Raw genomic sequence first — 255,512 nt, 5'->3', positions numbered from 1 at the left:
TGCGCGCGCGTGTGTGTGTATGATATAGAATACATATATACAGAATATCTGTTTGCTTCCCCAATGTATATTGGTTGGTTGAACATATGCCATGCCAACATTCTTCATAACCTATAAGGCTTCAGCTGTACATATTTTTGTATCTCCCAATTTACACTTTTTAGGGTTACTGAAACTAATTAAAATCAGGAAGATAATAGTTTCATTAATTTTAAAGAAAAATCTTTCTTAGAGAATTCCCCCCCCCGAAAAAAACCTCTACAGAACTAAACATTGATTCTCTTCTTTGATATATAAGATATATTGTTTTAAATTTCTATTAATTTAAATTTAACTGAAATGAATAATTCAAAATTACCAGCTTCTCATTCATTTTTAATAGCTTGTCCTCCCTTCAAAAATACCAGAGGTAAAATCAGCATTCTTTTACTACCTACCCAACATAATTGCTATTCTTCCTGACTTACTAAGGTTGATAGATATTTTTACTGGTTGCTTTTTTCTAAATCCTTGTTTTCTCTATCATGCAAAAATGAGTACTCTTTGAAAGTACACACAAGAATTAGTTCTTGAACCAAGATTGTACTAAATCACTCTATATACCTTCTGTGGGACCAAAATGTTTACATTATAGGCAAAAAAAGTGGCCCAAGGGCATCTGAATTAATTTAGAAGAAAAAAACAAAAAACAAAACAAAAACACCACAAAGTAAATCTAAACTCTAAAAATCTACAAAATAATTTGTTATCTGACCTTCAAATTTTTCATTGGGAAGGCTTTCTATAGAGCCATTCTCCTTATTGTTAGAAGTTAAAGAATGGAGACCCTAGAGAATCATCTGAGGTGCTAAAGATTAAGATTGAGAATCTGGGTTGCTACCTTAAAGTGAAAAGGAACCAGTCCTTACATTATACAAAATGTAATCTTCCCATATAATAAGGAGCAATAAAGTATATAAGTAATACTACATCCATTCACTTATTTAGTAACTTTTCAATACCAAATATATAAATAGCCCTATGACAGGCATTTGGGGATACACATTTATACATTTAATTCATATTCAACACATTTATTCACCATCTACTGTGGCTAAAGCAGTGAACAAAACAGAGAAGATCCTCCCCTTTTACAACTTACATTCCAGTGGGGACACAGAAAATAAGCAAATAACAATAAGTGAGCAAAGAGGAAAAAGGAAGCAGGTTAAGGGGGGAAAGGAAGGAATAGAGGGTGCTATTTTAGAACAAAAGGTCAAGGCCTCTTTGAGGTGATAATTTTGAAGGAGAAACTAAGGAAATTAGGGAGTAGATATCTGGGGGGAAAGCAAACTAGGCAAAGGGAACCCCAAGTGGAGAGGCTTGAGACAAAGTAGCATAATCATTGTGTTGGAGGTTCAGCAAGAAGGCCAGTACAGCTGAAGTGGAATGAGTGAGGGAGAAAATGATACAAAATGAAGCTGGAGAGGTAGCCAAGAGCCAGACCATATAGAAACTTTTCCAACACTGTAAGAATTTGGATATTATTCTAAGAATGAAAAGAAGCCTCCAGAGTAGGCATGATCAAAGTTATATTTTTAAAGAACCTTTTTTTTCTTTTTCTTTTTTAAGCCTTCAAGAATAGAAACATGGAGAGCAGTAAGTAGACTATTTTTGTGTCTGGGAGATGACAGACAATTCAGGATATATTCTACAGGCAGAGCTAATAGGATTTGCTGATGCATTAGATGATAAATATTTTAAAAAGAGAGGAGTCAAGGGTAACTCAGAGGTTTTTGGCCAGAGCAACTGGGTGAACAGAGGTCACATTTAGTGGGATACAGAACACTAGAAAAGGAAAGGAGCGGGTTGTGCGCATGTGAGTGTGGGGAGGCAATGGAATTTTGTTTGGGACATGATAAATGTTGAGTAGGCAGCTAGATGTGTGCTTCAGGGAATAGAGGAAAGGTCTGAGTGGGAGACATAAATTTGGTAGTCACCAGTATATAGATAATACATATTTAAAGCCATGAGACTATACGTCTTATACTATGTGACCATTTCTCTAGATCAGTGATACTCATATTTTTGTTTGTGTACCACCTTAAAATTCTTTTGGAAATGATATACTTCTTCAGACATTTTTAAGTTGATATCTAAAATTTTTGAAGTTAAGTTTAAATGATTAAAAAGAATGTAATTTTAAACATATTGTAAAATTTGACATTTTAAAGTAAAATATTATTCTGTTATACCTAATGGACCCTCAAAACACAGTACTTTGTTTTAACCTGTCATCATCTATTTTTAAAAGATAAGAGAAAGTTGGGTTTCCAGTAATATGGTAGGGTAGAAATTTTTATGTGCCTTCCAGTACAAAGTAAAAATGGGGCTAAAATGATAAAACCATTTTCTTAAAAACATCAAAAAGCTGATAAGATAGTAAAGAATCTTTAAGCCAGAGGGAAGTGGAACACTGATGCCATTTTCTTTACAGCCTTAAGGAAAATAATAAAGTGCTGGTATTGAATGTAAAGCCCAAGGTCCACCCAAAGTGAAAAGTACATAGAAGCACTCACTCAAAAAGCTGGCACTCCAAATGGCTAAACCTTCAGTGTAAGGGTGAGCCAGAAGTAAATCTACCACAACCCCTCTTCCAGGGAATTACAATAAAAATTGCCTTGGTATGAGCAAGGAAAGGGGGAAATAAAAACAAACAAACAAGAATACCTGAGAAATGTCTAAAACAATCTGCTCTTGCATGAATTTTCAACTCTAATTCACACTACCTGGGTGTTCCAAAAGGCCTAAAGCCATAACACTTACAGTCATCCTAGACTGGAAGGGCCCCTGTGCATCTGGCAGAAGAAAAAGCAAATCCTTATTTTAGGATTAGAAACCACGCCCTCCCCAACAAAAAAATCTAATTTCCCAAAGAAAATGAGCTTTCAAAGTTAAAAAAAAAAAAGAAGACGAAGAAGAAAAAGTTGTTACGCAACATAAGGAAATAAAGCATCAACCAGTATTAACTACACAGAACAGAAACAGGTCAGCAAAGGCTTTAGATATTGGATTAGGGGATTCAAATTATAAAATAACTCTGTATACTATATTTCAAAACAGAAAAGACAGCTTGAATATATTTGTAAGAATTAGGAAACAATAAAAGATGACCAAACAGATTAGAAAAAAGAATAAAATAGAAATTATAGAGGTAAAGAATTTAAATGATTGGATTAGTTTCCTCGAGCTGCCATAACAAATTACCACAAACATACCTCGATAACAAGCATACAAAAAACAGGAAACATATAAAACATTTGAATATCCTGGTGAACAAATTCAACCTAATGGATATATAGAGACCATTGTACTCAACAATTGCAGAATATAGTTTTCTTTTTCGCACAAGCACACAAGGAATTATAGCCTTAAATGCATATATCAGAAAAGAACAAAAGCTGAAAAATAAAGAATTAAGTACTTTTAACCTAAAAATAAAAAGCCAAAGTGAGAAGCAACAAGCGTTTATCTGAGATAACAGAATTGCAATTTGAGGGCACAGATTCAGGCAGAAACCCAAATTGTGTCCCATTATAGAGTGAAGGCAAGAGGTTTTTATTAGAAAAGGAAGGGAAATAATTACATGAATAGAAAAAAGGAATTTCTATTGGTGTTAACAAACTGAGTTACTCTTTAGTTTATACATACATGGCTGGTTACAGATTCTATTTTCAGAAAGGGAGTCTATAATCAACAGTCCTTGTGGTCAGGATGTCTGCTTTCCTGTTAGTTTTACAAACAATTGGTTGTAAGACAATGCTGGTGTGGCCCAGTCCAAAGGTTATTTCGCTCAGTTGAAACCCTCCAAAGGTTCAAGGAGCAAGACATACAAGCAGTTCCTCTGGAATGGCTGCTCTGGCTCTATTTTAAAATAGCTTCACTTATGTCACTTATGTCAACAGTACTCAACTTAAAACACTAGAAAAAAGAACGACAAAAGAAAATTTTAAATTAGAAGAAAATAATCAGGATAAGAGCTAAATTTATAAGATAGAAAATAAACCTACATAGAATATCAATAAAGCCAAAAGTTGGTCCCTTGAAAATAATAATTGATAACCTCTGATAAAACTGGTTAAGAAAAAAGTTAGTACAAATAACCAATATCAAAAATGAAAAAGGAGCCGTCACCACAAATGTCATATGCATTAAAAAGATAAACTAGAATATTATGGAGAATTGAATTCTAATAGATTTGTAAAGATGAACTGAGAAAAAAACTCCAAGAAGAAACAAAAGAAGCATTTGAAATCTTGCTTCACAGAAACTGTCATCAGTTTTGGCTCAAATAAACTCTTCTAAAAATTAAAAAAGAAGAAGAAATAAAAAATGTGACTATGCATATAGCCCATAAAGAAATTGATCGGAAGTAGAAAAAAAAACAAAACTTCCCATAACACCACCACCACCACCATCCAGGTTCAGATTGCTCTACGAGCAAATTCCACCAAATTTCAAGGAAAAAATAATTCCAGTACTATACCAACTCTTCCAGAGAATAGAAAAAATGGTACATTCCTTTATGAATCAACCAAACTCTTAAACAAAAATTTGAGACCAAAAAAAGTTCAAGAAAGCAAAAGATCAATTTCATACATAACCATTGATGTAAATATCCATGAAAATATTAGCAAACTGAATCTAATAATAGATTCCAAAATATGAATCACTGAGATCTAGTTTGATTTATCATAGCAATGAAGGTTATTTTAATTTTACGAAACAAATCAGTATAACTTGCCACATTAGCAGAGTAAATGAAAAAAAAAATCATGATAAAACTTTTCTCAAACTAAGGAAAACTTCTTAATCTGATGAACGATATCTATAAGAAAACCTAAAGCAAACACACTTAAAGTTGACACAATGAAACCATTCCCTTTGAGCAGGAACAAGGGAAGGACGCTCATTATTACCACCTCTTTCATCACTCTAACGACGGTCACAGCCAGTAAATCAAGAAAAGCAAATAAAAGAAATAAGGAATGCAAATAATAAATGTAAATGCAAATTATAGGGTTGTGGTATAACAAAAATAAATATTTGGTCTTTGTCTCCTAGTTCCTGGCACAGAGCTCACAAAATCTTTGAGTACCCTGAGTAGGAACAGTGTCTTTGGTACGCCAATGAGATTATTAAGGTGGGCGGGGCAGATAGCTTCAGGATGGGGGCTGGTCCACTGAAAGATCAAGCAGTGATTAAAGGGTTGGAACTTTCAGCCCCACCCCACACCCCACCTTCAGGGAGACTGGAGACTGAGTTCAATAACCAATGAACAACGATTTAATCAATCATGTCTATGTAATAAAATCTCCATAAAAATTAAATGAAAGGGTTTGGAGAGCTTCTGGATTCGTGAACACATCAAAGTGTTGGACTGGTAAACACATCAGTATGGCTACATCAGAAGAGGGTATGGCAGTGCCATGCCTCCACCCATAACTTACCCTATGCATCTCTTCCATCCGGCTGTTCTTGAGTTGTACCTTTTATAACAAACTGGCAAATGTAAGTAATCTGTTTTCCTGAGTTCCATGAGTCCTTCTAACCAATTACTGAACCTGAGAGAGAGGGGCACGGGAACCTTTGAATTTAGCGCAGGTGGGTCAGAAGTACAGGTGGCAAACTGGGACTTGTGATTGGCACCTGAAGTGGTGCACCCTTAACCAGTGGGGTCCACACTAACTCCACAGTTAGTGTCAGAATTGAACTGAATGTTGAACACCAAGTTAGTGTAAGAGAATTAGTGAAGAACACTATGTATATGGGGTCAAACAAAAACCTTACAGAATGATTATGTATGCAAAATCCCCCCCCCAAATTTACATATAAACCTATTAGAATTTAAGAGTCTATCTAGCAAGACTATTGCTAGCTACAAAATCAATGTATAAAAATCAACTGTATTGCTATACACTCACAAGAAACAGAAAATGAAAAATTTTCAGATACCATTTATAATAACATCAAAAAATATTACGCACCTATGATTAAATCTAACCAAAAAAAAAAATGAACAAGGCATCTAAAGGAAAAATTCTGAAATTTTGTTGAGAGATATTATAAAGCTATGATGATTAATATACTCAGAAATATATCACATTCATGATTTGGAAGTATCAGGTTACAAAGATGTAAATTCTACCTGAATTTGATTTATAAATGCAATACAATGCAAAAGTAGAATAGATGTATTTCCCTAAGTTCTCCCACTGAGTACAACTGAAAACTTTGGACATTACGTATAAAACAAACATAAGACCCTGAAAGATGGAGAGAAAGCAGACTGCCTACGGATTTTGGGTCCAAGGGATAACATGGTGGTGAATTCCCTGGGTTCTTTTTCTGCTCGGATTTTCTTAGAGCTGAAGAAGCTCTAAGCCAAAGGGTGCAGACAAAACAATAATAACAACAGCCTGCTCTCCCTAGCCAAACGACCAAGAAAGGGACAATCTAGCGAAACAGAAAACTTTTAGACAGTAACTGCTCTTCTCCATCCAAACACCACAGAAAAATCTATGGCCCCACCGCTACCCATGCCAGCAAGGCTGAGTGGAAAGCCTAGATTTGCCAACTGTAACAAGGTTCCCCAAAGAATATGCTTTTCTGAAAATTGTGCTGGAACCTTATTTGGAGATGCAATTAGTTAAAATGATACATACTGGATTAGACTGGGTCATAAATCCAATGACTGGTATTCTTATAAGAAAGCCATGTAAAGACACAGACACATGTGGTCCCAAAGGCAGAAATTGTAGTGATGCATCTATAAGGCAAGGAATGTCAAGGACTGTTAGCAACCACCCATAGCCAGGAGAGAAGCATAGGACAGATTCTCCTTCAAAACTTCCAGAAGGAACCAACCTGGCCAAAACCTTGATTTCAGACTTCTAGCCTACAGAACCAAGAGAGAATAAATTTCTGTCATGTTAACCCAGTTTGTGGTACTTTGTTATGGCAGGCCTAGGAAACTAACACACACCCCTACTTCAGACCATACACAAAAATTACCTCAAAATGGATCAACTTATACTAGACAAAATAGATTTTAAAACAAAAGGTTATAACAAGAGACAAAGAAGAATCCAGTAATCCCACTTCTGGGTATTTATCAGAAGAAACCCAAACACTACTTTCAAGGGACATGTTCATTCTTATGTTCACTGCAGCATTATTTACAATAGCCAAAATACGGAGGCAACCTGGGCATCCATCAATGGATGAATGAATAAAGAAGAGGTGGTACATACATACAAGGGAATATTACTCAGCCATAAAAGAGAATGAAATCTTGCCGTAAGCAACAACATGGATGGACCTACAGAGTGCTGTGCTGAGTGGAGAACGCCAGACAAAGACAAATGCCATATGATTTCACTTATATGTGGAATCTAAAAAGCAAAATAAACAAACAAAACAGAAATAAACTCATAGATACAGAGAACATTTTGATGGCTGCCAGATGGGAGGGGGATTGGAAGTATGGGTGAAAAAGGGGAAGGGATTAAGAAGTACAAATAGGTAATTACAAAATAGTCATGGGGATGTAAAGTATAACAAAAGGAATATAGTCAATAATATTGTAATAACAGTGTATATTGTCAGATGGGTACTAGATTTATTGAGGTGGTCACTTCATAAGTTGTACTGTCTAATCACTATGCTGTATATCTGAAACTAATATAATATTGTATATCAACTGTAATTGAAAAATTAAAAAAATTATTTTAAGAAATGGATTAAAGTGGGTGGCCGGTTGGGTCAGTGGTTAGAACTCAGTGCTCATAACATCAAGGTCGCCGGTTCGATTCCCACATGGGCCAGTGAGCTGTGCCCTCCACATCTAGATTGAAAACAGCGACTTGGCCTGGAGCTGAGCTGCACCCCCCACAAATAGATTGAAAACGACATGACGTGGGGCTGACGGGTCCTGGAAAGACACACTGTTCCCCAATATTCCCCAATTTAAAAAGAAAGAAAGAAATGGATTAAAGATCTAAATGTAAGAGCTAAAACTATAAACTTCTTAGAAGAAAACACAGGAGTAAATATAATCTTGGATTAGGTAACAGTTTCTTAGATATGATACCAAAAGCACAAGCAATGAAAGAAAAAAATAGGTAAGTTGAACTTCATTAAACTTAAAACCTTCTGTGCTTCAAAAGACACCATCAAAAAAATGAAGAGAAAACTCACAGAATGGGAGTATTGACAAATCATATATCAGAGAAAAGACATGTATCCAGAATATATAAAGAAATATTACATTCAACAATAAAAATAAAAATTCAAAAATGGGTAAGAGATTTAAATAAACATTTCTACAAACAAGATATACAAATGGCAAATAAGCACATGAAAAGGTGCTTACCACTATTAGCCATCAGGGAAATGCAAATCAAAATACAAGGAGATACCACTTCACAGCCAGTAGAATGTCCATAATCAAAAAGAAAATAACAAGTATAAACGAGGATATGGAAAAATTGGAATCCTCATACATTGTTGGTGGGATTGTAAAATGGTGCACACACTTTGGAAAACAGTGTAACAGCTCCTGGAAATGTTAAACATAGAGTTACCATATGACCCAGAAATTCCACTCTTAGATATATAGCCAATAAAAATAAAAACATATGGCCACATAAAAACTTGTACATAAATGTCCAGATCTTAGTAGTATTTTCAAAAGCAGTATTATCAAAAGTATTTTATCTCTCCTGATATCGTTACTCTTTATTATAATAGTAGTTGCCCCTTATCTGTGGGGAATACATTCCAAGACCCCTAGTGGATACCCGAAATCGCAGACAATACCAAACTCTATATATACTATATTTTTGTTTATACATACATACAAATCTATGATTTATAAATTAGGCATTAAGAGATCAACAGCAATAGTTAATGATAAAGTAGAACAATTATAACAATATACTACTGTAATAAAAGTTATGTGAAAGTGGTCTCTCTCAAAATATCTTATTGTGCTGTACTCACTCTTCTTCGGTGATGTGTTGACAGTGGATAACTGAATCTGCAGAAAGCGAAACCGCAGATAAGGAAGACTGCTGTATTAATTTTAAATATTTATCAAAGAATACATGTTCTACTTAAATGTCTAACACACCGCATCTCAAACTTAACATGTCCAAAATTGAACTTTTGATTTCTTCCATTTCCATAGACCTGTTCTTCCTTCAGTATTCCCGTGTTGCTCAGGCCAAAAACCTTGGGGTCATGATTGACTCCTGTCTTTCTCACCTTACATCCAATGAATTAATAAACCCTGTCACCACTACCTTCAAAATATATCCAGAAACCCACCACTTTTTACCACCTCCACCACTGGTCCACCCTGGTCCAAGCAACTATTACCTCTTATCTACATTACTGCAATTCTCTTCCAACTCATATCCAACTCAGTAGTCTTATCTATTACCATTGTTTAATTATCATTAAATCTCAAAGAATCTGAAATCTGTATCTCTTCTCCTCTCTCCACATCTGCATATATAACTGACTAATGGACATCTCTGGATATACCAGGGGTGCCAAAAAAATGTATACACATGACTTGTATTCATTTTATTATCAGTACCGTGTTTCCCAAAAAATATGACCTAGCCAGACAATCAGCTCTAATGTGTCTTTTTTTTTTTTTTTTTTTTTTTTAAAGATTTTATTGGGGAAGGGAAACAGGACTTTATTGGGGAACAGTGTGTGCTTCCAGGACTTTTTTCCAAGTCAAGTTGTCCTTTCAGTCTTAGCTGTGGAGGGCACAGCTCAGCTCCAGGTCCAGATGCTGTTGCTAGTTACAGGGGGCGCAGCCCACCATCCCTTGCCAGAGTCAAACCAGCAACCTTGTGGTTGAGAACCCACTGGCCCATGTGGGAATCGAATAGGCAGCCTTCGGAGTTAGGAGCACGGAGCTCCAACTGCCTGAGCCACTGGGCTGGCCCCTCTACTGCGTCTTTTGGAGCAAAAATTAATATAAGATCCAGTCTTATATTAATTGTTATATTAATTTTTGCTCCAAAAGACGCATTAGAGCTGATTGTTCGGCTAGGTCTTATTTTTAGAGAAACACGGTATATATTGAATATTACAATTTTAATACAGTTTTTTCCTTTCTTAAAATGTGTACATTTTTTTGGTACCCTCTGTATGTACCACAGACACTTAAACTCAAAGTGTGTCAAAAGCTGAACTATTAGCTTCTCCCGTTTCCTTTCTTCAGTTCCCATCCATTTCTTCCTTCAGTATTCTGATCTCAGTAAAAAACACCACCATTTGATCAGTTATTTAAACCAAAAACCTGAAAATTAACCCCCATTCTTCAGTTTCCCTCACACCCCATGTCCAATCAATCACCAAGTTCAACATTCGACAACAAATTACATATTAAGCACCTACTATGTAATAATAAATCTGGAGATAGGTGGTTTTAAGATTCGCTCAGCAGTTTCACAGTGTCATAGCACTAAGTTGGCATTTCTTTTATTCTCTTTACACTAAGACCCTCAAGGTCTTAAGTTGGTTCCAGGCGTCATATCTTCACAGAACATTTCCAAAAGCAAGGAAGAGGAGTGAAATAAAAGGACTTTATACAAGGGTTCACTCTTTTGATCAGGGAGGAAAACCATCCCCAGAAACACCCTAGCAGACTTCCCTTTATGTGACACTGGCCACAAGTGGGTCCAATGATGAAGGAGAATGAGAAAGCAAGTACCTGGCAAAGGGAAACAGGGTTTCCTGGATTTGTCCCCTGAGATTGAGCACATGACTACCCCTTTAAAAAAAAAAAAAAGGCTCTCTTGGCAAAGAAGAATGTAAGAAGGTGGTTTTGGAGGGGCAATTAAGACTGACTTCCACAAAAACAGAATGGAGCTTCATTCTAATTAGGAGAGAATATTAAATAAGTAAATAAATACACAAACAAGGTAATTTCAGATTCTATAAACGCTATGAAATAAGGTGATGTGATAAAAAAAAGTGATGGGCATAGTTTAAAGATAAAACTGATAGAATTTACTAATGGGATTGAATGTGACAGTATGAGAAAAAGATGATTCCAAGCTAATATTGATTCCCATTCATAAAGGAAGCTCAAAAAAGATAATTAGGAGCCTAAAATCATACTGACAAATCATTAACTGACATATCATTAACTGACACAGCTAGAACTGAATCTAGTACTGTCTCAAATCAAAGCCCATTTTCTTTCCCCTATACCATCTATCTGTGGAATAACAGAACACAAAATAGCATATATAAATTTATGATACTGTGATAAAAATAAAAGGCTAAATGTTTGAAAATAGTTGATGCTTGGTAAGTTGTTGCTAATTGTTATTTGTGTCTTTCCTTGTAGAATTGGCTAAATGAACAAAATATTTTGTAAACTTTTGTGTCTAAACCACAATATGGACTGATCAAAAATGTTACTGACTGCTTAGAACAGTAGCAAATGGCCAGATATTAAGTAGCAAAGATGGGAGGGGCTCAAATGGCCACACAGGGTCTCCCAATACATCAAAAGACTCAAAGCAAATAGTTACAGGCCCTGAAACAGTCCAGCAAAAGAAAGACCTATATAATCAGTTAAAATGTTAAGACGTTGTGTAATACTGCATTTATATTCTAGCAATAGATAACTAATATTTAATATAGACAAATATAGACAAAGTGATATATCCGTATGTAACATAAACAAATAGACCCATGAAAGTTTAGTACGGGTAAAAAGGAAAAAAATGTCAGCCTTTTCTCTCCAGTACTAAAAAGGTAGTAAAATTAGTTAACTTACCTAGCATTATTCAACATTTTTCTGGCATAAAGATACCAGACTATATTTAAAGGTCCCTTTGGCTCTGTTACTCTCTGAAATCTGAAGTAACATCAGGGACCTACCAAAAAAAAAAAAAAAAACCCTCACTTGCTTCCGCATTCACAACAGAGGAATTCACAGATAACAAGGCTAGCAAAAGCTAATGGTTTTAGGAGGGTATCTGGGGAGACATATAGGCCCTCAGGAGCAAATCTCTGCAGTGAAAGCGCTAAGGTCCTGCAGAGGGCTAGGAGGAGGGAGGTGCCTGCTTCCAAATGGCTTTCATCCAGAGCAGTCAGCAAAATGGAGTTCAACTGGGTGGTTCCCTAACATTCATTCTTCCCGTTAAGGCAAGCTAATGACAAGCATTCCTTAGAGATACTGCAGTATCTCTTCTTGCCAGTGAAGAGTACTGCCTTTAATTTGTTAAAAAAATGCAGTATCTGTAAAGCACAATAAAGCAAAGCACAATAAAATGTATGCTTGTATTTCCATCTCCTTTTAAGAATGAGAGAAATAATTTTTAAAAACTAATACGTGAGACAACCTGAAACTAATAGGATATTGTATGTCAAGAATAAGTGAGACATTATTCAAATATATTGCTGTCCCCTATAACCCAGTTTGGGAAATGTGTGCAAATTTGGGTTCTGAGTCAAAAACCTTTTAACAGGACTACAAAAAAAAAATATTTATTAGAAATAAATAAGACCCTCCTTGTTTGCATTCAAGGTTCATATGAATCTGAGTGGAGAAAAAAAATTTATACACACACACACATTCTTACAAACCACACACACATATTAACAGTGTAAATTTATTTCTCTGATATGAAGAATGAAGACTTTACCAAATCTGAATATGAAGTATGAAATTTTATTCTTATGTTTACCTTTTTTGTTACTAACACACTATCACGGGGGGGGGGGGCATTTTGAATAGTTAAAAACAGTAATAAGTTTCTGTTAGAGCCACACTTTAACCTTAAACTAACCTCCTTATGTATTTCCAAGGGTTAGAAATGTAGTTTATGGTCTTGGAATAAATTTTCCTGAAAGGGGAGGGAAAAAAGTCTCTTCACTATAATCTGGGCCTCCTAGCAATAAGTTATAACCAACTGATCTATTTTAACATAACAGAAAGTAATTATTAAATAAAGTTTTACAAAACCCAAGGAACCCCTACTTCCTAATATCTTTCTGTGTCAATTTCATTATTAGCCAAGTTTCTGTCTTCACTTCTACAATTCTGCTACCAAATTTGAAATGTGTCTTTAAATCTCCTTTTTAAAAGCCCCCTAGGGTTGTACCATAAAGGCGGTGGTTGAGGTCTAAAAATGGGGCTCCTTTAACAGTTTGGATGTTCAGTGCTTAGTTAATACTCTTTTTATGACTGTTTTTTGCTTCCAACGTTTGGTAACTTTAATTCAAAGAACAAGTCATTACAGTAAACCAAATAAAACTATCCTGTTTTCTAAACCCCGCATCCTCCGCATTATCATGGAAGAACAGAACGCACTGCCTTTAAAGGAGCTGAGAAAAGGAAAAGGCAAAACTCACTGACAAATTGTGCCAGCATGAAAATAATCAGCTGAGCTATCCGGACCACACGTTTCTGCATTTCATCGTGCTTCCTATTTAAAATTGTATAGACTCCTTAAGTCATAGGTTTCGTCCAAACTAAGCCTCCTCTCCCATTCCCAGGATGGTTTGTTTCCGAACGCGCCCCCATCCCACCCCACCCCACCCCACCCCACCCCTCCCCTCCGAGGCCCCAGCAGCCATGCGCCGCAGACTGCAGCACCAGAGCTCGCGGCCCGCAGGCGCGGAGGCCCCCGCCCCTCAGGGCCGGCACGGGGAGGGGACCCCCGCTTTGGAGCCCGCCTCTGCGGCGGCGGAGCCCGGCACCGAATGGGCGCGCTGGGCCGGGGGTGGGGCCAGTGGCCTTGGCACCGCCTGTGCCTGTCCGCCCCACCCCGGACCGCTACTTAAGTAGCTCGGGCACCTCCCCCGCCTCAGTGCGTTACTTACCTCGACTCTTAGCTTGTCGGGGACAGTAACCGGTATCCGGTGTCTACTCCTGTTACCTGCGCCTGCTAACCCGTAGACATGGTGAGTGGGCCGCGCGCGGCGTCGCCGTCGCTCGGGAAGTCGGGGAAAAGCAAGCCAAGGGATCTCGGAGGTCCTTTAACTATAGAGAACTGGGACCAGCGCTGTCCATTTGGAAGGCAAAAAGCAAGGGGAGAGGCGAGGGTGGGAGTAGATCGAGCCCGTTTTGTGGAGAACGGCGGAAGGAGGTGGATCGCCACCTTTTCTTGGACTCTGGGAGGGGATTGCGGGGCGCTGGCTCCCTCCACCGTGGTTAGGGCTCTTATTTAGCCCTTAACTCGAGGGCGCAGCGACCCAACCCTGCAGTCTTCCCGCGCGTTCTCATCCCCTTTTTCTTACCCCCCCCACCCCCGCCTTAGGCGGTCGCGCGCGCGGGCTCTCCCCGCCCTCACTTCCTCCTGGGCGCGAAAAGCGGAGGCGGGAAGGAGCCTGACACAAAAGCGCACGCGCAACAGTTACCGTCCCGCCGGGGAGTGGCGGGAGGCCGCCACTGCAATCTGCGCGTGCGCGCTGCGGCGCTGCGGGTCTATAGCTGGAGGGCGTGTCTCCTCTTACCCTGAGTTTTCGTTTTTTAAAATGAAAGCAATAAGATAAATGTAGAGAAAGGCTCTTTCTCTGTGTGCTGCACTATGCCAGTATATTGGGACAGTTAGCTCCCAACAGCCCGTAGAGGCCATCTGCCTGCCCCTCGATGGCCTCTTTGCTGCGTTAGGAATGTGTGTGTGGGAACAGGTGGTGGCGATGAGGGATTTTTGAGAGAATGTAAATCCGATCATGGTCCACATCTGGACCGAAGATAATCCCTTGCTGTGTGTCTTGACAGATGTGGAGGTGCTGGGCTGAGCCCAACGCCTGGGGGAAGCTGAGGATGGTTGGCCTTCGCTGGCTGACGTGGCTGTTTCGTGCCTCTTCAACTGCGCGGCTCCGCTGGCCTGCTGGCCTCAGGGTTGGAGCGCGCACCCTGAATTGCTCATTCATCCTGTGCCGCAGAGCCCCTCCCCTCGTCACTGGGGCCAGACATTTCCTCTGCACTGCTCTGGCCACGTGCTTCCTGTGCTGGAACCTGCCCGGAAATCTGGCCACCTAGTCCAAAATGGGATTTTGCGGCCTAAGCGCGAGATGGATGGCCTCTCTATCTTGGTCCTTCAAAGAAAGAAGCTGTGACTAAGGTCTCTTCTTGGTTTCGGAAGAGGCCTTCCCAATTTAGATGAGGAAAAGAAATTCATTAAAAGCAAAGTACAGTGGTTCTCCTTTAGGAAAAAAGTTACATTTTAATTCATTTTAAAAAAGAACATTTGTAAGGTTAAGATTCCATGAGTATTTTGTTCTGCTTTATAGTCACTGCTAGATTTGTTTAATCCTGATTTTTTTTCTCTTTTTTCCACAGCGTGAGTGCATCTCCATCCACGTTGGCCAGGCTGGTGTCCAGATCGGCAATGCCTGCTGGGAGCTCTACTGCCTGGAACATGGCATCCAGCCCGATGGCCAGATGCCAAGTGACAAGACCATTGGAGGAGGAGATGACTCCTTCAACACCTTCTTCAGTGAGACAGGCGCTGGCAAGCACGTGCCCAGGGCAGTGTTTGTAGACCTGGAACCCACGGTCATTGGTGAGTTGACCTCCGTAACCCAAGTGAGATCCCAGGGGTCTGGGACAGGATGTGTGTCCTGGGGGCTCTGTGGATGCCCTGGGGTTGGGCAGCTTGTGCGGGTTGTTAGTGATGGGTGGCCGCTTTGTTTCCCTTTCCCAGATGAAGTTCGCACTGGCACCTACCGCCAGCTCTTCCACCCCGAGCAGCTCATCACAGGCAAGGAAGATGCTGCCAATAACTACGCGCGGGGGCACTACACCATTGGCAAGGAGATCATTGACCTCGTCTTGGACCGGATTCGGAAGCTGGTGAGTACCAGTTTGAAATATACTTCAAATGGGGTGAGGTGATTCATTGCAAGTTTAGTGAAGAGACCAAACTATAGCATTCCTTCTTTGGTGCATGCCCAAATGTGAGATACACTGCTCACTGTATTAATTGAAAAGTATCCGATGTTGAAGAATTACGTTTTCTTTTTACTTCCTTCACAGGCCGACCAGTGCACAGGTCTTCAGGGCTTCCTGGTTTTCCACAGCTTTGGTGGGGGAACTGGTTCTGGGTTCACCTCCCTGCTGATGGAACGTCTCTCTGTCGATTATGGCAAGAAATCCAAGCTGGAGTTCTCCATTTACCCAGCCCCCCAGGTTTCCACAGCCGTAGTTGAGCCCTACAACTCCATCCTCACCACCCACACCACCCTGGAGCACTCTGATTGTGCCTTCATGGTTGACAATGAGGCCATCTATGACATCTGTCGTAGAAACCTCGATATTGAGCGCCCAACCTACACTAACCTTAACCGCCTTATTAGCCAGATTGTGTCCTCCATCACTGCTTCCCTCAGATTTGATGGAGCCCTGAATGTTGACCTGACTGAATTCCAGACCAACCTGGTGCCCTATCCCCGCATCCACTTCCCTCTGGCCACATATGCCCCTGTCATCTCTGCTGAGAAAGCCTACCACGAGCAACTTTCTGTAGCAGAGATCACCAATGCGTGCTTTGAGCCAGCCAACCAGATGGTGAAATGTGACCCTCGCCACGGTAAATACATGGCTTGCTGCCTGTTGTACCGTGGTGACGTGGTTCCCAAAGATGTCAATGCCGCCATTGCCACCATCAAGACCAAGCGCAGCATCCAGTTTGTGGACTGGTGTCCCACTGGCTTCAAAGTTGGCATTAATTACCAGCCTCCCACTGTGGTACCTGGTGGAGACCTGGCCAAAGTACAGCGAGCTGTGTGCATGCTGAGCAACACCACAGCTATCGCTGAGGCCTGGGCCCGCCTGGACCACAAGTTTGACCTGATGTATGCCAAGCGTGCCTTTGTTCACTGGTATGTGGGTGAGGGTATGGAGGAAGGAGAGTTTTCTGAGGCCCGTGAGGACATGGCTGCCCTTGAGAAGGATTATGAGGAGGTTGGTGTGGATTCTGTTGAAGGAGAGGGTGAGGAAGAAGGAGAGGAATACTAGTTACCATTCCTTGCATCCCTGCAACATGTCATACTCGGAACTTTAGCTTCAAACTGACAGGCGTTAAAGCTTTCTCAATAGATTGTCTGCTTTTACCTGTGATCATGTGTGTCTTTTTAATGTGTATCTACAAGATTTTTTCCCTCATGTCTCGAAGTAAAGGCATTGAGAAAAAAAGTGACTTTGTACTTTTTCTAAATTGACTTCTCTACACTTGGAGGATAAGAGACTATAACAGGGTGTTCAGCAAGGATCCCACTTCTGTTCAGCTACTTCTGGAGAACAAGGGAGCACACACTCATCTCTAAAAGCAGGAGAGCTGGATTCTGACACATCTGTTAATGTCGACTCTGTCAGTGTTAGAATCCAGGTCATAGGGGACTTGGGAAAATGATGTACTGAAAGTGGTTCTGCTAATCTAGGTCTTTAGGTTATTGGGTAGTTAATTAGGAATAAGGACAGGCATAGCTTGTTTTATTGCACTTCACAGATGTGTTTTTTACATATTGAAAGCAAGACTCCACTACCAAAAGATTACAACTTTATTGGAATACTCTATTGTATTCTAGAACCAGATGCCCAGTATCTCCACGGTACGCCTGTAAGTCGATTTGACTCTCTTGCAAACATGACTGTCAAAAAGCCATGTGCATTTGTGGAAGAATACTGCTTTTACAAGGGGATAAAGTGAACATTGTAAAGGTTAAGATGAAAGTATATAGCACTTGGCATAGCTTACCTTCTTTCAAGTATGTAGTTTGGCTATATCTAAAAGAATGTAGAGAGAGACAAATGGGTTTAACTTATGGGAAAATACATTTCCAATTCAGAAAGCATTAAGGATAGTTAAGGTTTGTTGAACATATTGATGTCTTGTGGTTTAAAAGTAGGGAAGAGCAAAATTTTCCCAGGTTTTCTCCTAGCCCATAAATACTATACACAGAGGGTGCCAAAAAAATTATATACACATTTTTAAGAAAGGAAAGAATTATACTGATAAAAGATGAATGCAAGTCCATGTTTGACTTATGTAATTACAAGAGGTGCTCAAAGTGGTCACCATCAGCGTCCAGACACTTCTGATTACAGCAAACTGCTTGAGCAATGTTGACCAAAGTGTCCACTTGTGTACATTTGTTTGGCACTCCTGGTATTTACAAAACAGTTCTTGGCTCCTGAAAGGAAATCGCATTTGGCAAGACATTTGGGAAAAAGCTCTGTTGTGTGGCACCATAGGCCTAGCATAGCAACACAAATGTAGCCAACATACTTGTAGCCCCAGAGGAAAGCCAATGCCAGGGCTTTAAAACAATTAGTAACCAAATAGGAATTCGACTTTTGAGTTAGTGTCCAACTCAGGGAAGACGAGTGAGGCCTGAAGACCCTCTAAAATATCCCTGTGTTCTTTCCACAAAACAAGGGAAGGGTAAGTAGGCCAGAGCCTGGGAAGCAGCAAACCAATGCAGAGAAGAGCTTGCTTTTTAGGCAAGCAATATTCTGTGGAGGGTGTCATGATGCTTTTTTAAAGTTCTGAGGCACAAGGCAGGAACAGGATTAAGAAGCCAGGGTTTCAACTGTAGCTAATGTTTTATTTTTGTGGTAGTGGCCGTTGGGGGGGGATATCGTTTAGTTTTGTTTTTAAGAAAAGATCTGTAGTAAGGCAAATGTTAAGATAACAAGCAAACTTGGGTAACAGGTACATCAGGTGTTTGCAATTTTATTATGTTGCTACACAACAAATTGCCCAAAAACTTCGTGGCTTAAAACGTATATTACCTCATGCAGTTTCTGAGGGTCAGGAATTCAGGAATAGCTTGGCTGATAGTTCTGTCTTGAGGTTTCTCATTAGGTTGTAGTCATCTGATGCTTGACTGGGGCTGGAGGATTCACTTACAAGGTGTTTCACATGCCTGGCAAGTTAGTGCTGGTTGTTGACTGGTGACCTTAGTTCTTCAATTTACATTTACCTCTCCATAGGGTTGTTTGTCCTTATGACATGGTAGTGGTCTTACCCCAGAGTGAGTGATCCAAGAGAGGGCAAGTTGGAAACTGCAGTGTCTTAATGACATAACCTCAGAAGTCACATTGTCATTTTAACAATATCCTATGTGTTACATGCCAGTCCTATTCATTGTGGGAGGAACTATAATAACAGGAAGCGAGAATCAGTGGGAGCTCCATCCAAAACCCTATGGTTTAATTTTTATATTGAGTAGAACAACACCATGGTTAGAACCTTCTGTATTCTTTCTGTATGTTTGAAATATTTTTTTAAAGGGGGAAACCTAGAGTTTAGAGAGAAAAGTTTTCCCATTTTTTTACAGTTCAAACTCGAATTTCAGTATTTTTTGTTGCCTTTTAAGCTATCTTACAACAGATACCTACAAACTCCTGAACTATCCTATCCCCTTTATGCCCTAATTTGGTTATTGATCCAACTTGCTGCTGATAATTTAGTATTTCCCTCTGTTCCCCCTAGTCCCAATCATCTTATACGTCAAGACAACGACTAGTAGTTAACTAGTAGTCAAAGCCTTTGGTGACATGAGATACCAAATGTGAGACATGACAAGGATGTAGTTTGTAAGCTACATGGTAAGGCACCCAGGAAATGTCCCCAAGCATTCCTTTAGGGCGGCACGGGTCTTATTATCTATTAACATATCTCTGCCCCAGCAGCAAGCCCAGTGCCTGGTAATGCTTTTGACCTACAGAATGTTCCAACGGATGTAAACATAAATAATGATTATTTCCCTCTCCAACCAGATTCTTTATTAAATATAAACATTTAACCCTAGGGTTTTGTAAAACATTTACCCTCTTTCCAGACCCAGGTCTCTTGAAGCACATCCTAAGAAGTTGAGTCTAAGGAAGAGACCTAAGGAACAGTGAGACACTTGACCTCTTGTTCTGTCACTAGTCAGACTCAATCTGGGCCTATTTTCCCTTTTGCACTATGGATTTCCATCCTGCCTTTCTCAGAGCAGGGTGGTAAATAGAGCAATCAAATCTGGAAGGACTTGTAAGCTTAGAGATGTGTGTCCAAGCTTGGGAGATGAGGGGCAGGGCACCCCGGGATGGACAGCTCTGCTCAGTGGGACCCCAGAGCCACTGCCAAGGAAGAATGAGCCATTTACTGAGAAAAGAAATAGAAGTAAGTAAAAGCCCAAGGGGGGGTTATTTAGACATTAGGATGATAATGATAATCAACTTTAACTACATCAACACCTTCAATTTACTACCCACCCACTTTATTTTAACACCAGAATGCTTAAATGTCTTCACAGCCCAGCATTCTTGATCTCCATTAGGTGACCTTAAAATGGGAGAAGTCCAGTGCCTCATTTTTTACAGATGATAGATTTAATTGGCAGGAAAGAAGGGAAGTGATACCACAGCCCAGCGTTGGGCCTTGTAGGACCAGGTGCCTTAAATATCGCCTACCTCGAGATCAGAGTCAATAGGGATCTTTCAGCCCTGTGAGGGACCAGGGCTGTGATTTAGGGGTGTGCTCAGTTTAAGAGGCTAGAGGGAGAGAGGAGAGAGGTGCCATTTTTCCCTCCCAATCCCATCAAATTCCTGGCAAATTCCTTAATGCCCTGCAGATGGCACCACTGACAAGGAGTTCTCTGCCCAGAAGTGCTGAGCTCAGATTTGTGAACTCTGCCCTGCCTGTCACCTTGGAACTGAGCCTAAGATACACAACAGGAAGTGACTGACCTGGCATCCCTGGCATTCACATGCTTGTCACTTTTTGTTCTGTCCATTCCTGGAGGCAGCGGGGCCTCGTGCTAGGCTCCCGTGAATCAGGCAGCCACAGGAAACCCCACACCCAAGGAGCTCTTGATCTCAGCTGCTGCCTCTATGGTGCTTCCCAGGGTGGGAAGGATATACTGGGGGTGCCAAATAAATGTATACACATGACTTGTATTCATCTTTTGTTATATATAACACTCAGTATATATTGAGTGTTATAATTTTAATATAGTTTTATTCCTTTCTTAAAATGTGTATATATTTTTTTGCACCCTCTATATAAACAGCCTTGGGGTCAACATGCAATAATGGAGGATCATGTTGTTAGATTAATCTGAACTACATATTGATACAAAGTCAATAACCATCTGACGATGTGGACATAATCATGCAGATGTCATTGCGATTCAAGGACCAGCTTCTTCCTCTCTGTAACCTGGCCCATACACTGAAATCAACGCCCTACCCTACCCATCCCTCAATTGACCAACTCACCTCCCACCTGACAGCCTGCTGTATGTTATTAGGTCCAACTGTAATGGAATCAAGCTCATCACCTCAGTTCTGTCTGGGGCTTTTAAGCACTATTCTCTTTCCCTATATGCCTTAACTTTTCCAACCATAACTGATTCCAACCATAACTGATCCCACCCCCTTTGCCCAGTTAGCTCATACTCTTCCCTCATTGATGAAAACCCAAGTGTCAACTCTTCAAGGACTTGAAGACTAGGTCAAACTAGATCAGATTATCTATTATATATTTTTATAGAACCTTCTACTTTTCTCTCAAGGCATTTATCACATTTTGGAATTATTTATTTATTTGATTATTTAATTCATATATTTCCTCCCCCCACCAGATTTTATAAGCTTCATGTCTATTATACTTACCACATACTATCTTGGTGCTGACTACATGACTAACACTTAATATTTCAAGAATTAATTTTGGGGAAGAGCAGAGATTCAAACTTTTCATTCTGAAAGCTAGCAAAGACTGCCCCTCCGCTGCCTTTTCCTTCCTCCTCTCCCAAAGACCTAAGATGTGTCAGGAAGACACTACAGGGTGAACAATGACATCACATGGAGGTGTAAGGTAAAGTTGCCTCTCTGTTCTAAAGATTCTTCATAAATAAGAAGAAATCTCTCAGCCTCTCTCTGTCTCAACTCTAGCATCTCATGACACTAACATGTAGGAACTTCTGCTGGCTCACACTGACCAAATGAATGTGTGCCATGGGATAGGTGTGACCCAGCTGCCAGAATAGACTGATGTCACCTTAGACATTCCTTTTATACAACAGTGTGCAAAGTTAGGTATATAAGTGTTCCCACCATCCTCTTCACTGATTACCCTACTATGCAAACTATTATCCAGTTCTGTGTACCTCAAGAATGATATGGACATGCAAGAGAATTTCCTCCGAAGGGTGAGTGGAGTAGCTAAGTAAGTGGTCCTGGATAGAGCAACTCAGAGAACTGAGGTTGTTCAGATTAGAAGAGAGAAACCCAATGAAGAGCTCCTGTCCATAAATGGCAACAGAATCATTCCTCAAATGGAAGACTCATTTCCCCAGAGGGCACAGCAAAGGATGGGGAAGAACATTGCAGCTCACTTTCTAATAATTAGCTAGGACCCACAATGGACCACTATGGCATCCATGTGGTGAAGGGCAACTACATAGAACTGAAGACTTCTAAGATACCGCTCCATTCCCAGCATCTAGGAGTTCATAAATATTCCTGCCGTCTCAAGCCAATCTTTCATTATGAACATCCTCTCAAATATTTTTGGAGAGGTCAGAGATAGGTAGGGACAAAGGAACAGAATCCCTCAAAAAACGTTTCTTAAACCCTTCCCCCACCCCTGCCAACAACAACGATAATAACACGAAGTTCTCAGATCCAGGGAGACCTGGCCTGAGGGGAACCTCTGGTTTCCTAGACAAGAGGGCAATTCCAAAATTGCTGCTCCATTTCTAGGAATTAGTCCAATTTTCATCAGAGAAAAAGGTTTACAGCCTATCTTAGTTTGGGCTGCTATAACAAAATGCCATAGACTAGATGGCCTAAACAACAAACATTTATTTCTCATAGTTCTGGAGGCTGGGAAAATCCAAGATCAAGGGGCTGGCAGATTCAGTGACTGGTGAGAGCCCTCTTCTTGGCTTGCAGATGGCCCATCACCTTGTTGTATCCTCATGTGGCTGAGAGAAAGAAAGCTCTAGTCTCTTTCTCTTCTAAGAACATTAATATACCTTATGACCTCATCTAAACCTAATTACTTCTCAAAGGCCCGACCTGCTGACATCATCACATATAAATTTTGGGGATACACAAACATTCAGTCTATATATAGTACAGCCTGTAGTATATTCACCCTAGAGTTGCATGGGTTCTTCCTGAAGACCTAGAAAGTCTTGAGAATAAAACTGCCCTGAAGCTACTAGTCTTAGAGTGAGCAGGAATTTTTCCATACTTAGGTTTTCCATGGGAAAACTAGGATATGTAGGTAAGCAAAGAGAAAATGAAAATAACCCATAACCTGAATGGAAAGTTTCTGAAGTCTTTAAGAAAAGGGCAACTTTTCCACCCCTCTCCCGTCCCAGTCACCTCCGGGAGTGGGTGCCCTGGGTCTTCTGTCTGCTCCTCTGAAAGTGCTATTCAGCAGTAAGTCTTCATCACTTGAAAGCTCAAAGGTGGCCTCACAGGAAGAAGCTGAACAATGAACCCTTTAGATACAGATGGAGGGTGCTGGGGCTCTTGAGGATATTGAAATTTAAGTGTTAGCTTTCTATTACACTGAGTATCTAAGCAGTTTAGTAATGAGAAGAATATAGAAGTGGGGTGATATGTCCACTAAGAGGCAGAATATTGAGTAAAAGGGAAGCTTCTGAGTCTGAAAGGCCAAGTTTAAATCCCAGCTCCACCACTTACTATTGTAGACCCTTGCACAACATTACTTAATCTCTTTGAACTGATTCCTCATCTATCAAAAAAAAAACAAACACCTGGGCCTGGTGGCTCAGGCAGTTAGAGCTCCGTGCTCCTAACTCCGAAGGCTGCCAGTTCGATTCCCACATGGGCCAGTGGGCTCTCAACCACAAGGTTGCCAGTTCGATTCCTTGAGTCCCGCAAGGGATGGTGGGCTCCGCCCCCTGCAACTAAAATTGAACAAGGCTGAGCTGAGCTGCCGCTGAGCTCCCGGATGGCTCAGTTGGTTGGAGTGCGTCCTCTCAACCACAAGGTTGCCGGTTCAACTCCCACAAGGGATAGTGGGCTGTACCCCCTGCAACTAGCAAGGGCAACTGGACCTGGAGCTGAGCTGCGCCCTCCACAACTAAGATTGAAAGGACAACAACTTGACTTGGAAAAAAAAAAATCTACTTTGTGGAGTCCTTGTGACATTGAATGAACTAATCTATGTAAAGTGCCTGTTAATATTTAGCACTTAGTGTTGCTCAATCTGGATCATTCCCTCCTCGGTGTTGCTTGAAGATGTTGAAATTTACTCCACAGTCAAGGTGGCCCCTTCCCTACCAAGAATGGGTAACTAATCTCCTGGACAGATCAAATCCATGCACATGAGTGTTTACTGTGAGACCGGCACTGGGTTAAGTATTGGGGTTGAAAGGAAATAAGTTAATTAGAAGCCAAATACAGGTTTCTAGCTCTCTAAGAGGAGGGGAAAGGAAAAAAAGACATAAATGGAGGTTAAGTTAAATAATACAAAAGATTTAAATAACAGCTCAAGATAATGTTATGAGACAGTGCATATATACCTAATTGTTCATTGCTCACTGAACTATACAGCTGGATGTTGCTTTGAAAATTTAGAAGAGGTGGAAATACTTTCAGGAAAGGATGGAAGAAAAGACATTTGGGTTGAGACTTGGAAGTAGGTAGGATTTGGATAAAAGGAGATTTGTTAAGTTTTTTTTAAGATTCTTTTTTTTAAAAAAAATTTTTATATTGGGGAACAGTGTATTTCTCCAGGGCCCATCAGCTCCAAGTTGTTGTCCTTCAATCCAGTTGTGGAGGGCACAGCTCACTGGCCCATGTGGGAATCGAACTGACAACCCTGTTGTTCAGAGCTCACACTCTAACCAACTGAGCCATCCCGCCACCCTGATTTGGTAAGTTTTAACAAAGGTTGTGTTGTGTCTTTTTGCATAGTGTTCTGAGTGGTAATTGAGTAAACACAAACTTTCACCAATTCTAAACACAGACATTGGAAAGAAAGCTACCAGCTTTCAATTAATTTGTAAACAAGGGCACAAGGACTTGTGAGAAAATAAATCAGATTGCTGCCGAGCTCAAAACTCCTTTCCCTAGGAAGTCTTCTAGATGCTTTCTTTCCGTTCTGAGCTTGAACTTGTCTTACACTATTACGCAGTTCCTAGTTTATTTGTTTATAGATATTTTGCCTTTTAAAGTTCACTTCATTTGTACTCATTGGTACATTCTGGATGATGCTAAGTCTCTAAGCAGAATCTATGTTAAGCAGTTGTTGTAAGAACCAGATGTAAGAGTCTGTGACTCGAATAATGTCACAGTGTTTTGTGAACTGCAAAGGACCATGAACATTAGATTCATAGATTTGGAAGCAATATGAAGGGTCTTCTAGTTTTGCAAATGAGATCAAGTGTAGCCCAGGATGATAATTCTAGAACCAGAACCCAGCTCTCCTGATTATTAATAAGGCCTGTCATCTTTTCTCACTACATTTGTAAATATTTGAGTACCTACATGTATTAGGCACCAGGTTAAAGACTAAGGAAATAACTATGTTCAAGATGTGGATGAAAATGGAGTTCTACAGAAAGTATCCTCACAGGGTGATCTGATAAGTTCCTAAATGTGCAGGTCATAGTGGGTAGTCCTGCCCCAGGCATATACTTCTTTAGTGAAAGGTTTATCTTAGCCTTAAGCAAGCCCTGCCCATTGTTTCCATGCATCCAGGTTAATACACCTTTGAAATAAATTTAACCAAAGCACATAATCTTATTAACCATCTATAATCTGTTTTCCTGCCTTGCTTTCTCCCATCCTCACGTGATCTTCCTTACATTCCTTCCTTAATTCCAAATGCATAAAAGGAACTGTGAAACTGTCATCAGTTTTGGTTCAAATAAACTCATAAAAATTCTCTACAGGTTTGGATGTTCTTACATGCCACAGACAAATATGATTCTTTTCCTTTAGGAGACAAATAAATGCAAACAAATTAAGGCAAGTTGTACCAAATAATATGACAAAAATAAGTTGCTTTAGATAAGGTAGTTGGGGGAAGATTTGCTCTAAGCAGATTACATTTAAGCTCACCTCTGAAGGAAACAGGAGCTAGCCGAAAGTGAGTTGGGAAGGAGGAAGGGAAGGGGAGAGCTCTTCCAGGCAGAGGAAACAGCAAATGCAGAGTTCTAAGAAAGAAAAGAGCTTGGCAGGGTCCATCAGGGACTGACCAAAGGCCAGGGTGAGGGTGAAGCAGGTCCCTGGCTGAAGCAGTAGAGAGGCGAAAGCTCACAGGTCACAAACTCGAATGCACAGCTGGGCTGGCAATATAGAAGGAAAAACTGGTGAGACGTACGTGCTTACCCGAATGATGAGGGCTGTGGAAGAGTGTAGCACATCCTGCTTCATCTACAGAGCCATAGGTCCTTTTTGCCCAGCTCAGCTAGATCTTCTATTTAAGAGACAGAAATCTGAATTTTTCAGGTGTCATCTCCTGATTTTTAAATGTTTGTTCAAATTTGTTAAAAACACTGTGAGCCAAACAAAACATAGCATGCCTAATGTAGCCCAAAGTCCACCATTTTGCAACCTCTGAAAGCCTTGTAGGCTTACTTTAAGGCAGGTGAATTTTTAAGTGCATATGGATCGCTTTTGAAGGGTGTTGAGCAGGGATAAGATCTGATTTGTGTTCTAGTAAGATTAAAGCACAGGGGCTTGAAATTAAGATCTGAGAAGTGTTAAGCACTAAGGCCACCTCTCCCTGACAATCTGTAAGTTCTTCCAGGGCAGGGCCTTGATCCATTCCTGTTTATTCTTACAACACATTCAATAGACCCAAGCCACCTCTCCGTCCTCTCCTTTCCTTGTAGCACAGCCAAGACCACAGCAAGCTGTCATCTCTTTGTAACTGTGTCTACCCACTGCCCCGGTTGGAGTTGTTTACTTCAAGCTTGGTTGCTAAGTGGGAAATCAGCTTTTTAGGTTATCTCATTATCTTATTATCACCAAAGGCAGGTATGTATATATGTATTTATACAAATACACCCTTTTTATTTCCCAAGGTTCTATTGCAAACCACTGGGGAAACATAAAGAGATACAAATAACTTGCCCCAAGGAGTTACAAGAGTACAGAATTCAGTTGTTAATTCTGCCCTCTGACTCTTGCTCAGATAGTAACTGGATGCAGTCTAAGGCCTTTAGAAATGGTCTCTTATTCTTCAGTGGGGGCTTTTGCAAAACTCAGACCTTTCTTTGAGTTTCTCTGCACTGCTCCTTTCAATTTAGAGGAAGGATTCAACTCCACGAAGGTGTGACTTTTCAAACAGTACTTCTTACCAAGGTCACAGGAAGGTAACTTGCATTCCTTGATTTTGTGACCTTGGCCACATGACAACCTCTCACCTTTTTTTTAATCTCTAAAATGCTAGTCACAACACGTTCCTCTTAACGTTTTCATGATATTAAAATGAGATAAAGTCTATAAAATGAGTGGCACATAGGTCAGCTAATGTTTGATTCAGCCCACTCAGCAATGATGCCCTGTGGACATTTCCTCACAAAGTTTCAGAATTTCTATTTCTGTAGTTCTCTATTCAGTTTTCTTTAGTATTTGCTCTAGCATACATTTGGCCATCCACAAAAGTGACTGAGTGAAAACCACTCGCGGTGAAGGAGCCCTCACTCAAACATAAACACACTTGCAGAAAATGCTGCTACCGACCTCGGGTTCCTGGGCAGCGGTACCTTTCAGAACCCCATGGAGCTCTCACATCCTGACATGCTCCAAACAGTTCATCTAAACACGACCAAACTAAAATTTCGGTCGCTATTAAAATGCAAGAATCCTCACTTATCAGTGGGAGGCGAGAGAGACAGTTGGTTAGTTTTAGAACGAGCATCGATAGGTCTCAAAAGTCCCGCCTCCTTCCACAGGGCAAGCCTATCAGCGTCCCTCTAGCGATGAGCGGCAGCTCTCTAGGAGCCAATGAGTTCCGCTCTCTGCATGGAACCCGCCCATCCCTTGTGTCGTCACTCGGTCTCCTGTAAAATAGAACCAGGATCTACGCTTCCTCTTAGCGAGCCGGGTGGCGGGTGTTTGCGTTGAAACGTGACCGTGGACCGACCTTAAAGGGGAGGGAGCAGAGCAGGGCAGGGACCCTTTAAAGCGAGGCGCACTGGTGCCTGCCCCTTTAAGGGCGGGGCGACCGCACAACTGAATCTGAACCTCGGATTACCAGGAGTTTCCGTCGCAGGCTGCGAAGAAAGGCTGGCTCCTCGGCTGGGTCCGGGTGCTTGGCGGCGGCGGCTTCATCCCCGCTTGTCCTCCCCGGGCCCGGAGACACCCCCGCCCCAGTCATGCTGAGCAGAGTATGGAAGCAGCTGACTACGAAGTGCTATCCGTGCGAGAGCAGCTATTCCACGAGAGGGTCCGCGAGTGCATTGTGAGTGCGGGACCGGGCTGGAAGGGTAGGACCAAAGGGGGTTGAAGCACAGGTGTCGCGGGAGAGGGAGAAGTGCGGGTCGGAGTACGACCATCTGGGCTTAGAGCGCCGTTATACCCTGTCTGGACCAGGGGTGAGCGACCAGGGGCCCTGGCCCGAACGAAGGACCAGTGCGTCAGCTGGCTAACTGCGGGATAAACAAAGCCGGTTGGTTTCCGTTCCTCCCTTCTACACGTCCCTCCACCCCCACCGGTGTTCTGGGCGTGAGTCCTGTGTGTCAGACTCTGGTGAGTCTGCCCATGTTAGTCGGATAGTCCGAGGAGGATGGGTTTGATTTGAATTTACTTCCCAAACCCAACTGATGTTTATTAAAGGGGAGTCGAACAGGGGACTTTGGTGGGTCTCCCACTTTGGAAGATCGGACTCTTGCTGGGGTGGAGTCTACTATGTAGAGATGAACAACTAAGGTTTCCCCTTTTCTCCCTCCCCCCCGCCCCATTGTTGTTTGTTACTAGAAACCCTGCATGCCGAAGTTCCTGTTCAGGGATGTCCCCTGTGAGTGGTTCCCCCAAGTGACGCCGCCTAGGGCACCTGGCTGCCTTCCTTACCCCCTCACTGCCCCCTAGAACAGCTGAACCTGCCACAGCAATAGACTTCACTTCTGGGCTGGGGGCTCCCAGTGGCGCTTAGGAAGTTGGATCTTCTTCAGGCCTGCTTTGAACTCTAATCTCTCTCCTTTCTCTTCTGTCTTCCTTGGAGCTCCTCAGGGTAGCTCTCAACCCCATATACTAAATGGAAAGGAAAAGAGGTTTGGAAGAATAAAAGTGTTAATGAATAGGGTCATCCTTCAGTTTTCTCAGGCTGGACTCGACTCTAGTCTGCCCTGGGCAGCCTCAGATTGGAGAAGGGGTAAAGTAAGCCATGATTTAACTAGGTCTGCCCTTATGTGTGAGGACTGAAAAGTAGGGAGTGTATCAGTCCACGTGTGGAATGCCATCTCTGCTTTCAGGAAGCCTTCCTTGTGTGTCCCTTAATGGATAGTCCCACATGGCGGAGTTGGGTGTATAGTAGAGGCTCACCCAGGCCTTGAGACAGTGTAGGGCCAGAGGCCCACATTCCTAGAGAACAGGGAGGGGTGTGACCTTGGACAAAGAAGCAGTCTCCTGGGTATCTCCCCCTTCCTTTAGTTCCATTAGCTCGGGACATCAGTGCTGGCCAAGGGCAGCCTGAAGGCTGCTGGTACCTCCTCCACCTGGCTCCCATCCCTTGCTTTAGAGAATGACCCAGCTTCTGCTGGAACTGCGTGGAACTCCAGCCTGACCTTTTGAGCCCTCCCACCTTCCTGGCTATTACGCAAGCACAGGGCACAGCAGTAGGCTGTAAAAATCTTGCAGTTACAATCTGAGTGGCTCATTCTACTCCACTTCTCTAATGTCAAAAAGTACCACTTTGTCCTAGACCTATGGCTCTCTTAGGGTCTCTATAACTTCTTCCCTCTTTGTACAGATAGTTGTACGCAGATTTCCTGTAGTGTTAGCTCTTCTTGGGGATTGGAGGACCCACGAGACTGATCCTGCCTTCTTGGCTTACTTCAAATGCAATAATGTCTCTTCTCAAGACTCCCTGATTGTGGAACCAAGTTGAGCAGTGTCTCCTCCCCTGAGCAATAGCAGCTTACTTGGGGTAAGGTAGGGATGCCTGCATGTTCAGAGTAACCTGGCCAAGTCTTGCTTTAACTGTCAATTGGAGGTCTAGTCACCCAGGGGCATGGGACAGGCCCTGAGAGGCCTGGTCCTGGAGTTAGAAGTTACCCAAAGTAGGGACCAGGGATTGATAGGTTTCAAAGGGGCTGATGCTGTCTGTAGAAACTTTGTAGATGTTGGGCCCCAGCTTAAGCCTACTCTTAGGGACAGAGGATGAAATGAGGCCCAGGGCAGACCTGATCTTTCAGGGCCTCTGAATAAACACAGAGTAGAAGTTCAAACTTGATCTAGAAACATGATTCCTACTTATTATCTCCTGGAGCTTGGGTCAAGGTGGCAATGGGGGTGGAGGGAGAGGGAGTAGAATGCCAGGACAATGCAGAATCTTCTTCCTCCCCTCAAACTTGCTTCCCTTCCCAATGATGTACTAGGAGTAAATTCTGTCGGGTTCTATGGCCCGTTTCAGGTGTGTGTACACGTGGCATCTCTAGTTTTCTCTGCCCATTTACCAACCAGGGTATGGTTGAAGCCATTTTCTTCTAGGAAATCCCTCGTAGGGCTGGACCTGGTGCCATTTCCCTGGTACATGGAACAGCCCCTGTCTGGTGCTTCTTAGAGGCCCCCGAGGTCCTGACTAGAAGGAAGTAGAGAGAAAGCTGGAACCCCTAGAAGTATGGAGTCTTGTTTCGGGGAAGTGACCCGATGAAATTAACAGAGGCCACTTGAAACCTATGTGATTTTGCTAACCATTGTCACGCCAATAAATTTAGTTAAAACACACACACACACACACACACACAAAACAAGCAGAGAGGCCATTGGGGCTGTGGAATGTGCTGGGGATTAGAGCTTCTCATCCCATCTCATGCTTTGCCACAGATCTCAACACTTCTGTTTGCGACACTCTACATCCTCTGCCATATCGCCCTGACCCACTTCAAGAAGCCTGCTGAGTTCACCACAGGTACCTGCGACTTTCCTTCCTTCTGCCTACCCTCTGCCAGTGTTCCCGTTGCCATGGGGTCAGCCTCAGGAGAATTGGGCGTATGGTGTCTGCTGGGAAAGGAGAGGTGGTTGTTCTGGAGCCTTTACTTCTCCTGCCTCTTCTGCCTCCTGATCCGCACAGACTGGGACAGAGTGGTTTAGTGGAAAGTCTAGATAGATGTGTCTACAACCAGTAATGCTGGTAGGCAAGTCCTGTAACTTTTCTTACCCTCAGTTTCATCCTCTGCAAAATGGGCCTAACAACACTCTCTACCCAGTCCATTGTTATTGTGTGGACCAAATAAGATGGTTAATGTGAAAGCCCTCTGTGAACCTAAAGTGGGCAACTACAGGGCAAATGTAATCATGGGCACAAACTCTGTCATCTCTCCTAGTGCTTCCACACCCAGGACCAGAGACCTCCCTGACCGCTGGGGCCCCAGAACCTGGTGATGGTAGCATTAATCTTTATTGAGAGCCTAAATGTGCTCAGATTGGAGCTTTCCTTCCTGAAGGCATTGTGTAACTGGCAGGGGGTGGGGGGCCACACTTGCCCCAGTTCCTATCCCCAGCCTGTCCAGATCATCCTGTTCTGGCCCTAGCCTTTCCTCCCGTCTAGATGGCTTCATAACCCCCCACCCAAGAAGACTACTCCTCAGTGTAATTCTCCTGTAGACTTTCTCTGTGAATCTCCCCTCCCCCCACACCCCACATTTCCCTTTCATTGTACCCAGCCACTGATGTAACCAACCTCACAGAGCTTACAAAGAGGAACCTGTGATAGGAGAGACGGTGGGAAGGGAGGGAAGTGAGGGAGGTTCTGGCCCGTGCTTTCTTCTCCTGGGCCCACTAATCTTCAAGCTGCCACCTTGACCAGAGAATATGAGTGTGTTGTGCAGCTCATAGCATGAGCTCTTCCAGAGCCTCCTGTCCAGCTCTGCCTCTGTGGGTACAGGCCCTTCTTTCAGGAGCAGGGAGGAGGCAGGAGGGCACATTGCAACACACATGTTCCCAGAGCTGCCCACTGATGTCCTGTCTTTTCCCCGTGCCTCTGTCTCTTGTAGTGGATGATGAAGATGCCACAGTCAACAAGATTGCGTAAGTGTCGCCTGAGCACCAGGCACCAGTAGCCTTTAGAAGCTGAGATCTAGTGAGGCCCTGGAGCTGGGAAGGGCAGGAAGTGGGGTGTCCCAAAGTAAAGAGAAAGTGTCTGCTTCCACCCAATTTCTGGCTTCTTCCAGCTTTACCCCACCCTGGGGACGCTTGGAAAAGCTGTTCTTCCTGTCTCTCTGGTTAGGCCAGGAGTTTCTGGGATCCTCATGGCCAGGAACTGTCAGCTGGGGCCTGAGTCACCGGAAAAAGCTCCAGCGTGGCTTCACCTCCCAGTAGTCATTGGGAAGGGATTAGGGTGGGATGCAGGCTGATGGAAACAGCAGGGGATAGGGAAGATGGGATTCCTGAAGGAGGGGTATGCTTGATTTCAAGAGGATGGCCCTTACTCCAGGTTGCTATTATTCACTAACAAGTATAGAGAAAAATACAGAGATGACCCTTCTGGGTCAACAGATTACAAGAAAGCAACCCTCTCCTCTTGATGGACCAAGTATATAGAAATGTCCCTTCTTTTCAGCCATTGCAGCCCAGGACATAGGCCGTCTCTATAAAGCCGTGTTTCTGTCCCATTTCCCCCCTTTGCTGTAGTGCTTTCGTGCAGGGCATAGCCATCTGGGGTGACTCTGCTCTTATTTGGGCTGAAGAAGGCAAGCTCAGAAATCCACATCTCTAAGCAGAGAAAAAGCCAGGCCCCTTAGCTTGGCATCATGCCTGATGCACCCTACAGGCATGTGTGGGAGGATCACATTCCTGGGGACAGTCTGGGCAAGTGACATGGCAGGTGACCAGATTCCCATGAATGCCTGAGTTGTGCCTATCCCATGTGCCAAGGCTTCCCTGGAGGTAAGGGCTAGGGTGGGAGGGGTGGGGGACGGAGGGGCAGTGGACGGCTCCTTACCTAGGTCTGTCACCGCTGCAGCTGTTCCAGGGGAAACCACAGGTGCGAATGGGGCTTCTTGGGCCCAGGGAAGTGAGTGTCTGAGCTAAGCAAGGGCACTACCCCTTCTCTGCCCAGGCTCGAGCTCTGCACCTTTACCCTGGCGGTTGCCCTGGGTGCTGTCCTGCTCCTGCCCTTCTCCATCATCAGCAATGAGGTGCTACTCTCACTGCCTCGGAACTACTACATCCAGTGGCTCAACGGCTCCCTCATCCATGGTGCGTGGCTCCCGCGTGCAGCTTGGGTGATGACAGGGAACAGATGGGGTCAGGCAGACACACACAGCCTGGGGCTCGTCAGTCATAATCACCCTATCCCCAGCTCCCCGAGTGGGTTGGACTCTCCCTTTCCTGACCACCTCTACCTTTCCTTTTTTTGCTCTAGGCCTCTGGAACCTCGTTTTTCTCTTCTCCAACCTGTCCCTTATCTTCCTCATGCCCTTTGCATACTTCTTCACTGAGTCTGAGGGCTTTGCTGGCTCCAGAAAGGTGAGTGGGGGATACATCAATCAATCTAGATGGGAAATAGAATTCCACTCAGATGATTCCAGTGAAGAGATTTCAGTGAAGAGACTATTTGCAGAGGTTTAGTCAGAGTTGAGGGGACCAACAAAAAGTTTGAGGTGCTAGTGACAGCAGGAAGTCATTACCACCCTTAGACCTGTGGAAGCAGAGGGAAGAAACAGCTTCTGGAACATACTGATAGTTGAAGCTGGGGAGGTGGGGCCGCCCATCAGGGGAGCTGCTGGTCCTTCCCATTGGGCAAACTGAACAGGAAACCAGAGGGCAAAGAGCTTGTGTGATGCAGACCAGATCTGGGGGTTGGGGGTGATACAAATCACAAATATCTAGGAGAGGGAAGGGCCCCAGATTGGGGGGTAGGAGGACAGAGTGGTTTAACAGAATAAGAGGTAAGCACCCTCCCCTGGCTCCCAAATCCAGTCCCCACTGGTCGCCTCGGCCAGGCTGCCATCTCCCGTGTTTCCTTCCTTCCCCACACGGGCCTGCTGTTGACCACCCCCTCACGCATTGCCTTCTCCCGCAGGGTGTCCTGGGCCGGGTCTACGAGACGGTGGTAATGTTGATGCTCCTCACTCTGCTGGTGCTGGGGATGGTGTGGGTGGCGTCAGCCATTGTGGACAACAACAAGGCCAGCAGGGAGTCACTCTATGGTGAGCGAGCCAGCTTCCTTCCCACTCTCCATGCTGAGGGGCTCTCTGGTTGGCTGATGGTCCCTTGCTGGGAACAACTGTATTCCTCTGAGGTTGGGATCACCTCCATTAGACTGACGTTGCCAAGTGATGGACTTCAGCCCAAATCCAACCTGTACAAATGTTCCGCAGGGCCCATGCAATGATTTCAAAAAATATATGAGTCAGTTGTTGACATGTGAACGTTGGGAGGTTTCACATTAATATCCAGATCTCGGGCTTTGCTTGACAAGGTTGAGGATCTGGCTACACTAGTTCCTGGTGACTAGAGCCGAATGGCAGTTGTGCCCTTTAGGTAAGGCTTAGGATCCCCAGTGTGGTGCTGCCACTCCCTCTTCTGCTGGCATGGCCCAGCGTTCCTGAATTGCATTATTTGCCTGACCCCTGTAGGCTTTTATGTTGTATCCTTGCCTAGTTTCTGAGGCCTGCCAGCTCCAGTAAGCGGGAAAGTGACGGGCCCCCTTTACCTTTTTTTACCCTTAGACTTCTGGGAGTACTACCTTCCCTACCTCTACTCGTGCATCTCCTTCCTTGGGGTCCTGCTGCTCCTGGGTGAGTGGTCAGGGTCTGGAAGGGTAAGGTCCTTGGGCCAGAGCCACCAGGGTGGAAGGAGAAGGAATGGAGGGAGTGAGTAGGGGAAGTGGTGGAGAGAAAAGAGAAGGGCCTGACAGGTGACTGGATTCTGTCCCCACAGTGTGTACCCCACTGGGTCTCGCCCGCATGTTCTCGGTCACTGGGAAGCTGCTGGTCAAGCCCCGGGTATGTAGTGCTCCTTCTCCTTTGATGCTGTGGGGTGAGCTTCCTGCAAAGCTGGAGCTAAACGACGAAGCAACCCTCCCTACGGTTGTGTAGGGCACACCACACAGAGGGCCACAGCCTTTGTTGGTTCCTGTATCTATCCTTCATCCCATCATCTGGACCTTGTTACCAGACATACAGAACACAAGGCAGCTGGGAGGGATGGATAAAGTTGCTGGCCACAGGGGTAGGGGAAGGAATGGGACCCTGAAGCCCTGGGATGAATGAGGTGTTCTTGGGGCCCTTGGGATCTGGGAGCCTGTAAATGTAAGTCTCTCCCTTTCCCCTGCCCCTAGCTGCTGGAAGACCTGGAGGAGCAGCTGTACTGCTCAGCCTTTGAGGAAGCAGCTTTGACCCGCAGGATTTGTAGTGAGTTGAAATTCTTCCCAGCCGGGATGGTGGGCGGGACTTGGGCAGAGGCAGCACCATCCTCTCTGCCCTCAGATCCCACCTCTTGCTGGCTGCCTTTGGACATGGAGCTGCTGCACAGACAGGTCCTGACTCTGCAGACACAGAGGGTGCTGCTGGGTATGTGGGTTGACAGGGATTGGGATACCTGGGTTTCCCCAAAGAGGAAAGAGCCCCTCATTCCAGACTCTTGCTAACAGCTTCCCATTCCTCCACAGAGAAGCGGCGGAAGGCTTCAGCCTGGCAGCGGAACCTGGGCTACCCCCTGGCCATGCTGTGCTTGCTGGTACTGACGGTGGGTATACCAGCCTTGGTGGGGGTGGGGAGTAGTAGGCCCTGAGTACTTTAGGCCTTCTCAGGGAAGGCGGAGGGGATGAGGGGACCTGGTTATCCTCAATAATAGTTGCCTCGCATTGAGTGCCTCCTCTGTGTCCTACCCTGTGCTGAGCACATCAATCCCCACTTTGTAGATGAAGAAACAGAGAAGTTAAGGAGTTTGCCCAAGGCCACTGAGTAGTTAACGAAGGTTTGCTTTGGGGTGAAAATAAGGGTTGAAATACAGTCTTTCTCTCCACTTGCCAAAACCTGGACTTGAGAATAAGTCTTATCATTCTGGAGGAAGAGATCCATTTTTCTTTCTTTTTTTTTTTTAAATTTTTTTATTGGGGAACAGTGTGTTTCTCCAGGACCCATCAGTTCCAAGTCGTTGTCCTTCAATCTAGTTGTGGAGGGTGCAGCTCAGCTCCAAGTCCAGTTGACGTTTTCAATCTTAGTTGCAGCCCACCAGCCCATGCGGGTATTGAACCGGCAACCTTGTTGTTGAGAGCTTGTGCTCTAACCAACTGAGCCATCTGGCCACCCCAAGATCCATTTTTCTATTTGGGCTTTTTGCAATCCTTCCACCTGGAGAGGGTGTATCTTATAATACCATTGAAGTTGTTCTGTTGCTAGCACCAACCTTGAGGAGGTCCCACACAACTAATTGGAAACGGAAAATGTTGGACCAGCATATCTGCTCTTTTTTTTTTTTTTTTTAATTTTTATAAGAGTTTGTTTGAGCCCAGAGTGTCTGCTCTTAACATTCAACTCTGGATACAGCTGTGGGCCGGGGCCAGGATGGAATCTGTGACCTTGCCTCCCACAGGGCCTAGCTGTGCTCATTGTGGCCATCCACATCCTAGAGCTGCTCATCGATGAGGCTGCCATGCCCCGGGGCATGCAGGTACGGGGCTGCCCTCCCACCATATCTTTCAGGGAGGGCCTAGGAACTGCTGGGGTCAGGGGACAGAAGCTGAGGCCGAGGGAAGTCTGGGTGCTGGGTGGTACTGATGGTGAGGAGTGCTCTGCAGTGACACTGCTCCCTCTCTCAGGGTGCCTCCCTGGGCCAGGTCTCCTTCTCCAAGCTGGGCTCCTTTGGTGCCGTCATTCAAGTTGTACTCATCTTGTATCCTTCTGGAAACCCACCAATACCCCTGTCCACTGATTCTATCTCCCCTGGGACTCTGGGCAGAGCGGTGGTGGGAGTGATGGGAAGGGGGCAAGTCTTTACCAACCTGGTATTGGTGGGTCCATTCCACTGGGGGAGAGGGGTCCGTTCCCTTTGAGATGAGGCATTAATCCTCGGGAGCCCGCCAGTTCTTCCCTAACCTCAGTGGCAGTTACCTGATGGTGTCCTCAGTCGTGGGATTCTACAGCTCTCCACTCTTCCGGGGCCTGCGGCCCAGATGGCATGACACAGCCATGACGCAGGTAGCTGGGCAGGAATAGAGGAAGCCTCCCGGGGGCATGCATGGGGACTAGGTGCGGGCAGCTCTGCTACCTTACCTCCCCTTTCTTTATTCCCACCCAGATCATCGGGAACTGTGTCTGTCTCCTAGTCCTAAGCTCAGCACTTCCTGTCTTCTCTCGAACTCTGGGTAAGTAGCAAAAAGAGGTAAAGGAACTGAGTATGCACTGATGCTAAGCAGCACTTTGCAAACAGGCTTTCCCTAGTTTCCGCGACAAACCTATGAGGAGGTATTATCCCTCCTCAGTTTCTCTGTAAAATGCCTATGCTGAGCTCAGCGTCGTATTGCTTCAAAGTTCATACTTTCTGCATTTGCTACATCCCACAGCCTCCCCCATTTACTTCCATTTGGTGGACAGGCACCAGTTTCCCCCAAATCTTCCTTTGGACTGGATTATCTAATAAACGTTCTCATTTTTAAAATGAGAAACAGAAGCTAATTGATTCACCCAGTTATACAGCTAGTTTGAGGCTGTCTCCTAAACGTCTAAACCTCAGCTGAGTACTTTTTCCACACACTGAGGCTTCTCCTGTCTTTAGAGCTGTGATCTAGAATTACCTGGTAAAAATGTTCAAAAGTAACAAGTTCACCCCAAGGTAGTGTGGGAATTGCATGTGGAATCCCCCCTCTACCACGTCATCACCCATATATCATAAATGATTTAGTATTTAAATCAGTTCTATTTGGTCCTTAAGTTAATACTCTCTCCCCTATACCATTTGTACTTATACCATGAGGATTTCAAAGGAAACTAGGCTTGCAGGTCCACCAGTTAGTCCCTTTAGGTTGTATGCTGGTAGGAATATGTTTCCAAGTGGGAGAGGGCCCCCAATTTTTTATTTGTGATGATATTATTAAGGGCTGAGTGTGTGTTAGAAGAGTTCCTGGCACATATAGTGCTTTATGTGTGCTGCCTCATTTAATTCTCACAGTCCCATTATTTTCTCTATAGTTGAAGAAGCTGAGGCATAGATGTGTAAGGAATTTGCCCCAGATTACAGTTCGTTAGGGTGGAGTTTGGATGTGAACCAAAGCAGCCTGATCAGAATCAGAGCTCTTAGCCTCCATAAGGCTCCATCTACTAAAATAATGCTTGGTGACCAGCTTGTAGGTTCCTGACCCAGCGACAAGTGGCAGGCCCAGAGAGCTCCCCTGGAGGAGAAGATGCCAAACTCTGGAAGGGAAGTTGGATCAAACCTAGCTGCTGAAACTCTTGAACAGCCCTGACTGCCCCTGAGTTTGGGAGGTGGGAATAATTGAAGCATACCGTGTTTCCCCGAAAATAAGACCGGGTCTTATGTTAATTTTTGCTCCAAAAGACGCATTAGGATTTATGTTCAGGGGATGTCATCCTGAAAAATCATGCTAGGGCTTATTTTCCGGGGAAACAGGGTAGGAGAGGCCAACCTATCAATTGCAGTGTTGAGATATGGCCACCAGGAGGCAGCAGAAAGCTGGGTGCTGAGCTAGGGATGGGCTGGGGAACCCACCTCACCTCCTGGCTTTTGTACTTCAGGGCTCACTCGCTTTGACCTGCTGGGTGATTTTGGACGCTTCAACTGGCTGGGCAATTTCTACATAGTGTTCCTCTACAATGCAGCCTTCACGGGCCTCACCACTCTCTGTCTGGTGAAGACCTTCACTGCAGCTGTGCGGGCAGAGCTGATCCGGGCCTTTGGTGAGAGGGAGTGGGGGGGTTGCAGGCTGGTGGGGTGATTGTGAGGTGGAGCCCTCTGGAGCAGTGGTCATCCCAGCAGGGGAGATGGCATGCTCTCTGCTTTGTTTGTAACCTCCCTCATCCTCCCATTCTGTGGCCTTGTCTTATCCCAGAGGGCTGGACCTCTGTCCTACTTTTGACTGTTCACCTCCCTTCTTCTCCAGGGCTAGACAGACTGCCATTGCCTGTCTCCGGTTTCCCCCGGGCATCTAGGAAGACCCAGCACCAGTGACTTCCAGTTGGGGGTGGAAGGGAGAAAACTGGACACGGCTATCTGCTGCCCAGACCTGCAGGAACACCTGGACAGGGTGATGGACCTTCGGACCTGAGTGGGTCGGTGGCAGAGGGGAGCTGAGCCATCTGCACTGTTGCATAATCTGAGCCAGAGTTTGGGACCAGGCCCCCTTGCTTTTCCAGATTTAACTCTGGGACTCAGCATGGAGTGGGACTGGGTGACTGGGTTTGCTTCCTGGTCCCAAATCCGTTTACACATCAATCTGCCTCACTGCTGTTCTGGGCCATGCCCATAGCCATGTTTACATGATTTGATGTGCAATAGGGTGGGGTGGGGGCAGGGGAGGGACTGAAAAGGGGCAGACTTGGGGGGCAGATTGTCTCTGCCTCTGGCCCAGAAGAACCTAAGCACTGTGCTATCCTGAACAAGGGCGTGGGGAGGAAAAGGCCACAACCATCAGCAATAAAGTTGATCCCAAGGTTTGCTTTGGTTTTTTAAAGGGCCTGTCTCTATGTCTATTTGAACAGCTTTGCTCCCACCAGTTTTGAGTCTACCAACTGAGAGAAACAAAGTGGTCCTGCCCACCATCCTTTTCCTTCCCCTCCATTCTCCTTGTTAGTGACCTTTGGGGGCTTGGGTCTGGTGTTAAGCCATACAGTTAGGCAGTGGGAAGCTCCTCTCCCTGAGCCTTGCCTAAAGCTGGCTGGTTCCCCGACTCTTCCTTATACCTATTGCCTCATTTTGGTGCCTTGGTTACTGGGGGTAGGTGGGCATGGGTGTAGGAGTAGGATAATCTCCCCCTGTACACACATCCTCAGCCCTGTCCTCCCTGACTTGACTGTTGGATGTGGAATAAAAGAAGTAGCTGACTGACAAGGGTTTGTGATCTACCTCAGAGAAGAAGCTAACTCCACCTTTCCAGAGGCTATCAGTGCCTTCAATACTATGTAAGCCCCTTGCTATGTTGGGGTTAGGGGCAAAGTTTCTGCTCAGGGTTATGCAGCTTGTGCATTACACAACTTCTAGGACCACCATTCATTTCATAGTCTTATCTATAGTGACTATTTTCTTGTAAATGGCAGTCAAGATCTTGAAGAAGGAGTTTTTGGGGTTTTTTTTCCTTCTACTGTACACAAAGGAGCTGTGCATGCTAGCCGTGGAGCTGAAAGGTGAATATGGAATACAAAAAAAAAGTGTGGGTGCCATGAATACTTGCTGAGCACCCTACTACAGGCCAAGCCACGGGGATGCGATAAACAAGTTTGTGCTTAAGAATTGCTTTGTCTAGTAAGGGTGACAGGAATTCTAATACTGTACCACAATGGATGGCAGTTAGTTACTGGTTCTCAAGGAAATAGAGGTGGGCAGTGTCAGGACATTAGAGAAGGCTTCTTAGAGAAAGCGATTTCTAAACAGTCATAGATTGGTGGCTAAAGTGTTCCAGGCTCAAAGCCTCTGAGATGAGATCTGAGTGGCTGGAAGCAGAGCTCCAGGGGGTCCAGAGAGGGTGAAGGTTAGAGAGGTGAAAGGAAACTATCATTAGCTTGTTAGAGACTTAAGCACCCACTGCCCTCCAGCAACTTCCAATTGACAAGTTACTCTTTTGAAACAGCCATTGGGTGTCTAGCAAGGACAAAAGAGGGGTCAAATTTTGAAGTCCTAAACTAGATAAACTACAAAGCTCAGTTCCTGATTCTGGGGGAAGCTCCCAGTAGAAGGCTGCAAAGCTACTAGGGAAAATGGTCCCTGGTATCCACCCTTTCCAGCCCTGGTTACTGCTGATGAGATGGAAATGGTGGAGGTTTGGGGAGGGCCACAGAGAAGGGAGGCTCTGGTTATATGCACGAAGAGCTTGGCTGGCCTTGGGCAGAAGCTGGAACCCATACTTCCTGGATGGTAGCAGAGGACATGGCCTGCCAGGGTAGGCTTTGAGAGAGCAAAGGTCCAATTCAAGTGTCGGAGGAGGGTGGTTTGGTGCCAACCTTAGACTTTGAGGTAGAAGGATGCTTCTTCAGGCAACTGACAACTGTAAAGCTACTAGATTTTCCTAGGCAGGTGACTGCCAGTTTTCCAGGATGGGACACACTTCAGTCACGAACTGGACCGGCGGTGACCGGCTAGAGCCCCCGCCCTGGTGGGAGGGGGCGGGCCGGTCCTGGGTGAAGGGCGGGGGGGCGGGGCCAGGGGCCACTTAAGGCGGAGCCCCAGCGTAGTGGCAGCGCCGGAGCCTGGCGGCAGAGCCAGGCTGGGCTGGCACTCACCCACGACCCCCCTTCCCTGCTATGATGGCCCGTCAGTAGCAGGTTCCAGACCCCCCGAGGGCATGTAGGCAGAGCTAGCGATAACCAGGTGCGCAGAGCCACAAGAGCTCTAGGGCACTCTGGGGCAGCTCTAGCTCTGCCTGCTGCGCTCTCTGGTGAAATGCCCAACTGACGGGTGAGCTGGTGAGGACAAGAACGTTCCCTTTTGGCCCGAGTCCGCTGCATCCATGGCGCTGCCGGCCAGTCTGGTGCCCCTGTGCTGCTTGGTACTTCTGGCGTTGCCTGCCCAGAGCTGCGGCCCGGGCCGGGGGCCGGTTGGCCGGCGCCGCTACGTGCGCAAGCAGCTTGTGCCGCTGCTCTACAAGCAATTTGTGCCCAGCGTGCCGGAACGTACTCTGGGCGCCAGTGGGCCGGCGGAAGGGAGGGTGGCAAGGGGCTCAGAGCGTTTCAGGGACCTGGTGCCCAACTACAACCCCGACATCATCTTCAAGGACGAGGAAAACAGTGGCGCAGACCGCCTGATGACTGAGGTAAGAAGGGCCTCTACCCACCTGCGCCAGGGCACTGCCAACTTCTCTGCTTTCCTCGGGCAGCCCCAGAGGGTGAGCTGGGCTTCATCTATAGAGACCTTGATCTCAAAGACCTTACCCTGTCCTCCAAACACACACACACACTTCTGCTGACTGAACTGAGTGATCAGGAGGGATCCGAACAGGGAGAGGCTGGGATGCGGAGGGGGAGGAGGGACTAGTGAGAGTGAAGCTGGGAGAGACAGCGAGGGCGGGGAAAGGGGGATGGCGGCAGGCGAGACGGGAAATGGCTGAGGCGTGGACCGGGGGTCAGCTACCGAGCCAGGCAGGAAGGGCTGGGGTGAGCTGGGGGCCAGGAGCTGGCTAAGCAGCAGACAGAAAGCTCTGCCCTTAGCCTGGCTCCTGACCTGATTGTGGAAAAGCTCGGTGAGCCAGAAACTGAAGGGGGCTGGGAAAGGGTGGCCAAGGGTCAGGTCATCAGGCCATCTACCTGAGGAGGGGCTGGACAAGAATTGTCTCTGGCATGGAGGAGGCATCCTAGAGCCAGAGCAAGGCTACTCTAGAGTCTAAATGACTATCTTGGGGAGTGAAAAAGCAGTCCTCACTGAGAAGAGACAGACCCACCTGAGAACCAAAAGGTTACTGCATCCATCAAGCTCAGTTTAGCTCAGGGGCTTTCCTTGGAATTAAAGAATGAAAATAAATTCAACTGCCATGTATTGAGCATCTGCTGCAGACCAAAACCTAACCAAGCTAGGGTGAGATGAGTAATGCCGTGATGAGAAGGACCACCTCTGGTCAGTGATCTCAAATGTGAGAACTGAAAGGAAACGGAGGCCACATTCTTCAACCCCACCCCACCCCCCATTTTACAGTGAGAACTGGGCCCCAGGAGGAAAAGTGATTTAATCAAAGTCTTAAAACTAATTAGCGGCATGGCTGGGACTAGAATTCAGAACTCCTGATTCTAAGTCCTATACACTTTCCATTACACCACCTAATTGTGTATAGAGTGGGGTGGTGGAGGGAGAGGGAGGGGTACGGATTTCCTCTGATTAATTGCCATAGTTTTCCAGGTTACTTTGTTAGGAAAACCTGTCCAGTGGAGAAAGCCTTCTTGTTCCTTGCCTGAAGCCTTCCTCCTATCCAGGGATTGGGAAGGGCACACTCCTTCCCCCATTGGTCATAGGCTATTCTGGTCCTTTCCCTGGGCTGCCTCCTAGAGCAGAGGGGGCAGAACAAGGGACAGGCCCAGGAGGGTCTCTGACAGGCCTGGGGACCTCCTCGGTCCTGCTTATCTCCCACACCCTGGCTGCAAAAGGCCTCCATTGAATTGGCTCTGTACTGGGCTGCTGCCCCCGCAGGTCAAGGCCTCAAGGCCTCCTATGGGGACACAACGACAAAAAGTTGGAAGGAGTTTCCACCCTTCCCTTCTCTCTAACCCTGCGGAGATGTAGAAGACTCGGGAAGAAGGGCAGGGGGAAAGTGTCTCTCTGGCAGTTAGGAGAAAACCAAATCCGAGGTGAGAGGTCGGAGAAGGGGAAGAAAAGGAAACTGTCCTCTCTGCGCCTCCTCCCGATTTGCCCGTGCTGTGGTGCGCGCCAAGGTCTCCGGCTCCCAGACTGGAGCGGCAGAGATAACCGTGGTCTCACTCCCCCGGGTGCAGGCTTCCAGCCGCTGCTGCTTTTCCTCCTCTCCACTCCCACCCTGCAGGGGGCCCCCCAGATCCGCGCAAGGGCAGCTCCCGTTATTCTCAGGTGTTACTCCCACGCCTTTCTGGGCTGCATCTGGACCAGAGATGGAGAGATGGGGGCTCTCGGGGCTGGCAGAGCCTGAGCTGGAACTGGGAGGGATGGCCGAGCTGGGGGAGGGGACCGGCAGGCCAGAGCAGGGATGGGGGGCGCGGCTTTCTGCCCTTTCCTCTCCCAGCGCCCGGGTGGCTGAAAAGCGCCTTTGTGGATGGAGCTGCTGAGTCCGCTTCTCCCGGCGCGTCCCCGGCCTCGGCCCGGGATTCTCGCTCGGTTAAGTCATCCCGGAGAATGGCCATTGTACTTCGCGCAGCCCCCGCCACCCCAACCCTTTTTCCAGCAGCCTTGATCCCGCAGGCCTCCTCTTGGTCACCTCTGTGGGGGGCACTCGCACCATGAAGGGGTTAATGCTAGGGGCTGAAAGGAGGAGGAGGAGGAGGAGGAAGGAAAGAAGGAAGGAAGGAAGGAAGGAAGCAGTGCCCGGTGCCAGGGAAGGCAACGAAACAAAAGATGAATCAGGCGGAGGGAGGGCAGCCGGGGCTTGGGGCGGGGGCCAGGCTCAAATAGGGGCTCCTCTCGGGGAGCCAGGCTGCTCCACCCCTCCCTGACCAAGCTTCCACCAGCCATCTCAACGCTTGCCCTCTTCCAGGTTGAGCTGAGGTCCCAGAACGAGTAGGGGTGAGGGACGGGCATGAAAAATGGGGAAAGAGCTAGGTATAGGCGCCCCCTCTCAACCTCAGAGGTACACCCACAGTTCTCCAACGACGCTCTGGAAAAGGAATGCAGATTGGCGACTACACCTATGCCGATTCTCACTTCCCCAGGACACTCAAAAAGCCAGGAGCCAGGGGAATGGGGACGGGAAAACAGAAAAATCGACCCTCCGGTCCAAGTCCCTTTTTGCCCCCATGCTGGTGGTAGTGGTAGTGAAGAGACTGACTTCTTTATTCCTCGCCAGCGTTGTAAGGAGCGGGTGAACGCGCTGGCCATTGCTGTGATGAACATGTGGCCTGGAGTGCGCCTACGGGTCACCGAGGGCTGGGACGAGGACGGCCACCATGCTCAGGACTCACTCCACTACGAAGGCCGTGCCTTGGACATCACGACGTCCGACCGCGACCGCAATAAGTATGGGTTGCTGGCACGCCTGGCAGTGGAAGCCGGCTTCGACTGGGTCTACTACGAGTCCCGCAACCACGTCCACGTGTCGGTCAAAGCCGGTACAGTAGGGGGTGGGTGGTGAGGTCTGCCCAAAGGGGCTCTCTCGGGGAAACTGAGGCTGCACAGCCCTGTTGCGACTCTAGGGGAGACCAAGGTGGGCATTGGTGTTGTAAACAACCCTTCAATTTCGGCCCAGGTTGGGGCCAGATCTGTGGGAAATTACAGTTGTCCCGGGACTGGTGAGGTCTGCGCTGGGCTTGAGCCACATCTTTAAGAATCTGTTCTAATATTCTGGAACCGCGGGTCTTCATCCAATCCTCTCTATGCTTGTTCCCTGCAGATAACTCACTGGCGGTCAGGGCAGGCGGCTGCTTTCCGGGAAATGCCACTGTGCGCCTACGGAGCGGCGAGCGGAAAGGGCTGCGGGAACTGCATGGCGGGGACTGGGTGCTGGCGGCAGACGCTACAGGCCGAGTGGTGCCCACGCCCGTGCTGCTCTTCCTGGACCGGGACTTGCAGCGCCGAGCTTCCTTCGTGGCTGTGGAGACCGAGCGGCCCCCGCGCAAGCTGTTGCTCACGCCCTGGCACCTAGTGTTCGCTGCTCGAGGGCCAGCGCCGGCGCCAGGAGACTTTGCACCGGTGTTCGCGCGCCGGCTGCGCGCGGGGGACTCGGTGCTGGCGCCCGGCGGGGACGCGCTGAGGCCGGCGCGCGTGGCCCGCGTGGCGCGGGAGGAAGCCGTGGGCGTGTTCGCGCCGCTCACGGCGCACGGGACCCTGCTGGTCAACGACGTCCTGGCCTCGTGCTACGCGGTTTTGGAGAGTCACCAGTGGGCGCACCGCGCCTTTGCTCCTTTGCGCCTGCTGCACGCGCTGGGGGCGCTGCTGCCGGGCGGGGCCGTCCAACCGACCGGCATGCATTGGTACTCCCGGTTCCTCTATCGCTTGGCAGAGGAGCTGCTGGGCTGAGCGCTCTAGGCATAGAAACCTCCAGGCGCCCGCCGAAACGGCGGTGTGGGGGCCGAGATCTGGGGATGTGGGCAGCAGACCATGCTGATTGGGAGGGAGGGAGGGACCGGGAGAAAAATGAAGGCGGGACTGCCAGGTTTAGGGGCAACCTCCAACTTCGAGGAGGTGGTCCCGGGTCCTGGGTAGGTGGGGTTGATATTGGGTACTCCTTGAGGAGGACTGTTTCACCTCTTCTTCCCCAGTGCCTCAGCCCCACCCGATTATTTTATTTTATTTTCTATTTATAAATCGTAATATAATGATCTGCTTGCCCAGCTTGGCAAGATGAAGGGCTGGGGCACGGTGGTAACACTGTCTGGCACAGCCAGCCCATTTGACGCCTGACATTTTCCTACAGGTGGGTTAATAAAGGGAAGGCTTTTGGGAGCTTACTGGAAAATATTTCTATTTTGAGGGTGATTCACCTCCAGAGTGGAGAGAAAGGGGCACAGTCTGAGTGAATCCCTTACACCCCACTCCTCCCTCCGTCCCCAGCAGATCTCCTCCCCGCCCCCCCTTGCTTTCTCCCCTCAGAGGAGGCGTCCCAATCGATCAGCAAGACTCCACAAAAGTCGTGCCCTTTTCTAGGCTGCTGGTCCCTTTTCCCACCCAGAGAGGACAGCATTCTGCCCCTACGGTTGCTTGCATACCGGTTGTTGCGGGCGCTGGGGTTGTCCAAGGAGCGAGAGGGCACAAGCTCGTCCTTTCCCAGGCTCAGGCCATTGTGGGTACTAAAAGATTGCTGGCCCTCGATTGTTAGCCTGCAGTCCTGGTCTCACCCCCAAGTCAATCAATCAGCCTAGTCCCCATCCTACACTGATGTCAGGATCTGGATGGGGCCGATGTCGGTTTTGGTTTTTTTTCTGGGATGTCACTGGACCAATTGTGACCCGTGGCAAACCACAGTTAAGTCATAACTGATAGTCCCCATACATTCTTGGTCAAGAGAAAGAACCTGGACAGAAGGTTGGAACCTATTCCTCCTGAAGGGCTGCTCCTGGAGAACAAATTCAGCCCTGGTGTATGGGGGAAATAGGCTCTCCGAGCAAGGGCTTATGGGTATTAAACCCGAACGCCCTTCCTGATTGATTGCCTGTCTTGGTTGTTGTTTCTACCGGTTTCCTCCACCGTCTCCCTCTTCCCTCTCCCATTATTGCCGGTTCTGCTTCCCTGGCCTGGGTGTTTCTGGAATCTTTGGCTTCCAACACAGCAGACACCTGGAATCCAGGCGGGCAGGTGCCCCTGAGTTAGGAATGGAAGCCGTAAGGAAGTTGGCCTGCACTGAAAGGGGAGTGTCTAGGGCCTGAGGGTAGGTCGGTCAGATGTTGGTGGTACCACCTGGACTCTGCCCTTCCCAGTCGGCGCAGTTTTCCCAGCAGCTGGTTCCTGCTATACACCGCCCTCTGGTGGTCTTTAGGATCAGTTCCCTTCTAGACCAGAGGATAGAGAGCTACCGATATGTACAGTTGGCCTTTGAACGACGACGTGGGCGCGTTAGGAGAGCCTACCTCTCCCAAAGACGGAAACCTGCGTATAACTACCGCTGAACTACTGGAATGGGTGGACTGGACCTGCGCAAAGGAGCCTTCTTGAAGGAGGCGAGAGGTGGTGCTTGGGGTTTGTTAAGTTGAAGGGCTGAGCCACAGGTGTCAGGGCCTGGTGAGGAGCCCACCTTTGGGAAAGCCCTTCCAAACTGGCATTTATGCATGTCTAGTGCCTGATTTAGCTCTGTAGCTCCTGGAAGCCACTATAGGCTGCAACTACTATAGCTGTAGCCTGTAGAAGTCCAGAATTCCAGGCACATCCAAGTTGCCCCTTCACCTCCTTCACCTTTGTGACCCTTGAGTTCAGTGTCTCAAGGTGAAAGCACACGTAGGGTTCCAGGTAGTACTTGATAAAGACAACATTGGGAAGCGGGCTAAGTTTACCTATCATGTCCTTCCACCCACCGTGCCCCTCAGTCTACATCAGGTGTCTCTTGTCATCCCAGAAATGCACTTCAAGCTGTGGATCTTTCCTACTTTGTTTCTAAACCTGCCCTTATCACCCTCTATCAGATGCTGATGTCCTCCAGTCACGTCACTGCAAGTGATGACTAATCTGATAAACTAATTAGTCTTCCTATGTTAATGGGGTCCTTGTGTTTCCTACTCTGCCCGGGGGTTGGTATATCTTCCTTAATGGGCTTCTGAGAACAAGTTCTTGCACCATAAAACCATAGTGGTGCTATGGATTCCTATCACCTTCATCACTTGGGGGGGGAGCTAATTGATTTTCCTTAAATTATATCCTGTCAGCCCTGGCCTGAGGCTCACCTCTCACCCACATTCCCCTGCTTCTATCCTTCAATGTCTTTGTCCTATGGAGGTCCTCCCCGCTGCCTAAAAAAGTCCATCACCTGCCTGCAAGTAGTGAAGAGCACCACCTCCATGAAGCTGACCAGGAGGGCATATTCACTTGGCCACACGACAACTCTAATTGCAGCACCTCTTCTGTCAACAAAATGGGCAATGAAGACTGGGAAAAGGGCATAGCTTGGAAGTCCGGTGGACCTGTAGATAATGATACTTCCTGACAGGCGGTATCGCATGCGCCCAGGGTGGAGCACTCAGTAAATGTGTTGTGTGCTCTGCATCCATCTTTCACTACCTTTGCCGCTTTCTGCTGCCTGTCTGCCTCTCTCCTGACCACTCCTTTAGGAGCACAAGTAATGATTCCCGATCTTTTTGAAGGGGTTATGTTGCCGCAATTGTTTAATTTCATAACACTCCTTTCCTCGAAGTTGCTGTGTGACACATTGGGTTTGTTTGAGAACTAATGTATAGTTTCGAGTACTCTTGTTTTGAGAATTTGCAGAGCATTTTGTGATAATCCTGGCAAGAGCGCTGCATACTAGGAAACCAGAGTTGAAACCACTGCTTCAAGGTCCAGGAGACCTTTCCATTGCCCAGAATTCAGAACTCCACCCCTTCCTTTAGGCAGGATTTACTGAATGTCTACAGTGTGGCACTGTGTGGGGCACTGAAAAACACACAAAAGGCTAGGAAACAGCTTCTTGCCCTGGCGAAGCAGACATAAAGGTATAAAAGATGATTAAGTACCATAGCAACATCGTACTAAATCAGGGTGAGTCGAATAGGCAGGAAATGTCATAGTAGTACAGAGAAGACCTTGTGGAGAAAGTAGGGCCTGAATAGGATGTTGAAGCATGTGTAGGTTAGAGGAGACCAGAAAGGGCATTCCAGGCAGAAGTGACAACATCGTCAAGGACTTGGAATCTGGGATGAAGATGTGCAAGCCGGTTAGAGTGGGAGATGGGGAAGTATAACTATATGTAGTTGATGCTTCCTGAGAGTTATGACATGCCAGGCCCTCTTCTAGCACTTTACACACATTCTCATTTAATCCTCATAATAACGCTGTGAGATTGTATTACAGATGAGGAAACTGAGTCAGAGGGGTTTAAATCACTTGCCCAAATTATCATAGCCAGTAAGTGATGGAACTGGAGTAGGAATAACAAGAAATACGACCGCCGTGATGTATGCGACTACATCCTATGTGTCTTAAGCTGTTTGGGACTCTTCCTCATTTCCTTTCTCAAGCCACTAATAAGTCCTAGAATTCTGACAGTTACTTCTCTCTCCTTTTCATTGGCTCTTCTTCCTCCTGCTTGGATGGCTAGCTTCCCTAACCAAAGCTACCCAGTCCTCAATTAAGGAAATAGCTACACAGGTACAGGTTTCTGGTGGGAACACATGCAGACGGGTACACCCACACAGAAAGCTCTTTTTGGATTAAAGGAGAAGGGAGTTGAGCTTTGTTACAGACGGAATGTATGTGCCCTCTCAAAATTCATATGTTGAAGCTCTTAATGCCTATGTGGCTGATGGGGCCCCTAAGGAAGTAATTAAGTTATAAAATGAAGTTATAAAAGTGGGGCCCTGATCTGATCACGTTAGTTTTCTTATAAGAAGAGCTTGCTTTCTCACTCTTCACATGCACCAAGGAAAGGACATCTGAGGACAATAGAGAGAAGGCAGCTGTCTGCAGTCCAGGAAGAGAGTTCTCACCAGAAACCAAATTGCCCAGAACCTTGATCCTGGATTTTCCTAGCCCTCAAAACTGTGAAACAATAAATGTTTGATGTCTAAGCCACCTAGTCTATGGTATTTTTTTATGACAGCCCTAGCAGACGAACACAAGCTTCCAGAACTGTTTGAAGTAAGGAGAGGCTAGTGCTAAGACAGGGTCTTAGTGAAAACAATCAACTCTGCTTGAGTAATGAGCATTTCTGACCTAGAACCTTGACATGCTTATTCCGGACTGCTTTTGTGGTCCCAGCTATATTGAAGGAAGCCTTCTTCTCTGGCTGGGAGGCTGAAGAAGCTGTTTACAGAAAGAAGGTTATGGCTGGTCAGGGTATTTCCCTGTGGGGGATTTTGTAGCCAATTAGCACCTTCAAACCTTCCCTCTCTTCTAGTGTCTCTATATGTGACTTGGTTGATGTATACAAATGAACCTCTCCCATGAGAGGAGGGTATCTCCAATAAAGTTTTACCGGGTGCCTATACTCTACCAAATATTGTGCTGTGCCATGGGATAGGACAGTCAAGTTGAGCATGGCTCTTACAGTTCATCTGGTAAGACAGGCAAAAGCGGTTGGAAGGTTGTTGAGTGTGCTGAAAGAGATGAGAAGGGACATTTAAGCTGAGACCTGAAAGATGTGTAAGAGTTGTTCAAGCAGAAGGAACAGCATGTGCAAAGGCTTGGGGTTGAGCAAGAGTAAGATGAATCTGAGGAGCATCCACACGTTCAGTATAATGAGAGGGAGGTATGATCCGCTTTAAGGATTTTCAATTTTGTCCTAAAGAAGAAAAGCAATTGTGGAATTGGAAGCAGGTGAGGAGGAAAAAAAAAATCATGCATTTTAAAAAGGAAGTTGGCAATTGGGTGGGCTTTTTGGGTCGTCTGTATCCCTAGGTTAGTTGGTCCTCATCTGAGCACGAGTTTCTCTAGTTCTGATCACAAGTAGTAAATGCCCCGATCTCCACACACAGTATCATGGGAGCAGATGGTGGGGAGCAGTGTAGGGAAATTGGAGCAGGACGGGAGAGGATAGGAATAGAATTGAAGATTGTTGGCATAAGAAATGTCAAAACCTGTAGAGAATTGTTATGAGTTTATTTCAGCCAAACTGATGACATATGCTGGGGAGCAAGATCTCAAATGCTCAGGAGAATAACAGTTTTGCAGTTTTCTTTTATGCATTTGAAATTAAGGAGGGAACATAAGGAAAATTGTATGATGGTGGGAGGAAGCAAGGTGGGATTGATTACAGGATAATTAAGTTTATCTGCTCTCTTAAGATTGGTGATGCTTTCCAAGGGCTATTACTTCTGGCATCTCAAAGGTGTGTTAACCTAGATGCACAAGAACAATGGACAAAGCTTGCTTAAATACTGTTCACTAAAGAAGTTATAGGCCTGGGACATGACTACCAACCCTGACCTACCCAGTTAGGAATTTATGATCAGATCACCCCGTGAGGTTACTTTTCATAGAACCCCCTTTTTCATCCACAAGGTGATACCTCCGGTCTTGGCTTTGCTGTTCTCTCAAACCTACACCCAAACCATCTCTCAACTTCTCTCTTTGGGTGCACATAACCTAAGAACACAGTTGTCTGATTTCAAACCACATGATGTCCAAACAGAAGTCCTTGGAACTGGGGACTCTTTTTCTGCTCTTCTCTTTTGCTTTCCAGAGATTCTTTCAGCAGAGCCTGGGCTTAGCTTGGAGCTGCTAGCCCTATGCTGAGACAGAGCTGCCACCCTGAGAGCCAGGTCTGGGCTGAACATTGCAGCTGCCCAGGGAACAGCTGGTTAAGCCCTCAGCAGCTGCAGCAGCTGGGATTCCACCCAACATTTGAGCTGGGATTAATCCCATTTCCTCCACACACATCCCTCCCTTGTTCTAGTCCCTGGCTAGTCTATAGTATCTCGTGGAATCTAGTAGACTAGATATTATGAGTCTCTCCATGAATTAAGCTGAAGCCAGTCACCCACCTTCCTCTTCTCTTGGAGGAAGCTGGCCCAAGACACTTCAGGACCATCACAAGAAAGAGAGCGTGGATGTCTCACACACACAACCTCCTTCTCCTCATTCTCTATCCTTTGATGAACTGGCTAGAATGGATTATTTTTTGAAATGTCTGATTTTCAAAAACTGTTAGAATTGTCTAAAGATGAAAGGACTTCTTTGGTGGGGTGAGGAGGTGGATTTCCTTTATCTCTCAAAGACTCTATACGAAGGCCTGGAAACGTGGTGGGAGGGTTGCAGGAGGATCAAGCATCATACTAGTGGTTGTCACTTTTAAACTGTGACTGCTTGTCACTTAACTGTGATTCTACAGTTAAGAACAATAGGGCTGTATATTCTATTTGGTGCTATCAAGGTCAGCTGTGTAACCTTGAGGAAATCACTTCATAAGAGATGCCAGAGGTTACAATGAGGTGCTTCTAAGAGGTTGGAAATAAGGAGGTGCTCTGAAATTTACACAAGGCAAATTAATACACAAATGGACAAGGCAGTTCCCCCCAGGTCCAGAGACTTGACTCCCTCTCTTCAATAAATATTTATTAAGCACCTGCAAGTACTAATAGGCATTGTTCTATGCTAGGGGTTTTTGATGTTTTTCTGGAGAAACACCTCAGTAATTTAAATGGATTAAATTAATTAAGTTTTAGTTTGGAGGAGTGGCCTGATCAAATTTGGGTTGTCAAAGGGTCACTCTAGCTGCTGAGTGGATAGTGGATTAGAAGGAGTTACTGGGTCCAGAGAGAACAGGAAAACAGGATAATGCAGGAGTACAGATGAGAGATGATGTTGGCAGAGATAAAGAGATGGCAGTGGAGATGGAAAGAAAGGACAATTTCAGGAAATATTTATATTGGGATTGATAGGATTTGGTGGTTGGTTGAATAAAGGCGGAAGTAAAGAGTAAGTGGAAGGAGAAAGATTTCTCTCAGTGTTATCTACTTGTTACTGATACTTATAATATCAATCCGAAGTGGATGTGGCAAATGGGCAACTCAGTCAATCAGAATTGTTTACCGTGTACCCAGAATTTTCTTGGGGAGGGAGATGCCCAGGGTGGTCACCGGTGGGGCAGGGATGGTTCTTCAGGCTTCCTTATGACCTGGTGGAAATAGCACAGAGTCTTCTCCTTTTATCCTAAGTTTCTGCTCATTAGGCAACAACCTGGTTCCTCACTGGAAAGAAGAATGCCCTGGATAGAGGATGCAGGCATCCTGAGTAATGGAAAGGAAAGCAGTGGACGCACTGGTGTGATGGGACCCAGACCAGGAGCGCGTGCATTGTGGTGTGGATTCCCTAGCACATGAGTATTTGGAGGCGTTCTGAACAAGTCCAGTTCCCAAGCTGGCTACACTGAGCGCTCTTCTCAGGATTACCTTTCTCAGTTGGTGTCCAGAGTCGGGGCCAGACCATCTGCCTTCCTCTGGACATATACCTCTCCAGCTACACTGTGAATTCACTTCTAAACTAATAATGAGAATATTATGATGGCTTCACTTTAATGAGGACCAACTCTTTCATAATAGAGTGATAAGGATATCACATACATGATCTCATTTCCTTTTCACAAAAGTTGTGCAAAATAAGTACTTGATTCCAAGGATTTAAGTGGGTCACAAGGAGGGGTAGGGGTCTGGGTTCCGAGACTATGCAGTCAGAAACGATAGCTCAAATCACAGAACCACGACAGTCAGAGCACTATGGCAATTGCCAGTAAGCACTAGACACTGCAATTTGCAGACCGATGCCCGATACTGGATGCTGGAAGGCGCTGCTGGTACCACTGGCACTGTCCACCTTGGAACTCCATCTTTCTGCCGGCAACCAGAATGACAAACATCTACCTGTTGTCCTAACCGTTTCATAGAAGAAAGACTAAGGCTCAGAGTAGTTAAGTAACCTGCCTGAGATCACATAGTGAATAAGCCAGGATTTGAAACCTGATCTGGTTAACTACAAAGTCCGTGCTCTTTCCGCTGGTATGTTTTGCTGCTGGGATGCACTTCACTGCTCCAGGCTGCCGTTCCCCAGCTGTGGTCTGGAGAAGTGGTGCTACATCAGTGGTTCTCCAAGTGTGGTCCTAGATCAGCAACCTCAGTATCACCTGGAAAACTGCACAAAGTGCACAGTCTTGGGTCCTACCCAGACTTACTGAATCAAAAACTCTGGTGGAGGGCACAGCAATCTTTGCATTAATAAACCGTCCAGGTGACTCTGTTGTGTCCTCAAGTTTGAGAATAACTATACCAGATGATCACCAAGGTCCTCCAGCTGTAATAGGTTATAACTCAATTATTTTATAAATTGCTGGTTGTGGTCCCTGGATTGAGCAAGGTCCCTGAGAGGAGCTAAGTCTTTCCTATTTACCTAAAATAGACTTTTATCATATTATATGCTAGCAGAAGTCAAGAGTAGTTGTAAGACTAAGGGGAGAAGCAGACTTATGGAACATGCAAGGAAGATGCCTGCATATGTATCCTGGTTATTTTTCTGTGCCGTGCCTAGAAACATGCACCTTAATTGGCCTATTGGCATGTGAACAACTGAGAGGAGCCCCAAATTCTGCATGTCAAAAATAAATGCATTAATTCAATATTCTCCCCATGCCCCCACTAAAAAATTCTTGTTCCTCTTCCCTCTAATTCTATAATTCTATGTCCTCTAATTCTATAAATGGAGTTGCCATCTTCCTTCACTTTGTCCCCTTTAATCAAGTCATCAACATCATAACTTCTCTCTGGAATACGCTTTGTATGAGTTCTCACCATCTTCTCTGTTGCTGCCCTGGTCCAGGCCCTCATGTTTCCCCTCATGGGTACTAGCTTCCTAATAGGGCTCCTTGACTCCAGCCCCAATCTCTCTCCATATGTCCTCCTTCACAAAGTCACCAGTGTGATCCTTACAAAGCACAGCTCTCCTCATAGTACTTCCCTCCCCCCGAATACCCCCACCAAGGAAACAGCAAAGGTTCCATTGCTTATTGCAGTGCTTTTCAAACCTTGTATTTCCATGATAGGTCCATGGTCCCTTTCCACCCATATAATTATTTAATATTTTTCTCTAATTCAGTTGATTTTTCTTACTACCAACTTTAGCCTCTTCCAAGCAAAAATATTTATGAACTCATAGTTTTGGCATTGTAGCTATGGTTTTTCCTCCCATACATTAAAATTGCACAACAACAAAAAATTTTTTAAGTTTGTGTATTACTTAAGTTGTCTTTATCTATCACTGGTGGTATATTTTGAGAACCCTGGGGTGCCAAATAAAGGTTAAATTCTTAAAGCTGGCACTCAAAGCTATCCCTGATCTGATCTCAGTCTAATTTCCAGCCTTAATTTCCACACAGCCCACACACATAGAGTGCTCCAGGTACAGGGGCCGCTCTGTATTTCCAGACACTATGTTTTCACTCTGCCTTAGCATTTTGCTTTTCCCCCTAGGATCTTTTCAAGCTTTAAGACCAAGTTCAGTTGTCAATTACCATGTGAAATTCTGATCCTTTCAGACAGAATCAATAAAATTTCTTTCCTTTTCTTTCTTTCCTTCCTTCCTTCTTTCCTTCCTTCCTTCCTTCCTTCCTTCCTTCCTTCCTTCCTTCCTTTCTTCTTTCTTTCCTTTTCTTTTTTGAAGAATGTTTTCTTCCTCTAGGTTTCTAGTTACTTATACTGTAACATGAGACTTAATATAATTTTGTCTTCTAATCTTTTATTTGATCATTTTCCCTACTATAGCATGCAAAGGTGTATCATTCAGTCCTTGGAGGAAACAGATTGCACACTCACATGGGAAACTGAGGAGAATATAATGAAAGATGTGGACAGGATGAAGGAGAATCTATAAGAGTAGTGAAGTATTCTGAGTCTGGCATCACTGGGGAGCCACTAGAGGTGGTAACCCCTAGAACTGAAGGGGCAAGGAAAGGAAGGGTTATAAGACCCCAGAGAGTGCTGTACCTGTAGCTACAGTTGAAGGAGAGGGCTACCCAACAGGTAGACACATGAGTAAGTCCAGGAAAGACAACAGAAGAATTGCCAATTCAACCCATAGAATCCCGAGAAGTAATACATTGTTGTTGTTTTAAACCACCAAGTTTTTATATATTTTGTTATACAACAATAGAGAACTGATACATCAACAGGGATGTGAATCCAACACTGTTTCTCCACCAAAGCTGTGGAAAACCAAAAAGACCTGAAGATCTGTGCAATGGACCCCATAGTTTTGATGTAAAAATAGTAAAAATGTTTTCACTTTTCATAGAGATACTTAAAACAGTTTTCTGGGAGCACTTCATCTTTATATTGTCTCAGATATTTGAGACATAGCAATATGTGATGTTGTCATTAGGAATTTTATTCCAAGCCCATTTACCTAGTATTGGGATAGTTTACTTCCTTTATTTGATCTTATAGTGGTGATCTTTGTATATCTGTGATCTTTAAAACGCAACCATTTAGGCATCACTTTTTCAGGTGATTGATATTTAATTAACAAATATCTTGGTCCTGAGATTGTAGATTGGTTCACTAAACATTTATTCCTAATTTCCTCTTTTTTTCCCCTTCCTTTACTATAGAGGGTAGATAATAAAATACTAAAATTTCCAGGCTCCCTTGCAACTCGAGATGCCCACATGATATAGTTTTGTCCAAGGAGATGTAGCTGAAAATATCCTGTGAGATCTTCTCTTCCTGTATATATATTTTAAAAGCCACAAGAAGAGAAAGCCCTGTGTCTTAGCCCTTTTGCTTCCTCCCAGATTGAAAACAAGAGAATTTGAGGATGATTTAATGGAGACTATTTACAAATAGGGGGCAGGGTGTAGGGAAAACCACAAGGGAGGGAGTTATGGAAACAGAACCAGAGAGCTGTGTGTGCATGTGGGGGGAGTGCCCTGAGAGGTGCTGTGACCTTCGGTGGGGGACACAGACATTGTCTTCCCTCCATCTGATCTTCTGTGTGTGCTCCCCTTTGGCTGAACCCCACTGGGATTCAGGAGGCAAGGTCTGCCTCTTGGACACAAATCTGGGTAGAACAGAGTAGAAAGACAAACAGTATAAAAAGCATCTCTTATTTGTCGTTATATCCCTAGTGTGCATAAAACACATAATAAGAGCGCCTGGCACAAAGTAAATGAATACATTTTTATTGAATCCAGTTTTTGGTTTTATCCTACTGTGCTTAAGACCCAGTCTGGAATCACTACCAGCCTCGCTCAGGCCCATTTATCCAACATAAAATTGCTGATCTGCAAGGAACTTCTTTTACCCAGAAGAAAACGTATTTGTGTTCCTGAGGCCAGATTTAGAAATGGCTCTTTGAAACAATTTTCGTAGATCTAGACTTTTAAAAGCATTAGATGGTTCTATAGTTTTACAAAGTCTGTTCTCTAGTATAATTTAACTCCTAAATACCCACCTCATCAGGGCCTTCCATAAGAAATAACTTCTGTGTGCTACCTGTATGACTAAGTCTCAGTTTCCACATCTGTAAGATAAGGGTGATAACTCAAATCTCACCTTGTCAGGCTTTCTAGAACACCACATTAAAAAGGAAAAAAAAGGAGTATCACGTATCACACACCAAATTACTCTCTAGCCCATTAATATCTTGTTTTTCCCCCCATTGCTAATTTTTTATTGTAACGTATTTATTGTTTACTTGTAGATTGTTGGTCTTCTCCCAAAAGACTAGCTCCTTGTGAGCAACGACTTTGTGTTGTTTGCTGCTCTTTTCCCAGCACCTAGAAGGGTACCTGGGACATATGGTTTTTTGATAAATATTTGTTGATGGGTGAATGAATAATACTACTCCTCAACCTTGGGGCTGTTGTGAATATTAAATGAAGTAACTATGAAATGCACCTGGCATGGTGTTTTTTATTCTCTTTTTCCTTTCCTCACCTCCTGTATCCAATCCTGCAGAAAGTCAGCTTGACTTCACCCTCAAATCATCCCAAATTCTCTACTTCCTTCATCTCTATCACTCTAATCAAGCCACCCTCATCTCTGACCTGGACTATACAAAGAACAGTCTTCCAGCTGATCTCCCTGCTTCCCCTCTTACTCCTGTCCCCCTCAAACCCCAATCCATTCTCCACAGCTAGGGAGGTCTTTTAGAAACACAGTTCAGTTCATGTCTTGCCCCAACTTAAACATCAACAGCTTTCTAGATATTAGAATTAGCCCAAACTCCTTTACGTGATCCCTGCCTGCTACCTGGCCTCTCTTTCTCTTTCTCATTCTCTCTCTCTTTCCTGCAATTTAACAAATTTATTTCCATTTTAGCGCCATAGCACTGATGGATTCTTTATTGGAATCTTTTGCTAGCCTGGCTCCTTATTGTCATTCAGACCTGAGTTTAAAATTTAAACTTTAAATGGTGCTTGAGAGGAAGTATCACTAATTTATAAATGGTCATTTCTTATCACACCACCTTTTATAGCACTTAATACTATCTAATATTTCTTTGTCTTTATGTTTGTTTCTTCCCAACTAGGTTTTCAGCTTCGTGAGCGCAGAGACTTTGTCATGTTCATCACTCTATCTCCAAAGTTAGAGCAGTGCCTGGAACGTATAGTATATGCTTAATAACAATTTGTTGAATAAATATATGCATTGATTACGATGATGATGACAACGAAACCTCAGACTGACCTAGCCACAAATTGTAATAATTTTTCCAAGAATAAGAATTGCAGTTCCGAAGTTAGATCTGGGGCTGAAGGCTGGGGGAAGCGGAGGGAATAATTTAGAACTTTGGCCTTTTTTTCCCTATCCAAGGACCCCAGAGACTTTGCAAGAAGGAGGCCCAGAATGTTTTGACCAGAAATTCCAGCCCAGCCACAACGGGTATTTTCCATCCAGGATTCTTCTCAGCCACTTCTACTAGACTGCAAATGCGCAAACACCTTTAGGACCCCGGGTTTCTTTCTGTTTCTTTATGAATGAACCGGCTCTAGTCTGCGCGTGCGCAGCTCCTAGTTCTCCCTCTCCACGTGAGGCCCACCCATCCCTCCTGCTGGTGGCCCCGCCCTAATCCTTTCTAATAGACCATTGGCGAGCGGCCTGGGGGCGGAGCCCGGAGCCCCGAGCCGCGCGGCTCTGTAGTTCCCCCGCGCGCCACTCCCTCGCTTTAGTCTTGCTGTGTTGTGATCACGTGGCCAGCTCCGGGCGCGGCGCTTGTTTTGGTTTCTCTCTAGCTTGCCCCTGGCAGCTTCGCGTAAGTGACTTTTCTGTACCGGTCGCGGAGCCTGTCTACGCTCTGACCACTTCTTCTTAGGGCTCTCTCAGCCCGCGGTTCTGCAAGCCCTTTCGGGGCCTGCTCCTGCCATGCCGCTAGTCCTCTTTAGGAAGGTGGTTATCCTCGGATACCGCTCTGTAGGTGAGTCTCGGTCTAGGGGAAAGCACCGCCGCACCGCCGCTTTGTGGCCAGAGGAGGCGCGCTGCCGCGGGAACGCGACCCAGGGAGGATGATGGCATCGTTAGATTGGGAATATAGAGCGAGGGTTGAAAGGATGGAGGAGGAAAGACGGGTGGTGGTAGTGTGTGGAGGACTGCAGGAAGTGGGAGCACGTAAGGGTTAACGTGGGCTTGGCTGCAGGAAAACCAGAGTAGTCTCCAGCGTTAGTCTGGGGTGTAGGCGTGGGGTCAGCGTTTGATGACAGGGCGCGGTTTGTGTGGGACAAGTCGCAGGTGTTTAGGTGCGGAGCAGACTTGATCCTAGGGAACCTCGGATTTTCCCAGTGGTGGGGTGGGGAAAGGCTTCCTGCGGTGCTACAGAATGCATCTGGTGGCCAAGGTGCGAAGACCCATGGCCACCACTAGACTAAGGGAAAGCATTGCCTGGGGCACTCACAGGCTAGGTTGCTAATTTGGGGCCCCCTTTAGTCCTGGGCCACAGCCCAAAAAGACAGAGATATGAATGTGCATAGCTGATTTGGACACAACTATCACTGCCTCCCTCAAGGAAGGCATCTTTGGCACATCCGTTTACCGAGGGCAAGTTCTTGGAAGGCTATGGTCCTAGTACAGTGGAGAAGAGTGAGTGGACTTCTCCCTAGGGATGGGGCAGGGAGGGCTTGGTTCCCCACCTGACCCCATGATGGGATTGTCCTGGTGCCAACGGGATGATTTAATTAGACAATTTTATTAGACATTAAATCTAATCTCTTCTCTAGCAGTCCTGTGCTATGAGTGGAGCTAGTGTGGATTTTGTAAGATACTGAGTCCAGAATGGTGTAGAGCTAGACAATAAGAACCTTAACATTGTCTCTCCACTTTCCTAGAGAGTTCCCTGGACCTGGTCCATCTTTGTCACCCCCAGGGTTAAGAATGTGTGGGGGCACACATCGCTAGCCCTACAAGGCACATCACAGTCAAGTTTTCTTTTCAGCTTACAGCAAGATAGTGACTCTCGGCAAAGATGAGTTTCACCTACAACTGGTGGATGCAGCAGGGCAGCAGGGTGGTTTGGAGTAGGGTATCTATTAATAAACGTGGCAGTTCAGTTCTGGGAGATGCAGTCCAGTAGCCTCTGTGGCTCAGCTGTAAAGCAGAATTAACAGAAAAGCATTTTAGCATCCAGTAGTGTGCAGCACTCATTGGAGCTACTCTATAAATACTTGTTGAATAGAAGTAACTGGAGTAGGGAGTGCCCCAGGGAGGGTCCCCAAAATGCAGCCCACCATCCTTTGCTGTCTGTGTATCTAGGTATTGGTGTTTCTGTTTCTTGTCAGGATGAGTACAGCATTCTGCCCTATTCGCTCACCATTGGGGTCCGTGGTTATGTTCTTGTATATTCTGGCACCTCTCTGCATAGGTAAGTGGCCAAGGTTGTGAGTGCAGGACGTGTGAGGACCTAAGAGTTTCCCAGAATAAGATGATAGCTCTATTTCTTGTGTTTCTAGCTCCCAAGTCATTGAGAGTCTGTACCAAAAGCTACATGGAGGCCATGGGGAAACCCGATAAGTGGGCCTGGGGGATAAAGACATAGTGGGGACACGAGACGCAGGAGAGAGCAGAGGGGAATATTGATCTAAGTTAGGGAGGAGGCCAGCACACAGATTCCCTGTGGTCTGATGGGGAGTTGCCCAGCCCCAAGGTGGAGGTTGGGGTCCATGGGCAATTGGAGAGGATCCTGTAGTACCTGCTATTGCCTCCCAGGCTGCTGATGGTGCTAGTGGGGAACAAGGCAGATCTGTCTCTAAACAGGTATGGAAATCTCTGCAGCTCAAGGCGAAAGAAAGTGAGCTGAGTTAGGAAGGAGTCAGGCTCTGGTTCTGGCTCTGCCACTGACTTGAACAAGTCACTTCATCTCTTTCCATGTCTAACTTGAAGGTTAAGACAAAATAACCCTTCTATTGCAAAAGCTATAATTTTATATTTCAAGCCTCAGTCCTAGGCTTATTTTAATATATTTTCTCCTTCCCCAACCCTCCTTCCAAACCTTGAAGTGGGATGCATTAGAAGTCTAGACTCTATAAAGACTTTGCAGAGAACATGGGGACAGTTCATGTCTCGAGTTTGTTTCTAGGGAGGTCCAGGCAGTTGAAGGGAAGAAGCTGGCAGAGTCCTGGGGTGCGACATTTATGCTCAAGGAATCATTATGCTCAAGGAGTCATGGGCTGGAAGATTAGGAAGATGGTGGGGGTGGCAGTGTGTTTTCTTGTGGCACTGCTTGGGGGTGGGATGGTGGGGGAGTGGAATATTCACCTCGGAGCTGGATGGTATTATTGGCAGTAAACTGACTGACTTTTTTGCCCTGAATCTCTGTCCTTTGCAGCTAACTCAAGGCATCACCACCAAAATTATGCAGGAGATTGCCCATGTGGAGAACTCCTCCTATGAGCAAGAACGCCGCTGCCATCTCCTGGGAGCCCTCAGGCATGGGGTAGCTGCCTTGATTCTGCCTCTGGCACTGGCCAGGCTCCAGTGGGGGCAGGTCCTCAGGACTTCACAGGTATGGTTGCCAGCTGTGTTCCTGGCCCTCTTGGCACACAATATGGTACCCTCATGTTTACACACTTTCCCCACACTCCAGTGGCCTGGTTGTCAATGTTTACAAAGGGGCAAGAATGTCTCATGGGCTCTGGCCTCAGCTCTTTGTTTTTGCTAAATGAATTCTTATAACCCGCAGGGTTGCAATATGAATTCTGCGCATTGTTTATTCCGGACTAAGTCTCCTATGTAGATTTTGGGTTTTGGCTGGGTGAAGGGAGCTGGGGACTATAGAAGTGGAGCTGACTCCCTGGGGTGACAACGTGTGTGTGTGTGTGTGTGTGTGTGTGTGTGTATATATGCAAATAAACTGAGAAATCTTTTTATCGTTGACTTCTCTGTATATGGGGAGAGTTCAGGGCCAATATTTCCTTTTCTTTCCTCTTACCTCATTCCTATTCCTTACTCCTCACTCATTCAGGACCTTTACCCTAAGACTTAGTACTTGCTTTTCTCAGCTCTTTTCTGCTGGGCCCTCCCTGTACAGGTACCAGTTGGCGGCCACTCCCATCCAAGTTTGTAGCTCTCAAGAGCCCCTTAACTACAGAAACACCACCCTCTAGCGGCCAGCTGCCACTTGCTGACCTAGCTTGTCTCCTGGGCCTTGGCATTTGCTGGAACTCAGAGAGTGGGTAGGATTTGGGGAAGAGGAAGGAAGCCCCTTACTCCTAATGATGTAAGAGTTGAGGAGTGAAGAGGCAGGGACTAAACTGTTGTGAAAGTTGTCTTTCTAAGATAGTTGTGAGTAAAGTAAGAAATAATGCCTGTGGTGTATACCAATCCCCCCATACACCCATGTCCCCTGTGCCTTTCATTAAAATGGATTTCCTTTGCTCTTTTCATACTTCTGGTGACCTTTTCATACTTTTCACACCTTTGGAGATGTGCTCCCTTTTTTAGGTGTCAAGGCTATTGCTTCCTATTACCTACCACCTCGGTAGGAGGATGGATATCTCAGCTAGGAAGGCTTGAGACTAGAGCCTTATATACCTCTAGTTTCTGTGTCTTCTCTCCCCACCCGCCAGCAGCCCTAATTGGTCAAATACCTCCTCCAAGGACTTTACTGAATGGTATCCTTCACAGTCAGGGCATAGACTTCTCCTGCCAACTGGGGGAAACTGAGTTATTCTGTCAATGCACTTAGTTGGGGAGGCTAGACAAAATCTAGGTATGATTTTTAGCTGTTACCTTATTAGTTCCTGGCTCCAGGCTAGTTGAGCTTACAATTGGGAATGACTGTTTGTCATGCTGGTTTTTAAAAGTCCTGCCAACTACTTTTACATCTCTGATCCAGAATCTAAAGACAAATAAGGGATACTGGAAGAAGCATATCAAAAGAGCAATCTCAGTGGTTTAGGAGTCTCTTTAGGGTTGTCACCGCCGTATCTCCTTACATTAAAATTAAATCCTTTTGTACATCTGACCTGGAATACTCATACAGGTACCTACCTCCTGCTGCCATTTCCATGAGGTCTGGGATAGATTTACAAATGTCTGAGGCTTTCTAGAAGCGTATCAAGCAATCTCAAGGCCTGATAGCAGTAAACAATAGTGGTGAACGGCTGAGTTGGAATACTTTTTCACTTGGCTGTGTAACCTTGTATAGTTACTTAACCTCTCTGAGCCTCAGATTCTCATTTATGAATTATAATTAAACTTTCATAGGGGTGCAGTGAGAATTAAACTGAGGTGATATATGAAACGCTTAGCAGTTCCTCACACATAACAAACCCTTAAGAAATGGTGGCTATTGTGTTATTGGAGGTCTTTCTGGTGAGAGTCTGCCTGTCTGTCTTTAGGTGCAGAATAGGGAGGAGCCCTCCATTTTCCAACTTCTGTCTCTTGGTTTATGTATTCCACTATAGCCGGGACAGGTCTGGGGTTGCTGCTTGAACTTTTTGCTGAAATAGACCTGAATAATCAGTTCAAGGCACGTGATGTCAGTGTGTGGTTAGCACAGGACTTGCCTAGTCCTGATCCCTCATATTGATTCTGGCCAGTACGGATTTAGGTCTCCTGCACTGTCCAATGTGGAAGCCACAAGTCACATATGGCTGTTTAATTTAGTATTAAAATGAAAAAGTTTCTCAGTTGCACCACCTATATTTCAAAGTGCTCAATAGCTACATGTAGCTAAGTCACATTAGATAGTGTAGCTATAGTGCATATTAGTGTAGCTATAGTGCATTTTCATTATTGCAGAAAGTTCTATTGGACAGCACTGTAAACCTACCCAACAAAAATGGCCCTGCACCTTAGTTGCCTGCCTTTCTCCCCATCTTCCTTAAAAAATCATCATCATCATCCAAGGAAAAACAGCCATGGTTGATTCGTGGCTCTACTTCTCACTAGAGGTGGTTCATTGGGCAATTTTTCTTATTTTAGCCTCAATCTCGTCATCTGTAATATGGACATAATTCCTTGTTTTTCATAACGAAGGTGAGGAATAACTAAGAATATATAAAGTATCTAACACAGTTAATTTGTCTCCTCCTGTCCATCCCTTGGGTACAGCTAAGGCAGAAAAGGCATTCCACTCCTCATCCAGACTTAAGGGCGGGGGCGGGGGGAAGTGGGGGGGGGCTACCTGCAGGCAGAGTGTTTGGGATCTTGTCTAGATTAACAGTACTCCGGCCAGGTAGCAGCAAGGCTCCAAGGTACAGCTCCTTTGTTTACTAAAAGGGGACACAGGTCCTGAAGATCCGGAAAGACTGGGGGTGGGGGCACCCAGGAAAGGAAGGCAAACTCTACATTTGTTTTGATGGGGATGTGTGTGTGGTCAATGTGGGGGGGAGGGGGGAAAGAGGTCACTGACAGTCCTTTTTCCTCACGAGGGGTTTTGAGAATCAGAAGGAACGACTCGTTCCGCTTTTCTTCGGGCCCCCGAACGTGGCAAGAACCCACCCTTTGCAGCGCCAGGCGCCTTGCCTCACTTTCTCCATTTGCGGACTCCAGTTCCCAGGATGCAGAGCAGCGACCAATCTCCTGGCTCTTCTTCCATCTCCCTCCCGGGAAAGACTGCCCCTGGCCAAGGAAAGGGAGCAGCTGGAGTTTCAGGAGCCGATAACTCCAAGGGAACGGAATTAGAAAGTGGTCGGAGTCCTAATTTCTCTAGCCGGGCGGCGAAGAAGGCAGTTCCAGCGCCGGGGCGAAGAGGAGGGGGGTTTCATTCCCACGTGTCTGCCCAGCGGCCGGCCCGGCGCCGTCGGGGTTAACGCGTGGCGGAGGGATCCCGGAGCGTGTGCGTAGAACTGCAGAGTCACAGCCTTTCCTCCGAGAGGGCCGTATCACTCCGCCGCTCCGCTCCAACACAAAATAGGGCCGCGTCTTCTTCTTTCTCCCCTTCTCGAGTGGGGTTCCCCAGGCAAAAGCCCCCCCCCCGGACCTCGCACCGGAGGCTTCCTGAATCTCCACGACCGCTGCCGAGATCTCGGGCCAGGAAATAGCCCCTTCGCAGGAACCACCCTACCGGCCGAACAGGAGGCGGAGGGGGGGAGGCGGAGCGGCGCCGCGCTGCACTACTTTCCTCTCCGGTTGCAAATGGCTGCCTCGTTCCCCACTTTCCGCTCAGTTTCCTGACCCCCCGGCGCCGGGAGCCGGGGTTGGGCCATGCACCTCTAGGCCCCCCGCGATCACAGCCAGCCGGGGGTCGAGGGGGTGCCTCCGATCAGAGCCGGCCAGGCCGGGGGCGGGGCAGCTCCCGAGGCCAGAGGGGAAGGGAGGCGAGCGCAGGGCCTGGAGCGGCCGGAGGGGAGCGGGCAGAGGGCTCGCACCGCCCGCCCCTTCCTCTTCCTCGCCCACCTACCCTCCTCCCTTCCCCGGGGGGAGCAGAGGGTGGGGGGCTCGAAGCCGCCGAGGGCGAACGCTCGGGGTCGAGGAGCCCGGCGCTGGGTGTGTGTCAGGTTCAGCCCCGCGGCCCCGCCGGCTCCGTGTCGCCGTAGCTCGCGCGGCCCCGGGGCGCCGGCCCGGGCGGGGAGAGGGGCTCGGCGCTCCTGCGAGGGTCTCACGTTCCATCCGGGCCCGGCGCGGGGCGGCGCGGCATTCCTTCCGGGCTGCTGGGGAGGCGCCTCGACGTTCCATCTGGAGAGCCTCGACGTTCCACCCGAGCCCGGCGCGGGCGGCCGGGGCGCTGGCCCGGCCCTAGGACTGAGAGGCCGCCCGACGACGCGGATGCGGAGCCTGCTCACCCAAGATCAAAGCCACCGGTGCTCTCTTTGTGTCCGCTCGGGATTCGCGGCCCTCGGGCTGTCCATGGAAACCTAAACTGCTGGAACCCGAAGCAGAGAACCCCTCTTTGGCTTCTTGCTGTTTTTTTTGGAGAGGAGGGTGGCCACTCCGACCTGGATTTACCGTTCTTGGTCCCCCTAAGCCCCCCCGTGCGGGGGGCGGCTGTGATCGCTCTGGCGGTTGGAGGTCGGGGAGCGGCCCGGGCTCTGGCCATGTTCTCGGATGAGGATTTTTGGATCGCCTTGTGAAGAGGTGAGTGAAGTGCGCCCGGCCAAGGCCCAGAAAGGGTTGGACTGGGGGCATAGCCAGATGGACTATCTTGGCCAGAGCTGGCCTTTAGGTTGGAGAACGGGGTGCCAGGGCTGAGAAGGGTTCCTTTGGCAGGGTCTGTCAAGGGAACCTGAGCCAGTGGCGGGCATAGAACTGAGGCCTGATGTCTTGGGGTGTGCCTCTTTAAAGACTGGGGGTTCAGGGAACCACAGGAGTTTGGGAACCTGGCCAGATCGCCTGTCTGCCTGTTTATTTTTGTGTTTGGGGGAGCTCTACTAAACAAGGACCCGGGCCCTGATGCCAGCACCAATCCCAGTCGGCTGCTTCTCCCTCAGGGTTCCCTGTGGGCCTTGGGAACAGAACAACTTGGGGACGGTGTGTGTGGGGGGTGCAGTAGGGTGCCACAGACTTACTGCCAGGTTGCACTTTAAGGTTGTTCTTGCCCATCCAGGCACCCAGAGCAGTCTCTGGGAGAATCAAGCAACCCTAGGTTCTCATCAGGCCTTGCTTCACTGTGGAAAGGAGAAAGTGTGTGGAAACTGACTAGTGTAAGGAAGGGGGTGGCTGGGGCAAGAAGGAGGCGGGGCTGGGGGCAGCTCTGGCCTTACTGTTCAACTTTAAACTACCCCTGCCTGGCAAAGTGACCCCAGCGAGGCCTAGTGCTGTCTTAGCCTGCTTTACTTCCACTTCTCTCGGGATGGACATAATCTCTAGGGGATTATAGAGGAGGCCGTTGAGATTTGCTCCCTGCGAATGTGGGCTGCAAAAAATGGCTTTTGTCTCCTGTTTTCTCTGAGCCTGTTGCGGAGACCTGGTTGCCCATAAGTCCTTAGCCAATCCTGCAGGCCCCTCCTCGACCTCTCCAACCCTTTTTGATCAGAGAATGTTAACTGGCCCTCTGATTCTGTCCCATCCTTGCAGAATAGGGTAGCCTGTACCTCTTTGAAGGAGAATGACCTGATCAGAGCTGCTTCTGCAGAAGCCAGTGTTTCCAGCCCTGGCAGGTGTTGGGGAAAATGGGTGTGCAAGTGAGTGCACGAAGAGTGAAGCATGAGCCTCACACCTCTGGGCTCTGGGCTGGGACAGCCCCTCTCACAGCTGTCATGCTGCCCAGCAGGGTTTGGCTGGTGTGTTTTGCCCCCTCACTCCATCCCTGCAACATACCCATAGGCTGGATCTCTGAGCCTGGTCTTGGAAAGGAGAAGATAGGGGTTTTGCCCTGAAAGATTTCTGGGTGGTAACCCTGAGGTGAGAGGTAGCACAGGGGTCGTGGAGTGAGGCTAGCTGTCACCCAGGCTTTCTGCACCTGCCTCCTTTGGAGGGCCCCTCCTGTCATCTGTCCTCAAAGAACTTCTTAGGAGAGGCCTCTCCTTGTTAGCTGTGGCTGACCCCAGGATGACCCAGGGACAGTGCAGGAGGGTCTACAGGCCAGTGTTGCCATTTGGATTCTTCCTGGAGGGCTGACCCAAAATGGGGGTGGGGAGAGGTGTGGTTTGAGTCTCAGGCTGGGAACCAGGAAGTCTTGAGTCCTACAGAAGAGCTGTTCACTCAAGGGCCTGCTTCGGCTTTTCACCTCTCCAAGCCTCCATTTCCCCTTTGGCTGGGAAAATGGAGTTAAGGCTATTGGTCTGGGATAGAGGCAGGGAGGAGAGTGAGTTGAGATGACTCCCTGCTTTCTTCCTTGCTGTTTTGAGCCTCTTAGACCTAGGACTAAGGGGAGCCAGCACAGTTTTACTCCCTAGAACTATACTTCTCTGGGATCTCTAGTTCCCCAGAGGAATCCTGGCCAGGTATTATCATAGTTAGAACTAGGGAAAAAAGCCCTTGGGGGGGGGGTGTGTGTGTGTGTGTGTGTGTGTGTGTGTTTTGGCTGTGAATGATGGGACAGGGTAATGTATGGTCTTTATTTGTTTGGATCTATTCAGGGGCCTGACAGCTGGGACTCAGCATTGGGGTGCAGGTAGTAGACTGCAGGGGCAGAGAATTGGGGCTCAGGCTTCTTGGAGGTGTCCCTAGATTTTTTTGGGTACAGCTTGGAAGTCAGTCTGCTCTTCACTTCTTGATCTCTCATATTCCATGGCTCCATGACTGAGGCTTCAACTTTGAAGGATATTGGTACTGTCTCCCAAGGCTGGACGAAGGTGGTTTCTGTACCTCCCTAAGCAGTGCCAGCCTTACCAGCTTGAGAGGGCTGCGCTCGGGGGAGGGCAGAGGAATGTGTCCCTCTGGCCTTGTGTGAGGCAGTCCTCCCACCTACTGCATTATCACTGTTGCTTTTTATTTCTTGCTGTTTGTGACTCCTTTGGCCTCAACTTTGAGAGCAGAGCGGGCAGAGGATCTTTGGGGGCATATAGTAAGATTCACATATTTAGGAAACTTTGAAGCCTTCTGTGTGTGGTCAGACCTTGAATGACTAAATAGGAAGAGGGGCCTGGCTGGTGCTCAGACCTCCAGCCCCTGTTTCCCATAGGTGGCTTCTAAGGGCCCCTGGAAGTTCCAGAGCAGCTTTTCTGTGGGCCGGCCAGGTGACCACCTTGCTTTCCTTTCAGGTGTGGTTGTGTGGTAGGTTTTGGAAAGAGATGATCTGGGAATGGAGGTAACAGGTATCATGTGATACTTTGTTTTCCCAATCTAGTAGATTCTGCTAGTGTGAGGTGGGGGGAAAGTAAAATAAAATTTCCTTTCCTGTGACATGTCACAAGAGGCTCATTACCAATCTCTGGAAATGAAGTGAGCTCAGGGAAGGAGGACTAATACTGTGGTTCTTAGGTAATTGATTTATTGATCCTGGGCACCTCTGAGGGTTCCCTCTGTCCCAGTTACTCAACCCCAAGTGGCTGACAAAGTTATTTAGTAGTTGGTTTGGGAAGAGGGGCTTGTCCTTACTGAGGTTGGTGCGGTCCCTCTGGTTAAAGAAAAGGAGTAGAAAAGGTGAGCGAGAAACTTTTCAAACTTTTGCTTAGAGTTCTGTTTTAGGGATTTCCCCCCAGCGCCTTCTCAGGAACACTATACTTTCTCTGCTTAAGCCTCTACCCCTTTCATTAAGAGCTGTTGGCACCTATCCTTTTCCCCCTTTTGTAGGATCCTTTTTCTCTTCCTCACCTCTGTAATTCTTATTCTTTACTTCTCTCTTTTTTGGACTATGCTTAGTTACCTCTGAGGTTTAGAAAAATATGCCCAAAGGTGTGGGTCTCAACCTTCTTAGGTATAACTTTAGTGTGTTTCATTTGGCTCTGGTATTGGCAGGCATATTTTAGAAAAGGGGACCATTACCCCCACCCCCATAGTGCGTGTGGAAACCCTGCTTGACGGAAGAGGAAGGAAGTTACTCTGCGCTGCTGTGTCCTGCCCAGTTTAGAACTCCTCCAGTGGCAGTGTGCTTCCTGAGACTACAACTCCCAGCATGCCTAGCCTCAGGCCTGGCTACACATGCTCAGTAACTCTTAAGGCCCACTTCTGTTAACTTCTAAGGATATCTGAGGAGGAAGGGCAGTTGGCGTTGCTAAGGGCAACGACCTGAGGACTTCAGTCTGGGTGAGATCCTGAGATCAGTCACTGCAGGGTCCAGGGGGTGGGCCAGAGCTGGATTTGGATGAGCAGTGGGTGGAAGTTGGGGAGTTTTCTCTGTTGTGTTTGGGATGTCCTGGTTGGAACCAATGAAGGTTGGGGAGATCCATTCATAGCTGGACTTTAGTTCCAGTAATGTGTTCTACATCCTGCAAGACCCCAGACTCTGGTCTCTGAGAGAGGGATTTTGGCTGCACGCAGACTTCTTGGGTTATGATTACCCATGGGTTGACACTGACAGACCTCTTGATAGCTGCCTTGAGACCTGAGGAAACAGGCCAGGGGTGGGACCCATCAGAAGCCCAAAACTCAGGCATGAGGCAAAAGGCAATATTAGATATCAACTGGATTTGCTTCTAATTGGATGCTATTGCACTGGGAACTCTTAGGCAGGAGGTGAGAAGTGAGAAAGGGGAGTGGATCCTCTGAGAATCCAGAGTGGGAGAAGAGGGTGTTTGTCTGGGGAAGAAGTAGGCAGTGGGATAAGAGTTAGGGAGAAGGATTTTCCTTGTCATTAGTATAGGAGTTTGTAGGTAAGGCTTTGCTCTGATTTCTGTAGGATCATTAACTGTCTTCTTGCTAGGATTCTGGGAAAACTATTTAGCGGAGAGACTTACTAGACACATAGATATCTCTTTTAACTTTGACAGGTCTCCCCGAGAGGGCCCTGCCCAGTCGGAGAGAGGGATGGACAGCCAGAAGCCGTCTGGTGAGGATAAAGATTCAGAACCAGCAGGTGAGTGGAACAAATTCTGGGTTTACTGGCAGCTTTCTGCTCTTCCCAGACAATCTTATATTTCTGGCCCTGGCACAAGGACAAGAGTTAAGTCTGTCTAATAGACAGGTAATTAATTGAAGGACTTTGTTCTTTGGGACAAAAGTCAAAATGCCATCACTGTGATCCACCAAGGGTTTTGGGTAATCTCATAGGTCCAATGAGTGGACTAGTATTAAATAATGGGTGATGGCTGATGCATGCTTCTCTGTTTGTTCATTCAGCTGATGGACCTGCAGCCTCTGAGGAGTCAGGCGCCACTGAGCCAGACCTTCCCAACCCACATGTGGCGGAGGTCTCTGTGCCCAGTTCTGGGGGTCCCAGGCTTCAGGAGCCTCCCCAGGACTGCAGGTAACTAGTTGGAGAAACTGAGAGTATAAGGGCACATGAGGATTTGATTTGAGAATCTTGGGCTTAAAGGAGGAATATTTAGGAAAATGAGTGTTTGGGAAGCATAGGCATAGTAAATCATGGGGTAATCAGGGGTGCCTGTGGGCAGGGTCCCGGCGTGGTGCTGATGCTTGTGTATGTCCACAGTGGGGGTCCAGCACGGCGTTGTGCTCTCTGTAACTGCGGGGAGCCTAGTCTGCATGGGCAGCGGGAGCTACGGCGCTTTGAGTTGCCATTTGACTGGCCCCGGTGTCCAGTGGTGTCCCCTGGGGGAAATCCAGGGCCCAATGAGGCAGCGCTCTCCAGTGAGGACCTGTCACAGATTGGTTTCCCTGAGGGCCTGACACCTGCCCAGCTAGGAGAACCTGGAGGTAAGTATTGGGGAGGTGGCTAACTGACCTGGGCAGGAAAGGAGGTAGGGGCTGGGTGGTCCTGAGCCAGTTATCACCTTTTTGTTAATTCCCTTCTGTTTACCTCTTTCCTCCTACACAGGGTCCTGCTGGGCTCACCATTGGTGTGCTGCATGGTCGGCCGGCGTATGGGGGCAGGAGGGCCCAGAGCTATGTGGTGTGGACAAGGCCATCTTCTCAGGGATCTCACAGGTGGAGCTGGGGCTAGGGGATTGCATAGGCAAAGGGCTGGGGGCCTTCTTAGAGTCAGGGTAGAATGAGGAGGGCAGTGGGCCTACTGGGGTAGAGCTGGTACCTGACCTGTTGCTCTAGAGTGAGCCCACTGGCACTGAGCCTTTGTCTCTACCCTGGCAGCGCTGCTCCCACTGCTCCAGGCTCGGTGCCTCCATTCCTTGCCGCTCGCCCGGATGTCCACGGCTTTACCACTTCCCCTGTGCGACTGCCAGCGGTTCCTTCTTATCCATGAAAACACTGCAGCTGCTATGCCCGGAGCATAGTGAGGGTGCCGCACATCTGGGTGAGAAGTCCTGCACTTTGGACATAGGGCCATGAGGGGCAAAGTGTGCCTAGGGTTTTTATACTCTGCAGAGCACTCATCAAAGTCTAATTTTATACTGCCAGTCTGCTCCACTAAAATAGGTGTGAACTTTGAGAGGGCAGGGGGTTTGCCTGTCTTGTTTACCATAGTGTCTGCAATGTCTAGAACAATGCCTGGCCTATATTAGGCAGACACTCAGTAACTATTTGTTATTTGTTCATTCTGGTCCATGGACTGCTTGTTATGTAGACAGCTCTATGCAAACTCCTGCAACGAATCCATAGCTGACCTGTATTCTTTGTCCCTTCCTACTGCAGAGGAGGCTCGTTGTGCAGTATGTGAGGGGCCGGGGGAATTGTGTGACCTGTTCTTCTGTACCAGCTGTGGGCATCACTATCATGGGGCCTGCCTGGACACTGCTCTGACTGCCCGAAAGCGTGCTGGCTGGCAGTGCCCTGAATGCAAAGTGTGCCAAGCCTGCAGGTAAGAATGGGAGGGCAGGAGTGAAGCCTTAGGCAAAGTACAGGTTAGGGTTGAAAATGAGGGCAGGGAGGACCCTGTTATGTGCCCTGTGCCCCTGCAGGAAACCTGGGAATGACTCTAAGATGTTGGTCTGTGAGACGTGTGACAAAGGATACCATACCTTCTGCCTAAAACCACCAATGGAGGAACTGCCTGCTCACTCTTGGAAATGCAAGGTGAGTGTCCTTGATCCTGCCTAACTCTCCCTAACTCTGACTCCTACAACATCCAGAGTTTCTCTCCTGTGACAAATCCCTTGCTCCCCTCCAATCTCTGCTGTCTGACCAATGTCTGTTTTGCCTTCTCCCTTCCCCTAGGCATGCCGGGTATGCCGGGCCTGTGGGGCAGGCTCAGCAGAGCTGAATCCCAACTCTGAGTGGTTTGAGAACTACTCGCTCTGTTATCGTTGTCACAAAGCCCAGGGAGAACAGCCTATCAGTTCTGTTGCTGAGCAGCATCCTGCTGTCTGTATCAGGTACGTGGTGTGGACCGGAAGAGATTGGGCTGTGGGATCGGAACTGTTGAGATTGGCAGGGGCCATGTTAAAGTAAGCTGACTTTGAGAGGAGAGACTTAAGGTGGGCTGTAGGATCCATAGCATTTATGCCTTGCCCCAGTGCGCTTTCTTGGAGTTGATAGCTAATGAGTGCCTGCTCCCTTGTACCCTCTGCAGATTCTCACCCCCAGAGCCTGGCGATCCCCCCACTGATGAGCCCGATGCTCTGTACGTTGCATGCCAAAGGCAGCCAAAGGGTGGGCACGCAACCTCTATGCAACCCAAGGAACCGGGGCCCCTGCAATGTGAAGCCAAACCACTAGGTGAGTAGGGTTTGAGGGTCCCTGAAAGTAAACCCCTTCTATTCTGCGGCAAGGGACAGCTTCTGCTTTGCCCCAGACCCTGCACTTCCTGTGGAGTGGAGTTGAGCTAGGTCGGAGCATAGTGTGTTATGTCTGCAGGGAGAGCAGGGGCCCAACTTGAGCCCCAGTTGGAGGCCCCCCTAAATGAGGAGATGCCACTGCTGCCCCCACCTGAGGAGTCGCCCCTGTCCCCACCACCTGAGGAATCACCCACATCCCCACCGCCTGAGGCATCGCGTCTGTCCCCACCGCCTGAGGAATCACCTCTCTCTCCACCGCCTGAGGAGTCGCCTCTGTCTCCCCCACCTGAGTCATCACCTTTTTCTCCACTGGAGTCACCCTTCTCTCCACCGGAGGAGTCACCCCCATCTCCCCCACTTGAGACACCCCTTTCCCCACCACCTGAAGCATCACCCCTGTCCCCACCATTTGAGGAGTCTCCCCTGTCCCCCCCACCTGAGGAGTTGCCCACTTCCCCACCACCTGAAGCATCTCGCCTGTCTCCACCACCTGAGGAGTCACCCATGTCCCCTCCACCTGAGGAGTCACCCATGTCTCCACCACCTGAGGCATCTCGTCTGTTCCCACCATTTGAAGAATCACCCCTGTCTCCTCCCCCAGAGGAGTCTCCCCTGTCCCCACCACCTGAGGCATCACGCCTTTCCCCACCACCTGAGGATTCACCCATGTCCCCACCACCTGAAGACTCACCTATGTCTCCCCCGCCTGAGGTATCACGCCTATCCCCCCTGCCTGAGGTGTCACGCCTGGCCCCACCATCTGAGGAATCTCCCCTGTCCCCACCACCTGAGGAATCTCCCACGTCCCCTCCACCTGAGGCTTCACGCCTTTCCCCACCACCTGAGGACTCACCCACATCCCCACCACCTGAAGACTCACCTACTTCCCCGCCACCGGAGAATTTGCTCATGTCCCTACCCCTGGAGGAATCACCCCTGTCGCCACTGCCTGAGGAGCCGAGACTCTGCCCCCAGCCTGAGGAACCGCGCCTGTCCCCTATGCCTGAGGAGCCACACCTGTCCCCTCGGCCTGAGGAGCCACGCCTGTCCCCTGCACCTGAGGAGCTGCTTCTGTCCCCCCGGCCTGAGGAGCCATGCCTATCCCCCGCACCTGAGGAGCTGCGCCTGCCCCCCGTGTCTGAGGAACCACGCCTGTCCCCCATGCCTGAGGAGCCGCAGCCTTCTCCCGTGCCTGAGAAGCTGCCCCTGTCCCCCCGGCCTGAGGAGCTGCGTCTGTCCCCCCGGCCTGAGGAGCTGCGTCTGTCCCCCCGGCCTGAGGAGTTGCGTCTGTCCCCCCGGCCTGAGGAGTTGCACCTGTCCCCTCGGCCTGAGGAACCGCACCTGTCCCCCCAGCCTGAGGAATCGCACCTGTCTTCCCAGCCTGAGGAGTCGTGCCTGTCCCCTCAACCTAAAGAGCCCTCTGAGGAGCCAGGCCTATGCCCTGCACCCAAGGAATTGCCCTTGTTCCTCCCCCCTGGGAAGCCACCCTTATCCCCCTTGCTTGGAGAACCGGCCCTGTCTGAGCCTGGGGAACCACCTCTGTCCCCTCTGCCTGAGGAGCTGCCGTTGTCTCCATCTGGGGAGCCATCCTTATCACCTCAGCTGATGCCACCAGGTAAGGGGATGTTAGTACCCCCTTACTCTGGGACAGTCTTAATTCTTTATGGCACATCTAATCTAAGCCTCCCGTTTTCTCTTTCTCTCCAGATCCTCTTCCTCCTCCGCTCTCACCCATTATCACAGCTGTGGCCCCACCAGCCCTGTCTCCTTTGGGGGAGTTAGAGTACCCCTTTGGTGCCAAAGGGGACAGTGACCCTGAGTCGCCATTGGCTGCGCCCATCCTAGAGACACCCATCAGCCCTCCACCGGAAGCTAACTGCACTGACCCTGAGCCTGTACCCCCTATGATCCTTCCCCCATCTCCAGGCTCCCCAATGGGGCCTGCCTCTCCTATCCTGATGGAGCCCCTTCCCCCTCGGTGTTCCCCACTCCTCCCGGATTCCCTGCCTCCCCAGAACTCCCCTCCTTCCCAGTGCTCTCCTCCTACTCTGCCACTGTCCGTTCCTTCTCCACTGAGTCCCATGGAGAAGGCAGTGGAAGTCTCGGATGAGGCTGAACCACCTGAGATGGAGACTGAGAAAGTCCCTGAACCTGAGTGCCCAGCCTTAGAGCCCAGCCCTACCAGTCCTCTCCCCTCCCCCATGGGGAACCTTTCTTGCCCTGCACCCAGCCCTGCCCCAGCCCTGGATGACTTCTCTGGCATAGGGGAAGACACAGCTCCTCTGGATGGGACTGACACTCCTGGTTCCCAGCCAGAGGCTGGACAGACACCTGGCAGTTTGGCCAGTGAACTTAAGGGTTCCCCTGTGCTCCTGGACCCCGAGGAGCTGGCCCCTGTGACCCCTATGGAGGTCTATGTCCCCGAATGCAAGCAGGCAGGGCAGGGCTCACCCTGTGAAGAGCAAGAGGATCCATGTGCACCAGTGGCCCCTACCCCACCCACTCTCATCAAATCTGACATCGTTAATGAGATCTCCAATCTGAGCCAGGGCGATGCCAGTGCCAGTTTTCCTGGCTCAGAGCCCCTGCTGGATTCTCCTGACCCCGAGGGGGGCGGCTCCTTGTCTATGGAGTTGGGGGTATCTACAGATGTTAGTCCAGCCCGAGATGAAGGCTCCCTGCGGCTCTGTACTGACTCTCTGCCAGAGACTGATGACTCGCTGTTGTGTGACGCTGGGACAGCTGTCAGTGGAGGCAAAGCCGAGGGGGACAAGGGGAGGCGGCGCAGCTCCCCTGCTCGTTCCCGCATCAAACAGGTGAGGGGCTATCTGCCACTAGATGTAGTCAGTGTCATGTCAACTGTCAGACGTGTAGTCCTGTGTCACTGACACCTTCCCACTTGGCTTGTTGAACCCCAGATGCTCAGAGATACTTTAATCCATTCTCTTATTTTATTAAGGAGAATGTTGATACGTAGAGGGAGAAGTGACTTGCCTAGTTTCATGGTTACCCAGTAATACAATAGAATCGGGACTAGAAACGCAGGTCTTTCAAGGTCGTATTTTTTGTCATTGTATCATGTTGGCCTCTCTTCTTGGGAAAAGAGCCACCTACCTGTTGCTATCTGAGCTTCAGGCTTTCCCTCTGCCCTGCCTGGGACTCGTTAACTGTCGTGCTCTGTCCATTTGTCTCTTCTCTCCAAGCCTGTAGACCCAACATACTAGCCCTCGACTTGCCCCCATAATCATCCCCTTCTGTCACTCAGGGTCGCAGCAGTAGTTTCCCAGGAAGACGCCGGCCACGTGGAGGAGCACATGGAGGACGTGGGAGAGGACGGGCCCGGCTAAAATCAACCACTTCTTCCATTGAGACTCTGGTAGTAAGGAGAGGCCTCCCATCCCCCAAACACGCTTCAGCTGGCCCTTTCAATCCTGGCAGTCCCCTGCACGCTCACCTGCCTGCCTGCCTGCCTGCTAGCCTAGGGCCTGTCCGGCTGTCCGTGCTCCTTCTGCCCACTTGGCCCCCAGGCTTCTCTGAAATCTCTGCTGTGGGGCTGAGGCCCAGTTTGGGAGCTGGGGTGTTCTTTCTGCTTCTTAGTCCTGGCCTTCATCTTAGCCAGGGGTTCACACCTCCTTCCCCCAACACCAAAGGGGAAAGCAGCTTAGTTGGGGCAGATTTAGCTGCCTCACTTCCCACAACTCTCTGCCTATAAGGTTGCTGATATCGATAGCTCTCCCAGCAAGGAGGAAGAAGACGATGATGACGACACCATGCAAAATACTGTGGTTCTCTTCTCCAACACAGACAAGTTTGTCCTAATGCAGGTACCATACTTGACTGGTGTAGTCCTACCCATAGTAGTAAGATCTGGCAGACTGATGATGGGTGCATGTGTTTTGGTGTGAGGGTAGATGTAGGAAACCACGGACCTAACTTCTGGGGACCCTAGCTAATTAGGAAACTGAATCAGAATCACATTAATTTTTCCATCCCTCAAATTTCTCTTGAGTGTTTCCTCTGAGCTTGGCACTGAGCTAGGAGCTAGGGATAGAGGAGTGAAAAAAGACAGAAATGCTTTCTCTCTTGAAGCCTATAGTCTAGGAAGCTTATGTACGTTCTCACTTGAACAATCTCAAAGCTGACAGAATACTGTCAGATGCTTTACTCTCTCAGCCTGACCAGTATTCATCCCTCTTGTCTTCCTTTCACTTCTCCTTACCTTTACCCATGTCAGGCTATTTCAATTCCAATTACCTGGTCAGATAAACAAGCCTAGGAAGGAACAGGGTCCCATGATGGCTCACAGTGTTCTCATGGGTTTTTGTGATAGGTTTTTGGTTCCCTGACTCCCTCCCTCAGATTAGAGTTGTAGTCATTTGCCAGCACCGAGTGGGATGAACAGACCTAGTTGGACATTGGGGTTTCTGTGTGTTTCCCCAGGACATGTGTGTGGTATGTGGCAGCTTTGGCCGGGGGGCAGAGGGCCACCTCCTTGCCTGCTCCCAGTGTTCACAGTGCTATCACCCTTACTGTGTCAACAGCAAGGTGAGTTGGGCCCCAGAGGCCAGGGCTGGGGCATGGGCTCACTTATTTCTTATCCTAGGCCCCTGTCTTGGCCACACGGCTTAAAGTGGCCACTGGTCATGGAAGTCATGTATCAGTCACCAGGGGTTATCAAACTCATCTTGGGGAAAAGTACTTTGGAAATGGTGGCAATCCTTCTAGTTTCTTGGTGGTAGACCATGATTTGCTGATGTAATTCAATCTATCATAGAAACTGTGAGAACTTTACTAGTAGAAAACATGATGTAACCTGGGGATGACATGTAAAATCAAAATGGTAAGCAATTGTCTGCAAAGAGAAAGCAGTGATTTTGACCCAAGCACGAACAGTCATTGTGGGGTTTTCGTTAATGTTCCTTTAGAACTTGGCCACTGCTGACATTCACTAACTTGCAGCATGCTGTAGCCGGTTTTAAATGTTCAAGGAAAATTGGGAGAAATACAGTCTAATTCTATCCACAGTCTGTTCAGGGACTTGGCTAGTGAAAGATTGCCATTGCACCCGTGTAATGAGGCAGTGGCCGGGTGGGACTGTTCTCTGCCCGGCAGAGATCCCTGGGAACCTAAGTTTAGAGGCTCGTTTTGGGGTGAGGGTGCTCTACATAGCCTCCCTGTGCTCAAATGGAGGTCTGGCCTGAGCATGGGAGTCTTCCAGCCCCACCCATAGAAGTCTCACCCTCCCCTAAGAAGTCTGCCCTCCCCTCTGCATCCTGCCCTGAGGAGTTGCCATGTTTCGCCCCAGATCACCAAGGTGATGCTGCTAAAGGGATGGCGTTGTGTGGAGTGCATCGTGTGTGAGGTGTGCGGCCAGGCCTCGGACCCTTCACGCCTGCTGCTCTGTGATGATTGTGACATTAGCTACCACACATACTGCCTGGATCCTCCACTGCTCACAGTGCCCAAGGGCGGCTGGAAGTGCAAGTGGTAAGGAACCCAGGGTCTTCAGAGGGGCCTGGGCCTGAGACGTCAGAGTGGATGTGATGTTGAACGTATGACCCAGGCTGTGTTCAGAAAGCCAGGCTGGCCGCTCGGTTCTCAGTGAGGACACCTCTGGGTGCCTTGGGTAGGTTAGGTGCTGAGGGTCTGTCTTTCTTCCCCCATCAGGTGTGTGTCTTGTATGCAGTGTGGGGCCGCATCCCCTGGCTTCCACTGTGAATGGCAGAATAGTTACACACACTGTGGGCCCTGCGCCAGCCTGGTGACCTGCCCTATCTGTCATGCCCCATACGTGGAAGAGGACCTACTAATCCAGTGCCGCCACTGTGAACGGTGAGGGTGCCCCTTTCTCCTTGTATTGGCTCCCTCTTCTCTGTTCTCAGCTTTGCATTGTCTGGATTTATCTCTTCCTGTCTCCCTTTTCCCAGGTGGATGCATGCCGGCTGCGAGAGCCTCTTCACAGAGGATGATGTAGAGCAGGCAGCTGATGAAGGCTTTGACTGTATCTCCTGCCAGCCTTACGTGGTAAAGCCTGCTGGTGAGTACCAGGTGCTGAGGAGGAGTCAGGACTGGGGTGCCTTGCTTTGGGACAGGGCTTCAAGCTGCCTTGGTTTGTCCTTCTCTCCACAGCGCCTATTGCGCCTCCAGAGTTGGTGCCTATGAAGGTGAAAGAGCCAGGTGAGTCACAGAAATGTGGAATGCCAAAGCCAGAGGAGAACTTAGACACTGTCTAGTTCAGCTCCAACCTTCTAACTTTATCTCCTCATGTGCAGAGGAGGATACTAAGACCCAGGGAGATTGAGTAGCCTGCCTAAGATCACTCAGTAGGTTAGTGAGAAAGTTGTCACTACAACGAAGGCCTCTAGTTTCCCAGGCAGAGTTCCTTCTATCAGGCAACGTGGCCTGTGTACTGCCATCATCTCCTCCAGACAGCACAGGACACCACTGTGTTTCCTCAGTGAAGGGCTGGGTTCATCTCCTCCTCCACGATGGGGGGGGGGGGGGGGCAGTGCTCCTGGAACCTGAGGCACTGTGGGCTGACATTCAGCAAGTAGTAGCCCTCCTTGCCCCAGACTGCTAGAGAACATATTTGGTGAACATAGGGTTAATCATGCACAGTCAGGCTTCTGCAGTAACAGTCTCTGAATCCCCTTGGATCACTGATGGAGAGCTCGGGCCTCAGCTAGTGCCCGGTAGTGGCCTGTTCTCTACCCCTCAGACCTCAGGCTGGGCTTTTTCTGGTCTGTCTTTCTCACTGCTTTTGTTCCAGCTGGGGACTTAGGCTGAAACTTGTGGCATTCTGGTTTCCATGGGATCTCCATCCAGGGGTCACATGTTCTTCACCTTTGTGCAGAGCCCCAGTACTTTCGCTTCGAGGGTGTGTGGCTGACAGAAACTGGCATGGCCGTGCTGCGTAACCTGACCATGTCACCCCTGCACAAGCGGCGCCAGCGGCGAGGACGGCTTGGCCTCCCAGGCGAGGCTGGGCTGGAGGGTTCTGAGCCCTCAGATACCCTTGGCCCTGATGACAAGAAGGATGGGGACCTGGACACCGATGAGCTGCTCAAGGGTGAAGGTCAGGCTGGGGAATCTCAGGGATTCCCCAAAGTACTGGGAGTGCACCTGTGAGAGTTGGAAGTTGGGTGAGAGCAGGGTTGCCATCCTCAAGCCGCTGTTGGTCTTGTCCAAATGGCTCTGGCCAGGCATTCGGATCTCTGTTCTTGAGTGGCAGGATGACAAGGTTAAAAGGGCCCATGCTTCTGCTCTGCCTCCATCTTCTCTGTCCCCATATGCAGGTGGTGTGGAACACATGGAGTGCGAAATTAAACTGGAGGGCCCTGTCAGCCCTGATGTGGAGCCTGGCAAGGAGGAGACCGAGGAGAGCAAAAAACGCAAACGCAAACCCTATCGGCCTGGTGAGGCCCTGGGATGGGCAGTTGGGGGGGGGAGGGGCGGCTCACCAGGTTCCCAGCAGCTTCTCAGCCTCAGCTCTGCCTCTTCATAGGCATTGGTGGTTTCATGGTGCGACAGCGGAAATCCCACACACGTGTGAAAAGGGGGCCTGCTGCACAGGCGGAGGTGTTGAGTGGGGATGGGCAGCCCGACGAGGGTGAGACGGGTGAGGGCTCCATTGGGGCCTGGGAGAAGGTGGGGATCACAGGGCTTAAAGGGCACTGCCAGGGAGGTCCGGCGGGAAGGTTCACTCAAAGGGCTGAGAGGGTGGTGGGCCCAGTTGGTGTTGGGGGAGGGAGTTGGCAGAAAGTGTCCCCAGGCCAAGTTAGGCGCAGCGTGCTCAGTGTCCGCAGAGAAGATAACACCTCCCATTCTGTCCCCAGTCATGCCTGCTGACCTGCCTGCAGAGGGCCCTGTGGACCAGAGCTTAGCTGATGGGGATGAGAAGAAGAAGCAGCAGCAGCAGCGGCGAGGGCGCAAGAAGAGCAAACTGGAGGACATGTTCCCTGCTTACCTGCAGGTGGGCCTTAGGTTCCAAAGGGTGAAGGGGGTGTCTGCCCTGCGGGCCATGAAGAAGCCTGTTTCTCCCTGTCTCCTCCCACAGGAAGCCTTCTTTGGGAAGGAGCTACTGGACCTGAGCCGGAAGGCCCTTTTTGCAGTTGGGGTGGGCCGCCCAAGCCTTGCACTAGGAACCCCAAAAGCCAAGGGGGATGGAGGCTCAGATAGGAAGGAGCTCCCCACCTCACAGAAAGGTTAGTCATGGCGGGGTGAGGTGGTCTGAAGGGACCCAGCTTTCCTCTGAGTGTAGGAGCTGGTAAGCGAATTTGGTGGGGAGTGGGCTAGTCTCCAGGAGTTGAAGGTGGGCCGAGGGCCCTGGCCTGTCGAGCTGGGGACTCATTCTGGGCATCAGATGTAGGGCGTCTCTGATTGACGTGGTGACTGTTGCTCGTAGGAGATGATGGTCCAGATGTTGCAGATGAAGAGTCCCATGGCCCTGAGGGCAAGGCTGATACACCAGGTGAGGGCTGCTGGGAGGATTGCATCCTACCTTGGTTTTGCCTCTTGTCAATTTATTCTGCCCCTGGCACAGTCAGTGTTGGGGGCTGGAAACTGTTCCATGCCTTCTGTGGTTCGGGGTGGCCAATGTATTTCTTCCATCCTGGCCCTGGCTGATGGGTTTCTCCTGGCCATTGCAGGACCTGAGGATGGGGGCGTAAAGGCATCCCCAGTGCCCAGTGACCCCGAGAAGCCAGGCACCCCGGGAGAAGGGATGCTTAGCTCTGACTTAGACAGGATTCCCACAGAAGGTGAGGCTGTGACCCACACTCTTCATGTATAAGGATCCTCTGTGGGAGAAGGCGAATGTCCTGCCTGTGGGACTCTCATCTGTACAGTTTCTCTGGTGGGGAGTCCTGGGCACCTTCCCCACCTATGACTGTTGGTAGACCTGTGGTGTCCCCTCAACTCCCCAGTGTGCCTCAGCACCATCCTCCATCACTCCCCCACAGAATTGCCCAAGATGGAATCCAAGGACCTGCAGCAGCTCTTCAAGGATGTTCTGGGTTCTGAACGAGAACAGCATCTGGGTTGTGGAACCCCTGGCTTAGACGGCAGCCGTACACCCCTGCAGAGGCCCTTTCTTCAAGGTGATATGGGTGGGAGTGGTTGGAAGACTGGGTGGGCAAGTATGGCCAAGCTGGTCCCCGGGATGGGCCACTCGCTCCCTTTTCCTGATCCTGTGCCTCTTGTAGGTGGACTCCCTTTGGGCAATCTCCCTTCCAGCAGCCCTTTGGACTCGTACCCGGGCCTCTGCCAGTCCCCATTCCTGGATTCTAGGTTAGTATTTATGCTTAAACTTCGCGGGCTGTCCCCATTGTCCCTTCTCTCTAACTGGGTCCATGTTGAGGGAGGGAACTCCTGGGTGCTGCTGTAGCAAAACTTCCCTGCTCCTCTCCAACCCCTTGTTAATGGACCTCCTCTGGCCTGGGGCCACTGGGCAGTTTGTCTGTGGTGGGGTGTGGTATCCCTGCCCCCTGTGACTCTCTGCCCCTGCGCCCCAGGGAGCGCGGGGGCTTCTTTAGCCCGGAACCCGGTGAGCCAGACAGTCCCTGGACAGGCTCGGGGGGCACCACGCCCTCCACCCCTACCACTCCCACCACGGAGGGTGAGGGCGATGGGCTCTCCTATAACCAACGGAGTCTTCAGCGCTGGGAGAAGGACGAGGAGTTGGGCCAGCTCTCCACCATCTCACCTGTGCTCTATGCCAACATGAACTTTCCCAATCTCAAGCAAGATTACCCAGGTACCTATGGGAGGACAGCAAGGGAGACGACAGCCTGGTAATATGGCAGGTGCAGGGGTTACCTGCCACGTCTCCTAACACAATCCCTCTGCTCTCCAGACTGGTCTAGCCGTTGCAAACAAATCATGAAGCTCTGGAGAAAAGTTCCAGCCGCTGACAAAGCTCCCTACCTGGTGAGACAGAAGGAAGCCTGGGTCAGCATGGGAACTGAGAGCGGGGCAGTGTTTTGGGGAAATTCACCTTAGTTCTCTCCCTTCCACTCCTAAAGCAAATGGGCCGGAAGGGATCAGCTTTTGGGTAGGGAGTGTGAGTGATGTGAGAGATGGGGGCTGGGCAGGAGACTGAGCCCTAGACTTAAGACTGTGTGTCCTCTGTTCCTCAGCAAAAGGCCAAAGATAACCGGGCGGCTCACCGCATCAACAAGGTGCAAAAGGTGAGTGGGGGCCAAGCTGGGCTGCATCGCTCAGGTCTGTAGTGGGTGGACTCTCTGAGGGTAGGGGGATATAGGGCCTGCCCACAGCAGCCTGATTGCTGTGTGCCTGGTCTCCTCCCGTAGCAGGCTGAGAGCCAGATCAACAAGCAGACCAAGGTGGGCGACATGGCCCGTAAGACTGACCGACCGGCCCTACATCTCCGCATTCCCCCCCAGCCAGGGGCAATGGGCAGTCCGCCCCCTGCTGCCGCCCCCACCATTTTCATTGGCAGCCCCACTACCCCCGCCGGCTTGTCTACCTCTGCGGATGGGTTCCTGAAGCCGCCGGCGGGCACAGTGCCCGGCCCCGACTCACCCGGTGAGCTCTTCCTCAAGCTCCCACCCCAGGTGCCCGCCCAAGTGCCTTCGCAGGACCCCTTTGGACTGGCCCCCGCCTACGCTCTGGAGCCCCGCTTCCCCACGGCACCACCAACCTATCCTCCCTATCCTAGTCCGACTGGGGCCCCCGCGCAGCCCCCGACGCTGGGTGCCTCGTCTCGACCTGGGACTAGCCAGCCAGGGGAATTCCACACTACTACCCCACCTGGCACCCCTAGACACCAGCCCTCCACACCTGACCCTTTCGTCAAACCCCGCTGCCCCTCATTGGACAACCTGGCTGTGCCTGAGAGCCCAGGGGTAGGGAATGGCAAGGCTTCTGAGCCCCTGCTGTCACCCCCGCCTTTTGGGGAGTCTCGGAAGGCCCTGGAGGTGAAGAAGGAAGAGCTTGGGGCATCCTCTCCTAGCTATGGGCCCCCAAACCTGGGCTTTGTTGACTCACCCTCCTCAGGCCCCCACCTGGGCAGCTTGGAGTTAAAGGCACCTGATGTCTTCAAAGCCCCCTTGACCCCTCGGGCATCTCAGGTAGAGCCCCAGAGCCCGGGCTTGGGCCTAAGGCCCCAGGAGCCACCCCCTGCCCAGGCTTTGGCCGCTTCTCCCCCTAGTCACTCAGATATCTTTCGTCCTGGGCCCTACCCTGACCCCTATGCCCAGCCCCCATTGACCCCGCGGCCCCAGCCCCCACCTCCTGAGAGCTGCTGTGCCCTGCCCCCTCGCTCACTGCCCTCCGACTCTTTCTCCCGAGTGCCTGCCAGTCCCCAGTCCCAGTCCAGCTCCCAGTCCCCATTGACACCCCGTCCTCTGTCTGCTGAGGCTTTCTGCCCATCTCCTGTTACTCCTCGCTTCCAGTCCCCTGACCCTTACTCCCGCCCACCGTCTCGTCCTCAGTCCCGTGACCCATTTGCCCCATTGCATAAGCCTCCCCGACCCCAGCCCACTGAAGTTGCCTTCAAGGCTGGGCCTCTAGCCCACACTCCACTGGGGGCTGGAGGCTTCCCAGCAGCCCTGCCCTCAGGGCCAGCAGGTGAGCTCCATGCCAAGGTCCCAAGTGGGCAGCCCCCCAATTTCGCCCGGTCCCCTGGGACAGGTGCATTTGTGGGCGCCCCCTCTCCCATGCGTTTCACTTTCCCTCAGGCGGTAGGGGAACCTTCTTCCCTAAAGCCTCCTGTCCCTCAGCCTGGTCTCCCTCCACCCCATGGGATCAACAGCCATTTTGGGCCCAGCCCTACTTTGGGCAAGCCTCAAAGCACAAACTACGCAGTGTCCACAGGGAACTTCCACCCATCGGGCAGCCCCCTGGGACCCAGCAGCGGGTCCACAGGAGAGGGCTATGGGCTGTCCCCGCTACGCCCCCCGTCAGTCCTCCCACCACCTGCACCCGATGGATCCCTCCCCTACCCGCCCCATGGAGCCTCACAGCGGGCTGGCATCACCTCTCCAGTCGATAAGCGAGAAGACCCAGGGGCTGGAATGGCCAGCTCTTTGGCGGCACCTGAACTTCCAGGTACCCAGGACCCAGGCATCTCCAACCTTAGCCAGACAGAGCTGGAGAAACAACGACAGGTGAGTCGACATCATGTAGCTGAGCCCCCCATATCTCCACTGTCCCTGTGCCAGCCCTGTGATTGGAGTGGGATGGACTTACCCCTCTGTTCTCTGCACAGCGCCAACGACTGCGGGAGCTGCTGATTCGGCAGCAGATCCAGCGCAACACTCTGCGGCAAGAGAAGGAAACAGCTGCGGCAGCTGCAGGAGCAGTGGGGCCCCCGGGCAGCTGGGGTGCTGAGCCCAGCAGCCCTGCTTTTGAGCAGCTGAGTCGAGGCCAGACCCCCTTCTCTGGGACCCAGGTAAATAGAGTGGCAAAGGGTGGTGGGCCCAGGACACCAAAGGTGGCTCCATATTCATCCCTCTCTCTCTTACTCTCTCTCTCAGGACAAGAACAGCCTTGTGGGGCTGCCCCCAAACAAGCTCAGTGGCCCCATCTTGGGGCCAGGAGCTTTCCCCAGTGATGACCGACTCTCCCGGCCACCTCCACCAGCCACCCCTTCCTCTATGGACGTGAATAGCCGGTGAGGCTCCAGGGGGTTCCCTGGGGGTTCACTGTTGTGTGCTGCCTCTAATTTACCTGTCTCTCTGATCCTTCTTCAGGATCACTTACTCTTCTCCCCCATTCCTTCCCCCTTGCTGATTTAATTCCACCCTTCCCCACTACCCTACGTCCGTGTTCTAGTTCTTCTTCATCCTGAAGTCATCTTACTAACTACTGCATATTCTTCCAGGCAACTGGTGGGAGGCTCCCAAGCCTTCTATCAGCGAGCACCCTATCCTGGGTCCCTGCCCTTACAGCAGCAGCAGCAGCAGCAGCAACAACAACACCTGTGGCAGCAGCAGCAGCAGCAACAGCAGCAGCAGCAGCAGCAGCAGGCAACATCAGCAGCCTCCATGAGACTTGCCATGTCTACTCGCTTTCCGTCAACTCCTGGGCCTGAACTTGGCCGCCAAGCTCTAGGTTCCCCCTTGGCAGGACTTCCTACTCGCCTGCCTGGCCCTGGGGAGCCAGTGCCTAGTCCAGCTGGTCCTGCCCAGTTCATTGAGTTGCGACACAATATACAGAAAGGACTAGGACCTGGAGGGGTTCCATTTCCTGGTCAAGGCCCCCCTCAGAGACCCCGTTTTTACCCTGTAAGTGAGGATTCCCACCGACTGGCTCCTGAAGGGCTTCGTGGCCTACCAGTATCAGGCCTTCCCCCTCAGAAACCCTCAGCCCTGCCTGCACCTGAACTGAACAACAGCCTCCATCCAGCACCCCATACCAAGGGTCCCACCCTGCCCACTGGCTTGGAGCTGGTCAGCCGACCCCCCTCAAGCACTGAGCTTGGCCGCCCCCCGCCCCTGGCCCTCGAAGCTGGGAAGTTACCCTGTGAGGACCCTGAGCTGGACGATGACTTTGATGCCCACAAGGCCCTGGAAGATGACGAGGAACTTGCCCACTTGGGCCTGGGTGTGGATGTGGCCAAAGGAGACGATGAGCTGGGCACCCTGGAGAACCTGGAGACCAATGACCCCCACCTGGATGACCTGCTCAACGGGGATGAGTTTGACCTGCTAGCCTATACTGACCCTGAGCTGGACACTGGGGACAAGAAGGACATCTTCAATGAGCACCTGAGGCTGGTGGAGTCAGCCAATGAAAAGGCTGAGCGGGAGGCTCTGCTGCGGGGGGTGGAGCCAGGAGCCCTGGGCCCTGAGGAGCGCCCTCCCCCTGCTGCTGATGCCTCTGAGCCCCGACTGGCCCCGGTGCTCCCTGAGGTGAAGCCCAAGATGGAGGAGGGTGGACGCCACCCTTCTCCTTGCCAGTTCACTATCACCACCCCCAAGGTAGAGCCAGCACCTGCCGCCACTTCCATAGGCCTGGGGCTAAAGCCGGGACAGAGTGTGATGGGCAGCCGGGACACCCGGATCGGCACAGGAGCCTTTTCTGGCAGTGGGCACACAGCTGAGAAGGGCCCCTTTGGGGCCACAGGAGGACCACCTGCTCACCTGCTGACTCCCAGCCCACTGAGTGGCCCGGGAGGGTCCTCGCTGCTGGAAAAGTTTGAGCTAGAGAGTGGGGCCCTGACCTTGCCCGGTGGACATGCAGCACCTGGGGATGAGCTGGACAAGATGGAGAGCTCACTGGTAGCCAGTGAGTTACCCCTGCTCATCGAGGACCTGTTGGAACATGAGAAAAAGGAGCTACAGAAGAAGCAGCAGCTTTCAGCACAGCTGCAGCCTGCACAGCAACAGCAGCAGCAGCAACAGCACTCTCTACTGTCCACATCAGGCCCTGCCCAAGCCATGTCTTTGCCACATGAGGGTTCTTCTCCCAGTTTGGCTGGGCCCCAGCAACAGCTTGCCCTGGGACTTGGAGGTTCCCGACAGCCAGGCTTGGCCCAGCCACTGATTCCCACCCAGCCACCAGCACATGCCCTCCAGCAGCGCCTGGCCCCATCCATGGCCATGCCGTCCAACCAAGGGCATATGCTAAGTGGTCAGCATGGGGGGCAGGCAAGTTTGGTGCCCCAGCAGAGCCCACAACCAGTGCTGGCACAGAAGCCCATGGGTACTATGCCACCATCCATGTGCATGAAACCCCAGCAGCTGGCAATGCAGCAGCAGCTGGCTAACAGCTTCTTCCCTGATACAGGTAACAACAGCTGGAGGCACTGGCTTAGTTACTCAGGGGTGATCACTGTCTCTACCAAGTGGGCACTGAGGCTGCAGACTTAAGATAATCCACAGATAAGGAAGACAGGACACAAAGCTTTGACTAAATACCAGACTAGTGATGTAGACAGAAGCGTTGTAGCTTTTAAGAAGGGAGGAACAGTGCCTGGCATATAGCAGGCATTCACATGTTTGAGTGAATGAGTGGGGTACATGCGTGAAGCCTGATTAGCAAAGGCTTTGGAGCCATGTTGAGACTGAAAGATAAGGATTTGGAGAAAAGGGGTGCAAGAGAAAGCACTCCAGGTAGGTGAAAAGACTGGTGGCAGGAAAGCCAGTGAGGCGATATTTGGAGACGGTGAGTGAAGTGGTTATGCCGGAGTAGAATTTGTGTAGAGGGAATTGAGCGGGCATAACCATAATTTTGGAACAGTAAGAAGGGCGGGGGGGGGGGGGCAAAAAAAAGGACCTCAAATTATAATAGTATTTATTAATTACTATTTGCCACGCAGTGTGCTGAATACACAAGGAATACACACATTCCTTGTGTATTCATCACAACAAAAAATTAAACAGGTACTATTACCTTCAACTGCAGAAAAGGAAACTGAGGCATAGAGTTTAAGTAACTTGCCCACGGTCACACAACTAACAGAGCTAGAGTTTGAACCTTGGCCCTCTGATCCTCTTAACTGTGTTAGTGCCTCAAAATACCAGGAGGGGGAGTTTGGTTAGTCCTTTAGAAAGTGGGGAGTTAAGTTTTCTGAACAGTGGAGAAATACACAATGCAGGAGTTTAGGAAGATGGAAGTTTTTGGTGGTTGCGTATTTCTCCTTTCTATTTAGCACTCTGGGCAGGCAGGAGAGTGGGCTGTGGGTGATGTATGTCAGGCCCAAAACAGCTTTGGCACAGGGCCCACATCTTGTTTTCTTGGGCTGCACGATTTGCTCTAAGAACACTATTTTTGAAGAATGCTTTCTAGGTCATAATGTATATAGTTAACCCTTAACCAACGTAGGGTTAGGGGTGCTGACACCCCACAGTCAAAAATCTGCATAGAACTTTTGATTCCTCAAAAAACTTAATCACTAATAGCCTATTGTTGACTGGAAACCTTACTGATAACATAAACAGTTGATTAACATATTTTTTGTTTTATATACTGTATTCTTACAATAAAGGAAGCTAGAGAAAAAATTATTAAAGTCATCAGGAAGAGAAAATACATTTAGAGTATTTATTGGGAAAAAATTGCGTATAAGTAGACCCAAGCAATTCAAACCGTGTTGTTCAAGGGTCAACTGTACTTTTGTCATGTGTGATCCTCTCAGTAGCTCCATGAGGTAGGTAGAGTAGGGAGTCATGATCTCTATCAAAAAGAGGAGTAAACTGAGGCTCAGAGAGGTGAAATAACATTGATATATTGGCTCCACAGATATTTACTGAGTACCTTTTCCTAGCACTGTACAAGTAAAAATAGGGCTACATGTCCTGTGAATAATAGAGCGGAGTCACCCAGGCTACCTGGCTCCCAGTCCACTGGTCTTTACATCATGCCATGCCATTGTTTTGGTTGGCTTGGTAGAGGTCAAGGTGTTGGAAGGAACAGCAGACAGAGAATGGAGCATTAATCCAAATACCCAGCTAACTTGGCTCTTCCCTCTCCAGACCTGGACAAATTTGCTGCAGAAGATATAATCGATCCCATTGCAAAGGCCAAGATGGTGGCTTTGAAAGGCATCAAGAAAGTGATGGCTCAGGGCAGCATTGGAGTGGCACCTGGTATGAACAGGTAAGACTTGTGGGATGGGGTATTGGTTGGTCCTTTCCTTTCTCAGTCCTCTCCCCTCCCTGATCCCCCTTCTTGTTTCACCTCTTTGCTTTTCAACTTTCCCATCACCAACACATCCTCTTTGCTTTGGCGGACTCTAGGCAGCAAGTGTCCTTGCTAGCCCAGAGGCTCTCAGGGGGGCCCGGCAGTGATCTGCAGAACCATGTGGCAGCTGGGAGTGGCCAGGTAAGCGGTGAGGTGTTGCATGCCATGGGGCCACCCTCAGGGCCTAGTATGGAACAATGACCTTTTATCAGTCTCTCTCCTCACAGGAGCGGAGTGCTGGTGACCCCTCCCAGCCTCGTCCCAATCCACCCACTTTTGCCCAGGGAGTAATCAGTGAGTATGGAGATGGGAAGGAGTGTACAAGAAAGTGACTTGGGGCATGTGGAGGTAGAGGGATTGGGATCACCATTTTGCAGGTCCTGACACCCAGCTTCCTTTCCCAGATGAGGCTGACCAGCGGCAGTATGAGGAATGGCTGTTTCATACCCAGCAGCTCCTGCAGATGCAGCTGAAGGTGCTAGAAGAGCAGATTGGTGTGCACCGAAAGTCCCGGAAGGCTCTGTGCGCCAAGCAGCGTACTGCCAAAAAGGCTGGCCGGGAGTTCCCAGAGGCTGATGCTGAGAAGCTCAAGCTGGTTACAGAGCAGCAGAGCAAGATCCAGAAACAGCTGGATCAGGTGGGAAAAGCAGGCTTCAGCCTAGCAAACAGGAGCCCGGGAAGAGGGATGGCATGGGTGGGCTAGCTTGAGGCTGAGGTCCCTGACTTTGCCCTGTTAGGTCCGGAAGCAACAGAAGGAACACACGAATCTCATGGCAGAATATCGGAATAAGCAGCAGCAGCAGCAACAACAACAACAGCAGCAGCAGCAGCAGCAGCACCACTCAGCCGTGCTGGCCCTTAGCCCTTCCCAGAGTCCCCGACTACTCACCAAGCTCCCTGGTCAGTTGCTCCCTGGCCATGGGCTGCAGCCACCACAGGGGCCTCCTGGTGGGCAAGCTGCAGGTCTTCGCCTGCCTCCGGGAGGCATGGCACTACCTGGACAGCCTGGTGGCCCCTTCCTCAACACGACTTTGGCCCAACAGCAACAACCACAACATTCTGGTGGGGGTGGGGCCCTGGCTGGCCCCTCAGGAGGCTTTTTCCCTGGCAATCTTGCTCTTCGAGGCCTGGGACCTGATTCGAGGCTTTTACAGGAAAGGCAGCTGCAGCTACAGCAGCAACGCATGCAACTTGCCCAGAAACTGCAACAGCAGCAGCAGCAGCACCTCCTAGGACAGGTGGCAATCCAGCAGCAGCAGCAGCCGGGCCCGGGGGTACAGGCCAGCCAGGCTCTGGGTCCCAAGCCCCAGGGACTTCTGCCTCCCAGCAGCCATCAGGGCCTCTTGGTCCAACAGCTATCCCCACAACCACCCCAAGGACCCCAGGGCATGCTGGGCCCTGCCCAGGTGGCAGTGTTGCAGCAGCAGCAACAGCACCCTGGAGCTTTGGGTCCCCAGGGCCCTCACAGACAGGTGCTTCTGACCCAGTCCCGGGTACCAAGTTCACCTCAGCTGGCACAGCAGAGTCAGGGCCTTATGGGACACCGGCTGGTCACAGCCCAGCAGCAGCAGCAGCAGGGATCCATGGCAGGGCTTTCTCACCTTCAGCAGGGTATGATGCCACATAGTGGGCAGCCCAAACTGAGCGCTCAGCCAATGGCCTCCTTACAGCAACAGCAGCTACAACAGCAGCAGCAGCAGCAGCAGCAACAGCAGCTACAACAGCAGCAGCAGCAGCAGCTACAACAGCAGCAGCAGCAGCTACAACAGCAGCAGCAGCAACTGCAACAGCAGCAGCAGCTGCAACAGCAGCAACAGCAGTTACAACAGCAGCAACAGCTTCAGCAACAGCAGCAGCTACAACAGCAACAACAGCTACAGCAGCAGCAGCAGCAGCAACAGCAACAACAGCAGCTTCAGCAACAGCAACAACAGCTTCAGCAACAACAGCAGCAGCTTCAGCAACAGCAACAACAGCAGCTTCAGCAACAGCAACAACAGCAGCAGCAGCAACAACCATTTCAACAGCAGCAGCAGATGGGCCTCTTAAACCAGAATCGAACTTTACTGTCTCCTCAGCAACAGCAGCAGCAGGTGACACTTGGTCCTGGCATGCCAGCCAAGCCTTTGCAACACTTTTCTAGCCCTGGAACTCTGGGCCCAACCCTCCTCCTAACGGGCAAGGAACAAAGCATTGTAGAGACGACGGCTCTTCCTCCAGAGTCCACCGAGGGGTCTTCCACGCATCAGGGGGGGCCAGTAGCAATAGGGACTGGACCTGAGGCAGTGGCCACTGAACCAGGGGAGGTAAAGCCCTCTCTCTCCGGGGACTCGCAACTCCTGCTTGTCCAACCCCAGGCCCAGCCTCAGCCCAACTCTGTGCCGCTGCAGCCACCGCTGAGGCTCCCAGGACAACAGCAGCAGCAAGTTAACTTGCTGCACACGGCAGGTGTGGGAGGTCATGGGCCACCGGGCAGTGGGTCATCTGAGGCCTCTTCTGTGCCCCACCTGCTGGCCCAATCCTCTATTTCCTTAGGGGAGCAGCCTGGACCTATAACTCAGAACCTTCTGGGCTCCCAACAGCCCCTTGGACTAGAACGGCCCATGCAAAATAACGCAGGGCCACAGCCTGCCAAACCGGGGTCTGTCCCCCAATCTGGACAGGGCCTGCCCGGGGCTGGAGTCATGCCTACTGTGGGTCAGCTTCGAGCACAGCTCCAGGGAGTCCTGGCCAAAAACCCTCAGCTGCGGCACTTGAGCCCTCAGCAGCAGCAGCAGCTCCAGGCCCTTCTCATGCAGCGGCAGCTCCAGCAGAGTCAGGCAGTACGCCAGACTCCACCCTACCAGGAGTCTGGGAGCCAGCCCTCTCCCCTCCAAGGCCTCCTAGGCCGCCAGCCCCAACTGGGGAGCTTCCCTGGATCCCAGACAGGCCCCCTCCAGGAGCTAGGGGTAGGGCTTCGACCTCAGGGCCCACCCCGGCTCCCTGTACCCCAAGGAGCCTTACCCCCAGGACCAGTCCTTGGCCCTGTGCATCCCACACCGCCACCATCCAGCCCCCAAGAGCCAAAGAAACCTTCCTCACAATTACCTTCCCCCAGCTCCCAGCTCCCCTCTGAGGCCCAGCTCACCCCCACCCAGCAAGGGACCCCAAAACCCCAAGGGCCACCCTTGGATCTGCCTTCTGGGAGGCTCTCACCTGCTGCTGCCCAGCTTGCGGATTCCTTCTTTAGCAAGGGGCTGGGAACTTGGGAACCCCCACACAATCTAGTGGAAGCCCAGAAGCCAGAGCAGAGCAGCCTGGTACCTGGGCATCTGGAGCAGGTGAATGGGCAGGTGGTGCCCGAGCCACCCCATCTCAGCATCAAGCAAGAGCCTCGGGAAGAGCCATGTGCCCTGGGAGCCCAGGTGGTGAAGAGGGAGGCCAACGGGGAGCCAATAGGGGCACCAGGTACCAGCAACCACCTCCTGCAGGCAGGCCCCCGCTCAGAAGCCGGGCATCTGCTCTTACAGAAGCTTCTACGGGCAAAGAATGTGCAACTCAGCACTGGGCGGGGGCCTGAGGGGCTGCGAGCGGAGATCAACGGGCACATTGACAGCAAGTTGGCTGGGTTGGAGCAGAAACTACAGGGTACCCCCAGCAACAAGGAGGTGAGTACTCCAGCTAGAGGAGGGCCTCGAGCCCTGGGCAGGCTGAGCAGGTGTGGGTCAAACATAAGAGGTGAGGGCTCTGAGGAGAACAGCAGCCTTCACTGTGGGTTTATTCGGCTTAGGATACAGCAGCCAGGAAGGCTTTGACGCCGAAGCCCAAGCGGGTACAGAAGGCATGCGACAGGTTGGTGAGCTCCCGAAAGAAGCCGCGGAAGGAGGACGGGGTCAGGGCCAGCGAGGCCTTGCTGAAACAGCTAAAACAGGTGACCCCCGGGAGCCACTCCCCTGGTCCCATCCCAGGATAGGGGTACCCTGGCCCCAGCTGTGCAGCGGCAGACATAGGAGCTGCAGTTGTCCAACCTTGTCATCTTGCCCCTCTTAGGAGCTGTCCCTGCTGCCCTTAACGGAACCTACCATCACCGCCAATTTTAGCCTCTTCGCTCCCTTTGGCAGTGGCTGCCCAATCAATGGGCAGTGCCAACTGAGGGGGGCCTTTGGAAGTGGGGCGCTGGCCACTGGCCCTGACTACTATTCCCAGCTGCTTACCAAGGTCAGAAAAATGGCAATACCTTTTGGGGATGATGAGGTTCTTCGGGAGGTAGAGGTGGTAGTGGGAGACATGAGGAAGTTGCGGATGTAGTGTGGGGCCAGGGGATTGTCAGTCTCCCTATGCCATCTTGCATACGACACCCCGCCCCACCCCCAGAATAACCCGAGTAACCCGCCGACACCACCCTCGTCGCTGCCCCCCACCCCACCCCCATCGGTGCAGCAGAAGATGGTGAATGGCGTCACTCCATCTGAGGAGCTGGGGGATCACCCCAAGGATGGCACTTCTGCCCGAGATACCGAGGGGACGCTGAGGGGTAAGTCGAGCAGAGTGGGCCTCTCCTTCCCTAGTAGGATTTGGTGGCTGGGTTCCATGCCAGTCAGTGTGCCCTGTAATACAGTTTGAGATAGGAGTGGTTGCAGATTGCCCCGTGTGCATACACAGCTGGTACCTGAGATAGGAAGGCTGCTTCAGGACTGATTTATTGGAGGCAAGAGCAAAGGCAACAGGGGAGGTGGATGACAGGGAGTATGTTAATGAAACTTGTTCATAAAGAACAGCCAGCCTTAGCGGGTACGAAACCACGGTCAGATCTGGATTTGAATCCTGCTCCTGTGTTCATTTAACTGTGTCGTACTTTAGCCCAGTAACTTGATTGACTTGTGTGAGCCTGAGTTTTTTTCACTGTAAAATAGGTATTATAACACTTGCTTAGTGCAGTTGTTAAAAGATGATAAACAAAGAATGTACATAAAGCCCAGGGCCTGGCACATCGGAAAGATGCAAATACAGTGCGTCTGCCCGAAACTGATAGGTGGGTGGGTGGGTAGACAGTGATCATGAAGGCTAAGCTAGATCTTGTACTAGTCAGGCCTAAAGTGTGGGGGAGAAGGCACCGTCAGGTCTGGCCACCCTCGGCCTGACTTTTCTTCTCCCAACCGACCCCTCAGATGCTTCAGAGGTGAAGAGTCTAGACCTGCTGGCCGCCTTGCCTACACCCCCTCACAATCAGACTGAGGATGTCAGGTAGGAGTGGGGCCGGAAATTGGGATGAGGAATGGGGATGGGGGACAGGTCGCCTCCTTTTCCTTTTGGCAAATGGCAGATTTCAAGCAAGGCTGTGATACCTACTAATCTATAGATTTGGGAGTGGGTGTCTGCAGGGCTATAGCAACAAATGTCTACTTTTGGCCCACAGGATGGAGAGTGATGAGGACAGCGATTCTCCTGACAGCATTGTGCCGGCGTCATCCCCTGAGAGCATCCTGGGGGAGGAGGCCCCTCGTTTCCCTCAGCTGGGCTCAGGCCAGTGGGAGCAGGAAGACCGGGCTCTCTCCCCTGTCATCCCTATCATTCCTCGGGCCAGCATCCCAGGTAGGTAGGGGCTGCTCTGGCCATGGGCCACGCCAGGCTGAGCTGGGTCGTCAGAGCTGGGGTTTACACAGCTCCCTCTTTCTCATTCAGTCTTCCCAGATACCAAACCTTATGGGGCCCTGGACCTGGAGGCCCCTGGAAAGCTGCCTGCCACAACTTGGGAAAAGGGTAAAGGAAGTGAGGTGTCAGTCATGCTGACAGTCTCTGCTGCTGCAGCCAAGGTGTGTCCTGGGGGTGCCTCAGAGGCCTAGGCGATGCTGGTCAGAGGGCAGTCCCTAGAGCTTGTCTGGATAAATTCAGTTGTTCAAAACTATGTACTGAGGACCTACTATGTGTGAAAGCTAGAGGCTAGAGGCTGTGGGGTTAGGGTAAATGAATCATGAATGGTCCCTGCTTCGGGGGTTCATAGTCCTGTGGTAAAGACACAACTCAACAAATAAGTGTGTATAATGCAACATAAGCTATAAGACAGCATGTCCCCGTCATATTTGGTAGAACTGTTATTTTGAAATTGTTAGCAGGATTTTTTGGTCAAAGAAAATGGGAAATCCCAGTTAAAACAACAAAACAGGGTTCTTCACTACAAGACTCCTGAGACCCTTTAATTTGCTAATGTATATCATGGATCTCTCCCAAGTTGTGGATGTAATTCGTATTATTTCCTAAACTTAGTTGACACAGGCCCCTTTTTGTGACGCTCCTGTTAATGCCCACAGCCGTTTGGGAAAGGGCATTTTAAACAGGTGTCTGAGAACAGCTGGATGGCACAGGCGCAGGACCGACTGGCCTCTCGGGGAGTTGTGTTCTAGGTGTCCATGTTCCCACCAAGCCAAGTGGTAGTGCTCACTGTACACTGCTGACATGGCTCTCTCCTCCCCTTCCCTGCCCTGGCAGAACCTAAATGGTGTGATGGTAGCAGTGGCAGAGCTGCTAAGCATGAAGATCCCCAACTCCTACGAGGTGCTGTTCTCAGAGAGCCCTGCCCATGCAGGCATTGAGCCTAAGAAAGGGGAAACTGAGGGTCCTGGTGAGTGTGGCAGGAAAGCTCCTTGGGACCTGAGGGAAATGATTCTGGTGAGAGGCTCTGACCCCCTCCTTCCTGCAGGCGGGAAAGAAAAGGGTTTGGGAGGCAAAAGCCCAGAAGGTGGCCCTGACTGGCTGAAGCAATTTGATGCCGTGCTGCCTGGCTATACCCTCAAGAGCCAGCTAGACATCCTAAGCCTCCTGAAACAGGTGGGTCTCGGGGAGAAAAAGAGATGGGTATCTGGCTAGGGCAGAGAAGGCAGAGACGGCTTTTGGGGGAGTGGAATCTGGGTGGGAGGAGGGAAGAGGTTAGGGCTAGGGCTAGTTAAGTGAGGAGCTGGCACTAACCAACCGTACAAGGCTCATGCCCCTCTTCCCTTCCCCCGTCCCCCCTCCCCGGCCCATAGGAGAGCCCTGCCCCAGAGCTACCCACCCAACACAGCTACACCTACAACGTCTCCAATCTGGACGTGCGACAGCTCTCGGCCCCACCTCCTGAAGAACCTTCCCCACCTCCATCCCCCTTGGCGCCCTCTCCTGCCAGCCCCCCTGCTGAACCCCTGGTTGAACTCCCAGCTGAACCCTCAGCTGAGCCACCAGTCCCGTCGCCTCTGCCCCTGGCCTCATCCCCTGAATCTGCCCGGCCCAAGCCCCGAGCCCGGCCACCTGAAGAAGGTGAAGATTCCCGGCCCCCTCGGCTCAAGAAGTGGAAGGGGGTACGCTGGAAGCGGCTGCGGCTGCTGCTCACCATCCAGAAGGGCAGTGGCCAGCAGGAGGATGAGCGGGAAGTGGCAGAGTTTATGGAACAGCTTGGCACAGCCCTGCGACCTGACAAGGTGCCTCGAGACCTGCGGCGCTGCTGCTTCTGTCACGAAGAGGGCGATGGGGCCACTGACGGGCCCGCCCGTTTGCTGAACCTGGACCTGGACCTGTGGGTGCACCTCAACTGTGCCCTGTGGTCTACGGAGGTCTATGAGACCCAGGGCGGGGCACTGATGAATGTGGAGGTGGCCCTGCACCGAGGACTGCTAACCAAGTGCTCCCTGTGCCAGCGCACTGGTGCCACCAGCAGCTGCAATCGCATGCGTTGTCCCAACGTCTACCATTTTGCCTGCGCCATCCGCGCCAAGTGCATGTTCTTCAAGGACAAGACCATGCTGTGTCCAATGCATAAGATCAAGGGGCCCTGTGAGCAGGAGCTGAGCTCCTTCGCTGTCTTCCGGCGGGTCTACATTGAACGGGATGAGGTGAAGCAAATCGCCAGCATCATCCAGCGGGGAGAGAGGCTGCACATGTTCCGGGTGGGGGGCCTTGTGTTCCACGCCATCGGACAGCTGCTGCCTCACCAGATGGCCGACTTCCACAGTGCCACTGCGCTGTATCCCGTGGGCTACGAGGCCACACGCATCTACTGGAGCCTCCGCACCAACAACCGCCGCTGCTGCTACCGCTGCTCCATCGCCGAGAACAACGGGCGGCCGGAATTTGTCATCAAAGTCATGGAGCAGGGCCTGGAGGACCTGGTCTTCACCGACGCCTCTCCCCAGGGTGAGCACTGGGCCCTGGAAGTGGTCATGTGGGGTTGGGCAAGTTTCTCCTGGAATCACCTTTATGGTGTTGAGAAGGGATCTGCAGGATCCTTGCTAGTGATCTTCCTCCACCTCGGAGAGGCGGAGGTCTCTTGAAGATCCCCAGAGAAAGTATTTTAGCCTCTCTTACCGTAAATTCCCTTGTAATTGAAGATACGTTGCTTGTCTAACTTCATTCTGGCTCTATTTCCTATCCTCCGTGGAACAAAGGAATGCAGTTCTGAGACCCTGTTATCTGGCTCACCCAACCTGATCCTAACCACAAGTTCCTTTGGTTGCTTTTCCCTGGACAAAATTCTTTTGATCTTAGTTTTAGTGTTAATGGTGAAAATAACAGTAATAACAGTTACCTTTTAGTGAGCATGTACTATATGCCACAAAATAAGCTAAGTGATTTATATAGGTTATTTTGTTCACCCAATCCTCCGAGGTAAGTACTATTATTATGCCCAGTTTATATATAAAGAAACTGAGTCTGAGAGAGATTTAACTTTTTGGGTTAAGGTCCCATGGCCAGTACTAGAACCTGAACCCAAGTCTTCCCAACACCAAAATGTGCCTGTTGCTCTGGCTCTCAGCAAGACCTGTGGCCTCTGCTCAGTCTCCTGGGCCTTGGCTTCATATTTCCGTGTCACAAGGCACTCTGATATCCCTCCGGGGTGGGAAGGCTCCTGGCGTATTGAGGGAAGTGGAACTGCAAGGCCAGAAAGGGGTCCTGAATTGTCACATACCCTCGTGACAGGGAGGTATGCAGCCTACAGGAAACAACCAATAGTTCCAGATTCAGGTTAGGGCTGCAGTCTGAGCAGAAGTTGCCTCTAAGGGTTGCTCTCTTTCCTTGCCTCTTAGCTGTGTGGAATCGCATCATTGAGCCAGTGGCTGCCATGAGAAAAGAGGCTGACATGCTACGGCTCTTCCCTGAGTACCTGAAAGGCGAGGAGCTTTTTGGGCTGACGGTGCATGCCGTGCTGCGCATAGCTGAATCAGTAAGGAGGGGCCGGGGGCTGGGGGCTGGGGGCCAGGTGGGCCCTGAGAACTTGGGTCCTGCCCCCAAAAGCACTCAGTCTAAGGTGAGCACGGCCTGTGCCCACAGCTGCCTGGAGTGGAGAGCTGTCAAAACTATTTATTCCGCTATGGACGCCACCCCCTAATGGAACTACCACTTATGATCAACCCCACTGGTTGTGCCCGATCGGAGCCTAAAATCCTCACACACTACAAACGGTGAGCTTGTGGGGCTGGGACCAAGGCCTGTGGGTGTGGAGGTTGGTAGGGACCCTCTGTCCAATTCTGAGGGTTCGGGGTTATAGATGAGATTTTTCTTGGAGAGACTGGGGGTTCACTCTAGGCCTACTGATTAGAGGGTGCACAGGTATCACTAGGGTATCCCTTCTCCCCTCAACCTGCTCAGGTATCCTGGGTTTACCTGGGGTCTAAAACAGACTTATCTTGGGCATCCTGGGAATGGCTGCTTGGGAGGTGATGGGTAGACACAGTGGTGAAATTTTGTGAACTATGTAAGGGACTCAGTCAACCTCCTTCTTCTCCTGTTTTGCTTCCAGAGGGCTTGTGATTCTCCTAAACCTCAGATGCCCTGTGAGTGCTAGGGTCACCGTCCCTTCCCTAGGCTGAGTTGGTTTCAAAAGGAAATAATTAGAAATATAATAGAAAAATAATAAAACCTTAAATTTGTATAGCACTTTATACTTTTTTTTTCAAAGCGTTTTCACATCCATTATCTCATTTGATCCTCACAACAACCTTATGAGGTAGGTAGGGCAGGTGGTATGACCCCAATTTTACAGCTGAGAAAGCTGAGACCCAAAAAGGTTAAGTGACTAGGTAAAGGTCACATAGCTGGGACCAGAACCTTACTTGTTGACTTGTGGTTCACTGTTCCTTCTGTGTACCATTGTAGCCTGATCCTGGTCCCTGGGTAGAGGGAGGCAGAACTCATGGTAGCAGGGCTTTTGTGAAGGCCTTCAGTTGTTCCACGGGCTTTTGGAGAGCGTCACACTCTACCCCAGTCAGCCCTAGTCCTCAATGCTCTATAACAGTGGTTTTCAAACTGTGTGTGTTCCAAAAAGCCCTGGAACACACAAACCAAGCGGGCAGAACTTGGCCCTCCCTGTGTGTAACTTCCCTTCCCCCAAATTGGATTCAACCAGAAGAGTTCCGTTTCCATCTAGTTTATGTATTGGAGTTCCAATAACATTTTGTTAAAGCAAAAAAAAGAGAGAAAAAAAGATTTCTGCTAAATAAAAGACTCAAAAAGTTTGAAAACCACTGCTCTGGGATGGGCAAGAATTTGTCTGGTGCCCTAGGGTGGTGAAAAGGCATCCTGCCAGGCAGCAGTCATTCCCCTGCACTGAGCCATCTGCACAGAGCCCAGTATTACTTCAGGGAAGGGGACAGTGTGGAGAAAGGAAAGGATACCACCTTTCGGCTGTGAATTCAGAGCCAGTTTTCATTTAAATCCAGCCCAATGTGGTAGACACGGCCCCCATTTTCAGGGCTTCTGGTTATGTTCAGGAGGTAGGACTCAGACGTTTGAGCAAACCGTGAGCTTAAAGTCCAGGCCTGGGCTGCTTGGGGAATCCCTCCCGGAGGAGCCTGGCCTGTACGGTTTGGCAGGAGGGTGGTAGAAGGCAGGGAGAGGGGAGAGCAGGCTCAGTGTAGGGGAATTGGTGCCTCCCCTCCCTCCACGCCCCGCCCCCCATCCTGGGCTGTGTGCCACCCAGGCTGTCAGAAGGGTCCCTGTAGCTAGTTGTTGCCTCACCAAAGCCAAGACCCAGATGCCTCCACTCCACTCCCGAGGTAGCACATGCCCCTAACTGGCATGCTGCACATCCCAGGGAGGAGGCGGATGGTGTGCTTGGTGGGAGGGAGAGCTCCTTGTCATGGACTGTGTCACCTCCCAGGCCCCACACCCTGAACAGCACCAGCATGTCCAAGGCATATCAGAGCACCTTCACAGGCGAGACTAACACCCCGTACAGCAAGCAATTTGTGCACTCCAAGTCATCTCAGTACCGGCGGCTGCGCACTGAGTGGAAGAACAACGTGTATCTGGCTCGCTCCCGCATCCAGGGCCTGGGGCTCTATGCAGCCAAGGACCTAGAAAAGCACACAATGGTCATCGAGTACATTGGCACCATCATTCGCAACGAGGTGGCCAACCGGCGAGAGAAAATATATGAGGAGCAGGTACGGGCTGACAGAGGGGTCATCCTGGGGCATGGTCCACACTCAGCCAAGGAGCCGGGACAGGATGGGGGCCAGGGGAGCAAGTGGAAAGCTTGTGGGAGGAGGAGGTGAGAGGTGGGAGAAAGGAAAACGATGTGAAGCCACTGCCTGAGTCTGCTCCCGGATCCCACCACCACACCAGGGCCGTTCTGATATTCTTGCCCTTTCTGCAACTTCTGCCTTTCTAGAATCGAGGCATCTACATGTTCCGGATAAACAATGAACATGTGATTGATGCTACATTGACTGGAGGCCCTGCCAGGTGAGAGGAATGAGGAAGGAGGGATTTAGGGGTTCCTGAGGGTGATACGCTGGGGGTGGGCCAACAGGGAACCAAAATCATCCCAACTCAATCACCTGGCATCCCTGACTATCCCACTGCCTAGGTACATTAACCATTCCTGTGCCCCTAACTGTGTGGCGGAAGTTGTGACATTTGACAAGGAGGATAAAATCATCATCATCTCCAGCCGGCGAATTCCCAAAGGAGAGGAGGTGAGAGGAAGCACGCTGACTGAGGGACAAAGCAGCTCTCTTCTCTGCCGTTCCCCAGAGCCGAGCTCCAAGGCACTGCCCTCAGATCAGCTCTCCTCTGCCCTCCCCACTGCCTCTGCGGTGCTGGCACTGATTCTGCCCTCTTCTCTTAACAGCTGACCTATGACTATCAGTTTGACTTTGAGGACGATCAGCACAAGATCCCCTGCCACTGTGGAGCCTGGAATTGTCGGAAATGGATGAACTAAAAAGCTTTGAGGCTACCAGGCAGGGGAGTCCCCCCACCCCCAACCTCTTCCCTGAAAGGGATGAGGGGGAAGAGAGGTAGCGGCCAGAGCCAGGACCCAGGGCTGGGGCTGCCGGCTGACCGGAGCCCCTGGAGTAGGAGGCTGGGGCAGAGGGCCCTAGGCCAAGCCCACCCTGGGCACCAGGGACAACCCTCTTCCCCGCCACCGGCCCCCAGGCTGGCATCTCTGCCCCCAGCTCCAGGAGGGGCCAGACAGAAGCAGCCATTGGGCATCTCAGGTTTGAGGGGGATATGGGCCGGGAACTACCCAGAAGCATCTGGGAGGCAGCAGGGAGGGGGGAGGAGGATATGTGGCCGGGCCTCACAGCCCTGCTGCTCCCACCGACCTCTCCGGCCCAACTCAAGGCTGCAAAGAGACTTGACTAAGCTTGACAATCCCAAAGGCCGGGTCCCACACCTGGCCCTGCCTGCCAGGTCCTGCCCCCACCCTCACCCCATCCCCTTCCCTCTCAATCTGTCTCTGTCTCCCTCTTCTCCTCTGTGTTTGTCTCTCTATGGGTTGTGTTTCCTTGTTTTCCACTCTGACAAATGCAACATGAATGGGAAAGAGGCGCCCAGCTGCCCAGGAGGGCAAGCCAGGCAAGCCGGGCAAGGAGACCCCGCACCCACACCTACCTCATTTAAGTGTTGGATTTTTTGCTGTTTTGAAATGTGAGACCCTCTCCAAGCCCCCCTACTGCCCCAACTCTCTCCCCCACCTCACTGCCCTCTTCTGAGTGGGTGGAAGGGGGGTAGGAGGAGGAAGAAAACAACAACAAAAAATCCATCTTTGTTTTTAATTCTGGGCATGGGATGGCGGTTGAGGCTAATGATGATGAAGGTTGGGGATGACTGGCCCCTAGTTGCTCTAGGACTTCCTTCTCCATCTGGACATGGGGGCAGGAGGGGTGTGCTAAACCTAGGACCAGGCTATCTCCTTCCTGTTTTCCAAACCCCATCATGAGCCCATTTGCCCTCCAGCCCCTGGATGGGGTGGGTGGGTGGTAGGGTTTGGGCTATCCCTGAGTGGCATGCCCATACCCAATGAGGCAGGGTGTGGCCCGGAGCTCCCACTTTCCCTCAGTCACCAAACTGCTGCTGGTCTGGTGGGAAGGGGTGGTGATGTGGGGGTGGGGAGCTTAGTGTCAGCGAGGGGAGGGTGGGGGGTATTTATCTATTTATACATGGGATTGTACATAGTCTTGTGGGGCATGGGGGAGCCGGCTGGAGGTGAGAACCCTCCCCTCTCCCCCACCCCCGGGGAGAGCAAATGTAAAACTACTAATTTTTGTGCTTTATATATTCTATATAAATATATCTATTTTCTTTTTACAAAACCAGTTTATAAATGGTAGGGGGGCGTGGGGCAGACACACGGAGCTCCCCTTGTGGGGGGGCCCCCTCCATTACCCAACCTACCGCCCTTCTCCTCACCCCCTCCTCACCACCCCCTGGCTGTGACTGCTGTAAGGTGGGGGTATAGAGGCTGGGCGATTCCCACCCCTGTTGTAAAGTTGGACTATGTTATAACGCACAAAAGTGAGCTGGCCCCAGGGGGAGCCAGAGGGTGATGGGTTCCCTGCCTCCCTTTCCTTCCCCTTTCTGCCCAAGCTTGTGCTGCAGTTGAACCTCTTCCTGGGGGTAGGGGTAGATCTGGGTGGGTGAGGCCCCAGACCCCTCTCTGGTAGGGAGCCGTGGGGATGAAGATGAAGCTTATATGCAGTTCTCTCCTAGGGGCTGTGGGCAAAGGGCATTTTGTAATTAATATTTTCAAGAATCAAATGTCTGGAGTGTAGGATGGGCTTGGTGGCGGTGGATGGGCAGGCCTGCTGGAGGGGGAGCAAGGTCGCTGTTGTGATTTTAGGTTTGTTTTTGTTTTGTTTTTGAATTTGGGGGGTTGCGGATTGATGGGGGTAGGGAGATTTTTTGTTTTGTTTTAAGCTGCTTCCTCAACTGTTTCAAGCTGCAAACGTTTAAGAGAATAACACACCCCCCCCACCCTCACAGAAACCACTGTAATTAAATCAGACAGTGGGGAGACTGGGCTGCTGCCCCCAAAGCCATTGGATGTTCCTTTTCCAAGAGCAAAAGGTCTAGGCTACAGGGAGGGGGAGATTGGCTCCTGTGAGTCAGGCTCTCGTTGGAGCTCGGGCCCTGGGACTGGGAAAAGGGGAGGGGGCAGACTCTGTAAGCATATGCTAGGTATCCGATAGTCCTGTAGAATTTAGTGAAGAAACCTTATACAGTTTTTAATTTTTATATAAACTAACTCAGACCCAAGCTACAAGGTTGGAATTTTGGTTGTTGGTTTTTTTAAGTACCCCGCCTGTATAATTGCATCAGAATTCCCTCCTCCCTCCTCCCCACCCCCCGTGTTTGTATTTTGGGTTGGTTTACACTTGCACATATTCAATTTTCAGTTTTTCCCCTTTACAGTCTTCTCCCCTCACCTCCAGGACCCTCCCCCTTTTTAAAAAATAAATCGCTGACAAGTGTGAATCCCGTGAAGACTTTATTTTGTGTTGTGTGTATCCTGTACAGCAAGGTTGGTCCTTCGTAACAGCGGATGAAATGATTCCCCTTTTTTAAAGCGCCCTCTCCCTCCACCCCCCAGCGCTCCTGTCCTTGGCATGTTTTGTATCAGCGATCATTCTGAACTGTACATAATTTATGTTGCAAGAGGCAAAGGGCAAGTTTTGGATTTTGCTTCTTCCAAGTTTGTTTTTAAACGACAAATAAAAAAAAAGAACATTTTAAATACAAGCGACTCCGTCCCGTCACGCTCGCCGTCGGCCGGACCTGTGAGGTCGGAGAGGCCCCGGGGAGGGCGGTTACCGGCAGGCCGCGCCGGAAGGGTGAGCTCCCCGCCTTCCGCCCTCGCCTGGCGTCTCCTTACGTAAGCGGAAGTGGCTCGCGGCACCGGACGTGGGGCGGGGCCTCCCCCCATAGCCAGCGAGCTTCCTAAAGTGAACGAAGCCAGCGGGCGCCGCTTGCGATGGAGACGGTGAGGAGCGCGGGAGGGCGGCGGGGGGCGCTGTGGAGCCTGAGGCCCCGCTGGGGGACAGGGAGGCCCGGGCAGGGGCCGACGCGGGGGCCCAGGAAACGAAAAGCTGGGTGTCTGTCCTCTCCGTGACCCTGCCAGTCCGTTCCTTCGCCGGGTTCATCCCCCAGCCCTGGGCCGCGCCGTTGCCTGCCTTCTGTCCGCGGTACTCGCAGTCGGGGTTGGCAGTGACACCTAGTTCCCTCCTTGGATCCCGCGCGCACCCGCGCGATCTCGGGACTGCTTTCTTCTTAGCACCTCAGGCCCCTCAGGTTTGCCTGAGACCATAGGGTTGTGACTCGGCTTCCCTGGGAGAGGCAGGGGGGGTTCCGAGGGACCCCCGCTTGCAAGCAACACTAGGCCCTGGTTGTCTGAGTGTGATCCCTGCAATCCCTGGCAGGATCTGAAAGACTTCTGCTGCTTCGAGGTGTCCAGCGAGGTCACAGTCCCTCAATAAGACTGAAAAGGAGGGTTTCCCGGAAGGAGGGTATCAGTGGTAGAGGCCGCTGTGTCCCTGGATAAGTTTTAGGTCATGCCCTGCGCTGAGATTCTAAGCAGGCATGTTGGCATAACCATCACCCATTCTTGGCGAGCTGGCATTGACCAATTGTGGCAGGTCCCTTCATTCTCCTCAAGGTGCTGCAGACTGCATGCTACGTGGAGTCTTTTCCAGTACTTTGGAAGCCTTCCCATTCACTTCCCTCTCCAAGAGTTTATAACCATATACTCTTTCTATCTTTATCATCTGATGCTGCAGTTGTGTACCTTTGTAGTTGTGTGCTACAGGTTCACCTGTCTTTGGGTCAGTTACCTGCCCAGTAATGATTTTACCGCACCCTTTCTCTTCCTGCAGAGAGATCATGTCCCTCAGGTTATAAAGAAGAAAACAAACCAAAGTGGTAAAGTGATTTGCAACTGACTCCAGGCCAGGGAGTCAGCTCTTACAGATTAAGAGAATTTTGAGCAAAAATAAACGGTCTGATTCCAAAAATTCAAAATAATACACTTTACAAGAAAGTTTTTACTTGTAAATGTTTACAAAGTGTTTTGATATAGATTTTCTAATTTAAGCCTTACATTTTATATACTGGATCAGGTTCTTGGGATAGAAATTGTTTTAAAAAGAAGCAGAAAAGAAAACCCCTGTTTTGAAAATGCTCAGCATAACTGGAGTGGGGGGTGAGGGCAAGCCAGTGACAGCTGTTATTTAAGGTAAACTATAATAAATGCTATCATCAAGATGCAAAAAAAAAAGGGGCGGCCGGATGGCTCAGTTGGTTAGAGCGCAAGCTCTGAACAACGGAATAGCAGGTTCGATTCCCACATGGGCCAGTGAGCTGCACCCTCCACAACTAGATTGAAGGACAACGATTTGGAGCTGATGGGCCCTGGAGAAACACATTGTTCCCCCAATAAAATAAGATAAATTGAAACATGTAAAAAAAAGGGCTGTGGAAGCATAGTGGAGAAAGAAATTACTATCAACCTGAGAGAGGGCATTGCAGGCTGAGAGAACAGTGTGAGCAAGGCCATAGAAATTGGGGCATATAGATTAATTGGGGATGAGCTAGTCACTTAATGTTGCTGGAGTTTTGGATTTTGGTCACAGTGGGGGAAAAAAGACTGGAAAAGTAGGCTGAGGTCAGGTTGAAGGTACTGCATACCTCATTAAGTTTGATCTTTGTTTTGTAATAAGATAACCCATGGAAGATTTATGAGCAAGGCAGTGAGTGTGCCTTAAGAATGTTCTTAACAGCTTTCTGTAACTGGATGGATCTACTTCAGGAGGTAGTGAGGTTGCTAGAGATGAAAGTCCTTTCCAAACCTGGGAAGCTTGGTGAGAGAATTTGGTGACAGCATGAAAGCCAAATTAAAGAAGAAATAGATTTAGGTCCAGGAGACCAGTTTAGAGAATGTTGAAGTAAGAGGTAAAAGCCTAAATTAAATCTGTGAGAGTGGAAAGGAGAGAGATGGACTTGAGGCATTTTTAACATACCAGCTTAGCTGATAGATGTTAAGAACAAGTTTAAGTAATGCCCCGGTCTGCAATTCTAAGCAGACATGTTATGTTGGCATAGCTCATTCTTGAAGGAATCAAGACTACAGTTCTAGGCACCTGGGAGAGAGTAGTACAAAAAACAAAGATGGGAACCACAGTAAGAATAATAGGATTGGAGGGACGAATGCGGTTTTGTTCCATAGTGAAGCATTTGAGGAGTCTCTGTGACATCTGTGGTTATCCAACAAACAATTAGAAATGTGGATCAGGAGTTTGGGAGAAATTGTGAGTCTTTGTGTCAGATCTAGTCTGTGTCTCTACTAGTATTTTGTGGTACCTTATGTTATTAAAAGTAGAGGGGAGTGGACATAATTACCCCACTTCTGAGTAGAGAAACAGGCAGAAAGATAAAGTAATATTCAGTTGTGTCTGACTCACTTCTGTAGGTATCTGTCTCTGTTTAGCTGGATGTCTCTTTTCTCTTTATAACGTAGTCTTAGGTCTCTGTTCATATCAGTTGACAGAATTATCATCAATTTGAGAGTTATAAAACAAAACAATATGCAAAATCCCACGCTGGATGGTATGGGGGATACAAAGAAATTAGTTCCAGGCTTCCAGGAATTTGTAGTCTGTTTGGATAGATAATGAACAAAATAACTGTAGCACAGTACAGTATGTCAGTATTATATGATGGATACAATAATTGCTACAAGTAGCTGTTTCTGCGTCTTTGTATATAATCTTTGCAAGACTGTTACATACCATGTATCTTTAGCCCTGAACAGCCCTCTGTCCCACTTACAATTGATGAGGTTGTTGTTCCAATAGCCTTGCCAAAATTTCAGGCCACGTTGGTAGTCTTATGCAGCCGAGAGAGGAGAGAGGGAGATTATCCCTGTCCCCCCATGGCCCATTAGGGGAGGGAAGTTTAGGGCTGTCTTGTCAACTTGACCCTGCCTACCAGCCAACTTCCCAGGTTCAGGCCAAGCCCTTTAACTTCATACTACTGCAGCAGCTATGGAGGTGAAGTACGACTTTAGAGCTAGTTTGAGAATATTACCCAAATTAAATGGAGCCAAACTGTTGATTCCAGTGGATGAATCAACAGAACCCATGACACCTCCTGGGTTCCTAGATAGCAATGAAATTTCCAAATGTTCCCACTTGAGGGAGCATAGCGATAGTTCTGAAGGTTTCTGTGTATTCATAGCACTCTCTAAGCTCAGACTGTCATGAGCAAGGAAACTTAGAAAACCAGCATCCTCTGGGCGGTGGCAGCCTTCGACTCACAAGGGTGCCGAGAGGACTCATCTCCCCAGTTTTAGAACGTTTGTGCTGCTCCTCCACCCCTCAGTCGTTCAAGCTTTGACTGCCTGTCTCAGACAGTCAGCTGCTGGGATCCTCCCCAGATGTGGTCCTCTCCCCGGTAAGGGGTATGCCCGTGATGCCGGTGCTCACAGCTATGCTCAGTGTTGGGGGGAAAGCCGTGTTGTCTCTGGCTTCTGGGTTTTTTTAAAGTAGATCTGTGAGAATCTCGTGGGGCCAGCCATAAACTCAGATTTTCTAGTCTCAGCTTTTAGGACCTAATGTTTCATTAGGCAGTGTAGTATATAAGGACTTGAGTTTGGAGACACACAGATCTGTATTCAAATACCAATTCCATCCCTTACCAGCCATGTGACTTTGGGCAGGTTGCTTAATATTTCTTGAACCTCAGTTTCCTGATCTGTGAAAATAAGGCTAATAATATTGTTTACCTCAGGGTTGTTAGAAGGTTAAGTGAGATAATACTTCAAAAGGGTATTATAGTGCTTTAAAGGAAGTCATTAGTTCACCAGCCCTTCTCCTAATGCTAGGCTAAAGTGGATGGAGCCTAGAATAGACTCAATCTCTGTTTCTCGTATCTCTCCAGGTCACTTCTTCAGAGAGCTTCCTAGCTGTGGAAAACGAGCATCTCCAAGGTAAGTTTACTGAAAAGGGAAATTGGGTATGAAAGCAGTAGCCTGATCCTGTCGTCTTCAGCAGTGCGTTTGTACCTCCCTCAGGGTCTCCCATGGGAAAATCAAAGCTGCGCCAGATAATGTGCCAAACCATACACATCAGGCACGATAATTTGACAAGATCACCCAGGAATAAATCTTGGGCAGGATGGAGATGATCAATATCTTCAATATTCAAAGTACTTGAGAGAAACTTTTGAGATATAGGGAACACTTCCATAGGCAACTTGCGCTGGCTAAACCAGGTTTTAGAAGTCCCTGGTGTTTTATGAGTAGCCCAGAAATAATGCCACTAGGATTTTATCATCCGGCAGGCTCATTGAAGCCACTAAGTGTATACAAGAAATTATAGAAAAGCTTTGAAAGCTCTTAGAACTCATCTAGAAGTAGAGGTACTAACCCCTAAAATCCAACCAATCCCAGCGCCTGCCCAAATACCTGGTTAGGATGGAACGGTCCAATTCAAGGTCATCTAGAAAAGAGGCAGAACTTACAGGTATCTCTGGTAAAGGATTTTGCCCAGGATCACTCTGAAGTTTTCTAAGGACGCATTTATGGCATTAGGAGTACACACTTTCTCAGAGGCTTGAAATACGGGCTGAGATCCTAGGACATACCAAGGTTCTATGAGTTCTCCGTAAGAATTTTTTAATGTTCTGTTTTCATTTTGTTGGTATCCAAAAAAAAGTTAACATACTCATATTTTGAATGATCTGGATGGCTCTTCATAATTGAGTACTGCCGCATGGTATCAGTGTCTGGGTTAGGTTTCTGAGGACATTTGCATTAACACCAGGGCAGGGGTCAAAAGCTCACATTGTCTACATGGACCAAGCCATGATGTGGGCTGCATACAACTATGATAACCTATAGATCTCATGGCATCTAAAACGAGGCAGCAACAATCCAGGTCTGGTCATTTGATACTGTTCTAGAATTCAAGACCCAGTTTTGTCAGATCTTCTGATTTTGAAAAGAAACTAAGAATTTGGATTTGTATGTAAATCTCCAGATCTTTAAAAATTTGGCATCTTGATTTATTTTTAAAACCCTGGGAAAGCCAAATCAAATATGTTTGTAGGCCTGTAGCCTAAAATGGTAGTATTTTACTGTCAATGTAGTGTCTTAAACTGATGTCAAAAGACATGTTCTTGGGAGTCTGTGGGTTTTCAAATTTGAAAAACAATGGTGAGCTTCCAGTTAAAGATGGTGGTTTAAATAGATGCATCTACTTTTGTTCCTTCACCAAAAGCCACTAAAACAACCATAAAGGAATCTTTTTTTAAAAGGTTCAAACCCATCAGAATAAGAAGAACAAGAGAGGAGGCAATAGCAATGAATTTTTGGAAACTGGAAAGCAGGTGGAAGAGTGGTAAATGACTTAGCAGACCTGAGAAAAATGAATTATAAACTAGGGGAAAGCCTAGAAGGATTGAAGGTCTGAGAAGCAGTCAGATCCCAAGACTCCCTCCTCCGTTGAGTGCAGCTGGGTAACTCCCCTTTCCAACTTTGGCAAAGACTGGCTGTCCGAAGAGGGGCTCAGGCCCAGTTGACTGAGGGCTAAGGTACTAGACTAAACACAGGAGCATGAACTGAACTAGACTAAATGCTGAGACCCCAGTCCTCGTCCCCCATCCAACTTCCAGAATGTTGACAGAAAAGACTTCACCCTCCAAGCACAACATTGAATGAATAATCCTTCTCTCCAGAATCCCCTTGAGGAAAAAGCCCCCCCAAAAAATAAGTATTGAGTGTTGGCATCCAAACAGCTCACAGTCAACAAGGCTCACTTCCACACTCAGAGCTTCCAATCAGCTTTAAAGACTCCACTCTTTTTTTTTTTTTTTTTAACAGGACTTTATTGGGGAACAGTGTGTACTTCCAGGACTTTTTTCCAAGTCAAGTTGTTGTCCTTTCAATCTTAGTTGTGGAGGGTGCCGTTCAGCTTCAAGGTGTTGTCCTTTCAGTCTTAGTTGTGGAGGGCGCAGCTCACCTCCAGGTCCAGTTGCCGTTGCTAGTTGCAGGGGGTACAGCCCACCATCCCTTGCAGGACTCAAGGAATTGAACTGGCAACCTTGTGGTTGAGAGCCCACTGGCCCATGTGGGAATCGAACCGGCAGCCTTCAGAGTTAGGAGCAAGGAGCTCTAACCGCCTGAGCCACCGGGCCAGCCCCTAAAGACTCCACTCTTAACATATGGTTTGAATCCTCCTTTAAACCAAGGATTACCAAACATCTAAAGAAAGTGTCTAACATTAAAAAAAAAAAAAAAAGAAAAATGATCCAGACTGCCCCCACCATGAAAAGAAACAAAGAAAAAGCAACAGAGGGGAAAAGTCAATGCATAGAGGAGAAAACCTTTTAAGTTAACATTAATGTGTACTCAGATGAAGAATATATTAACACCATGAAACAAGTACAGGATACAATATTTTAAAAAAGTTTCAGGGGTGGCCGGTTAGCTCAGTTGGTTAGATTGTGGTGCTAATAACACCAAGGTTGCCCGTTTGATTCCTGCATGGGCCCTGTGAGCTGCACCCTCCTTAAAAAAAAAATAAATAAAATAAAAATAAAAAAAGTTTCAGAAAACAAAAAGATCTTGGACATTTAAAATATAGTGGTTGGGACAACCGGTTGGCTCTGTTGGAGCGCAGTACTCATAACACCAACATTGCAGGTTCGATTCCCACATGGGCCAGTGAGCTGCGCCCTCCACAACTAGATTGAAAACAACGACTTGACTTGGAGCTTATGGGTCCTGGAAAACCACACTGTTCCCCAATTAAAAAAAAGAAAAAAATTAAAAACTATATATAGTAGCAAAAATTTTAAAATGGGAGGTTTGGAAATCAAGTTGAGGAAATCTCCCAGAAGTAGAATTAAAAATCAAAGAAGTGAAAAAAAAAAATCAAAGAAGTAGAAAATAAGAGAGAAAAGATACTTTAAAAACAACTCACCAAAGCAACAACAAAAAAATCCTTAAAGGGTCAGTCCAAAAATCCTTAAAGGGTCAATCCTTAAAGGGAAGTCCAATATCTAAATAATAGGAGTTACATACAGAAAAAGAAAAATGACAACACAGAGCAAAGAAAATGATCAAGGAAATAATTCAAGAACATTTCCTAGAACTGGAGGACAGTTTTCATATTGAAAGGACTCATTGAATATTCAGCACAATGGATGGAATTGACCCACCCAAAGCACAACCATCATGAGATTTCAAAACACTGGAAACAAAAAAAAATCCTGATTTTCTAGAGAGAATAAAAACAAGTCACATACCAAGAATCAGAATTGCTTTACACTCTCAACAGAAGCTAGAAGACAATGAAGCAACATCTTGCAGAAAAATAAATTCTAACGTAGAATTCTGTATCCAGCCAAATTCTAAATCAAAGATGAGGGTAAAATAAAGATATCTCTAGAGTGCAAGGTCTCAAAAAATGTACCTCCCATGCAACCTTTCTCAGGAAGCTACTGGAAGATATGCTCCACCAAAACAAGGGAGTATTCAAAAAGATGAAAACATGGGACCGAGGGCACAGGAGAGCCAATACAGGGGAGCTGTGCAAGGGGTCCTCTGCATGGTGATGAAGGAAGGCCTCAGGATACAGCTGTGCACACCAGGCCGACCAGTGCAGCTTTGAGCAAGTCAGAAGGCTGCAGAGAGACTGCTTTGGGTAGTTTAAATTGATAGACTATCTAATGCTTCTGAACTTCTTGAGAAGAGATTTAAACAACTGGTGAAGAGTTAGGGGGTTGAATTAGTTATAAATACCATACATAGAAAATTAAGCAAATGAAAAGACAATTATTGACTCCAGGGAAAACAAAATTGACAAAGAAAGGAAAGAAAGGAAGAAAGAAAGAGAGAAAAGAGTTTACTATTTGGCTTGGTTCTGAATAATGAATATTTGGTCAAAATTATTTAAATATTGATGTAACTAACATATTTTAACTTCTGGAAGGATGGGGGCATGGGTGGTACATGTTTTGTAATGGGATTCTGGTGGAAAAGAGAACTAAAAATTCTCATCTTCCTTGGATGATAATAGATAATGCCCCAAAGTGAAACAAAGGAACAAATCAAAAAGGAACAATCTGAATCTGTTATGTATGGATCTTGAACTAAGTACCAAAAAACCCAGCTGAAATAGTTCTCTTCTCTGGTACAGGGAAGGGGGTGCCAGGCACTGCAAGTTTTTCTTGACAAAATTTGTAGAATTATTTGACTCTTTAAATTGTGTACCTGTGCAACTTTGGTATAAAAAATAAAGACAAACAACTGGGTAGTATTTAAGCGCATGAGCTTTGGAATCAGGTAGATCTGTGTTTGAGTCTTTCTTGTCACTTACTAATGGTGTGAACTTGAGCAGTTGATTTAACTGCTTTCTACCTGTTTTCTCATCTGAAAAATGAGGACACAATTTGCCTTACAGATTTGTTGTAAGGATTAAATGATATAATGTTTTTAAGTACACATAGCATAGTAGGTAGCACGTTTAAACTATTATTTTGGGGGTTGCTTCTCCCATTTAGAGCAAGCAATTAAAATCAGAAGACTGGAAAGGTAAACACAGCCAGGGTCTCCCTTTTGTCTACAATAGGTGGGCTGATTTCTTATTCACAGGGTCTTTCATCACAAGATGGACTCTCAGGGTGTTTGGGGCCAGATTGATTGCACACTGGGCTCCAAGTTCAGGTTGATCGGAAGTGGCCCAGCTTGGACCATAACTTTCTCATATGCAGGTCTTACAATTTTAAGAGGTTTATTTGAATTTCAAATAATTACATCTTAATTGAAAAAGAGTACAAGTGAAAATGTGCTAAATATATGAAAGGGAAAATTTGAGTTAAAGATGCGAAAAAACTTTCAGACTTAAAACAAGTTAATGAAAGATACAAACTTTCTGTTTTAGTCAGCCATCTTTTGCCTAAGAAGCCATTTGATAGAGTCCTACCTGGAGATGGGGGTTGGATGGAATGCTTTCTAAGGGGTTTGTTTCTAATGGAACAGTAGAGACAAAACAGATAAAATAGGGGGCCTTATAAAAAATTATGCTCTAAATATTTGAGCATCTACCACACTGTTTTATTTTCTGCCTCTTTTGATTGTGAATTGTTGTATGGAAGGAAGCTACTAACTATCCCACCCTATGCAGACACCCCAGAATCCAACAATAGTGTGTATACTTCCTTCATGAAGTCTCATCGCTGCTATGACCTGATTCCCACAAGCTCCAAATTGGTTGTATTTGATACTTCCCTGCAGGTGGGTGAAATCCTCTTTTTCCTTCCCTCTTGGAGCCTCTAGTTCAATACCTCTCGTCCTAACTCATCCCAAGGATAATATCCTTGTCGTTCTCTGGGGTTAATCTCATGTTTTCCCCAATATACCCAACCCCTTTTCTGTTAAAGCCTGTGAATTTCCCTTTGTGAATATAATTCTTTCGGCTATAGGTGAAGAAAGCTTTCTTTGCCTTGGTGACTAATGGTGTACGAGCTGCCCCTTTGTGGGATAGTAAGAAGCAAAGTTTTGTGGGTAAGCAAATGTGTCTGGAACACAGTATTATTGGTGTGTTGTGCTGGGCACCGGGACACATTTTGCGCAGTGCTGACCGCTCTTGTGTTGGCCTCTAGGTATGCTGACCATCACTGATTTCATCAATATCCTGCACCGCTACTATAAATCAGCCTTGGTAAGGAACCTTCGTCCAATGACCAAAGCCACTTCCCCTCCCAAAGCCCCTCCTTCTCGTTTCCTGTCTTCCAAGCAAAACACAAGGGGTTTAGGAGGCAGGGACATCAAGTCTCAAGTTCTGTTGCTCCTGCTTCCAGGTACAGATCTATGAGCTGGAAGAACACAAGATAGAAACTTGGAGAGGTATGTAGAGAATTGAGGGTTGTGAGAGGATAAAGGGATGGCGTTTCCTGAGAAATGGTGTTATTCTGTGTTATTTTCTGACCCTTCTTTTTGCCTTCAGAGGTGTACCTACAGGATTCCTTTAAACCACTTGTCTGCATTTCTCCTAATGCCAGGTGAGTTCCAGCTACCCATTTGTCTAGAAAGGGAAGAGCCTTGCCAGTGGCATAGCTGGACACACACACACACACACACACACACACACACACACACACACACACAACTTCCCTCCCCCAACCATCACTTTTCCCTGTTTATAAACACACTCTACGGAGCTATTTAACTACCCTCAGGCCCAGTATGTGGAACTTACCGTTATTCCCCACCTTTCCATAGCTTGTTTGATGCTGTCTCTTCATTAATTCGGAACAAGATCCACAGGCTGCCAGTTATTGACCCAGAATCAGGCAACACCTTGTATATCCTCACCCATAAGCGCATCCTCAAGTTCCTCAAATTGTTTGTAAGTGCTCCTCGGCCCAGTTTTTACTTCTTATATACTGGGTTGGAAGGATATCCACGGGTGGTGTAGGGGGCCTTGAAAATCAAGCTGATGTTTCCTTCCTCAGATCACTGAGTTCCCCAAGCCAGAGTTCATGTCTAAGTCTCTGGAAGAGCTACAGATTGGCACCTATGCCAACATTGCTATGGTCCGCACAACCACCCCAGTCTACGTGGCTCTGGGCATCTTTGTACAGCACCGAGTCTCAGCCCTGCCTGTGGTGGATGAGAAAGGTGAGAGATTTGGTAGAAGGCGAGGGAGGGCTCCAGGGAATCCAGGGTGGCTCTGGGAAAATCTGTCCCCTCAGCTCAGCCTGGAGGGTGATTCTGTGGGCAGGGGAGCCTTGGATGCCAGATCCTCCTTGCTGAGCTGCCTCTGTCCCCCTAGGGCGTGTGGTGGACATCTACTCCAAGTTTGATGTTATCGTGAGTGATTGTGGAGGGCTTGGGAGGTAGGGGAAGGGGTGGTGTGTTGAATGTGGAGAGGGAGAAGAAGAGAGCCTCTTCTGGGACCTAAGAGTTTTAAGAAACTTCCAAGCTTTCAAATCCTATTTGAAAAGGAATTGAATGAGCTGGGTGAGGCTTGTGGGCATGGCTAATAACTGCTCTAAATCCCTCTGGCGGGGTTGGGTGGGCTCAGCGTTTGGGGGCTGGCTCCCTCACTTCCCTGCAAGCACCTTCTCCTCTCTCCCCAGAATCTGGCAGCGGAAAAGACCTACAACAACCTAGATGTGTCTGTGACCAAAGCGTTACAACATCGATCACATTACTTTGAGGGTGTCCTCAAGTGCTATCTGCATGAGACCCTGGAGACCATCATCAACAGGCTGGTGGAAGCAGAGGTAGGGGGCCAGCCATGAGAGTGGGGTTCGGCAAGGCGGGCATGAAGGACTCCCCTAACCAAGGCTGGCACTAAACATGTCTTTCTCCCTTGTTGCTTTCTGCAGGTTCACCGACTTGTAGTGGTGGATGAGAATGACGTCGTCAAGGGAATCGTGTCGCTGTCAGACATCCTGCAGGCCCTGGTGCTCACAGGCGGACAGAAGCCCTGAGCTGGGGGTGGGGGAGGCGGCACTGGGCAGAATGCCCACTCACTGCCTGCCCAGAGCTCTGCGAACCACAGACGGAACCTTCAGAGACTTGGGACTCTGTTCCCTGCTCAAGAGCCCCCTGCCCTTCTACCTGGGAGCTGGGAAGGAAGTAGGGGAGGAAGGAGAATGGATTTTTAGCTGTTCTAGCCTCACACATACACGTGAGGAAAACTTTTCAGCCCAGCCCGTCCTAGCCCGTCCTCTTAGGCGTAGCCCATCTTCTGGGTGAGCTATGGACTCTGTGCCCCTCGGGCAATTCTGATCTCTAAGAGATCCCAGACCTCAGCCAGCCTTTGCCTCTATCTCCATCCCTGACTCCACCCTAAGATAATAGCACAACAAAACTCTTCATAAAAATATTTTTATTCATTTGTTTCATGCTATGTGGAGGAGGCTGAGTCCATTTAGTGACATTTCTTCCCATAAGGGGCGAGGGGAGGATAGTGGGGAGGACGGCCTTTGGGTTCCTGTGCTGTATATGAAGGGAGGTGACTTAGGTGGAGGAGTAGGGCAGAGTGCTTAGCTGAGGTTATTGCTTTTCATGGCAAACTTAATTAAAATGACAGGAACCTCTTCACGGTATTGCAGTGTTTGCTTTTTGTAGTTGATACTACGGCTCCAACCTTCTGACTTCATATGGCTTCTTCAACTCAAAAACAATAATAATAGCATACACGCTCATATAAAACTGTGTAAGACACCATTCTCAGTGCTTGACATAATATTTATGTAATCCTCAACAATAGTGGATATTATTCCAGTTTTATAAATTTAAAAGAAACAGCACAGAGAGGCTTTGTAACTAGCCCAGGGCCACACAGCTAGTAAAAAGTAGAGCTAGGATTTGAACTCAAACAGTCTGGCCCCAGAGGTCATGCTCTTTACCACTACACTAGACTTACTACTACCTTTCTAGATCTCTGTTCATAACTGTTCCCCACCCTATTCCCTGCAGTCGTCCTTAATTACCCCACTTTCACCTCTGCCTGGACCATAGCTGGGACCCCAGGAAAATTTCATAATAGTGTTAGGTCTCCAGAGTAGACAGAATACCTGTATCCTTTAGGCGGAGAGACATGCCACCATCATTAGACTTTCTTAGGGAAGGTTGGATTCTGGATTTTGCTGAACTGTCTTTGAACGTACAAATCCCTTGTGATTCTTCCAAAAAGGAAATGAGCTGGAGATAGGGGGTGGGGAAGCAGCAGGACTGTGGTCTCCCCCTCAGACCCTTTTCCTGTGCTGAAACCATGTGAGCCAAAACAGTCGTACCAAACAACATAAGGATACCTAGATTGTTGGGTATGAGCCAAATTCTGGGTACCATCTCACCACTGCCTTGTAGTTACGCTACCATTTGTTTTGGATATCAAGACCAAAAGCAATTTCAGAGCAACTCCTTTCCCCTACCTACAATGTGCCTGTGAACACAGGCATAGCATACGGGTCCCTCCAAACCAGGCTTCTGACAAAACACGGGGAAAGAAAGCATCAAGACAGCTTTCAGTGCTACATCGTGGCCTCAAAGAAGCCATGCTTGTGCACTTACCTCTTCACAGCTCTCGCAGCACATTCCCAGACTTGAGGGAGGGAAGCATTCCAAGTTATTAGAGTTAGGGTGTTTATGTGTGTGGGGGTGGGTGCATGGAGGAAAGGACAAATGTCTTCTAGTGTCACATTCCATCATGAAATAGGGTTTGTCTAGGGAGGAGGCAAGGGTTTTAAAAAGCCTAGGACTCTGGGGGAACCTAGGTGGAAGGAGGCACCTTCAAGCAAAGAGCCCGCAGTGCAGCTGGTAGGTGTAAAGGGGGGTGGTCAACGGATGGGATAGGGAATGTGTGGGGTTTCTCTAAAGGTCCACCTAAGGGAGCAGGAGGCCTGGGTTTTGTTGCTCTGGTTCTCAGTAAGTCAGTCTCTGCCCAGCAACAACCCTCCTGGCCCTATCCCCTTAACAGAATAGGTCTGTACCCAAAGGGCTGCAGGTACTTTAACGGAAAACCAGTTGGGATCTCCTGCCTCTCCCATTGCCCTCTAAAACCCAATCAGTCTCAGAGTCTGAGGATGGAGCGGAAGGAAAGACAAGTAACAAAATTTGGGAGCCGTGTAGCCTTCTCTTCTTACCTATTCCTTTCAGGAGAGGCAAATTATCCCTTCTATCTCAGGAACCATTGCCACACACACTCTTCCCCCACTTCCCCAAACCCCTCCCCTCCACTGGAGCTGCTGCCATGGTTGCCAGGCATGGTTGCTAAGTCTCTGCATGGAAGGGTTGGCGTGGGCTGTGCTGCCACTAACATTACCATGGTGAATCAGGGGACACCTGGTATAAGCTTGGGGGGGAGGGATCATATGGATATAAGCAACAGTCCCCCAGGACAGAATGAGGCTAAAAGGTGAACATCTTGAGCACCACTTCAGGTGAGGGCTGAGTGAGCTAGGCATTGTGATGGTGGTGACAGGGAGCTCTACACTGAAAAACGGGGGCCACTTTTATCATCAGGGTTGCTAGGGGATTTGGTTTTGGCCAAGGGAGCACACCGTTCCTCCTCCAGCCCCTCTGAAAGGGTGCAAATGCATAAGCACCCTAGTCCTCCATAAGGCTGGCAGAGCTGTGTGGGCACAGAACAGTATGACCCAAAAATTCTGGCTTGTGGTTTGGGGGAGAGAGCATGCTACAGGGAGAGGGCTGCATGGATGCCCAAGGACAAACATCTACAATGGAAGTGTAGGGCAGCTTCCATGGCCAAGACACACTTCTGTGTCCTGCTGTACCAGCAGCCCTGGGCTACAGTTAAGGGTATGGGGGTCATCCTTTTTGAGCTTGGAGAAGTCCCCCACCCCAGACTTGCACAAAAGCTGCATGAAAGCCACTACCTCCTCCCTCCACCACATGGAAGCTGGTTACTCATCTTCTCTCTGCACCCGAACTGCCACTGCTGCTAAAAATAGCCCCCCAGCCGTGGGCCAGCTCCTCCTGCACCCCAACCCCATGGAAACCAGCAAGAGTGGCAGGCAGAGACCTTGAGTTCCATTTCCATCACCTGCCTGTCAGAGAAACTGAAGTCCGAGGCAGGAAGTCAAGGGTAGAACCCTGGTGGTCAGGCACCCTGACAAGCAGGGAAGTGAAGGGTTAAAACGGCAGGAAGGTTGAAGAAACGGGGGCGGGGCAGGTGGCACTGTCAGCTGGCATGAAGAAGTCCCCTGCCCACTTATGCAGGTCCCATCAGGCACGGGGGACAAGAGCAGTGGGAAGGGGCGCCCAATCCCGGGCCCCAGGGGGCGGCCGTGCACATGGGGGAGGTAGCAGTGCGGAGCCGTCCGCGCTGTGTCACATGCGCGCGCGCGCGCGCGCGCACACATACACACACACACACACACACACACACACACACACACACACAGGCATACACGTGTGCCTGGGTATATATAGTCCCCAGTCGCTGGGCCCGCAGCTCTGCAGTGGGCGCCGGCTTCCTGGGCTGGGAGGGGGCTCTCGGGGCGGGTGGGAGGGTGGGGGGCCAGGGTGGGGTGGGGCAGGATGCTGGATGGCCAGCTATTCTCCGAGGGGCCCAACAGCCCCCGGGAGTACCAAGATGAGGAGTCTGGCAGCTGCCTCTGGGTGCAAAAATCCAAGCTGCTGGTGATCCAAGTGAAGACTATTTCCTGTCATTATAGCCGCCGTGCCCCTCCTCGACAGCCCATGGACTTCCAGGCCAGCCACTGGGCCCAGGGGCCGCAGAGCCGCACGTGAGTGAAGGAGGGGTGAGGGGAAGAGAGTGGTGGGGGGTGGAATGGGGTCCGGACCTCCCCTCAGGCACCAGCCAGCGCTGTTGGTCCCCCTTCTCTGTCCCACGCCCTACTCCCCATTCCAAGGGCTGGGACCTTGACCTATTCCAGCGCTGTTTTGGGGGGACAGGAGTGGGTGTGAGAAAGGGCAGGAGGTGAGATGGGGCAGGCGCTATTAAAGTGTGCATGGAGAAATGGTGAGGAGTCCCGCTTCGACTTCAGCCCTCACATATATGCACGTGCACACACACTCACACACATACCTTCACACGGCTGCCCCAAGGGGTCGGCAGCGCTCCCAGCTCCCCGGACCTCGGCTCCCTTCCCCCACAAACTGCTCACCTGGGTTCCTGCTCATTGTCCCAGGTGTGGGCCGCGCCCGGGATCCCCTGAGCCACCGCCCCGCCGGCCCTGGGCCTCCAGGGTGCTGCAGGAGGCGACCAACTGGCGGGCTGGGCCCCCGGCCGAGGCCAGGGCCCGGGAGCAAGAGAAAAGGAAAGCGGCATCGCAGGAGCGGGAAGCCAAGGAGACCGAGCGAAAAAGGCGCAAGGCAGGTGGGGCCCGAAAGAGCCCCCTGGGTCGGCCCCGCCCGGAGCCTCGGAATGCCCCTCGGGTGGCCCAGCCTGCAGGGCTCCCAGCTCTGTCAAGGCCAGAGCGCCTGGGGCAGGTGGGGAGACCACCCGGTCCACTCGCTCAACCGCGGAGCAACGCAGGGGCGGCGTGGGCGGGGCCCTGGGGAGGTCGCAGGCCAGGGCCCCCCAGCTACGAGGCTCACCTGCTGCTGAGAGGCGCTGCCGGGACGGCCCCGCGACGCCGCTGGGACCGGCCGCCACCCTATGTGGCTCCACCTTCTTACGAAGGCCCACACAGGACCTTGGGGACTAGTAGAGGCCCCGAGCCCTCCCAGGCTCCGGTCTCATCCGCCCCAGCTCTGAGTCCGGCCAGGACAGACGGTGGGTGCACAAAGAAGAGGCTGGATCCTCGAATCTACCGGGACGTCCTCGGGGCTTGGGGTCTCCGACAGGGGAGGGGTCTCTTGGGGGGATCCCCAGGATGTGGAACAGCCAGGCCAAGGCCGGAGCCCCGCAAGGGGGCCGCGGAGAAAAACTTGGGTCTGGCTGCTGCTGGCCTGAACAGTGGTAGCGACGGCCACCCCCAAGCCAAAGCTGCTGGGAGCCCAGGGACAGCGACAGCTCCTCCCCGGGCTACAATTGCGACTCCCAGGCCCCCGCGCCCCGCTCCCAGATCCAGGCCCCATCTCAAGGCCCCTGGGGAAGGGAAAGAAGGTAGAGAACAGAACTGGCTCCCCAAATGCTGGATTCCCTCCCTTAAAAAGCAGCCACCCCGACATAGCCAGACCCTCCCCAGACCCTGGGCTCCAGGAGGCACAGGATGGAGAGAGTCCCTGGGTCACAGAGAGGGGGCCGGCCCCGAGACTTTGGAGGGTTGGAAGGCAACCCGCCGCGCCCACACCCTTCCCCGCAGTTCTCGAGGCCCCTCTCGTGGAGAAGGCATCTTTGTCATTGACGCCACGTGCGTGGTGATAAAGTCCCAGTATGTTCCAACCCCTCGAACCCAGCATGTGCAGCTTTTGCCCGCTGGGGTGCCACGCGTTGTTGGGGATGCCCCCAGCCAACCGAAGCCCAACAAGGAGTGCGAGAGGGCCGCGGTCTTTCCTTCCCCTTGCCAAAAGCTGCTGTTGAGCAATCGCCTTTCACACCAGCCAGGTGGGGGGCACGGGTTCGAGGCTGAGGGCGGGAAGCCAGCGGACTCCTCATTGGAGGAGCGCGCCTCCCGCATCTTGGGGCTCCCGGTGGGCGAAGTAAACCTGCGGGATGCTCCCACGCAGCCAGGTAGCCCAGAGCACTCAGCCTTAGGCCCAGCGGCTTTGGAAGGCGCGGGCAGTGCCGAGGGCTCGGGGGAACTGGTGGCAGTCCCGCGGCGGCCCGCAAACCAGTGCTGGGCGCGGAACCCCGGGCCCTACGCCGGGGCCTTGCGGGAAGCCGTGTCCCGCATCCGCCGCCACACTGCCCCGGACTCGGACTCGGACGAAGCTGCGGAGCTCAGTGTCCATAGCGGTTCTTCTGACGGAAGCGACACAGAAGCCTCGGGTGCCTCCTGGCGGAGTGAGCGGACCCGGACCCGGGAAGGCGGGAAGACAGCCGAGCTGAGCGACAGTGTCCGAGACATTCTAGGTGTCATCGGCCGAACCGAGGAGGTCCTCTTCGGGGCGAGGGACACTAAGGGGGACCCCACAGGGAAGTAGGGAGAGGCAGTAAGATGCCCTTTCTTGTATTTGTGTCCCCCAGCGCATCCATCCTTGGGCCCACTGGTCCCCTTTCTTCCTCACAGACTTCTTTGTAACCCTACCTATCCCGGTTCCCATACTCGAAATAGAAGCCGCCCAAGTGGAAAGAAAGGGAATATCTGCGATGTATGATTTTTTTTTTCCGGTGAGGTGAGGGTGAGCAGTAGACTTTAATGCCTGCTCCATTCAGGGCACTGGGGTAAGGTGTTCAGCAAGGGTGGCTGCACTGGGTGTGGAGCTGAGCAGAGAGGCCTGGCCAGGAGCAGGCAGGACGGCAGGGATGGTATAGACATGGGAAGGCAACTTCAGGGCAGAGCCTTCCCACGAAGAGGGAGAAAGTGATGCAGAGGCTTCAGACTGAGGCGACCACGTGACAGAGAGGCCCTTGGCAGAAAAGGAAGGGGTCCAGAAGTAACCATCAAAGTTCACTTCGGTGTCACAAGTCTAGGTTTCCAATCTCAACTCTGACACTGACTTGCTGGGTGACCTTAGGGAAGTCGCTTCTCCTCTCCAGGCCTCCTAGTGTGTAAAATAAGGGGATTCTAGAGTCCATCCCCGACGTTTTGGAGTCTTTGAGGAAGCTTTTATCTCATCCTCCCTTCAAAAGCCAAGAAAGAGTTAGGAATAAGTGAACAGAGTCTGAAGGTCCCTGGATGGCTTTATTGTCACCTGCACTCACTCTCAATTCAAGAGACTTTCCAGGGTTTGCAGAAGAACTGAGTAAACGGGCAAGGGCTCCCATCCCAGTCTCTCGGGATTACGTGAGGGCTCTCCAAGGCGAGGCAGGACAGTGGCCTTGTCACTGTCCCTGGCCCGTGGTGGTCCCAGCAGGGGAGGGAAGGAAGCTAATGAATCAGCTTGGAACCTCTTTAGAACTTCCTCTTTTCCTCCTCCCCCCCAATGTTAATTAGTGATGTTCTGAGTCGTTAACACAATTTATCACCCCGGTGGTATCACCCATCTGAAAGAACCGAGAATTTCGTACATCTCTGCCTCTTCCAGAAACCGGCCAGGGAAAAAAGAAGAGGAAGGCTAGTCCCAAAAAGCCTGTAGGTGTGGGGTGTGATACTGGCTGTAGCCACTGCGCGGCGCGTGCAGGTCGCGGATTTCTCGGGGAGCCAGTCCTCGAGTCCCTCCTACCCCGGTACCGCGAGTTAATCGATTGATCCCTAGTTACCGCTCGGGGGTCCCCCGCCTTGCGGCCTCCAGGCGTGCAAGGTCCGGAGCAGGCCTCTGGCCTTTCAGACCGCTGGAACGCGCGGAGCCTCTTTGTACTCATCCATGCCAGGCGGCTTGGGACCTAGACACTGAAGTCTTTTTTTCTCTCTGATCTTGGACACTTCCTCTCTCTATTTACTAGCCATGTGAACTTGGCCAAATCACTTCACCTCCCTGAGCCTCAGTTTCCTCATCTGTCAAATGGGGGTATATAAACACCTACCTCGCAGGGTTGTTGTGAGGATGTAATGCGGTAACGTATGTAAAGCGCCTTGCACTGTGCCTGGCACACAGTAGGCGGTCAATAAATCTAAGCTTCCCTTTATCCAACCTTGGCATCTTCTTCCTTTCACTGACCCTTTCCCCACAGTGTCCGTCCTCCAGGGCTCCACAGCTCCTTCCCGCTTGGTGGGCGGCGGAGGGGGGGGTGACTCCTTTATTTGATGGAAACTCCCGGCCCACTCCTGTCTCCCCCAGTCCGGACTCTCCCTTCCTTGCCCCCCACCTCACCCCCGCTGGCTCTTCCCACTGCCCCGGTGCACTCCCCCCACCCCCACCCCCCCATTCCGGGCAAGGGCTGAGTCAGCCTAGGTAAATTTAGCCAGCGACTCGGCCCGCGCGGGGGCTTCGCCCAGACTCAGTCGCGGAGCCCTGGCCCTTGGCCCCGCCTCTGCCCCCCACCCCCAGCGAGTCCCGCCAACTCCAACTCAGGCTCAGCGTTCAGATCCCCAGTCCCGCTCTCAAACCACTTCTGGTTTTGGTCTCCAATTATCTCGACGTCACTCTCCACCCGCACCCGCACCCGGAGAGGAGAGACCGGGCAGGACTGGAAGGGGGCTGGGCGGTCTGAGGGCCATGGGACCGGACCCTAAGCCAGGCCACCGGATCTTGGTTCACTGGAGGGAAAAACGGGTCCATTTTGGGCTTCTGAACCTGAGGGGAAAACATTGGCCAGTCACCCAGGAAGGTCCATCCTGGAACCCTCACTGCCAGGTTTCAAGTTAGCTCCTGTCTGACAGATCAAAGGTTCCTGAGTTCTGTCTCCCTTCCACCTACAGTTCTATCTACTACGGGTTCTAACTACTGAGCATGTACTGAGCACCTGAGAGGAACCAGGCCCTGGGCTGGGCTCCAGGAAAGAGATCGGTAAGACCTGCCTGACAATGGGGCGAAGGTGAAAACACATAAAGAATGATACTATTGACCAGTAAATGCAAAGTACTTTAAGGAGTCTAACAAGGGAGAATTTGGGGAAAGGAGTTCCAAGTAGAGGAAGCAGCAAAAATAAGAGGTGTAGATAGGGGGGAAATGGTCTGGTTTGACTAGAGTTGAAGGTACATTCAGGGCAGTTATAGAAGATAAAGGCAGGAGTGAAAACCAAAGCCAGGCTGGGGTGAGCCTGACCAGCTGAGGAGTGTGTGCCTTGGACTTCTGGGCTCAAGAAGAGGATGGAGTCAGGCTAGGAGGACGATAGAGGAAGGTCAGGGCAGCCATAAGAGCATCTGCCTGGATTTTGCTTTAGCTCAGGGACTCCACGGCTCTGGAGCTGGTCGAAGAGGTGAGCTGCATGGGCTAGTGGAGGGCTGGCCCTGAGCAGGTGGGCTCCACCATGCTGCCTGAGCCTCTTTAAGGCTGAACACCCAGGAGGTCAGCTGCTAAGAGCTCACCCACGCTGCTATCATTGTGAGAGAACTAGGGTGGTGTTGTGTTTAGAACATAGACGCTGGGGCCTGGCAGCCTGGGTTTAAATCTTGCCTCGACCTCATACAGCTGTGTGACCTTGGGCAAGTTACTCAATCTCTCTGCCTTGGTGTCCTCAGTTATAAAACAGGGTTATTAATAGTGCTCCTTTCATAGGCTTGTTGGGCAGATTAAATGATTCAATATGTAAAGCACTTAGAACAATGACTGGTACCTAATAAGTGATGTATAAATATTAAGCTCTGATTATTATTTCTCTCTAGGGCTATTTCATCAGTGTTGGGTGTATAGGAACAGGAGGATGGGGAAGAGAGAAGTAGAGATAGAGAAGAGGAGGAAGAGGCAGCAGAGAGAAGAGGGGATCCCTGGGGTGGAGATACACCCCTTGAATGGGTTAATGGTATAGGGGGAGTACTTGGTGGTTAGGGTGTCATTGTAACATGTCCCCCTCCCCCAGAACTTCCTCCATCTTTGCCTAAGGGTGGAATCAGCACCATCTGCTAACATCTGGGGAGGAAGGGAGAAGAGAAGAATGGAAGGAGTGACTGCTGGTCCGGGGGCCAGCACTTGGTGAGCCATATCTCAGACTGGCCCTGCTGGGCCCTGTGGGTGGGAGGCTGGAGGCTCCCTGCTGCGAAAATGACTTCTAAATCTGGCTGTGTCTGCCAGCCAGCCAGCCTCACGGCCACACCCACCCCCACCTCACCCCCCCCACCTTGGGACAGCATCACAGGTCAGGAGTAGGGACAGCAGATGCAGGAGGGCATGGTCAGGATGGAGCAGCAGCCCTCAGGTTAGCACAGGATCCTACTACTCTCCCCACAGTCGGGTTCTTCCCAGGGAAGCCCTTTTCTGTCCCAAATGGGGCCCAGTTAATATGGCTTTCAAGGAGCTGAGAGCCTCCTCTCCTTTCAGACTCTTAGGAGAGCCCTGGGACTTCCCTAGATTAGCCACAAATTAGTAAAGGAAACAAAGAACCAGGTCATAACTCTGGGACTTTAGGAGATGCAGGGTCAGGAGTGTGTGTGTGTGTGTGTGTGTGTGGGAGTAGGAGAGGACCAGGAGAGATGTCTGAACGTGAGCATATGAGAAGTGTGAAAAGTGTGACTGGAGTAAAAGAGTCAGCATTCATTCAGTTATTCATTTGTTCATCCACATGTTCATTAGACATGTATACCAGGCTGTAGGGATACACAAGAGACTCAGACATGGTTCCTATCTTCAGGGAGCTCACAATCTAGGGGAAGGGATATGGAAGAGGAAACCCACAGAGTCATTACAGTGCAGGCAGAACAAAAGAATATATGTTAATGACAGCATTTTAGAGGGTCCAGAGGAGTAGGAAGGAAGGGGCAGCTCACAGACTGTGACTTCTGGGGAGTGGGAATATACCCAGGCCTCTGGGAGACAAATCAGTGAGGGTGCATATGTTAGTGAATGAAGGTTCAGCTTGGATACTGTCCGCTCCTCTGCATGGGGCAGGCTCCCTCCCTGTAAGCCCCTGGTACTACATAGCCTTTTGTAAGTCCTTTTAGAGAACAGTTGCTCCATCCATCCATCCTTTTGTTTGTCCATCTATACATCCCACTCATCCATTTATCCATCCAACCATCCATCCACCAACCTATCTCTCATCCATCCATTGGTTTATCCATCTATCCTTTCATCCATTCATCCATCAGTCCACCCATTTATTCAGTTAACAAGGGCATACGATGTGCCTAGCTCAGTTCTGCAAGGGATGCTAAGATGAACAAAACACAGAGCCCATTTCCTCAGAAAGCTGGAAGCCCAGTAGGAGGATGGGATAACCAACCATTCGTGGGACAGCCAGTATATGCCGTTAATGAAAGCCCTGCCAAGAAGGTGCTTCAGGAGGCAAGGCTATTTTGCCAAGGGAAATTAGAAGAGCTCCAGGGAGGAAGGGACATTCGAGGTGGGTTTCAACAAAAGGAGATGGGGAAAAGGTGCATTCCAGGGTGTGGGCAAGGGAGAGAGGTAGGAAAGCACACAGCTTTCACAGGGAACAGAGGCACTGAGGAATGCAGAGGTGCAGAGCGATGGGCCCCCTGGAATGATGTGTGGGAGCCAAATCATGAAGTGTCTCTAGAAAGCAAGGATAAAATGTTTGAACTTTAGTGAGAGGAGCTGAGGGAGAAGTGAGGGCGCAGAGAGCGTTTGAGCTGTGACTGTCCCAGATGCTTCCTCAATGCCTTTTGCATTGTTTTCTCTGCTGCTTGATTATGACTTTTCTTGGTCTTGCTACTTTGTGGAATTCCCCACTGGACCATGAGCTACTTAAGGGTAGTACTTTTAATTTAGCTCTGCATCCCCTACAAGCTTGGCCTGGAGAAGATGCTGGCAGAGGAAGGAACAAATGATAAAACTGTGCCACAGGAACACTGGCATGGCAATTCAGCATCAGATATATAGTAGGAAGGGTGGCTGCTGCCTGGTGTGACCTCACCCTCCCAACCCCTCAGAACCCTGCTTTCTTTGCTGGGGTCCCTACAGGAGCGCTCCCAAGAGGCACCACAAGGTGGCGCTGTTCCAACTGTAGCTCTGAGTTCTGCCAAAGTCCTTAACGTTTGCAGCTGGTGAAGTGCCCCTCCAAGAACTGTCCCTGGATGGACTAGATATTCCTTCCAGCAAGTCCTGAGACTGAATGAAGAGCCTGAGTGCATCTATGGAAGATAAGAGCCAACAGACCCCCAATCCCAAAGCAAGTACGACAGGCCTCATCTGTCCACCCATTCATTTGACAGTATCTAATATGTGCCAGGTACAATGTTAGGCTCTTGGAAAAACAACAGTGACCAAGACACAGACCTTTCCCTCAAGGAGCTCACCATCTAGTCCTGTCCAAATCTTCCTTTACTATCTTTCTCTCTCTCTTTTTCACACACACACACACACACACACACACACACCTGTTCTATACAGGGCCATTTCCCTTGATCCCGGAAGCCATCTCCATGTGAAATTTACTCTTTGGCACTATTTGTCCCTCCAAATCCAAGTTTCTCCCTAAGGTTCCTTCATGGCCACATTAGTGTGACCCCTGGATGCTCTTTCCTTCAATTGCTCTTCTTGCCCTTCCCCTGAGCTCCCTGACAAACCCTTTTCTATTCTCTCCCCAACCTCCCCCATCATACTCATAGCGACTCTGCTAGCACTGGTAGCTTTAGGGACCTCCCCAGAGTATGCCTCGTCTGGGTCGGGGCCTCCCAACACCCTAGAACTCTGGAGGCTAGAGGGACATAAGGGCAGATCCACAGAAGGGCCTTGTGAGACCCTTGCACCACCAGCCCAGAGATGAGGAGTTAGAAAGTCCAGAAAAACCAAAGACCTCAGACACATGCACCTTTGGGGCCTGAGGGCTCTGCCAGCCAAACCTGTCCCCAGGCAGGCTGCCTTCTTTTCTCATGTATTTTGAGGGGACCCGGCCTCTCCTTAGCTGCAGCTCCACAGTGGTGGCTGTGGGAGACACTAGTTGGGAGGTGAAGCATTGTGGGACATTGTCCACTTTCCCGACATGCTCCAGGGCCCATCTCAGCCCTTGGTGCATTTGGGAGAGGAGGGAGGGTTGGTGCTGAGAGTGGGAGCCAGGCACATCGAGGTCCCAGGAGTGAATGCCGCATTGTTGGCCAGGCCAGAGTCACAGATAATTACCTCAATTAGTGACAATGGGAGAGTAATAAATACAGGCTTAGTGTCTCCTACCCCACCAGGGCTCCAAAGATTAATCCAGGCTGACGGGCGGGCCCTGAAAGACGTGATGGACAATTCATTAAACTCCCCAAATGCCGCACAACCTGGGCGTGAAGGCTGAGTTAGCCCCCTGGGGGCTGTGCCTTTGTCCCAATTGTGTGTCTCCGCCACAGCAGAGCCGGGCAGCCCCCAGAGATCGGGGAGGTGAGTGGGGCTCCCTCAGCCGGGCCAGGCGGCAGGGGGATTAGGCCTCAGTCCGGCCCTGGTTGCCCTGGCACAGCAGCCCAGCCGGGCTGGAATGTCCGTGGGGGGGAGCAGGCCGAGCGGAGGGGCGGGGCCGACAAGGTGGGGTAAGGGGGGCACACAAAACCGGGGGCAGGAGGAGTTAATTAGACGCCAGGCCAGGAGGGTGAGGGGCCACAATAGGGGCCTCACTTCCGAGGATTAGTAAGGAGGAGGGAGAAAGGAGGGGTTCAATCCTGGGGGAGGAGAGCTGGAAGCTTCCCAGGGTGGCACTGCCCCCTCTTGCCCAGCTTGGCACCTACTTGGCAAGTGGCTGGGAGGCAGGAGGCTCTGGCAGCCTGGGCAGGTGCCCCTCAACATCCCACAGAGTGAGTGGCTCTTTTTTCCTCGCACGGCACCTACGTTGGGAAGATGATTGGGCAGGGAGGAGAGAAAGGACTCTCATTTATTAGTAGTGGAAGCAGGAATGTTTAAGGACCCTGTTCTCAACCTCCTACCCTAACCCTTACTCTGAGGCAGGACCAGGAGCCCGACGCTTTACCCTTCCTGATGAAGCTGCCAGGTTAAAGCCAACAAGTCCCTAGCAAGGGCTGGAGCTGGTATAAACACATGGCAGTGGGGGCCACTGTGTGTGCGTGAACATACATGTGTGCACAATTGCACATGCAGGTATGCTTAAGCACAGGGCCTGGCTTTCAGCAGGCCGTCGGTAAATGCCGGTCGAATGAACGGATAAGCTTGGGTTTTGCGAGAGTAGAGGGGCCTGGCCTGCACCATGACACAAAGTGGCCTTGGGCCCTTTCATTCTGAGCTCCCAGCCGTGGCCCAGGAAGGACTGGGACCCTACCTCTGAGCAGATGAGCAAATGTCCAGGAAAAATGAAGTGGCAGTGTTTCCTTCCCTTTGAAAAGGGCAAAAAAATGCAGTAGCCTCTTGGAAGCCCCACTTCCTCCTGTGCCCCAGGGAGCAGGGCAGCCCTGGCTCCTCCCTAGAAGCCACCCCACCCTATCCCCTCCCAGGGGATGACAAGGGAGCGAGTTGGCGGCAGTTCCCTGGGCATATTTATAACCTGCTGCTCGCTCACCAGCGTCTGCTTTTAGCCCAGACGGGGGAGGGGGCAGAGGGGTGGTCTGTCTCATGCTGGGCGCCCCGGCTGGGTGTGGAAAGAGTGAGTAAGGGTGAGTGGTGGGCAGCTCTGCATGGATATTCCTGCTCACACCACAGCCAAACAGCTTATTTTCTCCTCATTTTGTTATTTTTCTCCCTCTGGCCTGGAGAGGAGGACTGAACCAGCCTGAGGTGTGTGTGTGGGGGGTGCTGGACCCTGGGGTATTTGCAGCCCCACTGACAGGGTTTTTCCAGGGTGCATGTGGCAGGGTGTGTGTGGTGCCGGCTTGCTGACCCCCCAGGGACAGTGCAGTCCTGCCATCTCTGTCCTCTCAGGTTTTCCGCTCCCCCCCCCAGGATATTTCAGGACCAGCACCTCCCTCATTTGCTGAGGCCAACCATGTGTCGGGGTCCCTGGCAGCCTCAGATTCCCCATGGGTGTGTGGCAACTGGCACCTGAAGATCAGAGGTGGGTGGGTGGATCGCCTGGGTGGAGAGGGCAGGGCTTAGGCATCAGGCCCATTCCTGATACCCTGTCCTATGGAGACCCTCCTGAGCTGCTCTGGGCCCTGAGACCTTAGTGAGGCCTCGCTCCAGGCACAGCTGCCTTTCTTCCCAGGATTTACCTGTTCTCACTCTGCGTGAGGATGGCATAGATGATCATAAAAAACAATTAGCTCCTACGTAGTGCTTTGTGGCACCTACAGCCCCTTCGCATGCTTTGTTCCTTTTATTAGTGCATGTCCCGTTGAGGGTCAGTGCTCATTCTGCACTTCCCTACTGCCCCTCAAAGTCCCGCCCCTGGAAGTAAGGGGCCTAAATGCTGAGGACTTGACTCTGGGAGTCCGTCCTTAAACCTCATGTATGTGCAGAGGGCGTTACACTTCCCTGAGCCTCCATTGGACTCCCCCCATCATACTGACAATATCTGTTGATGTGCTTGACTCCCTGGCCAGATGGCAAACTCCTCCAAGCAGGCACTACAGTGGGACAACACTGTATCCCCAGCATTTGGCATAGGCCTGGCACAGAAGAGGTGTCAGCAAGTGTTCGAATGACCCCAGCTTTCACGTATGTGATTGCCTCTGAACGTCATCACCTCCCTGAAGAAGACTAAGTACCCATGACTGTCCCTGTTTAATAGACAAGACAACTGTTGCTGAGAAAGCAAGAGATTTGTTGAAAATCTAGTTTGGGTCAGAATAGGATCCACTGCTTCCTCTTGCTCTTCTTTCAGCTCCTACAGCTCCTACGTGTCAGCTCATCCCAGGGCCAGTTAGGAGTTAGGGAGAGTGGTTGAAGCCAGCTGCCAACACTTTGACTCCCTACCCTGCTCAATCCCCAACTCTGGGCATTGTTCAGCAGGTGTCCAAGCCTTGTCTCCTGCCTCTGGCAGCCCATTAACTTCTTGCTTTAGGAGCTGGGGGATCTAATAGTTCATTAGATTACAGATTGGGCGTTCTCTGGAGGGAGTTCTTTACTGGAAACCCAAGGCCTGTCAGGTGCCTCCTACCCTGATCAATAAGGTTTCTATTCTCCTCCTGACTGCCCATCAGAGTTGAGCTGGTGCTAGCTTGGTGGATGGAGAGAAAGGGAAAGGGATGGCGTTGCAGGGTTTAGCAGCTCCTGGCTCCACTCCCCTACCCCCACACTTATCCAAAAGGCCAGCTGGGGTCAGAGTTCACACATCCAGGGAAAGGTGGAAGGCAGCAACAACAGCAAAAGAGTCCTGGGGAGAGAGGGATATTCTCCAGTCGGCTAGGATCAGTTGCTGCCCTTGGGGGTGGAGTGCTTCATAGTTCACCCTGCCCTTCCTTCAGGTCTTCCCCTAGGGGGAAGTGTTGGGATTAGGGCCAGGCATTAGAGTTGAGGAAGGGGTTAGTGTTCGTCAGAAGTTAGGGTTAAGGTTAAGGTCACACCTAGAAGGGGCGGGGAGGAGGATTTAGAGTTAGAGGTTAGAGAATGGTATAGGGCTGTGGGCAGGGTTAGTACTCCACCGACTGGTGAAAGCACACACGGAGATGTCAGTGTTTATTAGTAACAGAATCAATGGGGGGTCAGCAATGGGCTCTTTATGGGAATGGCTGGCTTCCTGGTTTGGTTATGGGCCACACTTGGGTGTCTTTTCGGTTATGTTGGTTTAAGTCTAGGTTGTATTTGGATTCTAGCCCTCCTGCATCGTTCTTCTTCCCCACCATCATCTCTGAGCTTCTGGGTCGGGGACTACTGGGGTCCTAAGAAGGTGTCTCCTTATTTTTTTGGAGGGTGCCTACCCCATTGCGCACTGCGCTGACCACAGCTGACCGTAGGCTTCAGGGACCAATAGCTCCACACTGGGGGGAGTAACATCCTTTATGCTTGGGTTCCTCTTTCTTTGGTTTCTTTTCAGAACGCAGTCATGGCTATCGTTCAATTGTAGCTATTTTCACACCGACTCTTCCAGATAGGAAAGGCAGGCTCAGAGTTTGTTTCATCCCCATTCAGCAAGGGAAGAAAGTGACGCGGCCATTCACTTGCCCAATATGACATAACCAGTTAGTGTTCAAATAGCAAAAAGAACCCTGCAGCGTCTTTGGGCTACTGACGAGGTTCTTCTAGGGACCTGGATCCCCAGTGGTCTTATTAAGGTCATCCCAGGGTTAGAATCTTAGGATTCTCTTGCAAAGCCAGGAAATCAGCCCCCCAACAATGTATCCTATTTGTTTAAGAGAGGTCAGCAATGATGTGTTCTGGATTCAAGGAAAAGGCATCAAATCATTGATAAAAATAGAGATTTTATTCTGGAGAGGAAGGTGCTACATCGGTGGGGGCGAGCAGCCACTAATAGCTACAGTGGAAGGAAATACTGATTCCGGGAGGCAAAGGCATCTTTGAAGAATTGAGGAGGGGGGAAGAGGGAGCAGAAATGGCTAGAGGGCAAAAGGAGAGAAGAATGGAAAGGGATTGGGTGGGGTGGAAGTGGTCTCTGCAAACCAGGCTGGAACCCAGCACAATAAATAGTTTTATTTACAACAACCAAACTCGTGGCTTTGTATCCACGTTTCAGTGCAAATTATTTACACACTGATGAGGAGGCAGGACAGGAAAGGGTAGGAGGTGGCCGAGGGAGGCATGGCTCACAGCTGTTCAATGGCTCCACGACAGAGGCTGGGAGAATGGGGATATTTCTGCGGGGTCCCCCAACCTCATTTTCCACATCACCACAGCTGCAGCTGCCCTTTCACCCTGGAATCTCCCGCTTCAGCTGTAGGCGGGGAGGAGAAAGACCCTGACGCCCAGGTGTGTGTTCAGGGTCTGCACTCTTGCAGGAGAATGGGAAAGGGCATGTGGGGACCTGGAGAAAACAGAGGAAAAGGGGGAGGGAGGGAGAGAGGCAGAAAGGTCGCTGGCCCGGTGGCAGAGGTTGAGCAACACCATCTGGAGCTGACCCCTCAGGAGAGAGGGGACGAATCCATTTCTCACCTCCTGGCCAAGCAGGGGGCAGTGCAACGGGGTCTCCCGCGGAGAGGAAGGGAGGTAGGTCGGGGCAGGTCCATCAGGATGGCAAGAGGGTTCGTGCTGCCCCAGGCAAGTGGTTGCAGGAGTCCCCAGGTAGGAGAAGGTGGGAGAAATGATCGGATACGTATGAATCGCGGGGAGTGTGGCTGAACGGACTGGGTGTGCGCATATCAGGGTCTTAGGTACCAGCGAATCTGCCGGGGGGGGGGGGGGGAGGAGGGGCTTGAGGAGAACGCTCCTGAGGGCGAGTCCGCATAGCGCCTCACAGACACTCGTGCAGTACGCGCGTGTGCGTGCAATTACGGCAGCTGACGTGACAGCACCAGTGGAAGGTGCAGTTGCAGCGCTCGGTGACGCGTTGCGTGCGCGTGCGGTGGCCGCGGCCACAGCAGAGCAGCTCGCAGCCGTCCAGCGCGGGCGACGAGCTGTTGCAGGCGCGCCCTGCCGTGCCCGCTGTACCCAGGCGTCCACTGTATGTGCAGAAGTTGGGCGATTTCTCGAAGTAGACAAGATCTTGGGGAGAGGGCGGCTTGTGCGCAGGGTCTTCCGGCTCCAGGCGGAGCAGTTCGGCTCGCGAGGCGCGGTTGCTGCCGCGGTTGCCGTAGAGGACACGCGAGGCGCCGTCGAAGCGGTCACGCAGCACGTCTCCCACGGCGCGCAGCGTGGGCAGCCGCATCCAGCACGTGCGCACAGTGCACGAGCCGGACATCCCGTGGCACTTGCACTCCTGGCGCATCTCGGAGAACACGGTCTGGGGGGAAGGGAAAAGAAAGGCTATCCCACCGCACTGCCAAAGCCAGAGCCACCATCCCGGATACCGCCCCCTCCCGGACGTCGCCGGGACCTCAGCAAAAGTCCAGGCCTAGCTGAGCACGGGATGAGAGGCAGGAATACCTCGCAGAGATTTAGACACCAGGACCGACTCTGCTCCGCACCGGAGAATCTGTCATGGGCTCTCAGCCTCTTTTATTTATTTATTTTTGCCTTATTCTTTGAATCTGTACAATGGAGGGGCTGTTGGCAATATGTTCTATGGGTTGCATGACTTATAACCTCTTCGGTTCTACCTGCCCTCAGTGCAGGAATCCCTTGCCCCAGCCACTATGTCTTACATTCTCTGGCTTCCTTCCAAGCTTCCCGGTCCTTCAGGACGCCCTCTCCTGGTTCCCTACCCTAACCCCTGGCCTTATCACGGACCGTTACTTCCCAAGTCCGAGGTTAGCCCGTGCGCAGATCCCTGCCACTCCGCTTCGGGTGCGGAGCCCCTCAAGCCCGCTCACCGTGCGGCCCGCCTCGTTGTTGTGAAGGTTCATGAGGAAGCGCAGGTCCCGCCCCTTCTCCCCGGAATCCACAAACTCCCGGCCGAAGAGGCGGCCGAAATCGATGTTATCGCTGCAGCCTCCCCAGTGCCAATCGGGGCCCCCAGGGCCGCGCCGACGGTAATCGCACGTGCAGGACTCGATGGAGCCCTCGGAGCAGGAGCGCGCCACCGAATGGGTAACACCGGCGGAGGTGATGGCGAAGATAAATGCTGTTTCCCGACAGCCTGTGGGGGAAGGGACCGGGGATCAGCGAGGGGACACGCGGGGTGCGGCCAGCACCCTCAGTGGAGGGCTTGGGACCCTTGAGTCCCACGCCCCGCCTCCGCCCTTGGAGTCCTGTGAGCCAGGCGGCGGGCTGTGTTGGGAAGCTGGTCTCACAGGGAAAGCACGTGCGTGGGCATGCAACCACGTCCACGCTTTAATCACGCGTTACTGAGACTGAGGGCGCTTCAATAGAAGTAGGACAGCTCCAGAGAGAGAAACTGAAAAGAGGGGAGCTGAAGAACTCTGCAACGCTAAGACCTCTCCGCAGCTCAAACACTGCCCAAGTCAGCGATGCAAGCCTTCCTGGGCGCGAGGCAAGACGCACGCCTGCAGAGTGCAGCTTCCCAGGCACCTTTGAGGAGGTTAGGGGGAAGAGGTCGCCGGCCAGCGTCCACGACTCAGAGCTCCCTTTCTATGAGGCAGTGGCTCAGAAAAATTAAGCTTCGTGCCTAGGGTGCCCGGCTTGAAAGCATCTGGTAGACCGAGCCTGGTTCAGAGCTGGCGCTGAGCATAAAGTTCCTGGCCGGTTGATCGCGTGACCCTGCAGGAGCCTGGGATATCTTCCCTGCATTCGCCCACCCATGCCCTGGGGGTGACCCCGCGTTCCCCTGGTCCCGGAAGCGTCGCCTTCCAGGGTACCCACCTCGGTTGACGATCTTGCCGAAGAGGTGGGGCCCCGAAGCGGTGGGGCAGTTCCAGCGGCGGTTCCGGAACTGCCACTTGCACTCTCGAACAGCGCTCTGCAGACCCCCGCTCACACTGTGCAGGATCCCCGGGTTCTGGCGGATCAGCCGCCGCTGTTTGCGGCTCAGCAGCTGCAGACTGGGTTCCAGCACCAGTTGCAGACTCTTGGAGTCGGTCAGTAGGTTCGTGGAGGAGGCTACGTTCACGATGCCCCTGGTGAGACCCATGATAACTCAGGCTCTGGAAGGGGACTTGCACCCTAACCAAAAAGGTCGTGCCCACCCTGCTCTCTCCCTGGGGCTATTGGTCCCGAAAGAGTGGTAAGTCATAAGGTAATGACTTCGAGCTCCCGGGCTCACTACATTGAAAGGACTGGTCGTCCAGACTTTTGTGTGCCCAGGAGTCCTAGGGCTGGTCGGGGCCTTGGGTCCGGGGACTGGACAGGGGAGACATGAGGGCTCCGGAGATTAGATGTCCACTTTGGCTCTCAGAGCCTGCTTCCCAGCAGCCTAGGGAAGAAATCCTGGCCCGCAGTTCATGCCCACCCAAGAAGTGAGATGCTTAGGAGTCCCACCCTCTTCTTGCCTTCTAAGCGCACGCCTGACCCTTCGCTTCCCGAAGCAGGGGCACCTGTGATGTGGCTACCGCTGTGAGGCGGGGTTTGGGGCTCAAGGAAGAAGGGCGGTGGGAGTGGGCTCCCTGCCTGGAGTACAGTGGACTGCCGCGGCCGGACCATTCACCCCATTTCAGCAGAGCTGGATTCTCTGGAGCAACTCCGCTCCAGAGCGCCCCTTGGTGTCTCGGAAGGAAGGCCGAGCGCTGGAGGGAGCCTGCCTGTAGACGGATCCCAGAGCGTGGGAGCTGGATAGGGCTGGCCCCTGGCTCTGCGCCCCGGGACAAGTGGCGACCCCGCACCAGCTCACTTACCACCATCGGCCACTGCTGTTAGCGGCCAGGGCTGCAGGCAGAGCGGCCAGCGCCAGCAACAGTGTAGCAGAAACCCAGCCAGGCAGCAGCGCCCAGTGCCCCATGGCCTGCCCGGCCTTGCCTGCTCTGTGCTGCAGTTGGGGCGGCTTTGGCTGCTGCCCGCGACGGTGGGACGGGACGCGGCGGTGGCGGCAGTGGCGAGAGTTCGCAGTCTGGCTCTAACAGCCCTGGGGGCGGGCGGCGGGCTGCATGGCTCGCGGTCCCAGCTGGTGGGCTGAGGCAGCCACTGCGGGCGGCACCGCCTCTTATAGTTGCGGCGCTGGCTGAAGTGACGATGGGAGGCTGCCCCGCCGGGCCTCACTGTGGCACCAGGGCGCACCGGTCAGGGGCGCAGACAATGGGCAGCGAGCCGGCCGTGGCTCCCGCCCGTCTGAGCCGAGAGCTGACGGGCTGGCCGTCGGGGCTCACCCCCGCCCCCTGCACGGTGGCTCCCGCCTCCGGGCCTGCACTGGCCGCCGACCCCTCCCCTTAGGACGCCCTCCCACGCGCGGCCGCCTCACTCCTCTTCGCGTCCGGAGCCCGTCGGGGACTAGCGTCCGCCAGGGGGCGCGGCGACAATGTGCTCTGGTTTTTCTTGAGAATCCGTGGGAGCCCAACTGCTTTGCCTCCCTCCTTGGGGCTGTCCCCTCGACGTCACCCCTGGCCCCGCCGGCGTCCCCTCTCTCCCCCATCCTAAGTGGAGGAAGGAAAGCTGTGGTTCTGGGCAGCGACTCCGGGAGACGCCTCCCCTCCCAGGAACCCCCATGGCTGCATAGAGAAGGAAAAGGGGGAGACAGGGGGTGGAGGTGGGGCTGTGGTCAGGGAAATCCCGGGGGTGGGTTGGGGGGTGAGCTGACCAAACAGAGCCTGGCCATGAAGAGAAACCTGAGGAAACAGCAGTTTGTGCTTATGGGCCAGAAGGCGCACACTAGTGGCTGTGTCTGTGTGGTGTGTATGTAAGTGGGACAGTGCAAATGTGAGTGCATGCGGGGAATGTGTGTGAATGCGTGGTGAGTGTACACACTCATGTGTGTCCTCATGTGCAGAAACTCCATGTTTTGAGGAGGGATGTTAGAAACCATTTTAAAGAATCTTGGAATTTGGCTCAGGTCAGAAGGGATCATCAAGTCATCTTGTCGCAGCCACCACCCGGGGCAGTGCATCATCTATGTGTGGGAAGGAGGTGGCAGCTACTGTCAGGAGAGACCCAGTTGACTGAGGCATAGAGAATGTCTGGGACTGCGAGTGGAGGTGGGTGGATGGGTAGATGAGTATGTGTGTGGGGAGATTAAATATGCATATGTGTGTCACTCTTGTCCTGTGTACCTTACATCATTCTATGGTGTGTCACCCTGTAGCATGTGTCAACCTGTGCATGTCACTGGGAAAGGAGGCTGAGCCAGCAGCCAAGGTGGTATCAAGATGGAGAAGACCCCGAATGGTTGAATCTCTGAGGAATAGGCTCAGAAAGAAAGGGCAGTGGAGTAGATGTCAGTTGTGTGTAGGGTGCGAGAGGACTGAGAAGAGAAGGGCTGCTGGCTACACTGAACCCATAATAGGGAACTTGTGCCTCCATGTGTTTGATTCTTTTGGGATTTTTCTGCCAAGTTTCTATCTTCCCCCAAAAATCCGGCTCTCTCCACTCTCACTATGCTGGGATACCCAGAGCACCTGCAACCATCCCCTCTGTTGTATGCTTTTCTCTTCCCTCCCAGGGATTCCAGCTCAGCTTTGAGGCCAGCTGGGCCTCCTATTGAAGAAGTGGCTGCTGTTGCCTTTTCAGGGTATAGCACTGTCAGCCTGGTTATTATGCCCCACTAGCACACACAAATGGCCCCTGAAGGAGGGAGGATCTCCTCCTTTACATTTCTTCCCCCATTTTACAGAGGAAAAACTAGATTAGATAGTTATCCAAGGTCCACAGAGCTGATAAATGAATTAATGGCAGAGCCAGGCTAAAACCCAGACCATTTGGACTGAAAACCCATGCCCTTCCTTTCCACCTGACCAGCTACATGTGAGTGTGCAGCAATAGCAGTCGGGGGCTTCTCAAAATTGACAGAAAAATAAAAATGATCCCCAGGATCATCGGGCCTCCCTTTTAGGTCCTCTCTTTTACATGTTCCTTGCCTTTAGGATTCTTTCTAACTGAGTAATGTACCCAGGCCTGATCCTAAAGAGTTCCAAGTCCCATAAATGACCTCCCTTCCAAGAAATAGGTGCCTGATAAATTTAATTAATCTTCCTGGGGCACTTGCATTTTAAATGAGATACATATTAACCCAAATGGATCCTGATGGAGGTTATTTTGGAAGGGAATGTCCTTCCCAGGCCTTTTGCCCAGTCCATTGTACCTTGCTTTTCTAAGAATTCAACCCAGAGAGACAATGTGTACTGGCCCAGCATCCTTCACAGGTCCAAAAACCAGTAGTCTCTGCAGAGGGCACCCAGAACAGATGGCTCAAGTAAATAGACAATGAATGGACCACAGGCAGCTGTCCTTTATCCTTAGATGTTTCTTCTCACTGGGGCTAGGTGAAGAAGTCTTTTGGCCTAGTGGATAGATAAAACCCCAGGGAGGTGGGAGATGGGCCAAAAGACAGAGAAGACTTGTTTGTGACCACTGGTGACAAGCAGAGGTGGGATGAGAAAAGAAGGAGCCAGTATCCTTTGTTCCATCATTCCACCCACCAACAGTAGTGGGGAAGAGCGGAAGGGCTGTAAGTCTGGGTCACACTATGTATGACCTGGCCCAGATTTCTATTCAGGGCAAATCATCACTCTAATAATTGTCCTCTGTTTCTTTCCTGCATCATCAACTTACCTCTTTACTGGATCACACCATCAGCATATAAATAGGCTGTAATATCTTCTGTCTAAAAAAATCCAAAAACTTGGTTTGATTCCACACTACTACCCAAGATTGCCCCATTTGTCTGTTCTCTTTCACTGCAAAACTTTAATCACTAGCGCCAATTTCTTTTCTTTATTCTCTCTTTCCACCCTAATCACACCTTTGAACCCACTACACCTCCTTAGCAAAATCATCCATGACCTCTGTGTTGCTCTACTGTTGCATCTCTGTGCTCATCCTAAATAGCAGACAGAATTGAACACTCCCTCCTTCTTGAAATATTCTCACTTGTTTTCTGGAGCATCATTCCTACCTCCCGGGCTGCTCACCTTCCCAGTCTCCTTAATCTGGTTCCACCTTGTATACTCGATGTACCCTCTAAACTAAATTGGGATTGTACCCCTAATTCAATCTGGAGCTTCTTCTTAGTCTACACTCACTCCTTTGGTGAACTAGCCAGTCTCATGCTCCCTAATTTATATCTCTAGCCCCGAACTCTGTACTTGCACATCTTACACTGGAATAAGCATCTCAAAAGGCACATGTCCAAAACTGAACTCCTGATCGTTCCTTCAGCCTAACCTGCTCTGTGATCAGTCATCCCCATCTCAGTAAATGGCAACTCCATCCTTTAGTTGCTCAGGAAAAGAATTTTAGAGTCATTTTTGACTCATCTGTTTTCTTATACTGCACCATCAAATCATTCAACAAATCCTGTCCTTCTGTCTTCAAGATATATGCAGAATCTGATCCATTCTTACCACCCTACTGCTACAACACTGGTCAGAGCCACCATTACCTCTCTCCTGTATTATGGCAATAGGCTCCCAACAACTCTCCCTGCTTCCAGCCTTACTCCCCCCAGTCTATTCTCCACAGAATAGCCAGATCCATTCTTTCTAAAGTGAAAGTCAGATTATTTCATTCCCCTGCTCAGAATTTCCCAGTGATTCCTCATCTTACTCAAAGGAAAATGCAAAATCCTGACAGCGGCCTACAGAACCTGATATGATCTCACCCTTCTCCTTCCTGTCCCCTAACCTCATTGCCTGCTGCTCTCTCCCTGGTGGATTCCTCCCTCCAGCTACACTGTCCTCCTTGCTAATCCCTTGAATATACTAAGCAAGCTCCTGTCTCAGGATCTTTGCACTGCTTTCCTGTCTTCTGGAATGCCCTTCCACAGATATCTCCATGGGTGTCTTCCCTCACTTCCTCTTCCCTCCCGTATATAAAATGAAATCCCACTACCTATCTTTTTTACTCTGCTGTATTTTTCTCTGTATCGCTTTTGACCACGGATAACCTTAAAAGCTTGAAGTAGAAAATCAGTAGCAAACCACCAGCTCCCTCGGATGGGAACAGAGGAGAGTGATGTCAGAGGGGAAAAGGGTTTTACCTTGATCTTGGGGTCTGGGGAGAAAGCAGGAAACTAAAGCTGAGTTTGCCGGCAGAGGAGCCTACTTTCCTTTGAAGCACCAGCAGGCGGCACTGCCTCCTTGGACTGGGAAGGCATCTGCCTCTGGTAGAGAAGGGGGCAAAGTTCTGTCTAGAGTAATCCCACAGACTTTTTAGGGCCATCTGCTGAATGACGGGGTGCTTTCTGAGAATCCAGCGCCGTCAGGCTGCGGACGCTTTGGTGCCTCCAGGTGGTGGCCTCTGGTGCTGCAGCAGAAGGAGTGAGAAGCGGAGGGTGGGCAGCGCAGCTGAGCTCACCGCTGCGGGCGCATCCATCCCTCCCGGGCCTATAATTTGGGTTCCCCGGGCCTGGCCGCCCCTATCAGCGGCTCAGCAATAGATGACTCACCCGGGACCCTGGGCCAAGGCAAACACAGCGGGAGGAGGAGAAGGAGGTTCCCAAGGCTGCTCTCGCCTTTAGCCACCGCCTCAGTTGCTCGATCCCCCAATCTCCAGGGGCCCCCACGATTTTCTTTGACCCCCGCCCTCCAGGGCCTCAGTGTTCTTCCCAGATTTCTCCCACTACACCCTCCATCCCTATAATAGGAAAGCAGCCCTCCACTCTTCTCATCAAGGGGAAGGGGGACCAGCTTGTTCCCACTTGCTCCCTGAAGTAATGACAACCCCTCACTTTCCCAAGTCATGGCCCCAACCCTTGTCAAGGTCTCTCTGGTTCCCGCCCCTCCCCTTTCCTGGAGCTGGCCGCGTGCTTGGGGTATTAGGCAATGGGTGTGTACCCACAGCCCTCTCCAGGCCCCGCCTGCCCCACCACTCTCCAGTCGCCTGCCTGCGGGTCAGTGCTCAGGCCAGCCGGTCGGGCTGAGGGCACTGAGGGCCAGCTCAGGCCACCCAGTCTGCCTGCCTGTGGCCTCCTGTCCCAGAGCTAGGCTTCTACAGGGTGCGGGAGCAAGAGTGAGGGTCTTTGGATGTGGGACAGGCCAGGTTGGGGAGCCCTGGGGTCACTGAGAAGTTAGAATCCATAGTTCTGACCCTAGCTCTTCCTTGGCACCTGACTATGCTGCAGCCCAACAAAGGTAGGATCAGAAGAAACAATCCCAAACCTGAGGGAGACCCAGAGACACATAAATGTCCAAGCAGTCCCCATGGGAGAAGAGGGGCATAGGAAACCTCGCCCCCCTCTCTAAGTGTAGACCTGGGTGTAGTTCCAGGCTGACATGCAGGAAGAAGAGAAGGACACTGGCAAGGATCCACTTCCACCAAATCCAGGTGGAAGGACGAACGCTACTGACATAGGGCTTTGTGGATTATGGTGGCCTCAAAATCCACACATACTTTTGTTCTTGGCTCCTAAACAGGAAGGATGAGGCAAAGACTCTAGGGTTCCTTCCCTCCCTCTCCTGCCCCGTCCCCACTCAGGTGGGAAAGCGAAGAAAAGCAACCCTCTGTGGTCACAGCTGTCCAGTGTCATGAGCCATGCCACATTCACCTCCCCAGCCGGCTCAAGGTCTGGAATATAAATATGGTCAATAAATATCCCAGTAGATGAAAATCACTGATCTCTCTCAGAGGGCTCTGCCCCCTAGACAACAGTGCCCCCTACAGCCCGGGGCAGGACTAGCAGCAGCACAGGCTGGAAGCTGGCTGCCCAGGGAGCTGCATGGTCACCACCAAGGAAGAGATGACTGTGGCTGTGGGTTTCAGCCCCGTGGCTCTGCTTCCCTGGGGGGCCTGTCTCTGAGTCAACGTGCCAGCCTTGGGCTTGCAGGGCCAGCCGTGCCTTGGGCTGCGGTCTGGCAGGGGTGGGAGGGGGGGCGGCTGGGAAGCCTGGGGCCCCTCTCTGGCAAAAATAGCCCGAAGTGGTTAGAGCTGGGAGGGTGAGTCAGGCAAAAGTGCAGTGGTGCCTAACCCCTTCGCTGCCACCGGAGCTCCCTAAGGTGGTTTGGCTCCGTCTTGCTCCCCAAGATCAGGCTCTTTCCCTGCTCTCCTAGGGCTGGACTCAGTTTGGGATCCTGAGGCCCTCCTCTTTCCATGTGAAACAAGTCTGCGAGCCTGGAGCAGGAATATGGGCCACCCAAAGTGCAGATCCTGGATCCCAGGAAGGGCAGGAGACCTCTGCCAGCAAGGATGCCTGCAAGCCAAAGGAAGGATAGGAGCAGGCTGAAGATCTTTGGGGCTACCCCAGCCTCTGCTAGGGCCAAACTCTGAGGCCAAAAGCTGACCCCTCCCAAGGGGCAGGCACAGGGCTCAGAGGTGGGTGGAAGCCAAGCCACCCAGAAGGGAACTTCTCCCACTGGCTCCCAGTGCCCTGCGGTGCGCTATTGCTGAGGGCTCAACACACAACTGTCCAAGGAGGAAGTCAGTTAGCTGCGTCTTCATCCTGTCAAAGGCACCCTCCAGCCATTCAGCGCTCTGTGGAGGAAACTAAGGCAAAGAGAAATGACCACTTGGGACCAGGGTCCTGGCTGCCTACTCTGGGTCACTACACCCTCCTTGCAGCCTTGGCGACTCCAGAGCAGGTGAGAGGAAGTCTGGTCACCTCCTCCTTCAGTGGTGCCAAGCCTGAACCCGGGCGTCGGGGGAGAGGGTGTGTGTGTACGCTGGGAGGAGGGGGAGCGACTGCGCTCTCGGGGTCAAGGCGGGGGGTGCAGAGGAGCCGGGTGGGGATGCCCCGGGCTCGGGGAGGGGCCGCAGCTCTGTCAGCCACAGCAGAGCCGTCCGTGAGCTCCGCGCGATTAGAGCCAGAGCCCCCTGTTCTTTGCTCGCCCGCTCGCTAGCTTTCTCGATCACTCCCTCCCTTCCTCCCTCCCTTCCTCCCGGCGGCCGCGGCGGCGCTGGGAAAGCGGCGAAGAGGAGTGGCCCTGCCCTGGAAGAATGCGGCTCTGCCGAGGGGGCAGAACCCGACGCAGTCTCCCCACAGTTTGAGCAGCCCGAGCCCAGGCGACCCGATCCCGCCGGTCGCGGACCCTGCACCAGAGCAGCTGGAGGTAATCGGAACTGGGAAAGCAGGGAGGGCAGGGACACGCACACGGGGACGAGACAGGCACTCGGATAGTCAGACAGACAGACATGCATCCGCCCACAGGGGCACAGAGATGCAGAGAGAGCCAGAGATATTGCCAGAGATAAAGACCCAGCAAATAAAGGAGTGCCCCCGGATTTGGAGGGCAATGAACGCGAAAGCAAAGGGGTGGGGACTCAGGCTGAGACCTGTGAGGACCAGATGGGCGACGCGGAGGCGGAGAACATGTAGTTGGGAAAGGTGACAGACGAGGAAGAGGACTGAACCTGCGCCACGGTCCCTTTCAGGAGGGAACCAGGTCCCCTCCCTGTCTTGGCCGCACCTGGAGTCTTCCCTCTCTCCCTACTGCGGAGGACTAGATAGAGCCGGTGGGGAGCCCATTCCTCCACGCTTCTCACGGAGGCTGCCTACCCTCGACGGCACCTGGCGGCGACACTTCCCCCACCCCCACCCGGCTGGCTGTAGGTGGTGGGGAACCCCCTCCCAATCCCGCCCTCTAGCCCTGTGAGGGCGTGAAGCTGTGTAGGGTGGGGGAAGCGAGTCGTGAGGCCCTCGAAGAGGGAGCAGTGGGCGAGGTGGTGGAGTGGCGTTTGTGAGTCTGTATGTCTGAGTTTGAACGTGAGTGTGTGCCTGTGTGCCTGGCGTCGTGTCTGGCTGGGTTGGCTCCAGGGGAGCTCGAATAAGTCCCAGTTGCGGGGCGAGGATTCTTCCTCCAGGGCCCAGGAACTCTGGAAACCAAGGGGGTGATTCTTACTGTATTGTTTGGGGAGGGAAGAGAAGGATTAGCAGGGTGACATTGGTGAGTTAGGAGCTCGAAGTTGGGCATCCTTCGGTTGGCCGGGCGAGCCACCCTATTCCGGAGCCGTCCTTAAGTCTCCCTGTCCCGCAGGCCCTGATCAATTTGCCCACCGGCGCCTTCGGGCCCGGGCTTCGACATGCCGGAGGAGCCCCGGCCGCGGCCTCCGCCCTGGGGCTTCGTGGGTCTCCTGTTCCTGGCCTTGTGCAGTCGGTGAGCAGTTTTCCCTCTCACCCAGCCCTGGAGAGAAAGCCTGGGCCAGAAGCACGCCCCGGGGCGGGAGGAGTCGGAGGGGACGCGAGGCCTGGACCACAGACCCTTAAACGCCTTCTCCGTTCCCAGGGCTCTAAGCAATGAGATTCTGGGCCTGAAGTTGCCCGGCGAGCCGCCGCTGACCGCCAACACCGTGTGCTTGACGCTGTCGGGCCTGAGCAAGCGGCAGCTAGGCCTGTGCCTGCGCAGCCCCGACGTGACAGCGTCCGCGCTTCAGGGCCTGCACATCGCTGTCCACGAGTGTCAGCACCAGCTGCGCGACCAGCGCTGGAACTGCTCGGCGCTCGAGGGCGGCGGCCGCCTGCCGCACCACAGCGCCATCCTCAAGCGCGGTAAGCCTGGCGGGGCGAGTTTGTGCCGCCGCAGGGGCTGAGGGTCGGGGCAGGCCGAGGCGAGAGGAGGAGGGAAGGGATGGGTTCACGACTCGGAGAGGGGCCTCTCTGGGAATTCCCCCCGGGAGCCTCGCAGAGCTGGGTCTGGCCACCCGTCCGGGCCCCTGGGCTTCTGACTTCCACCTGCTCGCTGCGGGCAAGGCAGCTGGGTCCCTGCTCCCCTACCCTAAGGCCCCCTTTCCTGCCTCCACCCAGCTCGATCTGGATTGCACCTGTGAGCAAGAGATGCCCCCAGCCCTGAAAGCTTCAAACGCCCCCCTCATTTCCTCCCCCAATTTTCACCCCCTCCCTCTCCGAGGGACAAGCCCAGGCTGGTGTCCCCAGAGCTTCAGCGGAGGTGGGGTGCCGCCCCCAACTGTTTAAGGGTTAACCTACTCCCCTAATTGCTGGGGTTCCCAGGAGCTGAGGCTGGGAACAAAGACCCTGATGGCTTTGAAGCAGGGGCGCAGCCCCCTCCTCTGTGTGTGGGGGCCCCAGGTGGCTCAACTGAGCAGGTGAGGAAGGCTGGAGAGGTGGAGAACAGGTCACTGCTGGCCTGGTCTGGGAGGCATTGCTGCCTCTTTCCAGGCCATGCTGGAGTTTACTCCATGGAGGAGTAAAGATCCATCCTGGGCTGAGCCCAAGGGTGGGGGCAGTACTTCGGGGACTACAGGGTTAATAGGCAGCTGCCATCTGCGGGGGAATTCCCAAGACGTGTGCAAACAGCTTCACCCCTGGAGGGTTGGGGTTGGGGGGAATCGGGAGGCTGAGCTAGGAGCCCTGCATCCTGGGGTGGGAAAAGCCTGGCCCTTAAGGAGGTGCTGTTTCTCATCCTCTCTGTGTTCCAGAGAGCCCCTGCCTAAAAGGAAGTGAGCGACCCCCTCTTTCTCCACAGGACGTGGTATAGGGGAAGGCTTTGATTGCCCAAATGAGAAGCATATATACCTAAGCCTGGGAAAGGCTTGTCATCCTGAGCCTCTGTGACCCCCTAAAACAAAACAAAGGAGCCAATATTTTAAGAGGGCCTTAGGGAAAATCACCGCCACCTCTCTCCCCTTCCCAGCGTTTTATAGAGTAATAGCAGGTTAGGATAAACATAAAGGGCAGTTTTAAGGACAAATATAAAACTAGAAACTGGAAAAGGGAAAGACAGCTCCACAGCTCCAGTGCTTTGGGGGGTTTTGGGGTGGTGTAGGGTAGGTTGGTTAACAGACTGATTAAAATAACCCTGAAAAAGAAAGAGGAAGAGGAGGAGAAGGAGGAGGAGAAGGAGAAAGAGAGAAGGAAGAAGAAAAGAACCCCAAGGGCTCTGCTTCCACCCCACCCGAGCTCCCTGCAGGGCTGGGGAATTTCTAAAGCTTTCAGATGTAGAACTCAGTGAACACATCTTCAAAGACCACAGGGACTCCCTCTTAGTCATCTCCCACCCCCCCAGGGATCTTTCCCTCTAGGCTAGCTCTCTCATCCACACCTGAACATCCCATATTCTGGAGCCAAAATAGGCCTCGGAGATCAATCTTCTCAACTCATCCCCTCACTTTATAGATGAGGAAACTGAGGCCCTGCACTTTCTGTTCCTTCCTTCTCCTGTGACTTTCTCCCAAATTACTCAGCTAGTAATGGCAGGGTCAGGATTCAGTCAGGAATTTCTGGAATCGGAGGGTGGCTGTTTGTTTATTTCTTTCTGCCTTCCTACTCTCAGCTGCCTGTCAGCCTTACCCCCACCATCACACCCTTTTCATCCCCAGGTTTCCGTGAGAGTGCTTTTTCCTTCTCCATGCTGGCTGCTGGGGTCATGCACGCGGTAGCCACGGCCTGCAGCCTGGGCAAGCTGGTGAGCTGCGGCTGCGGCTGGAAGGGCAGTGGTGAGCAGGATCGGCTGAGAGCCAAACTGCTGCAGCTGCAGGCGTTGTCCCGGGGCAAGAGTTTTCCCCACTCCTTGCCCAGCCCAGGCCCTGGCTCAGGCTCCAGCCCTAGCCCCCAGGACACATGGGAATGGGGTGGCTGTAACCATGACATGGACTTTGGAGAGAAGTTCTCTCGGGATTTCTTGGATTCCAGGGAAGCTCCCCGGGACATCCAGGCACGAATGCGAATCCACAACAACAGGGTGGGGCGCCAGGTACGTGTGTGCAACTTGTCCTGGGTCTTCCAAGCTTTCCAGGCCTGGTTAGAGTTTGAGAGACACGGCAGACTAAAAGGATGAGGTGTGGTGGGTGATTGTCACCATTTGGGTGGTCTCTAGCAAGTCATTTAACCTCAGTTTTGCATCTGTAAAGTGAGTCTGAGGATACCTACCTTACAATGTCATTAAAACTGGGCTAGCAAATAGAGGCCCTAGCAGAGTGCCTCCATCTTTGGCAGGTGTTCATGACGCGGTAGCTATGATTACAGCTGCCTTCCCTACAGAATTTAGGGGTGCTCTGAGCCAGACTCCCCATTTTAGCCGTGCTTATTCTGGAAAGAGCACTGGATTGGGAGTCAGGATGACTGGAGTTGAGTTCAGGTACCAGCTAATTACCAGCTGAGTCTCTGTTACCAGCTAGTGATTAAACATGGGCAAATCCCTCTGCTTGGCTTCAGTCCTCCAACCATAAAATGAGGGAGTTAGGCTATCAGCCAGCCTCACAGTGCCCTTTCTCTTCTGATATTCCACAGTCCTTGGTTATTCTTACCTCCTTGTGCTCTCTGTTCCCTCCCCTCTCCTGTGCCTCTGTGCTCTATCCATTTGCCGCTCTTTCCTTTACCTCTTCCCCCTCTGATGCTCTAGGTGGTGAATGAAAATCTGAAGCGGAAATGCAAATGCCATGGCACGTCAGGCAGCTGCCAGTTCAAGACCTGCTGGAGGGCCGCCCCGGAGTTCCGGGCAGTGGGAGCAGCATTGAGGGAGCGTCTGGGCCGGGCCATCTTCATTGATACGCACAACCGCAACTCTGGAGCCTTCCAGCCTCGCCTGCGTCCCCGTCGCCTCTCAGGAGAGCTGGTTTACTTTGAGAAGTCTCCTGACTTCTGTGAGCGAGACCCCACCGTGGGCTCCCCAGGCACGCGGGGCCGGGCCTGCAACAAGACCAGCCGCCTGCTGGATGGCTGTGGCAGCCTGTGTTGTGGCCGTGGGCACAACGTACTCCGGCAGACACGAGTTGAGCGCTGTCATTGCCGCTTCCACTGGTGCTGCTATGTGCTGTGTGATGAATGCAAGGTCACAGAGTGGGTCAACGTGTGTAAGTGAGGGGCCTCTCACCGCAGGCTGGGGGAAGGGAGGGGCATTGTTCAGCCTTTTGCTCTGATTTCTGTCCAAGGTCAATCTTGTCCCCCGGAAGTTCAAAGTGTCTACCTAGAAACAGCTTTGGGGGTGGCAGGGGTCAGATGGAGTCTGTGACGTGTGGCCGTCTTCCCCACAGTCGGAGGTCCGTGAGAGGAAGATGTCACCCCTCTTCTCCTTAAACACCTGAATGGACTAAGATGAAATGCACTGTATTGCCCCCCTCTTCCCAACTCGGGGCTCCCTTTAACTCTGACTCATACTCCTTCTGGGAGTCCCTGTAGTTCGACCACGCTTCTCCTTTGAGGGCTAGCCCCAGGCATTGTGTGGAGCCATGAGACCTGTATCCAGACAGACCACTCACTCCATTTGCTGTTCCCAAACTCCTCTATTGCAGCCTGAGCCCCCTCTTGTGGGGTAATGGGAGACAGAGAGGTTTTTCTTAGGGAAGGAACAGAGTGCTGGAGTACTCTCCCTTGAGTCCTCCGAGTCCTCTGTTCAGGCCTTTAGAGAAGCTGTCTTCCCTCATTCAGATGGTAAAGGGGACCCTTCAAAGGAAGAGTTTTACCTACAACTCTCTGAGCCTCTTTTTCTTTCTTCAGCAGGAGAGGTGGGAATAGATAATTTATTGTACTGAGACTTGTTCTTGGTTCCTGTTTGTAACTAAAATAAATTAAGTTTCTGGAACGGTGGACGCAGATGGTGATATTTCTGCCCACACGTGGGATCCCAGTCCATGCTTATTATCCAGGTGAATTCTCCTACTCTCTTACACTCAATGACTTTATTTACATATAGAGGCCTGTTTCCACAAAGGATTTGAAATGGTCCTCAGTGACTTAGTTAGCAACTTGGAGTGTGAAAAACCAGGGGAGGCTTCTAGGTGTGAGGGGCTAGCGATCCAAACATAGGCTGTATTTACTCTGTGTGCCTCAACTCCAGATTTTGCGTTGGTCACTGCCCTAGAACAAGGACCGGCTTTTTTTTTCCTTGTAAAGGTCTTGATAGTAAACATACTAGGCTTGTGGGCTTTGTCTCAACTACTCAACTCTGCAGTAATTACTCAACTTTGCTGTTGTAGATCAAATGCAGCCATAGACCAGACATAACCTGATGGATGTCCAATAAAATTTAATTCACAAAAACGGACTGTAGGACCAGATTTGGTCCTCTGGCTGTAGTTTGTTGACCCCGCCCTACACCATGAGGTCACCTCTGTTCTGGGGTTTTCAAGTCCTAAAGGTATTCCAACTTTGAACCTGGACCCAAAAGAGCAGGTGCTTTTCTCTCTGGCTCCAAATCAGAGAACTTGCAAAGTAGATACAAGACTAATGGGAAACATATAAAAGGGATTCCTATGCTCCAAAAGGGAGTTTTTTTTTCCTCCCCTCTGGAAACCTGCAAAACCAGCATGTTCTCCCACTGAATTATCTGCATATATATTTTGTCCTTCCTTATTCAGAGCTCTTCTGCATTTAATCTTAGTGAAATAATTCCTTCGTCTTTTAGGAGATAACCATAACTAAAGAAAACAATTTCTTTCATTCCAATCTTTCTATTCCTAGCCCAATATCTTTGAAACCAAACCATTATCTTTCAATTAGAAAAGGGACATGCACCACACATTTAGAACTTGACAAGTGACTGTTTATGGTTTTGTAAGATGCTGACTCTTAACAGGTCATCTCCTTGGGCAGGGAATGGAGAACTATGTAGTTCTCTCTATGCCTTTAGGCAATAGATATATCTGCTCCCCAAATTACTCTCAAAATCAGGTGAAATGATGGTAGCACCAGGGTAGAGAGGACATTTCAATGAGTGTTGTGTCAGGGCAGTACTTTGTGGCAAAATTTTATGTCCCAAATATCCACTTGAACATTGAGAATTCTGGGTTTCAAAATTTGATAGAGGCAGGAAGGTATCTCATCCTTATTTCAGGTACTGACTGAGTCTAGTGTGGGAGAGAGGGAAGCAGCTAGAATGGACATAGGATATGAGAGAGAATAATGCTAAGGAATATCCAGAAATTTCACACACTTAGGAAGAGCAAGGAGAATCTCCAATGGAGACTATTTCAGCTTTTTCCTGTTTCCTTCCTCTGTACTCCCTTTGGCTCCTTCTCTCTTTCTAGCTCTCATCTTTCGTCAGACACACTCTGTGGCAAACTTAAGCCCCAAACCACAACCTTGAGAAATTCCAAATGGATTTTGTCAGCAAGGCCAACACCCCACCCCCCCCACCCCTGCTCCAGGCACAAGAGCTGGGCTCAGGCCCAGGCCCAGGCCTGGGGTCAGTGGCGGGAGTGGGAGTGTGCAACCCACAGAGCAGGGTGGCTACAATTTCAGCTTTTACTTAGCTCCACTGGAAGCCAGAGGGAGGGAGAAAGACAGATGAATTGTAAGTCAGGCCTCTTTGCCTCCTTCAGCTCCAGATGAGCGCTTCTCCCTTAGCCTTTCAAGTGGTTGGGAAGCTGGGGAGCGGCAGTGGCTGGCTAATTTCCAGTTGGGCAGCACTCCTCCTGTCTTTGCTCCTGGTTGTCCCATGGGAAACACTCAGTGATGCTACAACAGATACTTTCCTCTCAAGACTCTACAGTGGTGAAGGACAGAAGGGCTGGGAGAGTCTCCAGTTCCATTCATCAGTTCTGACTCAAATACTATGGTACTTGCCGCTAACCGCTAACCGTATTAGGCTGACGACATTTCCCTCCTTCTGTCACACCTGGAACCCAACCACTAGAGGACCTGAAGTCTTGAGCTGGAACACTGACGGAGTCCCTCAAGGCATGTTGGTATGGCTGGGGACTTAGGAAGGGGGCTTGTAAATGTTCATGATCAGTGTGGGGGCATCACCTGGTGGTGTAGTCCTAGAAACTTCTAGGAAAAGAAATGGAAAGAGTCAAGTAATCATGTGGTGGTATCACAGGGCCCAGTCTAGGAGTCTGGAATAACACTGGAGGCATCTTCTGCCATTTAAAACATAGAGCTTAGCAGGGCAAAAACCCTTCATGGCAACAGCCTAGGACAGATCCCACTGTTATAAACATGCTTCTTGTCATCCATCTCATTCCTCCCCATCTGAAGTTAGGGTCCTCCACATCCTTGGGCCATGTTATTTTCCTGGTTAAAATATGAGAAAACAGAATGGGATAAGAGGAAGAGACTGGTGAATGCATACACCAGGGATTGAAGGGGTAGACATAGTGTGGATATCTACCAGTCTAGTTCTTCTTGGAAGGAGACAAGAAACAAGGCAAAAAAAAAATCCAGAAAAGCAACAATTTTGGTTGAGGCCTTAGGGAAGAGTCATGTGTTCCCTTATACTGCTGTAAATGTAGAAAGAGGGCACTTAAAGAATCTTCTTCTGTTCTCAGCATTACTAGTGCCTTCTTCTATCACAGCCATACTATTCTAAGGCAGCTTTGCATGTCTAGACCAGGTGCAGAAATGAGTGTGAGGGAAGTGGGGGTGGGCAGGAATAGAGAAACATGGGGGCAAAGTCTTTCATTTTCCTTGGGATACTAAAATTCATAACTATCTAAGTACACTTCCTCAAACCACACCTCTGAATATTAGGCTTCCACCATTTGTCTTTCACGTTCCAACCTCTTAATTGGCCCAGAGTTCAGTCTCCTTCAGTCTCTTCAATTCGGCACTCTCCCTTCTCTTCCCTACAGTAAAGGATCTCTTGACTCAGACCCTTGAGTAACCTAGTCTTAGATTAGGAGTGGTAAGCAGCGACACTGGTGTAGGAGGACTCTCGGGGATGCTGCTAGCTTTGGTTAAGAAATAAAGATGAGGTCTGGAGGACCTAGATTTGCCCAAGGAGCCCCCAGGCCTCTCAGCCCAACCCCATTCTCCAGTGTGGTTAGCACGTGGCCCCAGTCCTTAAATTCTAGGTATGGCCCTGGAGCTTGGTATTGTCACCTCAGTCCCCACTGATTCACCCCATTCCCTGGCTCCCGCCTCCGCCACCCGCTGTCTCCAACCCCCACATCGGACCCCGCCCGGGGTTCAGCTCTAGCACCCGGCTGCCTCTGCTGCAGCCGCTGCCATGGTGATAGATCTCGCGAGAACTGCCGCTCGCTGCTGCGCAGCTCTCGCGTGATTGGGGAGGTGGGAAGTATCTCAGTCTGGGGGTGGGGGTGCGCGGCACAGCTCCTGTCGCCGTCGCGGCTTCCGGTGCTAGGTAGAGGGAAGGAAGGAGGGAGTCAGGGAGCGGGGCCAGGGCAGCAGCCGCGCTGAAATCGGCTGGGGGAGCCGGAGGGAACAGAGCAAGAGCCAAGCGGAACCTGCGGGGGCGGAGGCGGCGGCCGCAGCGGCGAAGCTTGAGAACAGGAACAGGTGAGGGGTTGGGGAGGGAAGGCGGATCCCGGTAGAGGAGAGGCTCGGGGTGGGGGCTGAGGAGATAGAGCCCCCCTGTCCGGCAGTGCCAGGCCTGGGGCGGTGTGGTCCTTCCCACCCGGGAGCTTGGAGAGGGGCGCCGGGCCAGCCTCACTCCTGCCCCCGCATTTGAAGGACGCGAAACTGGGGTGGGGGTGGGGGGCGCACACAGATTTGTCCTCCGCCTCTCACAAGGGGGCGACCTGGGCTGCAGTTAGGTTCCCTTCGCCTGCAGAAGGTGGGCTTTCGAGGGGTCAGGGTTAAGGGGGAGGAAAGCAGTCCAGGCAGAGGTGATGCGGGGGCGGTGATGGCTGTTTGTATCCTTTTCCTGTTAAAGCGCTAGAGAATGCTGCTTTTTCCTTACCCCATCTTCCTCTCCACCTTAGTAATAGGAGGCCAGAGAGAAGCCTTGCTGTGGTGACACCTCCTCGCCCTATCACGGGGCAGGGATGTGTAGGGGGTTTAGGGAGTAACCGGTAGGGCAGGCTAGTGGGGCACCCCAGGGGCGCTATTCTGGTGGAGGTTGCGCGTTCGGGTCTTGGGAACCGCACGTGGGGAAGAGGGCAGCAGGTGGGGAGCGGGGGGGGGGGGATAGGAGACAAAAAGGGGAGGGGGATTTGATTTTGCCTGGAGAATAGAGGTGGTGCCATTCTCCCCCAGGCGAAGCGGGGGCGGTTTCACAGGAGGAGGGAGCATCTTGTCGCTGGCTCTGAGTTTTGTGTCTTCCAATCCGCTTTCTTTCTTTAGGAAGTACCAGGATTCCCGGAACAGAAAATGGAACCATTGCTTACACCAGTGTTTGCGGAAAGGAGGGGGAGGTGGAGTTCCCTGTTAAAACGGGCCGCTTGATTAACAAAGTGGTAGCTCCTCTTTTGGGGGAGTTCCCTTCTTTCTGGGTTGTATTACTGCCAGTCTCCCTCTGGCCTGGCCAGGAGGAGTGTGGTATGTGGTCAGGAGTGAGAAGAAATAGTGAGGTCATCTGGGTGAGGGAGAAGTGTAACTTAAAACCTGTCTGTGCCGCTGTTGGATTGGGTCACCGCTGGTATATGGCATGAAAGTTTTATTGGTAGGAGATCTGCTGCAGGAGTCTGAATGCTTGGGTCAGTGCAACAGGACAGAATCTAGTCTCTGCATACTTCCTTACCTGTTTCTAATTTGCTGCCATTTTGTCTTGAGCTTGTTGTTGGGGTGTCTCCACTTGCTATGACTGGAGTGGGGTAGTGAATTGGTCATTGCACATTAGACCTGAGTTTGAATAACAAGTCTGTAAAAGCTCATTCTAAGAAAGAAACTGATCCATTGAGCTCACCTTTTCACAGAATGAATCATTGACCTTGGATGCAGCTGGGAAGGGGCCCCATGTGTTACAGGTTCACATGCCTCTTGCCTCCTAGCTTAGAATGATTACTTCGCATAGTCAGAATTTTTGTGCACATGTCTTGCTTTTCTACAGAGACTAAGCTTTTGGAACTCATTGCCTGTCTCCCACAATGCCTGTGCACACAGTAGGCGCTCATGATGAATACAGGATGTGACTGGATAGGTTTTTTGACTGCGGTTTAAGGAGGGAGAAAGAGATGGCTTGACTGTCAGGGAGAGTGCTTGGAGATAACTGAGCGAGAGTACAGAGGCCCTTGGCCTTTGTATTAAGTCGGTGCAAAAGTAACTGTGGTTTTTGCCTTTATTTTTAACCTTTTAAACTGCAATTACTTTTGCACCAACCTAATAATTAAGAAGTCTTGGTCTCTCCACCATCCTAAAAGGCACAAAACACACATGGATAATGGAAACTAAGATCCAAAAATAAAACTGTTACTAGAACACAGTCATTATTTATCTAAAATCCCAGTTCTTCTGCTTCCCCTTTGTGGGCAAAGGAGTCCGTCCATTAGCTCTAAGTCCTTCAGAGTGCTGTCTGCAAGTGGGGATCCTGGAGATGATGGAGGAGAGAGCCAATATATGTATGCGGTGCCTGGTACAGAATGGGTGCCAGTGAATGGTAGCTGCTATTATTAAACTGAATGCAAGTATAAAGGAAGGCAGACAGCAGGCTGGGAAGAATGTAAGTGAAGTCTTAAGTGCACAAAGAATCATACTGTGTGTGTTCATCTCTGCTGCTCTCTTCCACTGGAGTCATAATAAGGGGAAATGGATTCAGAGGACAGTGGGTGGGATTTGTTGGTTAGAAGAAGGAACTTCTTTAAAATCAGCTTTGTTAAAGCCGAGTAAATAACTGAGGGAAATTGTGGAATCTGCTTCCCTATATACTTTTAGAAATGGATGCCGAGAGACCTGAGACGCAAAGCACGTTACTGTGTTTGGCTCTCCTCATTTTTGTTGCAGGTGCATTTAGAGGCAAAGTGGTATAGTAATTAAGAGTGTGGACCTTGGAATCAGATAAAATTGGGTTCAAATCCTGTCTCTGCTATTACTAGTTGTGTGATTTTGGTGAAATAACTTGTTCTCTTTTCACTTCATTTTCCTCATCTATAAAGAGTATGATAACGATCGTACCTATTTCATAGTACGGGCATGAGAATCAAATGAGATAATACACATAAAGCACTAGTATTGTACAAAGCACATACCGTGTTTCCCCCAAAATACGACCTAGCCGGACAGTCAGCTCTAATACGTCTTTTGGAGCAAAAATTAATATAAGACCCGGTCTTAGTTTACTATAATGTAAGACCGGGTCTTATATAAGACCGGGTCTTGTATTAATTTTTGCTCCAAAAGGCGCATTAGAGCTGATGGTCTGGCGAGGTCTTATTTTCGGGGAAACACGGTAGCGAGCCCCAAGTAAATGTCAGCTGCTATTGATTGTCATCATTGCAATAGTAATAATAATATGAGCACTCAGGCCTACGTCAAAGGTTTACAAAAGAAGAACTTGCAGCCTGAGGCGCCTATGTGAAGGGATGCTTGTTACCATGACTTTCTGTGCTGGTTGTAGGCTTATGAGCAGTGAAATCTTTTTTCAGCATCAGCCGCACAGAGGCAGCTCCTGCTGCCTGAGTGGGAGGTGAAGCTGGAGCAAGGCAGGGGCCCTGAACCATCAGCTTGGATGTCGGGTGAGAATGTGGGGGCTCAAGAATAGTGTTCATGTTTAAAACAGTCAGCGTGACTCGGAGATAATGGTCGACTCTTCCATGAAGGTGCACCCTGATTGACCTAGGTCCGGATTTAGATTCCTGGGCCCCATTATTTTACGTCTCAATGAGCATTTCAGCATCTTCCATTTCCTGGGCGACTCTTCATTTAGTCACATCTCCTTTAAATGTCTGCCTCTGAGTATGTTTCAAAATGTACTATATTAAGGTCCAGAGTAATTCTGTCTACCTTTTCTAACATCTGTCACAAATAGAGATAGTGAGCTTTTTGATAATGAAGAGACCTGGGAAGCATTTGGAAAGAGTTCCACAGATGTTTGAATGTTTTGTATTGTAGTCTGGGAAAGAGCTGGGGTAGGGATTGCATGAATGTGTTAGAGCTTTGTCATGGACTTCTGCAAAGGATCTGCTGTGTACCTTATGGACCAGAAATAAGGAAATGGCTGAGATGTCAGGTATCCACCATTATCACCGTATTCCTGAAGAAAGGTGAGATGACTAGGTGTGGCAGATTTCATGGTACCTTTTAGCTCTCCCATTACTGGTGAGAGCCTGGCATAACCCTTCCTTTATGTGGTTATACACAAGAATTCCAGCATGAATGTTTAAACTTCAGCATGATTTAGCATGCAGTAGAACATTTGTCCTTTGTTGCAGTGGTTTTTGCCCTCTCCCCCTTTTAAAGCAATCGAACCTTACCTTATTAAAATCTTATTTGAAGTCTAATACATAAAATGGATGAAAGTGGAACTGCTCTGTAAAGAGTGGTGGGGGAGAGTTGGTGAGCATAACTGGAGCCTCTCATGGTTTCTCCTTTCCCCCAGGCAGCCTCTGAATCCCATCCAAGGAACCCTTGAGCTCTGAGAACATAGAAACCACTTCTCCAGTTTGTCAGATGCAAGAAAAGGATTGGGGATTACCCAAAGAATAATGTCTTAACCTCACAAATGTTTTGCTACTATCAGTAATACTGTGCTTCTCAACAACAAGTACGTGACATCTAGCTACAGATTGTACTGCTGGAAGCGGGGGACATGAAACATGAATAAGGCATGGTCCCTGCTGGCAAGGGGCTCATAGTCTGGGGAAGTACTTCCCCAACTTTTCCCCATCAGGGCATACACAGAAAATAGTGTTAGTGAGACAGAGCTGCTTGCAACCCAAGATGTCGAGCCCAAGGGCTCTAGCCACTTTAAGTACGGATGGGATCTGTATTTCCAGCTGCCCTGTAATGCATTAAAGGCAGATTATTTGGGAAGTTCCAGCTCTAGAAACTGAAACAGACAAACGTGAATAAAACATACTGTGGTAATTCCTAGAGTAGAAGAGTGTTTGAGATGATAAGGGATCCCAAACAGCTCTTATTCCCGAAGGTAGGCAATTCCCTGTCTTCCGTATCCTTAGGGTGCTCTGTACTGGTTGACCTTGTCCAAATCCTGGCTTATTTCATCTGTTCGCTGGCAGCTCCATCTTGACCTGCGCAGTGGGACCAGATTGGGGGGCAAAGGTTTATTAGGGCTTTAGGCTGACTAATGGAATTTCAGTGATTTTGTAATTAGGAACGTATAGTGTTCTCAGTATTCAAGGCTACAGATAGGAGCAATGGAGCAGCCGTCGAATATCAGGAGATGGAGCAGTTTAAACTGGTCAGATTCTAAGAAGAGGGCAAACTGAAAGCTTTGGTTAGAGAGCAGTGCCACAGAATGTTCCAAAGAAACAAATTCATCTAGTTTTTATCTGGTCACTGTCTTATATGGCTAGGCCATGTGTTCTGAAACAGACCTGTTGCTGTGTTCTGACTCACTTGCTGAGGGTTGTCCATGGAAAAAGCCAGACCCTTCCCTGGTGTTTGGGTCTCTATCGGACGTGGTGATTTAAGATCCTTCTTTGCTTGTAGTGGGGCCTTCTTCAGGTTATCTTGTACTGGAGTCATCTTGGACTAGAAGGAAAACGGGCATAATGTTTCTGACCTGAGCCTAAACACTGCTAGTTAAGTGGAGCCTAATTTTAGCTAGATATGTTTTCATTTATAACAACGTCATCCTTGATTGCCTAGTAGCTAAATTCAACAGGTATCTTTCAGGCCTTATTTATTTATTTATTTATTTATTTATGCCTAACTTAGTGTGGACACCCAATCAGCATAGGGCATTACAGACCAGAACTCCTGGGCTTAAGCGATCCGCCTGCCTCAGCCTCCTGAGTAGCTAGGACTACAGGTATGCGCCACCTCACCCAGCAGGCCTTATCTTGAATTGATCTTTCTGCAGCCTTTGACCTTCCTTTTTTAAATGTTTTTTTTCCCCCCTCTCATTGGTGTCTATGATGTCTTACTTTCTAGGTTTCCTCTCTACCCCGCAAATTGCTTCTTACTCTCTTTCCTGGCCTCCTTTTCTGCCCACTGCTTTAAATATTGATGTGCCCCAGGTTTCTGCCTTTGGCCTTTTCTCCTGTCCCACTGTATGTACTCTCCCTAGATATATCAGTTAGGATGTATCAGTTGGCAAAAGACAGAAAACACACCTGTGACTCAAACAATAAGAGGATTTATTACAGCATATAACAAAAAGTCTAGGTGAAATAAGCCAGACATAAAAGGACACATATTATGTGGTTCCACTTACGTGAGGTACCTAGAATAGTTAAATTATAGAGACAGAAAGTAGAATGGTGGTTGCCAGGGGCTGGGAGGAGGGGGGAATAAGAGTTATTGTTCAATAGGTAAAAAGTTTCCGTTTGAAAAGATGAAAAAGTTCTGGAGATGGATGATGGTGATAGTTGCACAACAAGTGAATATTTATGCCGCTGAATTGTACATTTAAAAATGGTTGAAATGGTAAATTTTGTGTTATTTATTTATTTTTTTACCCCACACTCATACAAAGTTGTTTAGGGATAGAGGACTTTCTTGTTGTTTGTTTGTTTGTTTTTAATCCACCAGGTTGCCAGTGGTAATAAGGACCCACATTTTCTCAGTTTTTCTGCTCTGATATTGTAGAGTTCTTAGGTCCGTGCCTTCATGGTCTCAAGATTACTCCAGCATCTCATGTTTCTACGTCAACATCCAAAGACTGAACAAGAGAACGTTGCCACATGTCCTTTTTTACGGTTGAGGAAAACTTTCCCAGATGCTCCCAGAAGACTTCCCTCACATTTTTTTTGGCTCGAATTAGGATACGGTCATTCGTAACTCATTCACTGGCAAGGAAAATGAAATGCCCACACCCTTCAGGCTGATAAGTTTTTATACCCTAGGGCTAGGGAAGGGTATCTCATACCTTGCTGCCCCAACATCTGAACAGATTCGAGTTTCTGTTAGAAGAAGGAAGGGAAAGAATGACTGTTGGGTAGGCAGCCAGGAACTACTGCCGTCCTGGGTCATCTTGGTTCCTCCATGGCTTCATTTACCATCTGTGCGGATGATTACCAAATATCCAGTCCAGATTTCTCTGCTGCACTTCATACCCTACCACCTCAAAATCAACATTTAATCTAAAATCAAACATCTTTAGTCTCAGATCTGTTTTTCTTCGTATTTTCCGTCTAAAGAAATGCCATTGAATCACCCAGGCCAGAAACCTGAGACTCATCTTTGAGCCTTCTACTCTTCCTTCCTACATTTAATCAGTCATTAAATCCTGTGGATTCTACAATTTGATGTTTCCAATCTGCCCTGTCCTCTATTGCCACCTCTAGTTCAGAGCTTCTGATTTCTTATCTGCATTACTGTACCTCCCCAGTTTTCTCTCTGCTTCCAGTCTTTCCCCTTTTAATTTATTCCCTAAACTGCTGCCAGAATGGTGTTTCTAAAGCACATATCTGATCATATGTCTTTGAGGCCCTTCATGATCTAATCCTTGCTTCTCTCTCCAGCCTCATCACTTCTTTGGATTCACCGTGCTGCATCTAAATAAACTACCTCCCAGTTGCACATGGCTTTGGCTAATGGAAAGTGCTCTCTCTAACGCAAGTTTTAATGCCTTTGCAAACACTGTTCCTTCTGCCCCATTCCCTTTCCTTTATTGTCTGGTTACTTCCTACTTTTCCTTCAGGAGTCAGTTCAGGTGTGACGTGAGAATCCTGTCTGGGAATCGTCCTGTACTGTTTAGTCTTGATTAACTGTCTGGCATCCTCTCCCCATAATACTATGTGCTTACCCCACTCTTATCCTCACAGCTTTGTAATCCTCTGTGTATCAGTCTTTGTCTCCCATTGACTTGAGTTTCATGAAGGCAGAAACTGTCTTCCTTTCTGTATCCCTAGTTCAGTATACTCAATAAATGTTTAATGACTGGATGGAAGCTGACATCAGAAGCTGTTTCTTGGCGGTGGGAAATCTTTGAGTCCAGCAGAAGTTGTTGAGGTACTAACCTAATAGTTCTTACGTGCTGATGATTCCAGTGCTCTTGAGACAAAAGCTTAGAAAGTTTACAGAAGTCATAAGCCAGCTGCACTAAGCAAACTAAATACAGGCATACCCTGCTTTTGTTTACTTAAATTTTATTGGTCTGCTCCATTGACTGTGCTAAAAATAGCATCTCTGTTAGTGATATCTTAGCTTGAAAATTATCTGGAAACAAAGCTGCTTTTTCGTGCACCCTTCTTGGCAGCAGAGGGCTTGGGAGACTCTTGTCTTCTCTTCTCTGGACCCATGCCACCTGAAGAGGCAGAGGCGCTGCCAGATCAGGAGTCTCCTCAGAGGTGTCTCAAGACCTGCGCTGGAGCCAGTCGCTCGAGTCAGGTCGGAGGGGTGTACGTGGCAGGTTGAGCTGTGATCTCAGCATCAACCTGGAGAGTGAGGCAGGCGTGTTCCTGCAACACACATTAGCCAAGATGGCTGAGTGACGGCAACAGCCTGCCTCTCCTGGGAGAGGGAAGGAGAGGATTGGCGACGGGATGGTCCTCGGTGAGGACATCCTCAGATGGGGCTTAAATCAGCCAATGCGCTTGATTGAATTCCTGCAATGTCCCACACAGATTTTACTGGAACACATTTTTAAGACTCCTATTGTTATTTTTACCAGTGATAACAAAGTGACTATAAAATAGAATGTTGAGATACCCACTTTGTTAATAGAAGTATTACTGTATTCCCGTTTTCATCTTGAGCCACTCACCTTCAGTTTTAACTCTTGATTCTTGGTTTCCACCAGCCCGTGGAGCCCTGGCATTTTGCCCTATCCACACAGGAGTGCCATCTGTGTTAAAAGAGAGTAACTATAGGCTCTGCAGTACGTAGGGAAACAATCCAGCGTTTTTTGTATTTTTATATATTGTTTTGCCATTCTGCTTCCCAGAGCTTTTTATAGGAATGCTTTATGGTGAAAGTGAGAATTGGCTATATAGCCAAAGATTCACGTTCATGGCACAAAGCTGAACGTTACTACCATCCTGGTGCCATGGGCAGCATGCTCCCTGGTAATAGACAGGGACAGAGAAAGCCAACATCCCCTCTAGGATGCTCTTCTGAATCAAGCTCCTGATTGTATTAAAGAGTCATAGTGTCCATTAATTTCAAGGCCCTGGGCTGCCCCAGGGAACACAGAGTAACTACTTGGATATTTCATCAGTTCCATCAGCCCCATTGCGTATTAAATGGCAGGAGAGAATTCCACCAGTTTCAGTCTTCCAGTCCTTTCATGTTGTTCCCAATCCAGTCCCAGGGTTAGATATGTGTGGAAAATGGCCAAGAATCGACAGGATATCTAAGCAACCATCTGTGCATTACATAGTGATAGCAAGTACTGCTAGGACAGAAGAAATGATACAAGGACATACTCAGATGAGGCTTAAATCCGTGCTTGATTGAACTCCTATGGTGGGTTTGGCTCTGGGAGTGAGGATAGATGCAAAATAAATTAGGCATAGTCCTTCCCCCTGGAGAATACAGTTAAATTCAAGAGATAGTCAATGTACAGACTTAGCAAAGAACGAAATAGCTCCAGAAGATGATAAGTGCCACATGAGTGGCTCAGATAATTCAGGGACCTTGATGTGGCATGCCAGGAAATAAAATAAGTGTAACACTGGGATCAGCTTTTGAACCAAGACTTGAACATGATAGCTTAGCAAAGAAGCAAACCAAAGGACAGCGTATGCACGTTCGGGGCCAAGAGGTATTTTTCAGCCACTGCTGTACTCACGGTTAATAATCATTTAATCAGCAATAGTTCCCATCATAAAGGACAGCAAGATAAATGTGTAGTGTAAATTCAGTTCAGAATCTCAGCCAAAGCCTATTACCCAACCTTTAAAGCAAAGTATCATTTGGAGCTGAAGGAAGGACAACCTGAGCAGGAGAAAAGATGAAAGCCAGGAAGACTTTACTGAAAGGTTTAAAGCTCTGGAGGTGATGGTAGCAGAACCAGCAGTCTGACTACCACAGATTGCCAAGGTGGGTGGGATCTGATCTTATTAGCTGGACAGGTATCCCTACCTGCTCCAGGGATCCTCGACAATCTGTGTACATGGGTGGGTCCAGGCAGGATGGGCAGGGAGGATGGCCAGTGGGCGACTTGGCTGAAGTTGAGCCCTAAGGTTGAGTCCCCTGGGGTGTGAGCCCTCTGGGTCAGGGGCAGGGCTCATTTGGGGAACCTACAGGGAGCACCACGCCTGGTTCATTAGTGGATGTCTGGGGAAGCCTTTGAAGATGAAACATTCCATAAGCACTCATTGTTTCTGTTTTTTGGACAAACTAGTACTTTGGTCTCCAGGGGCTGTTGATCTGGCCCCTTTGTACTAGTCTGGAATTTGCTGCAAACTGAGGAGACTAAGAAAAAAACAAACAAACCAACCTGACATAGTTTTTGCAAAAACAGCTAAACTCCCACCAAACCCCCATGCTTTAGCTTGTAAATAGGATTCCTCCCCATCCACTTTTCACATTCTTGGGTTTGAGTGCACTCTGTCTTGACCTGTTCCTTCGCCTGCTGGGTTTGGGGTGTGCGTGTATCTCTGGTTCCCAGACTCCATAGAGAATGCCAGCAGCTGGCATATGGTGATTGCTGAATAAGCTGCCCGCTGACGCATGTCTCCTGCAGGCACAGAGAACCGGCTGGCACGGGCGATTCTGAACCCCCATTTCATTGTTGTTTTAAAGATGCATTTCTGTGGCTGTCCTGTGCCATAGGGAGGGGAAGGAAGAAGAGAGGGAAGGGTTGACTCTCTGATCCTGTCTGTTGGTGGGCAATGGTTGGGGTGGGCATTTTGTACCTTTATAGTGGTTCTTACTGCTCCCTTCATTTTTTTCAGCAGGTGTTTGGTAAGGGCCTACTGTGTATCAGGCATAAACGTCTGATCTGAGTAAGCTGCTAGGGAGGGCAGTAGAGACCCTGAGAGTTAGTTCAGTTATTCAGCTGCTATTTGCTAGGCATTCTTCAAGGGCCCAGGAACATAGCAGTGAACAAAATAGGCAAGGAGCCTACAGACATAGTAGGTAGACATAGTAGGAGGAGAAAAACAATACAGCAAGAAACAAATATGTGATGTGTCAGATGGTGATAAGTACTATGAAGAAAAGTAAAGTGGGATAAATAGGGTAGAAAGTGGTGGCGGTGGTGGTGGTGGTGGTGGTATGTGAGTGTGTTTTGTAGGTGGTTATGGAAAGTCTCTTTGATATCGTGACATTCAGACACCTGCAGGAAGTGAGGGAGTATCCATGAAGGCTGTCTGGCAGAGGAAGCATTCGAAGCAGAATAAAGAGCAAGTACAAAAGCTTTGAGGCAGGAAAGTGTTGGGGAATTGAAGTGGAGGAAGCACAGAGGAGATATGATGAGAGACGCAGGGAGAATGCAAGTTGTGTAGGACCTTACAGGCTCTGGGTTTTACTGAAAGCGAGATAGGAAGCCAAGAGAGGGTTTTGAACAGAGGAGCGACATGACCTGATTTTGGTTTTAAACTCAGTCTGGCTGTGGAGAGTAGACTGAAGGGGGTTAGAGAAGAAGCAGGGAAAGAAAGCCTCATTGCAGGTGACCGTGTGTAGCCGCTGTCCTTGGATGGGCCGTGGCAAGTCTAGGATTTACCTGGCTGAGGAGTGAGGAGTAGCCTCTTCCCACACCTCCTGCCAACTCTCAGCATACTGGTGTATGAACAGGGCACAGTTTAGCAGCCAGCTTTTCACAGAACGGAGAGGATCAGCCTCTTAGGCATGCTGCTTTCTTATTTCGTCCCCGTTAATTTTGGTATGTAGAAGGAAGGTATTGCAGAAATAGAGGAAGGGAAGAAGCAGTCTTTTGAGTAAAGCAGCATAAACCTGGGGAACCTGGCAAGCCTTGTCGGGAGTCACAGAGAGCCACTCCTCATTCCACTCCCTCCTTGGATCTTTCCAGAAGTCTTAGGGTAGTGTTGGGGGAGGGGAGGAGGGGCATTAATGATGTCGCAACACCTTCAGGTATAGTGTAGATTGTCAGAATGGAAGGGACTTTAGAAATCTAGTTCAGCACCCCTCCATTTACTGTGTAGCTATGGGCAGGTGAAACAACTCCCGAGTCACATAGGTAGATTGCTGGCAGAGCAGGGGTCCTGAGTGTTCACTGCTTTGTCTCCACTCCCAAAGGTTCCAATGTGTCTGAGTGGGTCTCAGCCTTCATAGTCCTCCAGCCATGACTTCGACAAATCCCATTTACACAAGATCCTGACAAGCAGATGGCAGTAACGAGCTTAATTTCTTTGCCTAGGATCAAGTTCTCGGTACCAGGGACCAGGTGAAAACCAGACTGCCACCGCCCCCACTTGGGCCCCGCTGTCCTCAGAAAGCAGCTGCTGTGATCATGGGCAACATCTTTGGGAACCTTCTCAAGAGCCTGATTGGGAAGAAGGAGATGCGTATCCTGATGGTGGGCCTGGATGCTGCCGGGAAGACCACCATCCTGTATAAGCTGAAACTGGGGGAGATTGTCACCACCATCCCCACCATCGGTAAGGGCACAGCTCGCACGCAGGCTTTCATGCCAGCAGCTGAGCCAGGCAGGGGGCCTATTCCAAGATTCCCCACCTGGCCACCAGGCAAGTCCATGCAATTTGTGGGGTTCAGGGAAGGATGGTTATTTAGCTCACTAGCAGGTGTTGGGGCTGCCATTTGCCCACCTACCCTGGCCTTCTCTGATGCGGGAACTTCTGCAGCCTGGCACTCAACAGTTGCCCTCAGGTACTGAGCTGGTTTGTTCTCTGTGCTGTTTGGAAAGCAGGTGACGGCCTTTGATGTTCTTGCCAGAGGCCTGGAGTTGCTTCAGTTTAGATCCTTGGTGGCCCTGATCCTGGTTAAGACCTGCTTGTGGGAGGGAGAACATTTGCCTGATGGATGGGACTCCGGATTATCATTCTTAGCTGGTTCTGCATTTGGGGCTCCAGACTATAGCTCACTTTTTTTTCTTCACTCTGCTTCGCAGGCCCCCGGTCTTAGCTGCGACAGACTCTGGTGGCCACAGTACAGGAGTGGGGCTGAGTCATTTCTTTGTAGGAGGGAGCGCCAAAGGCTGGGAGAATGAGTGGGGAAGGTTGGCTCCCATTACCCAGGCAATTGTGAACCTCCCGGTTGGCCTTCCTCATCCTCTTCCACTTCTCTTAGTTTTTCTTTTTGGCCTTTAGGCAATGAAGTCAAGAAATGCCAGTTCTGAGGAAGCCCTAGCTTTCTTTCCTTTGCTGGGGTCATGGCTGAGGCTTGGGGAAACCGAGATCAACCCACTGGGGCATTGTTTGAGACCAAGTGGCCCGATTACCTGTTTTTTCCAAAGGGTTCAATGTGGAGACAGTGGAGTACAAGAACATCAGCTTCACAGTTTGGGATGTTGGTGGCCAGGACAAGATTCGGCCTCTCTGGAGACACTACTTCCAGAACACCCAAGGTACAGCCTGTGAATCGCCCAGGGACTGCCGTGGGTTATTGGGTGTGAGCTGAGAGTGTGGCTGTTGCTCTTGGTTGTGGGCAGCCAACTGGCCCTGCTGCAGCTCCTAGGGGTGGGAGAAGAGGAGCAAAGGGAGCAGATATTTGGAGGGTATAAGGAAGGGGGCACCTTTTGATGGTGAGGGAGGGAAGTTCGCTTGTCATTCTGTGCAGCCCGTGCTCTGCCTCCCTAGGGCTGATATTTGTGGTGGACAGCAATGATCGGGAGCGAGTGAATGAAGCGCGGGAGGAGCTGATGAGGATGCTGGCAGAGGACGAGCTCCGGGATGCAGTGCTCCTCGTCTTCGCAAACAAACAGGTGAGATGTCTCCCCACCCCTGGATTAGAGAGAGGGCAACCTGGCTGCAGAAATCAGGGGCCTTGGAGCTCATTGTGTGGAAAGCCCTGGGACTATGTTCTCAATTTTGGTAACGTGGGAAATGGGATTTTTTTGGCTTTTTTTTCTTTTTCATTGGGGAATATTGGGGAGCAGTGTGTTTTTCCAGGATGTCGAGTCGTTGTTTTTCAATCTAGTTGTGGAGGGCGCGGCTCACGGGCCCATGTGGGACTCGAACCGGCGACCTTGGTGTTATGAGCACTGCGCTCTAACCACTGACCCAACCAGCTGCCCTTCTGTGGCTTCTTTATGCTCCTCTTGTCCCCCACTCTGGCTTTAATGAGTAACATTCCATCTTCAGGGATTGGTGTCATAGAAAACATCACCTCAAATCCCTCTTTCATCTTACCTATTGTCTACTGTCCTCACTCCTACGGTCACACAGACTCGATTCTTTGCCCAGTCTGAATCACTTCTCCCACATTTGGTTTCCACCAACCAAGTGGAATGACTTCTAATGCCTTGGATCTGGGGTTCTGGGATGACTAAATCCAAAGCTGCTCTTTAGGCTCTTGTTCTGGGTCCCTGTGGTGGAGGAGGAAAGGGTGCTGCTGTACATCTGTTGGTACGTAGATGAGTGCTCTGGAAGCCTTTGGAAGATCCTCAGACTCCTTTTTGTGTGTTTTCATCTCACTCCAGGATTTGCCTAATGCCATGAATGCTGCTGAGATCACAGACAAGTTGGGCCTGCATTCCCTGCGTCATCGCAACTGGTACATTCAGGCCACTTGTGCCACCAGCGGGGACGGGCTGTACGAAGGCCTGGACTGGCTGGCCAATCAGCTCAAAAACAAGAAGTGAGAGCCAGGCAGCCCTGTCCAACCACCCCACCCACCCGTGACATACCTACTGTCTCCCTGCCCCAGCCCTACCCCTTCCTTCCTGTTGCCAGTATGGCCAGGGCCCTGGGTATCATGTCCGCATGCCCACCAAGAGCCTTGCCTCTCCTTCCTTCCCTCCTTTCCCCTGTCCATGACCAGTCCCCAATTGCTGTCCTAATGATGAATCATTCCAATTTACCAGATTTAAAACAAAAACAAGGTTGTTAATGGTTTCATGGGGTGCCCCCCCAATCCTCTGAGGTTCGGGAGGGGGGTGGGGTAGTCTCTCTGTTTGCTTCGTTTGGCTCTGGTTGCTGTGCTCTTGGCATCTGAGTCCCTCTTCCTACAGGCAGGCCCCTCTCCTACCATCTTCCTTTCCTTCGCCACCGTCTCCCTGTTCTACATGGAAATTGCACGGGCCTCTCTGTGTGTGCCTGCATGTGTGCGCATGTATATACATGTATAGAGAGATTTATACGTGGGGGCCAGGGAGAAGGGTGGAGGCGTGGAGTGCAGCTCAGGGCTTGGAGCCAGGACACTGCCCACTCTAGCCTGTCACTTGTCCCTCTCATGTTGCTGAGATAAAGGGAAGTAGGTGGAGGGAAGGCTGCCCCAGTCTCGCACTGGTTCCTCTCCTCTGTGCAGATAGGTTTTCCTGGAAGATAGGCTAGATGATGGATTTTCCACCGCCATCTTCCTCATACCCCTCTCTCCACCCTGCTTAGGACAGGGGTGTGGCATTTATCTCTGGATGACTGTTCCCCAGGAGAGGCCGTTCTTCCCTGCCTTGTTAGTGGGCAGGAGCGAGGAACCCACTCACTCTTATCAGCCCACTGTTCAACCGATTCTCCCCCTCCTCCTCGGTCTGTTCCTCAGGAGCCTGAGCGGGAGGTGGGGTTAGCAAGATCACGGGGTGTGTTTGGGACCCAGAGTACTGGGGGGAGGGCCTTAGGTTTTCCATCTTCGTCCTCTTTTGTTTTTAGGAGAAGGTGAGGCATGGATCAGTCCTATTCCTGCCTTCCCTCCCCCCCACTCCCTCCCCTCCCAGTCTTTTGATCTTGGGGGCTGAGGGATTTATCTGTCCTTTGTCAGAAGTTTCCTCACCCTAGTAGTCCTGCTAGCCTGACCAAGGCTGGCTGGCTGGCTGAGTGGGGAGTGGGGGTGATATAGCAGACCTCAATATCAATTCCCCTATTCTTCAGTTCTGTTTTTCTGGAAAGTCCAGGATGTGCTGAAGGATGGAACTTTTCTGTTCTGTTTCCAGACCCTCAGACAGTTCTGTTGTCCCTCTCACCTCCATCCCAACAGCTTTCCCCTGCCCTCTTCACCCACTCGAATAAATGGATATGGGGGTTGGAGTGAAGGAAATAGAACTCTGAAGTGGTGGTTGGTGCTGGTGGGCTGCAGGGGTCTTCAGGGTCCTCCCCCTATTACCATGTAGTTGTTCAGAAGCTGCTGCTACTGCGTCTCTCTGTCGACAGGGGGCGCTTGTCCCTGAGGTCCTGACTTACGCGGTTTCTGTGAAGCCGTGCCTTTTCTGTGGGCTCCCGTGTGTGCTGGCTGCGCCCTGAGCTCCAAGACGGCTGCCCATACCTTTCTGCTAAGGTCAGGACCCAGGGCCCCCCATAGCATGGCTGAGGGACCCCTTCCCAGAAGGGCTGTCCCAAACCCCACTCCATGGGGTCAGGCTTCCTGCCGCCTTTGTCTATAACACATAAATCAATAATACCCTTTACCCCACCCCAGACTGAACTGTGAAAGAGAGGTTCCAGGGGTGTCTCCCTCAGTGCCAGTTCCTTAGTGATGTTTTACTTACCCAAGATGCAGTGGGTGTGTGCAGGTCTCTTGCTCTCTAGGCCTTTGTGTGTATGTATGTGTGTGTGGTGGTGGAGGGAGGGCGGGGTGCTGGAGCTTCTATTTCATTTTAACACGTATTCATTCCCCAGACCCCAGATGCTTCCCTCCACACTTTTTTATTTTTTTTGCCTCTGTCTCTATTCCTGAGATTTCTTTGCTCCTGCTGCCTCTCTCCCTGAACTCTTTCCTTTGCCTTCTAACTCATTCAGTGCTGTTGCCTGTTTGTCATCCCTTTCCTTGTTTCTTTCCTACTTAGGATTCCCCACTCTATTTAATCTTTGTGGTCGGTGAGGACATTGCCTCTTCTCCCGTCTCACTCCCTCTCTGAACCTCCCTAGTTAGATGCCAGTCCCAAATAGGTTTTCCTTATTTCAGGCCCACCCCCACTCGTTTTGGGGGGGCTCCCGGAACCAAGCGGCTAAAGGTGTTAGGGAACAGCCTTGGAGGTTGTTGGGTGCTGCTCCAGATCTGTCCAGCAGGGGGCAGTAAGTGATCTTCCTAGTGTATCCCTGGCTGCTAGACCCTTGGCAGGGGTGGACCTTTCTACATACCCGTTCACCTACAAGTTCTTTTGGGATTGGGTGTTTCATTCCATTTTTGCCCACTCCATCCCTCACTCTCCTCTGGTAGGTTTAATTTTATGCTTTCCTTTATTCCAGGCTTTCTTCTCCTTGGGGATTCTCCCACTTCTCCCCCAAAATTTGTTTGTGGTGTTATAGTGGTAACTGCAGTTCTGAACTGATTTTTCTCTTCTTTTTTCCTCCTCTGGAATGTAGACTGTGTATGTTTAATAACTCACCTTCTCTCTCCTTGCTCAAAATGTGGGATACGCGATGACTGTGACCCTGGTTGGAAATTAAACTTGTTTTATGCAGCTTTGGAGCAGACCTTCATCCTTGCTGTGCAGCAGCCATTGGATAGTTGTTTAATGGTGAGGGGAGTTCTGCCTCTCGTCCCTCTCTCCAGACTGCTCCTGTCAGCAGAGGGGTAAAGGGCACTTGACTTTGAGGTTTTGGAGGAACTTGGGCTCATCTGCACACTGCTTATCACTCCCTCCCCATTATACCACAGACGGAGGCCTGCATGTGTTGGGCGCCAGAGTGCGAGGGCCTTGTGACTTTGCTCCTCTAGTTCTAAAGGGTTTAACCCTGAACTTAGCTAATTTATCACCTGTTGTAGACTTGAGAGACTTCAGTGGCTAGAGGACCCTGCACTCTGAGTGCCCCATACTGCCTTTATTCTCAGACCCCCCAGCCCTGTGCATCAGGTGCTTCTAGTGGGACGAGGGACCCCTCATCCACAGATTGGAGTCCCCTCACTCATTTGGTTCTGGGCTTTGGCAGTGAGTAGGCCAAAGTTTGGGTAATGTAATGATCTTGATCCTCCTTACAACTGATGGCCCTGCTTCCCTTCTACTTTAAGCACGTAGTTCCCTGTGGTCAGTATGCCAGCCTCATCCAGGTATTCCACAGACATCTTGGGAAAAAAACCATTTTCATAAAGCTTCCGTCCTCCCATCTCCCACCACTACTCTCTTCCTCTCCTGCTACTATTGTCTGGCTCCAGGCAAAGAAAGGGACGGTGCTGTCCTTGGGTTGGGTAAGGTCTGAGTGAGCCAGGCAGGCCTTCCCGACTCTTAACCATTTTCTTAGGCTTTGGGGACAGAGGTCCTCCCACCCTGTTCTGTAGGAAAGGGAAAGTATTAGGCGTATATAAGTTTGAGAGCCCCAAGTACCAGTATATCATTTATATTCAGTTACCTTCCTGTCCCCTTTCCAATTTTCCTTTTCAGCCCCTCTCCTGTTATTAAAATAAGCCACCGCCCTCAGGGATCAGTGCTTCTGTCCTTATGAAACTCTTAAACTACAACCAGACATCCCTCTATCAACTCTGTGAACTTTGAACATTACCCACTTACCCTTCAAAATCAGATGAAACTTTCTTCTTTCTAGGCTCCTCAAAAGTCCTGCTTGGTGATTGAGGTTATAAGCAGTTAGGAGCTCCTTTCCCAAGTTCTTCATTTGTATACTAATAAATAGATACTTCTAGAGCTGCAGCCTCTCAGAAGATCATGATAATGGAGAGGCCTTCAACTGGATGGCCGGCCAGTGGTGGTCTTTTGACCCCTGAACAAACCTGGGAAAGAGGATCACCTAGTCCCTTCTGACCCTTCGCACTCGGTTTAGAATGCCAGGAAGGGGGTGGAGGGAGCCCTCTTGTGGCAGTTACTTAAACCTTCCAGCTTTTTTGGGGGTTTTCGGGCATGCAGTCGTAATACTAAGCACAGCCTCTTTTCCAGTTCTCTACTTTCTAATCTGGTAACTGGAGGGATGGTGTATCACGCTGGTTGCTGGGGAGTGACAGGATCCAGATACCTTCCTTCCTCTGCCGGTTTTTCATTCTAATTGGGTTTCCTGGCCCTGGTTGCTGTGATGGGTAAGGATGACCCTGAGTTCCCGAGCAAAGGGTTAGGTCTGAGGAAATCCCAGCCTTGAGTATGGTAAAGGGGACAGTGCCACTGGAGGCAGTGGTTGGAGGTCTGGGAGTGAGGAACTTGAATTGGGACCGTTCACCATCAAGGCTTGAAGGTGAGTGTCTGCTTTTGTGTCACTTTGGCCATGGCCTGTACAAGAGTGTCCAGGCTCTAGGAGCAAATCTGGCTTCTGAACTGAACATGGTGGAGTGGAAAGGATACTCAAGACTCGCTCTGCCCAGAGCTGAGCAGTCCCACCCATGTACCCTTCCTCCCAACACTTCCTCCAAACCAGGTATTGAGAGCTGTCTCTTAGGAGGTCCGCGCAGGCCAGGGAGGAGACTTGAGAATGAACTTGTTCACCTGGCACCCCTCCTACCCACCTCTACCTCTCCATCCCATACGTTGTTGGGAGCCATCTTAGGACAGAATTGAGTACAAGGCCTTTTAAGGGTTGGGGGGCTTATCTTGGGGCTCTGAACCACAGAGATTTGGATGCTAGCTTCTGAGTTCTGAATATAGAAAAGAGGTGCTTTCTTGGTTTTAGGTAATAGGGATGGGGAATCTCTGTTTTTGCCTCTGCCAGATCTTGAGTTGATAGGATGATATTATAGCTCCCTGGCTACAATAGCCATGGCTGGGGAGGGTGGGGAAGGGGCGCACATAACACTCAGTCTTGGATGAATGAGTGCATAACCATACCTGAAAAGAAAACAGACAGGGTATGCATGCCCTTGAAAATACGGCATTTTGAACCCAGATGTGCATATACCGACTTACAGGCTTTTTATTAACAATCTGTTAAAAATAAACACTCAAAACATTTAAAAAGCTGTGCCCCGCTTACTGTGTATGTGGCACATAATAGGCGGTCATCCTCGATGAGTAAATGAACATCGTTGTCCTTAACCAAGCGGGGCATGGCGGGTGCCCCATGAGTTTGAGAAGCCAGGGGCTGTGGGCAGGTTTCTCATACTTGCCGACAGAGATCTCTTTGAGGGTGGAAGCCTTTCCAGGAGTGGTCCTCTGATTAAGTTACCCTTCCGGTCAGGGTTGGGTCAGCTCGCCTACCTTTCCTAGAACCATCTCACCTTTCTGGGTCCTTTAGGTGCCTCCTAACTTGATCCAAGGAGACAGCACCTTCCTCTCTGGTGCCTCCTGGGTCCAAGTGGGCTTGTGCTGCCCTCTGTGGGTGGTCTTGTTATCTTAGTTCTGCCCTTTCCATTCCTACTACCACCCTCTTCACTTCACCCCCACTTCCTCTTCCCCTCCCCGTCAGATTCCCAGACAACCTCAGACCTGGACAGTCGTCTTCCACCTTCACGACGCCATTCCAGTCAGCTCATGCATCAGTAGTATGCAGTATCATCCCTTGCTCAGAAACTTCCATGAACTCCTGCTGCCTCAGTCTGACATTCAAGGCTCTCCATAACCAGCTGTTAGCTCTACTCTCCTGGCTAAATCCCTTACTTGAGTCAAACTGGTCCAATCATTTTCCCCAAATATCTGGCCCTCTGCCCTTATCCCCTTTCTCATTTTTTAGGAAATACCACTTTCCTTTGAGATACACAAAGCTGCCTGTGACCTCTCTAATCACAAGGACTTTTTTCCCCCCTAGTCTGGCTCCTTTAGCTTTGTTAACACAACTCATTCAACACCTCCCACATGTTCTGTTGTATTGCTCTACAGTCACGTGCCACATAATAGGCTCTATGGTACAGCTGATTGCTCCTAGGCTACAAGCCTGTGCAGCATGTTACTGTCCAAAACAGCACGAGATGAAATCAAACATAAGAGAAAATAATGCAAGCAAGAGACCCGATAAGCAGGAGGTGTGCGAGGCTGCTGCTGGTGGAACACGGCGTACTGTTTTTACAGCAAAGTTTTGTATAAGTAGAAAGAGCACACTCTAACGATAAAAAGTAGAGTAGGTAGATAAACCAGTAACATAGTCATTTCTTATCAAGTGTTCTGTACTGTACATAATGGTATGTGCTGCGCTGTTTTACGCTGGCAGTGCAGTTTGTTTACACCAGCATCTCCACAAGCATGAGGAATGCATTGGGCTGTGACATTAGGACAGCTCTGATGTCTACGGCGTCACTAGGCGATAGGAAATTTTCAGCTCCATTACAATTTTATGGGACCACTATCAGATGCAGTCTGTTGCTGACTGAAATGTCATGATGTGGCACAGGACCATATATCGTGTTCATTTAATATTCAATTTTAAAGTTCTTTTGTAACCAAAGTAATTTTTATTGTGAAAGATTCAAACAACACATGAATATACAAAACAATATGTGGAACCTGTTCCCCCCTATTCTCCCATCTCCCACCCTCAGCCATTTGGTGTGCATCTTTCTAGTTCCTTTTCTAAATATACTACACACATTTGGGGAAAAATTCAAAGGTAAAAGGGCTCATCACATCTATTCTTGCCTTTTTAAACTTAAGAATATATGCATTTGTCTTAGAGATTTTCCATACTAACGTAGTTAGATCTTCCTTTTTAGTGGTTTGTTAGTATTGCATGGCATAGTTATTCAAAATAAAACATTTGTCTAGAATCTTATATGGAGGGTACTGTGCAGCTAGTACCTGAGAGACGCCAGACGTGATCACAGCCTTGCCTTGCCAGTGAGCTGGCTCTTTCAAGGAGATGGGGAGGGAAGAGTGGGGCATACACTAATAACCAACACAAGGAAAAACGCAATAATGTCCCCAAGTGTATGCCCGAAGTTCAGAAATAAGGGAAGTCCCTTCCCGCTCAGAGAATCAGTGATATTTGAGCTTGGCCTAGAGGGAGCTTGATGGGTGAAAGAGGAGCATGAGCCTGGGCTCAGAGATGAGCACACTTGATACAGTTCATCTGACGCCACACCACAATCCATGAGCAGGAAAGGGATTTGAATTCGTAAACATTTTCGAACATCTATGTGTCAGATAATGTTCTAGACCCTGAAAATAGAGAAATGAGAAAGATGAGATTCCTTTAAAGGACTCTCAGTTGAATGGAATAAAAGCCAAGTTTGAAAAGGCAGATTAAGACCAGATGAAAGCTTTCCACTGGCATGTTGGGGACTCTAAATTTCATTCATTGGGCAATGTGGAGCCAGGGCAGGCTTTTCAGAGGGCAGATGACGTGACTCAAGTTGAGCAGATGCAGTTGTGTACAGAACAGGCGAGAATAGGGAGAGGCTGGGGATGAGTTTGCTGCCTTTTTTTTTTTTTTTTTTTTAATAAGTTAATTTCTGTCTTAGCAGGTGTTTGGTGGTAGGCAGTCCAGGACTGGTATGGTGGCTCTACAGTTATCAGGGACATAGGCTTTTATTTTTTCCCTTCAAGATCCTGGCACATAGCTTCCATCCTCATGGTCACCTCGTGGTCTAATATGGCTGCGAGAGCATAATTCATTTCATCTGCATTCCAGGAAGGAGATAGGGGAAGGAGAAGGAGCACATAACGACACACTTCTTAGCTATATTAACTCCCATTAAGGAGCCTTCCTGGAAGTCCTGGACAGCATTTCCAACATGTTTGTTTGTGTCTTATTGGCCAGAACTTTGTCACATGGCCTTATCCAGCTTTAAGGGAGACTTGGAAGTGTAGTTTGTGTTTATTTTTTAAAGTTTTCCCCCTTTTTAAAAAATTGAGGTATAATCTGCATGCAGTGTTATGCAAAGACCTTAAACATAGTTTGAAACCTAAAGGAGATACGAGGGCTTAATTAGGGTGGCAGCCTTGGGAATGGAAAGAGAGCTGGAGAGGCTGTGGAGGGAGAATCCAAAGGAGACTGGATATGGAAGATGAGAGAAGAAATCAGAATGCTGATGGCAGAGCCACTAATAGAAACAGGAAGTTGGAAATGAAGTCTAGATTTTTGCAGATAAGATGGAAGAAGAAAAAGGGATGAGGAGTAAATTGGGTGTGTTGACTTGAGGTACTGGTCAGACATCCAGGTAGAGATACCCAGTAGGCAATTCTGTCTAAAGCTTGGGAGGGCAGTCAGAGCTCAGTGGCATCAAATACCAGACAGATGCTAAAGAGGACAGGGGACCAAGAAATGACCCAGGAATTTGGTGACTGAGCTCACTGCTGACTTTTGAGGGAGCAGAATCCAGATGCCGAGGCCTGAGTGGGCAGCGAGGGTTTAAATCTTGCAGAATGGGAACAAGTAGAGTCACCTGAAATAATGTTAAATCCTTTGTAAAAACTGAAGTCCTTGTAAAAACATAATGGGGCTATTTGTAGCTGCACTTTAGAGAAGTTTTGATGAAAAAAGAAAGGAAATGGTAGTGTCAGGAAAAGATCAGGGATTCACGCCCTCCTGACCTGGAAATAGCCCTTTGCTCTTTTTCAATTAGCGTTCTAAAGGAGAGGGGGATGGGACGGCTCCCTGTTTTCTTTTGGATCTATGACCTCCAGAAATTCAAGCTGAAGGGGTGGCGGTGGGAGAGGGGTGCTGCCTTTGACAACTGCTGGGGTGGGATGGGCCAGCCAGACGCTGCCAGAATAGGTGTGAGGAGGCGCGGCTCTTTCGGGCAAGAGCAGAGAGCAAACACGTTAGACTGGCAGTCTTGGGTTTGAATCCTGTCCCTGTCACCACCTAGCTAGATGACCTTGGGCAAGTTACCCTGAGCACCCAGTTACTCATCTGTAAAATGGAGACAATTATGCCTATGTTTCAGGGTGGTTTTGAGGATTACAGGCAAGTGCCCGTCACACAGGAGGTAATCATAAATGGGTGCTATTATGTGACCTGGCCTCTCGCTGTGCAACGGCTAACAGAGGGGCTGACGGGATCCACGACCTCCCTCTCTGAGAGGCTGGGACGGGGGCTCCCCGCAGCCTCCTCCCTACAGGAGGTGGGGACAAGGTGGAGGAAGGGCTGCAGGAGGAGGAGCCGGTGCGTCGCGACCCGCCCCGTCCAATCTGGCCTAGGCACCGAGGGATCCGCTGTCCTAGCCACCGCCACCAGAGCAGCCTGTCCTGGTGCCTCACGCCCTGCCCCGTGTCCAGTCATGACCCTGCACCCGTCACTACTCCCGCTCTGTCTGCTGCCGCTGCTGCTGCTGCTCAGTGGTGTGGTGTGCCAGGCTGAGACTGGGTTTGAAACCGAAAGTCCTGTACGGACCCTCCAAGTGGAGACCCTGGTGAGGAGACGGTCCGGGTCTGCGGGGGGGCCAGGCCTTGTGCGGGAATGTGGGTTCAAAGGAACCTGCGAGCAGGGAGGAGAGGAAGTACGGGAACTGAGTTGGGGGGTGCCGGGTCTAGGGACAAGAACGGAATCTTTGGAGGATCTTCCGTGACTCCTGTAGTCGGATCGATCATAGGTGGAGCCCCCCGAACCGTGTGCGGAGCCCGCTGCCTTTGGAGACACGCTTCACATACACTACACGGTGAGGGGTCTGGGGGCCGGGGCGGGACTGGGAGGGGGCGGGGCCCTGATGAAACACGTCAGCTTTGGCTTGGACACGTGGCAAGTAGTTCGGGAGTAACTCAGGGCTCTGGGGTCTTCGAACACGTGGTGGGGGAGGGGCGCTCGTCCCTGCGCGTTTCCCCTCCCTGCTTTTCCTGCAGTTCCTCCTGGGCACTGAGAAATGAAAGGTGGAGAGATCTCCGAGAAGTGCCAACCCTTTGGGGCTTCCTGTTCCCTTCTGCCCGGAGGGGAGCGCTAGGCTGCAGCTGCTAGCGGGTTGCCCTGCCCAGCGGCCGAGGTGTGTGTTGCCCCGCTGGGAGGGAGAAGTACTAGGTGTGCGCTCTGGATGCTCTCTCCCCCCAGGGCAGCTTGGTAGATGGACGCATTATTGACACTTCCCTAACCAGAGACCCTCTGGTTATAGAACTTGGCCAAAAGCAGGTGATCCCAGGTATGTGGCCCTTACCTCCCTTTCCTCCTCTTCTCAGCCTTAAGTGCTTTCTTAACCTCTTCAACCCTTAAGCTACCTTGGAAATGCCCTTGGGGAATTAGTAAGACCCCCAGGTCTCTACCAGCCACCTCCTGAGGTTCAAATCCCACCTCTAATACTCCTCTTGCCCCATACCCTACTTGAAGCCAGAGATTTGAGAAGCACGTTGCTCAACCAAGGGTCAAAGGGGAGCCTTTGATCTCCTCTCCTGGGATTTGGGGAATGTAGGTAGCTTCCTGCTCAGTGGTGTCTTCCTTCTCAAGGTCTGGAGCAGAGCCTTCTTGACATGTGTGTGGGGTGAGTATCCGGGCGAGGGCGGGCTTGGGTACCTGCTTTGCATGGGTTGGGGCTTTCTCTGCTATCCCTACTCCTAGAAGAGGCAAGAGTAGGTGGGATAAAGGGCCCTGGCTTTGCACTGGGCAGGTCCAGGTCACCGGGCCCTGAGGGCATCCAAAGCTTCTGCGCCTCTCTGACTGTGGGTTTTGTTGGAGGAATGGCGGCATGTGGGAGGATGGACACCTGTGCTGGTCCACCTGTTTGGTGCCAGGTGGGAAAGTTCGTGTTTTGGGTGTGAATATTCTGAGGATATTGCTGGTGGGGCTTCAGATGGACTGAGGCTGCTGGCCCACCTGGTCCCACCTCTGGCTGTGACTTACATTCTTTCCCTCAGAGAGAAGCGCAGGGCAATCATTCCTTCTCACTTGGCCTATGGAAAACGGGGGTTTCCACCGTCTATCCCAGGTAATCTGACTAGACATCTCTCTCAGACCATCAAAATATCTAGTCCCTAAGAGCTCCAAGGAGCTACACAACCTGTCTGGAGCTTGAGAAGGTCTAAACTCAGTTTGCTAAAAGGAACAGGAGTGGCTAGGGCCTCCTAAAGGACCACGTTTTCCTCCTTAGATTACCACAGGGACTAGACACACAGAACCGGTTAAGGCCACCTGGCTGACTCTCTGGCAGCCAGCAGCTTTTTAGGGGGGAGACACCTGCCTGTGCCACCCTTCCCAGAACTCTGGACTTCTTTCCTGCCTTTTTCCTACAATTCCACTGTCATTTGTGCAGATGGCATGACTTCTCACCACATCTCCACTCTTCCTTTCAAGCCTTCCTCAGGGAAGAGATAGTAAAAATGGTCACAGTCAAGTAATTCAAAACAAAATGAACCAAAAACAACAACTTTTAAAAGTCATGCCCCCCCATAACTTTAAAAGCCCTCACAGATTACTGTTGATACCTACCCTGAAGGCCTGACACTGGATAGATTTCCCAAGATGCGTATCTTTTGCTTTTGGTTATAACAAATGTTCTATTAGCTAAAATGTGTTGTACGTCCGAGTATTGGGGTAAAAGTTCTTATCCTAGTTCCAGGGAGACTTTGGAAGAGGGTAGGGGGACTAAAGAGAAACAAAGTCTTTCCCAAAGCACTATTACCTCCCTCTTTCCAGTGCTGCTTCTGTCTGCATTTCTTCCCCCCACCTCCACTCATTTCCCCGCCCCTACTTTTGTAAGACACATCCTTCTTCCTTTCCAGCTCATATGTTGAAACACCTATCTTTTTACAGTCGTATTGCGTGTGTTTATTGGTTGGTGGAATATTTAAAAGTCTAGTTTAAATCCAATTAATTTCATCCCTGCAAAGATTGTATCCATGTGGCTATTTGGAAATGGAGTACAGTTAGAACCGAGCTTTCTCCCGCTTATAAATGGAGAACAGCATGTACATTTCAGGTCCACAGAAAGTTTTCCTGTGCTGTTAAAGACCTATCATGGAACACAAGCCACACTTGTATTATCTGGGGTAAACGTGACTATCACTAGACTCTGCTCAAACCCATTTCTGTCTTTGTCTAAGGGAACTCAACCTCACATTGAAATCTTGCCAGTTGCATAGTTGTTGCTCTGGTGTGGCCTGCCCTCTTGTTTTCATTCAGATTCAGAGTCCTGGGTAAACTCAGCGATCCTAACCTTCACCTCCTCTCTGCCTCCAGCGGATGCAGTGCTGCAGTTCGACGTGGAGCTGATTGCACTGATCCGAGCCAACTACTGGCAAAAGCTGGTGAAGGGCATTTTGCCTCTGGTAGGCATGGCCATGGTGCCAGCCCTTCTGAGCCTCATTGGGTATCACCTATACAAAAAGGCCAACAGACCCAAAGTCTCCAAAAAGAAGCTCAAGGAAGAGAAACGAAACAAGAGCAAAAAGAAGTAATAAATAATAATAATTAAAAAAACACAAAACTTCTTTGCATTCTTCACCTGATCCCCAAATTCTGAGGCTACTTTTGTAAGTGGGAATGAGGTAAAGGTCTGGGGAAAGGCACCCTGAGAGGGATCTTCCCTGGCATGAGGGTGGTTGGAGGATTTAGATCACCTCTTCCTCCGGCCTTCTTTTCCTGTCCTGACTCCAAGGACCAGGTCTAGAATCTTCTCATAAGATCTCTAGGTCCCGAAGGTATGGGTTTTGGCTCCCATGGTGCCCTGACTGCAGGAACAATCTGTCATTGAGAAAGAAGCCTCCTGGTAGTTGCCTAGTTATTCTTTCCACATCCTGGGGCTGCTATATTCCTAGTGTCCTCAAAGTAGACTGCTCTGTCCAGTATGGCAAAGATATAAGGAGCTCATGAACTCCACGGGCATTTTTAATAGCAAAGTCCTCAGGGGTCTCAAAAAATCCTCTGGGGGTTGAAAAGAGATTTTCTTGTATCACAGGATGTGGGAGATCACGTGGGCTGCTTCAATGATGTTGTACGTGGGTGGAGGTTTTTTGTCACCTGGCTGGGTTGCAGGTGTGGACAAGGGCTGGGTTAAGTTGCTTCGATGGTTGACGATGAACAGTGGGTTGAGCTGGCTCAGCACCTCATCACTCACTGAGATGCCATCCAAGTACTGCTTGAGCATCTCCCGCAGCTTCCCGTTGATTTCTAACAACTGGGCATGTCTATGTTGGAGGCTCAGTTGCTCCAGTTTCACTTTGTTGTACCTTTTCCAGAAATTCTCCATCCCTTTGTAGTCCGCTATCACCTGGGAGTTAAGTTAAAGGGAGAAGGTGTGTGGTGGGGCCCATTAGCAAATACAGCCCAGTGCCCCGTCCTCCCCAACTCTGAGCCATAGCCTCTGGGCCCTGGGAACTTTACCTTTGCCAGCTCCTCAGTGAGGTCCTCTGGCTGAATTTCCTCTATCTCCTCCTGCTCCTCGGGAGTCAATGTTGGTGCATAAAAAGGCAGGACTTTTTCTTCCTCTGTTTCAAATTTCCTACATATTTCTGCAAGTTTAAGGATCTTTTCACCCTATTGGAAAGAGGAAGAGACCTTTTATCAGGAAAGGGATTGGGGAGGGGGTATAGTAGAGCTGGTTCCCCTGCTTGAACCAAGGGAGGTACCCATCCAAGTGGGAGACAAGAGGAATACATACACTTACCACAGAGTGCTTACTGTGTGCCAAGCACTATTCCAAGTATTTTATGGTTTTATAAAATTCGTTATCAGTGTAATTTAAAATGTGACAGGGGAGGGAACATGGAATAAAAAAATGTATTCCAAGTGTCCACTCAGGCAGAAAATAGGAGAAAGCCTCCTCTACCACTCTCAAGCCCCTTTCACTTCACAGGGAGCCCGGCCCCTTGGTTTTGTTTGGACCACCCCCGCCCCTGTTACCTTATCGACAATCTTTCTCAGGGCTTTGATGGCGGCGTTACTTTCCAGAGTGAGCTTGACTAAGTTCTCCTGTGATATTTCCCGGACCTGAGTCCTTTGGGCCTTAAGTTTCCGCAGTTGTACAAGGATCAGCTCCTTGTCATCACGAACGTACTGGTTCTGCTCTTCACTCTCACGGCTGTGCACCATGATCTTGCCTTTTACAATACTTATGGAATCCTGGAGAAACAGAAGAGGAAACAGTTGACCAGCTGAGGGTCTAAAGAGAGACAGGTAAAAGGACTGTCTGGAGACTGAAATCAAAGTTTATCCCAACCCGTTGTGAGGCCCGGTGGAACCTGGGGGAAGACGAACAGGGGATAACCGAGCGGTTAAAGCCGTGGGTGTTTCTGGTTGGCTGCACGAACCTGGAGTCTCTGTATTTTTTTCATCTGCACTTCAATCTCTTTGGCGCTCTTCTCATCCTTCACCCTCAGAGTCTCGAAGGCAACCTTTCGGTCCTCTGTGGCATCAGTGTAATTCTTGAGTGCATCCTGGAACCTTCTCCACAGATCTTCTACTACATTCTCCAGTTGCAGTCTTAGAAAGTGCTTTTCTTCTAAATTCTAGGAAGTGGCCCCAAAATAGCCAGTGCTTGTCCTGTTAATGCCCTTTCACTCCCACCAGCAACCTCACCCTCTTGCACTATTTATAGCACAGTATAGTGCAGGGGTCACCAATGAAAATGCCTACAAAGACCAGGCAGATGATATAAATAAGTGCTGTGGGTTAGATGGGGTCTGTGGTGAATCAGAGAGGAAACGCTCTTTTGGGCGGGGGGTGGAGAGGGCACAGCTGCTTGGCCCCACATGAATGTCTCCATTTGGAAATATGGCCCAGTATTAGCAGATCTTTAAAATTTTCAAGGGAAGGTAAAATTTGGATTTTTATGTGAAATCTCTCAATTTTTAAATGTAGGAACTTTAATAAATTTTTTTACAAAACACTGAGGCACAATAAAAACAAAGAACCCCATACCCAAACCCAGGTCTACAGGCTGTCTAAGTTTGCAAACTCCAGGATGGTGGAAAGAAAGCACCAAGGGGCAGGGGTCTAGATTCTCCTCCTGGCTCTACCACAAACCAGCAGCATGACTTGGACAGGTCATTTTACTTTTGGGAGCCTTAGGTTCTTCATCTACAAGTCACAGGAGTGAAGCCAGGTGATCTCTTTGTTGCTTTTTAGCTCTAAAATGAATCTCCTTGACATTTCAGAAGGGTCCTCCCTCCTGACCAATTTTCACAGAAGTACAAAAGGCAGTAGGGGGACCTACAGTAGCAACAGGCATTTTATTGATTATGTTGGTTAAAGGGATCTCTTCTAGTTCTACTAGCCTTGAGCATTTTTCTCTCCCAGTTCTTGCCCATCTGCTCTCCCTCTGTACCTTGTTTTTAAGATCATCCCACATGCTCTGGAACTCCAGCTTGCCTTCATATTCAGAATCTATGTAGTTCTGTTCCATGGCCATGAAGACATCTTGTAGGTAGCGAATCTCTTTTTCATGTTGGTCAATAATTGTTTTTCTGTAGGAGATAAGATACTGTCCCTGTTCTGACGGATAAAGCATATGGATCAAAAATGACAACTCAAAGCAATTTGTAATGAAATTACAAGAATGGTAGAAACTCTGATGTACTGAAAGAGAACAGAGTGAAGGCAGGCTCCATTCTTTTTAGAGCCAAAAACAATGAATAAGATTATTTTATTCTGATTTTTGAATAGGTAATATATTCACATGATGTAAAAATCACAAAGTACAAAGGGTTGCACTGAGAAGTCTCCTTCCCATCCCTATCCCCTGCCATATGGGTAGGATTTTGATAGTTGAAAAGGGGTGTCGATGTTTCAGATAGGGACCTGGCATGGGCAAAGGGAAGTTAAGGCTACAGGCTTAAAACTGAGTTAGTTTAGAAGGAACTCAGGATCTTTTCTACTCGGGGGTCGTGTCGTAATCATAATGGGAGGCTCCAGGGTGCTGGCTACCCGCTAACAGGCAGCTCCTTGACACAGGATATGCCCCTGGACTCAAGCCCCCATACCTTTCTGTCTCGAACTCCTTGGTTAGGGTCTCCAGCTCCATGTTGTAACTTTCCTCTAGGAGGTTGAGTCGACATCTCTGCAGGGCCAATAGCTGATCAACACTGTGCAAGTGGCTGCGCAGAGCCTGGGCGTACTGTTCCTCGGCTTCTGACAGGTCCTTAGCTAAAGACTGGATAGGAAACAGAGTTACCATTTTGGCTGGACGGCTTCTGTGAGAGAATAGAACAATGTATGCAGCTGGCTAGCTGGATAACATGAATGACATTTTCCTTTAGTTCCTAATGCCAATTCTTTGGCTCTGAGAGTGCTGGTTCTCCCACTCTTGAATGTAAAATAAGAGGGATGTCAGGGAAACCCATGTAGCCACCAGGGTCCTAGGGACAACAAATATTTACAACAATGTGGCTACCACTAAAAGGAACTAGGAATTCTTGGAGCAATGGCTGCTTCGAGGTCTGAGGCAAAAATAAACAGTTGAACCGAGGGTATCTTGTTAAGTAAGAGAAGGAATCGAGCATTTATCCTGCCTTTCTTATATAAACTGTACCTTTCGGTAATTGAATGGGAAATGATGGGAAGTATTTCTTTATAGAAGTATTCAAGCTAATGAAAAAGGAATGATATCATTAGAAAATCAGCATTTTGCAATCCCCAATGAATTAATGGATATTAACAGCTGCTAACATTACAAAAAGAGAGATAATGGAAGAATACAACACCTCCAAACTTCTAGATCCAATTACCAAAATACAGGAAATACAGATGACAAAGTAACATATGAAATTACAATACAGACTACTATGCAGTTGTAAAAAAACAAATAAGAAGGTCTTTATGGCTAATGTGGAATAATTCCCACGATATACTGTGAAGTGCAAAAGGCAAGGGGCAGAGCAACATGTAGTACTACCATTTGTGTTAAAAAAGGTTTACTCATGAAACTAAAATTATTAGGAGGGGCACTGGGTGGCTGAAAGGCACCAGTGGGAGGGAACTTTCCTCTATATAATTTTTTATCTTTTTAATTTTGAATAATGTGAATATGTTACCATATCCCATATGATCTAGACACCGTGAATGCACTCACTGTAAACAACCACAACCTCCAGGCAGCGCTAGCTTTTACCTTACATGTTTAGCATGAAAAAGGATCATATGAAATAGGTTCTGATGATGGAAGGCTATTCACTTTCTCAACAATGTCTACTCAACCTGCTGTGTGCCAGCCCTGTGCTGGAGTTCGAGGATTCGAATTAAAAGACATGCTCACTGCCCTCAAAGGAACTTGCAGTCTTGCGGTAGAAAAACAGTGACATAAACAGAACATTACAGTATAACATGGAAAGTGCTAAGAAGTTAATGATTTACCAGTGACAACGCGACATAAAGGACTGAGTGCCAACGTCAAAGCACTGGGGAAGGCTTCACAGAAGAGATGTCATTTGTATCACTCTTGAAGGAGGAGTGAGAGTTTGCCAGGAAGACTGGGGAGATGGGGGAAAGAAAATTCCAGGTAGAGGGAATAGCAGATGCAAAGGCACAGGTAAGAAACAAGGCTGGTTATGTGAAAGGTACAGTAGAGGCCAGATCATGGAGAGTTTTGATGTTCTTCCCACGGAGTTTGGATTTTTTTCCTGTAGAAGAGGGTTGCTACTAAGGCGATTTAAGCAGTGGAGTAACAGGATCAGATTTTTTTTTTTTTTAAGAAAGATAATCTGATAGTTGTGTAGATAACCATCTGGAGGTGGTTGGACATGAAGGCTGGAATATAGGGGACTATTGCAATAGTTCATATGAGAGATAATGCCCAGGACTCAACTACAGCAGGGCAGTGGGGCAATAGAGCAGGGGATGGCTTTGAAACATACTTGAGCAGATTTATGTAAGACTTAGTAAAAGAAGTCCCAAGACCAAGGATGAGTCCCAGATTTCTGGGTTAGGTGATTTGGTGCATGGCACCAGCCACCTAAATAGAGAGTATAAGGCAGACCAGACTGTGGAGTATGGGGAATGGGGCTGGCCAGAGAAGGGGAAGCCCAGGAGTTCATCTGTGAGAAAAGTACAACAGCTAGGAACAGATATGTAGGAAGTTTGAATATAAGGATGTGGAACTCAAGCGAAAAATCCTGGCTGGTGTTACAGACCTGGGAGTCAGTGCATATAAGTGGTATTTAAAGCCAGGGTGACGAGTAAGATGGTCTAGACCTTAGACACCTGGTTAAAGAGTGAGATGTCAGACTCAGAAACCTGGGAAACCCTGACGTTCAGGGGATGGAGAAAGGAAGATGAACTCACAAAGGGACCTGGATTCCAGAGGCAGGAGAAAAGCCAGGAAAGAATGGTGTCATGGAAACCAAAGGGGAGTTTAAAGAAGGAGAGCATGACCAAGAGTGTCAGTGTCAGAGAAGTCAGGTTAGATGACAACAAAATGATAAAAAAAGCATCCATGATTCCGGCCTGGTGGTCTTTACAAGAGCAGTTTCCTAGCGAAGGGGAGACATCAGATGTGGGATGCAGGATAAATGGGAAATGAAGAAGTGGGGATAGCAAGCGCATTTAACGTGCAGTTTCGGTTATTCAGGAATGACCCCGAAGGTGCTTAACATTAGCAATGTGTTATATACCAAAGGCAGGGACTGTAACCATTAGCTGCAAAGCTATTGTGTAGGAAGAAGCTAATTGGTTCAGCAAGTATTTGATAATTCCCAATAAGGGTCTGAAGATGTCACTTAAAAAGCCATGTGGTATAACTGGTGGGGTGAGGAATTATAATGGTTTTGCAAATTTGGGACTCTTAATATGTATCACTTCAAGCTGCCCAAGGTCTACTGAATTTTTTTTTCCCCAGAGGTTAGGCTGTGAGGAAAGATGTGTGTTTTCTAGAGGGGGAATGTCAGGTTGACAATGTATATTTTGCTGCTATTGTGGGGTTTTTGACTTAAGATAGAAAAGACTAAGGAGAAGGAGTCAGTAAACAGGATAAAAATAGAATGAAAGAAGGAATACAGCAAAATTCCTTAGAACAAAAGATGGTATGGATTCAAAAGCTTCCCAAGAGCATTAGGGTGGTTGAGTTAATTGCTTAGAGATCCAGAACTGCTCTTACCCATGGAAATCTTCTCAACCGTATGTAGGGTCACTGGAGTCGAATCAGAGAGGCCAAACAGAATTTGGTTGAAAAAATAATGCAGTGGGAATCCAGAAACCCATGTTTTAGTCCCAGCTCTCTCCCTGACTAGCTGTGTGACCTCGGGCAAGCCAGTTCCTCCCTCTGGAACTGAATCTTCTCTTAAATGAAGAACTGAATCTACACTGAAATGAAGATACGGCACTATGTTCAAATCCTGAGGTGATGTCTGCTGTGCCTTATAACTTGAATATTGTATATTACTGGTTTGGGGCAGTAGACCACTAAGGAGAATGGCTCCTCTCAGTGAGAGAAAGGAATGACAGCCCAGTGTTCCATTTTTCATTTCAGTGAAAACTGTTATGACCAAAAGCCTGGCTTTCTTCAGAGCCTGCTTCTTGTGAGGGCTTTAAGATCGAGTAATGAATTGATTTTCTAGGCACATTCTATTCGGAGAAGAGATCAAGGCAGCCATGTGGAAGCATTTCCTTGGGAAGAGCACCTACCTTGATGACACTGTCCTTGCAGTCCACCACTCGTTCAAATGTTTGGCTGAGGATCTCGATGTCCTTACGAAGGGCTCTGGTCTTGACTTCTCGCAGGACCGTTCTCCACTGGGTGTTGATCTTATTAAGGTTCAGAGCACTGTTGTGCTCCTCCTTGGCCAGCTTGTCCTGTGCGAAGGAATGAGTGCCCCGCCCCCTTGGGAGGTCAGGGTCAAAGCCCTGAGATAACAAAGATCACACTCAGCGTGTCCACTGACACCTCACCCCTTTGTCTGTTCTTAAGGACCCAAGCTCCTGAGGGCGAACACTCAGGGAGTTCCTGTTCTTGTTTTCGGAGGGTTTCACGGAAGACAGGAACAGCCCCAGGGGCATTTTAAGGAGGCAAGGCTGAACTTTCTTCAGGGTGGAGGCATCAGAGCAGGATGCAGTTTGTAATGACCCATCTCCAGGGAGAATATCAGAATTTCAAACGGCAGAGACAGCTGACAGCACCTACTGTCCCAGTTCTGGGGCTGAGTTGTGACTGCCAAGCTCTACGTCACTGAAGCGCCCCCCGCCCCATGGTCCACAGAGAATTGCCTTTCCTCCCAAACAATGTTGCCTGAGATCTAAGTACATTTGAGTCTCAAGATTTCCGGAAGAGGGGAGACCAGCATGCAAATGAGGCTGCCACCATGACAGGGTCAAGGCGACAGGGACCGCGCAGGGGGTGGGTGGGGCTGAGCAGGGGTAACACAGAAAGCCATCACCTTCAAGAACTGGCTCAGGAGCCGCTCCTTCTTCTTAATCATCTCCTCCTCTGCCAGCATCTTCTGCTGAAACAGAAGCAGCTGCTCCTCATCGGACAGGTTCCTCGGGGCCTTTTTCCCTTTCTTAGACATAGCTGGGTAAAGGACTGGATCTGGGCACGCTTCCTCGATCTGCCACAGCCAGTGCTAGAGGGGATAAGAGGAAAACGCCCCCCAAAAAAGGCGTTCTGGAACTGCTCCTGAACAGTAGTGGGACCTTAGATCGCAGTCCTGGGGCAAGACAGAGCCTAGCAAAGCAGAGAGTCAGCGCTCTCAAGCCGAAAGACGCATCTCCGTCTCCTAGCAACGGGATCTCGCTAAGATGGCGTTGTGAGAAATTCAGGGGGAGAGGCCCTAGCTTGGAGCGTCCTCTCCCGGCTGGAGGACCTCAGTCTTTTTTTTTTTTGAGTGTGTATGAGAGAGAGAGGGTAGTTTTACCTCTCAAAATCCCTAACCTCCTAACTGAACCTTTTAAAACGCTTTTTTTGGTGTGTTTTTCATAGAATGGCTATATTTTAAAATACACATATTAAATGTTGGAGAAAATATGGAGAAACAGGAATCCTCATACATTGCTAAAGTGCAGCCACTTTGGAGACAGTTTGGCAGTTCCTTTTTTTCTTCCTTCCTTCCTTCCTTCTTTCCTTCCTTCCTTCCTCTCTCTCCCCCTCCCTCCCTCCCTTCCTTCCTTCCTTCTTTTCATTTAATTGGCTTTATTGAACAATTCACAAATCGGGCAGCATCCCATTTGGTAAATAGAGTTGCTGCAGCAGTTTCTTAAATTGTTAAGCATACATTTACTATGCAATCCAGATATTTAACTCTTAGATATCAGTCTAAGATATCTAACTATAGATACTTGCTACAATGTGGATAAACCTCAAAAACATGCTCAGTGAAGGAAGCCAAATGTAAGAGACTACTTATTGGAAGTTTCCATTTATATGAAATATCCACACAAAAAATGTAGAAATATTGTGTGCAGAAAAGACAAATGTGTATCCAGAGTAAATATCTATTCTAGTAAGAGCAAAACACTGCCCCTTCCACCACAGAAATGGTCCAATAAATCAGCCTGTTCACCCAGGTGAATGTACCATGTAGGAGGCCCAGTTGGTCTCTGTTGCTGGCAGATTGGGCACTCGGCGATTGCCATAGCCAGGTTGGCCTTGGTGAGTGAAAGTCCATGTTGCTGAGTCCATGCATAACCTCCAACCCTACCATGATGGCCGCTTTGTTTATGAGCCCATTGGGCAATGACAGGGTGGCCAGGAAAAGAGACTGACTGGTTTGTACAGAATGGGTCATCCTCTCCACTTGATTATTAAAATCTTCCTCTGCTGAGATACCTCCACTCACGTGGAACACAAATATCATCACACTTTTGCCCATTCAGAGAAGTCTATACACATATCTCTTCCTCAAATTTCCTTATCACCAGTTTTCAAATCATGTTACTTCCTAGCCCCTGACCATTCAGCCAAACCATTGGCCATAGCCCATGAGTCGATATATAACCACACATCTGGCTATTTCTCCTTCCAAACAAAGTGAGCAACCAGGTACACTGCTGAAAGTTCTGCCCACTGGAAGGTTTTCCCTTCCCTAACATCCTTCAGAGATGTCCCAGAAAGGGGATGTAGTACCACAGCTGTTCACTTTTGAGTGGTGCCTGCATATCATGCAGAACCGTCTCTAAACCTGCTTCTTCTCTTCCTCTGTCAGCTGATTGTAGGGCACGCCCTCTGAGGCCTTAGGTTTAGGTTGGGAGAGAGAAATATGGGCATTTGGGCCACTTCTTTATGTAACTTACTTGTGCCTTCAGGGCCTACTTGGCCCCATCTTGTGTATCCCATTTCCATTCGATGGAGTGCTGCTGTGCACGCCCAACTTTATGGCATGGTGTGTCAGATAATACCCAGTTCATGATGGATATTTCAGGTCATTTAGTAACTTGATGGCCCATGGTTAAGCATTCAGTCTCTACTAAGACCCAGTAGCAGGCCCAGAGCTACTGAGCCAAGAGTTTCTCAAAAGAGGAGTCCTGGACTCGGCGACCACCACTGAGCAGATCGGACTCCACTCATTCGCGGTCCTTGCTCTGCTTCCTCTGTAACCACGTCTGACAAACCTGATATGGCCGAGACTGAGAAATTTGATATGTGGAAACTGAAGAAGACAGAAATGCAAGAGAAAAATCCACTGCCTTCAAAAGAAATGACTGAACAGGAGAAGCAAGCAGGCAAATCATAATGAGGCACGCACTGCCAGTATGCACTGTACGTTCCACAAGCATTGTCTTCTTATTTTACTTCTTTTAGCTGTTTAACTTTGTAAGATCCAGTTTAAAATGACTGTGCTGCCCCTTTTCATATCAGAGAACGACTGACAACGAGGGCCACACCTGCCTCTCCCATCTGCCTGCTGGCTGGCAGGGAAGAAAAAGCCGGGTGGGATGAGAGTGAAATCTAGAATAAAAACCAAACTCATCCAACGTGTCCTGCAAGCTGTAAAGTGCAATTTAATCAGATTGCCATTTTTTTTTTGTTCAAATGACTTAAATTATTGGAATGTACAATTGTTAACTATGGAAACAAAGTTTTAAAACCTAAAAAAAAAAAAAAAAGAGTAGTTATCTGTGGAGGACAGCAGGGCTTTGCTCCAAAATCCTAAGGGCCTGCCCTGGGATTCACTGATAGGGACCTGCTAAAGTCTCCACACAGCACCCTGTCTGCCACTGACCCTTCAAGCACTATTGAATCTGGTGGACCATGTGGCCCAAGTGGCAGAGAGGCTTGCACAGCAGCCTGACCTATTGCATGGACTTTTCTTGTTCCGGACCCCACTCAAAACTAGCAGCTTTTCAGGTTACTTGGTGAATGGGCTAGAGTAACACACCCAAATAAGGAATATGTTGCCTCCAGAATCCAAAGAGGCCCTCTCTTTTGGTTGTAAGAGAGGCCAGATGCCAACGACTTTTCTTTCACTTTGGAAGGGATATCTTGACATGCCCCACCTCACTAATCCCTTGAAATTTCACTAACCTGGAAAGCCCCTGAACTATGGCTGGATCAGCTTCAATAGTGGACATTGGTCCCCCATAGCCAGCGGGTTCCTCCTGGAATTCCATGTAGGCCAATTGGCCTACATGCACCCCTCTGGTGCCACAATACAAGGACCCCTCCACCTCCCCCACGGAGTCTGAAATAGTTAGGGGCATGCCTGCGGGCTGCTGATGCACACACTTAAGCAGAACAAAGGAGTACACATTGAGCATGAAACAGGAAAAGATATTCCCACAGAAGCTGATAAGCCCAGCTGTGAGGACTCTATCTCTGGGTAAGAAAGTGTTCCATGCCCAAAGTCCATTCTTACATGGCCGAGCATGGGTGGAAAGATTGTGGGCATGAGACTGACTTTTCCAACAAAAGGTGGTCAAGTTCCCTGTGAACTAAATTATGACAGAGAGCTGTTTAGTTAATATACCCCGGAGGTAAGATGGTAACGGTGTATTGCTGGCCTTGCCAGCTGAAAACAAACTGCTTCCGGTGGTTCTTATGGACAGAGATGGAGAAAAAGGTATTTGTCAGATCAATAGCTGCATACCAAGTACTAGAGGACATGTCATCTTGTTCAAGTAATAAAACCACATCTGGCACAGCAGCTACAATGGAGTCACCATCTGGTTAGACTTACAATAATCCACTGTCATTCTCCAAGGTCCATCTGCCTTCTGCACAGACCAAATAGATGAGTTGAATAGGGGATGTGGCGGGAATCACAACACCTATATCTTTCAAATCCTTGATGATGGCACTCATCCCTTTAGGAATGTAGTATTGCTTTTGGTTTACTATTTTCCTAGGTAGAGGCAGTTCTAGAGCCTTCCACTTGGCCTTTCCCACCATAATAGCTCTCACGTCCCAAGTCAGCAAACCAGTGTGAGGATTTTGCCAGCTGCTGAGTATGTCTATTTCATTTATGTATTCCAGAATTGGAGAAATAACCACAGGATGGATTAGGGATCCACTGGCCCACTGTGAGACAGAACTGAGGTAAAACTTCATTGATCACCTGACCTCCATAAGCCCCTACACTGACTGGTGGACCACAGTGTCATTTTGGGTCTCCTGGAATTAGTGTCAGTTCATAACTAGTGTCCAATAGTCCCTGAAACGTCTGATTATTTCCTTTTCCCCAGTGCACGGTTACTCTGGTAAAGGGCCATAGTCCCTTTGGGGAAGGCTAGGAGAAAGATTAACAGTATAAAATTTTGGCAATGTACTGGGGTCCTTTCTCAAGAGAACCCAACCTCCCCTTCATTCAAGAAATTCTAGGTCTGTAAAGTGGCTCAAGTCTGAGAATTGATTGAGAGACTATTATTCTTTTTATGATTCTGGTTAGAATTCTGATTACTTGACCTAGAACTTTTCTGCTTTTTCAGATCAAGTAAGAATTTAGTAGACTTCCTATCTATTTTACTTCTAGAAACACCATGATCAACTAGCCAATGCTGTAGGGTCTTTGTGAATCGAACTAGTCCAATTTCTGCCTTGTCTCTGCTGTCTATTATGGTAATCACAGCTAATTTGTCTTTGGTGGTTGAGTGCAGCCACTTGGCCCCTGCCACTTGGGGATCCAATTACTCCCACTGCATTTAGGTTTCCCAGTTCAGTGACTGCCGTTCCCACTGTAAGGTCTGACCTACAGAGAATAGTGATCACAGAGCTCTTCAAGGATGCTGAGGCTCCCTTCATAAATTTATTTCTCACAGTAGTGGTGAAAGGTATGCCTTCTGGATTCTCCCAGGGTGGGTGAGTGCTCTTAAATGAAAAGTCCACTCAACATTTCAGTCTTCCTAAGCCTTTGAATCCCTCCCTCTATTAAACCCCTCCCTCCTTGCCATTAAACCAAGGCAAGTCTGGGTCACCTTTTGGTCCAGGTTTCAGCCAACCAACCAGTTAAAACCTTTTCTAACTGCCCGAGCTGCAACATTAAATGAGAATCTCAGCTTAATGAGTCCATATCAATAAATTTGGCCTGATCCAACTTTCTGTTCCTTCCACCATCATCCCACATTCTTATTATCTATTCCCACACATGTTTTCTGACATTCTGTGTGTATTAGTTAGAGAACTCAAGTAAGTAATGTCAATGTAAGAACATCCAAACCCTTAGGGAATTTTAATACAAATTTATTTCAGTCAAACAGAGGATTCGCCTAGAAGAAAGATCTCAACAGACTGAGAAAAATGCTTCCAAAAAAATGACAGTTTACAGCTTCTTTTACATATTTGGAATTAAGGAGGGACCTTAAGGTGGAGTGCATGAAGGTGGGAGAAAGCAAGGCAGGGATCAGATTACAGGATAGTTAATAAGATTATGTGCCCTCTTGAGGGCGGTTATGCTTTAGAAGGAGGGGTCTGTAAAGAGGTATTTCAAACTTGTGTTACCTAGATGCACAGAAACATTGGACAGAGCTTGCTTATGGCAAAGATAAGCCTTTTACTAAGGAAATTGTACCTGGGGCATGAATACCCACCGTGACCTGTCCAGTTAAGAATTTATGATCTGATCACCCTGTGAGATTACTCTCCATAGAACTCCTTTTTCATCCACAGTATTTTGGAGTGTAACACACATCATCATGGGTCACACTTTGTACCTCACATTTAGGCGTCTGCTGGAACTTGAGTCTAGTTATAGGTCTGGAAACAGACGTGGTGGAGTGCCTCCTGAGGAGACCCAGCATTGTTGCACACGGCAACTGCCTCAGAGGAGGCCATTATTATTTCCTCAGACAATGTAAGGTTAATCCCCTTAGATGTGGGCAGAGAGGCCTCTTACTGATGAAGACTCATCAGAATTTAGAGTGTTAAAGAACAAAGTTAACTCGAGTAAATTTGAAGATCTAATTGTCTTTGTTACGCGATTCATGAATCAGGCAGCACCCCATCTAGCAACCAGATGGGCACTCTGAGGAGTTGTTCAAAATGGGAGTTTTTATAGTCAGAAAGAAGATGAAACAGAAAGTTAAAAGAGAGGACTCTTTCAGGCAAGGTCACCTTCCCTTAGGGGAAGACAGGGAGTGTGGGGACAGAGCCCCAAAAAGCAGTTTCCAGGCTCTCGGCCTCACATAGAAAGGTGCTGGCTCAGGTAGTAAATGGCCGTCGACTGCGATCAAATGGCCATCAGCTGTGGCTAGTTGGCCGTCAGCTGTAACCCGTGAGCCATTGGGCACTAATATAACGGCCGTGGCTACGCTAGAAAAAGAAATGGGGGGAGCTAGCAAGAATATGGTGGCTGAGTCTGCAAGCGGCGCAGTGAGGGTTGAGAATTGTGTTGTTCCTGGTTCCTGTGTCTCCAACCCAGCCGCCAGCGAGAGTATAGTGGTGTGACTCCCCTACCTATGGCTCCGTGGGTGTTCCTTTTTGGCCTCACCATATCCTGCGTTCTTATGTGGGGAGTGGGACCAGAGACCCCGCCTGCCGTCCTGCATGACAGGGAGTCTTATCAGGTAGATAAGCTCCCTAGTGCTGATGAGGATATTCCAGAATGATTGGTTTAAAATTTCACTGCGGGGAGAGGCTGAAACTGAAATCAGTTTAGGTATTAAATCTTGGTAGGTTTTAGCAAAAGTGAGTCCATTTTGGGTCTGTTGTTTCTTGGGCTCAATGTCTCCACCTTCATCAGAGTCTTCCCACATGTCCCCATTCCAATTTTCAAAATTCCATTCCTCTCCAGGCAATGCCCTCACTTTAAAGACAGGAGACACCCTGTGAGGCTGGGAGTTCAACTTCTGTTGTAATTCAGCCACTCAGCAGGATGAGATTCTGCAGTTTGGTTTTCAGCAATCTCAGCCCTGCAGCTACAGGTGATAAGGGTCTCCTTGAGGACACACATAGAAGCTTTCAGATCATTTGTGTGGCACTTGAACTGAGAATTTGAATTTCTAAGCTCTTTCTTTTCTTTCCTTACTTTGTCCAGTAACAATATTATTATTGCGAGTTTACCAAAAATGTTAGCACGTAACTTGTACATAGTTGTCAGATCCTTGCTTCTTATAAGTGGTTGACTGGGAGTAGCCAATCATGCTATTCTGCATATATCTCTTGCCAGATCATAACATGGACTTCATTGCTTCTTTACTACTAGAAATGGAGTTGTAAACATCTTTAAATCATATTAGAGCACCAATTCCAGAAAACTCAGAACCAATTCCAAAAACTCATATTCAAACTTCTGTTCATCTAGAACCACTCTCAGTACCAACCAAAATTTGTATTAGGGTTCTCCAGAGAAGCAGAACCAATAGGAGACTTTATATATAGAGGGTGCCAAAAAAATGTATACACATTTTAAGAAAGGAAAAAAACTATTAAAATTACATGGATGGTAACCACTTTGAGCACCTCTTGTAATTGCAGAAGTCAAACGTGACTTGTATTTATCTTTTGTTATCAGTATACACTGTGTTTCCCCGAAAATAAGACCTAGCCGGACCACCAGCTCTAACGCATCTTTTGGAGCAAAAATTAATATAAGACCCGGTCTTATTTTGCTATAAGACTGGGTCTATATAATATAATATAATGTAATATTATATAATACCAAGTCTTATATTAATTTTTGCTCCAAAAGATGAATCAGAGCTGATGGTTCGGCTAGGTCTTATTTTCAGGGAAACATGGTATTGAGTATTACAATTTTTGGTATTGGAATCATGGTATTGAGTATTACAAAAAACACAGTTTTTTCCTTTCTTAAAATGTGTATAGGGGGCCGGCCCGGTGGTTCAGGCGGTTGGAGCTCTGTGTTCCTAACGCCTGTAAGGCTGCCGGTTCATTTCCCACATGGGCCAGTGGGCTCTCAAACACAAGGTTGCTGGTTCGATTCCTTGACTCCCCGCAAGAGATGGTGGACTGCACCCCCTGCAACTAACAACGGCAACTGGATCTGGAGCTGAACTGCGCCCTCCACAACTAAGACTGAAAGGACAGCAACTTGACTTGGAAAAAGTCCTGGAAGTACACACTGTTCCCCAATGAAGTCCTGTTCCCCTTCCCCAATAAAATCTTAAAAAAAAAAATGTGTATACATTTTTGCTCCAAAAGATGAATTAGAGCTGATGGTCCAGCTAGGTCTTATTTTCAGGGAAACACGGTATTGAGTATTACAATTTTAATACAGTTTTTTCCTTTCTTAAAATGTGTATACATTTTTTTGGCACCCTCTGTGTATATATATATATATATATAGTTGGCTCACATGATTATGGAGGCTGAGAAGTCCTAAGATCTTCAGTCAACAAACTCTAGTTTGGTGTTGCCCTTTTTTTGAACTGTATTAAAGAGGAAACTACAGACCAAAAATGGCAGTCACTTGTCTTGAAAGTCCATGATAACAAACTAGATTTAATACCTAACCTAATTGCAGTTTTGGCCGCTCCCAGGAATGGAATTTTAAACCAATGAGTTTGGAATTTTCTGATGCACACTAGTGAGCTAATCTGCCTGATAAGACTCCCTGCCTTCCCCTAAGAGAAAGTGATTTTGCCCAAAATTATCCACTCTTTAACTTCTTAGTCCCACCCTCTTTCTGCCTATAAAAACCTTCCATTTTGTACAACCCTTAGAGGATGCTTCTAGTTGCTAGATGGGATGCTGCTCAATTCGTGAATTGCTTAATAAAGCCAATGAGATCTCCAAATTTGCGGTGTTGAATTTTGTTTTTTAATAGCTTTATATAAATGAAATTGTAAGCGTGTATTATTTACATATGACTTCTGTTCTACTGTCAGTAAACGTTTGGGTTGTTCCTAGTTTAGAGCTATTACCATTAGCGGGTAGTGAATATTCTTGTGCGCTCTACTTGGGAGTACATATGCATGCATTTCTATGGGTATGGACATGTACTGGTTCACAGGTTATGCAGATAATAAACTTTATCATATAGACTGAGCTGTTTCCCAAAGTGGTTGTGTCAATTTCCATTCCCACCAGCAGTATAGGAGAGTTCTTGTTGCTCTACATTCTCCTCAGTGCTTGGTATTTTCAATCTTTTTAATTTGGGTGTTTCTGGTGAGTGTTTTCTTGATGACTAATGAAGTCAAACACCCTTTCCAATGTTTATTTATCATTTAGACATCCTCTTTTATGGTTCAACTAATTCAAATTTCTTACCCAGTTTTTAAATATTAGGTTGTATGCCTTTCTCTCATTGTAGTAATTCATTTTATATTCTGGATATAAGTCCTTTATCAGTATATATTCCAAATTTGTTCTGGTTTGTGGCTTGTCTTCTCACTTAAAAATTTTTTTAATTCACATACCATAATATATTTCCTTTTCATCTTTTTAGTGGTGTTCTGCTTGTTTTTAACTAACAGAATACTTAGAAATTTAATGTAGTCAAATGTATCAGTCTTTTTATTTAGACTTAAATGTTTCTTTTTTGTATACTGTTTAAGGAGTTTTTCCCTATCCTAAGGTTATGAAAATTGATTCCTACCTTATTTTCTAGAGTCTTTACTGTTCTGCCTTTTATATTTTTATCTATAATTCAACTGAAGTTGACTTTTGTATACTGTGATTTTATATATGCCTTGGGGATATTTCATCACTGCTCTGCACTGTCCCTATTGTCATAAATCAAGTGTACATGTACATGTGGGTTTGTGTTTCCTTCTTTATTCTATTCCATTGGCTCGTTTCTTTATCCTTGTACCAATACCACACTGTCTTAATCATTACAGCTTCATTATAAGTCTTGATATATGCTAAACCAAGAACTCACATCTTATTCTTCTTGAAGAGTATCTTGGTTATTCTTGGCTCTTTGAATTTTTATATAAGTTTATAAATCAGCTTGTCAGTTTCCATTAAAAAAACACTATATATGGGGATTGCAGTGGCTCTCTCTATAAGTTTGGGGAGAATTGCCATCTTTACAATATTGAGTTTTCCAATTCATGGGCAGGATGTATCCCTCTGTTTATTTAGGTCTTCTGTAATTTCTCTTATTATTGTTATATGGTTTTCTTATTAGAAGTCTTCAACAAATTTTGTTAGAATTTTTTTTAGATGCTTGATATTTTTATTCAAATGTAAAGTGTACCTTTTAAAACTTACTTTTTAGTAGCTGACATATTGATTTATATGAAATATTGATTTTTGAAAATTGATCTTGTATCCAGCAATAGTATTGCTAAGTTCACTTCTTAATTTTTATAATTTATTTATAGATTTCTCTAGATTTTCTGTGTCACAATGATATTATCTCTGAATGATGATATATTTATTTCTTCTTTTTCTCAAATTTTCTATTCCTTTTTTTGTTTTTTGCCTTCCTGCACAGGTTAGGACCTCTAGGACAATGTTAAACAATATTGAATAGAAAAATGATAGGGGGGATTTTGTTATTGATCACAAAGGGAAAGCTTTCAACATTTCACTACTAAGTGTAGTGTTTGCGTATAGTGATTTTAAAGTTATTCTTTTTCAAATTAAGAAAATTTCTGTTTAATCCTTGGTTTATTAGGTTTTGATTGTTTTCAATCATGAATGGATGTTGAATTTTACCAAGCACTTTTCTGCATCTATTGCTCTGCACTGCCCCTTTTGTCACAAATCAAGTTTCCGTACATGAGGACTAAATCATTTGATTTTTCTTGCGTGTTTATTTGGTTCATATAGTGAATTACACTGATTTTCAAATGTTCAATAACTGTTCATTTTTGGACTAAGGTGAACATAATTATGATATATTATCTTTTTTCTGTATGGCTAGACACTGTTTGCTCATAGTATAAACAAATATAGCACTGTGTTATAGGACCTTGCATCTGTGATCAAGAGTGTAGTTTTCCTTTCTTATGGCTTTATCAGATTTGGTGTAAGTGTTATGCTTGCCTAATAACATGAGTTGGGGAGAATAGTCTTTCTTTCTATCATTTGGAAAAATTTGTGTCCTATTGGCATTATTTCTTTCTTAAATGTTTGGTAGAACTCAATGGTTCCACGTGTGGCCCTGTTATTTGATTTGTGGGAATTTAAAAAATAAGAGCTTTATTGAAATATTCACGTACCATACAATTCACCCACTTAAAATGTATGGGTCAATGGTTTTTAGTACATCCACAGTAGTGCAACCATTAGCACAACCAATTTTAGAACATTTTCATCACCCCCAAAAGAAACTCCAAACCATTAGCAGTCACACCCCTTTTGTGGGAATGTTTTAAATATAGATTCAATTAAGAGTTTTCTGCTTCCTTCATGGTCAAACTCAAGATTAGTTCTTCCTTGAGACTCCTGCTCCACGATCAATGTCAGCAAACAATGAGACACTGTCTGTGGCCCCATGCTGGGTACAGGGACACACAGAAAGGAGATGAGTGAATCGGGCAATGAACTCAGACTCTATAGAACCTTGAATTTTGGCACCAGATCAGAGCTGAGCCTTTGAACAAGCTTAAACTCTGAATCTGCACATTTGTCTGCCAAGTGGGGATCGTAATCTCTTCTCTACTTTTTGGGATTGGGGTGGAACACATGAGAAAATATGTGTAAAAGCACGTTGAAAATTGTAAGGAACTACTCAGGTATTGTCACTGAAGGGCTGGCAATTTAGCTTAAGGAGTCACAAATAATAGATACAGATATATAAGCATGTACAACAAGCACGTAACTACCTTTCTGAGCACTCCCTATGTGCTAAGCACGATATTAAGTGCTATATATGCATCACCTCATTGGATTCTTATAATAATGCTGTGCAGTAAGTGCTATTATTTTCCTTTTAGATGAGAAAAGTGATGTTTAGAGGGATTAAGTAACTCACTGAAAGTTGTACGGCTAGTGGGGGACAGCTGGTGGAAAGGGGTTGTCGGTTTGGACTCACCAGTGGCCCATGAGAGGACCGCATTCTTGGCCTGTCAAAGAAGCTGCCTGTTTTCCCAGGGTACAAGGTATTTCAATAACCCTTATAAAGCAATCCTTCCCCCACCATGACGTGTGCGCACACGTCTCCCTCTCTCTTTCTCCATCATTTCTATGAGGGTTTTTCTCTTTTGCCCTTCTTATGCACCCCACCCTGAAATCCAGATTCTTCTCATAGCTTCAGCTCTGGGATGGATGCAGAGACTCCTGTTTCCATGGTGATGTGGGGAGGCTGGTGCACCGCACGCCAAGTGTAGGCGATGCAAAGATTTGGCTCAGGATCCAAAGGAGTTGGCAATAGCCAGGCTCCGGGAAAAGAGATAGATGAGAAAGCCAAGTCGAGGGACTGGACCTCCCTCGAGCTCCAGAAGAACCTCCGCCCCCACTACGCCCCCTACCCTCCGCAAACTCCTAATTTGGGAATAGAAGATAGAGCCCTGGGAAGGGAAGGGGTGGAGGCTCCAAAGCAGAAGCTACCGCCTCTGACTTGCTTGAAGACAAAGCCTAATCTTGAAGGGAAGGACTGTCCATTGGGGAGCCGCCCCCTCCACTGGCACCCCCTGCCTTACTTCGCTCTCTTCTTCCCTGCTCTGACCTCATTCTTTGAGCCACCTGGCGCTGGGCCAGGCAGCTGAAGGGGAGCAGGGCAGCCAGCAGATGGCAGAGTCTCCCTCATTCAAAGCTTCCGCAGGATTCCTTCCTTAGCTTTCACCAGGGTTTATTTTCAGCTGACAGGCTGCAAAGGCGCAGTAGGTGGATTTCAGGACAGGAGATGAGTTCTGGCAGGGGCTGTGAGCCTCTGAAGCTTTGATCTTAAGCTGTAGGTCCCACTGGGGAGAGGGGTATTTAGGGCCACAGAGTCAGGGGCTGAAGCAAGGAGCACTTTTACTGGCAAAGCTTTCTTTTGAGGTTCTTCTTGATCCGTTGACAACATAACAAACACCCTAACCCCAAGGAGGAGGCTTAGTCATCCATCCAGTAACTGTTTATTGCGTATCAACGATTATATTCACAGGTCGATTCATCAAAAAAAAAAAAACTACACACCTATGTTTATAAAATGTCTACACATTTTTCCCCCCTTCTTCCGCCTCCCCCCCGGTTCAAGCCATTGTTTGTCAGTCTAGTTGTGTAGGACACAGCTCCCTGACCCAGGCTGGTGTTATGAGCCTGGCACTCCCCCGGAGGCAGTGGTTCACGGGCTGCCCCGGCAGTTCATGTGGGCCACTGGCCACTGTGGCACACGGTAGTCCAGCTCCAGGGAGAGCTGTGGTTCACAGTCTTAGCTGTAGAGGGCGCAGCTCACTGGCCCATGTGGGAATCAAACCAGCGACCTCCCAGTTAGGAGCCCGGCACTCCAACCACCTGAGCCACCGGGCAGACCCCTATACATTTCTTAATGGTTTTTAACCTTAGTGGCTTAACCTTTTTTGAGGGGAAGGGAGGGATGTTCCATATCCTTTGAGATTATAATAAAAAATACAGATTCTCTCCCAAAAAGAAGGCACTGCAAATCTACAAACATTTTCGTATGATTTTTGGAAGCCTCATGAACCCCTGGGTATAGTCATCCATAGGCCCCAGGGCATAAGCTCCTGGTCTATTAAACGGCCCAGGCTGAGCACTGAGGATTCAATAGCAAATTAGATAAACTTGATTCCTGCCCTGCCTGAGCTTGGCAGGCTAGTGGGAGACATTGTTAAGTAAAGAGATGCTTAAAATACAATGGTAGGAAATCCAGGTGCTGAGAGACCCACCTACTTAGACCAGAGGCCTTATGGAAATCTTCCTAGAGGAAGTGAAGCATAAGCTGAGACCTGAAGTAGGAGTAAGAGCTAGCTAGGCAGAGACCTGGGGAAGAACACCTTGGCCAGGGAGAAAAAGCACAAGTAAAGGCCCTGAGGAGAGAGAACAGCAAACCTGAGATGCCGACAGCAGGGCAGTGTCGCTGGTTCAGAGATACCAGGAGAACTGGTGAGAAATGATATGAGAGGGAACAGTGCCATATGTAGGCCCTGGGAGGGAACAGAGAATAGGGAGACAGCTGCAGCCCTCAAGGACACAAACAAGAGAGCTGGTGGTTATGATGTAGAAGTGTAAGTTTGACATTGGAAATGACCATAGGGTGGGTGGTAAGGGAGCATGCGGGAGAAACTTTAAACTCAGTCTTGGGGATCAGGCCCAGGGCCCAGGAAATGGGCTTAATTACACATTCAGTGTATCCAAAATATTCTCAGCCTCTGAAACCAAAGGGAAGGGGGAAGAGGAGGGAGGAAAGACCAGTGCCCCATGATTTGACTGTAGTCTCCCAGTAGGAACATCTTTTACTCTGGGGATGAGGAGGGCTGAGCTGCTGTGAACTCAGCTGTGCCTCCTTTTTTAAGTACCAGAATTGTGGCCAGAGGCAGCCCTTACTAGAAAAACAGGGGAGGAGAGAGAGCTATAGGCTTGGCCCCTGGCTCCCTGCTGTCGGCCTAGGGATTGAACGGGAAGAGCATGGGATGAAACAGAGAAGCAGATGTTACCATGATTTATTGCCAGTGATTTATTTAACAAACACTCATAAAACAGTTACTACATGCCAGGAACTGTCTTAAACTCTTAACGAATATTAATTTATAACACTGCTAGGAGTGAGGTGTGGTCATCCTCCCCCTGTCACACATGGGGCAAATGAGGCACAGAGCAGTGAAGTAACCTGGCAAGATCAAACAGCAAGTGACAGAGTCACCGTCTGAACTCAGGCAGGCTGGCTTCAGAGTCTGGGCTCTTTACCACTAAACTGTGTTACCTCTTGAGAGGAAAGGTAAGGGTTAAGAATTGAACCTGGGCCTCCCACACAAGGCAGATGTGAATGCTACCATTACACCTCTTGCGACACTGATAAAGTACAAGGAGCATCACTAGGTGGGAGGTCCCAGGGTAGGGAATAGTGAGGCCTTGCAACTTGGGGAGCTGCCAGAAACCAAGGCCTAGGGATCCAGGACTGGAGAGGGACATCCAGTTAAGAGACAAGGTCAGAGCAAGCGCCTCTGGGCCATAGGAGGAAGATGGCGATGGAGTCGCCCATTACCCAGGAGGAAATTAAGAAGGAGCTAGAGAAGCAGATTGACCTGGAGAAGACATGCCCTCTAATGCGGCACTTCTTCACGACCCACAATGGCTGCCACCGCCTCATGGACGAATTTTCCCGTGGGAACATGCCATCCAGCAAGCTGCAGATCTACATCTGGATGGATGCAACTTTGAAAGACGTCTACCAGAAGCTCGAAAGACGGGCACATACTTCAGTTTTGCAATTGTTTTTATGGATATTAAAAGACCTGGCTATCAAGGAAAGGAGATGGGCAGCACCTTGTCTGGGAGGAAGGGGACTGGTGATTCCATGAGCCTTTAGTCACAGAAGTTCCAGGTAGGAGACTTGGACATTGCAACCACCCCTCCGAATTGAGCACCACCTCCTTCAGGGTGCACGAGGCCGGGTTATATTTTGTTGACCATTTCTTGAGTTTAGTTTTCATTCAGTTATGTACAACAAACTTACACTTTTTCCTTCCCTCATTATTGCCATTACACCTTTCAACGCTAAACTAATTGTAATGCATTTATTTAGGAGTTAGGTTTGGCTGAGCTATGGTATGGCTGTGGTGTGGTATGGATGTGGTATGGTATGGATATAGAAAGCCCACGTTTCAATTCCTTTCGTAAAATATGAAGAAAGTGTTCTTAGCATTCTATGTCAAACTGTATTGTTAAATATATGTGTACAATCAGAGAGAGAGAGAGAGAGAGAGAGAGAGAGAGAAGGTTAGGGGACCGGGTAAAATGGAAACTCCTGCCGTGGCCTGGCCTGTAAGACCTAGCCCCCTTCTCTGGTCAATGTCATCTCTTGCCATTCTCCCCTCACTTACAATTTTCTATTCTTTCCTGCCCTAGGGCCTTCTTACTTGCTGTAGCCTCTGCCCTGAACACAACGCTTCCCCCAACACACGTACATGTGGACACACACACACACACTTCACTTTTTTCCAGGCTAATGCCCACTCATCCTTCAGATCTCAGCCTCACTGTGGATTCTTCAGAGAGGCCCTCTTGGATCCAATCTCTGAATTAGATCCCTTCGTTATTCTCTTACAGTAGTACCCTATTATTTTCCTTTATAACCTATTATCATCATTTGAAATTATATATTTAGTTGTATTTATTTATTATTTGATGCCTTACTCTCCCACTAGACTGTATGCTCCTGAGGGCAAGGACCCCATTTTATTCTCCACTGTAAACCTTGTTTCTAGCATAAGTGTAGTGCTGCGTATAGATACTACATAACATTTTGCTAAAGGAGTATATGAATTTAGAGGGATCTCAGAGGTCTACTTGTCCAATGTTTCTTTCCCTCTCCCATAGGCCCAATAAGTGGTCAGTTCTCTTTGAGTACTTCCAGTGGCAGAGAACTCACTACTCCACCAAGGGGCTTATTCCATCTTGAAGAGATTCCATAGTTAGAAAGTTCTTTCTTATGAAGAAAACTCACACCTTGTTACTTCTTGGTCCTAGTTTGGCCTTCTGGAGCTATGTGCACTCAAGACAGTCCTTAAATAGATGCAAACAGCCGTCATGCTCACCCCCTCCGCCCTCAAGTCTCCTCTGTGGCACCTAAACAGTTCTTTCAGCTTTGGAAGACTGGGTTCCTTAACTCTTCTCCACTCTGGTCCCCTTTCTCAAGAAACACACCCTCTGGGCAGCACCCAGAATGTAGCCTGAATTATGAATTATTATCATTCCCCCTCACCCCCCGCCCCCGCCACTCCAGCAACTGGAATACAGGTCGAGCAGGATGAGGGAGGAAAGGGAGGAGAAAGTGAGGAAAAGAAAGCTGTTTTTTTTTCACCAATGTAACTGGGGAATGCATTTCTCCAGGAAACAATATATTAATGATAGTTGGGGCCCCAGGCTAGTCCTGAACCAGATGTACCATTGTCAGCTGCATTCTGGATCAAGTGGCCTTTCTGGGCCTATTTAATACCTTTTCTCTGGGAAAAATGTGTTTGCACTCCAAACATCCAAGTTATATATAAACCTTTTAGATAACCAGCTTACAAATTGGGAACTGCTTCTACATAAGTATTTAGGTAACACCGAGTGGGAGAGTGAAGGGATGAGAACAGAGTAGGCTTGCTGAGAAAAGTTTCCAAGAAGTTTTTGTAGCAAAGATGTGGAAAGTGGTACGGCATTCAGGCATTAGAATCAGACAAACCTGGGTTCAATTCCCAGCTCTGCCACTTACTGGCTGTGAGACCTGCTGGCTTTACCTTACTTTCCCTCAGATTCCTCTCTCTAGGACACTGGCACAATCATTTTAACCTCGCAGAGTTGGAGGGGGCATTATAAGAGGATTATTTGATTGCCTTCAGCACAGTACCTGACACATAAATGCTGATGAATGGTAAGTATGGTCATGCTTTCAAAATAGGGTCTTTTCTCTTGATACGAGGTGACAGGACCCATGACCTACTGAAGTCCCTGAACCCCATGTGCAGCTCTCCCACCTGCAGCTGAGCTGATTACAGACAGAACTGTTCTCTGCCTTCGGTACAGAGACATTCTAAAAGATGGGGATGAAAAGGGGGCTCCAGAGGGTAGTTAGGAGGCCAAAGGAGTAGGAGGTCTGAGTGTCCCCAAAGACAGGTGCTTAAGCACATTGTTTCTGTAAAGGTGTGTGACTGGGTGGGTCCTGTGTGGCTCTGGTGACTGTGTGTCACTTTGACAATACATGCAAACGTTCTGCCTGTCAGAGGGACTCAGGAGAGTCCCGTCCCTTGCTCAGGCTCCATTACTCATCTCTCTGCGGTCCCAGACCTTATCGCCTAGCTGTCTGCCCTCTGGCCTCTTCCCTTTGTTTACCAACTTGGCTAGCTTTCTCCTCTGGGAACAAAGGAGGTGTTCAGTTCTGGGCAATGCTGGGCTCCAGCTACCCACCCCCACTCCCTTTTCTCGTCCAGGAGGATCACGTCCCCCTCCCCCCCCATCTTAGGCAGACCTCTAGGTTCTGAGAGGCCCTTTCCCACAGTTCCAGGGAAAAGGGAGGCTGAGCTCTTTGGTTGGCACCCCCTTTTTCTCACTCTCTGGCTCCCATTCCTTTCCCCAACGAGGCCCCTGAAGCTTCACTTATCTAGGCTGAAGGCAGCTCCTCTCCCTATTGTCTGGTCAGGATTTGGAAGCTCTGGTTTCCATAGCAACCCCTGGGCATTTAATTAAGGGAGGAGGCCTTCATCTCTTCTAGTCAGGGCAGTTCCAAATCTCTGCCCGAGAAGGATACCCTGAGGGGGTGAGGGAAAATCGTTGTCCTCACCATTCTGGCTTCTCCACAGAGCCCATTACCACTTGCTCAGCCCAGCCCCCTCCCACCTGCCACCCCTATCCCCACCTCACACCGAAGCAGGCTGGGAAAACCTCTCAAATCAGCTTGGGCAAATCCCGGGTCCCAGGATAGCAGGGCTTTCCAGGGATGGCAGGCAATTGCTGTAAGCCACCCCCATATACACGGTTGCTTAGTTTACTGGACTAGGGTTAGAGATGGGGTGGGAGATAATTCGACACTGGCTGGCCCTACTCTCCAATGGCTTTACCATGGAATGAGCTGAAGGGCTCTTTGAACCCCCTTGAAATTGAATGTAAAATATTGTATATAAATTAATTATAAGCTTTTTCCTGGGTATATCGAATACAAAGCTTTCATCAGATCCACAAAAGGGATCAATGATCTCAAAAAGGTCCCTCTCTTTGCCATTTACCAGCTGTGAGGCCTTAGGCAAATTGCTTAGCCTCTCTGTGCCTCTGAGTCTTCATCTGTAAAATGGGGAAAACAATACTTCATAAGATTGCTGGTATCTGGTGATCTCTCAGTAATGGGTTGTTGTTGTTATAGTTGTTATTACTATGAGAGAGGACTAAATGGAGGACCCCACATCTTAGCCATTCCTCGCACACCCTCTCTAGGCGACAGGTCTGCCCTCTCAGTAGGAGGCATTCAACACCACCCCCCCTCACCTCATTCCCTCTCTGCCCCACCCCAGGCTGCTGGAAAGTGCTTCAGACTCTGATCGCAAGCTGGCAGCTTTCAAGAGCCGCGTCATGGGGTGGAATTTCCAAACTCCGGTCACTGAGTTATCCCAGTTCCTGAAATTCCTGCCTCCAGATTTCTTAGCTGTTGCCATGGCCACTTTTCCCCATTTCTGGTGAGGTTAGTTTGTGTGTGTTTCCTTTTCATTGTATTTTTAGACTTTGGAAAAAATAAATACAGTTTACACACTATCACCTTCCTGATCTTCTGGTTCTTCACAAGCAGGCGGGTGGGGACACCTCTCTTTCCCTTGCCTGCCACCCCCCCACATTCTTATTTCTGTTGAAAATTCCCAAACTTACCCCACCTATCTCTCAGCACTCTGCCTCCCCACACCCTCAGCACAGATGAATGTAGATTGTAACACATTTCTGGACTGTACGTGTCTCTGGGTCTTTTATCCTTTTTATATTTTCTCTTATTTCCCTCCGGGAAACTTCTCCCCCTGTGGCATGTCTTCCTCCCTTCAGAAGAGACAACTCTATTTGTAGCTTTTGGCTTGTCCCACTGTGATAGCACCTGAGTCCAAGGAGGAGCTGGGGGGGCCAGATGAACTCCACCGATTATGTTTAGGCTTAATTATCAATAAAAGAGTATTCAGCTAACAGTTGTAAGACATTTAAGTGACATAGTGCCAGGAGAGCACGGAGGACAGTGCCTGCAGGTGGCCAAGGCCTCAGGAGTGGAGGTGTTATTCCGGGAACCTGAGGGTCTTACAGGACACAGGGTGATTTCTCAGCCCTCTTTCTCTCAGCTCTGTCCACACCCTAGCCAGAGTCTTGGAGCTGGACCTGGTGCCGCCAGTATCAGAAGACACAGGTGATACAGGGACATGGCAAAGGAGAGATGTGGGGAGGGCTGACAATTATATTTGTGAGGGCAAAGAAAGGGATTTGGGTTATTCAGTCTGAAGAAAACCAAAAGAAGGAAGGAAAGACTCTTAATAATACCAGGGTTCAGGGCTCTCTGTGACAATTCTGTTTTCTCTCCCTCAGGGAAGAGGAAGTGTTGGGGCTGGAGAGACTGAGGTTGGCCATCAGAAGACTGTCCCAGCTGCGGATGAAACCCTGGCTCAGGAAATACAAAGTCCTTGCTGAGGAAACTGAGGCTCACAGTGGTTGTGGCTTCTCTAAGGTCACAAGTTAGTAAGTGCTGGGCCCTGGACTTAGACCTCAGCCTGACGAATGCAGAGCCAAGAGCTTCTACTGGTTCTGTGAGGTCCTGGAGGCCTGGAGCTCCGTGGGGGGTGGGGGGATGGAAGCCCCAACGGAGAGTCCCAGTTTGCTTAAGATTCCCAAGCCCTAGGAATTGCTAGAAAGAATGTGAGGTAATGCAATTAATGCCATCCTCATTTGAGACATAAGAAAGCTCAGTGAGCGGCTGAATAATTTACCCAAGGTTGCGCAACTAATAACATAAGGCCAGGATCAGACTGGGCCGTGTGGCTCGAGCCTGCGCTCTCCACTTGTGTTGCCTCTGGCAGTGTTGGAGTAGGGTTTTGAATCTGGTCTGGCTGACTCCGGAGCCGGAATGCTAATGTGTTCTGTACCCATTCTTCCACCCTCTGAGCACTGAGGAGTGAGTGAGTCGGTGCAGGAGAGCACAGCACACAGGAAGCATACCACCAAAGGTGTTTTCATTATGTCAGGCTGGCTCCAGTTCTGCCTGTCCATGGTTTGCTCTGTGCCTGGGTGTATACCTTTGGACTTCATCAGCCTGGAAGCGAGACCCTCCCTCAGTATGTGTCCACAGTCCGTAGACAGGATTATGGATAAACTAGTGACTGATCCTCTCTGTCCCATTCACTGCTGGACTCTGGTTGTCTGGAGTATCCTGGAAAACTGGACTGGAAGTAGACCTGGAAGGGCTCTCAGAGAGCGAGTGCAACTTGGCATTTTGTAGATGAGAATGTTGGCACCCGAAGAGAGAAAGAGTCTTGATGAGGATCATTCCTTCAGCCTGTTGACGTTTACTGAGCACCTGCGGTGCTCTAGGCACTGTTCTAGGTAGTGGATATATGGCAGGGCCCAACACCCATAAGGCCCTGCCCTCACGGAGTCCATCTTATCAAAGTGGAGAAGGACAATCAACAAAAAATAGGTAAACATGTAATAACTATGTAAAGTATCCGATGGGTGACACACGTTTTGGGGTTATCACTTTGAGAGGTATATAAATGTCTAATCACGGTGTTGTTTTGTATACCCAAAACTAATTTAAAAAAAGAAATAAAAAATAAAATCTCAAAAAAAAAAAGAATATGTAGGTAAACAAAAAACATAAACCTGAAAAATATCATAGCGACAAATGGCAGAGAACATGAAAGAGAATGATCAGCTGGCTACTTTAGTCTAGGTGAACTCTCTGGGCAGATGACACTTAACCTGAGATCTAAGGGATGAAAAGGTGCTCGTTGGGACACTGAGGGAAAAGGGCATCTCTGGCAGGAAGAAAGCAGTGAAAAGGCCCAAAGTATAATCCAAGGACATTGTACTTAGCAAAGGTAAGTGTTTCAGGAAACTTTAATTTCAATATAAATGAATGTGTGTAAGTATACTGTGTATATGCGTATATGAGCTCGTATGTATAGAAAGTGTGAGTGTGCATATGTTTTGGGTAGTGATATAACATGTATTTCTGACTGACTTTTGTTTCTTAACAAGCATTTTTAAAAACTTGTTAAGAAACAAAACGGAACTGAGTAATTTTGGAGATCTGATTGGCTTTGTTAAGCGATTCATGAATCAGGCAGCACCCAATCTAGCAACTAAAAGGGCTCCACAAGGGCTTGTACAAAAGGGAAGGTTTTATAGAAAGAAGGGTGGGAAAAGGGAGCTATTAACAAAAGAAAAGGAAGAGTTATTTTGGGACTGGGACAATTTTTTTTTGGGGGGGACGAGGGGACACAAGTGTTTGTATCATGAAGAGGAGAGGGCCTACGCGGCTGATTACCTCGTTGGTGGTGGGTGACCAGAAAACTCCAGACTGGTTGATTAAGATTACATTTCTGGGAGAGGTTGAAACTGCAATTAGGTCAGGTATTAAATCTAGGTTTGGTATCATGGGATTTTGGCAAGAGTGATGCCATTTTGAGCCTCTTAAACAAACTACAAATGCCTCTATTTTGGATTTTAAGTGCGTTTGTGACATTTTTCATTAGATTTTCTTTCCTAATTATGTTCTCTGGCAAACTGCCCCAGTCCCTCACCCTAAATTCTTTGTTCTGTAGATTGGATTGATTCTTCGGTCTTCAGGCATACTTAGTGTTTCCAGCATCCATACTCTTCCTTAACCAATCTTTTATCAGAATTGAGGCCCAGGTGAAATCACCCTCTTCCAGAAGCCTTCCACGATCACCTAACCAGACCTCCCTCCCTCCTCAGCCCTTCCTACCGCACTTGGTATTAATTACCTACAAATCTCTTGCTTTATCGCCCCTCTTAAGCTGTAAACTACCCAAAGGCAGAGGCTGGGTCTTAAAACTTAGTTAGCACTCTAGGGTCTGCTCCAGCTAAAAATGCCTAGTCGAAAGATGAGGTGTTCCAAAGTGCCAGGGGCCACAGATCCCTGAGATCATGAGAAGTTATGGCTTAGGACCGAGGAGTGGAGCACCTGAGGCATATTAAGAGACAGGGAGAATGGGCTTGGCCCTGCCAGACTCCTGGGGGACGCAGGTGGCAGGGTGCCTGGGAGCTCTTTGTAAGGATCACTAGGGCACAGAAAGTACTGTGCTTGTGTATTCTCTGGTAGGAGTCAGAGTGAATTTGAATTTGCTATCACCTCGAACACCTTTGTGTATTATGTCACTGTCCCAGATTAGGAATTTATCAGAGTAATCAGAGCCAAAAAGAGATAAGACAGCCCTGGTCTTTGAACATGTGGTACACACACACACACACTTACGCTATCCAGGCTAGTGGTTTTTAAACTGTATTCCCTGGAGTGTGTTCCTTGGAGGTACCCCAGGGGTTGGGGGAGGTTTGGGTGAGCCCCCTTCCAAATTCCCATTCTGATTCAACCATAGCAGTCTTGTTTTGCATCTTTTTATGTGAGTGTTTTGAGATTCTGCATAAGATTTAATTTGTAAAGGAGTTTATTACATGTAAATAACACCATGGAGATGCAATCAGCAAAATCCCGGAATATGGAAGATACTATACAATAAACAGCCTGTTTTCTCCAACAAATAAATTGCAAGGAAACAAAGGGGAGGAAGGTAGAGCCTATAAAAACACTTAAGAGCCATGCCAACCAAATTCAATGTGTGGACCTTGTTTAGATTCTGATTTGAATAAACCAGTGTATGACACAATTGAAGAATTTTTTAACCCTGACTGGGTACATGGTGATATTGTTATTTATTTTTAGTTGTAATAATGGTATCGTGGTTATGTTAACAAAGAATCCTTTTCTTTTAGAGATGAGTACTGAAATATCTATGAATTAAATGATATTATGTCTAACATCATCCAGTACAGAAAGTGTAGGGGGAGAAGTGGGTTGGGATATAGATGAAGCAAGATTATGTTGATAATGGTTGAAGTTGGATGACAGGTACAGAGGGGTTAATTGTATTATTCTTTTTACCTTTTTAAATGCTTGCACATTTCCATACTCACACACACAAAACACTTTTTAAAAAACAAGTTAAAGGAGACACTTTAAAGAAGACTTGGAATTGTAACCTTATTTTTTAAAATAACAACTTTATTCACATACCATACAATTCACCAATTTAAACTGTACATTTTAGTGGTTTTTAGTATATTCTTGGAATTTTACAACCATTATCACAATCAAATTTAGAATATTTTCATCACCCCCAAAAGAAACCTCATACCCGTTATCAGTTACTCACTCTCCATTCCCCTCAACCCCTGCAGCCCTAGGCAACGCCTAATCTATTTTCTGTTTCTTTGGATTTGCCTATTCTGGACATTTCATACAAATGGAATCATACAATATGTGGTCTTTTCTGACTGGCTTCTTTTGCCTTAAGCTAACGTTTTCAAGTATAACCTTGTCTTAAACTCTTCTGGTTTTGATGAGAAAGAGCCGTCTTGTAAATTTATTACGCTAGCTATGGATTTTTAAATGAAGACACTTGGAAGAGGTTTAAACAAACTTGGGAGGAGTCTAACTGCTAAAAAATAAAGGCTAAAAACCCCTGCTCTAGTCCAAATCGCTTGCATTACATTTTTTTTTAAAGATTTTATTGGGGAAGGGGAACAGGACTTTATTGGGGAACAGTGTGTACTTCCAGGACTTTTTTCCAAGTCAAGTTGTTGTCCTTTCAATCTTAGTTGTGGAGGGTGCCCTTCAGCTTCAAGTTGTTGTCCTTTCAGTCTTAGTTGTGGAGGGCGCAGCTCAGCTCCAGGTCCAGTTGCTGTTGCTAGTTGCAGGGGGCTCAGCCCACCATCCCTTGCGGGACTCGAGGAATTGAACTGGCAACCTTGTGGTTGAGAGCCCACTGGCCCATGTGGGAATCGAACCGGCAGCCTTCGGAGTTAGGAGCATGGAGCTCCAACCGCCTGAGCCACTGGGCAGGCCCCTTTGCATTACATTTAAGGAAATGGGCCCAGAGAGGGAAGTGACTTACCAAATACACACAGCTTGTTAAAGGCAGAGCTGGGTCCAACACCTAGACCTGCTGACCTTTGGCTCCATTGTCTTCATGTTGCCACACTGCCTTCTGATCTAACACACACCCATAACACTTTTTCCACCACAACTTATAAACATGTGACCCTCAAAATATCTTCGGAGACACATCTTGAGAATCAGTCATGATGGGGGCTGCTCTGTCTCATAGCTCAGGTTTTTGGCTGCCCTACCCTGAAATGCAGCCACCCAGGGAAGAACCAGTGCTAGCACCAGCTCCCAGAATTTCTATATTAGAGGAGCTCAGGAATGGCTAGAGGAAGCTGTTTGTGTAGCAAGATCAGTTTTCACTTAAATTGAATTTTTTTTTGTGGGGGGGAGTGACTGATGGAGGCCATGTGTGTAGGGGGAGGCTGGTAGAGGACATGGGGGACAGAGAGCTAAAGCTTTTGGGGCTGCCATTGGAGAGAAACCAGTAAAGGGTTAGAGGATGGATGGGAACCCCACTGGTGCCTCCAGAACTGACTCCATAGGAGACTGAGAGTGGGAACAGGACAAAAAGGTCAGGCTGAGGGAAAGGACTCCAGATTGAGGCAGTCTAGGATGTTAGCTGTTCCTGGAACTCTCCCAAACCATACTTATGGGCAGCTCTGAGAGGCTGTCAGGCCGCTGAAAAGGGGCAAGAAGAGGACAAATTTTATAGACAGAACATCATCTGAGGCCTGGAGGAAGGTGGGGGGAAGAGACTTCCAGAGAGCCTGACAGAGGAGGGTAACCAGCTGATGGTAGCACCTGGATAATTTTCTTTTTACCCTGGAGGCTCCCTTAGCTGATTCCTGATTCCTGGCAGGGGGGCTGAGGATCTGGGTAGAGGACAGTGCAGGCCTTCACCCCAGAACTCTCAGACGAACATGGACTGTGGACATGGATGCCACAGGATTTGATAGGAGACATACTGGCTAGGAAACATTCTCAAAATACCCTTCATTCTCCTGTCTATAGTGGGCATTGAAAATATCACCCTTAGAGATCTGTCCCTTTGGGTCTGGGGAAGGCTTTTAAACATCCTTTATAACAGGGAAAATATCCCTGGGTGGGGCGGCAATGACAGTGAGTTAGGAGTACGCTCAGATGGAACAAGACCCAGGGCATACTCCAGAGGCGCTGGGCTTACCAAGGTGAAGGAACCTAAAGATGAGTTCTGGAGTGTTCTCACTTTTGCCCAATGTCAGTTTTACTTCAATCACTGATCGCCAGGAGGCCTTATTTGGGATACTTGGTTCCTGAAAAAGCAGTTTGTTATTCGAGCTGTGTACACCCCATGGTTCTGTCTAGTGGATTGGTGCCGTAAGATGCAAGGGCTCTGAGGGGCAGGGCTGGCAGGCAGTTACACAGCTCATCTCAACCTTAGGTTGCCCTCCAGCTTTCTAATCCCAAAGTCCCAGGGCCAGTGTTCTAGTCTGGACTTTAATCAGGTGACACATGCAGTTTGTTGGCATCAGGAGGTGTCACCTGGAACTAGACCTGTGCCTGATTCATCCAGGAAGCTGAACCCAGGCAGCAGAACAAACACCCCTAAGCAGCTCCTGCCAGGCATAAGGTGAGAGGTTGTCTTGCCAAACAGACAGGGACTTTGTTTGCTTTGTTCTCTTCCCTCCCATCCCCACTTGCCAGACTCCCTTGTTCCTTTCTCTCTGCCCATCTCTGGGTTAGGGACTGTGTGGGGTTTTTCCAGCTGACACGAGAGGGCTTTTTAATTAATTAATTTTAATTTAATTTAATTATTTTGGTGAAGGTGTTTCCTGAGGAAGAGACTTGGGAATTAAAAGGGGCACAGCAGAAGCTTCTGGGAGGGGAAGTCATAGTGGGAATTGGTTTGGATGGCGATTAGAGGGAATAAAGAAGTCAGAGATCTCTGCCCCCACCTTGGGGTGCCACCTGTCTATAGTTTTGGCAGGTCCTGCTCTCTAGGACAACTCCAGCTTGACCTCACTTTGTGCGTTCATGGGTAGTTTATTATTTTGACACTAATTGGTGGACACTCAAGACCATTAAATTTTGCTTCAAGTCCCTTCTTCCCTCCCTAATATCAAATGCAAAACAGCGTGGGAATCCCCTTTCAGAGGAAGCCACGGTGCAGCTTTAAGAGAAAGGGAAGGGAGGAAGAGGGCGCTGACTCAGATCCTCTTCCCATTGGCTGCTGGAGGGGATCCCATCTCAGGGATTGGCCCTGACAGAGTCCGCCTCCTCTTGTGATTGGCTCATCCAGGAGGATATAAAGGGGCTGTGCCGGCCTCCGGTTCAGTTGGAGCGAGGCAGGGAATTCGCCTGGGTTTGTGTGTTGAGACGCACCTGACGCAACCCTCTCCCCTCTGAACCCAAGTCCAAGTACCCCGGAGGCTGCAACCATGAAGGAAAGACGGGCTCCGCAGCCAGTGGTGGCCAGATGTAAGCTCGTTCTGGTGGGAGACGTGCAGTGTGGGAAGACAGCGATGTTACAGGTGTTAGCGAAGGACTGCTATCCCGAGGTGAGCTGCCCGTCCGCCCCCTGGCCAGCTATTCTTGCCTGCCTGTCTGCCCCCTGCCCCGGGGGTACATTCTCATCTGCCCCGGGGAGCTATCTCTCTCCACCCCACCCCATCCTCAACCGCTTTTTGGCTGGAGGACCGCCCTGTCTTAGCTTCCCCTGAGACCTGTTCCACTTCTGCCGCTCCGCTGGCTCCTCCTTACCTCTTCACCCATAGGCCCCGATCAAATTCCCTCCTACCTACCTTCATCCTGGAGTCTGCTCTCCGCAGAGGGAACTGGAGGCATTTGAGAATCTGGGGTTTCTTGACGCAATACCTGCCCGTCCATTCACCCCAACCTCAAAGGTTCTGTGGGCACGGTCCCAGGCAGGCTCCTGCTGCTCTTTTCTGCTCTTCTGCTGGTGGCTTGTGGGGAGAAGATAAAGAGCTAGAATGGGCTTGTGGCTCAGAAATTGGGAGACAGACAAATCTGGGGATGAGAGGAATCCCTCTCTCTCTCCCCCACCTCTCCCACTTTCTCTCCCTAACCATCTAAAATGGGGGGGGGGGGGAATTGTCCCTGCTGGAAGTCATCACATTTCTTACTTTGATGGAGCAAATTGCCTGTGCCTCTACACTCCCCTCCCTCCTGTCCCATGTGGTCCCTCCTGCCCCAGGCATCCCCTCCTCTGGCCACTTCAGCATCTCACTAGGGTGAATGGCTTCTTCTGTAGCCAGTACCAACCAGAGGGTTACAGGGGCAGGAAGGGCCCAGGTGCGAATAGTTTCTGTCTTTTCACAGACATATGTGCCCACCGTGTTTGAAAATTACACAGCCTGCTTGGAGACAGAGGAACAGAGAGTGGAGCTCAGTCTCTGGGACACCTCAGGTAAGACAGCTGGCCCCAAATGTCCCCTTCCCACCTCCACTGGTCTGCTGCAGCTGCTGTCTTTTAGAAATTGTTTTCTTCTTTAATGGGGAGCAGTATGGTACTTGCCACAAACTGAAAGAAGGGGACATGAAGATTCCTCAGTTGGGTGCAGGGAGAGGGACCGGGTCCACTTGGTTGGCTGGTCCAGGGATGCAGAGTGGATTAACCCCAGAAGCCACTCACTTCTCTGGGTCTAGCTCCATTCTTCAGAGGGCTGGATGATGAGGTGAATGGACCCCTGAATACTACTCGGGGGCGGTCAGACAAGGCTTCTTTTTTTCCACTCCCTGCGCCTCTGCCACCACACACACACACACACACACACACACACACACACACACAGGCTTTACTGCCCCCGAGCAAAACCAAGTAAGAGGCAGGAGGCAGTGTAGCTGGAGGCAGTTGTGACTGAGGCAGGGAGACAAGCCTGCTTTTGGGGAAATACTGCTCCTAACTCAGTTTTGTCCCCTGCATTCCACCTCGGGCCACTGCTGTCCTCCTGCCGCAGCTCAGCTCCACTCAGCTCCACTCGTCATACCGCTGCGGCTCAGGGCTGAAGTGATGCATCATCGATGTTTTGGAGGGTGGGGGAGATGGCTTCATATGGAGCAGAGTCACGTTATAGATAGTAGCCGGAGGAGGGGTGTTGGCTTTGACCATTTTCCTTGTACTGGGCTGAGGTAGAAGACGCCCTGTCTTTCTGGAATGTAAGAAGCAATGTTTTTCCAGCCTCTCAACCCTAAACCCTCAGCACTAGGCTATCCTTTGCTTTGATTCTGATCCCTTTCCATTATCTCTTCACCCCAATCCTTTCTTAATAACTGGGCTCAGAGTCGTAATTAAGGACTAAAAGCAAGGAATGGGAGAAAGAAAAGAAAATCCACTCCTCTCTAAAAATGCATATTCAGGCTGAATTTAAAGAGGAACTATAAATCACTAAGGGTTTCCTGTTACACACAATAAATATGCTGTCCTGCTCCTCCAAAGAGCTGTTGTTCCCATGATCCAATTTTGAGGTCTGAAAAGATTAGGGGTAGGGGATGGGTAAATAGAAGATGACTTCCCCTCGCTCCCCCTTCCCCAAACAAAGCAAAACAAAAATTGCCGGACCCGCTATGTTTTCCTCTGCTGCAGTTCCGGGGGTTGGGAGGCAGGGTTCTGGGTTCCCGGTCTGTGCTGTGCTGGCTGGATCCGCCTGGAATGCACTTGGCTTCAGGATGTATGGCTTGGCATCTGCTGTACCTTGCCCACCTTTCAGTCTTCCCAGAATCTTACTGCAGCTCATCTCTTCTCACTACCTCCGCCCCAAAGTGCCACTCCCCCCACCCTCTTCCTGCTGCTTCTACCCTCCTCCCATAGTCAGAATGCAGCCTTTCAATCCCAATCCAGATAATGGAAACTCAGCAAGGTGGTCTCTGTTTCTTGTGTTGCATTCCCACCCCCTAGTTTCCAAAAGGATGCAGGCTATCAGTCATCCTCAAACTCCCTCTTTCAAATGAGGTACCCAGAAGGAAGGAGGAAGTGGCAGCCCAATGGGGATGGGGCTTTCCAACACGGGCCAGGGTTGAACCTGCTCCTGTTATTTACTCGCTGGTGTTGCTTAGAGCCAGAATGGAGGCCTCCTCCCCTCCCCCTTCCCAGTGCTGCAGTGCTCCCTTTTTTCAGTGCTGCGGTGATAAGACCCCACCTCAGAGAGGGGATGGGGTGGATTGCTGAAGGAGCAGGCAGCTATCCCAACTCCCCTTTACTCTTTTTTAAACAACCAACCCCCTCCCCACTTGGATTCCCCCCAGTTTCCATGGCGATTGTGGTGCAGGGAGAGGGGCTGCTTGCTATTCTGAGCACGGATTGTCTGGGTTCCAAATCTGCTACTGTTCCTTCCCCAGGGTGGAGGGGGGCAGGCTCAGCCCCTAGCATTCTCCCTTATTGGACCACCTGGGTCTGCATTGCCTCCTGCCTTCCCAGTAAAGGACCCTTACTCGAGCCTCTACCTCCCTAGCTATTGGTGCTGCTGGCTTTGAGACTGCCTCCCTGAGATTTGGAAGGATAGGGGCTGCAGCTTTCTTTTGGCCCTTTTCAGTGTAAAATGATTTGGGTAGAGGAGGAGCAGGACACTGAATCCCTGCCAGCCTCCTAGAGTTCTGACCCCATGGCAAAGAAGCAGGGCAGCCAGTTATATAACACGCAAGTTTGTTTCTTCATTGGGGAAGCCCTGGAGCAGAAGAAGGGAGCAGAGGTTGGGCAGCAGCAGGCAGGCTCTAGAAAAGCGGAGACCCTTAACTAGCCCTGGTCCCACAGGAGTTGGGAGAACTGTCCTCTGGGACTCTGAGAACGGGCAGACCTTAAATTAAGCCCTCTGTAGGAGACCCAGACAGGGTCAAATTATGTTCCAGCCCCCTTTTATTTTGCCCCCTTTCCGTTTTTCAGTGCTAAGGAAGATGATATTCTTGCATTGCCTTCTGGCAGGTAGTCAGGTCCCAAGTTTCCAGGCTGTAGCAGGTTCCCCTGGGAGATGGGTGGGGCCAATTAATAAGGGACAAAGAATGGTATTCCCAGGACTCTTTGGGCTTAGGTCTGTAGGGGAGGGAAAATACCATGACTCACCATCAGCTCTTTCTCCCCTCCAGGATCCCCCTACTATGATAATGTCCGTCCACTCTGCTACAGTGACTCGGACGCAGTATTACTATGCTTTGATATCAGCCGTCCAGAGACAGTGGATAGTGCCCTCAAGAAGGTAAGTCTGGATAAACTTTACAATCTCTAGCTCAGCTTGAGAACAAAAAGGAATCTTGGGGACCTTGTCATCGAATCCCCTCTTGTGTAACGGGAAAAAACTGAGGCCAGGGAAGGAAGAGATTTGCCCATGGCCACACCATTAGCTAAGCTCTGGGACTAGAACCCAGGTCTCCTGCCCCCGTCACCGCTCTATACTGCTCTGCCAGAGGCCCAGCAAGAGAGGGTGGGTTGAGGACTCAGGAAGTGAAGGATTGAAAGTTGGAGAACCTTTCGTGCTATGGTTTGAGGGTCAGGGAAAGGGTCTTTTGGAGGCAGCTTCTATAGACCTTGATCCCAGGCTCACTGGGACTGGGCAGGCCAGGCAGGCCGGAGCAGAACTGTTAGGAGGGAATACCTAGGTCTGGATGGCAAGATTTGTCCATCCTGAGGAGTCCCAAGATACTTTGTAGAACTAGCCTAGTTTCCGAGAAGAATCTAGGACTGCCTCCTTCCCTTGGGAAGAGACTGGTTGGTCTCTTCCTGGCTTTCTGGACTTGGGGAGCCCTTTGACTGGGTTGAGGGGGCAGATCCAGGCCCGTATGCTTGGCAGAAGGTGGGGGAAGATTTGCCTCTGTGCTCTCTGGGGGCGGGGCTTGGAATGAGGGGACAGGCTCTTGGGTCAGCACTCCTGTGGCCCCAAACGCCTCATGGGCTGGAAGATGATGTAATTAGTGCAGTGGCAATGCTGTGACTTGGAGGGCGGGGCTGGTGATAAGCTGGGTGGTGTGTGTGGTGTTGCCAACTGGGCTTCTCCGGTAATCTGTCAGGCACTGACTCTCCTTCCTTTCTCTTTCTCTCAACCTTCTTGCCTGGCTCTTCAGTGGAGGACGGAAATCCTAGATTATTGTCCCAGCACCCGTGTTTTGCTTATTGGCTGCAAGACAGACCTGCGAACAGACCTGAGTACTCTGATGGAGCTGTCCCACCAGAAGCAGGCGCCCATCTCCTATGAACAGGTGTGTGTTTGTGTGTGTGTGTGTGTGTGTGTTAGGGGAGTGATGGGGAAGGCGACAGGCTGAGGACTTGAAATGTGGCTGTTGCACAAACTCTCTCACTATGGCAAGAGAGAATTGGTATTTTGGGGGGCCATGTATAATTAGAAAACTAGTCACCTGGATAGAGGTTAAGTACCTGTTGTCCCAGATTTATGCTACAGTTTGGCAGGTGAGCCATTCCTGTGTGGGCCAGGGTTTCTCAGATTGCTTTTGTGGATCACGTGCATTAGACTAACTAGAATTTCTTATGCCCATGGAAGTGTAAGGTTCATTTCTTTTAAATCAATATTTCACGTTAGACGCATCTGGGGAGCTCTTACAAATACTAATGCCTAGGCCCTACCCCCAGAAATTCTGATTTACTTGCTCTGGTATCAGTATGGTTTTAAAAGTGTCCCAGGTGATTCTAACGTGCTGTCAAGCTTCACCTTCAGAAAATAATTAGCAGAGGGTGGTGGTGGTGGGAGACTGGCAGTTGGGTCCCATCTGGAGTAGCGCTGGGGAGTCCCACTAAGCAGAGGAGGCAGTGTTTCAGAACCGTTTGGAACACTGCATCGGTGACCTCACTCCTCCCTCCCCCTGCAGGGCTGTGCCATAGCCAAGCAGCTGGGTGCGGAAATCTACCTGGAAGGCTCGGCTTTCACCTCAGAGAAGAGTATCCACAGCATCTTCCGGACAGCATCCATGGTGTGTCTGAACAAGCCCAGCCCGACACCCCCGAAGAGCCCTGTCCGAAGCCTCTCCAAGCGACTGCTCCACCTCCCCAGTCGTTCCGAACTCATCTCTTCTACCTTCAAGAAGGAAAAGGCCAAAAGCTGTTCCATTATGTGAAGTGGGGGTTGGAGAGGGGAGACAACCTCCCACTTCCTCCCTTGGGTTGCAGAGGCACAGGGAGAGGGAGGATGAGACAATTTAGGACACTGGACACGAGTTTTTCAGACGGCCACGGTGAGGGCTTGGAAGGAGACAGGGATGGGACCAGGAAAGAGCCAGGCCCGGCTGGAGGACCTGACGCTGAGAAAGAACCATCACACCCCAAGCCAGGCACTAGGTGGTGGAGGGGGTGGCTGCCCCAGTGCCCCCCACTCCAGACGAAGGAAAGGTGGGGGTGTGGGGGGCATGCTGGCCTCATGGGCTCGGGGGCCTAAAGGAGCCTCACCTTCAGCATCATGCCTCTTCCACCCAGCGTTTTCATGCAGGCCAGGGGATGGGAGGGGTCCCTGAGCCCTTCCTTTCTCCTCTGAGGAGGTCGCAGAAGAGTGGAGATTGGGGAAGCCATGAGGCAGCGCCCTTGGGAGCTGAGCCCAGGTGCTTCCTAACAGAAATCAGAAGGGCAGGAGCTGGTCAGAGCCAATGAGAAGGAAACCTCATCTTTGCATAGCCCATGCCTCATGGAGAGGTGACGTCATACATTCACATGCTTCTCACCTAAGTCCCCAGGGTCCAAGGGAGAAGCCCCAGACCCCCTTCTCTTGCAGTGCGGGGGTGGTGGTGCTGCAGGGGGCAGGGCGGGGTGGGGGTCACCAGACTTTTTCTGCCCTTAGGGCAGTACAGCTGGCATTTGTTTTATAGACTCTTGTCTTTGGAATTGGGGGGAGGGGGGAGTGTTTCAATCCGTTATATGTCTGTTTAAAGAAGAAAACCTATTTATTAATGAAAATATATAACACGTACAAAGAAGTTGTCTCCATTTTCGTAGTTTCTTTCTGTTTCCTCTGGTCATTGATAATGAGAAAAAAGCTGTCCTGGGACCCTTTCTATGGGTTGCAGAGTACCTGCCTCCACTGCTCCCGGGCACCTCCAACAAGGATCTCCTCCCTCTCCCTCCCATCCCGTCCCAGCCCCGTCCAGTCCTTCTAAGCCAATGAAGATCTCCTTAGCCCCAGAGCAGGGTTTTTCAACCTTGGAACAAATGGCATTTTGGACTAGATGGTGCTTTGTTGTGAGGGCTGTCCTGTGCATTGGAGGTTTAGCATCATCCCTGGCCTCTACCCACTAGATGTCAACAGCACGCCCCCCCCCCCCCCCGCCAGTTGTCACAACCAAATATGTTTCCAGATACTGCTAAATGTCCCCTGGGATAAAAACCCTCCTGGTTTAGAACCATTGACCTAGAGTCTAGAGGAGAGAGACAAGGTTTGGGGAAATTAGAGGACCCAAGCTGCTGAGATTCCAGCCGCTGCAGAAGGTGGACAGACTGAAGCCAAGGATGGGAGTTTCCTGGCATTCTGGTCTCTGAGTTCAGAGAGGTGACGTCTTCTGCTTTCTTGATTTTTCAATCCCATTGCCTATTGATGGCAGCTCAAAGGCCTTAATTTTCCTTCTCTTCAGTGACTTTCAAGTTTCGTAGTGTGCTGGAAATGAAGAGTACTTACTATGTATTGAGTACTTACTATGTACCCAGCACTGTGCAGATAGCTTTACCTACATTAGCACATCCAACCGCACAAATAGTATAGTTAAATGCTTACTATGGGTGAGAGATGCTTATGAGTTCTTTATGTGTTATTATTTATTTCTTGATAACCCTATGGAGTACTATCTGCCTCATTTTACAGACAAGGAAGCAGGTTCAGAGAGATCAGTTAATGTGCCCAAGGTCACACAGCCAGAAAGTGGTAGAACCTGGATGCAAATGCAGGCAACCTGGCTCCATAACATGCACTTTTCACTGCTCTGCTCTCCTACCCCGTGAGACAAGTTGTATTATTATCCCTATTTTATAAACGAGGAAATGGAAAAGCCAGAGTTGCTATATAATTTGCAAGAGTTCATACTGTTTGTACGTAATGGAGTCAAGATTCAAATCAGGTATTAATGTTAACTATAATCCCTGGGCCCCTTACTGCTAGCCATGTTGTACCTAAATAGGAGACTATCTGTGGTCCTTACTAGAACACAGTCCCCCTGTCTCCATCTCCAAAGATGTATGTTTGTAAAAGACCTAGCAGGGTAAGAAACAAACAACGAGTATCCTTTAAGCTCAATGTCTTACATGTGTCATTCATAAGAGAGGTGTGCACAAGTACGAGGGGAATTCTGCCACTATGAACTTGCACAAGCTACATCACCTGTCTGGGTCTCAATTTACTCATCTTTCAGGATGCCGACAAATGGTAATCTGGAAATTGGGAAAGAGCATGGACTCTCAAGTTGACGCCTGGCTCCATGCTTTTAACTATGTGGCCCTTGAAGGCATAATTAAGTTTTCTGAACCACAGTCTCCTTATAAGTAAAATGGAAATAATAGCCACCTCATGCAGTTATGAGGCCGAAGTAAAATAAGTAAGGTAAGCTAAGTGTCTAGCTCTTAGAAGATTCTCAGTAAATACTAACAGCTGCTCTTCAAGATTCCAGTCTACAGCTTTGATCTAATTGTTAGTTGGGGTATCATTCTGTGAGTGTAGAGCCCTCCAGTGTTCACTGGGTGGATTACACTTAATAGATCTCATTACGTTCCCTGCAGTTCTGTCTCTGGTGGAGGTGGCAGGTAAAAAGGCTGCAGAGCTCGAAGAGCAGAAGTGTAACTCGAGAGTTACTTTGGGCTATTGTGTGTGATGCTGAGGGCTTTTGGGTTATTTGGGTCTATCCTGGGACTGCTTGAAGAGAATTAAACATACAGAGAGAAAAGCCAGACCTGCAGCCATGTGGGATTGAAACCAACTGATGATGGCAAAATGGGAAGGAAGGAGGCACTAGGTACTTCCTAGTATCTGTTTAAACCCATCCTGGAAGTTGCAAGGTTTTTGTTTTGGCGGGGGATTATGAATGATAAGACCAAAGAGAAACAAAGGAATAATACAATTTGGGGTAAAAAAGCTCAGTGGAGGACTGAAAAGGGCGAAATATAAGGAAGAAAGAAGCAAAAATACAAAGATAGCCCAACATTGGCCATATTCCAAAGGGGAAGAAAATGGGGAAGCCAGGGTCCTGTCTGGAATGTTGAGAAAACAGATGCCACAGCCCAGGCCAGGTGATACCGTCCTTTCCAGAGGCCTTTGGAATCCGTCGCGTGGGCTCATTTTGAGTCGTCACAATAACTGGGTGTTGTTATCGTGGGTTGCTAAAATATCCTGCTAAACCTGGGATAGTCCCGCATAATGAATTGTCCCACTTTCATTGTGAAATACTCGCTACTCCTGTAACCTAACCGTTAGTTTGTCCACCTATAAAATGGGGCTAATAATTTATCTCACAGATTTTTGTAAAACTGCTGTTCCACAAAAGGTTGTATGCCACAAGCCATGATAGTTTTTAAATGCAGTTTCTAGGATGACCAGCATATTCCAGGAAGACTGCACAGGGAGAGAACCTTTTGCGCAACACCTACCCACGGAAAACTTCCTCTAGCCAACACAAATGTTTGGCGAACCACATTGCCCAGCAGACCCCGCGGCCCGGGGCGGGCACTCGCGCCGTGCATTCTGGGATTGGTAGTTCTCGCGCCCTCCTTGTCGGCCACCATCGCCCACTATCAAGAACTCGTCTTCCCAGCTTGCCGCGCGGCCGGGGGGTGGGGGATGCTTCTTGAAGACCAGGAAACGGGAAAGATGGCGGCTGCTCTGCGACGTTGAGGCCGCGTTGGGCGGTTCAGATTCTGAGTGGTGAGTCCCGGGCGATGGAGGCACTTTCTAACGAGCTTACAGAGAGGGCGAGAGTGGGTCACGGCAGTGGCCCCTGCCTCCGGGACCAGGCGGGAAAGAACGCCTCAGGGAAGGGGCACGAGCCCAGAAAGCTCTGGCCGGCAGGAGCGAAGGGGCGCGGGCCCCGGGAGGTAGTGTTGGCTCCTGGGTGCACAGGCCAGGCACCTGGATGATGTTACAGGCCAGACCTTTGTCCACTGGTACAGCAATCTGTGGTACCCCCAATCTGACCTTATTCCTTCATGTTTTGAGTAGTCCTTGCTTCAGCCAAATTGGAACTGTGGCTTTTCTCCCAGAACCAGTCATGCTTTCCCGCCTCTGCGCCTCTTGTATTATTTCTTCTGCCGGGAATGACTTCCCTGTCCGCAGCCTCAATTACACATCTTTAAATTCTACCTGTACTTAAATACTCAAGAGTCACTTCCTCTACAGATCGTTCCAGATCCCTTTTACAAATTTAAGGAAACTTCTTTGAACTCCTTTCAAACTTTATCTGAGCCTTCCTCTTGGTATATGTTTCATAGCTTTTGTTCAGGATCTTCCTGATTTCCTTTTGTAAGTTTCACAGCACCTACCACGGTGCCTTCCATTTAGTGGGTGTTTCACAAACATTTCACGGAATGTAAAAGAATCTGCCCCTGCCCTACAAGAACTGAGAAACTCAAATCTGGAAATTTGCAAGGAAGGCTGCTGAGAAGCAATGGCTGGGGTTGGCCTGTGATAGGTAGAACTTATAATAAAAGTTGCCTATGTTTACTGTCTTCTCTCACTTCTCATTCTCCTAAACTCACTCCACTTAGGCTTCTACCCCCCACCCCCCCAACCCCGTGCCATCGAAACAGCTCTGGTCAAAGTCATTAACAGTCTCTGTTTTTCCTAATGCAAGTCACTGCTTTTATCTTCTAGTCTTACTCCACTTGACACAACTCACCCTTCCCTCCTTGAAATGTGTTTTGGCTTCTGTGGTTTCCAGGTCATGGAAATCACTTTTTTCACCTCCTTTCTCACTGGCTGTAGCTACTTTCTAGGTTTTCCTTTGGCTCCTCCTGTGCTTGCCCTCTAAATATTACAGTGTTCCAGAGCTCAGTCATGGGTCCTCTTTTATTTTCTTCTTTATTCAGACTGTCTACTTAAGTAATATCACTTAGTGTCCCGTGGCTTGAAAAGCCATCTGTATATTGATGACTCAAATTTTTATCTCCAGGATCTCTCTGCTGAGTTCCAGAATTGCATTTTTAACTGCCTTCCTGCAATCTCCACTTGGTTTTCTTACCGACATCTTACACTCCAAAAGGAAACTTGACTTACACGGCCAAAAGGAAACTTGATTTTCTCCTAAATCTGTTTTTTCCCCAGTCTTCCCCAGTCATTAAAGGCACCGTGAACCATTACCATAAATTCAGGAGCTATTTTTGTGTCCTCTCTTTTCCTTTCTCCCTTCATTAGTAAGTCCCGTCAGCTCTGCCTCCAAAATATACCCTGAAGCTGTCTGCTTTCCATCTCCACTGCCGTTTTCCTAGAACAAGCCACTGTCATCTCTTGCCTAGTGGAATAATAGCATTCTGTAATAGCATTCTCAGTGGTTCTGTTTCCACTCTTGCCTCCCTACTATATAGTTTCTTGCAAGTTACGAAAGTAATTCTTTAAAAATGTAAAATTAGATCACATCACTTCCCAGTTTAACACTCTTCTAAGGTTCCCATTGCAGTTGGATTAAAACCCAAGTTCCTTTACCTCGGCATAGAACATATTTCTGTGATCTGACTCCTGCCTACCTCCCTGAACTCCCTGAATCAGTCTGCTACTCAGCCACACAAGTCTAAAAGATTTTATTGGGGAAGGGGAAGGACTTTATTGGGGCACAGTGTGTACTTCCAGGACTTTTTTCCAAGTCAAGTTGTTGTCCTTTCAGTCTTACTTGTGGAGGGTGCCGTTCAGCTTCAAGTTGTTGTCCTTTCAGTCTTAGTTGTGGAGGGCGCAGCTCAGCTCCAGGTCCAGTTGCCCTTGCTAGTTGCAGGGGGCACAGCCCACCATCCTTTGCGGGAGTCAAACCGGCAACCTTGTGGTTGAGAGCCCACTGGCCCATGTGGGAATTGAACCGGCAGCCTTCGGAGTTAGGAGCATGGAGCTCTAACTGCCTGAACCACCGGGCCGGCCCCACACAAGTCTGTTTTAAATCAGCAAACGTGCTAAGCTAGTTCCTTCCCTACTGCCTTAATACTTGCTCCTAACCAGTAAGTTCCTTTCCCTGATCCGGGCAGGCTCTCTCTCATCATTCAAAGCTCAGTGTATATGTCCAAAAAATTCTTTCCTGAGCCCTCTATCTCTTGTTCATATCCCTCCCCATCATATAGCCCTGGTTTATTTTCTTCATTAGTGCTCATTACTATTTGAAATTTTCTTGTCTGTCTGCTTTACTGTTGTCTGCTTCGCTGGAATTTAAATGTTAGAGAGCTGAAACTTTGTTTTGTTTACAGGTCTATCTCCAGTACACAGAACAGTTTCTGGTACCTATTATGTGCTGAATGAATATTTGTTGAAAGAATGATGTCCAGGATGCTTTATAGAGAAAATAGCGTTCTGTGGTGCTTTGTTAGGGTTATAAATGGAAGAAAAAAGTATAATTTCCATGTGATAATGCATGATGCACTGATATAGAACATTCGATCGTTTCTCATACAATTGTGAGATAAAGTGGGTTTCCATCTTTTGAAAACAGTATTTATTTCTCTTTACATATTCTCCCTTCTTAAAGATATATGGCAGGAAGTGACATGGGAAAGGGGGATTGTAAGCTAAAACTTAGGGAATTCTAGTTGAACTATTTGGGAATAAAATAAGTTCTGAGAAATGTATCCCAAGTGTCAGGAATGGTGGTGGTGGCGGCGGTGACGATGATGATAGGCTGGAGGCAGGTTCAGACTTGCTGTCATTTTAGCAAATGACGTTGAAGGAGATTTTGTAGTCTGAAAGACAGTCGATAGGGTGGCATGGTGTTCAGTGTTTTCCAGGCAAGAGGTAACAGGACAAATTCTTGCTCAAACCTTTCATGGGACTGGGCAACGATCGAGGCTGTGAAAATCTGAGTAGGGAACATCAGTCAGAATGTCTGTGACCTGTAGTTTTCCCTCTGTCCCTCCCTCCCTCCCTCCTTCCTTCCTTTCATTTCTTTCTTTTCTTTCTTCTCCCTTCCCCTTCCCTTCCCCTTCCTTTCATTCATAGGAAGTTGCAAAAGTGCATGGAGGTTAGTGTACCCTTCACCAATTTTTTCCCATTGCATAACTAGAAGTACATTTCTATTTCTCCATTTAAATTTAGTTTTTCTTTGGGGTGCTGATTATAATTACAAATCTCAAAATTAAACTTTATTTTCCCTCTTTTGAGCTTTCTTTATATATATAGCTCAAGGGAACTTATCTCCCTTAGATGTTTATGTGTTAACTGATCCTAATGGGCTGACAGACCTAACAGACTCCTAAGGTACACAATACAGGATGTTCCTAGAGACGGCTAGCACACTATTCATTTATTAAAATTTCTTTCAATGCTCTTGTCTAATTTTTTAATATGGTATATTCATTATATACCTTTAGAAATGAATATATACAATAAGGACTCACAGAGAGACAGTATAATATAATGAGTAAAAGTGGGCCTCGAGCCAGACTGCCTGGAACTCTGCCACTTCCCACCTGTGTGTCCTTGGGGAGGTTACTTTATATACCTGAGCTGCAGTTTCCTCATCTATAAATATTTCTACCAGTTTCCTCATCTATAATATTTCTACCTCATAGGGTTGTTTTGCGATGAAGTACATTATATATAAACAATTTAGAGCAGTACCTAGTACATACTAAGTACTCCTCTTATCCATGACAGATGGCAGGAGAGCTGGCTGACAAGAAGGACCGTGATGCATCACCCTCCAAAGAGGAAAGGAAGCGATCCCGGACTCCTGACAGAGAGCGGGATAGAGATCGGGACCGAAAGGCTTCCCCATCTAAAGACAGGAAGCGGCATCGTTCAAGGGATAGGCGGCGAGGAGGCAGCCGTTCTCGCTCCCGTTCCCGATCCAAGTCTACAGAAAGGTAGAGTAACTTTGTATGTCTGTGTGTAAAACGGGAGAGTACTTTCAGACTTCTTCATTCTTGGTTCCTCTGATGCCTCCAGGATTAGGACATCAGTGTTTCACACATTTCTCTACACCTAGTGACCCATTAGCTCATAAAGGTTAAGAGGGAACTTGTAAGACGAAGGTCCAGATGATCAAGGGATATAGTTCACCTGTTCACATAGTCCGTGATCTGTCATCGCCATTAATACTTAGTAGTACAGCTCTGAGCTATAAGACCTCTTTAGAATGCCTTCAGAACTTCCCTGGGAAACACCTTCCCCAATTTATAAAATTCTACTTTGGGGAGACAGGATCGTGGGAACTTTTAATGCTGCAGTGGAGAAGGATACTCTGGCAATATCAAGTGATTTCTTAAATTTGCTTTTCTTCAGAGAACGACGGCACAAAGAACGAGAACGAGATAAGGAGCGGGATCGGAATAAGAAAGACCGAGATCGGGATAAGGATGGGCACAGAAGGGACAAAGACCGGAAACGATCCAGGCACGTGAGGGAGTGGGAGGGAACTTAGGGGAACGCCCCTCCATCGCTTCCTTTCTGTGTCCTGGGCTCGCTCAGCTTCATGGGAAAGTCTGTTTTTCTTAGTGGATCCAATTGGTACGTACTGCAGAGCGGTTTGTTTTTTTAGAAGGCATGTTTCTTTAGAAAGTATAACTAGTTAGTGAAGTCACAACCCTTTGTGGGTCAACTTGTTCTTAGAAATTAGTTTGAAAAGGTTACCAGCCTACAAAACATTCCGTTAGCTCTATCGGACCATTCAGTTTTCCACTCAGAATATACAACATATACAGAGGGTGCCCCAAAAAATGTATACACATTTTAAGAAAGGAAAAAAACTGTATTAAAATTATGCTGATGGTAACCACTTTGAGCACCTCTTGTAATTGCAGAAGTCAAACGTGACTTGTTTTCATCTTTGGTTATTGGTATATATTGAGTATTACAATTTTAATACAGTTTTTTTCTTTCTTAAAATGTGTATACATCTTTTTGGCACCCCCGGTATTTGTTGGGATAATTGAGTGCCCCAGTATCTTTATCTCTTTCTTCAGGAAACTTTCTGTGCAAAGTTTTTATTTCGCTCTGAGTGAGTGGTTAGAATTCAGGGGAAAGTACAGAATTCTCCTAACACAGTCGAGTTGTTTGAGATGTCTTGTAGATTAAGGTTATAGGTGTAGGGAAAGGATTGCTGCGACTGGTAGGAAGGAAAAATGCGGATGGGACATATATAGCAGTATCTAGAAAGGGTGTATGTGGGTGGCCGTGTAGGCTAAATTTATTTTGTATTATAAAACAGAACTTTTTCCTTCAACGTGCAACTGCTGCTATTTGGAGGAAATATTTTTGATGTCAGTAGTGAAGTCCTACTTTCCAGAAGAAATGAGTCTCAGAAAAGGAGATTCGGGTAGATTGAGGCCAAGACAGGGCCATCATTAGGTTTTAGAACAGGCAGAGTGACCAGGCCTGCCAAGGGAGCTTCCAGACAGACAGATGACCATGGGCCAGTCTTGCTGAGTTATGGAGAAACTTCCATCCTCTTTTTGGGGTTCAGCCTGAATGTCATCCAGGGGCTGGGGTAAGGCAGCAATATGGACCTTTCCTGTTCCTTTCTCTTAAAGTTTATCTCCTGGCCGAGGAAAGGATTTTAAATCTCGCAAAGACAGAGACTCGAAGAAGGACGAAGAGGATGAGCACGGTGATAAAAAGCCTAAGGTAAAGGAGAGGAAGGGTTTTCCCATCTTCGTCTTCAATTCCAGCCAACTTTGTGATCTTCAAAGGGAGAGAACCTTTATGGACTGAAGTCCTGTGTTTTATCTTCAGGCCCAGCCATTATCCCTGGAGGAACTTCTGGCCAAGAAAAAGGCTGAGGAAGAAGCTGAGGCTAAGGCAAGAATCTGAAGGTCTATATTAGTTGGCTAGGGCCGCCATAACGAAACACCACAGATGGGGTGACTTAAACCACAGAAATTTATTTTCTCACCATTCTGGAAGCTGGAGAGTCCGAGATCAAGGTGTCCGTAGGGTGGTTTCTTTTGAGGCCTTTCTCCTTGGTTTGTAGATGGACGACTTCTCCGTCTTCACGTGGTCTTCCCTGTGTGATTGCATATTCCCGGTATATCTTGTGTGTCCTAATTTTCTCTTCTTATAAGGATACTAGTCAGACTGGATTAGGGTCGGAGCCTCATTTTACTTTAAACATCTCTTTAAAGGCCCTATCTCCAAATATAGTCACATTCTGAGGTACTGGGGTTTAGGGCTTCAGCATAATGCATCGTGAGGAGGCACAAGTCAGCCCATAACAGGATCCTAGACCTGTTTGTATTTACCTTAACAGGTTTAGTACCTGAGCAAATATTTTTGGGCTCCTTGCCGTTTCCCATCAGTGATGTGATCATACTTTGCTCCCAGATCCCTTGTTTACAGTTCCAATCTATTTTGTAGCCCAAGTTCCTCTCCAAAGCAGAACGAGAGGCTGAAGCCCTAAAGCGACGGCAGCAGGAGGTGGAAGAGCGGCAGAGGATGCTTGAAGAAGAAAGGAAGAAAAGGAAACAGTTTCAAGACTTGGGCAGGAAAATGTTGGGTTCGTTTTCCCACCCCATGTAGCCCCCAGATGGGATAGGAAAGCGTCGGATGTGATGATAGTGTCATTCAGGAGAGCTAGAAACCTGTTTGCTCTGGAGTTTGGAAGAGGAAAGGATGGGGGATGTGTATGAGAAAAGTTTCTGTTAGGTCTCCATTTCCCTTGTGTCATAAATCGCTCACCTTTTTTCTTATTTGGTGCCCATTGCTTGGCTCCCCCCACGCCCTCTTTTTTCCTCCACTGAGCTCTTCTGCAGCTTTGCTTTCTTTGGTCTGCAGAAGACCCTCAGGAACGGGAACGTCGGGAACGCAGGGAAAGGATGGAGCGGGAGACCAATGGAAATGAGGACGAGGAAGGGCGGCAGAAGATCCGGGAGGAGAAGGATAAGAGCAAGGAGCTGCACGCCATTAAGGTGCAGGCTTGGGCTTTGTCTTCATCCCCCCTGACACACACACACACACACACACACACACACACACACACGCACAAATGAAGTGTAGTTATTGGGCCATTCTGATCTCTGCATGCAAGGTTTGGGCCTTGAGCTTGATGGACTCTGTTCTGTCACTGGGCAGGAGCGTTATCTGGGTGGCATTAAGAAGCGGCGCCGAACGAGGCACCTCAATGATCGCAAATTTGTCTTTGAGTGGGACGCATCTGAGGACACATCCATAGACTACAACCCACTGTGAGTAGCTTTAGGCCTGATCTAGGTCTTCTTTTTTTTTTTTTTCAATTGCAGTTGACATTCAATATTATGTTCATTTCAGGTGTACAGCATAGTGGTTAGACATCTATATAACTTACAAAGTGATCCCCCTGATAAGTGTTGTACCCACCTGACACCACACCTAGTTACTACAATGTTATTGATTATATCCCCTATGCTGTACTTTACATCCTGTGACTGTTTTGGAACTGCAGATTTGTATTTCATCCAGCCCCCTAACCGCTCTCCCCCCTGGCAATCTTCAGTTTGTTCTCTGTATCTGTGAGTCTGTTTCTGTTATGTTTGTTCATTTATTTTGTTTTTTAGATTCCACGTGTAAGTGAAATTGTACGGTATTTGTCTTTCTTTGTCTGACTTATTTCACTTAGCATAGGTACCCTCTAGGGCCATTCATGTTGTTGCAAAGTCTGACTTATATTCACTTAGCATAGGTACCCTCTAGGGCCATTCATGTTGTTGCAAATGGTAAGATTTCATTCTTTTTTATGGCCCAGTAATATTCCATCGTATATCTATAGCACATCTTTTTTATTCAGTCATCTATCGATAGGCAATTAGGTTGCTTCCATATCTTGGCTATTGTAAATAATGCTGCAACGAACATAGGGGTTCGTATATCTTCTTGAATTAGTGTTCTGGATGTTTTTGGGTAAATACCCAGAAGTGGGATTGCTGGGTCATATTTTTAATTTTTTGAGGAAACTCCTATGGTTTTCCATGTGGCTGCACTCATTTGTAATCCTACCAACAATACACGTGGGTTCCCTTTCTCCACATCCTTGCCAACACTTGTTTGTGCAGGTATGAGGTGATATCTCATTGTGGTTTTAATTTGCATTTCCCTCATGATTAGTGACATTGAGCTTCTTTTCATATGTCTATTGGCCATCTCTATGTCCTCTTTGGGGAAATGTCTAGTCAGGTCTTCTGCCCATTTTTTTACTTGATTGTCTTTTTGGTATTAAATGGCATGAGTTCTTTATATTTTTTTGTTTGGTAACTCCTTATAGGATATATCATTGGTGAATATCTTTAGAAAACCCAGAAACAGACTCACAGATACAGATCTCACTAGGTTTTCTAAACTAGGTCTTTTAAACCAGGCAATTCCTAGAGAGAACTAGGGACTACAGAGATAGATAAGCTGGATGGGGAAATTGGTAAACTAGTAGTAGTCAGCCAGCCAGGCCTCTGGGTGAAGAAAGACCCTGGCTGGGAAGGGGAACTGGTACTTATTGGTAGCCTACACTTCCCTTCTGCTGCTGTAACAGCTCCTTCTCTTTTTTCTTCCTCTCTCAATCCCAGGTACAAAGAACGGCACCAGGTGCAATTGTTGGGGCGAGGCTTCATTGCAGGCATTGACCTAAAGCAGCAGAAACGAGAGCAGTCACGTTTCTATGGAGACCTAATGGAGAAGAGGCGGACACTGGAAGAAAAGGAACAGGAGGAGTGAGTGGTCAGGGCTGGGGTGGTTGGGCAGAGCCCCGAGTCTACAGAAAAGAGATGGGGGATACTGATCCCACTTTTTCCTCATGATTCGGCTCCAGGGCAAGACTCCGCAAACTTCGTAAGAAGGAAGCCAAGCAGCGCTGGGATGATCGGCATTGGTCCCAGAAGAAGTTGGATGAGATGACGGACAGAGACTGGCGGATCTTCCGTGAGGACTACAGCATCACCACCAAAGGTGGCAAGATCCCCAATCCCATCCGGTCCTGGAAAGACTCTTCTCTGCCCCCACACATCTTGGAGGTCATCGATAAGTGTGGCTACAAGGTAAGAAGGGGCAGAGCGGTCCAGAAGTCCTGACATGTTCCCATATTCTCGTGCATATAAACTTTGTTCCTTGGCTATTTAGTGCCTTCTCTGCCAGTGGGCACCAAGGTGACATTGTCCATAACTTTCTGGTGGAAGTATTGGCCTTCGGTGATTGTGTTTCTTTTTTGGTCCCTATTCCTGTGAACTGTACTTGGTGTCCTTCCCTATGTGCTAGCATATGTGCCCATTCTTTCAACAGTAGCCCAGGTAATATAATTCTGCCTGTGCCCATTACTCTGTCTGGGTCACTGCAGGAACCAACACCTATCCAGCGACAGGCGATTCCCATTGGGCTACAGAATCGTGACATCATTGGTGTGGCTGAGACTGGCAGTGGCAAGACAGCAGCCTTCCTCATTCCATTGCTGGTCTGGATCACCACTCTTCCCAAAATTGACAGGTGGGGTCAGCTGACACCAGTTGGAGTGCATGTGACTGGGGAGGAATGGTGAAAGTGACAAATGGGTGTTTTGTTTTCTTTTAAGTCTATAATCAGAAGCCCCTTCTTTAGTTCTGGGTCGGACATTAGAGAATAACTGGATTGTGATATGAAAGAAGTGTCTGATTTTATTGCTGGCAAGGACCACTCCCTGGAGAACTTGGCTACCCTGGAGTCTGGTTTTTTAGGGAGATCACTGCATCCTCTTCCCACCGCCTTCCGTATTCCCGTAGCTTCCCTTAAGTGTGTCTTTGTCTTGTTCCTGTTTGTGGTTGGATGGGAACCAAAGCTCATGAAACTGTGGGATGCCCCGTTTACCACAGGATCGAAGAGTCAGACCAGGGCCCTTATGCCATCATCCTGGCCCCCACCCGTGAGCTGGCTCAGCAGATCGAGGAAGAGACCATCAAGTTTGGGAAGCCACTCGGCATCCGCACTGTGGCTGTCATTGGCGGCATCTCCAGAGAAGACCAGGGCTTCAGGCTGCGCATGGGCTGTGAGGTTTGTTCACCTGGCCAGCAGCCAGCCTGCCGTTTGGGCTCTCGTTCTAGTTTCTGCCATAGATGATAAGTCCAATGAAGGAAAGAGCTGGTTTCTATAGACGTGTATTATTAGCGAGAGCTTACGCACCAGGGATTGTACTGTGCACAGCACTAGTTCTCACAGCCATATCAGAGTAGGTAGGGGTATCTCCATTTTACAGGGGAAGCTAAGGCTCAACTTAGTAACTTGTCCAGAGTCATACACAGCTGCCAGTGCGCAGAGCTGAGATTCATCTCCAAAGCCCGTGCTCTAAATCGCTGCCAGACCAAGTCGTTGACTTTGTGTGTTGCCTTCTCCTCAGGATAGGAGAGGAAAGCTTTTTATAAGAAATCTGCTGTAGGAATTGAGTTTTCTACAGACTTCTTATCGTAATCCCTTTATATAATCTCCTCCACAGTATCCTTTAGTCTCTCTTCCATCTAAGCAACTTCCTTCTGATTTTGCCTCCTCTGTCTGTCCCCTGGAATTTATTCAGAGACCCGATTCATTCCTGAAAAAACCCCAAGATAGCAGTAAGTGATTTTATGCCAGTTCTCAAGAAACTTCAGTGCCAAACGTAACTGGAGGTTAGGGTCCAAGTTCCTAAGCACTGGGGGTCTGTTGTCCAAGTGGGTAGATAGTTCACAGGAAGGAAAAGAAAGGGGTACCTGCTGGGGCTGCATATGCTTCCACTGTACCCCCTAGATTGTGATCGCTACCCCAGGACGTCTGATTGACGTGCTGGAAAACCGCTACTTGGTGCTGAGCCGTTGTACCTACGTGGTTCTGGATGAGGCAGACAGGATGATTGACATGGGCTTTGAGCCAGACGTCCAGAAGATCCTGGAGCACATGCCTGTGAGCAACCAGAAGCCGGACACGGATGAGGCTGAGGACCCCGAGAAGATGTTGGCCAATTTTGAGTCAGGAAAACATAAATACCGCCAAGTAAGTCTGCTTCCCTGGGCTGGGAAAAGAGTGGCAAGTTGCCAAACCTGCTGTAGAGCCTTTCTTGCCTAAGGAACATTTTTCCAAAATGTACAGTTCTCTGACAGTTCTAGCAGTGTAGCCATTTAGCTTCACCCTGGAAAAATGATTCCAAAGAGTCATTCTGCTGCCCACCGTAGGTGCTAGCGAATGCTCTCAGCCCTTCCTGTCATAAGATGTTAATTAAGTACAGGTACTGAACAAAGAAGTGAGAAAGCAAAAGACACTGTTTCCGAAGGTGGTGGCTATCAGAGCGTACACCGTCGCTCATTTTAGATCCTTCAGCTGGGGCTGAGCTGCCTGTGGTTGTGGTGGGATATGTGACTGTGTCTACCTGGGCCCAAGGATGAGCCTCTTGCTTTCGTAGACAGTCATGTTCACGGCCACCATGCCACCGGCGGTGGAGCGTCTGGCCCGGAGCTATCTTCGGCGACCTGCTGTGGTGTACATCGGCTCTGCAGGCAAGCCCCACGAACGTGTGGAACAGAAGGTCTTCCTCATGTCAGAATCAGAAAAGAGGTACGGGGGCAGCTGGACCGGAGGAAACGGGATGGAGAAAGGACTTTTTTCAGTGCGCGTGGTGGCTGGACGGAGGACGATTGTTCTGCCGTGCTGAAGAGCTTCTGTTTTCTTACTCAGCACGCCACGGGCACTGAAGAGCCTGGAATTGGGGTCGTACATCAGGGTTGAGTGTTTCACTTGAAGTGGAGGCTATTATGCATCTCATTTTTCTCTTCCTCTTCTCCCCAGGAAAAAGCTGCTGGCAATCTTGGAGCAAGGCTTTGATCCACCCATCATCATTTTTGTCAACCAGAAGAAGGGCTGTGATGTTTTGGCCAAATCCCTGGAGAAGATGGGGGTGTGTCTGGCAGGGGAGGGCAAAGTCCGGTTTCTTTGGTGCTGCTTTCTGAACCTCTCCGGGACTCCACAAGTCAGGGCCAGAAGGAAAAGGGAGCTTTGATAGGGATGAGGCGGTCTGCGGCAGTTGCTCTGACCCTTGTCCATCCCAGCAGTGCCATCTAGAGCTCTCTTCGGTCTTCCTTTAAGTGGGCCGGGGCCAGTGGGAAGTTTTGAGACACATATCCTGGCAGGACCTGAGGATGTGGGCTAGAATGGGTCAGACTTGGTTGTGTGTGTGTTTGGGGGAGGGGACGGGGTCATCAGGAGGGAGATGTGGATCAGTGTCTTTTCCTCCTGATACTGCTGTTTGAGGGGAAGGGTGTGTCCTCTCCACTCGGGGCTTAAACTGCCTTCAACTTCTTGGTGCCTGCTTTCCACCCTCATCTCCCACCCTCATTCTCTCTTTGATTACTCATCTGTCTGGTTCTACATCTCACCCGATTTGACCTTTGATCTTGCCCTGGCTCTCCCTGCCACGGCACACCTGGTCTCTCCCATCCTTTCTTCAGTTCACTTGTTCTCTCCTTACTTGCAATCGAACTCTTTTTTTCCCCATTTCCTTCCCCTTCCCCTCCTGTGCTGCTGTCTGCAACCCTCCCCCTCTGTCCCCACTCTCTTATTGTCTATGTCTTTCCACGTTCCCATTGCTCTTTATTTACCTCACCGTTCTCCCAACAGTACAATGCTTGTACGCTACATGGTGGAAAAGGCCAGGAGCAGCGAGAGTTTGCACTGTCCAACCTCAAGGCTGGGGCCAAGGATATTTTGGTGGCTACAGATGTGGCAGGTCGTGGTATTGACATCCAAGATGTGTCTATGGTGGTCAACTATGATATGGCCAAAAATATTGAAGGTAAGTGCAGGGAAAGCAGCTTCCGTCTGGGTAAAGGGAGATCCTTGTCTCTTTCCACTCGAAGTCGGGGTGCTGCGCTGAGAAGGCTGCTGCCACCATCTCTCATAGTTCCGAGTCTAGGATTGCTGGTCCCAGGGAGAAGAGCTACTCTCTATCTCATGTGGGTGTGTTCTCACAGCACCTGGGACAGCATTCTGTTTTGGGGGAAGAGCGGAGCTGGGCCCCTCCGTCTTAGTGCGGTAGGATGACCCCATCAGTAGCGGTCTTGGGGAGAGCACTGTGGGCACTGAAGGGGTAGGGTAGGCAGCACAAACTGTTTACTGCCTGTGGAGGTGCGGGGAGGATGATGCATTGAAAAGCGAAAGCTTCAGACACTGCTCACCAGGGCATGTGGCCTGGCGTCCTGAGTGACATTACCCACCCCCCCAATCCCTCCCCAGATTACATCCACCGAATTGGCCGTACGGGTCGAGCAGGCAAGAGTGGTGTGGCCATCACCTTCCTCACCAAAGAGGATTCTGCTGTGTTCTATGAGCTGAAGCAGGCCATCCTGGAGAGCCCGGTGTCCTCCTGCCCCCCCGAGCTAGCCAACCACCCAGATGCCCAGCACAAGCCCGGCACCATCCTCACCAAGAAGCGCAGAGAAGAGACCATCTTTGCCTGACACAGCACTCTTCCACGGATTTAAGGGCAGGCTCTGAAGCCTGTTCTTCAGGACTCTTCCATCTCTCCTTCCAGCTCCTCACTCTATGGGGCCTTAGGAAACAATCAGACTCCGTGACCTAGACCCTCAGGTTTGAAGGCCTGAGTGGGGGGCTCCAAAAGGAGAGGAAGCTGCTGCGGGAGGCGAGGAGAACCAATTACCACAGATTTTGGCCCAGCTCTGCCCCTCTGGTGTGCTCTGGAATTGCACTGTGCCATCAGCTCTTGCCAGTTCAGGGGGTAGCCAGTTGGCGTTGCCTTCTAGGCTGAACAGAAACCCAGCTGCAGGGAGGGGACTTCTTAGGCCGAGACTTAACTGCGTAAGCTGCAGCACATCACGGCCCTGGGTGACCCAGGGGATCTGGCGCTGTGAGGACTGTGGACCTTGGACTCTTAATGTCATTTTGATAGCGTTTGCCCTTTTGGATTATAAAACAAGTGAAAGCCTTGTTTAGAGCTGTGAACGGCCCCTGTACCAAGGGGTGCAGTGCGCTCGAGGCATCCCTCTTGTGGGGAATTTTTTTAGTTGATGTGGGACAGGGTGAGCTGGCTGTGTCCATCTTGAAGTCCCTGAGTGAAATTTCTATTCTCTGAAAAGATGAGTTTGTATGTTCTAAGAATAAATACATGAACATGAAGGCTGTGTGTAGTTCTAGCTAAACTCATCTCCCAGGTTCTTCCTGGTGCCACAGAAGACAGACTTGGGAGGTGAAAGAAAGTCACATCCGGAGCAGAGCCTGGGATCTCAGTTGATAATCTAAGTACAGCAGGCACTTGAGGATAGCAGGACCATGCATGGCGTGTCTTCCCGCCCTGCTCCAGCCTCACATGACGTGTCGCTCTGACCTGGACACCCTTAGGGAGCTTTGCAAAGGGTGAGGAAGGAAAGCACTTGTGAAACTGCCAAGCGAGGCACGATCAGGACCTCGCACCCTGATGCTATGTGCCTGACACTGTCTTAGTCCCTTTGCACCTGGCTCCCCAGCTGCTGAGGTCACTGCTCAGGGGAGAGGATGGAGATGGGCACAGAAGCATTATGGAGTGATGAGCTGGGCCAGCTGAGTTAGGTTTGGGGAGAGGGCTGCAGGGCCTGGGTCCTTCCCAGGGCTGCTATTCATCGTGTGTTCTCCGTGCTCCTCAAGTTCCTGCGCAAGTCCATGGAGTTCGCGTTGCAGCTACTTGTAGGGCCTTCTGGCCTGAGGCAGGGACAGTTGAAGGCTGTGACAAAGCCTCTTCCCTGTCTCCTTCCCCAGGAAGTCCTTTCTGAGCTACTGAACGTTTCCCTCCAGGCACCTTGGCATGAGGGGGTGGGTTTGGGGTTCCTGGGAATATGGGTCCTCCCCCAGCTCGGTCCTTTTGCCCTTTCTACTCAGTGGGTCCTTTGTGAGAAAGGAGATCAGGATACTTCTTGGCTTCCTCCGGACCTGGGCCTCGCAGGGAGGAACCAGCCACCTGAGCAGACAACAGGAGCCTGAGGGACTGTGCATGGTGTTTATTAGTGATGACAGAGGTGGGACAGGGTCTTATGGAACATGCTCTGTAGGTCACACACTAGAGCCATAAGGCAAGGGCAGACGGGGACTCTGGGGGCTGTCCACTGGGTCCTGTCTCTCCCCATCTAACCCTAACTTAACAAGCAGCAGCTATGAATCAGGGCGTCAAGTTGGGGGCCCATATCTCCCAGGAGGCATGAGGCCCAAGAACAGGAATGGCAGATGCAAGAGCAAAAGGATGAGGGGAGCAAAGAGGCCCCCAAAGCTGTTCCATACGTTCTCTGCTATCCAACGCCCGCCTTTCCCAAACCCCCAGTCCAGGTTGGCTCCCCTCCGCCGTTTGGCTTGGCCGTACTGGTCGCTGGCCCTGTCAGGTATGAGGAAGCGTCCCGGCAGGGGGAGGAGAGCCCTTTCTAGAGCATCAGCTGTGAGGCTTCTGGCCCCAGCCCAGCTGGCCTGCTGCTCCAGTCTTGCATGTGGATGCCCCACCCAGCTGAAGGATGGCAATGCCACCCACCCTCGGACTTTGATTGTCTCATTTCTAGTGTGGCAGTGAGGTGAGTGGCGGCTCTCGGACCCCAGTGCACAACCCGAGTCCCTTGACTATTAGGACTGTGTCTGCTCAGGGACCTTGTTTCTTCCTCATACCATGTTGCTCACACCTACCCTCATCACTTGGAGGGGGCATCCCTTCCCTGAGTAGTGGGAAGGCCCCTGCTGAGGGGTCCTGGCCTGAGGGCACTGCCCAGTGGGGCAGCTTCTTGTGCAGGAGGGGAAGGTGCCAGGGGTGCAGCACATAGCTAGTACCTGGAATGGGAGCCTAGGGAAGGGTCACTGCCCAGGAGGTGAGGGGGCCCCTGCTTCTCCCAGAACTTTGGGACCATAGGCAGCCCTGGAGCTGGGGCTGGGCAGGGGGTTGCGGGGGCTGAGCCTAGTGCCAGCCTAATGCCAGTCTAACGCCGACCTGCCTGGAGTGGGTGCCCCAGCCAGCTGTGCCTGTGCCTGCCAGGGTAGGGCAGCAGGAGGCATTCAGTAGCTATCTTTAGGCCAGGGCCGGTTGCGCTGCCAGTTCCGGTCATTGTGGTTGTGCTCCGAGTCCTGGGCAAGGAGTCGGTCTTGGGGGTCGTGCCCGTTGGCACTAGGCAGCCCCGAGGTGTGTTGGCGGTGAGGCTGGTACAGGTCCTGGTAGGCGTCTGTATAGTCCTCGTCCAGGTGGTGGGAGCTGCGCTGCGAGGACCCTGTCCAGGCTTGGCGGGAGCTCTCGCTGGCTTCGTCTGAGGGCATCAAGCTGTCCCGCTCGAGGGGTGAGTGCTCCTCACCACGCTCCCCCAGTAGCTGCTGGTTCTGGGGGCAACACAACAGCTCTAAGTGAGGCAGTGCAGATCCCCCCTCCTCCCACCTCTAGCAGGAAGCGGGATTCTTCCCCCTCAACAAGCAGTTCCTGTGTAGAGGAAATCGTGCAAGGAAGGGACGCATACTGGAGCATCTTTTCTTTTCAGATACGGAAAACTGGAGTGTTTGACTCTTGCAACATTCAGGCTCTGCCTTCAAGACAGATCAGAGAAAGGTTTGAGAGTGTGTTTCTAGAAAAGTAACCTCTGGTTAACCAGCTCATTGATTTATTCCCTCTCGCATCAGGAAGTTCCTTCGTCCATCGGCCCTAGCACAGCTGAGTTCTCTGATCCTTTGGCCTTCAAACTGTAGGCCAAGGACGATCCTCTGGGCGGGGAGGGGGCACTGCTTTGGCTGGCTTAGCCTGCACATCAGTGCCCATTGGAAATGGTTACCTGAAGTCCGGGGATGGCACTGGGAGGGCCCAGGAGTCCGGGGCCGGGGGCTGGGTGGTGTGTGGCCCGCCAGTAAACCTCCAGGTACTCAGCCAGGTGCTCACAGGCGTCCTCCAGCTGGTTCTCGTCCAGAATCACGTCAAATGACTCCTGGGCAGGGAAAGGAAAGGGGGAATATTGGTTTCCTTTCAGCAGCAGCCCCCACCATCTCCATCACTCCTCCAACCCCAGGGAAAACAACTGGAGAAGGCACAGGAGTGGCTTTCCCAGGCACTCACCGGTGGGCACTGAACCAGTTTATCATATGCCATCATCTGTACAGTTAGGTGCTTCATCTGTGACTTCCCGCGGGAGCGGATGAGCCGCTGCAGCACCTGAGGGGAAAGCAGAGCGAGGCCTGGGGATCCTGGACAGAGCTGGGCCTAGAGAGAACTGGGCATGTCCCCCACTTGTGATCTGGCATCAGGAAAAGGGAATTCAGGAGCCCTGGGGCAGGGACCAAGCTGAGTTACAGCCCATTCTAGGAGGCTAACCCTGGGGGCCTCCTGCATCTCCACTGCTCACCTTTGGTGAGGAGACTTTGACAAAGACGATGATGGGGGCCAGTGAGGTCTTGGCCAGCTGTGCTGGGTGGTTGATGGTGTCGGCATCCAACACTACCAGCTGCAGGGATTTGGCCAGCTCGAATATGCGCTCGATCTCACTCTGCACTTCAGCTAAAGAGGGAGGAGCCACAATGCTCACTGGCTGCTCTACCCACTTCCTCCAATGAGGCTTGGGGTTCTCCCCGATGGTGAAAGGGAAGGAATTGGAGGGAGAAGGTGTTCGCCAAAGCCTGGGCAGGCAGAGCCCAGGCAATTGAGGACACCAGGGGCGTTCTTGTCAATCCTGGGGCAGGTGGAGAAGGAGCTGGGGAAGAGAGAGGTAGGAAGAGGGTTCTCGGTGAGGCCTGCGTGGGCCACAAAGTGGGTGCCTGGGACTTCTCACCGATGCTGGAGCGGGCGGAGGAGCGCTCAATGATGGTCCTCTTGCCGGGATTGTTGAGCACGGACCGTTTTGCCAGGGAGAGGTCAGCTGTGACTCGGGTGATGGAAATCCTGGGGCAGGGGTGGAGAATTCCACCTCACTTCTAAATGTCAAGCCCTGGTCCCGACTTACCCAGGACCTCTTTACTCCTAACTGTCCCTTGAGAGTAGACCTTGCTGCAGACACCTGGAAGGAGGCAGTGACAGCCTGCCTGGTTCTCACACCACTCCGGCCCAGGGTAGCTTACCTGCCATCAAACCTATGTTTGAGGAAGTCGAAGAGAGCCTTCTGCATCATGTCTGTGACCTGGTGGGCGAGGTTGGGAGGGGGGAAGGCATGGAATGGACAGAGGGCCCTCTTGGAGAGGGGCAGCATCCCCAGGCATGGCCCTGGAGCCCACCCCTTCCACCCAGACCTGGGGGATGGCGGGTGGGGAGAAACAACATACCCTCCCACTGTCCCTCGGGGCCTTTGCATGGCAGGCTTGGTAGAGGTAACTCTTTGGGGTCTCACCTCATAACCTTTCAGAGAGGGTCCCACCAACACCACAGGCCGCATGGAGGGCACCACATCATAAGGGGGAACATGTTCTGCCTGCAAAAGTGACCTGAGGTCAGGCAAAGCCACGGCCCTGTGGTCTGCCCTCTGCCTGACTGGAGTGGGGAGATTCAGAAGTGCTGGGCTCCCTCCCCTGTCTGTCCTGCTGCCCCTCCACAATGACTGCCCAGAAGCCTGTCCCCAACAGCCACAATCCATGAGCCCCCCAGCCCAGGTCCCTTCCTTGACTCACCTGCTTTTGCTTCTGCTTGGCTTTTTGGAAAAGGGAAATAAAAGATTAAAGTTGGTGAAGGGGGGAAAGGCCCTGGGGGCGTGTATTCCCTTCCCCAGGGGAGACACTGGGCTTCTCCCAGCTATTTTGACCCCTCCACCAACCCTTTCTCACACAGTTCACCTGGGGAGAATCTTCTTGCCCCCTGTCCTAACAACCCACCTACCCAAGACAGGTGAGTTGGGGGGAGGCTACCTAGAGACGGAGGAGGGGAGCGCCGGTTGCCAATGTCACTCAGGCTGGAGGGGTTCCCAGATCTCCTGAGAGCAGCAAGAGAGGTCAGTAAGCATCTTTGTATGTATATGCTCTACACATTATTTAACAGTTGTAAATATTTCCTTATATTTTAGCTAGGCAGGAGGGGTGTGTGACGTGCATCTGTGTGTATGTATGTATATTTGTGGGGTGTAAATGTGTATAGCTGGGTCTGAATGTATTGGGGGGTGGGATATGCATGCAGGTACAGTGAAGCAGGCTTCAGGTGAAGTGCACACGTGTGTGGGGGTGTTACTGAGTCAGAGGCCTGTTCTCACCTGGCCTTCTGCTCCTGCTTGAGCCGGATGCTCTCCAGGCGCTGGGGGCTGGGGATGAAGGCAATGTCCCCGCCCTCTTTCACTAGCCGCCCGATCCACCAGTCATTGCTGTACTTCTGGGGGCAGGGTGGAGCGGGAAGAGGCAGTGAGAAGAGGAGGCCCAGGCCATAGCCGTGGCTGTGGAGGAGCCAGGGAGGCATTCACAGGGCTGGTTTGATGCAGCAGCACAAAGAGAAGGGGCAGGAGAAGGGGCAGCTAGGTTTGAGCCTCCCAAAATTTCCACGAGGCATCACAACGGTCATAGAGGACCTGAGACAGCTAATCTAACTGCTCACTTTCCACATATGGAGACTGAGGCCCAAGCCAGGTCTCGGATGGAGACCCTGGGGATTGCGTCTTGGATATGAGAGGTGTACGGGTGTGTGTTAAGGACAAGAGTTGAGTTCAGGGACTTGTTTATAGGACTAAATTAAGAGGCATGGAGACTGGAGCAAGAGCAGGGAAATTATGTGGCTACTATCTGAAAGGAAGGGGGTTGGTTACCTCTTTAATGTGCAGAAAATCTTTGGCCTCAAAGTTGACTCCAGAGCCCTGGACTGGGCACTCCTCGTCCAGTACGCCACAGTAGCTGACATTGGTCCTCACAGCAAATGCCACGGGTTTGTGCTAGAGAATTTGGTCATCAGTGCCAATGAGGGGAGCCTCAGAGCGCCCCTCCTAGTTTCAGTGTCCCATCAGCAGAGGGTGGGGAGGGGAAGGCATCGCCTGTCCATCACACACACACACACACACACACACACACACACGCACAATCTTTCACACTCACGTACATCCTGCCCAGTGACCCTTCGGGACTTAGGACGGAGCACAGATTCTATCCAGCCTGGCCTGTTTTGCCCCCAGCCACAAGCAAGAGGATACCTTGGCCCTCTCGAGCTGCTGCTGAGCCTGGCTCTCCACTTCACGCCGGGCGCTCTCCCGGTCCTCCTCTAGGGAGACGTCTGAGTCCAGAGATGGGCGGCTGGTATAGGAGTCGGCTGAACCCTGCCACGGGGAGAGGCTGTGACCCCTGAGCTCAGGTGGGAAGGGAATATAGAAGCACTCTCTGACCCCTATAGTAGTGCCTCCATGAACCCCAGCCTCTCCATGTCCATAGGGGTGGCCACACCCCAATGGTCCCTCCAATTTCCCTGAGAAGGACCATAATTCCTCTAGTGCTGTAGGAAAGACCCCCAGTCCATGTGATAAGATCTGGGCCCCTCCCCCCAAGACTATTAATACTGTAGCTTTGAATAGAGCCTTCACTTCCCTCCTTCCTCCCTTTTCTTCCCTCTACCACATCCTCCCAGGCGGAGGGAAGGGAGATGTGCTGAAGATGATATATTGAAGATGATTCTGAATCCAGGCGACCCAGTGAGCTCTCTTTTTCACATCAGCCTGCAAAGCAGCCTAGACTTTATCCCTTTAAAATGCCTGGCAGGAATACAGCCAGCTGGGAACAGTCAAGAGATGCTGGTTGGCATGGCCCTGGTCCTGAGTGTCAGGATACAGCCATCCACCCCTTAGGTCTCATCTTCCCCAGTCCCTACCTTTCCAGGTTGAAGGGGACACAGAGCTACCAACTCCTGGAAGTTACTTCCTCTATACTCTCTCCGCCCATCCCCACCCCCCATCTTCTTTCCTCTCACACCTGCTGGGGCAACTGGCCAGGTGTGGGCAGCAAAGGACACCAACTAAGAAGGCAACACAAAGCTATCTCCCTGGGTGTGTGAGGCTGGGCCACACCCACCACCTGGCCCATATCTCCCCACCCCTCCCCCAAGGGGCCTATCCTGGAGGAAGGCCATGTTGGTGCCCGGCAACCCAGCCAGGGGAGCAGTACCCTGAGGATGTAGGGGTGGGGTCTTTGGTAACCTTAGCCAAGAAGAGTGTCTGAGTCCTGCCCATTGGCAGGTCTTTGGGCAACGAGGGTGCATTTGGAGGGTTGCAGAGCTCACCTTCAAGGCTGTGAGAAAGACGTACAATTGAGTAAAGGAAGCTGGATCTTAGGACAGGAGTGTAGAAGTCAGGATGTCTGGGTGTCCCTCTCAGCCCAGGGAAAAGGGGAGCTTTTGTTTTCTGCCTCAGTTTCCCCTCTTTATGATCAGAGGCCTGAAGTAGCACTTCCATCAATTCTGAGGTCCAAGTGGCAGAGACAAATAGGAGCCTAGTTCGGGTCCATGTGGGAATGTGTGTGTATTAACAGAAGCGGTTTTAGGATATTCTCAACCTGAGGAACATTCCTTCAAGTCCGCGGTGCATGAGCACCTACAGAAGGCAGCAGAGGCCAGAGGTCAGTGGAGAAGACAGATTCAAACACCTGCTGTCGCCATGCCCTCTGCCCCAGTCCCACCATAGGCAAGAAGGCAGGTCAGCTTGATATCTGCCCAGGCTCTAGATCGTAAGCTAAAGTCAATGTCTGGGGTAGACGGAAGACACAAAGACAGCACAGGTGGGAAAGTCTCCTTTTACAGAGGAGGAGATTCTGCCTGCTGTTCCTCATCTCTCTTGAGAAGAAAATAAGGCTGGCTTGGCAGTAGGATAAAGGGTGCTGAGCCCCAGAAAGAACCTTTGCATTGTTAGTAGAGTGTGGGATCTCCTTCCAGGGGTCTTAGATGTATGAGGGGTCTTAGATGTAGGAGACAGCTGAACGAAGGGAACAGGGGACAACAGGCCAGGAGGCAGGAGGTAAGGCCGGATGATCATTCACTTTGATAAGTATCCATCAGATGCCTCTTAGATGCCCTGACCTGTGCTGGAAGAGGAGTCTGGCCTTTATCTCGGCTCTCCAGGCTCTCAGCCTAATTTAGTCATCTTAATGTCCCTCCTGGGGTATCTGGGTTACCTGGCCTCTCATTCTAGGATGGGAAGGATAGAATCTCTCCCTAAATGTTTAATGAGTCAGGTTCAGAATGGAACCCCCTGTCTATTATTCCCAAGTCCTCAGAGTTCACCATCTTTCATGCTCTGGTATCACTTGGGGAGGTCAGGGCTGCCCTTCCAGGCCTACTCTGGGGTCTTGCCTTCCCTACCCCACTATGCCAGAGCAGCCAGAGGCTCAGTACTTTGGAGCTGCCAGGAGTTGGCACAGTGCCCTAGTGGTGCCCCCCTTGCTTGGTGAGTGTGTGGGCAGGCTGCAGCTCCACTCTTGCCTGGCACGGGGGAAGGAGAGGAGGGAGATGAGCCAGTGGCTTTATTTAGAGCCTGATCTCCCTCCTACTGCTTCAGAGGGGGCCTCAGGGAGAGCAAGGAGCCAGGCAAGAGAAAGGGAAGTTGGGGAGGGTGATCCAGGGCCCAGAGAGGGGTGAGAAGTGAGCAATGGGTTAGCGGGCTGCCCCCAACGCCACCCACATGTCAGTCTTTCCCTTGAAACAGCTCTTGCCTTACTACCAGTGATGGGAAGAATCTTCTAGGGCCCTCCAGCCAAGCAGGAAGGTTTGTTCTCAAGCTCACCTTGGCACCCTGGGCCATGCCAGCTGTCTCTTCAACTGTCACAAAGAGGTGTCCACCAGAGCCTTGAAAATCATCTGCTCTAGCTGCCATGTAATTAGGCCCAGAGGCCCAATGGGGAATTGGCCCAGCAGGAGCCCAGGAAAGGACTGATAGCTGCCTATTCTGAGCCCTAGAACTCATCTATCCTGGGCTGGGCAGCAAGAGATGGGAGAAGACTCAAACACTCCACTTTCGATCCTGGAGTGCTCTACCCTCCACACCTATCAAGGACCCCTTCCAAGCCATCTAGTGGTCCTCTTCTAAGGAGGCCTTCTTGCAGGATGTTTGAGAGAAGGCACTGAGAAGCTGCTCCCCATCTTTGCTCCATCCTTCCAGTCACTCTCCATGCTCCCTGAGCTCCGGGAATCACTGACTAATGAGCTGATTTGTCTCAGTGGGTCAGGAGATAAAAGCAAAAAGGAGAATTAAATATTTATCGGTTGCCTGGTTCTCTGAGCAAAGAGCTTCCTCTCCATCCCCAGGCCCTCAGCTCCTCTGGCTTCAGCTCCAGGTCCTCCATGCTGAGAGGAGCTCAGGGTGCCTGCTGTTCTGAGGATGCCTCAGCAGGAGGCACGGACAGGATGGGGCTCAGTCAGCTGGCCCACCCATGTGCTGGGTGCCCACTTTGCAGCCTGGGAGAGAAGCTGGGCTAAAGGCAGGGTGAAGAGATGAGGCAAGCTCAGGATGGAAGGGGGAAGGAATAATGGAGGTCTTCAAGTTTTGTGATCTTTCTGTCTGAAGAGGCTGGTACCCGATTCTCTGGTGTTCTCTCAGGCTCCCTAAATTTGTCCTGTATTTGTGTCATGGGAGGTCTGGATTGTCCCTCTCCCCAAGAAATTCAGCTTCTCCTCTGAAAGCGGTTGTGTTCAGACCCGATCAATCCACCTGTGGGAACTTGAGACATGTCGTGTGCCCTTTCTAAAGCCCCTGTTCCCTCAGTCTCTAGCCCTTCCTCCCTCTACCCTCTGTTCTGGGCTTTGGAGCCACTTGCTCGAGCCTTCCCCTCACACTACTCCCTCCCTGCACACACCCCGAGCTCCTTGGTCTAGGATTGGGGTACCGAAGAGCCCGCGGCACGAAAATCATCGCCCCAATTTCCTGGAGCGCCCCCAACCCCCCGCAACGCTCTTCCCCGCCACGTTTTTTCAAAGTCCTGGACTGGGAGAAGGGTCCAAGGGAGAGCAAGTGTCACCCCAACTTCCCCACCCCCACCCTCATCGTGGGCACTCACCGCCTCCGAGTCCTCAAACCCGGGCACGTAGGAGTCGTCATACATGGGGGAGTCCGGGTGGGGGGAAGCGAGCGGCGCCGGGGGCGGGAGCGGCCTGGAGGCAGGGGCGAGGACAGCGGGCCGCGCCCGATAGATGCCACCGAGCCCCGCAGCCCTGCGGGCGGCGGCGCAGAACCAGAGAGCGCGAAGGAGGGAGCGAGCCGCGAAGACCAGCTGCTCGGAGCTCAAATCACCGCTTACCCCCACCCCACCCCCCAAACCCAGCCAGTCCCACCCCGAGCGCGGCTGAGGAATCTGGCGCTGGCTCCTACAACAATAGTGCCCGCCCACCTGACCCCCCTCCCCGGGAGCAGGCGGGGGCGGCGACTGGGGCGCCCGCCACCCGGGGAGCCCGAGACCCGGCTGGGAGAGGGTAGCGGACGGGAGCTGGGTAGAAGGTGGGTCCCCCAGCACCTACGGACCCGAGGGGCGGCGGGGAGGAAGGGGAGGAGAGACAGGGCGGGCGGATCCAGGCTGGGAGAAGGCGGGGCGAGGAGAGATGCGGAGACTGAGACGCTCGGCAACCCAGGAAATACTCCGCCGGGAAACAAAGGGCTGGAGCGGTGGAGGGGAGGGGGAGCGGAGAGGCGGAGGGAAAGGAGACCCGAGCCGAGAAAGAAGCGGGCGCAGGTTATTGGGAGGCAGAAGAGGGAGAAAGGAGAGATAGAGGCAGGAGACAGGCGGGGGAGACAGGAAAATGGGGAGACAGAAGAGGCGGGGCTGGGGCAGGCGCAGACGGGGGAGGGGCCCCAGGTGAGCGGGAGGCGTGTCTGGGCCCTGGCGGTCCCTGAGACTCCAAAAGCGAACCCCGTAATGGCACTGGGGAGGAATGGGTTTGGCGACTCCACGTCAATGCCACGAAAGTAGCTCCTGCCACACCAGGTGCTCGGCCCTCTCATTGCACCCTGCAGCAAGGGGCCGTGTCGCCCAACCCGTGCAAAAGGGCAGGTTTTGGGTCCGGCCGCCCTACACCTGGTGCGCAGGCAGATTTCATCCTAGTCTGGCCAGGATGGGGGGTTCCCTTACTCACTTCCTCGCCGAAGACTGTGCCAGGCATTGCCAAGGCACCCGTGGGAATTGGGACAGGGAGGGGCTGTCTTAGGTGAGCCTAAGGGACCGGGAAAGAAACCAGAAGGTGGAGGTAGGGGGATTGTGGCTGTGACAGAAGGTGGGGTCCTGGACAGACTGGGGTCGGGAGGGGGAAGGACAAATCTGGCCAGAGTCATTAGCTTAAGGCCAGATTTTCTCCTTAGCAAAAGGATGGGGTTGGAGTGGCCGGTATCCCCGTTGTAGCCACAGGTACCACTCTGCACCAGTCAGTCTCCTTTAAAGGAGCATTGAGACTTGAGGTTAGAGACAGAGCAGCAGCAGCCCTTATTTTGAGCCAATTTCCCCAAAGATCCACCTATTGGAGCTCCCTCCTTTTTTTCCATCTCCAGAGCAAAAGTATTCCTTTGAATTTTGACTGCCTATGGGCCCCCCTCGCACCCACCACCTAGAGGGGGATGTGAGATGACAGAAGGTTACCACCTGGAGAACTTCGAAGCTCAATCCTTCTCCATTCCCAGTTTTTCACCCCTAGGAGGGTGAATCAAGAATCTACTCATCCCTTTACATTCCTGGGCTACAGTGGAATTAGAAAACCAAAACTGACAGGGTTTGATGAGACCTATGGGAGAAAGCACTGTTCATGGGAGAGAAAGACCATCCAAACCAACTGGCTTCCTACTTATGTCACTTGTTCTGTTGGCAAGAAAAAGAGAGAAAGGGCCTACTCTTAAGACCGTCTTTAGTCTGCCTTCAGTCTGTCTAACCCTGTGAGTGGTGTAGTTCAGCCCTGCACAGCCTCTTCTTCCTGCTGGATCTGGCAAACAATTTTGTTGGAGCCCCAATGGCTGAGGGGACCAATCACTACTGGGAGAGGCAGTCCGCTTTCCCAGTTCCCTCTCCTGAGTCCAGCATCATTTGGAGGTTGGTCATATATTGGACTCTTCTGTCTTGGAAGTTCCCAGACACGCTGTCTTCTCACTTTTGTTTCCTTTCCCAGTTCCTCAGAATCCCTATATGCTCCTTTTTTATTCTCTGCCTCTTCAATTCCTTCCGTTCTTCCAGAGGGGCGAAAAGAAGGCATGAGGTGTAAGAGAATATGACCCTCAACGTGCCCTCTCCTGGGAGGTAACTCTAATGAAGAAGACAGCTGCTGAGGCATCTGCTTCTCTCCCCATCTTTGAATCCACTCTCCTGGCCTCTCCTTTTGGGAATCCCCACCACCAGGGCATCCCAGGGACTGTAGGTAACAGTGGATCTGCTATGAGCTTCATTCCTTCCTCACACAACTTGTTGTAAAGACAGCATCCCCATACAGGACAATGGTGTCTAAGTCTCCTTTGGTCTCCCTCCTGAAGCATCTGAAGCATGAGTTGCTATGCCAACCACCCCCAGGAGATAGGTTCAAGTTCCTCTTACCTGGGTCCATCCCCTGGGTCTCACACGGCTTCAGAGCCTCTCTCTCTCCCTTATCTCTGAGTTGCTACTCAATACCCCCTTCCACTTCTCACCTCACCCACACCTGTCTACTCCAGTTTTCATGCCAACCTAGTGACTTTCTGTCCTGTAAAAAGACATGTGCCTGTCAGTGTCTTGTGGCCCCTAACCCCTTTTCTTTCCCATGACTGAGCATAAGGGAAGAGAGCTGAGGAAAAAAAAAGGAAAAGAAAAACGGATTCCAGGAGAGGATTCCTCCTTCCCTCCTCTTATTAGGAGAGAGCTGTTAGACTGGCAGCTAGCAGGTACCCAAGGCAAGGAAGCAGGACATAGGAGGAAAGCCTGAATAACCAGGTTTGGGAGTTGGAGTTTTGGGAACCTCTAGAATACTTTCTAGCTTCTCCTATAAGTGTACCAAGAAGCGGAGCAGATTCCAGTCCCTGATCATTGAATGAGGAAACTGAGGCAGGAGCTAGGACCTCTGGGAAGTCCTCCACAGCAGTCTATAAGATCTGGACCAAACCAAATATCCCAATGTTCTAGCTGCAAGGCTGCCCCCAGGGAACCTGGGGAGGGTTGGGTGGGGGGAGTTTGGCAGAGCCCTCCTCTCTCTGTCCTCTTTTCTAGCTCCCCAGTCAGTCCTCTCCTATCCCAGTCCCAGTGCTTCGAGGCTGCCAGCTCTGTCTGCTCCTTTTTTTCTTACCCCCTCATTCACCCTTAGCCTCACCTTTGGTTTCCCTCCCTCTCCATCACTGCAGTCTCCCCCAAATACGGCCCTTTTCCTAGCTTGGAGTGGGGCTTTTCTCCCACCCCTGGGGAGGGGCCCCCCCCCCCCGTTTACCTCATTCAGCAGGAAGGTTGCACTGGAGTCAGAAAAAGACATAGACCGGACTAGCGGCCTCTCCCCCTCCCCGGGGCCAGGGGCTCCGAGGCGGGAGCAGGACCCGGCCGCAGCTCTGCACAAGGGCTGCTGCCTGTACGCCTGGCCTCGCCCCACGCCCGCCTGGCTCCACCGCCTGCTCCCTTCCCTCTCTCCAGGTTCCCTCCCCCTTTCCTCTTCCCTCCCTTCCTCCCTCTCTCCCTTTCTCGCCTTCTCTGTCACTCTCGCCCTCTCCCGTCGCCTTTCAGTCCTGCTCTCTCCATTTCCGTCTCATCTTCTTCCTCTCTACGGTTCCTGTTCTCTGTTTATCGGGTTGCCTCCCACTGTCCTTCCATCCATAAAGCTCTCATCCCTTTTCCGCCTGCCCACCCTCACTTCTTCCTCTATCCCCTCCCCAGAAAAGGGACTCAGGAATTCCCACCGCCGCAGGCAGAAGGGCGTGAGTAGCTCAAGGGCTGCCCGACTCTGGAGCTTCGGTCAGAAGGTTCTGATCCCCTGACCCCAGCTCGGTGCTCCCACGCCCAGCCTCCAGCGCCCGAGAAAGGAAAGCACCCTGGTCCCGGTGGCGGCTCCGACCGACCTCAGCAGAGGAATGGATCGAAAAAGAACGCTCATGTACTGCTAGCTAGCCCCAGCGTCAAGGCGCCCCCTCTGGATTTCGGGGAAGCCACGTCCATCCGCCGTCCCAGGCCCAAACCCGGTGGCTCCTGCGGGATCGAATTGGAGACAGTCTAACCAGGACGCGCCCGGCGCCTGGGGAATCTCTACCGTCACTGCTCTCTCCTAGGTGCTAGCGCCGCGGGACTCAGCCTGTGAAGGCAAAGAGTGAGGCTTGGCGGCTCCTCCCCCACCGGCTGCAGCGCCCCCTGGACTCACTAGCCGGGTGGCGGCACAAGCCCTCCAGGTGGCGGCACCGGCCCGGGGGTCCTTTCTGTCCGCAGGCAGGAGTTCGGCCCTACCAGTAGGAGGCGCTGCCCTGGCCGGAGCAGAGGGTGCGCAGCTCCGAGCCCGACCCCCACCGAAGCCCGGGATAAACCTCTCTCCCTCGCGTCTTTCCAGGAGCTGCGGTCCCATTTCCAGACCCCTAGTATGGAGACTCCAGGCTGCACTCTATTCCCACTCCTGTGGGGCTCTTTTTAGATACTTGGTCCCCCTGGAGCTCTAGATCCCTCCTACCTCCATCCTGGTCTCCAGAGGCGACAAGGCTGAGCCTGGCAGCGTCCCGGTAGGGCCAGGCCGGGCGGCCGGGAGTACACAGTCGTGGGACGGCTCCTCGGGTCGGTACCCCTCCCGCCCCCTTCGGCGGGCACGTCAAACAGGACAAGCCCAAGTTCTGGCGGGGGAAGGGGGGAGCAGGGGTGTATCCCCAGCCAGCTCTCTCCCTGCACCCTCTGAACGGATCAGCCTCTCATTGGTTCCTCCACACCCCCAGCACCCCGATGCTGGACTCTTCTCCATACCAAAGAGGACGGCTAGGGGGCCGGGAGGGTGTCGTAGATCCCCTTGTGGAAACGGACACACCCTGAAGCTGAATGACCCGGGTCCCCAACTTCTCCTTAGCACCAGCTAGAACTCTTTCCTTTCAGGTCCAGGGCGCTTCACTGCCCTCCTCGCCCTTTTAACTCCCTTGCCCGGGTGGTTCCTGGTATCCCTCCCCTCAATCCTCCTATACCCTGGGGATCTTGGAAGACATCCCTCCCTCTGTGTTTAGCTGATCCTCCAATTGCCCTCATTCCAGAGGGAGCTAAATTGGGGGAGAATTAATTCTCCTCTCCACCCCCAGCTCCTCCTCAAGCTGGACTTAACCGGGAAAGCGCTTTGGGAAGTCACTTCCCTCCCTCTGTGGTGTAGTCCAGTGAGTCCAAGGATTCCCCTACCACCTACCTACCCCCAAGTCACTCAGCTTCAACTATTCAGACGAGACATAGAGGTTGTGTATGTTTTTGTAAAAATGTGCATAGAGGTTTTTATGTTTGTTTTTTGTTGTTTGGTTTTTTTTTTTTTTTTTTTGGCTCTAATAGAGGGAGCAGAAGCGTTCCCTTTCATTTGGCATTAAGACCTGAAGGGAGAGAGCCCTCCCTCCCCCATACTCCCCCGCTGACCACAGCTAATGGACTAGCTCTTCTGGGCCTTGGGGCAGCTTTAGTTTCCATAGGAGAAGGGGGGTGGGGTGGGGGGTGCTGGCCAAGTCAAGCAATTGTCCCTGGCTTCTCCCTCCCTCCTTCCTTCCCTCCACTCTTTGAGAACCTACAGCCTAGAACACCATCTCTCTCCACTCCTTTCTTTAAAATAGAAATATCAATGACTTCTCTCTGAACCTATCAGAGGGAATCTGAGGTGAATAGAGGCAGCTCTGCAACCTTCACTTTTTCTCATTTTCACTCCAGCTGCTGGATCACACACCCCTCTCCCTTCTGCCAGGAAGAGAAGGTAGGAACCTCAGAGCTAGAGCTGGGAGCCCAGCCCCCAGGTCCCCAGAACTGTCCTCTCTTAGCTGGCCCCCCAAGATCCCCCCAGATGACTGGCAAAAACAACCCTCTTTGGGCTCTG

At 49.5% G+C, this 255,512-nt stretch overlaps 15 protein-coding genes and 1 pseudogene across 26 annotated transcripts; 13 read left to right on the top strand and 3 right to left on the bottom strand.

Moving 5' to 3' along the window:
* Nucleotides 1-13,834: 13,834 nt before the first annotated feature.
* LOC117028580 (tubulin alpha-1B chain) lies at nucleotides 13,835-17,127 on the top strand. The gene is made up of 4 exons (XM_033117364.1): nucleotides 13,835-13,983; nucleotides 15,368-15,590; nucleotides 15,732-15,880; nucleotides 16,064-17,127. Exons 1-4 carry the CDS (start codon nucleotides 13,981-13,983, stop codon nucleotides 17,042-17,044), a joined length of 1,356 nt encoding a protein of 451 aa, XP_032973255.1. The 5' UTR covers nucleotides 13,835-13,980; the 3' UTR covers nucleotides 17,045-17,127.
* Nucleotides 17,128-28,053: 10,926 nt separating this feature from the next.
* Nucleotides 28,054-39,866, top strand: LMBR1L (limb development membrane protein 1 like). Of its 6 annotated transcripts, none has more exons than XM_033118147.1 (18): nucleotides 28,093-28,475; nucleotides 31,058-31,142; nucleotides 31,558-31,611; nucleotides 32,227-32,260; nucleotides 33,291-33,430; nucleotides 33,597-33,700; nucleotides 34,257-34,383; nucleotides 34,906-34,974; nucleotides 35,117-35,181; nucleotides 35,517-35,589; nucleotides 35,665-35,748; nucleotides 35,847-35,923; nucleotides 36,773-36,850; nucleotides 36,999-37,072; nucleotides 37,287-37,377; nucleotides 37,478-37,544; nucleotides 38,932-39,093; nucleotides 39,297-39,850. In XM_033118147.1, the coding sequence occupies exons 1-18, from the start codon at nucleotides 28,404-28,406 to the stop codon at nucleotides 39,362-39,364; spliced, it is 1,524 nt and encodes a 507-aa protein (XP_032974038.1). In that variant the 5' UTR covers nucleotides 28,093-28,403; the 3' UTR covers nucleotides 39,365-39,850. The 6 variants fall into 6 exon arrangements, with proteins under 6 accessions (XP_032974039.1, XP_032974035.1, XP_032974036.1 ...); XM_033118149.1 differs by lacking the exon at nucleotides 31,558-31,611 and adding an exon at nucleotides 33,003-33,118 and having other exon boundaries at nucleotides 28,461-28,475; XM_033118148.1 differs by lacking the exon at nucleotides 31,558-31,611 and having other exon boundaries at nucleotides 28,054-28,475; nucleotides 39,297-39,866.
* Nucleotides 39,867-41,564: 1,698 nt separating this feature from the next.
* DHH (desert hedgehog signaling molecule) lies at nucleotides 41,565-46,472 on the top strand. Its single transcript, XM_033116118.1, has 3 exons — nucleotides 41,565-42,158; nucleotides 44,865-45,126; nucleotides 45,408-46,472. The coding sequence occupies exons 1-3, from the start codon at nucleotides 41,856-41,858 to the stop codon at nucleotides 46,031-46,033; spliced, it is 1,191 nt and encodes a 396-aa protein (XP_032972009.1). The 5' UTR covers nucleotides 41,565-41,855; the 3' UTR covers nucleotides 46,034-46,472.
* Nucleotides 46,473-59,915: 13,443 nt separating this feature from the next.
* RHEBL1 (RHEB like 1) lies at nucleotides 59,916-65,282 on the top strand. The gene is given in 9 exon segments (XM_033116189.1): nucleotides 59,916-60,132; nucleotides 60,134-60,216; nucleotides 60,569-60,631; nucleotides 60,907-60,994; nucleotides 61,083-61,143; nucleotides 61,319-61,386; nucleotides 61,709-61,793; nucleotides 61,955-62,134; nucleotides 65,128-65,282. Coding segments are annotated over 9 exon segments (795 nt in total). The 5' UTR covers nucleotides 59,916-60,097; the 3' UTR covers nucleotides 65,260-65,282.
* A 744-nt stretch (nucleotides 65,283-66,026) lies between these two features.
* On the top strand, nucleotides 66,027-105,365 carry KMT2D (lysine methyltransferase 2D). The gene is made up of 56 exons (XM_033116190.1): nucleotides 66,027-66,651; nucleotides 70,887-70,972; nucleotides 71,236-71,362; nucleotides 71,549-71,772; nucleotides 71,894-72,003; nucleotides 72,166-72,328; nucleotides 72,667-72,832; nucleotides 72,933-73,047; nucleotides 73,189-73,346; nucleotides 73,544-73,689; nucleotides 73,828-75,363; nucleotides 75,456-76,564; nucleotides 77,014-77,127; nucleotides 77,462-77,572; nucleotides 78,189-78,293; nucleotides 79,054-79,235; nucleotides 79,416-79,580; nucleotides 79,676-79,785; nucleotides 79,878-79,925; nucleotides 80,602-80,823; nucleotides 81,044-81,163; nucleotides 81,253-81,357; nucleotides 81,584-81,720; nucleotides 81,805-81,952; nucleotides 82,153-82,218; nucleotides 82,397-82,507; nucleotides 82,709-82,846; nucleotides 82,952-83,036; nucleotides 83,261-83,502; nucleotides 83,602-83,675; nucleotides 83,885-83,935; nucleotides 84,059-85,876; nucleotides 85,978-86,160; nucleotides 86,246-86,382; nucleotides 86,593-88,499; nucleotides 90,188-90,311; nucleotides 90,452-90,536; nucleotides 90,623-90,689; nucleotides 90,800-91,032; nucleotides 91,133-92,151; nucleotides 92,254-94,042; nucleotides 94,165-94,305; nucleotides 94,425-94,592; nucleotides 94,749-94,908; nucleotides 95,543-95,618; nucleotides 95,791-95,966; nucleotides 96,057-96,187; nucleotides 96,861-96,993; nucleotides 97,072-97,199; nucleotides 97,397-98,537; nucleotides 99,428-99,564; nucleotides 99,672-99,802; nucleotides 101,500-101,785; nucleotides 102,013-102,086; nucleotides 102,211-102,319; nucleotides 102,475-105,365. Exons 2-56 carry the CDS (start codon nucleotides 70,924-70,926, stop codon nucleotides 102,565-102,567), a joined length of 16,683 nt encoding a protein of 5,560 aa, XP_032972081.1. The 5' UTR covers nucleotides 66,027-66,651; nucleotides 70,887-70,923; the 3' UTR covers nucleotides 102,568-105,365.
* A 110-nt stretch (nucleotides 105,366-105,475) lies between these two features.
* On the top strand, nucleotides 105,476-117,738 carry PRKAG1 (protein kinase AMP-activated non-catalytic subunit gamma 1). Its single transcript, XM_033116187.1, has 12 exons — nucleotides 105,476-105,609; nucleotides 109,560-109,608; nucleotides 114,809-114,918; nucleotides 115,107-115,188; nucleotides 115,287-115,345; nucleotides 115,485-115,530; nucleotides 115,631-115,685; nucleotides 115,906-116,032; nucleotides 116,139-116,304; nucleotides 116,459-116,496; nucleotides 116,766-116,912; nucleotides 117,018-117,738. Exons 1-12 carry the CDS (start codon nucleotides 105,601-105,603, stop codon nucleotides 117,120-117,122), a joined length of 993 nt encoding a protein of 330 aa, XP_032972078.1. The 5' UTR covers nucleotides 105,476-105,600; the 3' UTR covers nucleotides 117,123-117,738.
* A 2,941-nt stretch (nucleotides 117,739-120,679) lies between these two features.
* Nucleotides 120,680-124,797, top strand: DDN (dendrin). Its single transcript, XM_033116186.1, has 2 exons — nucleotides 120,680-120,908; nucleotides 121,314-124,797. The coding sequence occupies exons 1-2, from the start codon at nucleotides 120,700-120,702 to the stop codon at nucleotides 123,211-123,213; spliced, it is 2,109 nt and encodes a 702-aa protein (XP_032972077.1). The 5' UTR covers nucleotides 120,680-120,699; the 3' UTR covers nucleotides 123,214-124,797.
* A 9,192-nt stretch (nucleotides 124,798-133,989) lies between these two features.
* On the bottom strand, nucleotides 133,990-138,362 carry WNT1 (Wnt family member 1). The gene is made up of 4 exons (XM_033117980.1): nucleotides 137,931-138,362; nucleotides 136,963-137,216; nucleotides 136,014-136,279; nucleotides 133,990-135,484 (listed from the first exon to the last, which is right to left on the bottom strand). The coding sequence occupies exons 1-4, from the start codon at nucleotides 138,032-138,034 to the stop codon at nucleotides 134,996-134,998; spliced, it is 1,113 nt and encodes a 370-aa protein (XP_032973871.1). The 5' UTR covers nucleotides 138,035-138,362; the 3' UTR covers nucleotides 133,990-134,995.
* Nucleotides 138,363-144,635: 6,273 nt separating this feature from the next.
* Nucleotides 144,636-150,991, top strand: WNT10B (Wnt family member 10B). Of its 3 annotated transcripts, none has more exons than XM_033117492.1 (6): nucleotides 144,636-144,755; nucleotides 145,014-145,223; nucleotides 146,148-146,267; nucleotides 146,397-146,659; nucleotides 148,447-148,820; nucleotides 149,469-150,991. In XM_033117492.1, exons 3-6 carry the CDS (start codon nucleotides 146,194-146,196, stop codon nucleotides 149,925-149,927), a joined length of 1,170 nt encoding a protein of 389 aa, XP_032973383.1. In that variant the 5' UTR covers nucleotides 144,636-144,755; nucleotides 145,014-145,223; nucleotides 146,148-146,193; the 3' UTR covers nucleotides 149,928-150,991. The 3 variants fall into 3 exon arrangements, with proteins under 3 accessions (XP_032973383.1, XP_032973384.1, XP_032973382.1); XM_033117493.1 differs by having other exon boundaries at nucleotides 144,666-144,755; nucleotides 145,080-145,223; XM_033117491.1 differs by lacking the exon at nucleotides 144,636-144,755 and having other exon boundaries at nucleotides 144,835-145,223; nucleotides 149,469-150,647.
* A 3,082-nt stretch (nucleotides 150,992-154,073) lies between these two features.
* Nucleotides 154,074-171,289, top strand: ARF3 (ADP ribosylation factor 3). Its single transcript, XM_033116615.1, has 5 exons — nucleotides 154,074-154,303; nucleotides 166,131-166,371; nucleotides 167,187-167,297; nucleotides 167,530-167,654; nucleotides 168,372-171,289. Exons 2-5 carry the CDS (start codon nucleotides 166,224-166,226, stop codon nucleotides 168,531-168,533), a joined length of 546 nt encoding a protein of 181 aa, XP_032972506.1. The 5' UTR covers nucleotides 154,074-154,303; nucleotides 166,131-166,223; the 3' UTR covers nucleotides 168,534-171,289.
* A 6,430-nt stretch (nucleotides 171,290-177,719) lies between these two features.
* Nucleotides 177,720-181,273, top strand: FKBP11 (FKBP prolyl isomerase 11). Of its 2 annotated transcripts, none has more exons than XM_033118595.1 (6): nucleotides 177,720-178,039; nucleotides 178,220-178,285; nucleotides 178,669-178,756; nucleotides 179,024-179,092; nucleotides 179,466-179,536; nucleotides 180,787-181,273. In XM_033118595.1, the coding sequence occupies exons 4-6, from the start codon at nucleotides 179,082-179,084 to the stop codon at nucleotides 181,002-181,004; spliced, it is 300 nt and encodes a 99-aa protein (XP_032974486.1). In that variant the 5' UTR covers nucleotides 177,720-178,039; nucleotides 178,220-178,285; nucleotides 178,669-178,756; nucleotides 179,024-179,081; the 3' UTR covers nucleotides 181,005-181,273. The 2 variants fall into 2 exon arrangements, with proteins under 2 accessions (XP_032974486.1, XP_032974485.1); XM_033118594.1 differs by having other exon boundaries at nucleotides 177,781-178,039; nucleotides 179,059-179,092; nucleotides 180,787-181,025.
* A 145-nt stretch (nucleotides 181,274-181,418) lies between these two features.
* Nucleotides 181,419-189,240, bottom strand: CCDC65 (coiled-coil domain containing 65). Its single transcript, XM_033118593.1, has 8 exons — nucleotides 188,910-189,240; nucleotides 188,161-188,328; nucleotides 184,527-184,696; nucleotides 183,872-184,010; nucleotides 182,856-183,053; nucleotides 182,449-182,667; nucleotides 181,930-182,082; nucleotides 181,419-181,816 (listed from the first exon to the last, which is right to left on the bottom strand). The coding sequence occupies exons 1-8, from the start codon at nucleotides 189,039-189,041 to the stop codon at nucleotides 181,499-181,501; spliced, it is 1,497 nt and encodes a 498-aa protein (XP_032974484.1). The 5' UTR covers nucleotides 189,042-189,240; the 3' UTR covers nucleotides 181,419-181,498.
* Nucleotides 189,241-189,270: 30 nt separating this feature from the next.
* LOC117028802 (thymosin beta-4-like) lies at nucleotides 189,271-191,201 on the top strand (annotated as a pseudogene).
* A 24,713-nt stretch (nucleotides 191,202-215,914) lies between these two features.
* RND1 (Rho family GTPase 1) lies at nucleotides 215,915-222,503 on the top strand. 2 transcript variants are annotated; one of them, XM_033116068.1, is made up of 5 exons: nucleotides 215,915-216,139; nucleotides 216,921-217,008; nucleotides 219,678-219,787; nucleotides 220,650-220,784; nucleotides 221,409-222,503. In XM_033116068.1, exons 1-5 carry the CDS (start codon nucleotides 216,020-216,022, stop codon nucleotides 221,652-221,654), a joined length of 699 nt encoding a protein of 232 aa, XP_032971959.1. In that variant the 5' UTR covers nucleotides 215,915-216,019; the 3' UTR covers nucleotides 221,655-222,503. The 2 variants fall into 2 exon arrangements, with proteins under 2 accessions (XP_032971959.1, XP_032971960.1); XM_033116069.1 differs by lacking the exons at nucleotides 215,915-216,139; nucleotides 216,921-217,008 and adding an exon at nucleotides 219,297-219,516 and having other exon boundaries at nucleotides 221,409-222,496.
* Nucleotides 222,504-225,318: 2,815 nt separating this feature from the next.
* Nucleotides 225,319-239,773, top strand: DDX23 (DEAD-box helicase 23). Its single transcript, XM_033118062.1, has 17 exons — nucleotides 225,319-225,427; nucleotides 229,346-229,554; nucleotides 229,973-230,083; nucleotides 231,220-231,313; nucleotides 231,422-231,487; nucleotides 232,043-232,181; nucleotides 232,460-232,593; nucleotides 232,757-232,869; nucleotides 234,217-234,360; nucleotides 234,459-234,684; nucleotides 234,981-235,126; nucleotides 235,489-235,666; nucleotides 236,393-236,635; nucleotides 237,042-237,193; nucleotides 237,425-237,533; nucleotides 238,253-238,427; nucleotides 238,868-239,773. Exons 2-17 carry the CDS (start codon nucleotides 229,346-229,348, stop codon nucleotides 239,089-239,091), a joined length of 2,463 nt encoding a protein of 820 aa, XP_032973953.1. The 5' UTR covers nucleotides 225,319-225,427; the 3' UTR covers nucleotides 239,092-239,773.
* An 833-nt stretch (nucleotides 239,774-240,606) lies between these two features.
* CACNB3 (calcium voltage-gated channel auxiliary subunit beta 3) lies at nucleotides 240,607-254,283 on the bottom strand. Of its 3 annotated transcripts, none has more exons than XM_033118053.1 (13): nucleotides 249,560-250,275; nucleotides 245,719-245,841; nucleotides 245,341-245,463; nucleotides 244,798-244,913; nucleotides 244,460-244,524; nucleotides 244,226-244,245; nucleotides 243,949-244,029; nucleotides 243,683-243,741; nucleotides 243,397-243,506; nucleotides 242,974-243,125; nucleotides 242,688-242,783; nucleotides 242,410-242,559; nucleotides 240,607-241,966 (listed from the first exon to the last, which is right to left on the bottom strand). In XM_033118053.1, the coding sequence occupies exons 1-13, from the start codon at nucleotides 249,602-249,604 to the stop codon at nucleotides 241,652-241,654; spliced, it is 1,455 nt and encodes a 484-aa protein (XP_032973944.1). In that variant the 5' UTR covers nucleotides 249,605-250,275; the 3' UTR covers nucleotides 240,607-241,651. The 3 variants fall into 3 exon arrangements, with proteins under 3 accessions (XP_032973944.1, XP_032973946.1, XP_032973945.1); XM_033118055.1 differs by lacking the exon at nucleotides 249,560-250,275 and adding an exon at nucleotides 254,139-254,283 and having other exon boundaries at nucleotides 240,612-241,966; XM_033118054.1 differs by lacking the exon at nucleotides 249,560-250,275 and adding an exon at nucleotides 252,924-253,074 and having other exon boundaries at nucleotides 240,612-241,966.
* Nucleotides 254,284-255,512: the final 1,229 nt, after the last annotated feature.

This window comes from Rhinolophus ferrumequinum, chromosome 10 (genome assembly GCF_004115265.2).
Source record: "Rhinolophus ferrumequinum isolate MPI-CBG mRhiFer1 chromosome 10, mRhiFer1_v1.p, whole genome shotgun sequence".
Lineage (NCBI taxonomy): Eukaryota > Metazoa > Chordata > Mammalia > Chiroptera > Rhinolophidae > Rhinolophus > Rhinolophus ferrumequinum.
The sequence above is the reverse complement of the archived record's forward strand: the minus strand, read 5'-3'. Positions and strand labels throughout refer to the sequence as shown.

What these genes read in the sequence shown, in the direction of transcription:
- DHH (XM_033116118.1), top strand. Translation starts at nt 41,856, where the DNA reads ATGGCGCTGCCGGCCAGTCTGGTGCCCCTGTGCTGCTTGGTACTTCTG. An exon ending in CAGACCGCCTGATGACTGAG is followed by an intron (nt 42,159 to 44,864) that starts GTAAGAAGGGCC and finishes ATTCCTCGCCAG; the next exon opens with CGTTGTAAGGAGCGGGTGAA. An exon ending in CCACGTGTCGGTCAAAGCCG is followed by an intron (nt 45,127 to 45,407) that starts GTACAGTAGGGG and finishes TGTTCCCTGCAG; the next exon opens with ATAACTCACTGGCGGTCAGG.
- CCDC65 (XM_033118593.1), bottom strand. Translation starts at nt 189,041, where the DNA reads ATGTCTAAGAAAGGGAAAAAGGCCCCGAGGAACCTGTCCGATGAGGAG. An exon ending in TCCTGAGCCAGTTCTTGAAG is followed by an intron (nt 188,329 to 188,909) that starts GTGATGGCTTTC and finishes TCCTTCGCACAG; the next exon opens with GACAAGCTGGCCAAGGAGGA. An exon ending in TCACTGAGGAGCTGGCAAAG is followed by an intron (nt 181,817 to 181,929) that starts GTAAAGTTCCCA and finishes CTTAACTCCCAG; the next exon opens with GTGATAGCGGACTACAAAGG.
- WNT1 (XM_033117980.1), bottom strand. Translation starts at nt 138,034, where the DNA reads ATGGGGCACTGGGCGCTGCTGCCTGGCTGGGTTTCTGCTACACTGTTG. An exon ending in CGGCAAGATCGTCAACCGAG is followed by an intron (nt 136,280 to 136,962) that starts GTGGGTACCCTG and finishes CTTCCCCCACAG; the next exon opens with GCTGTCGGGAAACAGCATTT. An exon ending in ACAACGAGGCGGGCCGCACG is followed by an intron (nt 135,485 to 136,013) that starts GTGAGCGGGCTT and finishes CCTTCCCCCCAG; the next exon opens with ACCGTGTTCTCCGAGATGCG.
- WNT10B (XM_033117492.1), top strand. Translation starts at nt 146,194, where the DNA reads ATGCCGGAGGAGCCCCGGCCGCGGCCTCCGCCCTGGGGCTTCGTGGGT. An exon ending in TTCCTGGCCTTGTGCAGTCG is followed by an intron (nt 146,268 to 146,396) that starts GTGAGCAGTTTT and finishes CTCCGTTCCCAG; the next exon opens with GGCTCTAAGCAATGAGATTC. An exon ending in CAGCGCCATCCTCAAGCGCG is followed by an intron (nt 146,660 to 148,446) that starts GTAAGCCTGGCG and finishes TTTCATCCCCAG; the next exon opens with GTTTCCGTGAGAGTGCTTTT.
- RND1 (XM_033116068.1), top strand. Translation starts at nt 216,020, where the DNA reads ATGAAGGAAAGACGGGCTCCGCAGCCAGTGGTGGCCAGATGTAAGCTC. An exon ending in CAGTCTCTGGGACACCTCAG is followed by an intron (nt 217,009 to 219,677) that starts GTAAGACAGCTG and finishes TCTCCCCTCCAG; the next exon opens with GATCCCCCTACTATGATAAT. An exon ending in CGCCCATCTCCTATGAACAG is followed by an intron (nt 220,785 to 221,408) that starts GTGTGTGTTTGT and finishes CTCCCCCTGCAG; the next exon opens with GGCTGTGCCATAGCCAAGCA.
- PRKAG1 (XM_033116187.1), top strand. An exon ending in GCCTGTGGTGGATGAGAAAG is followed by an intron (nt 116,305 to 116,458) that starts GTGAGAGATTTG and finishes CTGTCCCCCTAG; the next exon opens with GGCGTGTGGTGGACATCTAC. An exon ending in ACTCCAAGTTTGATGTTATC is followed by an intron (nt 116,497 to 116,765) that starts GTGAGTGATTGT and finishes CTCTCTCCCCAG; the next exon opens with AATCTGGCAGCGGAAAAGAC.
- ARF3 (XM_033116615.1), top strand. Translation starts at nt 166,224, where the DNA reads ATGGGCAACATCTTTGGGAACCTTCTCAAGAGCCTGATTGGGAAGAAG. An exon ending in CACCACCATCCCCACCATCG is followed by an intron (nt 166,372 to 167,186) that starts GTAAGGGCACAG and finishes TTTTTTCCAAAG; the next exon opens with GGTTCAATGTGGAGACAGTG. An exon ending in TCGTCTTCGCAAACAAACAG is followed by an intron (nt 167,655 to 168,371) that starts GTGAGATGTCTC and finishes ATCTCACTCCAG; the next exon opens with GATTTGCCTAATGCCATGAA.
- FKBP11 (XM_033118594.1), top strand. Translation starts at nt 177,908, where the DNA reads ATGACCCTGCACCCGTCACTACTCCCGCTCTGTCTGCTGCCGCTGCTG. An exon ending in CCAAAAGCAGGTGATCCCAG is followed by an intron (nt 178,757 to 179,058) that starts GTATGTGGCCCT and finishes TTCCTTCTCAAG; the next exon opens with GTCTGGAGCAGAGCCTTCTT. An exon ending in CTTCTTGACATGTGTGTGGG is followed by an intron (nt 179,093 to 179,465) that starts GTGAGTATCCGG and finishes TCTTTCCCTCAG; the next exon opens with AGAGAAGCGCAGGGCAATCA.
- DDX23 (XM_033118062.1), top strand. Translation starts at nt 229,346, where the DNA reads ATGGCAGGAGAGCTGGCTGACAAGAAGGACCGTGATGCATCACCCTCC. An exon ending in TCCATAGACTACAACCCACT is followed by an intron (nt 232,870 to 234,216) that starts GTGAGTAGCTTT and finishes TCTCAATCCCAG; the next exon opens with GTACAAAGAACGGCACCAGG. An exon ending in TATGGCCAAAAATATTGAAG is followed by an intron (nt 238,428 to 238,867) that starts GTAAGTGCAGGG and finishes ATCCCTCCCCAG; the next exon opens with ATTACATCCACCGAATTGGC.
- KMT2D (XM_033116190.1), top strand. Translation starts at nt 70,924, where the DNA reads ATGGACAGCCAGAAGCCGTCTGGTGAGGATAAAGATTCAGAACCAGCA. An exon ending in TTACGTGGTAAAGCCTGCTG is followed by an intron (nt 79,786 to 79,877) that starts GTGAGTACCAGG and finishes TTCTCTCCACAG; the next exon opens with CGCCTATTGCGCCTCCAGAG. An exon ending in CCCCCTTCTCTGGGACCCAG is followed by an intron (nt 86,161 to 86,245) that starts GTAAATAGAGTG and finishes TCTCTCTCTCAG; the next exon opens with GACAAGAACAGCCTTGTGGG.
- CACNB3 (XM_033118053.1), bottom strand. Translation starts at nt 249,604, where the DNA reads ATGTATGACGACTCCTACGTGCCCGGGTTTGAGGACTCGGAGGCG. An exon ending in AAACATAGGTTTGATGGCAG is followed by an intron (nt 243,507 to 243,682) that starts GTAAGCTACCCT and finishes CCCCTGCCCCAG; the next exon opens with GATTTCCATCACCCGAGTCA. An exon ending in CTCCGCCCGCTCCAGCATCG is followed by an intron (nt 243,126 to 243,396) that starts GTGAGAAGTCCC and finishes CTCCCTCTTTAG; the next exon opens with CTGAAGTGCAGAGTGAGATC.
- LOC117028580 (XM_033117364.1), top strand. An exon ending in CCTGGAACCCACGGTCATTG is followed by an intron (nt 15,591 to 15,731) that starts GTGAGTTGACCT and finishes TCCCTTTCCCAG; the next exon opens with ATGAAGTTCGCACTGGCACC. An exon ending in TGGACCGGATTCGGAAGCTG is followed by an intron (nt 15,881 to 16,063) that starts GTGAGTACCAGT and finishes CTTCCTTCACAG; the next exon opens with GCCGACCAGTGCACAGGTCT.
- LMBR1L (XM_033118144.1), top strand. Translation starts at nt 28,404, where the DNA reads ATGGAAGCAGCTGACTACGAAGTGCTATCCGTGCGAGAGCAGCTATTC. An exon ending in CGCTGGGGCCCCAGAACCTG is followed by an intron (nt 31,612 to 32,226) that starts GTGATGGTAGCA and finishes TGTCTCTTGTAG; the next exon opens with TGGATGATGAAGATGCCACA. An exon ending in TGGGGTCCTGCTGCTCCTGG is followed by an intron (nt 34,975 to 35,116) that starts GTGAGTGGTCAG and finishes CTGTCCCCACAG; the next exon opens with TGTGTACCCCACTGGGTCTC.
- DDN (XM_033116186.1), top strand. Translation starts at nt 120,700, where the DNA reads ATGCTGGATGGCCAGCTATTCTCCGAGGGGCCCAACAGCCCCCGGGAG. An exon ending in CAGGGGCCGCAGAGCCGCAC is followed by an intron (nt 120,909 to 121,313) that starts GTGAGTGAAGGA and finishes TCATTGTCCCAG; the next exon opens with GTGTGGGCCGCGCCCGGGAT.